At 41.8% G+C, this 288358-nt stretch overlaps 2 protein-coding genes across 2 annotated transcripts in view; one reads left to right on the forward strand and one right to left on the reverse strand.

Annotated features, from left to right (window-relative positions):
* Window positions 1-7939: 7939 nt before the first annotated feature.
* Window positions 7940-223171, forward strand: alx4a (ALX homeobox 4a). The gene is made up of 4 exons (XM_028796058.2): window positions 7940-8337; window positions 144206-144519; window positions 201895-202023; window positions 222139-223171. Exons 1-4 carry the CDS (start codon window positions 7992-7994, stop codon window positions 222448-222450), a joined length of 1101 nt encoding a protein of 366 aa, XP_028651891.1. The 5' UTR covers window positions 7940-7991; the 3' UTR covers window positions 222451-223171.
* A 17691-nt stretch (window positions 223172-240862) lies between these two features.
* Window positions 240863-288358, reverse strand: part of ext2 (exostosin glycosyltransferase 2) — a 319184-nt gene continuing 271688 nt past the window's right edge. Inside the window, exons 14-15 of the mRNA XM_028796059.2 lie at window positions 267271-267353; window positions 240863-241519 (exon numbers count right to left, since the gene is read on the reverse strand). Coding sequence (XP_028651892.1) covers window positions 241381-241519; window positions 267271-267353 — 222 coding nt within the window. The 3' untranslated portion in view covers window positions 240863-241380. The remainder of the gene's footprint in view (window positions 241520-267270; window positions 267354-288358) is intronic.

Below are 288358 nucleotides of genomic sequence, written 5' to 3' on the forward strand. Positions count from 1 at the left end.
CCCCCTTTATTGGGTAACTGAGCAGATTACAATATGCAAGCAGCTCAGGTACTACGACAACTTCAACAACTTGCCTGAAGAACGGGCCTGAGCTGCTCGTGAGAGGGACTTTAAAGTCCCAGTGCTTATGGGCAACTTCAGAACACAGCAAGAGAGAACAGAATGAGAAGTCAAACTCAGGCTGAAATGTAACACATTCCAACATGGCGTAAATAGAGACGGGATTGTTTGTATCTCTCAGACTGACACAGACAACCTGACTACAGATCCACATTTGTATGTGGATCATCTACCTAATTCTCTGCATGAAATGTCCTGACACTGCACTCTATGTCGGAGAAACTGGACAAACACTCCGCCAGAGAATGAATTTACACAGGATCCACATTAAACGTGGCGACACAGCTGTTCCTGTTGTGGCCCACTTCAACAGGCATGGACACTGTGAGAAGGACTTTAAAGTCACAGGGCTTATGGGCAACTTCAGTACACAGCAAGAGAGAAAAGAATGGGAAGTTAAACTCATGCTAGAATTTAATACTTTACAACATGGGTTGGCCAGATATGAGGATTGTTTCCGCGGTGGGTTGGCACCCTGCCCAGGATTGGTTCCTGCCTTGTGCCCTGTGTTGGCTGGGATTGGCTCCAGCAGACCCCCGTGACCCTGTGTTCGGATTCAGCGGGTTGGATAATGGATGGATGAGGATTGTTTACATCTCTCAGACTGACAGACAACCCGACTACAGATTCATCCATCCATCCATCCATTTTCCAACCCGCTGAATCCAAACACAGGGTCACGGGGGTCTGCTGGAGCCAATCCCAGCCAACACAGGGCACAAGGCAGGGAACCAATCCTGGGCAGGGTGCCAACCCACCGCAAGACACACACAAACACACCCACACACCAAGCACACACTAGGGACAATTTAGAATCACCAATCCACCTAACCTGCATGTCTTTGGACTGTGGGAGGAAACCCACGCAGACACGGGGAGAACATGCAAACTCCACGCAGGGTGGACCCGGGAAGCGAACCTCAGGTCTTCTAACTGCGAGGCAGCAGCGCTACCACTGCGCCACCGTGCCGCCCATACAGATTCACATTGTATGGAAAAACTCAACTTCCAAAGACTTGTTGGACAGTTATCTTATCCAAAGATCTTAATCAGACATTGTTCTTCTCTCTCTTGTTAAATTAACCCTATAATTATAATAATTCTTTGCATTTATATAGCGCTTTTTCTCACTACTCAAAGCGCTCAGCAATTGCAGGTTAAGGGTCTAACAGAGCAGAGTCCCTATTGGCATTTACAGGATTCGAACTGGCAACCTTCCGATTGCCAGTGCAGATCCCTAGCCTCAGAGCCACCACTCTGCCCTGGCCTGAATGAATCTATTAATTTTTTACATTTAAAATTTCTCATTTAAAGATTTGACAATGTTGTTTCTTGTCCTAGAGTGTGTATATAAACACAGGGAACTCCAGTTTCTGTATTACATCTTGTCTGAAGAAGGGGCCTGAGTTACCTCGAAAGCTGGCATATTGTAATCTTTTTAGTTAGCCAATAAAAGGTGTCATTTAGCTTGGCTTTTCTCTACATTCATAATGGCTAACACGGTACAACACCCTATGGAAAAACTCATCGGAAACTTCAAAAGACTTTGTTGGACAGTAAAGATCTTGACCATACATTGTTCTTCTCTCTTGTTAAATGAATCTTAGCCTGAAGAGGTCTATTAATTTTTTTACATTTAAGATGCTTCACTTAAAGATTTACCTAACACGGTACAACACCCTATATCACTGAAAAAATTATAACATTGATGTTGTTCATTCAACGTAAATTTTCTTTTTGAAGCAACTTAACATTAGTCATTTAGTGTTGTAGCTTGAACTATTTGGTTTCAGATCTCAATCAAAGTAAAAAAAAATTGTTTGTACCAAAGTAAGTTATGGTGGAGGGAATAAACGTAAAAATCCTATTTCAGTTAAATTAATATTTTAGGGTGGGTGTGTTTGTGTGTGTCCTGCGGTGGGTTGGCACCCTGCCCGGGATTGGTTCCCTGCCTTGTGCCCTGTGTTGGCTGGGATTGGCTCCAGCAGACCCCCGTGACCCTGTGTTCGGATTCAGCGGGTTGGAAAATGGATGGATGGATGGATGGAGGTTGTTCATGTGCTGTGTTTGACGGGCCGTTTGTATATTCTTTCGGTTGAACTTTCCAGTGTGATGGTTTTCCAACTGCCAAAAAAGAAGAACAACTTAAAAAATAGATTTACTTCAGTATAAAACAAGTGAGTTGCACCCAATCACTCTAAATGATTTGCCTCAACCAGGGCCGGATTTTCCTATAGGCTAACTAGGCTTCAGCCTAGGGCCTCAAGATCAAGAGGGGCCTACATTCAAATTGTTAGCAAAATTAAAATTACACTATTCTAAAAACAGTGAACACTAAAACACTGAACCGAAAATAAGGAGAAATTCTACGCATATGACTAATAAACAAACATAAAAATGTATTGGTTAAGATCAACGCGTATTACGTATTTTATTATCTCTCATGTAATTTACAAACTTAAAAATGGAAGGTGAAAGGGCCTCATAAGTGGAATAGCCTAGGGCCTCTTTTCATATAAATCCGGCCCTGGCCTCAACTTACAAATTGTGGGATCAATAAGCTAATAAGCTGGTTCAGATTGAAAATATTAAGTGTGAATCATCATCTTATTTTTTTTCAGTGTACATTTGTATGGAAAAACTCATTGGAAACTTCAAATGACTTTGTTGGACAGTAAAGATCTTAACCATACGTTGTTCTTCTCTCTTGTTAAATGAATCTTAGCCTGAAGAGGTCTATTAATTTTTTTTTACATTTAAGATGTCTCACTTAAAGATTTACCAATGTTGCTACTTGTCCTGTCTATATAAAACACAGGGAACTCCAGTTTCTGGATTACATCTCGCCTGAAGAAGGGGCCTGAGTTGCTTTGAAATCTTGCATATTGTCATCTGCTCGGTTAGCCAGTCATTTTGCTTGACTTCTCAAGACTTCAGATTGAAAGACAAATCCATGTCGTGTATCTTGATTGAAGCCGCCGCACTTCTCTCTCGAGATCAGGACACGTCACACTTGTTTGTAGACGTTTTGTTTTTGTCACTTTTGGAGTGTTAAGCGACGTGCTCTGGGGGGCCACACTGAGTCACCGAGGTGAGGAATAGGCAATGTGGCGTAGCGGTTAAGGCTTTGAACAACAACCTCCGTGGCTGTGGGTCCAGATCCTCTTACTGATATTGTGTGGAGATGAACAAGACCCTTTAATGTGGAAAAATCAAAATGAATCGTGTCGCTCAAATGTTGTAAGTCGGCCAAAGGTATTAGCTAAGCAGCGACAATAACTTAGCAGGAACAAAGCGGTCAGGCTTCAATTCCGGTGACATCCCCGTTACATGCAGTGTGCACTGCAGACTGAACAGATTGGTTTATTTATCAACTGATTTAAATATCTCTTTTAAAAGTTAGTTTTTTATTCGGTAGTTACTACGCTTTTGGCATTTGCCCAAAGAACATTGCAAGATAAAGATGTATTACATCTGGTTATACTCATGACGTATGACATCAAAATGAATAATATAATATAATATATGTATTTTATAGTATATCATATCAAATACATTATATGGCACAAATGCGCCTATTTAGTGAAAGTATATTTAGGTTTAGCGCTTCTTTATTTAGCGCGCTGCCATTTTCTTTGCTTCTTGGCTGCGTATTTGCCAGGTTTCTTGTGCTAAGAGATTTATGTAGCGTCTTAGCCGCTGACCCATCAGTTAGTTGATATTTGCATGGCACGCCTTAACAGTGGGGGGATTCCGTGTATTTGCTTTGGAGTTCATCAGTACCCTCCGGTGAAGCTGCGGCCGCGGAACACGCGGGTTTGCTTAAAGAGCAGATGAACGCTCTGGCGAGTTGCATGAGCTCTGGGGGGTTTGGATTTATTTATTTATTTACTTGCTTATTTATTTACTTGCTTATTTATTTATTTATTTATTTAAATAATGTCCAGATCCTGAAGATTTGAATGTTGGGCCTAAGACCCAATTTGATCTGAATACGTTATATGAAGTAAAGTGCTTGTGTGCTATGGAGGCCGCAGGTAACTCAGTGCAACAAGAGGCGCTCTTTGACTGCGTGTTGTGTTTGTAATCGAAGACGGCCGCTCTCCGTCATTCCAGTCGTGCTAACATACACAACGGAATATCGCTTTGCCCGTCAATTCGCACGTTGTTTGTGTAAAACACGTAGGGACTTTTTTTTTATTATTATTATTTTCTTCTAAAGCCTGCCGGTGTGATACGTGTTATATTTTAAGAAAGGAATCCGGAGACTATATATAACATGGATGATTCGATGGTCTCTGATGTTTTCAGCACTAAATAATTCGAGTTTACCCTGAGAATACCATCGACAGACTCAAGCCGAAAGCAAACCGCTCGTCACACAATCACGCCGACTGACCTTTGCTGTTGGACTCCCGGGGCGCCACCGTCTTCAGATATTTTCTTCTTACATTTTTTCGATCGGTTCTGTCGGTCTTACTACCACTAAAGAAAGTTTCTTAACAATCGTGGCACAAGTGATGCAGCATATTTACTGTTTGATGGCGACGTAAATCCGCTTGTCACTGAACTGGAAGTCCGTAGTGCCGCAGTAAACCAATTTAAAACTTAATTTTATGTTAAAACATTTTGAAGAATCCACTTGAGGATATCACAAGAGTAAACTAAAAATTTTCACATTTTTTTAAAAGTGTATTATGTAATAATAATAATAATAATAAAGAATATCCGCCACCTCCTTGGGTATTCACCTTTTTTCGTGACATTCCGTTTAGCTCTCCTGCGCCGACATGCTAAAGCTTTCTATATTTGAACCCCACAATAAAATGTTTGCTTTGTCCAGAATGCGCATTCTTAAAGTTTTGATTTCCCCTTTGGGATTAATAAAGAATTATCTATCTATCTATCTATCTATCTATCTATCTATCTATCTATCTATCTATCTATCTTAAAGTGCCACTGAGGATTTTCTCTCGCATCAAAAAGACGCCTGTGCTACATTAATGGGTGCTGAGAGAGCTGTGGAGTGAATGGATATTTAATTTCCTGAGCCACTTTTCACGGCTGTTTTGTATATATGAGTAGTGAGAAAAGCGCTATATACATGTAAATAATAATTATTAGATAGATAGATAGATAGATAGATAGATAGATAGATAGATAGATAGATAGATAGATAGATAGATAGATAGATAGATAGATAGATAGATAGATAGATAGATAGATTTTATTAATCCCAAGGGGAAATTCACATTCTTCAGCAGCAGCATACTGATACAATAAATAATATTAAATTAAAGATTGATAATAATGCAGGTAAAAAACAGACAATAACTTTGTATAATGTTAAATGTTAACGTTTACCCGGGTGGAATTGAAGAGTCGCATAGTTTGGGGTAGGAACGATCTCCTCAATCTGTCAGTGGAGAAGGAAAGTGACAGCAGTCTGTCGCTGAAGCTGCTCCTCTGTCTGGAGATGATACTATTTAGTGGATGCAGTGGATTCTCCAATTATTATTATTATTATTATTCCATTGAGAAGTATTTCGGACAACAGCAAATAAACAAATACTGTGAAATGTGACAATAAAAAAACAATACACTATAAATAATTGAATGTATCATGAAGTATGTTTTTTGGTTGCTTATTTATACATAAATGATTTTCTCATGTGTTTCTTTCAGTGCTATATACCCCCATGCAACATGAAATAGGCAATGAAATTAAAAATGTCAAAGGTGATCGGATGACGCTCACTGTCACAAATTTGTCTGCGCCTCTGAGCCACAGCATGCCCGAGGCAAACACAGCGCATGCTCAAAGTTGTGACTGTGCGCGTCCACTGTGGACACGAGTTCAAGGAAAAACTTGGGCAGAATGACTGCACGAAGGGGAAACTTTAAATTCAAGAAGCTTCGAATTCTTCGTCCTCTGAGCGGTCTGCATCTGAAGAATATTGTATGACACATTTAAACATTATTGTGTTTTTATGGTCACCTTTCAGAGTTTATCTCTGCATTTTTTTATTTAAATTTGCCTGAAATAGTCCTCCATATGTGCGCTCTTACTAAACACCAATAAACAGGCACCTTTCAGAAAGCGGACGCGCGCACCGGAGTCTAATGTTGAAGAAACAGCGCTACAAACACTCCAGGAAAGACAAACCTTTGTGTTCCCTTTTCGTAAAAACATATTGAATAGACACGTGGGGAGTATCAAGTCAAAGTAAATCATAACTGAGCTATGGATAATTATTAATGACCACATAAAAAGCAATTTCTGAATCGTATTGCATGAGTATTTTTCAGTATTTCCCCGTGTCTCTTCAACACCAATCTCTTTCGAAATTGGAATATGACAGTAGACATTATGAAAGTGCAGCAAATATGCGGGGGAGAAGAAAAGGAGTTGCATTCGATTAAGAAAAGAGAGTCACAAATAGGCTGCGGCAACTTTTAAATGCAGAATAAGAAGACTGCAGGAAGGCAACCATATAACGTTGTAATGGGGCCTGATATACTGCTTTTAAAAACTTTCCGCCTGCCTATCTATCTATCTATCTATCTATCTATCTATCTATCTATCTATCTATCTATCTATCTATCTATCTATCTATCATATAGTGCCTTTCATCTATCTATCTATCTATCTATCTATCTATCATATAGTGCCTTTCATCTATCTATCTATCTATCTATCTATCTATCTATCTATCTATCTATCTATCTATCTATCTATCTATCTATCTATCTATCTATCTTAATAAAGTAATTATAATAAACGTGTGTGTCTTCGTCTTAATCTCCTTTTATTTTGATCAGCACCAGTGACAGGACATTCGGACTGTGCAGGGTGACAGCTTTTTCAGGTTTGTTAAGCCAAGCTAAGTATTAGAATTTTTGGATAAATTAAGCTTCAACAAAAATCTAATTTGTATTTGAGTCTCTTTTTTCAGTTTTGAACAACGCCCTGTTCAGGAAGATGTTTGGAAAAAAAAGCTTGTATTTCTACCACATTGAGCATTTGCATGTTTCCACAGAAATAAGCGCGTTTAATATTATTACACATGATTAAATATATTAATATGTTTAATAACAGGTTTACACGTGACTGGTAAAATATGAAAATGCATAGCAAACATGATCGGCTAAAATATTATAAAAATTGTCATTTACATTGTTTCACTTTCTTTTTTTTAATTCAGCTTTAATTTTAGCTCTAATAGTGAAGGTCGACTTTGTCGTGTGTTCAGCTATGCAAACCAACAGTTGTGATAAAACGTCCAATGCAGCAGATTGTCACCACTAAGAGGACCGTTACAAATCGACTGTGTCACAAGCATTAAATTGCCCGCGCGGTGATACCTTTCACTTTCAATCCGTGTTATATTCTTATACCTAATTACATTAATGTCATGTGTCTCGTCCCCTTGAATTCATAATAAAGGGTCTTTTTATGCACTTTTTTTTTTTTTTGCTGAAAGAGTCGACCTCATTCGTTCCTCTGCATATTAGTTGAGGAGTGGCCGTTTTACGCAGCTTTGAAGAGTCCTTCAGTCGCATCTTCAAGAGAAAAAGTTCCTTTCCTTCGTCCGCCTTCAGAGCCTGAAGGGGGACAGCGAGTTTTTCTTTTGCTTTCGGTCAACTCGCAGACTCTGGAAAACATCTGAATCCTTTTAACTCCATCTGCTTCTCAGTGTGTGTGTGTGTGTGTGTGTGTGTGTGTGTGAGTGAGAGAGAGAGAGAGAGAGAGAGAGAGAGAGAGAGAGAGAGAGAGAGAGAGAGAGAGAGCGTGCGTTTCTGTGTATGAGAGAGTGTGCAAAAGGAAGAGAGCGGAGAAAAGGAAAAAAAAATCTTGGATTGTTTTAGGAATGAACGCTGAGACTTGTGTTTCATACTGTGACATGACGGTCATGGATTCCTATTATAGCAATTCCGCACAGCAAAGTAGAGATCAGCACCAAACGAACCCGTTTAGGACATTTCAAGCAAATGACACCAAGTACAGCCCCACTTTCCTGACCAACAAAGGTCAGGCTTATGGGGAAAAGTCGCGGAGTCCTTTCCAACAGGAATGCCAGCCATTGGATGCCAGTTCTGGGGAAGGTACTTTTAACAAATACCACCTCTACATGCAGAGGACTTCATCCAAAACTCCTCCAGAAGGAAACAAACACCACCAGGAAAGCAACCACAACGGAGCGCTCGTTTGTTATAGTAAGTAGACTTTTAATCGGAATATCGCTGTTTCAGTGTTCATTGAAGTATAATATTCAGCAGGCTTTAGATGGCAAATCTATCTATCTATCTATCTATCTATCTATCTATCTATCTATCTATCTATCTAACATTTTATACTTTCTTTCCTGTCTATCTACACACTTAAAATAACCGTTCTTTAATGATTCCTTATTGAGTTGTGCGCTTCCTCATACAGCCATTACTTGACAAAGAACCATTTCATCCTTTTAGGGTTCTTTACATATGAATTTGGTTCTTTGGGCTTTGAAAACGCATCTAATACCTGGACAAAAATGAAATATTTAATATACAGCATGATACTGACAGCTCACGAAAACCCGAACTTAGCCCGTGTTATATGAAGCAAGAATCATTTTAAAATCAGGACCCCTTTGGTATTCCACAAATCTGTTATCATTTCTTCAAGGTTATTTATGAAGCCTTACAAACCTAAATTAAAAAAAAAAAAACAATTCGTTCTGGAACCTTTATATGGATGGTTCTTGTGGGAAGCAGAAATGGTTCCACTATGGCATTGCTCTGAAGAACCTCAATGTCACCTTTCTTTTTAAGAATCTATCTATCTATCTATCTATCTATCTATCTATCTATCTATCTATCTATCTATCTATCTATCTATCTATCTATCTATCTATCTGTGCGTTATTGACCTATTCATTGTATTCTCTTTTCTTGTCTATGTATTATGAAGTACATTATATATCCATCTTTTATACAGTGCCTTTTATATCAGTTTATGTCTTACATTGTGCCTTCCATATCTACAAAGCAGTTCCATTTATATCTATTACATGACTTTTTTCTCTCTCTTTTGATGTCTTTTAAATTACAGTATATAACGGATTTGTTCTCTGTCTACCTATCTTTTTGATAATATAATTCCTATCTTATCTAATTATTATATAGTGCCTTTCATATCTCTGTTATTTTCAAGTTTTCATATCTGTCTTCCAATTAGTGTTACTCCTGTCTTTCTACCGTCTATATCTGTTATATAATGCTTTTCATTTTTTTATTAAATTCCTTTCTAGTTTTCTATTGCTGACCATGTCTTGTAATTATATCTATTTTATAGTGCCTTTCACATATAGCTATTATATAGGTGTCCTCTCTCTCTCTCTCTCTCTCTCTCTCTCTCTACATATATATATATATATACATATATATTGTACACATATATATAAAATAAACACTTACCGATGTACCTTTCGCCGTCTCCTAAGTGTTTCGTTTAAAATGTCCACTATCCCGAGCTGCATTAGTGGGCGCCAACTTGTGACATGCAATGAGAGTAAATCTGGAAGACACAAAATAAAAAAGAGAGACCAAAAAGTCACATTCCTCATAACTGCTAAAATACCTTCCCAAATGATTGTCTCTGTTTGTTTTCGGGTACTTTTTCCCAGCGCCATTTCCATATCGTAACCCGAGGTGCGCCTCATGCCGGCCGCGCTCCCGTTTTGCGTCCACGGACGTCTGGTTTGAAAGTCGCAGCAGTCATTCAAGCGCCTAACGGTAAAGTGTCCTCGAAGCAAAGGTGCTATTTAACAACACCCTGCTAATATGATTAAAGGTATAGCTTTCATGTAATAAAATTAGGAAAACGGCATAATTTTACTTTCCTAATAGTTTAAATTAAATTATATCTAATGTGATAATCTGCCTTTCAATCTTTAATGTCTGGGGCTGCCGCATTTGACAATTGAACTAATAATCTTGCTGTTATCTACTAATTAAATGAGTGTTTTGAATAGGATTTCATTCTTTCTTTCGTTTCTCTTTTTTCTTTCTTTCTTTTTGTTATTTAATTATGCTTTACTCATTTTATAGCTTGAGTATTACACTAACAGCAAAAAAAGTAATTCATAGTAAAATGTCCTTTTTTTTTTGCGGCTTGCTTTCCGCTTTGCTCTGCTTTCAATCCATCATTAAAGGTTAACGATTTGGTGTCTCATTGTAAATTTGTTTATCCAAGCAAATATAAGAAAGTGAAGGAGGCTCCCGGTTTGCTGAGGCCAGGGTTAAGTTAACAAGTCATCCATCACCGAGGCACAGAGTGGAGTGGACAGCCATTTAAAAGACATTTATGTGTAACCCTAGAGCGTGCATTTGGCATATAGTGTATTGTTAATTTTTACAACTTCTTATTAAAGGCGCATGTAAAAATATTATTCTTAGAAGAGCACAAAACCACAGAACGGCAAATAATACTTAAATCTTTCGCATTATCGTAGTTCTCGTAAAAGCTTTAGAAGGAGTGTTGGCGATAAAATCCAACGGAAAGCGCGCATTGACTGGTACTTACCTCAAAACTTGTGGTGATGTAAGATTTATAACGGCAAGTGGAATGAACAAATGACACTCGTCGTTTTTAAGTAATTAATTTATTTTTACTACATTTGAACTTTTCTTTTGTATGTAGGAATGTACGGCACTTCAGACGTCTGGCTTCGCGCTCTCGTCTTCTGTCGGCAAAACTGATAGTGGACAGAAAAATGGGAGCATTTGGAGCAAACGGGGTCACAGACTTAGCCCATAGGTGTTGTTTTTAATAGTAGCAACACAAATTGTTTTAGTAGTACTGGTGGTGGTGATGGCATCGTCACCTGTAGGGAACACAGGAACATGCTTACTTGAATGTCCGAGTAACATGCCGTAACTTTATTGACTTCTTTACAGTGCAGTTCACGAGACCAGTGCAGGTTAGCTTGGTCATACAAAACGCCTGGTGGGTTTCTCTCCGTTCTCCGACTGCTGTTTATGTATTTGTCTTTAGAACTGTTGCTTTATTGTTTTTTTTAATACACTTAAAGATAACGGTTGGGTTATGTGCTGTAGAATCCTTACTTGACAAAGAACCATTTCATCCTGTGAAGGGTCCATTGTATACGAAGTAGGTTCATTGGACTTTGAAAGGCCTCCTAACATGAGAACAAAACAGAAATCTGTGATGTGGTGCAGTCAGTGCAAGAAAACCTGAACGCGGCCTGTGGGTCTGTATTTTAAAAATCATGAGCCCGCTGAAATCTGACAAATCCGTGATCGTCTACTCGTGGATATGTATGGATCCTGTTACGGATCTAAAGAAATACAAATTCATTCTTGAACCTTCATGAGGACGGTCCTTTCTGGAACCAAAACACAGTTCCCCTGTCGCTCTGAAGAACTTCGACAGCACCTTTGTTTTCATGCGTCTGCGCTTGCAATGATTTACGCTTATAGGGCACGATTCTCATTTGAAGAAATACAATTAAAACCCTTTTTGAAATATCTGCGTAGTATCCGCGCGTGTGTGTTTGTGGGGTAGAAGATGTTTAGGAGAAAGAAAGTCGCCCCCCAAACAGAAACAGACAAAGCACGATTTACCGGCGACAAAGTCAATTTATCACGTTGTTTCTCACTTTAATGGGGCACTGGTGCGCTCGTTAGGTCCGGTCGCGCCGACGAGTCGCAAATCAAATACAATTTGCAATGATCTCATTTTTACAGAAAGGAAAATATGTTTCTATAAAATAGCCAGCCATGACGGTTAGTTCTACTTTTGGAGGTTTTAGGCAAACAGACTTTCTGCTAAATTATCATCAAAATGTGCCTTTCACCTTCCGTCCATAATATGAAAACTGTGATAGCCCAGCTATTTCATTCGCCAATATAATTTTTTATAATAATAATAATAATAATTATTATTATTATTATTATTATTATATCAAAAGCAACAGAGAACAAGATGGTAGTGGTACTACTACATATGTAAATTCTTCTTCTTCTTCTTCTTCTTCTTCTTCTTCTTCATAAATAACCATGGCTAGATGATAACAAATTTGTGAAATACCAAAGTGTTCATAATGTTTAAAGGACTCCTGCTGCGAACGTTAAACTTACGTCCTTGAATGACTCCATTATCCAAAGCGACTTACAATGTTTGCTATTTAGTTGGAACACAGTCAGGTCACACAATATCAGCAGCAGCAGGATTCGCACCCACATCTTCAAAGTTTAAAGTCACAGCCTGCGTGCACCGCAACACTACCTATTAGTTTGGGTTCTCGTGGCCTATTTGTGTCCGGCCTTCTATACACGCGAGATTTCTGTTTTCTCCGCACGTATTAGGAACCTTTACTAAGCCCAAAAAACACATTTCTTATTAAAGACTCCTTCACAGAATGCAGTTGTTCTTTTTATCAGATAAGTGCCATTTAGCATTAATAGTTTAATAGTATAATATTTTCCCCCACATTGCGGATATAGCTTTAGTAAGAATTGTTCATTTTTTAATACAATTGTGACGATAATACATATATTCGCACATGTTAAACAAAATTGTAACTGCTGCGTTTTTAGTGACATTATCATTTAGGTTGGGTTTTATATATCGTATCTGCGAGGAAAAAATGGGCTGGACAATCAATCTAATAAGCCATATATACACGTATATATATATATATATATATATATATATATATATATATATATATATATATATATATATATAAGCCAGATCTCCTACAGCGATTGTAAAAAATCTGCAGGAATTAAAGCTGCTGAAATTTTATGAAGCCCTGCTATAACGAATAGGGTTCACCTGATTCACGAAATCAACCGCTGAAACGTCGCTCATTTGCACGTTGGATAAAATTGAACTTGGAGTAAATTAATATAACGCGCTAGTCTCTGTGCTTGATATTCGGACACTATTTAAATTTAGGAGAACACACCGCAATACATTACCTTATACTTCGAGTGGCACGTACCGGGTTGCAATGCAAGCCATACAAAAGCCCGTGTACAAAAAATATATATTAAAAAATAACGGAATAAGAAAAGACGGAAGCGAGACAAGACGAAAATGAGTGTGCTTAAATGTCCGTCTGGATCTGTGGCTGACTTGACTCTTTGGAGAGATGTGTGTGAGCTGTTAATTGGATACCTTTGGGTTTTTTACTTGTAAAAATGAGAGATCGATGTTTATTTACAATTGTATAGGGCATTACCAATCTATCTATCTATCTATCTATCTATCTATCTATCTATCTATCTATCTATCTATCTATCTATCTATCTATCTATCTATCTATCTATCACACTTTATACTGTCTTTTCTTTCTATCGAAATCTGAATTTATAAAGAATTGAGAAACCACAGCTCAAATAAAATGTAAGCCCCAGTCAATGGATCTTCTATACAGATGTTTGTTGTAAAATACAGAATAAAATGCGTATAACATTGAAACTGTTAAATTCCTCCTTTTATATTTATATATTATATAGTGACTTTCATATGTCTATAATTATTTTGCGCCTTTCCACTTCTATCTATCTATCTATCTATCTATCTATCTATCTATCTATCTATCTATCTATCTATCTATCTATCTATGTGAATTTCCCATTGGGATTAATAAAGTATCTATCTATCTATCTATCTATCTATCTATCTATCTATCTATCTATCTATCTATCTATCTATCTATCTATCTATCTGTACCAGGAATAAAAACACAGATCTACAGAACCGCTGCTCAAATGCAACGTTGACTGTAATTGTTGGTTCACCTATATAAAAATGTTTGCTGTAGAAAAGAATTTAACATTTGCATAACATCATATCTATGTTATTTTTCATTTTTTAAGTGCATGTATTATCAAGTTCATTTTCTTGCATACCTATTATATAGTGCCTTTCATATCTATTTATCTATTTATATATACTATAGCGACCTTCATTTATATCAATCTATCATATTCGCCTTTTATATTTGTGCAATGTATAATGCCCTTCATATCTACCTATCTATTTTATTAACCTTTAATATTTATTTATTATATACAGTTTCATATCTATCTATCTATCTATCTATCTATCTATCTATCTATCTATCATATAGTGCTAAAACATGACTTTGCAAATACAGAACTACACTGCTCAGATGAAATGCTAACTTGAACCGATAGATCTCTATACTTATGTTTATTGTAAAACAGAATATAACATTCGTAGGTATAAATAAATAAATTCAAACTTTTGAGCTGATCGATCAAAGATTATATAGCATGCACAGTGGAAAAACCAATCAACCAAAAACGCATCTTCCGTTCAGTTGAAACATTTATTTCAAGTACTCTGTGAAGGGATATTCAGGTATAAAAGTCATCACATGAAATGCTAGGACGTCACGCGAAGGTTGATTAGTTTGTGAATTTCCTGGTTGCTCCTCAGCGATCACAATAATCGGTCGCCCGTACCTGCCAGTAACGTGAAGTTTCACTTGATTTGTTGGTGGCTCCCACCGGTTTACCTGTCGTCTCGTGTGCGCGCCCCTGTCACAAATGGCCTATTCTGCGCATTCTGGGCGTGCCTTTGTGGTCACTCTGAGTCTCGCGTGATTCCTTGCCAGGGTGTTCCTGTAGGTGAACGTGGGAGTCCGCAGGTAGAAATGGCGTGTGTTTAGTTCACAAGGTTCTTCTTTTACTCTTTCTGGTGTTCCCATGCTTGCCAGAAGGTGTTTGATTATAGTAGAATTACAGAAACTGTATGGTGACCTTTTGTCTGTCAATCATTTGATAAATGTTGTTGCCCACTGCACTGGGATGCTAAACGTTTTATTCTGTTTTTGTAGAAACGCGCATTATGAAAGCGGGGCAGCTGCTCAAACACAAAACAGACCAGTGCTTTGAAGTTGTCAAACAAAGTTAAACTTGAGCATTCGCCCGATGGAGATTCAACCGTCAAAAACCGGTGTGCTCGGAAATTTATTTTTATTTTGCGACACCGGGTTGACTTTCCTCTGTGTGTTCCTTTTTTCTTTGAAGGCACACTAACGGCTGCGCATAGCGGACACGTGAAGTGATGTTTGTGTTGCTTTGTGATTCACTGTTGTCTCGAGGCAGGGCTGCTTTTTTGCCCTGATCTCACAGACGGCGGATTCCTGTGTATCCCTGGATTTGGATCTTAGTTTGAGAACAAGGTTTCTACCATTTGCTCTCCACGTGTCAACAAACGTTTAAAAAGAAAGTTAAAGCTCAGAAACATCTGGTTTTGAAATAACATCTTCCAGGTGTAGTTCAGCACTGGGATTCCCAATATATCAACAGCGGTTCCAAAGGGAAACTTTTTGAGGATTCTTTCAGGAAAAAAAAAGATATGGGAGGGTGATAACGTCGTGCTTAGCATATGACGGAAAAGGCTCGTGCCATGGGAAGAAATAAAGACGTGAGCAGAAGAGGGAGCGTGAGGACCGCCGTCCATAAACGCCATCGTGAACAAACAAATAAAGGGGACTTCGTTAGGCAAACGCACCACATATTAACGCATTGTGAATTCATAATATAGCACCATGATATCTGCATTTTAACGGCTCCCACAATAATAGAAAATGCCTTTAAACAAGTGTAGTTTAATATCAAATACCATCGCTGTAAAATATGAGAGACCCTTTCACCAAGGTAAGTACGCGCAGTTTGTAACTCCGCTGTCTTTTTACTGGTGCGCTTCAATTTGAAATTCACAGAACTGAAGTTCACATTTGATTCCATTTTGCCTTTAGAGTAACAGATCCTTATTAAAGTGACTTACCTATTGCACAACACTTTCTCCATCTACCAAGAACGCCTCTCCTGTCTATCATTTTATGATTTGGCTGACCCCTTTAGGCAAAGCGACTTACAACAGCTAACATATAAGTGCCTTGTTCATGGTCACAAAAGTGTCTCAGGGTTTGAAGTCCAGCGCATTAACCACTACGCCACACTACCCACCTGTGCGCCAAATGCAAAAATAAAGCAATGCAAGTAATTGTAGTGCAAATGTTGTAAGTTGCCTTATTTAAATAAAGACATCATCCAGATAAGTAAAACAAAATGTAGCTTTTTCCACATCTATCTATCATGTTGCCTGATAACTATCTTTATATAGCGCCTTGCATATCTATCATGCACAACTTCTAAACTTAAGCATAATATAGATATTTACATCTGTCAATAATATTCATCTTTTACAATATATTTGTGTAATATATGACACATTTCATATCTATCGATTATAGTAACCATTTTATTTATTTTACAGCGCCTTTCCTATCTATCTATCTATCTATCTATACTATAGCGACTTTTATTTATATCAATCTATCATATTCGCCTTTTATATTTGTGCAATATATAGTGCCTTTCATATCTATCTATCTATCACTAGTTGTATTATATAGTGCCCTTCATATCTATCTATCTATCTATCTATCTATCTATCTATCTATCTATCTATCTATCTAATTTATGTATACTATAGGGACTTTCATTTATATCAATCTATCATATTTGCCTTTTATATTTGTGCAATATATAGTGCATTTCATATCTATCTATCTATCTATCTATCTATCTATCTATCTATCTATCTATCTATCTATCTATCTGTCACTAGTTGTATTATATAGTGCCTTTCATATCTATCTATCTATCTATCTATCTAATTTATGTATACTATAGCGACTTTCATTTATATCAATCTATCATATTCGCCTTTTATATTTGTGCAATATATAGTGCCTTTCATATCTACCTATCTCTTTTATTAAACATTAATATTTATTTATTATATACAGTTTCAAATCTATTATATTAACATCTATCTATCTATCTATCTGGACGATTCTAAGCCTGTTTTGATACTTTATTTTTTAATGTGTTTTTCTCTATTTGAGGACTACCTGCACAAAATGTTACTGAAATTGCATTTGCTTTGTAAAAACGGCTTGTACTGCTTGATATATAAAGTGCTATAGTTTATCTAATTTAATCGATACCAACCCAAGCTTTATCGATTGTTTTCTTAAATGTTTGATTGATTGCTTCTTTGTCTCATCGATTGTGGGGTGGCCACTTCCTAAATGCTTTCCTAAAGCCTCAGTAAACTGAAGGAGTTGTGTTTTAGTAGGTATACTTTTTAAATTTGAGGTGACACAGTAAATACATTGGGACTAACGAACTCTCTGGCTGAAACGTTTGTTCTTTTCCCAAACTTGTCTTTGTCCTTCCGCATCCATCGCTGTCGCAAATGACATTTTAAATAATAGCGTTCAGTTCTAAATTGGCTGCAGATCGCGGACAGACGAAATAGAAGGGCTGTGACAGACAAAGGATTTTCTCATAATTATCTGTTTGCAATGTAGTATTTTCTCCTTTATTGATGTTAAGCTGATATTTATCAGAATACGGGTTACTTTTAAATTATCTTGTTATGTTCTTTGTATAATCTCTGAATATGAATTTACGCCCATTCAGGCGGTGATCAATTGCTATTGCACTTAGGAATTGCAAATCGACGCATATTTGCTCTTTTTAATGTGATTAAATGACTTTTTATTGGTATTCAGATGAGCTTCATAAGAAACGTGATCAGCTTTAATTACAGTAGCAGATTGAACTGTTAGCTCCAAAACCACCTGCGTGTAGAAGTGAAAAAGTTGTTTTCGAGGGCAGGTTAAGGGGCACACGCAGATTTTTCTCGAAGAGCAATTTTCAAATACTTATGTGTATATTGAAGTCATAGATCAATGTTCAAGTCCGAATCGACGATTTTAATTGAAAAGAGTTGATTTGAATGTAACAATGCCAGATACTGATTAACGAATCACGGAGAATGCATGGCTCAAAATGACCATCAGAAAACGCCATCCAGGTGCAAAGCCCGGTCAACTCCGGTAGAGTCTGTCGCGAGCTCCCCCGCACACATCCGCACGAGTCGCCTATTAGTTCCACACTCACGCTTTTAGAAAATGGGAGAAATTCCACACAAACACATCGTGAAGGAGAAACTCCACATGGAATGGGGCCCGGACTTGAAAACTGAGCTTCGAAGCTGCGACCTTCGCCACCCTTAAGTACAGAAACTCCTAAGAAGTGCGTGTGTGAAAGAAAAAGAGGGTAAAGAAAACGAACGAATAAAATGTCGTTCTACTATTTAAAAGTAACGGTACCAAAGTCGTTCTTCAGATCGATATACCAAAAGGGAACAATTTGGGTTCTCAAAAGACCGACCCACATGAAGTTCCAGAAAGAACTTTTCTTTATTTAGATCTGTAACAGGCTCCATAAATAGATAACAGATTTGTGAAATGTCGATGGATAACTCAGGATACGTTTAGATTTTCTTCATCTGTAAGTGTCCAATGTCTGTTTTGTCCACATATTAAGACTATTTCCAAAGTACATAGAATCAATTTCATATGCTAAGACCCATTTCCAGAATTAAATGTTTCTTTTCCAAGAAAGGGTTCAAAAAAGAACCCCCCACCCAGTAAAGCGCCATTACTGAACCAGTAGATCTGAGAGTGTAGGACTGTGTGCCCAAAAAGTAACGCGAAGTTTTTAAAGCCGCAAATGACATGCGGGCCGTAACAGGTTAAAAAATGACATTTAGATCAATGACTTATTACACAGGACGGTCGTTTATTATTATTATTATTATTATTATTATTATTATTATTATTATTATTATTATTATTAAACAACAATAAACCACACAGCCCAACACTTTCAAGAGTGGATTTAGGATTATCATTAAAATCCGTAAATGATACGCGGCATGCCTGTGATAGGCTACAAACTGACATTTAGATCAATGAGGAATTACACTGGACGGACTTTGGAATTATTATTATTATTATCATTATTAAATCAAATTATGTAACAATCCCTGATCTAAATGGCATTTTGTAACTTGTTATCGTTCTGGTGAGTAATTATTATTATTATTATTATTATTATTATTATTATTAGGGTTAGGTTAGTAGGGTTATGAAAATAAAAGGTGTCATTTTGCTTGGCTTTTCCCTTTTTATAATAATAATAATAATAATCGTTGATATCATCATTCTGACCTTCATCAGCATTATCATAAATGCAAAATCCAGAATAGGCCCATCCATTTTAAACCCATCTTAATCAAATTGTGGGTCACAGGGATTTTATATATATATATATATATATATATATATATATATATATATATATATATATATATATATAAAATTACAAAATAGAGATATCTAATTGGTAAGGTTTATTCTTATGACTGCTTATTTGGTTTTTTAATCATTTTCTTCAGTAGTTCAAAATATAAAGAAGACTGCTTTCAATGTTTTAAAAATGAAACAGTATAGAAAGAAAGAAAGAAAGAAAGAAAGAAAGAAAGAAAGAAAGAAAGAAAGAAAGAAAGAAAGAAAGAAAGAAAGAAAGAAAGAAAGAAAGAGTCATTTTGATTTTTAAAATTGTCTTCTCTTTTCAGAAATCCATGTAATTTACCAGGATAAAAAAAATAAACAACTGGCAAAGTAGACAACGCAATGTAAAGCTCAATTCATATTATAAAGTATTAATGCACCACACATGGAAAGAAAGAAAGAAAGAAAGAAAGAAAGAAAGAAAGAAAGAAAGAAAGAAAGAAAGAAAGAAAGAAAGAAAGAAAGAAAGAAAGAAATCGTCATTTTTCTCTGTAGTCTTTTACAGGTGAACATATCAAGCCCCAAACTTAACCCTCAATCACACGAAAAAGATTCAATGACCAAAGTACATTCTTCACAGACCACTACATTAATAAATTAATTGATTAATTAATTAATTAATTTCAACTGCACATAAACTGGCTTCATATTTAGTCTCTCTTACTGCCAATTCCTCCGCAGGTATCAGCACACACACAGAAACTCCTCGTTCAGAGCCTCCGAATCAGAAGGGCTGGACACGCCATGCGATTCGATTTGTTTAAAATGGGGGAGAATGTCAATTTCACACTCTGTGGGGGGTTCCTTGCTATTTTTTCCAGTTTACTATAATTACAATTTGAAGATGTGTCATAACATTGAAACACGTTATCAAAGAAAGAAAGAAAGAAAGAAAGAAAGAAAGAAAGAAAGAAAGAAAGAAAGAAAGAAAGAAAGAGTCGAGTTTTAAAATGTCCTTTATTAAACAAAAATCAATTAACCACACTCCAGTACAAACAATACCAGAAAAACACACAAATCAGGCAACCATTAACAGAAAGTCGATTTCACATCAAAGATAAGAAAAATTCCCTTCGTTAATTGTACAAATTGTCTCATTGATGTAACACTCGTTAGCAAATGTATACAAACAGAAAGAAAGAAAGAAAGAAAGAAAGAAAGAAAGAAAGAAAGAAAGAAAGAAAGAAAGAAAGAAAGAAAGTCTGCTAGTATCCTGTTTAGCCGCCCCTTTTTCTGTTTACGTGATGTATTGCAGCGTTTTATTGCCGACCAAAAAGGCGTCGCCGCACAGAGGGAGCGCTGATTGTACGTACGGTGTACATCTAGAACGAGTCTTCATGCCGCAGTTTATTTCTCTCTGTTCAGTGTTCGTATGAAAGACGCGTAACCAAACAAGAATAACAGGAAAGTTTCAGCTCCGCCAGGCCCTTCAGCTCTCACACCTTCCTGTTTGGTTACAAAGCGAGCGAGCGAGCGCAGCGTGAGCCGGGGGGAGTGCACGTTGTCTCTCCGTGAGATCAGCAGAACACAGCCGCGAAGGGTACGGGGCGAGTGGGAGGATATGACGGTAAGGTGGTGGGAGTGTCGGAGGTGAGCAACAATAAATAAATGAAAAACAACTTGTGAGACGCGAGCTGCTCCTCCTCCGGGTGATGGACGCCTGCCTGCATGCGCGGTCTCCTTATAACACAGGGGGCGAGTTGAGGGTCTGTCTGGAGGGCTGCTAGATCTGCACTTCAGAAACGAATCGCGGGACGTGTCCTGTCCCTCAATAAGCAGAGACATTCATTGCTGCGCGTTTAATTAAAGTTACCCTGTAAAACTGTGAAACGTTGTGTAATTTAGAAACTGCTTTGTGCGTTCAATTTATTTTATTGATGTTTTTATTGCGCCATCATAAAGGCGAAGAGATCTAAAACCACCGCATTTTGAGTTCAAGTCTTGGAGCGGCTGTGACTGTTACCGATATCGTTAGCACTCACTTTTAAAGAGCTCATGCATGCGGGAAAAAGTCACAATCTGCTGCCTGGCCGCGCCAGGGTCCATGGTTGAGTTTCCAATGCCAATGTGGATGATGCCGTTTTTGCCAGTTTAAGGAGATTTATTTATTTATTTTGACCCAAGGGCTTGCGTTGGTGTCACTACATTGGTACCAGGGTCATCCTGTGATTACACGACGTGCCCCCCTAACCCGAGGTGGTTCCTGATGCACGTCATCTCCTCGCCATCCAGAGGAAGGTCCAATGGACAACCTGCTCCTTTTCTTTAAAAGCATAAAAAAAAAACATTTTTGCAGTGTTCATGAGCGCCTGGTAATATCTCCGTATTTTATTGAGAAAAGCTGGTTTACATCAACTCCGTTATTTCAACCGGCACGGTGGAACGTCCGACATTAGAGGCCTTCAAATGCCGACCTGATGTTATTTTGGACAATCTCCATGGCGAGTTTATTGGGCAGAATGGCCCTCTCTCATCACAATTTTTCTAATGTTCAAATGCGTTTCCTATTTTTATACGAACTGTGGATTTTGCATTTAGGAACTGTTCACGCTTGTACCATTAGAACTTTTTTGCAGTTTAATTCCAAGTTTCATTTTGGATCAATATTCCTCAGCTACTGAAATGGTAGACGTGATGCTATGCTATTTATTTCGGCATAAGCTTTAAATATTTTTGGGATAGAAGTGCCTACTATAGAACAAGCAATACTCGGTTTCACAACACATACCCGTTATCGTATTTTCGAAATGTCATCGATTCTATTTCTGAAGAATGAGCAACTGCAAAGACCTCAGTCAGCACAGTGCCAACGCCTGGCAATTCAGAAACCAACCGAGGTGGGGCGCCAGTCCGCTGCAGGACACACATCCGGGTGACGGAGCCCTCTGCGCAGACTCCACACTGAGAGTGAATGGGCCGGCAGTCGAGCCGACGGCACTGGAGCTGGGAGGCAGCGGCGCTAATCGCTGCGTCATCGTGCAGCCAACAGCGCTCATTCATTCCCCTAACAGCGCTTTTATTCTGGTCGGTGCTGTTGGATTAACAATGGCCCATTGTCAGAAGGGGTCTTCTTTAAAGATAATGAGTTCTGGTGATGGACCAACCGTCACAGATTAAACCAATTAGCATTTTCCAGTTATGCTTGTTTGTCTTATTATTGTAATAATATTGACCACTTGTGCAAGTTGGGGCTGCTAAGCAGATATTAAAAATGTAATATGTTTTTTTGCGCTCAACAATTTAGATCATCCAAGCAAACAAACTTGAGGATTAACAACAAATAAGCACGCACTGAATAAACTAAACCGTGTAAACTAACACGGTGGCACACCAGAAACGAGAATCTCATATTCATGTGAATTTATTTTTCCCCGCAATCCTATAATTTGTATTTAGCTAATCTCAAAATGAATAAATGGATATTTATTTCTTTTGTGCTGCTTACACAAATATTTTTACATGCAGTAGTAGTCAAAACAAATTGTGAGCCCATATTAAAATGGGAATAAGAAGAAGACGGCAAAAACAAGCAAAGTGATGATGTCCATGAAGTTGTATCTTACATTTAGGCCTGGCACCATCACTATGATGAGTTAGGCATTCTCCTAGGGCACAGATCATTAATCTGGGGCTACCAAACAGTCGACTGGCACACTAATAAGATTGGCCTCAGGCACAAAATCACCTAGCATGGACACTGCTTACACTGTGTTACATGTTTGAAATGGAATCATCTTTAGGAAGTTGTCACATTCATCATTCAAAAATAAAGACTCAGAAATTAGTGGATACACACATCTATAGTATCTGACAATAAGATAGCTTAATGATTTCCTGACAGTCATACCACCTGCACTTCAGAAGAGGTCATCCACCTGAAGCTAACCTGTTTGGGCCCGGCCAGTACTTAGATGGGAAACCATCTAGGAAAAGCTTTGGCTGCTGCTGGAAGAGGTTTTGGCGAGGCCAGCAGGGGGCGCTTATCCTGTGGTCTGAATGTGGATCCCAATGTCCCAGTGCAGTGATGGGGACACTGGGCAGTAAAAATGGCACCATCCTTTGGATGAGTCGTAAACTGAAGTCCTGACTCTTTGTGGTCATTAAAGGTCACTGGCATCCTTTGTAAAGTGAAGGGGATATCCCAGTGTCCAGACTAAATTACCCCACATGGCCTGGTCACTGAGACCTCTTTATCAGCCCCTGTCTCTAACTGGTTATCTCACTCACCCCTAAACCACCTAATAGCTAATGTGTGGTGAGCCTACTGGTGTAACAATGGCTAACATCTCATAATCCAGGTGGTAGTTGAAGTGGCTCTCTGCTTTCTATGTAAGGTGCATTGAGTAGTGAAAAGTGCTGTATAAGTGCTAGTCTACCCTTAACATTTGTGAAAGGCGCTATATAAATAAAATTAATTATTTATTATTATTATTGCTTAAAGTCAGTCTACCCTTAAAATGTATGGAAGGTGCTATTTAAATAAAATATATTATTATTATTATTATTATTATTATTATATTTCTTAAAGTCAGTCTACCCTTACAATTTATGAAAGGCGCAATATAAATAAAAAATATTATTTATTATTATTATTATTATTATTAATAATAATTATTATTATTATTATTACTTAAAGGCAGCCTACCCTTAAAATTTATGAAAGGTGCTATATAAATAAAATTAATTATTTATTATTATTATTATTATTTCCCGAAAGGCAGTCTACCCTTAAAATTTATGAAAGGTGCTATATAAATAAAATTAATTATTTATTATTATTATTATTATTATTTCCCGAAAGGCAGTCTACCCTTAAAATTTATGAAAGGTGTTATATAAATAAAATATATTATTATTATTATTATTATTATTATTATTATTTCTTAAAGTCAGTCTACCCTTAACATTTATGAAAGGCACTATATAAATGAAAAGTATTATTTATTATTATTATTAATTATTATTATTACTTAAAGTCATTCTATCCTTAAAATTTATGAAAGGTGTTATATAAATACAATATACTATTATTATTATTATTATTATTTCTTAAAGTCAGTCTACCTTTAACATTTATGAAAGGCACTATATAAATGAAAAGTATTATTTATTATTATTATTAATAATTATTATTCTGCGGTGGGTTGGCACCCTGCCCGGGATTGGTTACTGCCTTGTGCCCTGTGTTGGCTGGGATTGGCTCCAGCAGACCCCCGTGACCCTGTGTTCGGATTCAGCGGGTTGGAAAATGGACGGATGGATGGATAATTATTATTATTACTTAAAGTCATTCTACCCTTAAAATTTATGAAAGGTGCTATATAAATAAAATATATTATTATTATTATTATTATTACTATTATTACTTAAAGTCAGTCTACCCTTAAAATTTATGAAAGCTAATATATAAATAAAATGTATGATTGTTATTATTATTATTATTATTACTTAAAGGAAGTCTACCCTCAAAATTTATGAAAGGTGCTATATAAATAAAATGTTTTATTGTTATTATTATTATTATTATTATTACTTAAAGGAAGTCTACCCTCAAAATTTATGAAAGGTGCTATATAAATAAAATATATTATTATTATTATTATTACTATTATTACTTAAAGTCAGTCTACCCTTAAAATTTATGAAAGGTGCTATATAAATAAAATGTATCATTATTATTATTACTTAAAGGCAGTCTACCCTTAAAATTTATGAAAGGCGCTATATAAATAAAAAGTATCATTTATTATTATTATTATTATTATTATTATTATTATTATTATTGCTTAAAGTCAGTCTACCCTCAAAATTTATGAAAGGTGCTATATAAATAAAATGTATTATTGTTATTATTATTATTATTATTATTACTTAAAGGCAGTCTACCCTTAAAATTTATGAAAGGCGCTATATAAATAAAAAGTAACATTTATTATTATTATTATTATTATTATTATTATTGCTTAAAGTCAGTCTACCCCTAAAATTTATGGACAGCGCTATACAAATACATTGTATTATTGTTATTATTATTATTTTAATAAAAAAGATAATTACTGTGTAAAAGCTTAACAAAAATGCATCAGATTATCTATTGAACCATCCATTCCATAACAACCCCTAAACCAGTTTGTCATCACAGAGGCGTTGAGGGCTTCAGCTTTTTCTCCAGCTTTTCTGCTGCCCTATAAGCAAAAGTGGAAATGTCGCATCCAAATTGCTAAACATGTCATTGCTGTTCCAAGAATGTGGTAGTTTGGGGATTGGCGGGTGGTTTTGCATGGATGGAAGGTGGGGGGCTTGGAATTTCGCATGATGGATGTCACATCGAGAGGGAGGGGACTAGGAATTTCACGTGAGTTGTAAATGACTGTCAGATCAAAGAGCGGTGGCGATGGGGTTGGGGGGCAGCCAGGGGTGTCTCTTTTGGGGTTTTGTGTAAATTGAAGGGGGGAATGGGGCTTGGAATTTCACGTGACTTGTAAATAGATGTCAGACTGAAGGGAGGAGCAGGGCTTGGAATTTCATAAATGAATTCAGTATGAAGGGGGTGTGGGGGGGGGGGTCCGGTGTTCCCTTTAGGGTTTTGCACAGCTGAGGGTTTCGCGTGAGTCATAAATGGATGTCAGATTGAAGAGCTGGGTTGGAGGGGTTGTTCCCCTTAGATTTGCAGATTGTAGCCCAAGTCGTAAATGAATTTCAGATAGGAGAGTGTGTGTGTGTGTGTGTTTCCCTCTTGGAGATTCACGTAAGTCCTACTTGGGTGTTAAATCAAAGACCTTTAGGGGGTGTGGTCAAGAAAGTCAGGGACTGGGCTCCCCCCACCCTCCCAACATCACCGGCTTCTTCTACTGTAGTTGACAAAATGTCACTCCTGGAAAACTCTGCTGCCCTAAACAACCATCAACTTCACCTACAGTATGTGATCAAGCCGACCCCTTAGTCCAACAGCAATGGACACACGTCATAAGCCACAATCTGGACTGGGCACCAGACAACATTCAACTAAACAGCCACCTTACTGATATCTGAGCAATTCCAAATGAAACGGCAACCTCAACCAAACCGGGGTGCCAAGAGAAAACCCACGTAGAGTTTCAAACGATGACAAGGCTGCGATTTGACTCCGGGGTCAATGAAGGTGCCAACGTGCTTTTTCAGAGTAATGCCATAGGGTCACCATGTTTGGTCTGCAGAAGCATCATTGTCATGCTGGTGCTATAAAGAACTGTTATTTATCTTTTTTTAGATTCATTAACAGGCTCCATTGATGAATATGAATACATTTTAATTGATTTAAAACACCAATAGGTACCTGGTTTTACAAGGAGCCACCACAGCGCCCACTTAAGTGCACACACACACACTGGGCACTTTGGAAGGTTGTATGGTGGTAGGAGTACCTGTTGTAGTATAATAGCTGAGGATTAGTATTAGTTTTAGTATTAACAATAGTAGTAGTAGAGCTGTAGATTAGTGTAGTAATATCAATAGTACCATCAATAAAACTAATAATTAGAAATAACTTTAAAATTAGGCAGTGAAGGTTAAATTTTGGTGGCATGGTGGCGCAGTGGGTAGCGCTGCTGCCTCGCAGTTAGGAGACCTGGGTGTTCACTTCCCGGGTCCTCCCTGTGTGGAGTTTGCATGTTCTCCCCGTGTCTGCGTGGGTTTCTTCCCACAGTCCAAAGACTTGCAGGTCAGGTGCATTGACGAATCTAAATTGTCCCTAGTGTGTGCTTGGTGTGTGGGTGTGTGTGCCCTGCGGTGGGCTGGCGCCCTGCCCAGGGTTTGTTTCCTGCCTTGCGCCCTGTGTTGGCTGGGATTGGCTCCACCGTGACCCTGTAGTTAGGATATAGTGGGTTGGATAATGGATGGATGGATGATAGTATGATTATGTGGAAATATTTATTTTCTTTAGAAAATCTTTCAAAGAGGCGGCACGGTGGTGTAGTGGGTAGCGCTGCTGCCTCGCAGTTGGGAGATCCGGGGACCTGGGTTCACTTCCCGGGTCCTCCCTGCGTGGAGTTTGCATGTTCTCCCCGTGTCTGCGTGGGTTTCCTCCGGGCGCTCCGGTTTCCTCCCACAGTCCAAAGACATGCAGGTTAGGTGGATTGGCGATTCTAACTTGGCCCTAGTGTGTGCTTGGTGTGTGGGTGTGTTTGTGTGTGTCCTGCGGTGGGTAGGCACCCTGCCTGGGATTGGTTCCTGCCTTGTGCCCTGTGTTGGCTGGGATTGGCTCCAACAGACCCCCGCGACCCTGTGTTCGGATTCAGCGGGTTGGAAAATGGATGGATGGTAATATGAAAATAAGGGTTGCGGGGGCGCAGTAGTAGCACAGCTGCCTCGCAGTTAGGAGACCTGAGGTTCTCTTCCCGGGTCCTCCCTGTGTGGAGTTTGCATGTTCTCCCCGTGTCTGCATGAGTTTCCTCCCACAGTCCAAAGACTTGCAGGTTAGGTGGGTGGGTGTGTGTGTGTGTGTGTGTGTGTGTGTGTGTGTGTGTGTGTGTGTGTGTGCCCTGCCCGGGATTTGTTCCTGCCTTACTGCCTGTGCTGGCTGGGACTGGCTCCAGTGGACCCCCGTGACCCTGTGTTGGGATATAGTGGGTTGACTGACTGACTGACTTTCTGAATATGCAAATACAGTTTTGAAAACTTATAATTAGAGATGTGATATTCATAAATATAAAATAACTTTAATGACAGCTTTTTCTGTAATATTTTGATCATTGTATATTTTTGTTATATTGCAAAATTTTATAATCATTGTTACAATTCATATTATGTTAATGGTAAAAACGATTTCTAAGTAGAAAAACCCAAACTGGTTGTAAAATCATTAATTAAAGCGTTCTTCACCATCCCTTCTATGTCAGTCAGTCATCTTCCAACCTGCTATATCCTAACTACAGGGTCACGGGGGTCTGCTGGAGCCAATCCCAGCCAACACAGGGCGCAAGGCAGGAAACAAACCCTGGGCATGGTGCCAGCCCACCGCAGGACACACACACCAAGCACACTTTAGGATGGCCAATCCACCTAACCTGCATGTCTTTGGATGGTGGGAGGAAACCCACACAGACACAGGGAGAACATGCAAACTCCAAGCAGGGAGGACCCGGGAAGCGAACCTCAGGTCTCCTTACTGCGAGGCAGCAGCGCTACCCACTGCGCCACTGTGCCACCCTCTCATTATTGTTTGGCTGCTAATTAAGGAAAAAGAAACAATTAAGGAGTCTGAGTCTTCAAGAGCAAGTCATTTAAAATTCGTTCAAAAGAAGATAATTAGCAGCAAAAACAGGTCACTCATTCAGGAAAGGGTTAGAATGAAAACCTGCAGCCACGGTGGTCCTCCAGGACCGGACTTGGCGACCCCTGCACTGCTCTCGAGAGTCCAGTGGCAGGCAGTGGGCTTTACGCCACTGCATCCGACACTTTGCATTGCACTTGGTGACGTCAGGCTTGGCTGCAGCTGCTCGGCCATGGAGACCCATTCATTCCATGATCCTCTGTCTCTACGCCGCACTGTTCTTCAGCTTTTGGAGGTCTGTGGCTATGGACTCTGCAGAAAGTTGGCGACTACTGTCCACCTCAGCATGCGCTGTCCCCGCTCTGTGATTTGACGTGGCCCACCACTTTATGGCTGAGTTGCTGTTGTTCCCAATTGCTTCCACTTTGTTATAATACCACTGGCAGTTGACTGTGGAATATTTAGTAACGAGGACATTTCATGAATGGACTTATGGCACAGGTGGCATCTCATCACGGTACCAGGTTTGAATTCACTGAGCTCCAGAGAGCGACCCATTCTGTTACAAATGTTTGTAGAAGACGTCTGCATGCTGAGGGGCTTGAGTTTATACACCTGTGGCCATGGAAGTGATTGGAACATCTGAATTCAATGATTTGGAGGTGGGGGGTCCCAATACTTTTGTCAATATAGTGTATTTAACTGAAGAAGATAAACTCTAAAGTGAGTGCTTGTGTTGCGTGTTCAAGGCCTACACATTCATACTTTTTTGAGAAAGCCTTTTGCTGCAGTAACAGCCATTCATTCGTTTGGGGTCTGTAAGTACGTCCCAGTTTGGCACATTGTTCATGAGTGATTCTTCCCCATTCTTCTTGGTGGAATTCCTAGTGTTTGTTTAAATATTTAAACCTCTCTGCTTTGGCAGCTCCAGGTTTACACAAATGAGAAATGAGTCACAAATGACACAAATGTGACAGTCATTGGAAAACATCTTGCGTCATCCCAGTCCCAAAGGTATCATGTCCTAGTGAGCTGAACGACTTCCGGCCTGTCGCTCTGACGTCACATGTGATGAAGACCATGGAGCGGCTGCTGCTTCACGACCTGAGGCCACAGGTCCATCACACCCTCGACCCTCTGCAGTTCGCATACCAGGAGAAGGTGGGAGCGGAGGATGCCATCATCTATATGCTACACCGATCACTCTCCCCACTTGGACAGAGGCAGTGGTGCTGTAAGAATTATGTTTCTGGACTTCTCTAGCGCCTTCAACACCATCCAACCTCTGCTCCTTAGGGACAAGCTGACAGAGATGGGAGTAGATTTATACCTGGTGTCATGGATCGTGGACTATCTTACAGACAGACCTCAGTATGTGCATCTCGGGACCTGCAGGTCTGACATTGTGGTCAGCAACATAGGAGCGCCGCAGGGGACTGTACTTTCTCCGGTCCTGTTCAGCCTATATACATCAGACTTTCAATACAACTCAGAGTCCTGCCACATGCAAAAGTTCACTGACGACACTGCTATCGTGGGCTACATCAGGAGTGGGCAGGAGGAGGAGTATAGGAACCTCATCAAGGACTTCGTTAAATGGTGTGACTCAAACCATCTACACCTGAACACCAGCAAAACCAAGGAGCTGGTGGTGGATTTTAGGAGGACCAGGCCCCTCATGGACCCCGTGATCATCAGAGGTGACTGTGTGCAGAAGGTACAGACCTATAAATACCTGGGAGTGCAGCTGGACGATAAATTTGACTGGACTGCCAATACTGATGCTCTGTGTAAGAAAGGACAGAGCCGACTATACTTCCTTAGAAGACTGGCGTCCTTCAACATCTGCAATAAGATGCTGCAGATGTTCTATCAGACGGTTGTGGCGAGCGCCCTCTTCTATGCGGTGGTGTGCTGGGGAGGCAGCATAAAGAAGAAGGACGCCTCACGCCTGGACAAACTGGTGAGGAAGGCAGGCTCTTTTGTAGGCACGGAGCTGGACAGTTTGACATCGGTGGCAGAGCGATGGGCGCTGAGCAGACTCCTGTCAATCATGGAGAATCCACTGCATCCACTGAACAGGATCATCTCCAGACAGAGGAGCAGCTTCAGCGACAGACTGCTGTCACCATCCTGCTCCTCTGACAGATTGAGGAGATCGATCCTCACCCAATCTATGCGACTCTTCAATTCCATCTGGGGGGTAAACGTTAACATTATACAAAGTTACTGTCTGTTATACCTGCATTGTTATCACTCTTTAATTTAATATTGTGTTTATCAGTATGCTGCTGCTGGAGTATGGGAATTTCCCCTTGGGATTAATAAAGTATCTATCTATCTATCTATCTATCTATCTATCTATCTATCTATCTATCTATCTATCTATCTATCTATCTATCTATCTATCTATCTATCTATTATATAGTGCCTTTCATGTCTATCTATCTATCTATCTATCTATCTATCTATCTATCTATCTATCTATCTATCTATCTATCTATCTATCTATCTATCTGACAGACATAATTAAACCTAATGATGCGCTACTTGTGAGTCCTTTCTGTCTCTCTGGATATAAAAAGCCCCCTTTGTAAGTCTTTGTCGGACAATCACTGCAAAAATTAAGACCAAGGAGCATCTGCTGATGTGAGACACAAAGTCACTGAAATGCACAAGGCAGGAAATAGCAACCAAAAAATATCGAAGAGTCTGAATGCCCCGTTGCACACTGCTGGATCCACAATCAGAAAGTAGACGGTACAACACAGCAACAGACTCTTAGTAGAACAAGCCATCCCTCCAAACTTAACATCAGAGCAGGATGTCGAGTGGTGGGAGAGGCGACTCAAAGTTCAACCGTCACTCTCTGAAGTTTTCGATGCTCTCAGGCTGACACTGGAGTGAAGGTGTAGAAGTCCAAAATTTCAAGAGCTCTCCATAAAACAGGCCTCCACGGGAGGGCAGCAAGAAAGAAGCCATTCCTGAAGAAGGTCCACATAAAAGTGATGTAAGGCATTTACTACAAAGCATGAGAAAGACCCAGTTAAGAGGTGGGAGAAGGTTTTATGGTCAGATGAGACCAAAATAGAGGTATGTATGGAGTTAAAGTAACAATGCCCGTACCACAAGAAACATCATAGCTATGGTGAAATACAGGAATGGCAGTGTCAGTCTATGGAGATGCTTTTCATGTGCTGGGAATGGGAATCTTGTCAGATTGAAGGGACAATAGAGGGACACAAATACTGCACAATACTGTAGGAGAACCTTGGGAGAAGATTCATCTTTCAACATGACAAAGACCCTCAGCAGGAGGCCAAAGTGACACTGGAATGGCTCAGAAACAGAAAGGTGAATGTTGTGGAATGGCCGAGTCAAAGCCATATTGAGAATCTGTGGCACTCTTTGAAAACCGCTGCCCAATGGTGCCATCACACCAACTGAGAGGCTCTCTAGAAAGAAGAATGGAGAAGAATCACCTGTGAACGATGTGCCAGACTGGGACATACTTAATACCCCAAAAGAATGAAGGCTGTTACTGCAGCAAAAGGTTTCTCGACAAAGTAGGAATGTGTAGGCCTTCAACAAGCAACACAAGCACTCACTTTGGAGTTTATCTTCTTCAGTTAAATATCTACAGAAAATGGTTTATTTGGACTTTGGAAATATATTGTTATAGCATATGAGTTCACATTCAAAATACAGCATGGAGAAAGATGGGGACAAATCTTTTGTCATGCAGAAAATTAGGATGACATTCATGGGGGTAGGGGTTTAGTACTTTTGCACACTAGTGTAAGAAACATTTGATCGTGACCCAGCTTCAGATAAGCGCTGGAAAATTAATGAATGATTGTGGATGATGTTAGATGGAGCAAATCAGTGCTAGTTTGAGAGATACAATGAACTTGGCAGCCTTATTACCTCAGACCTGAACACACACACACGCATGCACATGTGCGCGCACACACAGACACTCACACACATGCACACGCGGGCACACACACTCACACACATGCACACACGCCTGCACACATGCACACACACACACACACACATGCACACCCACACACCACCCTCTACTGTGTTTGTTCATTTAGACTCATTTAAAGACTTTTCTTCCAAACCCCGCCGTGAAGCGGACCGTGTCCCGTTTAGGGAGCACATCTGGAGACAGTGTGTGTCTGCCATCCTTACACATTCGTTACAATTACACTTAAAAAAAAGTCCATAAAAATCCGTAAGAGAACATTCAAAAATGTACAAAGCAGATCTGCCGCGTCTGCCAAGTTTCACTGGCCGCGTATCGTATGTGTGGTGTGATGCCAACTCTGAAGTGGGTCATATTAGGTTGAATGACTTGTGATCTTTTAATGTCACACTAATATTCTGGATAAAATTGCATAAATTAATATGGAAAGGAATACATGTACTGTGAAATATGACCATAAATAAATAATAACAACATGAAATACAAGTTTAAATAATGAACTGTGTCATGCAATATATCCTTTTTTGCTTATATCTTTATGCCTTTATTTTAATTATTTCCTCATTTATTTATTTTAGTGACACCACCTCACGCAGCCTGAACTAAGCTCCTAAATGAAAACTGTCACTTTCACTCGTCAGTGCTGAGAGGGCGGGTTCTAGCAAGTGCTGTGTTTTGATTGGTGGATTGTCAGCAGCACAGACCTACGTGCTTTTCTTGATGTATGAATCCCGTGGCTCATTTGCATGACTGTGCGTGTCAGGTACGGGTGCACGAAAAAATCTGACAGAGTGGAAACTTTAAGTCAGGAAAATCTAAACTCATTTGCATGTGAAGTATCTGCTGTAGCGATGGTCCACCAATCAAAAAACAGTACTCACTAGAACCCGCCCTCTCAACTTTGATGAGTGACAGTTCTCATTTGAGGGCTTATTTTGTGTTCCACCAAATCAGGCAGCCACACCGTAAGAAGGGGGAGGTGTCAGTCCATTACAGGGACCGCCCATGCACACACCCACATGGATTATTGAGGCGGAGCATTTCAGACACTCTTGTGATTTAAAAATGTCCAGTCTACCTTTTTAGCGCATGGACCTTTTCATCAGTCATTGACAAAGTGTCAAAATATGGCACAATAAATAATAAGTGAAAGCCTTTTACAGAGCGGAGGTCAGACGTGGTGAAAGCGTTTCATCTTTGACGGCAAAGAATGGTTGAAAAGGGAGCATCCACCGAGGTCGCCGTCCAGATGGCACAGATTTAGGACATCAGCCTTGCTGTCTCAGCTCTCAGATCCTCTTGACTATATCATGTTGCACAATATTTTCATTTAGGCTCAGTTGTGTCATATTCACTTTGGGGGGGGGGGGGTGTCTTGATCTGCGGACTTTTAAGTTCAGTCCAGCTCTTTCATTTCTTTTCCAGCTTGTTTTCCTGAAATTTTACAGTTCCCTACTAATGTACCATTTTAGTCAATCATCTTTTGGATTGTTTTCCTTTTTTAAGTATTGTGAGCAGTCATGTTGACAAATAAAGTTCATTTTATTTAGTCAGGGTCTTCTACAGACTTAGTGTAACGTGATTGTTTCTATATTCCTACATTTGAAAAGACACCCCAATATCAGAATGGTTGAGATCTAGCCTGGGACCTTCCAGGTCCGGCTGTGGGACATCTGTTGGTGAAGAAAGGTTCACAGATCTTGACTTTGCTGATGATGCTGTGATCTTCACGGATTCAATAGAGGCTCTGATCGGAGAGACTGAGCGAGGAGTCTGAGTGTCTCGGTGAGCGAGAGTCCTGGATAACAATCAAGATCCAGACCTTTAATGACCTCTTGGGCACGTCCATCAGCAGTGTGTCTGTCTGCGGAGAGAGTGTTGACCTCGTCGAGAGGTTTACTTACCTCGGCAGTGACATTCATGTGACTCTGGTGACTCTTCCTATGAAGTCAGTAGAAGGCTTGGGAGAGCATGGAAGATCATGAAGTTGCTGAAAAGGGTGTGTGGTGGTCCTGATATCTCTACAAAAGAACGAAGGTCCAAGTCTTTACTGTTTGCGAGACATGAACACTATCCAGTGACCTAAGACTGGACTCCTTTGGTGTCTCTCCAAAAAATCCTTGGGTACCATTGGTTTGACTTTGTGTTGCTCACAGAGTCCCGAATGAGGCACGTCACCTGCATTGTGAGGGAGGGTCAGCTATGGCACTACGGCCATGTGGCACAATTACCCAAGGTTAATCTGTCTTGCAGGATCATCATTGTTGGCCTATGGAAGTCCACGAAAAACCTGGCAGCCACAGATAGATGTGTAGCGGTCAGGAGCCGCTAAGATTCACACCGTCAAAGATGACGGTGATTTATTTATTTTAATAGGAGAGATCCCAGGAACGTCCCCAGCCTTGGATCGACCCACACACACACTCACAACAGAGACCAATAAAGCACACCGGGAAAGGCAAACAATTACAAATATAATGACCCAAAATAATTAATGAAAACAGTAATACCACCCCTGACCCCTTTGGCGATATTACATATAAACACAAACACCACACAGCAAAGTCCATATAAACCAAACCGGATGAAGATGAAGAGTGACCAAGTTAAGTCCAGCGATCTGTATGTTGAAAAGGAGAAGGAAAAATACAGTCCTACCGGTAGTTACTGATGATGAGGATGAAATCAGATGGTTGATTCAGGAGCGCTCCACTCTTCCGGAAAACCAAAGAATCCAACACAGTTCTCAGTGCACAGGTAGACAGACGATCCAGACCCCAACAAACGAATACAGTCCAGGACACAAAGATTAGAGTTCCAATAACAGCAGGCAGAAACGACAGATAACCGCAACACACACCGCACCAAACAAAACAAACTTTTTCCTCTCTTCCTTTTGCCCTCTGTCCTCCTTTTAACTACCTGTGGCCACCTTTGACCCCAGCAGCCCCAGCAAGGACTGCTGGGAGATGCAGTTCTTATAAAGTAGCACTGCTACAGATGGTCATTTCTGGAAGGGTGGGCCTGGACTGGGAGGGTTTCCAACCAGATCCCGAGCTGTTTCTTCATGTGGTGGGTGCGGCGACGTGCTGTACCAGTGTATGCCCCCCAACCTGACCTGAAAGTGGCCTGTCACAGACTGTTGCTGAGCCTCCTGGGATGCTCTCCAGTCCAGTATGACCTTTAAATGCATCAGGGAAGGATTAGAATAGGGATGGATGTAGTCACTCTTTTTAATCCTTTAGTGTGCTGTTTCTCCACCTTTGCGTCCTGACCCACGTCTGCATCAAGAATCAAAATTGTGCTGCCAACAAAAAACAAAATTGTGACATGGTAAATTTAAAATGTAACTTCAACAAAAAGTAACTGTGTTTCAGAGACCACATGCAGAAGAAATAATGATCAGATTGGGTTGCCCTGCGGTCCAAAAACCGTGGAAAACAAATTTCCAAACAGTAAAGAAAGAAAATATTTTTTAAAGTAAATCAAATCACACCAGGCAGGGGTTGGGAGCACAGATGCGCCCACCCTCTTGGACTCCATATGCAAAAAAAAAAAAAAGGAAAATAAAACAAATATAAAAATTAATGAACATTCTTAAATGTTGTACTAAAAAAGAAAAAATCACACAACATTTATTTCTGTATCACCTTTTCATAGACAGGATGGAACTCAAAGTGCTTTACAACATACCAACATGCAAAATGTAAAAAATACAATGCAATGCAATTTATTTGTTGTATAGCCCATAATCACACAAGAAGTGCCGCAATGGGCTTTAACAGGCCTTGCCTCTTGACAGCCCCCCAGCCTTGACTCGCTAAGGAGACAAGAAAACCTTGTAGGGAAAAAATGGAAGAAACCTCAGGAAAGGCAGTTCAAAGAGAGACCCCTTTCCAGGTAGGTTGGGCGTGCAGTGGGTGTCAAAAAGAAAGGGGTCGATACAACACAATACAGAGAACAGAACAAATCCTCAATACAGTATAAAAATAAAAATATTACAAATACGGAGCAGAATTTAACAGTAGATGATATCACATAATATGATTTGGATTTGTTTAGAGTCCTGGAGACCTCAGCCATCAAGCTGCCTCGCCCATTTGGCCATTCCACAGCTGGGCCAGCCAATCCAACGAAAGGACCCCTCTTTCTCACGATTTCTGCGATCCTCCATTAGAGCTCTTTTTACCTTAGGCAGGCAAAACAACTTGGCAGGTGGGCAGTGCCACCAAGTGCCACATTTGAGTACCAAGAAGAGAAACAGAATAGGTGAGGGTTAGTATCCAATTCTAACTGTCATGTTACTTCTGTTTTAGTGTTAATGACTAACAACACAGATGCAGTCTGTACAGTTAATCAGCAGCTCTAGTCAGGGTGTGCTAAACTGAAGTGATGAATCTTCAGCAGGGATTTGAAAGCTGAGATTGAAGGTGCATTCCTTATAGTAGCAGGCAGACGACTCCATAGTTTAGGGGCTCTGTAACTAAAAAACAAATAATAATAATGAACTAAAAAAAAAAGAAGAATAATGAATACATAGTGTACAGAAAGTAAATAATAATGTTAACATGCATAAGAAAGACATCCATCCATCCATTATCCAACCCGCTGAATCCGAACACAGGGTCACGGGGGTCTGCTGGAGCCAATCCCAGCCAACATAGAGCACAAGGCAGGAACCAATGCTGGGCAGGGTACCAACCCACCGCAGGACACACACAAACACACCCACACACCAAGCACACACTAGGGCCAATTTAGAATCGCCAATCCACCTAACCAGCATGTCTTTGGACTGTGGGAGGAAACCGGAGCAAACCCACGCAGACACGGGGAGAACATGCAAACTCCACGCAGAGAGGACCCGGGAAGCGAACCCAGGTTCCCAGATCTCCCAACTGCGAGGCAGCAGCGTTACCCACTGCGCCACCGTGCCGCCCGTAAGAAAGACATAATTAACAGAAATACATTCCTTATAATATAAAATGTGGTACAGTGGGTCCACGGCTTCAAAATAAATAGGGCCAGATTTTAAAATCCGTAAAGCCGTGTCGTTCTCCGTGGGCGCGATTGCACAACCGCAGGGAGTTAATGAGGTAGGGGCGAGTCGCACGTGTGGGTGCGATCATTCTCAATTGCTTCATTGGCTTCCTGCGGCGTGTGATTAAGGCGCTGTGCCCACGGAGACAAGTGTGTATATATACAGGCCAGGATTGAGGAAGAGAGGAATCAAAGATGAGAGGAAGAAAAAGATCGAAAGGAAAGAGGTTAAAAGACGTGAAAGGTAGTTTTGGTGACGATCTGGCCACCTGGAAGGAGGAAGTAGTACAAGCTGGGACCCCGCGAAGGAGCGGTGGCTGAGGCACTCTAGGGGTTAGTTCGCCCCACTGGATATTCGGGTGGAGTGTGGCGAGCAAGGCAGGTGCCCTCCCTAGGCTTCTGAGGTGCGACCAAGTGAGTGCGAAGGAAGAAGGGAGGAGAGCCGACCTCGGACAGTCCAGCTGCGATGTCCGGAGGCAGTCAAGATGGGGGTCGGCATAATGGAGCTTGTGGCTACTGAGTCTCTGCCGGCTACACGAGCAATGGGTGAGCCGGGGAGAAAGAGAAGGAGGTGGGCTGAGATCGGGAGGAGTTAGCCTGCATTTTTAAAAGATTTATTTATTGATTTTTTTTTTATCCCCACTTTTCACTGCATTTATATATGTACTGTTTCTTAGAATACTGCACAATTAACACTTGTTGGTTTAACTTTTGTGTTGACTGTTTTTTAATAAAAGCACTTGGGCACTTTTTCCACCATCTTCTGGCATCATCAGAGAATTGTCCTCATTTGTCAGCTCATCTCTGTCATAACTATCGACAGTGTTGGTTTAGCAGACTCCCATGTGGGAAGAAGGAGTCTGTAGGGGACCGGCATCGTCACATAGAATTGTATTATTTATTTATTTATTTCAGTTTCTAAGGGAAATTTAGATCATAAGGTCAGATAGCCAGGGTGGGCAGAAAAAAAAATAAACAAAAAGGGCAAGGAAAGAGGATCAGGAAAACAACAGGAGACAAACGCAGTCTAAGGCCATTACTGACAAGTCGAAAAACCCGTCATCAAATCCGAAACAGAGAAGAAAGTCAAAAACGCAGAGCCACATCACACAAAAGTAATAAAAAGAATCACTAGATTTGATTTGTGAGCAAAAAAGTTTAGAAGTTTGTAATTCAAAAGTTACCATCTTTTATCTATAAAAGAAGTGGCAGTTCAGGGTGATGTTTTTTGATGGGTGCAGAATTGGCACAGACACAGGAAGAAGAGGGTGATGGTGGGAGGAACCTCATCAGAATTAGGTGACATTAAGAGTGGTGACCAGCAAGGGGCAGTGCTGGGGCTTCTGCTATTTTTAATACAGTAGAATCTCGCTTATCCGACATAAACGGGCCGGCAGAACGTCAGATAAGCGAAAATGTCGGATAATGGGAGGTGGTAAGAAAAAGCCTATTAAATGTCAAACTATGTTATAATTTTACACATTACGAACCTAATACGTAATGTTTTCGGTTCACGAACGTCTCTGGCAATGACCTAACAGTTCGCCAAACTTTTGCATCTGTTCACGACCACACAGTTGGTATACGAACAAGCCAGTTTCCCTTTTGGTTTGTGCGCGCCGATGATTTCCGCACGTGTTGAGTCTCTCCCGGTGCAGCAAGAGAGAGAGTGAGAGAGAGAGACACAGACAGACACACACGAAAGAGACATATGCGCACACACATACGAGCTAGAGAAAGAGAGACATGCACACACACGCGAGAGAGAGACAGGCGCACACACAAGCACGAGCGAGAGAGACACACACACACACATGCCAGAGAGGGCAGGCCACATAATCCACTATAATCATGTTTTACAACAAAACAACCGAAAATTTTAACTGAAATAATGAACTTGGCAACAAAAAATAGAATACGCTCATACTCGCAACTTGCAGTTCTTGTTGCCGATTGATGCGTTTTTTTTTTTGTTTTTTTTTTTTGCGGTGGGACGTCGGATAATACAGAATGCTGGATAAGCGAAGGTCGAATAAGCGAGACTCTACTGTATATAGAAATGATTTAGATAGGAATATAAGGAACAAGCTGGTTAAGTTTGCAGATGATGCCAAGATAGGTGAATTAGCAGATAATTTGGAATCCGTTATATCATCACAGAAGGACTTGGATAGCAGACAGGCTTGGGCAGATTTGTGGACGATGAAATTTAATGTCAGTAAATGTAAAGAATTACACATAGGAAGTAAAAATGTTAGGTTTGAATACACAATGGGCGGTCGGAAAATCGAGAGTACACCTTATGAGAAGGATTTAGAAGTCGTAGTGGACTCTAAGCTATCGACTTCCAGACAGTGTTCAGAAGCCATTAAGAAGGCTAACAGAATGTCAGGTTATATAGCGCCTTGATGATGTGGAGTACAAGTCACAGGAGGTTCTGCTCAAGCTTTATAACACACTGATGAGGCCTCATCTGGAGTACTGGGTGCAGTTTTAGTCTCCAGGCTACAAAAAGAACATAGTGGCACTGGAGAAGGTCCAGAGAGGAGCGACCAGGCTGATTCAGGGCTACAGGGGATGAGTTAGGAGGAAAGATTAAAGAGCTGAGCCTTATGGAGATGAAGAGGAGACCTGACTGAAGTGTTTAAAATTATGAAGGGAATTAGTCCAGTGGATCGAGACGATGACTTTAAAATGAGTTCATCAAGAACACAGGGACACAGTTGGAAGCTTGTGAAGGGGAAATTTTGCACAAACATTTGGAAGTTTTTCTTCACATAGAGAACCAGAGACACTTGGAATAAGTGTCCAAGTAGTGTGGTAGACAGTAAGACGTTGGGGACTTTCAAAACTCGACTTGATGTTTTTTTGGAAGAAAAAAGTGGATATGACTGGCGAGCTTTGTTGGGCTGAGTGGCCTGTTCTCATCTAGATTGTTCTGATGTTCTAATAACAACTGATAATATCACAAGGTGCATGGGTCCAGCCATCATTCAATGGTAACTGCATAGTAACCAATACACACACCCATAGGAAATGGTGACGCTAGGGCCATCTTAAGGTACGGGCGCAATGGGCACTAGCCGGGGGTCCCAGGAGCAAAGGGGCCCATGATGTTTGTGATACCTATTATGTTTCTGCTTTTTTATCAAAATAGAGCAATACTTTGCCCGGGGGCCAATGATGCTGGTAAGACAGCCCTCGACGCTACCATTAAGTTCATAATGGCTTTACAGGAAAATGCAAAAATAATTCAACATCATTAGTATAGTGAAATGCACAAAAAAAATAAAAACAGATCCACCACACTTGAGAACAGAGGTTAGGAAAATAAAACAGTGCCAATCACAACACTTAACAAATACAAAGTCAAACATTAGAAAATACAAAAAATAGAAAAATTCAAAAAATATTCAAAAATAACAGCAAAAGGAAATACAAATGACCATGATGCATTGAAATTACAAAAATTACAAAAAACTAAATGACTAAAAAAATGGAAATAATCTTAAACTGTGAATTGTGTCCCTATGTAAGATGGCGGTGCTGTTATACCTCGCCAAAGCAAGTTAATAAAGACCATATGGAACAGACGGTAGAAGAGACAGAAATCAAAGAAAATAACCTGCTGGGAATGAAATATAACATCACTCCAAAAGTACAACCATAAACCTAAATTATTGTCAATTAAAGGATGGTAAAGTTTAATAATCATTGAACAGAATAAGAACACAAACACCACTGGTGACTTTTTGAAAGCTCATGCGCAGTCTGTGATACCAACTGTGTGGGGAGCCTGCTTATAAAGAGTCAGGCAAGTGATGTCATAATAATATTATTATTATTATTATTATTATTAATAATAATAATACTTTTTAATTTGTGTAGTGCAGGGGTGGCCAACTCTGATCCTGGAGAGCAACAGTGACATAGGGTTTCACTCTAATCATTTTCTTAATTAGTGACTAGTGTTTTATTACTAATTAACATTAATTTATTTGCTATTTAAGACTCAGACCCTTTAAATCAGGGCTGAGTAACGTCAGTGGTCCTGGAGGGCCGCAGTGGCTTCAAGTTTTTGTTCCAACCCGATTGTTTCATGAGAAATCTTTCATACAGGGAGAAAGTTCCAAATGATGATGTGATGAAGCGGAGTGGCATGAGGTCACTGGAAGACATACATGCGCTTAGCTGTACACATACTACGTCTTCCCACTCAAAACATACCAAAGCTCACCGTACGCAGGATACCACCAAAGAGGACACAAAAACCAGGCAGGCCACATATCGCTTGGTGATCAAATTTTTCTGGTTGACCTGAAAACTGTTGACGTAATGCTGGATGAAGCTGAACTCGCTGCAGCTGATTGAGTCCATTGGAGAGCACTTGCTACCTGATGTGCCAAGGAGCGTCGAAGCACCTAACTAACTAACTAACTAACTAACTAACTAACTAACTAACTAACTAACTAACTAACTTCCCCATTGTGAGTTTATTATAACTGTCCATGAGCCACATGCAATTTGGTCCCCATCTTCACAGTCTCCTGCATCTTTCTTACAGAATGCCCTTTGGGTCCAAACGTGTTCATACTTCATAGACAAAATCTCTAATGACTCACATTCCAGTCATCATACAGAATCCAATAAGCTAGACATTAAGTTATATGCATTGGGAAACGTTTTGTTTTCTCAAGATCTTGAGAAAACCATTCCATTATCATTAGATAACCATTAATAAAACAAAGATATTGGATGTTCTCTGTCGGCTTCCATATTTTTGCAAACTTGGGTAAAGAATATTAGACCATGGAGTGAGTATTTGTGACTTTGCTATTTTGTATAACAGTTTTAGTGCTTGGTTTGTTATGTTTCTTTAATTATTAAGAAACATTTTTGGGCCAGGGGTTTCTCATTTCCCCTCTACCTGTTTTTGAGAATTGTAGGATTGTCCCCTTTTTTCTGGCTGTGTAGCCTGTAAAGCTTGATCCTTGAGTTTCAGGAGTCAGGATTACCTTGTGCTTGCTAGGTGTTAACGTGTGTCTATGTGTCCTATTGTGTTATGTTTGGCTGGGGTTCAAATTTCTCTTTTTTTGCCTGTTGTGTTCATCTTTTATTCTTTTGTTTCTGTGTGGCTGTGAATCTTTTACTATGTTCCAGGTATTTTTGTCCCTTAAGGGACTGACAGTCCCATGCGGTTCATTGAAGGCACTGGCGTTAGTGAGTTTCTCTGGTGATATTTCTGGGCTTGCTTGTAAATCTACTGCCTTTTTAACATTATGCTTTGTTTTTGATTTTGCCTTGGCTTGCCTTGTAGTATGAGAAACCTTTTTTGCATTTTGTGCTGTTTGGAACTTATTTTTGTCAAAGAGCGTTTTTGTTGAAAATGAATCTTTTAATTATAAAGATCATGTGCTTGCTCGTTCATTACTAGCCAGGGATTCTCGGTGTTCCCCTTTCTAGTGGGCATTATGAGTTTCTTTTGGAACATTTTGTGCTTAGGAACCCCAAGTTCATCACATATTCTTGATTTTGTTGTCTTTGTATTTTTTAAGTATATTTTTATGTTACTTATGTTGATTGTGTTTAATATTGGGTACTTGTGTTTTGTCCTTTTAAATGTACCCCTGTGCCTTGTTCTTTGTGGGTGGAGCTCAAGGAGGTGTAGCCACCCTGAGATTACCATTTCTGAGCCCGCCCCTGGCTATCTAAGGGAACTGAGCAGGCTCAGGAACAGGAGATCATTTTGTTCATTGTGGAGTTCTTTGAGTATTGCTATTTTTATTTCAATTTACTGCTTTTGTGGTATTCTTGCCTATTTTTTCCTGCATTATGTCATCAGATTGTGTATTGGGACTTTTTTTGCTGGGGATTGCCTTTTAGGCAAAACCTTTTGCCCTTTTTTCTGTGCTACTTTTGCCTATTTTTTTTATTTTTGATAATACATTTTTAATTTATAGAGATTCCTTATTGCTCATTTTGTTCACAAGCCAGGAGTTGATGGTCATCCTCCCTCTTGTGGGACTTTTTGATATGCTTGTGGATTTTTTTACGTTGTATTGTCAGCTCCCCATTTTAGCCATAAGGTTGTATTTTGGGCCTGCCGAGTCTCTTCTAAGCAGGTTAGGGAAGGTCCTGACCATCTTCAAAGCTTATCTTTGGAGGTCTCATGCCCCTTTTAGCCTTTGTGATGACTCTATTTTGGGATGTTTTTTAAACCTGTGTCCATCCAACCATTGTTCATTTCCAGTTCCTGGCCTTTCTTTCACCGATTGCAGTGTCCACTAAGCAGCTGAGGATGCTGCCATAGCTCTTCGAGTTAATTTTATTGTGCTCAGCTGTTGCATGGGCCAGCATCTCGTCTTCCAGCACGGGAGCCGTTTTGCATTCTCATTAATTTAGGAAAGGTTAGACTAAAATAATGGATACTTTACTTGAAGTACAAAGGCATGCAAGATAAATGGGAACGTAATCCATGTCAGTTTTCTCAGGACTCAGTTTAATTGTGTCGCTTCACATGCACAAACGTTTTAATATGAAGCTAATTATAAAGTCTTGTATAAAACAGAGCTACCAAATTAACAGCCCATGAGCTGCTCCAACGCGCAGGCCTCACATCTGGAGCACAGAGCCGAAAACCTGGCTCAAACCACATGTAAAGCGAGTCATTCCCCAAAGGACAGGGGGTCAACGTTGGAGAATTTAACTGCAGCTGGCGAGCCAGGGCCGCAGCACACGGGGGACTGGCCGCTGGCTGTTCATAATTCAGACGGCTGTCATTGCTCGGTTCACACCGGCAGGAGTCTGCCATTTACGCTTAGTGGATGGACTGTGCTTCCTGCTTTTTAAGTAAATTATGACTTGCTCGACAGTGCAAAGCGGCAGCTTTTCATTCCAGCCATTTTGTTAATTGTTTGTATAGTCAACTAAGAGATACCAAATTATGAATTTAATTAATGTCATACCCTGGGCAATGCCACCTTTGCTTATGGTTGGGTGACGGGCATTTGGCATCGTACCCGAGTGACCAAATTGAGAGACACAGACCACACATTATAAAAAATAAGTGTGCCATGCCAAATCATTACCTTGTGCCAAGCAATACATTGTCAGTCAAATCAGGTCGAAAAAACATCCGAAGTAGCATAAGTCGCCCTAATTCAGGGGCTTCGTAAGAAATGTCAGGATTTACTTTGTGAAGTAGAACTGCATAATAAACAAGAATAGCTGGAGAAAATACATGGAGATTCACTCGAAAGAGGCCCTAAATATTCAGTTGTAACTCCTGTTAGGATGAAGCAATCTGAACCAAAAAATTACGCTTTATACCTTGACATACGTGTAATAAACGGGGTAAACGGTAACATTATACAATCTTATACATAAATGTTATACAATTATATAATGTTATTGTGTGTTATACCTGCCTGGCACTCTCCACCTTGCAGTTTTTAACTTGTTATCACTCTTTAATTAATATTGTTTTTATCAGGATGCTGCTGCTGGAGTGTGGGAATTTCCCTTTTAGAATTAATAAAGTATCTATCTATCTATCTATCTATCTATCTATCTATCTATCTATCTATCTATCTATCTATCTATCTATCTATCTATCTATCTATGTATCTATTATATAGTGCCTTTCCAATCTATCTATCTATCTATCTATCTATCTATCTATCTATCTATCTATCTATCTATCTATCTATCTATCTATCTATCTATCTATCTATTATATAGTGCCTTTCCAATCTATCTATCTATCTATCTATCTATCTATCTATCTATCTATTATATAGTGCCTTTCCAATCTATCTATCTATCTATCTATCTATTATATAGTGCCTTTCCAATCTATCTATCTATCTATCTATCTATCTATCTATCTATCTATCTATCTATCTATCTATCTATCTATCTATCTATCTATCTATCTATTATATAGTGCCTTTCCAATCTATCTATCTATCTATCTATCTATCTATCTATCTATCTATTATATAGTGCCTTTCCAATCTATCTATCTATCTATCTATCTATCTATCTATCTATCTATCTATCTATTATATAGTGCCTTTCCAATCTATCTATCTATCTATCTATCTATCTATCTATCTATCTATCTATCTATCTATCTATCTATCTATCTATCTATCTATCTATCTATCTATTATATAGTGCCTTTCCAATCTATCTATCTATCTATCTATCTATCTATCTATCTATCTATCTATCTATCTATTATATAGTGCCTTTCCAATCTATCTATCTATCTATCTATCTATCTATCTATCTATCTATCTATCTATCTATCTATCTATCTGTCTATTATATAGTGCCTTTCCAATCTATCTATCTATCTATCTATCTATTATATAGTGCCTTTCCAATCTATCTATCTATCTATCTATCTATCTATCTATCTATCTATCTATCTATCTATCTATCTATCTATCTATTATATAGTGCCTTTCCAATCTATCTATCTATCTATCTATCTATCTATCTATCTATCTATCTATCTATCTATCTATCTATCTATTATATAGTGCCTTTCCAATCTATCTATCTATCTATCTATCTATCTATCTATCTATCTATCTATCTATCTATCTATCTATCTATTATATAGTGCCTTTCCAATCTATCTATCTATCTATCTATCTATCTATCTATCTATCTATCTATCTATCTATCTATCTATTATATAGTGCCTTTCCAATCTATCTATCTATCTATCTATCTATCTATCTATCTATCTATCTATTATATAGTGCCTTTCCAATCTATCTATCTATCTATCTATCTATCTATCTATCTATCTATCTATCTATCTATCTATCTATCTATCTATCTGTCTATTATATAGTGCCTTTCCAATCTATCTATCTATCTATCTATCTATCTATCTATCTATCTATCTATCTATCTATCTATCTATCTATTATATAGTGCCTTTCATATCTATCTATCTATCTATCTATCTATCTATCTATCTATCTATCTATCTATCTATCTATCTATCTGTCTGTCTATCTATCTATCTATCTATCTATCTATCTATCTATCTATCTATCTATCTATCTATTATATAGTGCCTTTCCAATCTATCTATCTATCTATCTATCTATCTATCTATCTATCTATCTATCTATCTATCTATTATATAGTGCCTTTCCAATCTATCTATCTATCTATCTATCTATCTATCTATCTATCTATCTATCTATCTATCTATCTATCTATCTATCTATCTATCTATCTATCTATTATATAGTGCCTTTCCAATCTATCTATCTATCTATCTATCTATCTATCTATCTATCTATCTATCTATCTATCTATCTATCTATCTATTATATAGTGCCTTTCCAATCTATCTATCTATCTATCTATCTATTATATAGTGCCTTTCCAATCTATCTATCTATCTATCTATCTATCTATCTATCTATCTATCTATCTATCTATCTATCTATCTATTATATAGTGCCTTTCATATCTATCTATCTATCTATCTATCTATCTATCTATCTATCTATCTATCTATCTATCTATCTATCTATCTATCTATCTATTATATAGTGCCTTTCCAATCTATCTATCTATCTATCTATCTATCTATCTATCTATCTATCTATCTATCTATCTATCTATCTATCTATCTATTATATAGTGCCTTTCCAATCTATCTATCTATCTATCTATCTATCTATCTATCTATTATATAGTGCCTTTCCAATCTATCTATCTATCTATCTATCTATCTATCTATCTATCTATCTATCTATCTATCTATCTATCTATCTATCTATCTATCTATTATATAGTGCCTTTCCAATCTATCTATCTATCTATCTATCTATCTATCTATCTATCTATCTATCTATCTATCTATCTATCTATCTATCTATCTATCTATCTATTATATAGTGCCTTTCCAATCTATCTATCTATCTATCTATCTATCTATCTATCTATCTATCTATCTATCTATCTATCTATCTATCTGTCTATTATATAGTGCCTTTCCAATCTATCTATCTATCTATCTATCTATCTATCTATCTATCTATCTATCTATCTATCTATCTATCTATCTATCTATCTATCTATCTATCTATCTATTATATAGTGCCTTTCATCTATCTATCTATCTATCTATCTATCTATCTATCTATCTATCTATCTATCTATCTATCTATCTATCTATCTATCTATCTATCTATCTATCTATCTATCTATTATATAGTGCCTTTCCAATCTATCTATCTATCTATCTATCTATCTATCTATCTATCTATCTATCTATCTATCTATCTATCTATCTATCTATCTATCTATCTATTATATAGTGCCTTTCCAATCTATCTATCTATCTATCTATCTATCTATCTATCTATCTATCTATCTATCTATCTATCTATCTATCTATCTATTATATAGTGCCTTTCCAATCTATCTATCTATCTATCTATCTATCTATCTATCTATCTATCTATCTATCTATCTATCTATCTATCTATCTATCTATCTATCTATCTATTATATAGTGCCTTTCCAATCTATCTATCTATCTATCTATCTATCTATCTATCTATCTATCTATCTATCTATCTATCTATCTATCTATCTATTATATAGTGCCTTTCCAATCTATCTATCTATCTATCTATCTATCTATCTATCTATCTATCTATCTATCTATCTATCTATCTATCTATCTATCTATCTATCTATCTATCTATCTATCTATCTATCTTATCAATTGTATGACATGTGATGCTGGAAGTGGTTTCCGTTGTCTGCCAGACACATTTCGACGCGGCGCTCCATGTTCCTGAACGTATTGGCAAGCATCTCTGGTTGGGGGGGATGGGGGGGGAATAGCAGCAATTTCATGTTGGATGTTTTCTTTCAAATCTTCCACAGTGTGGGGCTTGTTCCCATAGACCCCAAATGAGGAAGTCTGGTGTTGTCAGATCCAGCGACTGTGGTGGCCAAAGCCCCTTTGAAATGACCCTGTTGTCAAGGAAGGGCTCAATTTATGCCATGCTCCTTACACGTGGCTCCGTCTTGCTGGAAGTAACTTTCCATTAACTCACGTATCATCCAGTTGATGCTCCCTCACAATGCAGTTAATGTGCCTCATTTGGGACTCCATGAGCAACACAAAGTCAAACCAACAAATTTCATAATTTCTTCAGATAACAATTTACTGTATAGGTTACAAACTACAGATGTTCTGCAGCAATTAAAGCAAATTGAGCTTTGCAAGTTGAAGCTGACGATTTGCACAGGTGTCCCAAGTTGTGCTGATTACTTCAAGTCATCCCTCTGTCTGTCTTAAAGCAGAGCTGGAATAGACTGTGTTTCTCCACCCTCTGAAGTGGTACTTGGACAATATTACACTGTAGACACTTGTGAATTCCACTGATCACGGCACGAAAACAGCAATTAAAAATGAAATGAGAGAAGAGCATCATTATCTTTAGAAATGTAGGCCTTTCATTTAGAGACATTGCAAAATCCAAAGGAAACTGGAAGAAACTCTGATAGGAAGAGATCTGGCAAAGCCAAAGTCACAAGTGTAACAAAAGGTGCTATATGGGTGCCAACCCAACACAGACAGACACGGGAGGCACACTTATAAAAGATATAAACTTTTATTTTCTTCGTCTGTGGGCTACGTCTTCCCCGTACCCACAGACACAACACAGTCCCACACTGAGCACAGGGTTGAGCTTCCAAGTTCCAAGCTCCAATCCAGGGGGTCTGTCCTCTCGTGTCCCAGGGGAGGTATTATCTCTCTCTCCCAGTCCTTCCACCATCAAGGCGTCCCGGGAGGACAAGGGTCCCAGCCATCCGCCACAATGTAAAACCTCTGGCAGTTTAGTGCTTACCTTTTAATCATTTTAGGTCATTCATTGCATTTCAACTGATTCAATTTGAAGAAAAAAACTGGAAAAACTCAGATGTTCTAAAACTTTTGACCGGTGGTGTATATTACCAATCCCAGTTTTTTTAGAAGTTTTACAGAAAGGAGTCACATTGACCCTCATGTCCCATTAGAGGGTGAACCCCTGGGGTCAGTTTATGTGGCATGTACAAATTCAAGTCCCTCTTTTATCATAAAGGTGTAGTGTGAGGTGAATTTGAGACCGAGAAGCGGATTGGAGAAGTTCTGCTGACATTGTACCTCTCCGTGGTCTTGAAGTGGGAGTCGAGTCTAAAGACTCTTCAATCTACATCCTTGTCCTCACTTATGGTCAGTCATGAGTGGTGGGTAATGATTTGAAAGAATGAGATTATGAGTAAAAGCAGCAGATATGAGGTCTCTTCATGGGGTGGCTGGGGTCACACTTCTGAACCTCTGAGATTATAGTCTCTGTCAATCCAGATGAGGTGGAGCCACCTTGAGATGGTTTGGGCGTGACATAAGGATCTCCCTAGAGCTACCTTGGGAATGTTTCATTGGGCAAAGACCCTGCAGCAGATCCAGGATATGCTGGATGGGTGATATGTCTCGGTTGACTAGGGAATGCCTGGGAAACTCCTGGGAAGAGCTGAAATCTATAGCTGGAGACAAGGAAGGGAAGAGCTGACCTGCTTGACCTGCTGCCACCGTGACCCTCACCAGGAGAAGCGGTCTCAGAAAATGAGATAAAATGAGATGAGACAGACATGCAAACACAACAATATGCATTCAGTGATATTTTTTATAATATAATGTATATTTTACATAATGAAAATTCCGTTTATTAAAATGGGCTTAATGACACAATGATTAAGTCCGTCTATTTCGATCACATTCTACATTTACAAACCTCTGTTCACTGGACAGGCCAACCCTTACATTCCTCTTATTCTGTTTTGCCTTTCTTCTTCAAACATTTCATCCATGTCATGTCCAGACGCACGAATGTATGCTGCACAAATTGCTGTCTTACGCTGGTGATTTGTCTTTGTTCATTGGACAGTCAAGCTCTCTTGTGGATGCCAGGCAAGGGTAAGGGCATGGGTGCCAGACGGAGGTCTTTATATAGAGAGAGGTGTACAGCTGAAATTCTTATCGCCTGTGCTAATTAACATGGAATCCGTCGCCACTCTCCTGTGCCGTGATAATCAACTCCTTTATGTTGTGGTCCTGCCTCCCCTGACTGCTCTTTAAATTGCTTCATGTTGTCTTTATTTTTGTTCTTTCCTTTATTGTACAGTGTTTTCTATTTGTTATAATATTCTTTTGTTAGTTAATTATTTGTCTAGTTGTCTGTTGATTTTATTCTATTCAGTTATTATGTAGTATCTATATGTGTTGTGTGGTTCTCTTATCTTTCTTGTACTTTGTGGGCGGATCCCCGTCCCCTGTCCATCACAGTTAAGGGACTGCCCCTCAATGTGGGCGGATCCCCGTCCCCTGTCCATCACAGTTAAGGCACTGCCCCTCAATGTGGGCGGATCCCCGTCCCCTGTCCATCACAGTTAAGGCACCGCCCCTCAGTCCTGTAATAAGAAGTTAGGAAATAAAGTCCACTTGGGGTTCATGTGCTCTGGTGTTCGGTGGAGCTGCAGCTTTTTTGATCTAGATAAATAGATAGATACTTTATTAATCCCAAGGGAAAATTCCCATAGTCCAGCAGCAGCATACTGATAAAAAAAATATTAAATTAAAGAGTGATAACAATGCAGGTATACAGACAGACAATAACTTTGTATAATATTAACGTTTACCCCCCCGGAATTGAAGAGTCGCATAGTGTGGGTGAGGAACGGTCTCCTCAGTCAGTCAGTGGAGCAGGACGGTGACAGCAGTCTGTTGCTGAAGCTGCTCCTCTGTCTGGAGATGATCCTGTTCAGTGGATGCAGTGGATTCTCCATGATTGACAGGAGTCTGCTCAGCGCCCGTCGCTCTGCCACAGATGTCAAACTGTCCAGCTCCGTGCCTACAATAGAGCCAGCCTTCCTCACCAGTTTGTCCAGGCGTGAGGCGTCCTTCTTCTTTATGCTGCCTCCCCAGCACACCACCACTTAGAAGAGGGCGCTCGCCACAAGCATCTGATAGAACATCTGCAGCATCTTTTTGCAGATGTTGAAGGACGCCAGCCTTCTAAGGAAGAATAGTCGGCTCTATATATATGATCTTTGTGATTTAAAGCTGTTTTATTTATTTATTTAATTTTATTTTGAGTTTTCAACTTCTTGTAGCTCTGGATTACAGATACTCTTATAGATTGAGGGTTTTTTTGGATTTTCAACTTCTTTTTAGCTCATTAAAGCCATTTGTGTATTTTGTTGCTTTGTTGTTGTTTTTTGTCTTTACTCCAGCTGGATACCTGAAGCCTCCTGTTATTTACTAAATTTGTTTTACATGACATAAAAAAGATATTTTTGTGTATTTGGTCTGAAGTGTTTGCAAATTATGAACTAATAATGTTTTGCATTTGCTTGAAATGGGTAAACCACACAGACCTGTAGTGTTTCGCATTTGGTTCAAAATGTCACTAAACATGTAGATATTGTTGTTGTGTTCCTAAGAATGACTTCTGAATGCTTTGATATCACTTTGTCTGGCACCCCCTGACTCACCAGTATGAGAAAATCCCCACTTATAACAAACCATTCTACTTGTCTTGATGTCTAGTTATGCAAAGTGCCGAGCTTTTAGGGGGTTCCTCTTTGGTTTTTGTTCTTTACACCTGAAAAACACTCATTTTTAGATCATTTCTGGCCCATATTTTGTGCAGGAAGTTACACCGTTGCGATAAAAAGTAAAGTAATAGGTGTCTTCAGCCAAAATGATCAGAAGGACTTGCAGATGGTCTAGGACACGTCAACCAACCCTGGGGGTCCTTATAGAACACAAGGGGTTAAAGTTATTCCTTTTGACAAAAGTTTTAAAAAATGGTGATCAGGAAGATATATTTGGTTTGTATTAAATTAGATTAGATTCGGTTAGATTAGGTTAAATTATATTAGGTTAGATTTTATTAGGTTAGATTAGGTTAGGTTAGATTAGAAAAAATTAGGTTAGTGGAGGATGCTCCCCAAAGGGGAAATGCACAGGTACAGTGTGTTGCCGCACCCACTACACAACGAAACAACTTGGGATGCCGGTTGGCATCCCCCCAGGCAGACACGCGGTCCAGTCACACCCTCCGGAAATGACCCTCTATCTGCCGCAGCCAGGTGATACGTGGGCAACCCCTTGGCCTGGTCCAGCCACTCAGGTCCCCAACAATGAGGATTTTACGAGCTGGATCACCCTCGGGGAAACGCGCCACATGGCCGTAGTGCCATTACTGATGCTCCCTCACAATGCAGGTCATTCGGGACTCCATGAGCAACACAACGTCAAACCAACGGTACCCAAGGATTTTCCGGAGAGACACATATGAAGGAGTCCAGTCTTCGTCTCGGGTAACTGGATAGCGTCCATGTCTCGCAACCATATTGCAAGACAGGAAGCACCAGGACTCTAAAGACTTGGACCTTCGTCCTTTTACAGAGATATCAGGAGCGCCACACACTCCTTTCCAGCGACCTCATGACTCCCCATGCTCTCCCAATCCGTCTACTGACTTCATAGGAAGAGTCACCAGAGACATGAATGTTACTGCCAAGGTAAGTAAACGTCTCGATGAGGTCGACACTCTCTCTGCAGACAGACACACTGCTGATGGCCGTGCACAAGAGGTCATTAAAGGCATGGCTGTTTGGTTTTTATCAGGACACTCGCAAGCCCAGACACTCAGACTCTTGAGAGCCCCGATCAGAGCCTCCATTGACTCCACGGAGATCACAGCATCGCCAGCAAAGTCAAGATCCATGAATCACCAACAGATGCCCCACAGCCGCTGGGGCCTTGCCCAACACCCAGTCCATGCCAGCACTGAACAGAGGAGGAGCAGAACAGACTCCTGATGACCCCCAAAATCAACTGGGAAAAACACAGAGCTTCTGCCTCCATTCTGCACAGTACTCACAGTACCAGTGTACAGGCCGGCCATGATACCCAGCAACCTCGATATCCAGATAGATAAGAGTATTAAATTCAATCTTGGATGATTTTTAGAATCAGACAAAGAAATCTCTAATATATAAATTATTAAATTATACTAGATTGTTAAATTAGTATACTCTAATTCCTTAAAGAATGACCATTGAATTCCCATAAAAAGTCATAAAATTCAACACACACAATAGGGAGTCCAAAAAGGATCACAACCCATGTATCTGCTAAAACCGTGACCTTATTAATTTGGCCTGAAATAGTCTTTAGAATAAACATTAATAAATATACCATAAAATACAATTCATATAAATAACTAAAAATCTTATCAACGGATCATTTGGAGGGTGACAAACATGCCCTTCATTGACTTAACATCAGGGCTGCTGTTCTAAAATTTTAAGCTTAGGGATTAAATATTAGGCATATAAATAGGGTTTCAAATGTCTACTAAACATACTTATTGTCCAAACCACTGACTTAACATCAGGGACTCTTTTTACTAACTTTAAGTTTTGTGTTTGGGTGAAAGAAACAGAGCCTATAAAATCCTAGAGACTGGTATTGTAGGATGTGACTCGAAATATGGAGCCAAGTCTATCAAATATTCAAAGGCTTCTTCTACATCAGGCAAGAAAAATGAGATAGTTTATCATCTAAGAAACTACAAGACATAGGGCACTAAGTCCAGGTCATGTTTCGTCAAATAAATCCCATAATTCCTCCCTTTTATCATTATTTTTTGAACTAATCAAAATAGGGGGCAGTAAAAATGACAAATAAGCTGATGGGAAACAATTTCTAAGAACTTTAGATTAGATTAGATAAAGTCAGGGTTAGGGTTAGGTGAATTTTATTAATCCCATAGATAAATTCAGATGCATACAGCAGCGGAAAAATAATAAACAAAGATATCGACTCACAGGACAAATAATACAGCCAGTCAATCAATTAATTGATACATAAATAAGTAAAATAATAAATGTATTGTGCAAAAATTTGAAAATGAACTTAAAAAGTACGTCAGAATGAAGCATTGATTTGCTTGATAGCAGCAGGCAGAAAAGACCCCTAGTGACATCTTCCTCACTCACCGTGGTAGAATAAGCCTGTGGCTAAAAGTGCTCCAAGACAGCACCTCCTGGAGGAGATGGAGGGGATTTTTCATGATAGCGTCCACTTTTTCCCCCATCCTCTTTTCCACAACAGTGATGGCGCAGGCTTTCCTGATAAGTTTGTTCAGGCCTTGTGCTTCTTTTGAGCTCAAGTTGCTTCCCCAGGAGACTACAGTGTAGAACGCCACAGTGGCTACTATGGACTGGTAGAACATTTCCAGCAGCTTTGCTGCACACATCAAATGACCCAAGTCTTCTTAGCAAGTCCAGTCTGCTCCGGCCATTCATGTCCAGCACCACTGTGTTGTCAGACCAGTCCAGTCTGCTGTTAATGTGGAACCCCCAGGCACCACTTCCACGTCCTCCTCCTTAATGGTGGCTGGTCTCAGATGCTTCTTGGCACACCAGACGTCCACCACCAGCTCTTTTGTCTTGCTGATGGCGAGATGCAGGTTAGCACGTGGAGTGTCATTTCATGCTGTTTCAAAGCTGCTGATTGTAAATATGATTACATTTTTGATATTTGATTCTTACAGGTGGACCTTGCCCTCTAATATAGGATTGCCAGATTAGAAAATTAGAAATACGGGACACTCTTAAAATCACTCTCTATATTACTATATACAGTGCATCCAGAAAGTACTCACAGCGCATCACTTTTTCCACATTTTCTTATGATACAGCCTTATTCCAAAATGGATTAAATTCATTTTTTTCCTCAGAATTCTGCACACAACACCCCATAATGACAACGTGAAAAAAGTTTACTTGAGGTTTTTGCAAATTTATTAAAAATAAAAAAACTGAGAAATCCCATGTCCATAAGTATTCACAGCCTTTGCTCAATACTTTGTCGATGCACCTTTGGCAGCAATTCCAGCCTCAAGTCTTGTTGAATATGATGCCACAAGCTTGGCACACCTATCCTTGGCCAGTTTGGCCCATTCCTCTTTGCAGCACCTCTCAAGCTCCATCAGGTTGGATGGGAAGCGTCGGTGCACAGCCATTTTAAGATCTCTCCAGAGATGTTCAATCGGATTCAAGTCTGGGCTCTGGCTGGGCCACTCAAGGACATTCACAGAGTTGTCCTGAAGCCACTCCTTTGATATCTTGGCTGTGTGCTTAGGGTCGTTGTCCTGCTGAAAGATGAACCGTCGCCCCAGTCTGAGGTCAAGAGCGCTCTGGAGCAGGTTTTCATCCAGGATGTGTCTGTACATTGCTGCAGTCATCTTTCCCTTTATCCTGACAAGTCTCCCAGTCCCTGACGCTGAAAAACATCCCCACAGCATGATGCTGCCACCACCATGCTTCACTGTAGGGATGGTGCCTGGTTTCCTCCAAACGTGACGCCTGGCATTCACACCAAAGTGTTCAATCTTTGTCTGATCAGACCAGAGAATTTTCTTTCTCATGGTCTGAGAGTCCTTTAGGTGCCTTTTGGCAAACTCCAGGCAGGCTGCCATGTACCTTTTACTAAGGAGTGGCTTCCGTCTGGCCACTCTACCATACAGGCCTGATTGGTGGATTGCTGCAGAGATGGTTGTCCTTCTGGAAGGTTCTCCTCTCTCCACAGAGGACCTCTGGAGCTCTGACAGAGTGACCATTGGGTTCTTGGTCACCTCCCTGACTAAGGCCCTTCTCCCCCGATCGCTCAGTTTAGATGGCCGGCCAGCTCTAGGAAGAGTCCTGGTGGTTTCGAACTTCTACTTCAACACTTGCGGATGATGGAGTCCACTGTGCTCATTGGGACCTTCAAAGCAGCAGAATTTTTTCTGTAACCTTCCCCAGATTTGTGCCTCGAGACAATCCTGTCTCGGAGGTCTACAGACAATTCCTTTGACTTCATGCTTGGTTTGTGCTCTGACATGAACTGTCAACTGTGGGACCTTCTATAGACAGGTGTGTGCCTTTCCAAATCATGTCCAGTCAACTGAATTTACCACAGGTGGACTCCAATGAAGCTGCAGAAACATCTCAAGGATGATCAGGGGAAACAGGAGGCACCTGCGCTCAATTTTGAGCTTCATGGCAAAGGCTGTGAATACTTATGTACATGTGCTTTCTCAATTTTTTTATTTTTAATAAATTTGCAAAAACCTCAAGTAAACTTTTTTCACGTTGTCATTATGTGGTGTTGTGTGTAGAATTCTGAGGAAAAAATGAATTTAATCCATTTCGGAATAAGGCTGTAACATAACAAAATGTGGAAAAAGTGATGCGCTGTGAATACTTTCCGGATGCACTGTATATATAAATTTAGGGATCCTACTCACAATAACTTTATCAGCAAACCCTTTCATGTGAAAAATATTGCACAATCAACAGGAAAATTTTCTCAGCCTTGTAATTACTTGCATCTGTAGATATGCACAGCACTCACAGTACCAGTGTACAGGCCGACCATGATATCCAGCAAACTCGAGGGGATCCCGCAAACCCATGGAGTGGAGGCAGGACCTCTGTGTTTTTCCCAGTTAATTCTGGGGTTCATCATGTGTGTGTTCTACTCCTACTCTGTTCAATGCTTGCATGGACTGGGTGTTGGGCAAGGTCTTGGGGTCCAGCAGCTGTGGGGCATCTGCTGGTGAAGAAAGATTCACTAATCTCGACTTTGCTGATGATGTTGTGATCTTCGCGGAGTCAATGGAGGCTCTGATTGGGGCTCTCGAGAGACTGAGCGAGGAGTCAGAGTGTCTGGGCTTGCGAGTGTCCTGATAAAAACCAAAGATCAGGCCTTTAATGACCTCTTGGTTCACCCATCAGCAGTGTGTCTGTCTGAGGAGAGAGTGTCAACCTCGTCATTGAGAGGTTTACTTACTTTGGCAGTGACATTCATGTCTCTGGTGACTCTTCCTATGAAGTCAGTAGACAGATTGGGAGAGCATGGGGGGGGGGGGGTCATGAGGTCGCTGGAAAGAGGTGTGTGGTGCTATCTATGCAAAAGGATGAAGGTCCAAGTTTTTAGAGTGCTTCTGGTGCTTCCTGTCTTGCTCTATGGATGTGAGACATGGACGTTGTCCATTGATCTGAGATGAAGACTGGACTACTTTGGTGCTGTGTCTCTCCGGAAAATCCTTGGGTACCACTGGTTTGACTTTGTGTTGCTCATGGAGTCCCGAATGAGGCACGTCATCTGCATTGTGAGGGAGCATCAGTTTTGGCACTACAGCCATGTGGCGCGTTTCCCCGAGGGTGATCCAGCTCATAGGATCCTCATTGTTGGAGACCCGAGTGGCTGGACTAGGCCAAAGGGTCACCCACGTAACACCTGGCTGTGGCAGATAGAGGGTCATTTCCGGAGGGTGGGACTGGACTGCGTGTCTGCCTGGGGGGTTGCCATACGGGATCCTGAGTTGTTTCGTCATGTAGTGGGTGCGGAAACACACTGTACCAGTGCATGCTCCTCAACTTGACTTGAATTGTACATATGCCATAAAGAGAAAAGTTATTTGTATCTTTAACAATCTCTGCAATAGTGTATGGAGTCTCAACATTTTTTATTATTGCAGCACATTTAGTCGTAGCATTTGAAAATTTGCTTGCAAGTTTACAATCAGGAAATACTGTTGGTAGTAGCATGTTCATACAGGCATTTGAACTGAATGACTGATGATGATGGACAAGTATGGCAGGCCATTGCAACTTCTGCGGCTATTATTTTACTTTCTTCATCTGTGTTATTCTTGATCAAGACGTTTGTTATTTTACCAGCTTCTTTTGTAGTAGAAGCAATACAGTGCCTGTGCTTTGCTCTTTCTATGTGTTGCTTGATATCAGACCTCCCGCCATGTTCAATACTGAAAGTGCAATTACAGTCACATGAAAAAGTTTGGGAACCCCTCTCAGCCTGCATAATAATTGACTCTACTTTCAACAAAAAAGATAACAGTGGTATGACTTTCATTTCCTAGGAACATCTGAGTACTGCAGTGTTTTCCAAACAAAGATTTTTAGTGACGCAGTATTTAGTTGTATGAAATGAAATCAAATGTGAAAAACTGGCTGTGCAAAAATGTGGGTCCCCTTGTCATTGTGCTGATTTGAATGCCTGTCACTGCTCAGTGCTGATTACTTGAAACACCAAATTGGTTGGGTGAGCTCGTTACGCCTTAAACTTCATAGACAGGTGTGTCCAATTATGAGATATAAAGGTATTTAAGGTGGTCAATTGCAAGTTGTGCTTCCTTCCCTTTGACTCTCCTCTGAAGAGTAACAGCATGGGATCCTCAAAGCAACTCTCAAAAGATCTGAAAACAAAGATTGTTGAGTCTCCTGGTTTAGGGGAAGGCTACAAAAAGCCATCTCAGAGGTTTAAACTGTCAGTTTCTGTAACTGTAAGGAATGGAATCAGGAAATGGAAGGCCACAGGCACAGTTGCTGTTAAACCCAGCAGGTCTGGCAGGCCAAGACAAATCCAGGAGCGGCATATGAGCAGGATTGTGAGAATGGTGACAGGCAACCCACAGATCACCACCAAAGACCTGCAAGAACATCTGGCTACAGATGGTGTATCTGGACATCGTTCTACAATTCAGTGCAATTTACACAAAGAACATCTGTATGGCAGGGTGATGAGAAAGAAGCCCTTTCTGCACTCACACCACAAACAGAGTCGCTTGTTGTATGCCAATGCTCATTTAGACAAGCCAGATTCATTCTGGAACAAAGTGCTTTGGACTGATGAGACAAAAATGGAGTTATTTGGTCATAACAAAAAGCACTTTGCATGGCGGAAGAGGAACACCGCATTCCAAGACAAACACCTGCTACCTACTGTCAAATTTGGTGGAGGTTCCATCATGCTGTGGGGCTGTGTGGCTAGTTCAGGGACTGGGGCCCTTGTTAAAGTCGAGGGTCCGATGAATTCAACCCAATATCAATAAATTCTTCAGGATAATGTTCAAGCATCAGTCACAAAGTTGAAGTTACGCAGGGGTTGGATATTCCAATAAGACAATGACCCAAAACACAGTTGGAAATCTACAAAGGTATTCATGTAGAGGGAGAAGTACGATGTTCTGGAATGGCCGCCACAGTCTCCTGACTTGAATATCATCGAAAATCTATGGGATGATTTGAAGCAGGCTGTCCATCAAATTGATCTGAACTGGAGAGATTTTGTATGGAAGAATGGTCAACAATACCTCCATCCAGAATCCAGACACTCATCAAGGGCTATAGGAGGACAGCGTCTAGAGGCGTCTGTTAGATTTGCAAAAGGAGGCTCAGCTAAGTATTGATGTCATATTTCTGTTGGGGTGCCCACATTTATGCGCCTGTCTAATTTTGTTATGATGCATATTGCATATTTTCTGTTATTCCAATAAACTTAATGTCACTGCTGAAATACTACTGTTTCCATAAGGCATATCAGATATTAAAAGGAAGCTGGTTACTTTATAAGCTCAGCCAATGAGAAATAAAAATCCAAAGAATTAAGAGGGGGTCCCAAATTTTTTATATGACTGTACAAACACCACAGTTTGTTTCAAAACAGCTTCTGCCTTGTTTGATAAATGTCCATTTGCGGGAATATTCATCACAAAATTTACACTTACTATTTGGCATCTTGGGATGGATGGATGGATTTGTTTTTAAGTTAGAAAAAAAGTGGGCCTTGGCAAGTAGTAACAACACACTTTGTTGACGCCGTATGTTGCAATGCTGATACAGAACTGCACAGCAGCGCGGCTGGAGAGCAAAACGGTAAGAGTGTTGCTGTCCTCAGCCAGCCATAGCAACGGAACAAGTTGCAAACAGACAGCAAACACTCATTTCCTCGTTAAATTTGGGTTATTTTCATCAGGAGAATCTGAGAATGTCCTGCGGTGTGTTGGCACCCTCCCCAGGATTGATTCCTGCCTTGTGCTCTGTGTTGGCTGGGATTGGCTCCAGCAGACCTCCGTGACCCTGTGTTCGGATTCAGCGGGTTGGAAAATGGATAGATGGATGGAATCTGAAAATTTTTTATAAAGTTACAACTAAGTACCGTAAGAAGGTAGTAAAAATATATTTTTATTACGAAATTTGAAAATGAACTAAATACGGGCTGCAGTGGGCTGGCTCCCTGCCCGGGATTTGTTCCTGCCTTGCGCCCTGTGTTGGCTGGGATTGGCTCCAGCAGACCCCCGTGACCCTGTGTTAGGATATAGCAGGTTGGACAATGACTGGCTGACTGACTAAATTTGGGACATTAACATTGTTAAGATGAATATCCTTCCTAAGCTTCTCTTTTTATTTCAAAACATTCCAATATACTGTACATCAATAAATTGTGTTTTAGAAAATTAGATTCAACCATAACCTCATTTATTTGGAATTCAAAACATCCATTTATACAAAGAGCGACCTTACAAAGGCCTAAGGCAGAAGGTGGCACGGCACTACCTAACTTTCAATTTTATTACTGGGCAGCAAATATACAAGCGATGGACATGGACGCAAATAGATGAACATACACAGGCTTGGTCCACAATAGAAATAAAATCCAGCAGTACTTCTTTATATTCTTTGTTCTGTGCTCCAATAAATGCAAGTTATCGCCAATAAACTAAGAACCCAATTGTGCTTCACTGTCTCGCAGTAATGAGACCTGAGGTTCGCTTCCCGGGTCCTCCCTGTGTGGAGTTTGCATGTTCTCCCCGTGTCTGTGTGGCTTTCCTCCCACAGTTTAAAGACATGCAGGTTAGGTGCATTGGAGATCCTAAATTGTCCCTAGTGTGTGTGTGTGTGTGACCTGCGGTGGGCTGGCACCCTGCCCGGGGTTTGTTTCCTGCCTTGCGCCTTGTGTTGGCTGGGATTGGCTCCAGCAGACCCCCCGTGACCCTGTTGTTAGGATATAGCAGGTTGGATAATGGATGGATGGATTACATATCTTTTGACTATTTTTATGTATCTAGATGGCAAATAGCATACATTGCATCAATTTTCATATTGCTTACTACACGTCAATATTGCTGCTACTTCTTTATCTTGTCTTTGCACAATGTCTTGTCTTGTTTGTGTTTTAATTTTAAATTTTAATTTTAATTCTATTTTTAATTTATTATTTGCACTTCATGTTGTTACACTGTGGACCCTGAGCTTCACAATTTCGTCTACCTGTATACTTGAATGTGGTTGAGATGACAATAAAGTTTGCTTTGACTTTGACAAGATGTAATCTATTGCACTGCTGCATTGGAAATGATCAGGTGACATTTGGTGCCCTAATAGCAACAGGGTAGAAACTGCTAGGGCGGCACTGTGGTGCAGTGGGTAGCGCTGCTGCCTCGCAATTAGGAGACTCGGGTTCTCTTCCCGGCATGGAGTTTGCATGTTCTCCCCGTGTCTGCCTGGGTTTCCTCCCAGAGCCCAAAGACATGCAGGTCAGGTGCATTGGTGATCCTCAATTGTCCCTAGTGCGTGCTTGGTATGTGGGTATGTGTGTGCGTGCCCTGCGGTGGGCTGGCGCCCTGCCTGGGGTTTGTTTCCTGCCTTGGGCCCTGTGTTGGCTGGGATTGGCTCCAGCAGACCCCCGTGACCCTGTAGTTAGGATATAGCAGGTTGGATAATGGATGGATAGAAACTGTTATTCAGTCTATTAGTCTTTGTTTTGATGCTCCTATATCTTTTGCCTGATGGCAACAGTTGGAACATGTCATGAGCGGGGTGTGAGGAGTCTTTTAAGATGTTTTTTCACTTTCCTGAGGTAGCGAGAGCTGTGTAGTTCATTCAGAGAGGGTAAAGGACAGCCGATGATCTGCTGGGCAGTCTTTACGATCCGCTGAAGTGTTTTCCTCCGTGCTGTTGTGCAGCTGGAAAACCCCACGCAGAGGCAGTAGCACAGGATAGTCTCGGTAGAGCAGCGATAGAAGGACACCAGCAGTTTTTGGGGGATGTTATTTTTCCTGAGGACTCTCTGCTGAGCCTTCTTCGCCAGCTCAGTCGTGTCCAGAATCAGAATCAGAAAACTTTATTAATTCCAAAGGAAATTACTTATGTTACAACTTAACAACACACAAGGGACATGTTACACCAAGAGCACGTATAAAAGTAAATCATAAAGTATAATAAATGTAAGTATCAAACTAAAGTACAGAGTGTTGCACCTTAAGTTAATATTGCACATTTTGAGAACAAATAAAGTTATTCACACCCCAGGACAGGTTTTCCATGATGTGGACTCCCAGGAAGCGGAAGTCTGACACCTTCTAGACACAGTCCCCTCTCTGATGTAGAGTGGTTTGATGTCCATTTTTCTTTTTCCTGAAGTCCACAATGAGCTCCTTGGTCTTAATTGTGTTCAGGAGCTCCACGCTGTCAGCCGCTCCACTTCGTCCCTGTAGGCAGACTCATCCTCCCCAGAGATGAGCACCACCACAATGGTGTCGTCTGCAAATGTGACGATGGTGTTTCTCTGGTGGGCGGGGGCGCAGTCGTGTGTGTACAGCGTGAAGAGCAGGGGGCTCAGCACACAGCCCTGAGGAGAGCCGGTGCTGATTCTGATGGCCGAGATGTGAGGGCCCACCCTAACCCTACTTTAATGTCCATTCCCAGAAGGATAAAAGTTACAAATTTCAAACATAAACATGTGGGGTATCATTTTAGACTATCTCAAGATGCCAATTATGAATATGCAGTAATTTTTTTATTTTTATCCTTTACTAGGGATCTGTTCCTCTATGGACCTATCAGAGAGTGAAAAAAATCACACATTTCTGTCACAGCTGAGAATATTTAGACTTTAAATACAGTAATCCCTCCTCCATCGCGGGGGTTGCATTCCAGAACCCCCCGTGAAAGGTGAAAATCCGCAAAGTAGAAACCATATGTTCATATGGTTCTTTTTATATATTTTAAGCCCTTATAAACTCTCCCACACTATTATAAACATTTCCCGCACAATTATACAGCATAAACCCTTTGTATTCTCTTAGATATTAGGTAAGATTTGTTAAAATTATGTATGTAAACCCAGTTTATATACAGTAAAACCTAAATATTATTTTAAAGATATCGAGCGTCTCCGATATCACATATGTTACATGCCATTACAAGAGACAGGCCACCAGCAATAAATACGTACAATGCAAGAAAAATTGTATACAGTAAAATGTGTGTACAGTGACACTAAACTATGTACATGTAATAAGTACTGTACATGGATAAATAATTATGGTTACTCACCAACAATGACACGACGACTTGTCCGATAACGATGAGTTTAATTTTACTGCACAACAAAGGAGAACGTTACAGCTCTTCTAAAGGAGCCTCTTCAGGCGGCTGTTTAGCACCGCCGTTGTTCTTCTTCCATCACTCTTCAATCCAAATCCCTAAAGCAGATTCCATCCAGACTACTGCCTTATCACGTCCACTTGCAACTCGTTTTGTGCCTTGGTTAAAAGACACTGCGGCCGTAGATTTTATATGCTTTTCCTCCTTTTTAAATAAAAAGAATCGTGGACTCATTGATGCCGTAATGGTGTCCTGCAGCGGTGTAGCTGTTCCCTTCCTTCAACATATCCAAAACTTTTACCTTTTCTGCAATCATTTGCATCTTCTGTTGGCGCTTGGACACGGCCCCTGAAGCAGTAGCAGGAGCATGTTGATGCTGAATGAGCGAGACGAGACTTCCTGGTTAATGCAGCACTCCGTCGCTGAGCCAATCAGCACACAGGAACTTAACTGTGTGCTCTGATTAGGTAGCTTCTCAGTCATCCGCCAATAGCGTCCCTTGTATGAAATCAACTGGGCAAACCAACTGAGGAACCAAGTACCAGAAGTAAAAAGACCCATTGTCCGCAGAAACCCGGGAAGCAGCGAAAAATCCGCGTTATATATTTAGATATGCTTACATATAAAATCCGCGATAGAGTGAAGCCGCGAAAGTCGAAGCGCGATATAGCAAGGGATTACTGTATCTTAAATTGAAGCACATATTTTTGTTCTTGTTTATTATGTACTGCTGCCTCATGGTTTAAATCATTACATTCCTTAAGAACACCATGAATTAGATGGAGGAATGGATGGTGATGTTCAGCCAGGCGACTGTTACCCTGCTGGGTGTTCCGCAGTCCTTTATATTTTCCCTGGCCCAGAAATGCTTCTGTTCTTCATCCCACGTGACTTGCCACACTTCCGGGTCAGAAAGAGAATTCAAGTTCTTTAATCAGCCCGGAAGTACTTCTAGGTTTCCGTCCCTGTTGTTGTGTTTTACAAGTGAGTTCGACTCTGCTGTGAGAACTTAATAAATTTTATTTAACAAAAATAGCGTCTTACAGACCAATGCACTTCCTTCTCCCCCGTCCTTGCTCCTCCCTCTCCTTCCCTTTCCGGCTCCCCTCCAGCATTCCTCCGCCCGCAGCCTACATTACCCCTTAACACTTAACAGTATTATACACAAACTATCCCACACCTGTGACCTTCTAATACTTCTGGGCTAGGCGAGAATCTTGTCTCCCATCTTTGTTCCACAGCACCCCCTGGTGGCTCCCACGGCATCCAACAGGGCTGAGATACCGAACTCCAAGTCTCAGGATGCCCTGTGGGAATCTGGGGCACCGCTACACTCCAGAGAAGGTGCCATCTAGCGTCTTGGGGAAGGCAGTGTCCTAAAAAAGCTGCCTTTCCCCCATACTTCCATTTCAGGGGCATCCCGGCCGGGTTGAACTGCCGGCCATCTCTTACACTGTAATTAGTAGAGGACCAAATATTTGTGCTTTCTTTAAACCCCTTTGAGTTCTTAACCCCTAGTGCCAGATCATTGGCATCTGTCACGATGCTAAAGTGCCTTTCAATGCTGTTCGGCACAAGACACACCACTGAGAAGGTGACCAGCACGACGCTTCAGGAGACACAAACGATGAGCCAGTAGAAAGCAGCCATTCCCGAGGATGCCACCCGAGTTAGTCATTCATAACACAACATTTTTATAAACAGGAGTCACCGGAGTTTCATCACAATAAATGACGCAGATCTCGTTTATCACAGCCTCTTGGGCTACAATTCATTTTTACAAGAAGTTTCCCCTCGTCAATTGGCAAGCGGGCGGAATGCAACAAGTCGACGCGGCCAGACGCTCCTGGTGTCTCCTCGCGTCTGCCAAATCAAGAGCACATTTTTCAGTGGCATTTCAACTGGCCAAAAGTAGACTTTTTGGGAAAAGTAGAGAAAATGAAGAAGTGAGCGTTTGTTAAAGTCAACCGTTCTGCAGAGGTGACAAAAGAGGTAGATGAAGGTCCTGTGGATGGGCAGAGATGCCAGGGGCCTGCAAAAATTTTCAGCACATTGACAGCTGAAAACCCATCTAATGTGTTGTGGAGCAGGCCAATGAATTACATATGCTATCTGTAGACTAGAATATTCAAAATTAAATCGACTAACGGTGTTAGAGATGGTCCCCCAAGGTATTTCAGTGATTTTTGGCAGTCCAGGTACCCTTTAAAAATAGCCCAAGAAAAATGCACCCGGCCAAATCAATATTTTGCTCTGCACAGTGCTATCAAAAATAACCCAATTTAGTGGAACATCTGGCAATTCTGGGCCGCATCTCACTCACACCTGGTCGCGGAGCCACACCATTCAAAGTTAGAGGTTTGTGCGTACGGATTCAGTTTTCTATTTATTCATTTCTGATGGACTTCATATTGAGACGCTTTGCTGAAACTCCCTTCATGTCCTTAACTGTTGGCATTAACATCCAGGACTTCTCTGTCTGTTCACATTGAGGTGACAATATTTAGTGACGCTTGCTTGTGTGATGAATCAATTTCTGTAGTTTTTCACCGGGAAAGGTGCTATAAAAGTGAACAATCTGGACGAGAACACGCCATTCAGCCTAACAAAGCTCGCCAGTCCTATCCACTTATCTATCCCAATCAAATCTAGTTTTGAAGGTCCCTAAAGTCCTGCTGTCCTCCACACTACTTGGTCACTTATTCCAGGTGTCTGAGGTTCTTTGTGTAAAGAAAAACTTCCTGATGTTTGTGTGAAATTTCCCCTTCACAAGTTTCCAACTGTGTCCCCGTGTTCTTAATAAACTCATTTTAAAGTCACCGTCTTGATCCACTGGACTAATTCCCTTCATTATTTTAAACCCTTCAGTCAGGTCACCTCTTCATCTCCTTAAGGCTCAGCTCTTTTAATGTTTCTTCATAACTCACCGCCTGTAGCCCTGGACTCAGCCTCGTTGCTCTTCTCTGGACTTGTTCTTGTGCTGCTATGTCCTTTTTGTAGCCTGGAGACCAAAACTGCACACAGCACTCCCAACGAAGCCTCACCAGTGTGTTATAAAAGTACTAACTTCATATGCAGAGAACCCTTCCCATAATAAAATGACCCCCAAAGGAGACATTTAACCACCATTATTATATTATAGACCAGCTATGTTATATGGGTTGGAGACGGTGGCACTGACCAGAAAGCAGGAGACAAAGCTGGAGGTGGCAGAGTTAAAGATGCTAAGATTTACATCGGGTGTGACGAGGATGGACAGGATTAGAAATGAGGACATTAGAGGGTCAGCTCAGGTTGAGGTGAGAGAGAGGTGAGATTGCGTTGGTTTGTACATGTGCAGAAGAGAGATTCTGGGAATATTGGGAGAAGGATGTTAAGGAGCTGCCAGGGAAGAGGAAAAGAGGAAGGCCTAAGAGAAGGTTTATGAATGTGATGAGAGAGGACATGCAGGTGATGGGTGTAGCAGAGGAAGATGCAGAGGACAGAAAGATCTGGAAGAAGATGACCCACTGTGGCAACTCCTAATGGGAGCAGCCGAAAGAAGAAGAAGAAGATTTGTACGAGTGTTAGTAAGCTCTGCTGTCTCACTGATCCGGTAATCTGTGGCTCACATCTGGTTCTTTTCCTTGAGGAGTTTGCTGGTTCTCCTCTTCAGATACTCAAGTTTTTTGTTTTTCTTTTCCCACATCCTGAAGGTTTTTACTTTTTCTCATGCTGCCTGCCAACCTCCCTTCATCCCCCCCCGGCCTGTAATGCCCCTCTTACAAGGTTTTGCCAGTCTGCTCTCAGGATCCCACAGCATTAAAGAGATGCTGCTGCCAGAAAGCTTTGTGCCAACACCACATGGAAAATGCCAGCGTTGCTCTCCCAGGGTCAGACAAGCATATACCATGGAAGCCATTTTCTTTAATTGAATTGATTTTTAAATAGCACTGTTCCTAGTAAAGGTTGGCTGAAAATGTCCAAATTTATCGTTTGGTGTAGCTTGCCATGACGGTTCAGCAGTCAGCTTTTTACAATTCATGATGTGATATTTAGAGTTGTACCAGATAGATAGATAGATAGATAGATAGATAGATAGATAGATAGATAGATAGATAGATAGATAGATAGATAGATAGATAGATAGATAGATAGATAGATAGATAGATAGATAGATAGATAGATAGATAGATACATACATACATACATACATACATACATACATACATACATACATACATACATACTTTATTAATCCCAAGGGGAAATTCACCAGTAGCAAAGTCTCAAGTTAACATAACAGGATTATCCTCTCCCTCACTCAGAAATGGTTATCTTATTAAAACAGCTAATCTATTCATTACTTAATGTTAAATTTATATAGTGTCTGTCAAGGTGATGTTACAAAGTACAGGTGGTGTAGTGATAGTGCTCTAAGGAGACCAGGATTCACATAGTGGGTCCTCCCTGTGTGACGTTTGCGTGTTCTCCACATGTCCAAAGACGTGCAGGTTAGGTGGACTGGTGACACTAACTTGGCCCGTGTGTGTGTCTTCACCCTGCCATGGACTGATGACCTGCCCAAGGATTTTTCCTGCTTGGCACTCTGTGTTTGTTGGGGTAGGCTACAGCTCCCCTGTGACTACGCTCAGGATTAAGTGGGTTTAGAAAATGGTATGGTATGGTTACAAGACAACGCATGCATTGCTTATTATATTTTCAGATCAAAATTCAACAGTGAGCACTTCCACAAGTGTCTTACATAGTCGTCCATTGTCTCACCTGGATGCCCAGAACAGTGTGGTAGGAAGCAGGGGGCACATTTGTAAAACTTGCGTAGGCACAAAAAGAGGTCAGAAATGTGCATACGGAACATCAAGATTTATAAAAGAAAACTTAATGGGAGAACTTTTGTATATTAACAATTCTGCCCCATGGGTATGCAACATTATGGAGAAACTGGGAAGTGTCCTCGCAGGTGGCGCAGTGGTAGTGCTGCTGCTTTGTAGTAAGGAGACTGTGGAAGATTGTGGGTTCGGTTCCTCCCTGTGTGGATAGCGCTTTGAGTACTGAGAAAAGCGCTATATTAATGTAATGAATTATTATTATTATTATTATTATTAAGTGACGACCCCCTCAATCAAGTAGGGAAATGCAGCTTAACGACGAATCAAACATATAATAATTCATATCGCTGAGTCGTTATTAGAAGGTGCTTTGACGTGACAAAAGTGATCAATATGACATAGACTCTAGTTTAGTTCACTTTAAAGCAAAACTCCACCCAAAAATTATGTTTTTTTAAATGGCTTACCCAATGTAGTTTGGAGCGAAGGCAGAGAAAAATTTTTAATCTCATGTTTTCACAGAGAAAAACTCAAACTCCACTGGGATGATAGGTAAGCAATGCTGGACAGCATCAAACAATGTGAAAAACGTCCATGGAAAAAGGAAAAAAACTCTCACGTAACGTATGGTGCATAATCCGTATGTTTGATAGTCAAGTCAAGTTGGGGAGCATGTACTGGTACTACACGACGAAACAACTCGGGATCCCAGTTTGCAACATCCTAGGCAGACACACCTGTCCAGTCTCACCATCCGGAAATGACCCTCTATCTGCCACAGCCAGGTGTTACATGGGCGACCACTTGGCCTGGTCTAGCCACTTGGGTTCCCAACAATGTGGATCTTACGAGCTGGATCACCCTCGGGGAAACGCACCACATGGCTGTAGTGCAGTAACTGACGCTCCCTCACAATGCAGGCAATGTGCCTCATTTGGGACTCCATGAGCAACACAAAGTCATACCAGCCGTACCCAAAGATTTTCCAGAAAGACACAGTACCAAAGGAGTCCAGTCTTCGTCTCAGGTCACTGGATAGCGTCCATGTCTCACAACCATATAGCAAGACAGGAAGCACCAGGACTCTATAAAGACCTGGACATTCGTCCTTTTGCATAGATATCAGGAGCACCACACAATCCTTTCCAGCGACCTCATGACCCCCCATGCTCTCTCAATCTGTCCACTGACTTCATAGGAAGAGTCACCAGAGACATGAATGTCACTGCCAAGGTAAGTAAACCTCTCGACGAGGTCAACACTCTCTCTGCAGACAGACACACTGCTGATGGCCGTGCCCAAGAGGTCATTAAAGGCCTGGATCTTTGGTTTTTATCAGGACACTCACAAGCCAGACACTCTGACTCCTCACTCAGTCTCTCGAGCACCCCGATCAGAGCCTCCATTGACTCCGCGAAGATCACAGCATCATCAGTAAAGTCATACAAGCATTGAACAGAGTAGGAGCAGAACACATCGCTGATGACCCCCAAAATCAACTGGGAAAAACGCAGAGGTCCTGCCTCCACTCTGCACAGCACTCACAGTACCAGTGTACAGGCTGGCCATGATATCCAGCAACCTTGAGGGGATTCCGCGAACCCTCAGGATGTCCCACAGGGCAGCTCGATCAACTGAGTCAAACGTTTTGCGAAAATCGACAAAGGCTGCAAAGAAACTCTGCCGATATTCGTGTTTGCGCTCCATGTCTTGGGTATGATGTTAAACTACATCTGGCTTTACAAGCGGTCCTCCAACTTGTAGGGAAATCATGGGGGTTGGTGACAGGATTGACACTCCAGCCACCTTACAAAAACTTCACAAAGCTCCAAGATGACAGAAAGGTAAATAATTTATTGTTATTTGGAACACATGCACTTCATGTGTGTTACGTGTCTACAACGATCTATGTAAATGTAGGATGACAGGAAATGCGAGAAATGTAAGAAATGTTGAACAATTACCTAAAATAGAAACTTTTTTCACGTTTGATCTTATTCAGGAAAAGATCCCAGTCGCCCAACGGGAGAAAGACCTTCCGAGACTAAGGTCATATAGCATTTCTGGACAAAGGCAGAACCGTAACAACAGTTGTGTAGAGTGTGTGAAAGAAAATTTAATTGCTTGCAAGCTACTAAGGATTAAAAGCTGTTTTATTATAACGGCAGGTTATTCATACTGGAGTCTGTCATAGGATAAGGTGACGTAAGCTGAACTTTGGTAACTTCCTTTTTTAGAATTGCGTCTGTTAGACACAGGAAAGATGACATTTCCTTCTTTGGGGCCCCTCTTGACACGTACACAAAAAAGAAACAGTTGGGCAAATTGAGGAAAGGCTTAGATGCTATTTCATAAGTAAGGGGGAGAGAGGAAAATGAATATTAAAAGCCGATTGAAACCGGAAAACTTTGCTCTTCTGCTTTGCAAAGCATGAATCCATTTACTCATCTGTCACTGAATAAAGACTGATTGATTGAAATATTCCTGTCTTCCTCAGGGGGTACTTCCACAATAGCCATTTATGTGGTTAAAAATTGGGTAATACAGTATGTGTGTATTTGTTTGCTCAAATATCATCAGCTGTTAGCTACTGAAGACCCTGCATTGAATATAAACTCTGAGACATCATCCCCACAATGCTGTGCATTTCAATTAAAGATCCGCCTCTTCCCCTCATTCATTGGTGAAGAAACTTGTCTTTAATTAGTTAGGAGCGTGTTCACATTATCACATTTACAAGAGGATTATGGTTTATAAAGGTAAATTGTGCAGAATTAAGTTTTTAATTTTTTTTTTTAGCATATATATATTTAACATCCTGTTTTTTGGCATATGCATATTTTCACACTCAAATCCATGTAAACTTTTATAAATGAGCTGCCAATTCTGAGAGCCCAGCAGGGGGCTTGCTCACGCACACTCAGGGACACACAGAGAGGCGACAATCAATCTAAAGGTGATCAAATTAGGAGAAATGAGCAGAGGGGAGCCAGGCTGGGTGCCTTGACTATACAAAATAACATTAGACTATAAGAAATTTGACATACGAGAGGAGACCATTTAGTCCATCAAGCCTGTTTATTCAGCTAATAGCAAAGTTGTTCCCATATCCCATCCAGATCCTTCTTAAAGGTTTTTAAGGTTTCTGCTTTAATTCCACGTCTCGGTTGTTTATTCCTGAGTCCCACTACTCTTTGTGTAAGAAGAGCTTCCTGGCTTCAGTTTTACATGCACTTCCACTTTATTTCCATTGACTAGGGGGCTCCGCCCCCTGCTCGCTTCGCTCGCCAACCCCTGGCGTTGGGGCATGACAAAGAGTGAGATGTATGAATTAGATATAGAATAGTGTGCAGGTGTGGATGATGCATATAGAAAGCCAAAAATACAGTGTTTGGCACAGAGTAATGGTTTATTTGAATATTTCTTTGTACACAACATTAGTAGTAAAGATGGTGTCCTGTCCTTGAATGAGTCTTCCTTGGCATGGAGCATTTATAACTTTAACGTCAGATGAACGTCGAACACGTGAGAAGGCAACATAAAGTTGTCCATGTCCAAAAACGGGTTCAGAGAGGTAGATGCCAACCTTGTTCATGGTTTGTCCTTGTGATTTGTTGATGGTCATGGCAAATGCAGGTTTAATGGGGAACTGTCGGCGTTTCAATGTAAAAGGTAATTCTAGGTCAGAACTCGTAAGGTCAATTCTAGGAATGAGAACAGTATTGTTAGCATGTGATCCTGTAAGAACTGTTGCTTGAATAACATTGTGTGTCATGGTGTTGACGACTAAACGTGTGCCATTGCATAAACCCTGTTTAGTGTTAAGGTTTCTTAATAGCATGACTATTGTTCCGTTTTTAAGGCTAAGATTGTGTTGTGGTAATCTGGCTGGGTTATTAGTGTTCAAATATTCTAAGGGGAAATTCAGATGTTCATTGTCGTCATCAGAGTGAACTTTGTCAGAGCTTAGAAAGAGCCGTGCCTCTCCAGGAAGTAATGAAATGACCTGGTTATTAATGTGATCAACATTAATATTTTTTGGACATAATATAGTGCGTTGTGTTAAAAGGGGCATTTGGTCTATTGAGACCGCTGTTCCAAATATCTCCGTAAGTAAGTCGTCGCAGATGAAGGGTTGAGGAATTGTAATAATATCTGGGTGAAGTCCATCTGTATTGGTGAGTGTACAATGTTCTAGTTGTAATAACCAATTGTTATATTCGGGATTTGGAAATCGCATGTTTTGTACCAAGTGTATCTTTAGAAAGCAAAGCCAATTGTTCGCGTAACATTTTTTGTTCCCCGGTTTTAGAAGCGCGCCGAGGTGAATTTTTTTGTTTGATGCGGGTTCGTGTTTGTGGTCCCGTTCCTCGAGCCGTCTAGTTTTGTATGACTTGTTTGATCTTTATCGTTAGGAATATGGATAAGTTATAAGTAGGATCGAACTCCCTGTTAATCTGCGGACTGTTCGTTTCTTCGTATTATCACCAATCAGGTCTCGTGCCTGTATATGTATTGTAGTTCGGTCTCGTGTTGTTTATATGACGTCGTCGCGTATTTTAAGGTGGACTGAATAATACCTGAGCGCATGGCATGTGGAGCAATAGGTAAGCACTGTCTAAAATCTACTCCTAATAAAAGTACCTTTACTCCAAAGGGAATATTATTATTCATCAACGCAATGCCAATTGTCCGCGTATTTTAAGGTGGACTGAACAATAGCTGAGCGCATTGTAAGTGGAGTAATAGTTAAGCACTGTCTAAAATCTCCTCCTAATAAAAGTAATTTCCCACAAAGGGAATATTATTATTCATCAACGTTTGTAGAAGTTTATCAATGGTGTTGAATAAGTGACTGGATGCCATTGTACATTCATCTATAATTAATAGTGTGGCAAGACGGATGTCACGTGCATTGTTACTGTGCATTGTCATAGTGGATACCGATGTTTCTGTGATTGGGACCGGTATTTGGAATAAGGAGTGACGTGTTTTTGGAGCCGAGACATTTTTTCTTCCACGGTTTCAGAAGCGCTTTGTAGGTGCCGACATGATTTGTGCATATTTGCGTTCTTGATTTGTTTCAGGGTGCACTGTTCCAATGCGATGTAATATTTGTCCACATACGCGAAAGCAGTATGTGTCATTGCCTTTTGGTGACCTGGTATTTACTCCGGTAGATGAAAATTCAAATGAACTATTGTAGGATGTAATGCAGATGTGTATTTTCTTGTTTCATGCATGTTCGTGTGTTTGGTCCTGTTATCCGAGCCGAATCGTTTTGTACCCGTGAGCGTGTATTCATGACTTGTTTGTTCCTCAGCATGCGAAATATGGATAAGTAATAAGGAGGATCGCACTCACTGTTAATATGGAGCCTTTTCTGCAGTTGAACAGTTAATACTGCTTTATTGTAAGGAGGTCCAACTATGCTGCCTAGTGTGAAGGTGTTGAGATGACGTATGTTTAATATGGACGGTTCCTTTAGAAATGGGGCTTTGGGTGTCACTTCTTATTGATGTTAGTGTGTTTGTGGATCTGATTCGTCGTTGTTTTGAACGTTTCGTGTGCCATGTCTCGTCTCTAATGGGCCTGGCGTGGCGGTCACGGCTTCTTTTTTTTGTTGCGTTAGGAGCTTGTTAAATCCTCCTGTTTGTGTGGGTCCCGTTTCGTATGCAATGGGATTCGTGCGGCGCTGTGTGGTTTTCCGGCGTCTGTGGGGGGGGGGGGGGGATTGGTGGGGCGCGAGCGTCTTCTTTCTTTTTGTGTGCCAGGGGCTTGTTGAATCTCCCTCTTTGTGTGTGTCCCGTCCGTTGCTTGTAGGGTGGGTGGGGTGGTTTTGGGTTCTTTTTTTTGTGTGCCAGGGGCTTGTTGAATCGTCCTCTTTGTGTGTGTCCCGTCCGGTGCCTGTAGGGGGAGGGGGTGGCTTTCAGGTGGGCGCGATCGGCTTCTTTTTTTTTGTGTGCTAGTTTCGTGTGCAATGGGTTTCGTGCGGCGCTGTGCGTCGCCTGCGTTTGACTCCTTTTTTCTGTGCTGACTCCTTTTTTCTGTGGTTGCGGGGCCTCATTTCTTTGACTCCTTTTTTCTGTGCTCACTCCTTTTTTCTGTGGTCGCGGCCGCCTCTCGCGGAGCCTCATTTCTTGGGGCGCCTGCGCAGTACGTCTTTTTGCGGCTACGGCCCATGGCCGGATGTCCCTGCGTCCATCCGGTTTAGCATTCTCGGTTAGTGATATGGATATTGTTAGAACATTAGAACAAGCTGGACGAGAACAGGCCATTCAGCCCAACAAATCTTGTCAGTCCTGTCCGCTTCATTCTTCTAAAAAAGCATCAAGTGGAGTTTTGAAAGTCCCTAAAGTTCTCCTGTCTACCACACTACTTGGTAGCTTATTCCAAGTGTCTGTGGTTCTCTGTGTAAAGGAAAACTTTTTTGTTTATGTTCGTTATCAGTGTAACTGTGATGTGTCAGTAAACGGTATGTAGCATATTTTGAAGGTAGAAAAATGTTGATTTTACAGAAATAATGAAATGTATTACTTAAGATATACAGGTAAGTTTCAGTAAAACATAATGTAACTTACCTTCTTTCAGAAAAGGTATTTTACTTTCACCATTCACAGTACTTTTACTGTTAAATTAATATTGACATTTTTTTTTTTACAGTAAGAGATGATGTCTTTCAGTACAATTGGTGGAATGCCAGCAGGTCCAAGAGTTTTATTAGTCTTAAACTCTGCTGTCTAAGGCAGCCATGCGACATGCATGTTATAATAATCTTGGAAGACAAACCATCAATTTATTGAGTGTTACCTAATGTTTTTTTCCCCCTATTTGCTTTGGGATCGTTTTTAAATCAGTTTGATTTGAATTTTGCAAATAACGAAACTTGTATTTTTTTTCCCTACGCTCCTTGTTCACTTGTTAGTTTGGATCTTGTTCAAAAAGCTGACGCCAAAAGCCCCTACTACAAACCCTGAACTTAAGGTTCGTCGGGGTAAGGCCAGGTACACCAGGGTCCCTAATCTTAAAATTTACATTAGCTGCCTAATCTTAAAATAGCGTAAGGGTGCCTAATCTTAAAATTGAACCCTGGTGTATACTGATGCCGTCTGCTTTTTGAACAAGACCCGTTAGTATCTCCTGCTGGTTTTTTGAACTTTTGCCCGTCCCTCACTCTGAATTAGCTTGCTAAAACAATCTTGGTGTGTGTGTGTTGATTCTCACTGGTATTATTGGACCCCGTGATGGACCAGCATGCCAGTCAGTACTACTGAGGTAGGCACCCACTCCTCAATTCACTGAATGAGAGAATGGGCCAGTGTCAGTGGCATAGCTAGGGGCGGTCCGCCCTGGGAGGCACATTTTTGGGGGTGGCATTATTGGCCAAAAGGCTCAGAACACTTCACGTGTAAGCAGCAGGGTTCGGAAAAATATCACTCATGAATGAATTCTCTGATTTTCATCCACAAATGCTTCAGAAATCATTTTCAGACGGTCCTTCTGTGACGGCATCAGACATGGCAGTTGAAATTTATGAGGCAATAACAAAAATAAACAGAAACATTAGATACGATAGATAGATAGATAGATAGATAGATAGATAGATAGATAGATAGATAGATAGATAGATACTTTATTAATCCCAAGGGGAAATTCACAAATTCATTACACCGATAATAATTTCTAGGAAGATAAACAACTAATTCACAATGTATAATTTCGTTTGGTTAACAATCTAAATGCGTTCTTGCTCATCCCCACTTATCACTTATACACCACACCGGTTCTGGTTTTCGCAGCATAATTATATTAAACTAATAATCAGAACACAGCTTATCAGTGCGTCTGTACTATATTCTTGTCTAGTTGATGCTTATAAATAATTATATGTGAAAAAATATTGCTGTTTCTCTATATATAAATAAATCTATGCAAAATGTATTAATTTTTCTCTATACATCATTTTAATTTTCTATATAAATAGGTTAACATATTCAGATACGTTGGAGGGCGGCAAATTGAAGCCCCGGCCCCCATGTGGCGTGAACTCGAGCTACGCCACTGGCCAGTGTTTCATTTTTCTCTTTTTTAATCTTTTATTGAATTTATTAAAACTACAGTATATAACATTCCATACAATCAAGTCAAACTTAACAAAACTAAAATGAAATCAAATCAACCTCCACTCATGAGAAAGAGAGGAAGGCCAACAACCAGTGCAAAACTGTTAAGAGCCATAAAGAGAGAAAGGAGTCTTTTCCCCCAATATAAATGCTTATTCTAAAATGTTACTGATTAGGTCCTGCCAGGCTATTAAAAAGTTTTGAACAGATCCTCTAAGTGAGAATTCGATTTTTTTCAATTTCAGATAGTATTGAACACCAGTTATCCACTGACTTAAAAGAGTTGTTACTTTTGTTGATAAAAACTAAGTCGAAAAATACTCGTCATCTACATTTATTCTGTGATTAAAACGGAACAAAAGCTAAATAAAAATGCACTATTAAAGACGAATCCTTTTAAAAACATTGCAGACGAAAACTAAAAACAAAAGGGTTACAAACAGACAACTGAGCGATATGAAGCTCTTTGTACATCTCAGCTACACGTGACGTGGTCCACCAACAAATAACGAGCTCGAATGCAGGAGTGCAATTTTAAAAACTTGTAAGCACGCTTATCATTGGCTAACACCAGTTTCGGCGCCATCGGGAAATCATTACGTTAACCAGAATCCTGCTCCGCTCCGTTATGTCGACCAACGTGATTCTCGGGCGAAAACAGCGGTCAGACGTATGGATCAACTTTAACCACAGCGCTGTCAAAAATAAAGTCCAGTGTAAGCCACGTAAAATGAAGCTTACAAGAAAGAACGCTACATACGTGATGAGGGGTCACGACGCGCGCAATCCTGATATTCATGTCAAGGTAGGTAACGTTATCTTAAGTGGCGACTTGCCAGACGCCGATGCCTTTACCTCCGGCTCTAGTTCACGCTGCTAATACTAATGTGTCAAGTGCGTAGGTTTATTTTAGGTGTGCTGCTAGTGGGGATGTCACAACGATATTAAGATCGGTACTGCACTATACGAGGGGGGACCCCAAAATAACGAAAATTAAAAAAAAAATCGTATATTTCTCAGAACATTTTCAAAATTTAATCACCCTCAAAATACTCTCCCTGAGACACAATACACTTGTCCTACCATCTTTTCCATTGTTCAAAACTGTTGTGAAACTGCTGCAAAGTGACAGCCTACTATGCAAATGTCGTTTGCTTCTTGGCCTCCGTTATATCCTGAAAACGCTTTCCTTTAAGGTCCCTGATCATTTTTGGAAATAAGAAAAAATCGTAGGTTGCAAGGTCCTGTGATTGGGGATTACCGTTGTCATCCCGTTTTCCGTGAGAAAGTGCCATTCGTTCAATGCTGCGTTGGGTGGGAGCGTTATCGTGATGCAGAGGCCAGTCGCCTGATCGCCGCAATTCGGCTCGTTTTCTCCGCACAGTATCACGCAATTGCTTGAGCACTTTAAGGTAAAAAAAAAAATCCTTGCCTGACTCAAAGCTTCATCTTTGAAAGCCTCTCGAAGCATTGTGACAGCTTCTGCTGCTGTTTTCCTCAAAAGGAACCACAACTTGATGCAAACACATTATTACGTCAAGTCTACCATCACAAAATTGACGAAGACGGTATTGGAGGCTGAAGAAAAAATTACACTTGGCCAAATGATGCAGAGGGCAGTCAAGTACACGCACTTAACGGCAAACGTCGGAACTACCAGAAAAAAAATCTCGTTATTTTTGGGCCCGTCTCCCTCGTATATGAATAAATTTGGATGGCATAGTAATATATTAGAAAAATGCGACTAAAAACTACTTATTAAAAAAGCTGAACAGTGACGATGATACAGCACCACATCAATGCGTAAAGAAAAACAGCAGAAGTCATGTCTGGCAATGATGTGTGTCTGAGAATTACAGAGTGTGAGTGGGGAAAACCTGCTTATTTATTTAAAAAAAACAACACCTAGACACACACTGGCTTTTGTTATTGACAGTTTGATCCCTTTATGTGTTACTTAAGAAACAGATTAGCGCAGCTTTGAGAGCGCAATCGGATGCGCACAGCGTCAGATGTGACTTGTAACCGTTGAGCTTGTAGCTTTGTGTTTGTTCTTTTGATTGTATTGAGCAGATCTGCACCTGTTCGCGCATCTTTCCAAAGTATGTTTTCTAAATGACTTACACAATATAGTTTGGAGTTGTGGCTGAGAAAAAGGGCAATCCTCCGAATACCGGTCCCAAATTATTTAACAACTGTTTTCCTATCGAGTGGACAATATTTAGGAGCGGGAGCAATAAGGTTAGTTATAAACAGCTTACTTATTTAAAAATATAGGTTGCATATATTGTGGCGCAACTGCCACAAACGCAATCTTTTCGGCAATTATATGCATTTGCTCAACGATAACTACAACATTTAGTTGCTCCCTGTTGAACCATTACCACTAAGAGACGTTGCAGCTGTTGTGCTGGAATTAATACAAAATATTGGAAATACATCTTATTGTCTTGCAATAAATGTTTTTTCGCGGCTTTCAGTGTAGTATTGTCCACTCGATAGGAAAACAGTTGTTAAATAATTTGGGACCGGTATTCCGAGGATTGCCAAAAGTTTTAATCTTATTGTTTCATGGAGAAATTAAATATTGGATACTCAAACTCCATAGGGTTGATAAGTGATGACCAATGCTGCATGCACAGTGCCAAACGATGAGAAAAACGTCCATGGAAGAAGGAAAAAAAATTCTCACGTAATGTGTGGTGCCTAATTCATATGTTTGATATCCATTTGTGTGGTCGAAATTGTACAAAAGTTAAGTGGTGTTCATTTTGTAACTGGTGGATAGAGTTCAGGTTGGCGGGTGACACCAATTCACACTCATCCTCGTACACATATGGGCACAGGGACAGTGACGACAACAGCCGTAGCAATTAAAAATCGAGGCAAGTTTCAAACAAAGTGGCTATTTGGCTTGTCACCATCATTGGTTGAAATGACCTGCTCCATGTGTTAATAATCACATAAAATGTATTTAAGATTTAATTGCTTGAAGTGCATCTCCCAATTATTATGTCATGTACACGTACACTGTGCACTGCTTCACTGCTGAATACAACTCTGTAAACACTACATTTGTGTTATTCATTTGTTTTTTGAGGGAAAATGAACGTCCATCCATCCATCATCCAACCCGCTATATCCTAACTACAGGGTCACGGGGGTCTGCTGGAGCCAATCCCAGCCAACACAGGGCGCAAGGCAGGAAACAAACCCCGGGCAGGGCGCCAGCCCACCGCAGGGTACACACCCACACACCAAGCACACACTAGGGACAATTTAGGGTCACCAATGCACCTAACCTGCATGTCTTTGTACTGTGGGAGGAAACTGGAGCACCCGGAGGAAACCCACGCAGACACGGGGAGAACATGCAAACTCCATGCAGGGAGGACCCGGGAAGCGAACCCGGGTCTCCTAACTGCGAGGCAGGAAAATGAATGTTTACGAGCATAACCCATAAAAGTGATGAACGCAGTAAAAGCACTTATATCATGTACAATTTTTTTGGTAAAATCTTACAGGAGCATAACTAAGCGTCAGAAAACTGTGACAACAGACCAGAGCTGCCATGGTCTGACTAAGATCTTTTGGAGTGAATCCTTTCTACAGCTACTCTTCATTTTATGTTCAATAATCACTACATGTGGTTTTGCTCATCAGTGTACATGTTAGTAACGTGTGAATTTGTGAATTTTCCCTTGAGATTAATAAAGTATCTATCTATCTATCTATCTATCTATCTATCTATCTATCTATCTATCTATCTATCTATCTATCTATCTATCTATCTATCTATCTATCTATCTAGTAGATAGATAGAGAGATAGATAAGAGTTTAGGGGTACAGTAGATTCTATCCTTATTCATATGTGAAATAAGATATCCATCTGATTTCACATTTACAGAAGCTAGAGACAACCAAATACTACCTCAAACATTTCGACAAGCATTAATCACCGTCTTTCCTAAACAAAATAAGGACTTGTTACAATGTGCATCATACAGACCAATTTCACTCCTGAATAATGATGTTAAGATACTCTCAAAAATCCTAGCTAGAAGGATGGAGAAAGTGCTGCCCTTGGTAATATCACAGGATCAAACTGGATTTATTAAAGGCCGACACCTATCTTCCGATCTCCGACGCTTGTTTAATGTTATATATTCACCAGTAAAATCAAACACCCCAGAGATATTACTATCATTAGACGCAGAAAAAGCATTTGATATGATTGAATGGAATTACCTTTTCACTGCATTGGAGAAATTTGGGTTTGGCCCGAATATTTGTGCATGGATCAAACTACTGTATACCAATCCAGAAGCTTCAGTTTGTATTAATAACATTTGCTCAGACTACTTTAAACTAGAACGTGGTACCAGACAAGGATGTCCCTTGTCGCCACTGTTGTTTGCAATCGCTATTGAACCACTGGCGGTTCACTGCCGAAATTCTTATCAGATAAAGGGGATTGTCAGAGAAGATATCCATCTGATATTGACTGACTAATTTGCTTTTACTTTTAGTCGAAAACAGATTTACTTTTTCTTGAGTAAATTAATCTACTTTTTGTTAACTAAAATTAGACTAAAACTATGTAGAAGACCAGCCCGGTTAGACAGACACCAAGGACACACAATGTCCAAACACACACATTTATTAATTATTTTCATCTTTTGTACAGCACAACACATCCCCAATAAACTCACACGGTCAGTCCTTTTTTCTACTCTCTTTCCTTCTGCCGCCTCCACTCCTCTCTCGCAAGCTCTGTCCTCTTCCACCCGACTCCAGCTCCCTGAATGGAGTGAGGCGGCCCATTTTATAATGCACCCGGAAGTACTCCTGGTGCTTCCCGATTAACTGATTCCGGGTGTGGCAGAAGTGCTGCTCGTAAATACAGCTCCTCTTCAGGCAGCACTTCCGGGTGTTCCTGAAGTGCTGCAGATCTTGTTTCTGGAGCTGTCCAAGTGTCCTCTGGCGGTGGCCACGGTCCCCAACAGGTTTGTGCTTCTAAGCCCCGAGCCCGTGGCCCCAATGCAACCATGGGTGGGGGCTGCCCTCTCATGTCCTGGGGTATAAATTGCCCTTCTCCTGGTTCTCTGCTCCTCCAGGTCTCCCGGTAGGGCACGATCCCCGGCCATCCATCAGAACTAACAATAAATAAATGACAAAAATGTGACTAAAACTAAAATGCAGTTTTACTAAAGACTAAAGCTAAATCAAAATGTATTGTCAAAATTAATACTGGAACAGATCTATGTATTTTTTAGCCTATGTGCTCACTTTGTTTGATTCATATTGAGCATGACAGTGGTCACCATCAAAGGTGCTCAAGAAGGTCGTGCACTCAATAAAAAGGTAATGTGCTCTGAGTTAAAGCCCACTTTCAAAAACACGCTGTAAGATTAGAAAGGCCAGTGATGGCACAATCCATGTTAAAAGCCGGGCACAACAGCAGATATTTAAAGTCAAAAAAGTCAAAGTGAACTTTATTGTCATCTCAACCATATACAAGTATACAGATAGACGAAATTGCGAAGCTCAGGGACCACAGTGTAACAACATGACGTACAATAAATAAATTAAAAATAGAATTAAAATTTAAAAATTAAAAGTTAAAACACAAACAAGACAAGACATTGTGCAAAGATAGGACAAAGAAGTAGCAGCAATATTGATATGTAAGATATGTAATATAATAAATAATAATAGATAAAGATAATACAGAAATTATCAGTGTATGGTAATAGTTGTTTAAGACGTGTGTAAACAATGACAGGTCAGAATGTTTCACAGCAGAAGGATAACAAGAGTGTCAAAATCCTTCAAGGTCAGTATAAGATTTTCAGTTCTTTTCTACATGCACACTCGTCTTTACAGGACAGTGGCTCACATGTATAAAAGTTCTGTTTTTCGAGGTGGTTGAAGCCGTGTGGAAGATCCCAGGAGGGCAGCCTCGTGTTAAGGAGTCTAACAGCTTGGGGGTAAAAACTCTCCTGCAGCCTGGCAGATCTGGCTTTGATGCTGCAGTATCTTCTCTTGGATGGCAGAAGTGTGAAAAGTCCATGTGAGGGGTGTAAGGGGTCCTGCTCAATGCTGCAGGCCTTGTGAACACTGCATTTGTAAAATATGTCCTGCAGTGAAGGGAGAGGCACCCCAATAATGTTCTCTGCCATCTTCACTATCCTTTGCAGGCACTTGCGGTCAGATATGTTGCAGTTGCAATACCAGACAGTGATGCAGCTGGTCAGAACACTCTCAATGGTGCCTCTGTAGAACATGGTGAGGATGGAAGGGGGAACACTTGCTCTTTTCAGCCGCCTCAGGAAGTGTAGTCTCTGCTGGGCTTCCTTGATTAGTGATGAGGTGCGCTACCCACTGCGCCACCGGGCCGCCCACTTCAATGCATATGCCTCTGTTATATGCCATTTGGTATGGGATTCATACAAGCAATGCCATCTGTTGGAATGACAAATGGAAAGCATTTAAGTGCTACAAATATTTGTGATGTGCCATCTGGTAGAATGACATATGCAATGGATATACCTCTGTTATATGCCATTTGGTATGGGATTCGTAAAAGCAGGAAATGTTTTACTTATTTGTTAAATTCATAATCATAATCACACATTAGAACTTACAAAGTTGAATTCAAAATTTAAATATTACTCCATTAAATGAAGTTATTTACGATCACTACTTAATTACATTTGATTTAGTCCTGCCCTTGCCAACGTACTCACAGATTAAAACAAGGACAGTGCGACATCTAGATTGTACTTCTGTTTCAAAATTTATAGATACTTTGAGTAAGTTGAGTATAATTGTGGAAAACCATTTAGATCAGTTAACATCAAATGTAAACATGAAAAACAATTTAGATCAGCTAACATCACATTAAGGGGCGGCACAGTGGCGCAGTGGTAGTGCTGCTGCCTCTCAGTATGGAGACCCAGGTTTGCTTCCCGGGTCCTCCCTGCGTGGAGTTTGCATGTTCTCCCCGTATCTGCGTGGGTTTCCTCCTATAGTCCAAAGACATGCAGGTTAGGTGGATTGGTAATTCTAAATTGGCCCTAGTGTGTGCTTGTTGTGTGGGTGTGTGTGTGTCCTGCGGTGGGTTGGCGCCCTGCCTGGGATTGGTTACTGCCTTGCACCCTGTGTTGGCTGGGATAGGCTCCAGCAGGCCCCTGTTACCTTGTGTTCAGATTCAGTGGGTTGGAAAATGGATGGATGGATAACATCACATTATAATGTGACCTTGAGAGATGCTCTGGACACAGTGGCTCCCCTTAAAACAAAAGTGATCAAAGCACATAGAATCTCTCCCTGGTTTAATGAAAACACTCGAGCTCTTAAATTAGAGTGTCGAAAACTGGAGCGCAGATGGAGAACAACAAAGCTACATGTTTTTCAAACTGCATGGACAGAGAGTGTTAAAAAATATAAAAAAGCTCTCTTTATAGCTCGCTCAGAATACTATTCTACAATAATAGAAAGCAATAATAAAAATTCTTGAGTACTGTTTAGAACAATGGCTAAATTAACAAATGGGAATTCAGATCTACAGTGCAAAATACCAACAAATATTAGCAGTACAGACTTTATGAACTTCTTCAATGAGAAAATTAAAAATATAAAATCCCAGATCTCAGCATCACATTACAAACCGCATACTAACTTAGCAAACCCTGTCTCACATTGCATTCAGCACTTTAGTAATTTTAATCCTGTAACTGAGCAAGATGTCTTAACTTTTATTTCTAAAATGAAACTCACTACTTGTTTCCTAGATCCAGTGCCAACAAAACTAGTAAAAAGTGCAATGGATGTTCTTGCAGCGCCTCTTCTAAACATTATCAATAGTTCATTATTGCATGGCATAGTACCTGATGCACTAAAAATGTCAGTCATTAAACCATTACTTAAAAAGTCAGACCTAGATCCACATACACTAAATAATTACAGGCCTCTTTCAAATTTACCCTTTCTCTCTAAAATACTAGAAAAAGTAATCGCCAATCAGCTTCAGTCACACCTTACGCATTACAATTTATTTGAGAAATTCCAGTCTGGTTACCGCACTGGTCATAGTACAGAAACAGCACTAACACGGGTTGTAAATGACATTCTGATATCCTCTGATGAAGGAAACTCCACTGTAATTATGTTGTTAGACTTAAGTGCAGCACTTGACACCATTAACCATTTTATTTTACTGCACAGACTAGAAAATGATGTTGGGCACTGTGCTCGCTTGGTTTAGTTCTTATTTGTCAAATCGATTCCAATATGTACAGAAATGTGCTGACTGGACTCCGTCATTATACACAGAAGTTCAATATGGTGTCCTGCAGGGCTCGGTACTCAGACCTTCACTATTCTCAATTTACATGCTTCCACTGGGATCTCTCATTAGGAAACATCATGTTAATTTTCACTCGTATGCAGATGACACCCAGTTATACCTTTCTTTTAGATCAAATAAAGTTTCTCCAATGTTGTCTAATAAGTTGTGTAAGTGAATTAAAGGAGTGGATAGATGAGAACTACTTGTCTTTAAACATTGATAAAACAGAGATGTTAATTGTTGGAGGGAATAATGCCGATCACAACAATACTTTGTCATCATTTAACTCAGTTGGAATCCCCATTAATTTTACTGAATCAGCCCACAATCTCGGAGTTATCTTTGACTCTAGTATGTCATTTAAAGCGCACATTACAAAGTTGTCCAAATCAGGTTTCTTCCATCTTAAATGTTGGGAAATTAAGGTGCTTTCTAAATAAACAGGATTCTGAGAAATTAATTCATGCATTTATTTCTAGTAGGATTGACTACTGCAATGCGGTGTCCACTGGATATTCAAGCTGTTCTTTAGACAGCCTCCAGTTAATCCAAAATGCTGCTGCAAGAATTATTACAAGAACAAGAAAATACAAACACATAACTCCAGTTCTTAAATCCTTACACTGGCTCCCGGTTAAGTTTAGGGCAGATTTAAAAATCCTCCTTTTAACATATAAAGGTCCGGCTTATCTGTCTGAACTTATCATGACTTACAAACCTGAGCGCACATTAAGATCTCGAGATGCTGGTCTGTTTATGATTCCAAGGATTAATAAAATAACAGTGGGAGGTCAAGCATTTAGTTACAGGGCCCCTAAACTGTGGAGTGGTCTGCCTACTACTATAAGAGATGCCCCTTCGTTCTCAGCTTTTAAATCCCAGCTGAAGACTCACTACTTCAGTTTAGCACACCCTGACTAGAGCTGCTGATTAACTATATAGACTGCATCTCTGTTGTTAGTCATTAACACTAAAACATAAATAACACGATAGTTAGAATTTGTTACTAACCCTCACCTATTCTGTTTCTCTTCTTGGTACTCAAATGGGGCACTTGGTGGCACTGCCCACCTGCCAAATTGTTTTGCCTGCCTAAGGTAAAGTCATCCCTGATGGAGGATCACAGGAATTGTGGGGTAGAGGGGTTCCTTTTATTGGATTGGTTGGCCCAGCGCTGTTCAGCTGTGGAATGGCCAAATGGGGGAGGCAGCTTGATGGCTGAGGTCTCCAGGACTCTAAACAAATCCAAATCATATTATGTGATATCATGTACTGTTAAATTCTGTTCTGTAATTGTAATATTTTTATTTTTATACTGTATTGAGGATTCCTTGTGTTCTGTTCTGTATATTGTATTGTATTGACCTCCTTCTTGTTGACACCCACTGCACACCCAACCTACCTGGAAATTGGTCTCTCTTTGAACTGCCTTTCCCAAGGTTTCTTCCATCTTTTCCTACAAGGGTTTTTTTTGGGAGTTTTTCCTTGTCTTCTTACAGAGTCAAGGCTGCGGGGCTGTCAAGAGACAGGGCCCGTTAAAGCCCGTTGCGGCACTTCTTGTGTGATTATGGGCTATACAAAAATAAATTGTATTGTATCGTATTGTATTTTATAAACATTGGGGCACCAAACTGGCTGTTCTCGTTTAGTCGAAAAAAGTAGAAAGCAAAATGAGCTCTATGGCGCAGAATGGAAACCAAAAAAAATATTAGGATTTAATGAATTCTTTCTCCTGGAAATTCACAAGATTTAGGAGCTGCGTCCTGCGGTGTGCTCTGCTCACCGTGTGTCTTCTTCTTCCAGAGACCCTGTGATTTATAGGTGGGAGACCAGAAGGGGTTGAGTAATGCAAGACACAGTATACAGCTTTAGATAGATTTGAAAGGCACTATAAATTATAATAGATAGACAGATGTACATTAGATAGATAGATAGATAGATAGATAGATAGATTTGTAAGGCACTATACAGTATAACAGATAATTGATAGACAGATACTTCATTTGAGCTATTGAACAATTTACAGAAACCCAACCGATATTCCAACAAACAGCTATTCCCTGAAATATACCCAGGAATTACAAAAGGAAGAAAGTTTAAAACATTGCTAAAGTGAACAGACCAGACCCAGTGAGGCACTACAAAGGCGTATTGCCAGAGTTATTAAGGAGCCCCAGGAGTTTCTTTACAGTGTTCTGCTGAGAAATTTGTTGGCCAGGAATCCGCAATGCTGATGCGTCACAGAGTCATAGTGGATGTGCAGCGTTTGTCATAATGGCAATCAGATTTGTTTTAATTCTCTACTTAACCACTACCTCCAGTGGGTGCAGAGGGCATCCCATAACTGTGTCTACCTTCTTAATGATATTGCCGATTCATTGGGGTTGTTTTGAAGAGATATTACAGGTCCAGCACACCACACTGGGGATCACAAAGCTGTAGGATATGTAAAGGATGTTGTTACCCACATTAAAGGAGCACAGTCTCCTAAGAACCAAATGCTTGCTATGCCCTTCCTTCTGTGGTTCCTTTGTGTTATGAGACCATTTTTAGCCTGTTCATTGATGTGGACCCCTAAGTATCTCTTGCAGTGTACCATCTGCAGATCAGTTTCCTGACTGCGACACAACGCATGCGTGATTAGAACATTAGAACAATCTGGACGTTCAGCCCAACAACGCTGGCCAGTTCTGTCCACTGAATTCTTCTATAGTAACATCAACTTGAGTTTTAAAAGTCCTTTAAGTCCTGCTGTCCACCTCACTCCTTGATCACTTATTCCAGGTGGCTGTGGTTCTTTGTGTAAAGAAAAACTTCCTAATGTTTGTGAGAAATTTACCCTTAAGTTTCTAACTGTGTCCCGTGTTCTTGATGAACTTATTTTAAAGTCTCTATCTCAATCCACTGGACTAATTCTTGTCAAAATTTTAAACACTTCAATCATATGTCCTCTTAATATTCTTTTTGGACCCCCCCCCCCCCCCACCTCACCTCCTAATATGGCACTGTTGTCCACAAACCTTACCAATAACACAGAGTTCATTATTTAGCAAATTCTAGATAACATAGTACTGTACAATTATATATAGTATATGGTAAGAAAAAACATAGACAACTATGAAGAGTTGGCCGACCTGAAGGCAAATCCCATATAATAACAAAACTCGTGTTTATAAACATGTTTAAAGAAATAAAATGTTGTTGTAGACAAGAGTGTCCAAAATAAACTGCTCAAGGTGGCAGAGCTCTTGGTGAAAAGGACTACCAGCTGGAAGAGGCAGGTGGACACCGGAAGTGGGACCAAGGATGTTAAAGCCGTCAATCTTCTGGTCTGTAGAGGGAGGAAGAGACGAGGTATTAGAGAACAGCGCCCTCTTGTGTTCTGGTGGTAACTTACCAATATCTGAGCCTTTAAGCTGCCCCTAATGCACACATATGTGATTATATGTACAGTGGAACCTCGGGTCATGAACGTCTCAGACCACATATAAATCGGGTTATGAACTGCAAACTTTTGCATCTGTTCACAACCACACACTCAAATGACGAACAAGCCAGTTTCCCTTCTGGTTTGTACACGCCGATGATTTACACACGTGTTCAGTCTCGTCCTCTGCATTCGCTGTGAACTCTTTGTGCTCTATTTCAATTCCCTTCCGGTTCGTACACGCTGGTGATTTATGCACGTGTTCAGTCTCTGCCTGTACAGTATATTGTTCTCGGTCAGACGTGCATCACGCAGAGGGACTTTGTGGTACAGCGGGTCCACAGCTCACGTCAAGAGGCCAGTTTTAAATAAATAATTGCTGCGCTTGCAGCTTAGCGAAGGGGCGTGGTGGTTGATTGCTACAGCAAAGAATGCACGGGGCTTGTCTTTAAAGAGACTGCTTCGAGCATTGTTTTAACCTCGTCGTATTTAATGAAGACTTTTTTCTATTGGATTTTATCCTCCACTTCACTTCTGTTTTTATGGGGTCATCTATTTATTGAAGGATTCTGAAAACACTGCGCTTTATTTAATTTGGACTTTGTTTTTGATTGTTGTTTTGTTGATTTTAATAAAAGCACTTGGGACTTTTTGCACCATCTGATTGTTCCATTGTACAGTAGTGCCTCACTGTCGTGCTCATTGGTAACATTACCGACTCTCACGGGTTTAAGGGCTCCCGGAAGCGAGATGGGAGCATGCAGCGAACCCGCATCGTCACAGACTTTACCTCAAAACTGTAATCTCCTCTCCACCCAATTCCTGCTCACTTCCTTCATGCCAGAACTCGACTCATGCAAGATTAGTTTTCTTGGTTGTTTATGGTTAGTTTTTGTATAAATTACAGATTTTTCAAATGTTCATTTTTTTCCCTGTGCTTAAAACTCATTAAAAAAAGTGTTTACAGAGAGTGGTTCGTAAGGCTGTAGCGTGAACTCTTGCAATGTTAGTTTTCTCAGTGTTATTCAATGTTTTTACATTCAGTTTACTATTACACTGTGCATTCTATGGTATAATTAACTATTTTGTGCTTAGAATTCTTTAAAAAATATATATTTACATACAATGGATTAATTGTATTTACATACAATCCTATGGGGGAAATTACTTTGTGTCCCGACCAAATCAGGTTGCGACCCAAGTTTTGGAACGAATTACGGTCGTGACCCGAGGTTCCACTATATTATATAGTATATATACACACACACACACACATACATGGTGACCACTTGGGGGCACTAGTGAGTCCCCCAACACAGACAACCCAACACAACTCTGGGTTCAAATAAATAATTCTTTAATCCAAACAGCTCCAAAAAACAATTAATCCAGCCATTACACAGACTTTAAGTGCTTGTTTTCTTTCTTCCTCCTTTTCACTTTCTTTTTCCTGTCTAATGAGCTTTGCCCACTGCCTCCTGATTGACTCCCTGAGCTATGGCAGTGGGCTCCTTTTAAGGTGGGCCTGGCAGCACTTCTGGTGACGCAACGTGACCAGTTGGAAGTACTTGCCACCGTCCTGTGTCATCCCCCGGGGATCCCTACAGGGCTGTGCTTCCAAACTGCAACTCCCATGCAGCCTCGTGGGTGTCCAGACTGGGACTCTATATGAGAGACACTGCCACCTAGTATAATGGGGAATGAGCTTCTCCCTTTCATCCTCTCTTGCCAGTTGGAGTAGCCTTTGGGCATCCCAATCAGGTACGGAAATCATAAGGCATCTTGGCTGGGTACTGCCCCCATTTATTCCATCCTTCCATTATAGCATCCCAGATGGATAAGGAACTCACCTCCATCCTAAGTTGGATGCCCATCCATCCTCTGGGGCATCTACATAATGTAACGGCAAAAAAAAGTAAAATGCAATGTAATTACTGTGCCATTATACTGCACTGTTCTTCAACATTAACACAGAGATAGATAGATACTTTATTAATCCCAAGGGGAAATTCACATCCTCCAGCAGCAGCATACTGATACAAAAAACAATATTAAATTAAAGATTGATAATAATGCAGGTAAAAACAGACAATAACTTTTTATAATGTTAACGTTTACCCCACCAGGTGGAATTGAAGAGTCGCATAGTTTGGGGGAGGAACGATCTCCTCAGTCTGTCAGTGGAGCAGGACGGTGACAGCAGTCTGTCGCTGAAGCTGCTCCTCTGTCTGGAGATGATCCTGTTCAATGGATGCAATGGATTCTCCATGATTGACAGGAGTCTGCTCAGCGCCCGTCGCTCTGCCACAGATGTTAAACTGTCCAGCTCCATGCCAACAGTAGAGCCTGCCTTCCTCACCAGTTTGTCCAGGGGTGAGGCGTCTTTCTTCTTAATGCTGCCTCCCCAGCACACCACCGCGTAGAAGAGGGTGCTCGCCACAACCGTCTGATAGAACATCTGCAGCATCTTATTACAGTGGAACCTCTAGATACGAGTTTAATTCGTTCCAGAACTGAGCTTGTATAGCGAATTTCTCATATCTAGAACAAACTTCCCCATTGAAAATAATGGAAATCCAGTTAATCCGTTCTGCACCCCAAATATATTAACATAAAAATCAATTTTCCTAACAAATAACACTGATAAATTATATATACTGTAGTCTACCTTTAATAAATAACACTGGTAAATAATATAACTGATTATTAAAAGAATCAAAACAGGTGTCCAAAGTGCAGTAGAGCATTCAATAAATCTTTAAATAAATAATCCTTAAAACAGTTGTGAAGTGGAGGTTTAAAATACACAAGAATAACAATCCTTTAACACGAGGTTAAAACGTCAAAAGGATGCCGTCTTTAAAAAACAGATGACAATCCCCGGTGCTTCTTCTCTGTTAGCGTCTCACCTGCGGGCTCTGCAACAGGCGAGACACTCTTAATGCAGCTGACCTTCTCTACACCGTCCTGCTTCAGCTGTTTGGCTCGCCTGTTCAGCTCACTGTTCAGCTACACGCGAACCTGCACTCACTCGCCTGCCTGCCTGCCTGCCCTGCCCTCTCGCTCTCTCTCTCTCTCTCTCTCTCTCTCTCTCTCTCTCTCTTTTCTTTTACTTTTTCTCCCCCTTAACCGGCTCGCGCTTCTCTATATATGCGGGGAGGACATGGCAGCTGCAGCCCATCAGCCACAGGAACAATCATGGATGTGGGCAGTTTCCCACCTGTGCACTTAAGTGAGAAATGCAGACACCGCAGATCGCAGCTCGCAACTGCTACCACGCCCCCTTGCTAAGCCGCGAGCTATACCCACAGCCTGGCTCGTGGCTCGTTACGCGAGCCAATGCTCGTATTTAGATCTGAATTTTTCGCTCATACTTTCCTCGTATTTTGAATTTCTCGTATACAGAGGTGATCGTATCTCGAGGTTCCACTGTATTATTATTATCTTAACATACAGAGCCTTTGAACAGGCTGGTGCAGCTGCAGCAATGGCGTCACAAATTTCCTGCTCTTTTACCTAGACATACCTTACTGTTGTCTAATTAAAGGAATACCCCCACCAAAAAAAAAAAATTGTAATAAATAATTTCACTCGGGAAACTTCACAGAGAGTTGGGGAAATTGCCCCATATAATGACTGTCAGACGTGATGAAAATTTAAATGAAATTTGATCAAAAACCAAAGCATTTGACAGAGTACAGTGTTGAAATGAGGATTTATATACAAAAATGGCGACAGGAAGTGATCTGGCAGGAAATGATATCAATATAGAAAGAAGGAAGTGATGTCATCATGGCAGAACTGAAAGTGAGGTCATCAATAGGGAGCCGGAAATGACATAATCATGGCAGAGTTGGAAGTGACGTCATCCCGTGGGGGGATGTGTTGTGTTGGGGGGGTTGGGTTGACCGGAAGTGACGTCATGCATGGGAGTTAGAAGCGGGATTGTTGTGGAGTGGCCATTTTGTGAAACCTGAAGTACTGAAGGTAAGTGTGTGAGACTGTTATTTTTCTTCTTTGGCTCTTTGTCCCAAAATCAACCCTTCATCTCGAGGTAGATCACTCACCTTAGGGCTTGTTGGCTGCCTGCTAAGCACACGTGTGTGACAATATATATATATATATATATATATATATATATATATATATATATATATATGGTTGAAAATAGTTTTACTGTCAAATAATGCAAAGAGTATGCGACACGTGTTTTTCCCTAATTCTGGGCTCATCAGGCGTACACACTTACTGCATCCCCTCTCGGGAATCGAACCTAGAACGTCAGTGCCAGAGGCGAAGCCCCTAACGTTGCGCTATGGCGTGTGGTTCGTTCATTTCACAGCATGTACATCAGGGTAATTACATTCATGGCATTCGTAGTCTGAATCACAATCTGGTTGTATGGGTGGCGTACTCTTGGCATTATTTGACAGTAAAACTATTTTCAACCATTCTATGATCTGCTTCTCACAACTGAAAGAGGGCACCGTGGCGGATGTTAGCCGACTTGCTGACCAACCACAAGCGTAACCTGGTAGGTAACCACCCATACAATCAGATTGTGATTCAGACTACGAATGCCATGAATATATATATATCTTTTTAATGATACTTACTTACCCCATACAGTTTATAGTGGAGGTCAAGGAAAAAAATGTTATGCTTTTAGTACATCTTGCATATTTAAACTGAACAGGACCAAGTGGTGGCTAATTCTGGACAACAACAAACAATATGAAAAGCATCATTGGAAAAAAGGAAAAATTTCAATTGTAATGTGTGTTGTAAAATCCACGTTCGATATCCATTTGTATGTTCAAAACATGCAAAATGTATGTGCTTTTTGCCAAAATATTATTTAACAGTTACTTCCTGGAAATGCGGTGTTCATAGTAAACAGGATAGCTCTGCCTCTCTTGTCGTTCATTAGGTTAGAATCCTGTCTTTAAATTCAGATACACAGCATGGTGGGAATGACATCTTTCCTGTATACTACTCACAAAACTCACAGAGTAATTGCCATTTACCCTAAGTTCTTGTCTATAAGCCGGACTCATGTATTAGCCGGAGACCAAAAATCATACGAATTTTTAAAATAAAATCGTATCATAGATAAGCCGGACTCATGGATAAGCCGAACGTACTATAACCTATAACTAATAGAAGGGAGGGAGGTCAGTGGTCTCACTCGCGCCCATTTAATTTCTTTAAGGGGGGAGAGAGTGTGAGATATTGCCGTCTCTCTCACTCCCCGCATGGCGCGGTTGGAGCGGCCGTAGCGCGTTCTTTCTGCTCTGGGCGTCGCCGAGTCAACACGAGCGCATAGCGGTCATTTAAATTGTGATTTTATATGTAAGCATATTTAAATATATATCGCGGATTTCTGCGGACAATGGGTCTTTTAATTTCTGGTACATGCTTCCTCAGTTGGTTTGCCCAGTTGATTTCATACAAGGGACGCTATTGGCAGATGGCTGAGAAGCTACCCGGCTTACTGTTCTCTCTCTCTTGCGCTGACTATCTGTGATCCTGACGTATGGGGATTGAGCAGGGGGGCTGTTTGCACACCTAGACGATACGGACGCTCGTCTAAAAATGCTGAAAGATTATCTTCACGTTTCTATCTTTTGTAAAGCTGATTCCTGAAAAGACATGCTGCACAGTGCTTCGCATACTTAAAAGCTCGAAGGGCACGTATTGATTTTTGACTGAAAAACAAACTCTCCCTCTCTCTCTCTTTGTCTGCTCCTGACGGAGGGGGTGTGAGCTGCCGCCTTCAACAGCTTTGTGCCGTGGTGCTTCGCATACTTAAAAGCCAAACAGACATATTGATTTGTTTGCTTCACTCCTTTGAAGAGGAAGATATGTTTGCATTCTTTTAATTGTGAGACGGAACTGTCATCTCTGTCTTGTCATGGAGCACAGTTTAAACTTTTGAAAAAGAGACAAATGTTTGTTTGCAGTGTTTGAATAACGTTCCTGTCTCTCTACAACCTCCTGTGTTTCTGCGCAAATCTGTGACCCAAGCATGACAATATAAAAATAACCATATAAACATATGGTTTCTACTTCGCGGATATTCTTATTTCGCGGGTGGCTCTGGAACGCAACCCCCGCGATGGATGTATAAGCCGGACTTATGTATAAGCCGATATTCTATTTTTTCATTTTCACAACTTTTTTCCTTAGATAAGCCGCGGCTTATTGACAAGAACTTAGGGTAATTATTGATGACAAAAATGCGAATAGGTGAGTCTGCGCATCATAAAGTCGCAAATAGGTGAATCCGCGCATCTTAAACCAACTAATCACAAGGGCTGACTGCACTTGAGGGGACCTGTTTGATTGGTGCGAAATGATATTTTCCCAGTCAGTAGGTGGCAGTCTTTGATGAGTTTACAGCAGATAAAGTGAATTGTTCAGTGAAAGATGGCTAAACTTGATGAGACTCTGCAGACATGGGAAAGGCACTATTTAAATAAAATGTATTATCATCATTATAGAAGATAGAAGAGATGTTCTTGATTTTTCTAAATTTAAGAGATTTTAAAAAAAGGAGAAGGTGGAGTGTCAGAGCCATTGCCAAATATGGTGAAGAGAGGACGAGTATCACACTCATTAGGCAGATGCCTCACCTACATGATGAAGAGATGCACCTGAAATATTTTCAGTAGGTTTTCCTTGCAATTTGATGACAAATTTGGCCTCACTTCTGCCACCAGCCTCCCCTTATAAAACGTCATATGCGGCATGGTGTTTACATCACCACATATCATGCATATCGAGCGTTGAAAAACCAGCACGCCCAGTTAGTGCAAGGAGAAGCGTCTCCATATCTGATGGCCTTTTTGCGACGTGACCCTCATGACCAGCACAGACACATTAAAGCCATGTCACAATAGATGACTTTTGCAGCGATTTTCAGTCATAGCTTTCATTGAGATGATGTTAGCGAGTCGGAGGCAGTCATCGCCACACTCCCATGAAGGACAGTTGTCTAGTCTCACATCCCCAAGGACTAAGTCCAACTAGTCAGTGACCCCCCCAAAACAGATATGACTATATCTTTAGTCGTAGGGGCAACTTTGTGCGTTTGAGAGTTTCCAGCTAATGACTTTTCATCGGGAAGTACAATGTGTAGTATAGAGCAATGAGGAATAAAAACGTGGGTGTTTTGAACCTCATGAACAGAAGAGAAGCTTGTGTGATGTCTTGTGTTTTATGTACAACAACAGAATGGGAAAAATAAAAGGGGAAGAGATTACGGCTGAACTTGCCATACCTGCTAACCCTTTGTACAGCACTGGCTCTATTACGCCGCACACTATCGGCTGTTAGAAAAAACGAGAGAACACGACTGTGCTGAAATGTCATGACAGTGTCACTAAATTTAACATGCCCAGCGATTCTTAGTGAAGTAAATTGACATGGTCTGGTGATAAGATCAGCAATGGCAATCAGTAAGTCTGATATGCCCTTTGATTGAAAGTCACGTAATGTGACTTTGGCTTCAAGTTTAAACCAGGGATGGCAGAAATGTGTGTTACTCACTGAAGTGCAAATAATTAAGAATGAAAATTGGACCTGGCACCGATCCATACAAGAAATGCATGCTGTTCTATTGATTGACGTATCTGCCCCGATTATGATATTTCACCGATTTCAAGGTCTGATTGAGATTCCTGCTGTGGAGCCTGAAGGTACAGAATTTGTCACAACACTCTAATTTGCTCCACCATCTGCTGATAGTCCATAACTACCTGACTAATCCTTCCCAGGTCTGGACTGTGGATGTTATAATATATTCTGGTACTCCTGGGTCCAAACCTAAGAAGGACATGCTCCACAGGTAGCCGAGACCTGTCTGAGGGGACGAGAATACCTGGAGAAGTCAGCTATAAAAAGCAGCTCCATGAGCAGAGTGAGAGTGGGGTGCAATCACAGCACTTAGAGATCACTTTGTGTGCATCTCCCTGTTGTTAAAGCCCATTGACCAGGATGTATGGCCACCAGCGAGCCCCGGATATGGGTTGTCTCTGACCGCAGGTTAGCTGAGTGAGGTGGAGCTGGGTGGCATGTGTGTGAGAGGATAATGGAAGAAAGCAGCACTTGGGGGCGGCTTGGTGGAAGTGGCCACTGATGAAGCCAAAAATCTCTTTTATCTCCAGTTCCTTCCCTCGGTCTCTCATTACAATATACACATATAAATTAACCTTTTGTGAAGGCCAACAGTGACCTAGCAGCACCCCCACCCAAAAAAAGACATAAATAAAATCGGACCAGAAATTCCCAAGAAAGCAACGAAATCTAACGTTTCACCTTCCCAAGTGGGAATTCCAAAAACACCCAGAGTGTGTGAGCTTAGCGCTATTCTCATTCAAGGGATGCATCCCTCAATCAAACAATCTTTATTTTATATAGTGCCTTCCATCGCAAGGAGTTTGGCATGGTAACAGCACCTCAAGAGAGGCCCACCGAATCAATAAGCTAACTAAAAGGGTAGGCTCAGTTATGGGATGCACTCTGGACCCCCTGGGGTTCGTAGCCAAAGAGATAATTAAATCAAAACTGAGCACAACTGAGGACTTTAAGCCAACAAATTATTCAACTCAAGTGTGTCAAGAAACGAGACTGGGGGTCCTTTGTACTGTAAGGTATTTGGAGTGGGGCTGTCAAGTCAGACGTTTTGTTTCTTTTTAGTCATTCTGGTGTATGTTCAGACCAGAGAGAGTGTGTATTTATATCTTTATGCATTTATTTGTTTATTTAAAGAGGTATCACCGTTTTGTCAGCATCGTATAGCAATACTAGATCGGTTCAGTCCAGTCCATTGCATCATGACTTGGCCATTTCGCCAGTTCTCCTCTCCTTTTTCTGGATGTGTTCACTTGGAGCTTGTGGTCGTGCTGCATTTGGTCGAGCCGGCACCACCGTATTAATAAAACTGTAGTAGGACGTGCTTGTCATGCCAGAGACACCGCAAAGCGCACCACAGGTCTTAAAAACCGTAAACCTGGGCCCATTTTGGCAAAATAACGACATTTAACAATGCCCAAATAGCATTTCTCACTCTGAACAGCTGGATAAGAAAATAGTAATACTTTATAAATGCAGAGCTGGGGGTGCGGCACTTGAAAATTATGGGGTTTTAACCCAAAGGGATGTGGGCTAAATCCGAACAGAACAATGAGCAGTTATGATGGGACCAAAATGGACTTAAAGAGGTCAGGAAAATAAACTAAAGTGATGGACAGCAGTGATTTACTTCACTCTGAAGAAATCCCCTTACTTCACAACCTTTAATTAATTGATATAGCGGCTTTCATATTGAAAACCATCCAATGAAGCTGTAATTCAGTGTCAGTCCAATTGTCATTTTACTATTTACCATCTCCTCAGGCACTATAAGCTAACGACTGAGAGTTGTATTAAAAACAGCCATATAGTGTTTACTTAAGGCAACTTTATCACCAGTTTGTCCCCTTCAGATTCTCATCCACGACCTTGCGGTGTGCTGCTGTCCCGCTTCTCCCGTCTGTCTTGAATCTCCTGCTCCGCTGGGCACCGTGACAGTTGTGGCTCCGCTGCGTGGGATGTGAATAAACGCAGCCGCATGTGCAGCTCATTAAACGCGACCGCTAATTGGTAGATACGGAAGGGGCGGATCACCTGACAGAGACGGGCTAATCTCAAGCGGTCGTTCTTTTGATTTTTAACATTCTTTTATCTCTACGCCGAACTGCTGCACTCTGGAAAACAGAAACAACGTCGCCGCTTTGTTCCTGTCTATCGTGGCAATACAGCCGACATAACCCTGAAAAGCACTGGCTGACTTATCTTTCTGTCGCCTTAGTTATTTCTCAGTAAGCAAGCACTAAACTGCCGCAGAAGCCTTCTTTGATATAGTGCCTTGACGTGTACTGAACTCATTTTAAGCCATGACTAAACAATGACAGCAGTAAACTCAATATAATGCCTTTCAAGGTTCTGTACAAGGACAAAAAATTATGCAATCGCTGACATCCCTAGATTTTTAAATTGAGGGGTCACAATTGGTGACACAAAAGGAGGGTGTTATGTATTGTAATAATGATTGGTAGTATTCCCAGGCAGCAGGGGGCGCCACAGTGGGGTTAAGAGATATCTTGGACAAGTGGTTACAGAAAATTTTCTTAGTAAAAGACTACTGTGCATAACTTCTGGCCTCAGTGCTTGTCATTGAATATCTGCCGTCATCAGCCTAAAATTACCTAACATAACAGAGGGGACAGAACCAGCCATCTTGTGTGTTACAATCAAAAAACTCAGATGCAAGGTGGGAGTATCACTTACAGATGACAGCTCTAAAAAGTGTTCAAGATCATCCTGTGCGCTGCCCACCAATATTCTTCATTTTATTTTGTGTCTTTCAAGAGCGAAAACCCTGACTTATACATATGTGAATGCCATAGCTTGTTTTGTATAATTGCCTTTAATTGTGACTCCCAATCTTCCCATATATAGCGCCTTTCTGTCATGAACTCCTAGTTCATTATACCTGAATGAATAACAATGACATAGAAAGTGTTCTATAAAAAACACTTCTACAGTAAATCGCTATTTCATAATACCTGATTAAATAACACCAATAAACTTTATTTCAAATAGCAGTTTTCAAAAAGTGAACCTCAGTTTCATCCATCCATCTATCCATCTTTTATCCAACCCGCTATATCCTAACTACAGGGTCACGGGGGTCTGCTGGAGCCAATCCCAGCCAACACAGGGCGCAAGGCAGGAAACAAACCCCAGGCAGGGCGCCAGCCCACCACAGGGCACACACACACAAACCAAGCACACACTAGGGACAATTTAGAATTGCCAATGCACCTAACCTGCATGTCTTTGGACTGTGGGAGGAAACCCACGCAGACACGGAGAGAACATGCAAACTCCACGCAGGGAGGACCCAGGAAGTGAACCTGGGTCTCCTAACTGCGAGGCAGCTGCGCCACCTATCCATGCCACCCCAACCTCAGTTTCATTATATATAAATGAATGACACCATACGCCGTCATTTATATCTCACCCTTCTGTTATCAACTTTTTGTCTTGTCCTAAATAAATGAATGATCAGACAGATAAATTCAATTTCATATGATGATTTTCTGTAGTGAATATAAATCACATTACTAATAAATAAATAATGCCATCAATATACCTTGTTTAATATAGTGTCCTTCTATATTGAACAACATAAATGGCAAATATAAGTATAAGTAAATATAATATAAGGCATATTTCATATAGTGCCTTTCTATAATGAACACAAACGCCATTGTATATAAATAAATGATACCATCAATGTATCTTAATTTATATAGCGCCTTTCTGTTATCTGTTTAAGACTGCTTTCTCTCTTTGATTCCAATTGTCTGTCTGATTTGTATTTTTATTTTTTGTTTATAAAGTGATTTCTATCTATTGTTCAGTGTCCTTGAGTATTCAGAAAGGCTCCTATGAATAAATAAAATGTATTATTATTATTATTATTATTATTATGAACTCCACTATCTCATTACGTCTACATGAACAACAAGGACAATAAGGCTTATTTTATATAGTGACTTTTTATGATGAGCATCAGCCCCATTATATATAAATCAATGATATAATCAATATACCTTAATTTATATAGCGCCCTCTTGTTTTGTCATTCCTCAAAAAATGACCAGGATAATAAAGTCTATTTTGACCTTTCTATAGCAAGGGCTGATCCCACTATTTATAAATGATTGATAACAACAACAACAACAACAACATTTATTTATATCGCACATTTTCATACAAATAATGTAGCTCAAAGTGCTTTACATGATGAAGAAAGAGAAAAAAGACAAAGTAAGAATTAAAATAAGAGAAAGCTAATTAACATAGAATAAAAGTAAGGTCCAATGGCCAGGGAGGACCGAAAAAACCAAAAAAACTCCTGACGGCTGGAGAAAAATAAAAAAAAAATATGCAGGGGATCCAGGCCACGAGACCACCCAGCCCCCTCTAGGCGTTCTACCTAACATAAATGATCAGGCCTCATTGTATTCAGGGTTCTCATGGAAGGACTTGAGGATGACGGTCATGTGGACATGGTTTACGTGGACATCAGTTAAACTTGCTATATAGTCCCTTTCTTTTATGAACTCCTATCTCATTGTACTTGCATGAAAGACAAGGGTGATAAGGATAATTTTATATAGTGGCATTTTATAGTGAACCCCAATTCCATTACATGAAAATAAATTATATCATTAATAAACCTTGCTTTATATAGCGCCTCTCAATGGTGAACTCCCATCTCATTATGCCCAAATGAATGACAATAGAAATAAACCTTTTTCTGTACAGTATAGTACTTTTTTAATGTAAATGTGTTTTCTTTAATGCCTGATAAATGACTGCTGCAAAAAATATTATTTAATGTAATTTTTTTTTCAAACATAGATAGATAGATACTTTATTAATCCCAATGGGAAATTCACATTCTTCAGCAGCAGCATACTGATACAATAAATAATATTAAATTAAAGAATGATAATAATGCAGGTAAAAAACAGACAATAACTATGTATAATGTTAAATGTTAATGTTTACCCCCCCGGGTGGAATTAAAGAGTCGCGTAGTTTGTGGGAGGAACGATCTTCTCAATCTGTTAGTGGAGCAGGACAGTGACAGCAGTCTGTCGCTGAAGCTGCTCTTCTGTCTGGAGATGATACTATTTAGTGGATGCAGTGGATTCTCCATAGTTGATAGGAGCCTGCTGAGCGCCCTTCGTTCTGCCACAGATGTTAAACTGTCCAGCTCCATGCCAACAATAGAGCTTGCCTTCCTCACCAGTTTGTCCAGGCGTGAGGCGTCTTTCCTCTTAATGCTGCCTCCCCAGCACACCACCGCGTAGAAGAGGGCGCTCGCTACAACTGTCTGATAGAACATCTGCAGCATCTTATTGCAGATGTTGAAGGACGCCAGCCTTCTAAGGAAGTATAACCGGCTTTGTCCTTTCTTGCACAGCGCATCAGTATATTATACTATTATATTATAACATTATACTGTACATATATAAATGGATGAAGCCATCAATGGACCCTGTTATACTGTATATCACCTTTCTATGGTAAACTACTATCTCATGATGTCTTAATGAATAATAACAGCAGTAAAAAATATTTTATAAAGTTCCTTTCTGTAGTAAGTTTCAGTTTCTAAACACCTAAGCAAACAGCAATACAGTCAGGCATTTCCTAACCTGCTTAGTCCTGAACAAGGTCGCAGGGGGTACTAGAGCCTTTCCCAGTTAGCACAGGGGGCAAGGCAGGAACAAAGTATTTAAATTTGTCTGCCTTCTTCACCTCTGCTCCTTGCAGTCACCCACTTCCCAGGGCTGGTGCCACGTTATTTTGCACCTCTAGGCCAAGTTTATTAGTGTGCTATCCGACTGTTCGGTAGCTAACCTGTGCCTTCCAGTTCCTTCCCTCTCATTCACGCACATGTACTCCGTCTTACTCCTACTTGCTCTTATTCCCAGTGCGTACCTCCACCTCTTCAGGTTCGTCTCAAACTGCTGTCTACTTTCACGACAGATCACAATGTCAACCGCGAACATCATAGTCCACGGAGAGTCCTGTCTGACGTCATCACCATTGCAAACAGGAAAGGCCTCAGAGACGATTCCTGATGTAATCCCACTGTCACCTTGAACCAGGATGTCATTCCTACCGCACACCTCACCACAGTCACTCTGTCCTCATGCATATCCTGCACCACTCTCACATACTTTCCTGCTACTCTTGACTTCCTCATAAAGTACCATAACTCCTCTATTGGATCCCTGTTATCCGCCTTCTCCACAAAGTGCGTAAATAACGCACATTACTTTTAATGCATTACCCCCAACAATGCTCATTAATTTATGCTGCCGAGCTCAGCCCTGTACATTCACATCATCAACATCGATTTAGCAATTTCTGAAATAATGAGGCAGATTATGTCAACCAGGAGAAGGAATAATGCAATTGCCTGAGCATCTTCCACAGGAAATGTATCTTGTGGACTCTCCTTGCATTGAGTAAATATAAATAAATAATAAGTAATAAAAAACCCTTTGTGAGTTATGTTAATTAATCAATGGATCACACAGTCATTCAATGACTTTAATATACTAATAAGTTGATCACCTAGTTAATAGTTTTTCCATTAATAATTCAGGTGATCAGTCAGCCAATCTATTAATCAATCAGTCGTTAAGCCTGTGAGCTGGTCAAGTTCACGTTTGAGTTCATGTCTGGTGTATATAGTGGTATTATTGTATTTTGTTTTATATTTTTTGTGCCTCTTTTTGTTTAGTTTCCCCTGTTTTTGCTTTGCGCCCTCCCCAAATATAACCCATCATATATGAGGGCAGAGTGAAAGCTTTAGTTTCATCAAAAATTATGATCTTCAGTTTTTGACAGATCTCGACGTTTTAGGGTCCCCTGATACCAAAAACATCAATATCCCCATGATGGCAGAGTGTGTGCCTGTGTGTCTTGTGTCTATGTGTAACAGTTTCTTGAGGACAGTCTAGAGCTAAAATGACTGGATGGAAAAATACCAAACTCAAAACTTAAGCCTGTTCTGGGATGACAATGTGCTTATTAGTTTTTGACCAAATTGTCTGAGAGAAAGATGCGCTCCAGAGGAAACCTCAAATACCGTAATTCTGCGATTAATTATGAATTCTTCTCATCAGTTGCTGTCATAATGACCTAATTTATGATCAGAAAGATCAGCATCAGAGCGGTAAATAATTACTGAAGGTTTTCCAAGGAGTAGAAACTTTATTGTTATTCAGGCAGATACAAACACAAGTCTCTTTCAGAGGCGATCCGGCCTCGCAAGAAACAGCTGTCAAACTTGACGCTTTTCCTGCTCAAAAGAACACAAAGTCTTCTTCATCAAGGGTGTACATGAGATTGGAAGCAGCGGCCGGAGCAGAGGGAGTCTAGGGAAGAGAGACAGGAGAGTGAGATATAGGATGGCTGCGGCTTGGTCTTTTAACACTAGAATTACCAGAGCATACGAAAAAACTCGTAAATCCGGCCCACCTTAAATCCCTTTGGACCTCTCCGTCAACGTCTTTTGTCTTGTAAATGTGTTGATAAGCCCAAGCAGCAAGCAGCCTGTTATACCATCCTGCCCACCACCGCCGAACGGGTAAGAAGTTCTCCCAGTTCCTGCCTTGATTATCTGGGAGTGAGCTACCTAGAATTGTATAGAGTAAATAACTTCATGTGTGCCCTGTGTCTACAATAATCTATGTCAGGGGTGGGCAAAGTCATTCCTGGAGGGCCGCAGTGGCCGCAGGTTTTTGTTCCAACCCAATTGCTTAATAAGAAGCACTTATTGCTCTAGAAACACTTCTGCTTCATTTTAGTTATCTCCCTCGTTAAGATTTTGAACCCTTATTGCTTATTCAAGTCTTAAACAGCTACATTCTTGGTTTTTAATTGCTCCTTATTAGCAATAAGATGCAAATGACAAAAGAAACCAGCAGTTATCCATTTTGCTTGTTACCCTTTACACCTGTGTGTAGCCTATTTATTGTGCACTTTTTGGTTTAATTAAATACTTGGAAGGAAAGAGAAGAGAAAAAAGTGAAGGATTGAGAATTACCCATCCGTTTTACACTTGAAAGTATTTGGATGTTATCCTTAGAATGGAAAAAAAAATCTAGGATATGAGAATGACTTGACATAGCAGAGTTAAAGCACTAACAAGCCATGAAATGTAATTATTGGCAAGGATTGTTTTCTAATTAAGCAACTGAGTTGGAACAAAAACCCGCAGCCACTGCGGTCCTCCAGGAATGACTTTGCCCACCCCTGATCTATGTAAACACATTGCTAAAACAGAAATGTTTTTTATGTTTTAGTAATAAATGACAAAATGTAGACATTTATGAGGGTCCACATGCTGAATGTTTTTTTTTTAACCGCTGCCAGCCTTCAATCCTACTGATGGATCAAATTAATTGATTCAGTTAACCCTTTAAACTCAGCCTCATTGGTGTCTGTTTTCTGCTATTTTGATTTTATTGGCCATAACTTCATCATCCTTCACTCAATATTCATGTTCTCCCTCTCAGAATAAAGGTCGGACACTTCTCTGTCAGAACTTTTAAACCTGGAGAATTAAGTTAATGTTGTACACATAAATTGCAGCAGAGTAAGCAGCAAAATGTTGGAAGGTTTGTACCAAAACACGCACTTTGAATGTTAATTCTATTTCCATAGAATAACTTTCCAAACAGTACAAAGTATCGGTGAATGTGTCAGGAGTACCCAGAAATAGATGGTTATGAAATATGTACAAGTAATATTTCTAGTTTTACCATTTTGAAGCAGTACAAATAATAGATTTTTTGTCCTCCGATTTTACTGTTTTTAAATAAGTATCCAAGCATTCTTCTTCTTCTTTCGGCTGCTCCCGTTAGGGGTCACCACAGCAGATCATCTCCTTCCATATCTTTCTGTCCTCTGCATCTTGTTCTGTTACACCCATCACCTGCATGTCCTCTCTCACCCCATCCATAAACCTTCTCTTAGCATAAAATATCCATTATTGAAGACCCATGACCTGTGTATCATTCAGAAGGGCAGAATATGTATAATTGACAAGGAAATTATACTGCATAGCCAATACACCATACACCAATAGTTACAAGATTCAAAAACATCTTTGCAAAAAAAAATCTGAAATATAAGTGGCGTCTTTTGACCCCTCCCCAAACTAGTCTATCCGTCAAATTCTACACAACTGAATCAGGACATTTAAGGAAGACGAGGGGTAGTTGGGGGTAGCAATTTGCCGTTTTTGTGGGATGAAAGAAAAATATTGCAAAGGGTATCAAAGTGTCCTTTTAACAGCAAAGCACTCTACATTAATTGTAGCATTTTGGAAAATAATATTTTTATGCAATTGTTAAAAATTTTGCATTATTGTTTGGTTGCACCTGCAAGTCCAGAACAATGGGGCTGAGTTTAAAGGATTAAATGAGTATCTCTAAACAATCAAATCAGAAAAGTGAATTGAAATGCCCATCACTACTCTGCCAGAAATAAATAGGCTCAGGGCGGTCCTTCAGCAATGATGTCATGATGGACACGCCTCTTGAGGAGGTTCCACCCCAGAACACAATGGATTTTGCAAAGAAACCTATTTACACAATGCATACATTCTAAATATTATTTAAAAAATAATTAAATGCAAAAACTACAAAATGACAAAACCAGTTGTAAAATAATTAAAAAATAATAGAAATAACCAAACAAAAGACTAAAATATACAGCTGTGGAAAAACACCGATGACGTTGTGTGATTTGTCAGAAAAGAGCAGAGCTGGCAGATGGCTGTCATTACCTGGCAGTTCATGTCCTCGCTGATTGGAGGATGTGCCTACCAATCATATCTAAACATCCCTCCCTTGACTGCATTGGCAGTTGTCTCATTGGCTCAAAGCTTTTCTTTATAGAAGTGGTGGAGAGTAAATCTCCTGTGGTCTTGACTGGAACACCAGGTGGCACAAAGTCGATTTATTGGAACATCCACATTCTGTACTTAATTGGTCTTCTTACAGTCATAGGAAGCAATGGACACCAGAAAAATAGTCACGTGAAAAAACATCAGAAAATTGGGACTTTTATTAAAATAGTTTGATTTGAAAAAACATCAGGTATTTAAATTTTCTAAAAATAAGCACTGAGAAAAAATACTGCAGGCTGTCAGGAGGTGAAGAAGTTCCTTGGTTTGAAGAACCCAAGCTATTCATCATGCCGGGATGTTTAAAAGGAAATGCTCTCATGCCTTCGTCCCTCTGCCAAATTCCTAGAAGCTCCAGCCTCTTAGTTCATGGCGCTGAGTCCAGGAGCAACCTGAAATTATTGGAACAGAGAGACCGATGAGTAAATCTGTACAAATGTCCTGAAAGGAAAATTATTACTACGTGAAAAAAAAGTGGGGGATTCCAGTGTCCTGTCCAAGAAAGCTGTCAGCTTCAGGAGAGCCACATCAGGATAAGTCAAAATCTGAAAAAGAGAAAAATGATTCAATGGTATTCTTGAAAACATGCCAACAAATGTTGCTACGCTGCAATTCCTTTCCGATAGCACAGTGTTTCGTCTTTAATTTCTACAGGATCACAGGACATCTGGACATTTTCGGCAGGTCCCAATCGTTTTAATGTGATGTAGTGGTTAAGGCTTTGGACTTCAAACCCTGAGGTTGTAAGTTATGATCCCACTACTGACACCACCGTGTGACCCTCAGGAAGTAACTTCACCTGCCTGTACCCCAATTGGAAAACCAAAAAGAAAAGGAATCAATTGTATTATAAATGTCGTACGTCACCTTTAATAAGGACATCAGTCAAATAAGTAAATGTAAATTTCCAGATCAAGTTCTACGTTGCTTTCCATTTTGTTCAAGATCCAATTCTTAAACTTTTTTATTTTTTATTCTTTTGTTAACATCAAATACCCATTTACACTTCTTATTTTGAAGTTAATTTCTGACCAGTGGCTTATTTATTCACCATGTCTGCTCCACTGCTGCTCATTTTTTTCCATGTATTCTGGGTGGGCTGTAGATCTGACCCTTGGATGCTGTTTTTTCAGGTTTATGTTAACGTACAAAGACTTTGCTTGTCTTGAGCTCTACCAGGACTGGGTGGGCTTTGGTGGTTTCAGTTAGATGAATGCACATTCTGGTTGCTTGACTGGGCTGTAGTATGGCTGAGGATGCAGGGGTATGGAAATCAAATTTTTTTCTACTTGTCCACGGACAAGTAAACTTAGAAAATCCACTTGTCCACCAGTTAAATTCACTTGCCCATAAACAAATAACAAAAGTGAAAAATAGTTTATTTTTTCTGATCTCTTTTATTGATACCAAAACTGCCTTCCATTTTGAAACTGAAAAAAGTTCTTTCAGGGAGTAGTATTTTGCCACCTTGCTCTATAACAGGCATGTCAAACTCGCGGCCCCCGGGCCGCATGCGGCCTGCAACAGAAATCTGTGCGGCCCGCATGACAGATCCTAGTTAGCACTGAACTTGTACAAAATTATTACTATCGTTTGTGATTGAATCATTCTGCATCTTCGGTGTTACTTATTGACTTTTCTTACTTTTGCCTTCTGACAAAAGTGTGTTTTCCCATGGCATTACGGTACCGGAAACGTCATCTGCTAGTATAGCCACGAGCCTTGACCAAAGTTAATGAGCCGCGACGTCGCAACTGAAGTTCTAGGCTGCAACAGAGGTGGCCTTAGGCATGTGCAAACTATGCACCTGCACAGTGCCGCTAAATCCCAGGGGCCGCCACGCCAATATATATTGAATATAAAACAGAAAGAGAAAATAACGACACAGCTGACGGCAATGTGGCTGAAAATCATTCTGTTTCTTGTTAATTAGTATGCTGTATTTACAAATGTCGCTAGAGTCGGAGCAGTAAGCTATATGTAGTATTCTAATGTTCTGCCGTAATGAGAATATCATTGCCCGTCACTTGGTTTTCAAGTTACGGACACGCGTATATATAAGCGTGTCATGAGCATGAGGCGGCTATGCAGTGTCTGCAACGCTTTCATAAGATTTCCGTATTGACATTGCCAGACGAAGGGGCCACCGATTCTTTCTCTGCCCAGGGCCGCCACGAGCCTAGAGCCGCCCCTGGCAGGCTATACTACTGGCTGGGCTGACTGACCACTGGGCAGAACTCACCATCACGAGTAGTAATAGCCCGCATATTTTCACGTTTTTGCTCTAGTTTCATGTAATTTTGTGCTAGTATTGTAACGAACAGTTAGTGCAGACTACAGCTGAAGATCTGAAGCGGACGCGAGAAGTTGGTGAGTTGTTTATTAACATATTTTTGTGATTTTGAGTTTGTAAAATTATTGTAGGTCAGGTGGCTTTTTGCATATCAGCTTATTTTACAATATAAACTTTGAAGTAAACTTAGTAAAGTAAAATTTGATTTTTGGAGAATTTGGTTTCCAACTTGAATTACTGAGCAATGAATTCAGTGATCATTTTCGTGATTTCAGTTCACACAAACAGGGCATTGCGCTGTTCTCTTACAACGTTGAGAGTGCGCCTGAGAATATCCAAATGGAATTGATTGAAGTGCAGTCAGATTCTGTTCTGAAGGCAAAATACAACGAAGTTGGTGTGCCAGGCTTGTATGCTTACCTGCCACCCTCGTATGTGCAGATCCGTAAGTTGGCATCGAGAATACTGTCAATGTTCGGAAGCACTTACCTTCGTGAGCAATTGTTTTTGTTAATGAAAGCTACCAAAACCCCACATCGCTCAAGACTTACCGTCGAGCACCTTTCATCCCTCATAAAAGTTGCAGCTGCACAAGATTTCAAGTCTGATATTGACGAACTGGTTACTAACAAGAGATGCCAAGTGTTGGGACAAAAGAAATAAATCTCACACTGTAAGGCTCCTATATAAGCAATGAATATAATATAATGAATATCAATCATCAAGACACTATATAAAAGCGGTCGGGATTGTCCTTCCGTCCCGTGAGTGCAAAGTGTAGCGGTATTCCGCTCATCACAGACTTACTACTTGCAGCTTGCGGTACGAAGCGACGCGATGTGAGCAGAGTTCTGGTGCTCCCATCGTTCCCTTGCTTTTGTGCGCGATGCGCTGGAAAAATAGACAAAATGATGTCTCTGGAAATAATTAATGTTGATGGAGTACAAATGCCTCACCGCGTAGTAAATATCAGGGGAGATGGTGCTTGCTTATTCTCATCTATAGCTTATTTAGTGCATGAAACTCCGTCTTTAGCGGTACAGATTCGGGCTGACATCGTACGACATGTTTTAAGTAATTGGTCAAGGTTTCAGCTACTTACAATGATACCTTCAGGAATCTCTTATACAAATGAGCTTCAGTATCTCACTGAAATGTCAAAGTCTCAAACTTATGGTACCATTTCTGAGCTAATGGCAGCGGGAGAGTTGTTCCCCAATGAGTTTCAAGTATATTATTATGGAGTCCTACACTCCAAGTTTGGACAGGCACTCGAGGGGATAAAAAAACTTTCGGGAGATGTTATGAATGGGCACTTTGATGTTCTCATTCCCTACACTTACATGCCTGATGTACACATGGAGTGCACACAAATTGAGGATAAAAGTCGGTCGCCTTAAAAGGCGGGTGAGCCTAGTAATATAATAAGGACCTAGCTAAGAGGTTAAGACTCTAATTCTACACTGTTGTATAGTGACTGCATGGAAATAAATTGCTTTCCTTTAAACTTTGTGTGTTACATTTTTTAAAGTTTTCAGTATTGGAAAGAATGCTACAGTAACTTTGTATAATAGTATAATAGTATTTGTTACAGTGCGGCCCACTGACGCACGTATGGCAGTCGAAGCGGCCCACCAATGGTAGGGAGTTTGACATGCCTACTCTATAACATTATATAAAAGATTCTCTTATCATTTTAACTCACTAATAAACAATGCCTTCATTATAGCTACACTAGTTCTGTTTCACATATTACAGTTACATAACAGAACACTGTCCTGATTCATTTTCTGCCATGTTCTTCAGCTTTTGTCTTGCAACATCTTCTCCCCCAAGAATCTTTACCATCTCAGACAGCATGAGCTGAATGCTGTTCATTTCTGCTTGAGCTGAACTGCATGGTTCCTGGACTGATGGTCCTGCAGAAGTGGACTGCTGATGACTTTTCAGGTTTTTAAGAGAGATGTGCCTGTTGCCAGATGACAGCCAGAATTCCACAGCTGGTAATGGGTCATACTCTTCTAAAGGTTTGCCATTAACAACAATGCGCATCTGGTTTTGAAGGTTTTCCTTCGAGTCAGGCGAGTTCTTAGAGAACTCTTTACTAAATTCATATTGGAGAATAATCTCTCACAAGAAGAAAAAATAATCACATCTAAGTGAAGATTTTTATAGATATTTCATAACATTTGGAAACCGTTAGAATGTTTTCTTCTTTATTTTTAATAAACTGACAGTGTGAAACCAACTTGTTTTATATGAAAAATTCTCTAATCAAATACGATCTATAGACAGCTCATCAAAATTGATGTTGTCACGCAATAAATTTAACTCCTCAATATATCACAACCTACGCGAAATCGCAAATTTCAGGAAAGATTAACTGCCTAACAAGCTTTGTTATGTGGTGAAAACATTTGCATTGTAAGTAAAATGACCGCATTTTTATGTAGAAACAATGAATTTTATCAGTCGTCTTCTATAATACGCTACCGTGGCTGTTCGTTTATCTGTCCAGGATTTTAAATCACCTGTAGCTTGCAAACCGTTTCACCTTTTGACTTGAAATTTGGTACACATATACTACGTGACATCTACTATCCGCTTTCAGGGTGATGATTTGTATTACTCTTCATTTTTATTTTATTTTATTGTTGAATCAACTCTCAGCACCGCGCAGCAGGGAGGCCGTACGGCGCATGCGTATATGCGCCGTTCTCATTCCCCACCACCTTCGCTAATCATTCTTGTGGCAGATTGAAGACTTAAGTGCCAGCTTAAGTGAAAAATTAAAGAAAACGTACTAAGTAATTGCAACACAAAAACTAACTTAATCAGTTTTAACGTGAAAAGATGCCAACGAAAGAAGAGAAGCAGTGAGCCGCAAGCGTGGAGAAAAGAAGAGCTGCTCAGGAAGCAGCAAGCGCATCAACCTCTGAGCAAATGAATGCTAAACATACAGAGAAAGAGGATGGAAACTAGGAATGCTCAAGTCAAGTGTATTCACTGCACGTTATCGTACAGTACGCCGTTACTGGTAATATATAAAAGTTATCGATTAAAATGAAAAATCATCAGATTACATCGTAATGTCAGCATGAAAAAAATGACCGCATCTCTAAGCGTGTAAATAGTAGGGTAAAATACTTATGTAAGACCATAAGAGTGCTTCCCCTTTGAAAAATCAGCCGTCATTTTGTAAAACAATATTGAAGACCAATTTCAGACATGAACAACATGCTTAAGTAGACGGTTTCCGCACGAAGTACATACCCAAATGTTTAAAATTTGAAAGTAGTGGTAAAGATGTGCCCTGCACAGCACATATAATTATTTTTTCTCTTGTCTCTCTTGCACTTGTCCGCGGACAACTGAAACCAGAAAAACACGCTTGTCCGTCGGTCAATTTACCCGTGTCGGACGAGTCGGGCGTTGGATTTCCACACCCCTGGGATATTTATTTATTTGTTTTATTGTTTATTTATTTGTTGTGTTGGATCTCCTTGTTTGTTTAATTTTTGCTTTGCGCCCTCCCCCACCGTAACCTATCATCTATGGGGGAGGAGCAAAAGCTTTAGATTCATCCAAGATTTCAATGTCCGGTTTTTGACTGATCTCAGTGTTTTAGGGTCCCCTGATACTGAAAACATCAATTTCTCGATGATGGATTTGTGTGTGTGTGTGTCTGTGTGTCACAGTTTCTTGAAGACAGTCTAGAGTTAAAACGGCTGGACGGAAAAATACCCAACTCGAAACTTGAGCCTTTTATGAAATGACGATGTGCAAGAGAAATAGGCACCCTAGAGGAATCCTCAAATATCGTAATACTGCAGTTAGTTGTGAATTCTTCTTGTCATTTGCTATCATAAGGACCTATTTTATGATCAGAAAAACCAGCATCAGATCGGTAAATAATTACTGAAATGTTAAAGAATAGTTTCGGGTAACTAGGGCGCAAAGCCTATTGACGCTCATGTCCAAATTTTTTACATTGTATTTTATACTAGCCGAAGTACCTGCCGTTGCCCTGGTACTTTCATAAAATGAGTTAAGGAAAGAAAGCAAAGGTTTGTGTGTTTTAGATATGGTGACCCTGTTGTCATTGGTAGCTGTCCTGTCCGTCATCAACACTGCCTCTCTGTCAACATGTCTGCTCTCTAGAGTGTAGAATTTCTTCTTTTTGGGTCTGACTGAGTGGCAGAATTGCAGTAACTCATTGCTGGTTTGTATTCATGTATGCTGTCATGTCTGACTCATCTTTTTAGTTGAAGGTGGACAGTTCATAGTGGAGGAGGAGTTAAATAAGACAGGAGTTAAATAACAACACTTTGTGTTGTGCCGCACTTCCACTCTCAATCAGGCCTCACCCAATACCCCTCTGTGATAGAGGACAGTACCCCATTTTATATTAAAGTAGGTAGAAGCAGTACATGCAACATTGCCCGCAGCATTAATGTTAAGCTCTGGTCATTTTGTTTTCTAGTCTGCCTTTATTCTGATTGGGTGTTTCATTTACACAAAGGGCTCAGATTTTTCAAGTAGTGCCATGACATTTTGTTTAGCAAGTTCAGAGTATTTGCACTGTGTGAGTAGTAACATATGGTGAAATGTATGGCCGGTAGTACTAAAACACATTACTAGTATTACAAAGCTGTAGTCCTTGCTTCTAAATCATAAATCATCAATTATTTGCTCTAATTTACATTGCTGTCCACTAATTAGGTCATACATATGGTAGAAAAAAAGACAGGCAGTGTTGCATAGTGGTGAAGATGTTGGACTGTTGGATTTAGGATGATTTATGTTAGGTAAAATGCCCAGTGGGTGCTAGGTGGTCTTTTGGCCTTGGAACCCCTGCAGATTTTTTTTTCTTCAGTTTTTTTTTCTGTTCTCCCAGTCAATTGGCTTAACTTTGTTTTGTTCTTACGTATTTGTTAATATTATTATTATTGTTTTTCTTTTCTTGTAACTTTCTCTTTGTCATCTTGTAAAGCACTTTGAGCGACATTGTTGTATAAAATGTGCTCCTATGTGCAATTGTGTTGTTGTTGTTGTTGTTGTTCAGATCCTGAAGTTGTGGTTTCAGAACCCACTGTTGACACCAATGAACAAGTCACTTCATCTGCCTGTGCTCAGACTGGAAAAACAAAACAAATTTATCTGATTGTATCTCAGATAAAGTTTTGAAAGAGATTAAAACAAGTCTAGAAAGAGATCCCACAAAATATCCCGTGCTTTTCCAAACAAATTCTCCATTTTGACTCCTTTTACCCCAGTTGTATCTCATGCCTCATTTTGTCTAAAATTGTTTCTCCTTAGGTATTTTTGGAGAAACATCTGTGACAAAGATGAGTCATAAATGAAACATAAATGATACTCTGTTAAGTCTTTTGAGCCATCAGAGATCAACCTTTGAGTGGTAAAATTTACCTATGGGAGCTCTTAGTCAAGTGATGCCAAAAACACTTGAATATTTTGAACAGCACAAATGCTCACAATCACAATTCAACGCTATGACATATTGATGCTGATATGCTGAGAGTACTTCCACCTCAAGCAGTGATTATGGTGTCAAGCTGCTTCTATAACCGCTCACTTTTTCCGTAAAAGTGAAAATTCCCTTCCACTGGCAAAAACAGATACTTAAGGTAGTTCTTTTGTAAAAGCGAAGTAGTGTACAGCGAAACGTGGGGGATACCTGTACAAACTTTGCAAAAATGGAGAGACAGGACTGTGAAGAAGCTGTGATAGCTATGTATTAACCTGTTATTAATTTCTTCCTTATTAAGAGTTGTTTGGTTTTCTTAGATCCCCCAGTTGAAACTGACATTTTTGTGGTGTTGTTCTGTCATAAATGAAAAAGGGTCAGAAAAAAATAGAAAAGAGAACCAGGCAATGGAAGTGACAAGAATCAAGGGTAAAATATATCCAAAAGTTCAAAACAAAAGCAAAACTGCAAAAATGGAACATAACCCAAACTCGTAGTCAGAAACAAAACATGCAAAACACCTCTACACCAAATGTCTCTAAGAAAAATTCTCTCCTAACACTGTGAATGTATGTTTGTAAAATTAAACTCCAAATCTTGGATACCAGAGGGTCTGTTCCAGAAAGAAGGATTAGTGTGAAATTTGATTAAAGTAAGTCAGGATTCACAGAAATCAGGCTAATTTCATTCCAGATTTAGTACTCCACACATGAGTTTAACCATGTCTGTATTTCTACATCAGCTTAATCCAGAATTATGTGGTCCGTGAGGTCATATATTCGGATTATTAGCAAATCCTGTTTTCTGGAATGGGCTCAGGCTTTACCTGTTCCATAAAGAAAGATATGATGGAATCCAGCTCAGATACTGGGGTAACCAATACTCTGAAACTAACGTGCAAGAGAAGTTTTACTTCTTCTTCTTCTTTCAGCTTCTCCCGTTAGGGGGTCTTTCTGTCCTCTGCATCTTGTTCTGTTACACCCATCACCTGCATGTCCTCTCTCACCACATCCATAAACCTTTGCTTAAGCCTTCCTCTTTTCCTCTTCCCTGGCAGATCTATCCTTAGTATCCTTCTCCCAATATACTCAACATCTCTCCTCTGCAAATGTCCAAACCAACGCAATCTCGCCTCTCTGACTTTGTCTCCCAACCGTCCCACTAAAGCTGACCCTCTGATATCCTCATTTCTAATCCTATCCATCCTCGTCACACACAATGCAAATCTTAGCATCTTTAACTCTGCTACCTCCAACTCTGTCTCCTGCTTTCTGGTCAGTGCCACCGTCTCCAACCCATATAACATATCTGGTCTCACTACCATCCTGTAGACCTTCCCTTTCACTCTTGCTGATACCCGTCTGTCACATACCACTCCTGACACTCTTCTCCACCCACTCCACCCTGCCTGCACTCTCTTTTTCACTTCTCTTCCACAATCCCCATTACTCTGTACTGTTGATCCCAAGTATTTAAACTCATCCACCTTCAGCAACTCTACTCCCTGCATCCTCACCATTCCACTGACCTCCCTCTCATTCACACACATGTATTCTGTCTTGTTCCTACTGACCTTCATTCCTCTCCTCTCATATCAACACCTCTCCATGGTCTCCTCAACCTGCTCCTTACTCTCGCTACAGATCACAATGTCATCAGCAAACATCACAGTCCACGGGGACTCCTGTCTAATCTCGTCTGTCAACCTGTCCATCACCATTGCAAATAAGAAAGGGCTCAGAGCCAATCCCTGATGTAATCCCACCTCCGTCACTCCTACCGCAGACCTCACCACTGTCACACTTCCCTCGTACAAATCCTGTATATCTCTTACGTACTTCTCTGCCACTTCCGACTTCCTCGTACAATACCATACAAGAGAAGTTTAACATAGATTATTAACACCTTTATTTCATATTAATTAATGAACAGAGCATCCAATTATAAGCTCAAAGATCTTGCACTATTTAAGATGCAGAAACAGCTGACAAAATGTTAAAAATGTTGTTCCCCTTCCTTAACGAGCAATCAACAAGGAAGCACCTTCGCAAAATTCAACCCATTGAAACATAATCAGACCCTGATCAAACGTTTTGACATGCCCAGAGAAGTGTTTGCATCAACATTTCTGTTTTACAGACGTTAATATATCTGAGAAACCTTCCAGAAACGGTGGCTGCTAAACTTTTTATTACTCATGACGCAATTTTCCCTTTTGCATTCACAACCCACAATCACGGTATAGTGTCATCCAGTGGATCCATCCTCATTGTGGTGAGGTGGTGGGGGTATTCTTCCCTGGGACAATTGCTGATGTCATTGTCTAGGGGGATTGTTTTCCCTTTGCACATGGCATTCCACAAACCATTTGCAACATTTTCTCATTCAGTACTACTGAAATTCATTGACTCAGTGCAACTCAAATTCAGACATTTTGGTTACCACCCATAGCTTAAGAAACACTATTTTTAAAAATGACATGTTCAGTGTCACAACAAGGGGAACAACATTTTTAACATTTTGTCAGCTTTCTTATTTGCAAAAAAAAAAAAAAATGTGTCCCTGACTTTTAAGCGGTTTCTGCACACACATACACATAAACCCCCCCGACACACACACACCCACAATCTAACTTAGAAATAATTAACCGCTATTAAAGAGGAATTTCACAGAGTCGCATTTAAGGAAATGGAATTTAAACAAGTGCAGCATTTATGATCAATAATAACTGATAGTAGACTCGCTGATGGAACAAGCAGCCCACCTTCAGCACTTCTAAAGAGTCCCTTGCCTTTCAAAGAAACACATTTGAAGAGTCTCCTCTTCAGTGGATACCCACACCGATATGCTCATTAATGCAGTTTTGATTCAGGGTTCTGTAATGGAATAAGGCAACGATAATATTTCTGCATTGTATTGTGTTTGGCTGATGGCATTTGCAAATGAAGCACAAGTATGTACAGTAATCCCTCCCTATATCGCGCTTCGACTTTCGCGGCTTCACTCTATCGCGGATTTTATATGTAAGCATATCTAAATATATAACGCGGATTTTTCGCTGCTTCGCAGGTTTCTGCGGACAATGAGTCTTTTTACTTCTGGTACATGCTTCCTCAGTTGGTTTGCCCAGTTGCTTTCATACAAGGGACGCTATTGGCGGATGACTGATGAGCTACCTAATCAGAGCACACAGTTAAGTTCCTGTGTGCTGATTGGCTCAGCGACGGAGTGCTGCATTAACCAGGAAGTCTCATCTCACTCATTCAGCATTAACGTGCTTCTGCTACTGCTTCAGGGGCCGTGTCCAAGCGGCAACAGAAGATGCAAATGATTGCAGAAAAGGTAAAAGTTTTGGATATGTTGAAGGAAGGGAACAACTACACCGCTGCAGGACACCATTATGGCATCAATGAGTCCACGATTGTTTTTATTTAAAAAGGAGGAAAAGCATATAAAATCTACGGCCGCAGTGTCCTTTAACCAGGGTGCAAAACGAGTTGCAAGTGGACGTGATAAGGCAGTAGTCTGGATGGAATCTGCTTTAGGGATTTGGATTGAAGAGTGCTGGAAGGAGAACAACTGCGGTGCTACACAGTCGCCTGAAGAGGCTCCTTTAGAAGAGCTGTAACTCTCTCCTTTGTTGTGCAGTAAAATTAAACTCACTGTTATCGGACAAGTCGTCGTGTCATTGTTGGTGAGTAACCATAATTAATTATCTACGTACAGTACTTATTACATGTACATAGTTTAGTGTCACTGTACACACATTTTACTGTATACAATTTTTCTTGCATTGCACGTATTTATTGCTGGTGGCCTGTCTGTCGTAATGGCTGTAACATATGTGATATCGGAGTCGCTCGATATCTTTAAAATAATATTTAGGTTTTACTGTATATAAACTGTGTTTACATACATAATTTCAACTAATCTTACCTAATATCTAAGAGTATACAAAGGGTTTATACTGTATAATTGTGCGGGAAATGTTTATAATAGTGTGGGAGAGTTTATAAGGGCTTAAAATATATAAAAAGAACCATATGAACATATGGTTTCTACTTCGCGGATTTTCACCTTTCGCGGGGGGTTCTGGAACGCAACACCCGCGATGGAGGAGGGATTACTGTATATAAAATACTCAGTTCAAATGTCAATGAGTCCTCTTATCCGTTCTTAAAATAATATGAGATGCCTTGCACAAAATTACAAATGTTGAGGCGAAATATCTGGGGTCTCAGGTTTGAAGAGGGTAATGTACCATTTAAGAAGTGGTACTGTGAGTCTTCATATTTGTACATGAAGATAATTAGCCTTTGTTTTCTTTTGGCATGTAATTACCAGACAATGCAGGGCTGAATAATGTTCATCAACTCTCTTGGTGGTGACTAGAACATCTTTATATCAATAATATTGGAAAAATGAAATACAATGCTTACTTGAGTGCAAATTAAGTTTCAAAAGAACAGAGCTTTGATTTACAAATCCCTTTGGAAAAGTGACATAAATTAGGTTTAATGTTAACTAAATTGTGGTCATGACCTTGGTGACTAAGACCTTCGACTGTAAAGTCCAAGGGTTTGGGTTCAACTTTGCATGGACTCATCTTGGAAACCGAATTTGCAAGGGTATTCGTGTAGAAAGAAGAGTTTAACTACTCTGTAGCACTCTGAGATGACTATGGAGCTGTAGCAGCCTGGGTGGGACAGAAATCACATGGGGACTTCCAGATTTCCATTCCTGGTATTTTATTTAGCGGGCATCCCCACCTCCAAACATTCATCTTGAAGGAAACGCAAAACACAAATAAAAAAAAAATGTCCTTTGCCGTTCCTCTTCGCCCCCACAAAAATTTCAACATCAGTTAAGATAAACATGGCTTTTTGATCTCAGTGCCCACATTTCTGCACCCTTGACAGCTTTTTCTTGTGGGCACAGCATCTGAAGGGACAACTTTTAAAATATTTATATTTAAGGAGACCGATTGCTTCCCCACGTTAAAGAGATGTCAGACTTAGGCTCAATATGAGATCCATTACATTGATAAATGACCAGAACACCATAGCCTGCACAACACCAGGAGGCCATGGGACTCCCACATGGTACTGAGTTAAATGAAGACAGTAGAGCATGCACAGGTACAAATGAATGGCCCATCACTGTTATGACCACCGTAAGATCTTTCTTAGTATAATACTGAGCTCGCACGACCAGGAGAGGAAATTAGTGCAGGAACAGTCAGATTCAAGGCTTTCTCCCACTCCTATCCAGACAAGTGCTAACCAAACATATTTATACTGTATATGTATCGTGGTCACTAGTGGGGTGTCACAGAGCCCCAAACAGTTGACGCAGTTACTCAGTAACAGCCGTAGGTTTTAAAGTGCTTAATTTTCATTTCAGAAATGCACCTTCTTCGCAATTCACAAATGTTCTTGTTGCCCCTCCAATCCTTTCCAGGCAAGCTTTGTCGTCTTCCTCTCCCGATTATGACAACCCGGGAGAAGTGGGAGTATCTCCTTTTCAGCCTGACCTGGATCCAGTAGTACTTCTGGTGCAAATATGATTACTACCTGGTCAGGCGGAACCTCTCCCTGACAGGAGAACCTGCCCCCAGCAGCTCCCTCTAGTGGTACCCAAGAACCCCAACAGGGTTGGCCACCAGAACTACAAAGTCCTTCAGGTGTCCACACGGGAGCCATACCAGAGTGTAATGCAAAGATTCTTCTGTAACATACACCTATATGAGCTCGTCTTCTTTACCACTAATAAAATATGTGCTGTATAAATAGCAATGAAGTGAATTATAAACTGTACTTTAGCATGGGGGCGACACGGTGGCGCAGTGGTAGTGCTGCTGCTTTGCAGTAAGGGGACCTGGGTTTGCTTCTTGGGTCCTTCCTGTGTGGAGTTTGCATGTTCTCCCCGTGTCTGCATGGGTTTCCTCTGGGTGCTCATGTTTACTCCCATGGTCCAAAGACATACAGGTTAGGTGTATTGGCGATCCTCAATTGTCCCTAGTGTATATGCTTGTTGTGTGTGTCCCGCGGTGGGTTTCGCCCAGTGTTGGCTGGGATTGACTCCAGCAAACCCCTTGACCCTATGTTAGGATATAGCGGGTTGGAGAATGACTGACTGACTAACTTCAGCATGAATGAGATATGCAATGTGTCTGAGGACTATTGTGATGAAAACAATGGACAAGAAGATAATATATGTAGGCAAAAAGATGTGGTCTGGAGAAGCAGAGGTCAAAATTGAGTAATCAGGAAAAAAAAACAGAAACCTTGAAACCAAAGGGGAAGAACTTTAATCAAAAGTTGAATTTAAACACTGCGGTGGGTTGGCACGCTGCCCGGGATTGGTTCCTGCTTTGTGCCCTGTGTTGGCTGTGATTGGCTCCAGCAGACCCCCGTGACCCTGTGTTCGGATTCAGCGGGTTGGACAATGGATGGATGGATGGATGAATTTAAAAAGAAAGTCCAAAGAAGCAGGAAAACACACCTAAATAAAGACAGTTCCTACATCAAAGTAAGCTAACCATGGTAGAGTTCTTTCTGAAGTTTTCACATGTGAAGAAGTGGATAATCTCCAGCAGTAAGCGGGACTACCAAGAAGGCACAGGGAGATTCGGAAATTGTAGAGAGAGAAGAGCTGCTCAGATTAAATAAGCTGAACTCTAAGAAATCACCAGGACCACATAAGATTTATCCTCGAGTGACTGAGGATGTTAGTGTTTACATATATAAACATTTCAGGCACTAGGGAAATTCTGAAAACTGGAAAATGACAACCAGTTATATAAAAAAGATGATCGGGCAGAACCAAGCAACTACAGGCCAGTGAAATTAATGTGCATCAAAAGGTAAACTAATGGAAAACTTTATTATAGAATACTGTATATTGAGGAGCACATGGCAAGAACAGGAGGGTTAGTGAGCAGTCAGCATGGGTTCAAATGTGGGAGGTCGTGTTTTACTACCATGTGGAAACAACAAAAGCATATGATCAGAGTGGTGAATATGATATCATTTATTTTGATCTTTAGAAAGCATTTGATAAGGTGACATGATAGGTTTGGCATCAAACTAAAAGAAGTTTAGGATGTGATGTGTAGATGGGTGCACAATTTGGTAAAACACAGGAAACAGAGGTTAATGGTGCAAAGAATCCTATCAGAAGAGGGTGATGTTAAGAGTGGCGTCCAGTAGAGGTCAGTGATGGGGCCACTGCTATTTTTAATATATATAATTGATTTGGATAGGAATATAAATCTCCTTGGGGATTAACAAAGTATATCAAAATCAATATCAATAATAATAACAAGCTGGTTAAGTTTGAAGATGATACCAAGCTTGGTACACAATTCAGAATCCATTGAATCATCACAGAGGGATTTGGACAGCGGACAGGTTTGGGCAGATTTGTGGCAGATGAAATGTAATGTTAGTTAATGTAAAGTATTGCTTGTAGGAAGTAAAACTGTGAGGTTTGAATACACAGTGGGAGGTCTGAAAATCAAGAGTACACCGTATGATAAAGATTTAGGAGTCATAGTGGACTCGTCACTATCAACTGCCAGACAGTGTTCAGAAGCTTTTAAGAAGGCTAACAGAATGTGAGATTATATAGTGCCTTGATGTGTGGAGTACAACAACAACAACAACATTTATTTCTATAGCATATTTTCATACACAAAAGTAGCTCAAAGTGCTTTACATAATGAAGAAAAGAAAAATAAAAGACAAAGTAAGAAATTAAAATAAGATGACATTAATTAGCATAGAATAAGAGTAAGGTCCGATGGCCAGGGAGGACAGAAAAAACAAAAAAGAAAAACTCCAGACGGCTGGAGAAAAAAAATAAAATCTGCAGGGGTTCCAGGCCACGAGACCGCCCAGTCCCCACTGGGCATTCTACCTAACATAAATGAAATAATCCTCTTTGTATTTAGGGTTCTCACGGAAGGACTTGATGATGATGGTCATGCAGACTTCTGGCTTTTAATCCATCAATGTTGGAACATCACAGTGCTTTGAGTAGATGGTGGTGGCACAAGCCGGAAAATGAAACAGAAGAGAGAGTAGGAGGTTCTGTTGAAGCTTCATAACACTCTGGTGAGGCCTCATCTGGAGTACTGGGTGCAGTTTGGGTCTCCAGGTTACGAAAAGGACATAGCAGTGCTATGTGAAAAATACCAGAGAAGAATGTCTAGGCTGATTCTAGGGTTACAGGGGATGAGTTATGAAGAAAGATGTAAAGAGCTGAAACTTTTCAGTTTAAGCAGATAGAGATTAAGAGGAGACATATTTGAAGTGTTTAAAATTCTAATAGGAATTATCCCAACGGATCGGAACGGTGACTTAAAATGAGTTCATCAAGAACATGGGGACACAGTTGGAAACTTGTTAATGGTAAATTTCATGCAAATTTTAGGACGTTTTTCTTCACATAGAGCACCATAGACACATGAAATAAGTGACCAAGCAGTGTGGTGAACAGTAGGACTTTAGGGACCTTCATTACTCAACTTGATGTTATTTTGGAGGTTAGTTTCTTAAGACTTAGGTTAAGACTTAGACTCATCGACCAAGGGATTGAAAGTGTTGTTTCACATCCTAGGACATCACCAGTGTGACAGATGTAGTCACGAAACCATCACAGAAACCAAAGAAACAAGGAAATAACAAAGTTAATCTTTGCCAAAATATGTGAAAATGAAAAACGAACCACAAAAACAGAATTACTCTGTCAAAAACACCATAAAATACACAAAACCACACATGTAAAAGATATTTTTATTGCAGCATCACATCCACAGTTGGTATTTGGCTCGTCTAATGTTTAGTGTTTCATACCGTACTTGTGATTTCCAGTGTGCCCATCTGGGATTCAGCCAGGGGGTGAGGTCAGGGTCTGAACATGAATTTCAAAGAGAAGCAGATTGAAACAGTGTGTGGATGATGAAGATAACATCTCTCTATAAAAACCAGTGTCATTCATCAGCACAGACTGTGGCAGGCGACAAGTAGAGAGTTGCAGTAACATTTCAGATTCAACATCCATCCATGTCGGCAGGAACCACCAAGTGAAGGCTTGCTGCCTGATGAATAAGTGATGACAGTGGAGGAAGAATGTGATTTGGGGGGAGGGGGTCTCTGTGCTCCTCTGCGGCCTGCCTGCATTGGTCATCTGTTCGTGTGATGAGATACATGATAGGAGGTGTGGCGGTAATCTTGGTGTTCTTGTATGAATTGATGGTGCATTGGATTGGTCGTTCAAACCAGTTTAAGTAGTGCCATTATGACTGTATAAACCAACCACAAATTGTATTACTGCTTACAAATACTGTCAGAATGCTTGTTAGAAAAGTGAACATCAGGAAGTAGCAATGTGTGTGAGTACCAGTGACACATTTTATCTTATATAGAGCCTTTACAAGGTGTACACCATCCCACAGTACCTTATAACCATACCATGATTTCCATATCCGTATAATTCCAAAGGTTACACTGGGGTCAGTGGGATTGTATTTCCTATTCACATTGCCAGACATTTTTGTGGTTTTGTTGCATGGAGCTCTGAATGCTGTACTTGCAATATGTTCTATTCACAGTGTCCTTGCTTTGCTCCCAGTAGGGGTTCTGTCTCTTTAGCAGACAAGAATCAAAAATACGTGGTTTTGGAGAATGGATGTCTGTAAACAGACCTTAAACCGCAAGGCTACAGGTTCCCAATTGCAGGGACAGCTGGCACCACTAGGAGGAGCTCTAGGACAATGGCCTTGGAGAGCTGGGAAGTTCTTTCCTGACCCCAGTGAGACATTTCAGTGATGTAGAAAGCTTTGGAGAAAGTGTACACCTTACAAATTGGCCTATGTAAAGGTGCTAAATTAAAAAGTAAAATGTCCCTCCATTCGTTCTCCAGTTGTTAAAATGTACAGCAACAATATGAAGATATCTTTAGTAAAGGTGTCAGCCAAATATACAGTAATAATAAATAAAAGCAGGAACAGTAGAAGAAGTGAATCAATCTATCTGTCTATTATATAGTGACTTTCATATCTATCTATCTATCTATCTATCTATCTATCTATCTATCTATCTATCTATCTATCTATCTATCTATCTATCTATCTATCTATCTATCTATCTATCTATCTATCTATCTTAAAGTGCCTTTCTTATCTATCTGTCTGATGGGTATGTTTCTGTGCCCTGCTGAGGACAGCACCCTTTACAGGTCAGGTGGCTGTATCGTGTCCTCTGCTGCCAGACTTAATACAACCCTGGAAAAGAAAACTGATGAGAAAAGACCAGAGAGATCCGCCCTTTCTTTGCTTCTATCATTGAATTCTTTTTAAAATTCTTTGTAACGTGACTTCCGATTCTCATTACCTTGCATCTTGCATACGTGTCCTTGCACAAAATGGCAATGCCTGTAACAAAAACAGGATGAATTTGCAGTAAAATAACAACAAATGGTAATCTTCTTACTGTATATAATACGCTACCGTGGCTGTCCATTTGTTTGTCCAGGATTTTAAATCACCTGTAGCTTGCAAACCGTTTGACCGATTGCCCTGAAATTTGGTACACCTATACTATGTGACGTCTACTATCCGCTTTCGGAGTGATGATTGACCTCCAAGGTTATCCCTCTTTTTATTTTTATTTTATTTTATTGTAGAATCAACTCTCGACAGTGGCCGGCAGGACGGCTATGTAGCGCATGCTTACGGGTGCCATTCTCATCCCTACCACCTTTGCCGTCACTTCCCCTACCTCTTCATATCTTAAATCATTCTTGAGGCAGATTGAACACTTAAGTGCCAGCTTAAGTGAAAAATTGAGGAAAATGTACTAAGTAATTGCAACACAAACACTGACTTTATCAGTTTTTACGTGAAAAGATGCAGACGAAAGAAGAAAAGAAGCGGGCTGCTAGGGTGGAGAAAAAAAGAGCTGCTCAGGAAGCAAGCAGCAAGCGAATACTAAAAGTACAGAGAAAGAGTATGAAAAGTAGGAATGCTTAAGTCAAGTGTATTCACTGCACGTTATCGTGCAGTGCGCCGTTACTGGTTAATTTATATTTACAATATTTACAGGTAATAGACACCGTCTTTTGGGGAGGGGCATTGGGACAAATCCTCACATCCTCAAATAGGGAAATAAACATCGAGTAACATTAGGCTGGGGCCTGTTTGTTCAGCAAGTGTAGTAGGACAGGTAAAAAAAAATTGATTGCCACAAGTCCATCCATCCATTATCCAACCTGCTATATCCTAACTACAGGGTCATGGGGGTCTGCTGGAGCCAATCCCAGCCAACACGGGGCACAAGGCAGGAAACAAACCCTGGGCAGGGCACCAGCCCACTGCAGGGCACACACACACTAAGGACAATTAAGGATTGCTAATGCACCTAACCTGCATGTCTTTGGACAGTGGGAGGAATCCGGAGAACCCGGAGGAAACCCACGCAGACACGGGGAGAACATGCAAACTCCATGCAGGGAGGACCCGGGAAGCGAACCTGGGTCTCCCAACTGCGAGGCAGCAGCGCTACCCACTGCACCACCATGCTGCCATGTAATAACTAATAAATTTACAATCAATAAAGCAATTACATTTAAACCATCAAGAATATAAAGTATCACAGTGCAAAGTTTTGTTTTATTTTCTTCTTTTCAATTCGACAGATATTCACAGTACAGATGGGTCTTCAATTGCTTCTTAAATACATTGAGAGAGTCAGCAGTATGGATGGAGTTGGGCAGCCCGTTCCACCAACTCAGACCCACACACGAAAAGAGTCTGAATTGAAACTTGATGCCATGTAGAGGTGGCATCACCAGATGCTGTTTCCTGGCAGACCTGACTGGGCGAGAAGGCGTAGAGCAGTGTCTCCGTATGCTCAGGTGCTGATCCATTGACTACTCTATAGGCCAGCATTAGGAATTTGAACTTAATGCATGCTGCTACAGATAGCCAATGTAATGACCTGAAGAGAGGAGTGACAAGTGCCCGTTTCGGCAGATTAAACACAAGACAGGCCACATCATTGAGGACCATCTGCAGCGTCTTGATAGCGCATGTGGGTACTCCTGCCAGAAGTGACCAAGTCTGGACCAGAAGTTGTGCTGCATATTCTGTCAGATAATGTCTGTTCTTGCAGATGTTGTACAGCATGAACCTGCATGAATGAGAAGAAGTAGAAATGTACTCAGAAAAAGATATCTGCTCATCAGTCACCACCCCAAGGTTACGTACTAATTTGGCAGGTGTTAGCGACAGTGAGCCAATCTATACAGAGATGGACAGTTGAACAGACTGGCTGGCCAGGATCACAAGAAGCTCAGTTTTTTCTCGGTTGAGCTGCAGATTTTGTGAATTTCCCATTGGGATTAATAAAGTATCCATCCATCCATCCATCCATCCATCCATCCATCCATCCATCCATCCATCCATCCATCCATCCATCCATCCATCCATCCATCCATCCATCCATCCATCCATCCATCCATCCATCCATCCATCCATCCATCCATCCATCCATCCATCATCCATCTATCTATCTATCTATCTATCTATCTATCTATCTATCTATCTATCTATCTATCTATCTATCTATCTATCTATCTATCTATCTATCTATCTATCTATCTATCTATCTATCTATCTATCTATCTATCTATCTATCTATCTATCTATCTATCTATCTATCTATCTATCTGATGGTCCTTCATCCTGGTTGAGATATCAGTAAGACATGCAGAGCTAATACCATATTGTCCTCCAGGTGAATGACAGATACAGCTGTACATCATCAGCATATCACTGGTAAGAGAACCAACGAGATTGCGTGATGGAGCCCAGCAAGGTGGTGTACAGGGAGAGAAGTAGAGGACCCAGCACTGATCCTTGGGGTAGACCTGTGCATGACTGATGTGCCTTTGACAACTCCCCTCACCAGGACACGCTGTAGGATCTGTCCGAGATGTAGGATTCAAGCCATCTAAGAGCAGTATCAGTGATGCCAAGATCAAAGAGGGTAGCAAGAAGGATGTCTTGATTGACCATGTCAAAGGCAGAGGAGAGATCTAGAAGGATCAGGACCAATGACATGTTGGTAGCTCTAGGATGTCATAGCTGGTTGACCACAATCAGAAGAGCCGTCTCAGTCGAGTGGTTCCTCTTGAAGTCCGACTGGTTGGTATCGAGCAATCCATTCTGTACAAGGAAGAGACCTGGTTATAAACTGCACATTCAAGTGTTCTGGAAAGACAGGACAGGACAGGGGAGAGAAAGGCCTGTAGTTGTTAACTTGGGATGAATCGAAGGGTTGTTTTTTTGAGAAGTGGGGTTATCAGAGCATGTCTGAAGATGTTAGGGAATATTCCTGAGCTGAGTGAGGTGTTGATGATGGGTGTAATTGCAGGTGTGAGTGAGGAGATGGTGTGAAGAAGATGTGAGGGAAAAGGATCAAGTGGACAGGAAGTGGGGTGATTAGAGAGGAGGTCAGGAACATCAGTGGCAGACAGCGGAGAGAATGTGGAGAATGTTGGGTGATGCTTGGGAGAAGGCATAATGAGTGGGTGAGAACTGACTGCTGATAGCAGCCACCCTATCCTGGAAAAAAGTGGCAAAGTCATCAGTAGACAAGGAGGTTGAGGGAGGAGATGGAGGAGGGTTAACAAGAGGGGGTGAAAGTGGACAACAGAGAGTGTGCATTGGTGGTGCTGTTAATTCTAGTGTGGAAGAACGTTACCTTAGCATTGATGGTGGTAGAAGAAAAGAATTTAACAGTAATGAATAAACTGTAATAAGTGTAAAAGAAAAATATGACAACCAGAAAGTTGTGGTGCCAACCTCTCCACCCCAATTCATCAAAAAACAAAAAGAGTTATCTTCGTAGACATGAGTTCAAGACAGAACTGTCTCAACATGGTGGAGCTTCTGGTTACTGACAGGAGGAGGAGGGTCCAGGTGGACGGACACCAGAAGTGATGTCAGAGGTGTTCTAGCCATCAATCAACCTGTCTGCAAAGGGAGAAAGAGAGAAAGACATTAGGACAGAGCGCCAGCCCTTGGAGTGGTGGTAGAATTGCAGTTACAAGGGCCCTTCAGCTGTCCCCTATGGTCATGTGTGTGACATGAGTAATGGTAATAAATAATCGGTAATTAATTTATATACACAAATATACATTTTTAACAAGCAATAGTTGAAAAATCCTTACCAGCCGTGCTTGAGTCTCTGTGTCGTCTCTTCCCACTGAGACCACTATCAGACTGCAGGACTCAATTCTGCATGTTTGATTTGACAGTTCACATTATTGTTGCACATATTTCAAACCTGATATGACTATGTACTGATATCTGTTCTGAATCTGCAAAACTAAAAAGAAAATAATTAATTAGACCTAACAGACAACCATGAATATAAGTGACATGTTGACTACAAATTATTTACACTGCATGATGCCCACAAATTTGTCAGCTTAGCGCTTTGAGTACTGAGAAAAGCGCTATATAAATGTAATGAATTATTATTATTATTAATGGCCGGTGATCAAAGATCCTTTGAATGAAATTATCACAGTCAGATAATCATGGCTGCAAGATGTGGAGGGACTCAAGGCAAAAGAGCAATTTGACAAATTCAAAATGTTGAGGGGAACCTTCGATTAAAAGCAATGTCTGTAAGGAGACATGTTGCGACTTTAGGTTTCATTTCTTTCTTTCTTTCTTTGCATTTCTATAGTGCAGGGGAGGCCAAACTTTTTTGGTGTTCTTATGAACCCTGAGTGCAAAAGAATAAGAGGTACAAAGAACAAGGTTTGGATTTCCTGGAGATACCCCGTTAAGTGTGCAAGTCTAATTTTGTTTTTTCTTGTTTTTTTATGTTGCTGCTTTGCTTTCTGATTTGTTTTATTTTGACTATAAAGTCATTTGTTCTATAAGTTTGACTCAATTGTATGCAGTTATTTTCTACAATGACAAAAATAAAAAAAAATTGGATGTGAGCATCTGTAGGCTTTTCACCCTAGGAAACAAGTTACCCGAACTATTCTATAACATTTCAGTAATTAATTAATGCTCTAATGCTGATCTTTCTGAACATAAAATATATAATTACGATAGCAATTGATAAGAAGAATTCATAATGAATTTCAGAATTATGGTATTTGAGGATTTCTTTTGAGTGCCTCTTTCTCTTGCATGATTTGGCTCAAAAACAATCAGTATATTGCCATCTCATAACAGGCTTAAGTTTCAAGTTTGGTATTTTTCCATCCAGCCATTTTAGCTGTAGATCATCCTCAAGAAACTGTGACACACAGACAGACACACACCCATCATCGAGAGATCAATGTTTTCGGTATCAGGGGAGTCCAAAACACTGAGATCCGGCAAAAACCGGAGATTGAAATTTTTGACGAATCTAAAGCTTTCGCTCCTCCCTCATAGACTACAGATTATGGTGGGGGAGGGTGCAGGACAAAAAAAATGGGTTGAGAAAAATGAAAGAAAAGAAAAAAAATGTTCTGGAAGGATTAATCTTTTGTAGATTAAGATCTTCTCAAGATGTCAGAATTACTTTGTTCCTTGTAGAGCTGTGTCTCCATTGAACGCAGGATCCAGTCTGAATGGGGTCTTCCTATTTAGGTGGGAGTAGAAGGGGTGGAGCTAATGACATCACTGGTTCTCCAGGGCATTCTGTGCCATTCCAAAGGAAACCTAAAAGTGGGTGGTGAGGAGTATCCCACCCAGAAACTTCTCTGTATTTTCAGTGACAGACACGCCAGTGCAACACTTGTCAGGCTCAAGTACATGACATGTGAGAACTTTAAAGCAGTTGCTCTGAGAAATGATGTACGCTAATTATACTAAAAGCTGTTAAGAAAAATGCCCAGACATCAATAAGAGAGGAATTTCAAAGCGTAGTGACTTGTTCTCGTCATTAATGTAAAACTGCTGGCTTCTGCAAAAACCGTTAATATCAACGGAGATAGATCGGACATCGCAACGTTTCATTTACTGAAATGATCTGAATGTTAGTAAACTTTTGCATTTGCTTTTGGTCCATTTTCATTTGTGAAAATACCTGCTGTAAGGCTACCAAACTATGATGGCAAGCAGAGCCTTGGATGAGATGGATCGTGGAGTGTTAGCCAATTTCTGTCTGATTTCTCAATTTCAGTTTTTGGCTAAAATATTAGAAAGATTTCTTTATGAATTCTAATAACTTACTGTATATGAGATCTATCAATCTGGCTTTAGGAGTTATCATGGGGTTGAGACGGCCCTCCTGAAAGTATTTAATGACATCTCTCTTATTACTGACTCAGGTGGGGCAGAAGTCCTTGTCCTTCTAGATCTTTCAATGGTATCTGACACTGTCAGTCATGAGATCCTGGTGTTGGGGCTTGAGCATTTAATAGGGCTTAAAGGGGCTTCTCTTAACTGGTTCAGGTAATAACTTGAGAAGCCAAGCCACCACTTTCTTTAAGCGTTGCTATTCTGAGAAGTAGGTGACGAGTTTATTTACTGGTCCAGTAATCTCTTCTACACTTGTCATGTTAGTGGCACAGGTTTTAATTTCTGGATGATCTTCAGAAAGAGAATTGTTTTGTTGATCTGGTCTTTCTGGCTGCTTTTGTTCTGGCAATAACAAGAAGCTTGGACCTTGTGACCATGTTTTGCTTTTGATAAACTTTTCTGTGCTTAACCCTCTTGATGCTTGGTCTTCTGGATTCAGGTCAGATGTGACGTACTTACATTGTGAAGGTCGTGAAAGATCTCTGATCACTGAGATTCTGTTGGTAACAAAGGTCTTGAATTGAGTGATTTCATTCAAATGTATTTTAGCACTGTGGTGATGTCAGTTCATCATGTCAGAGAGACGACGTTCCCAGATGGGACACCTCAAATTGGGACCCGAGTGCTGCCATGCAATGGGCGACGCCTCAGCATCACACCAGTTCCATTCCCCAACAGGCCAGTTTTGACTCTTCTGGGGATGAGGCTCCCAAGGGCTTTCCCACATCTCCTTCAAGATGCGAGCAGCTTTCCTGTGGGCGGCTACAGTAGAGCTACTCAAACGGAGAGCAAAAAGGAGTTCTGTCTGCCATTTCGGAGCTGTGTGAAGTTTTGTTACGGTGGCTGAAGTGCCAATGCTGCCACAAGCCCCCAAGTTGGAGGACCACTTGCTGGGCAGGTGCATGCAAAACATGGACGCTATCCAATGACCTGATACGAAGACTGGACTCCTTCAGTACTGTGTCTCTTCAGAGAATCCTTAGTTATCACTGGTTTGACTTTGTATTGCTTATAGAATCCCAAATGAGGCACATTACCTGCATTGTGGGGGAGCATCAGCTACGGTACTATGGCCATTGGTGCAATTCTCATAACCAGTAAAAAGGCTCAAGACAGGGACAGAGCGCCAGTCCATTTCAGTAAATACATGAAGTGCCTACAGAAAATCATCACACTCCTGTGAAGTTGTCACTTCTTTTGTGTTTACAGGCTGACATCAAAACCCATTACAAATAGCTTTTTCCAGCATTATTTACACATTGTACCTTAAAATGTTCAGGTAAAAAAAAATGCAACAGTTCTGAAAATGAATAAAAATTAATAAAAAAAAATGAAAAACTAGAATAACAGGAATACTGTAGATAAGTCATCAGTCCCCTGACTGAATACGTTGTGGAGCATCCATTTGCTTTAATGACAGTCATCTGCCTGTTTGGAGATGTCTCCACCCGCTTTGCACACTTCAATTAAGGAATATTTAGATAAATCCATCTATAGATAGATAAAAGCACTTTATAACAAATAAATTGATGGATATGAATGTACTATACTGTATAATAAACTAAAAGAATTGTGAATGCACTATATAACATATAGATAAAAGGCACTATATTACAGGGAGATTGACAGATGTGATTGCACAATGTGATAGATAGATAGATAGATAGATAATGCATTCTAATTAGTTAGCCTAAAATGTAGTGCATTTGCATCTATCTATCTATCTATCTATCTATCTATCTATCTATCTATCTATCTATCTATCTATCTATCTATCTATCTATCTATCTATCTATCTATCTATCTATCTATCTATCTGATAAAAGGCACTATATAACATATTGATTGATTGATGTGAATGCACTATGTAGCAAATAGGTGGTGCAGTATATAATAGCGCAGTGGGTAGCGCTGCTGCCTCGCAGTTAGGAGACCCGAGTTCGCTTCCCGGGTCCTCCCTGCGTGGAGTTTGCATGTTCTTCCTGTGTCTGCGTGGGTTTCCTCCCACAATCCAAAGACATGCAGTTTAGGTGCATTGGAGATTCTAAATTGTCCGTAGTGTGTGCTTGGTGTGAGTGTGGGTGTGGGTGTGTGTGTGTGTGTGTGCGTGCGCCCTGCGGTGGGATGCCACCCTGCCCGGGGTTTGTTTCCTGCCTTGCGCCCTGTGTTGACTGGGATTGGTTCCAGCAGACCCCAGTGACCCTGTAGTTAGGATATAGCGGGTTGGATAATGGATGGATGGATAGTTGTGACTGCAGCACTATATATGAGACATTGAAATAAAAGACATTATATAACAGATTGATTGATTGATATTAATGCACTTCATAAGAGATGCTTAACAACTAGATAGATAAAAAGGCACTGTATAATAGATTTATAAATGTGAACATACTATATAATAGACTAATAGGTGTGAATGCACTATGTAAAAATAGATAAAATGCACTATATAGTTGATAGTTTGATAGGTGTGAATGTACTATGTGATAGATAGATAGATAGATAGAAGGCAATACATTACAAACATATTGATATATCTGAATGCACTATATAATAGATTGATAAATATGAATGTACCATATAACACATAGATAAAGGCACTATATTATAGGTAGATTGATAAATGTGAATGAAGTATGGAATAGACTAATTCATGTGAATGCACTATGTGCCAGATAGATAAAAGATAGATAGATTGATAAAAGTTAATGTACCATATAACAAAACGGTGGATAAAAGGCACCATATAGTAGATAGATTGGTAGATATGAATGCAATATTTAACAGATAGGTAAAAAGAAAACAGGTTAAAGGCACTTATCTTATAGACTGATTGACAGAGGTGAAAGCATTCCATAGTATAATAATGTGAATGCACTATATAATAGACAGATAAATGGAACTACATTAAAAGATCGACTGATTGATAGATTTTACAGATAATATAGTTGAGAAAACAAAACCAAAAATAAAATGACAGATCGCGCAGAACAAGAATAATAAATAAGAATAAGAATAAGAAAACGGCAGCAGGCCGGGTCGTCACAACGGAAAGACCAAGCAGGTCCCGTGAAGACGGCCACTCGCTCCGTCCCGGCTCCGAGGGGCCCCGCTGAGTGTTTAGTCGGCTTTTCCCCTCGTTATGCAGACCAATCATTTTTGGCAGACGGCATTCCAAGAGAGCGCGGCGGCCCAGCGGACGATGAAAGCTTGATTTATGGCGAGGGGCTGGCTTGTGTTATCGCTGCTGTCGTCCGAGACAGACGGGCCAGCGTGACGGGCCGCTTTGAAACAAGATGGACATAATGTTCACATTCATGCGAGAAACGATAAAAATGCGAGGGCTGGACCGCGTCTCGGTATGAAGAGGTGCTGACAGTCACTTCTGTTTCATCGGCGTCTTTTTTTCTTTTATATTCCTACCTGCCGGTAACACAGCTGGTGTGCTGACCAGGCAGTCCGGTCCACTTCATTGGGACGCCTTCCGTCGCTTTGCAAACGCTTAGAACCACAGTTTTGTTTTTTCACATTTACTTTTTCAAAGCTTTAAGAAGGCCGCAGGTTTGCGTCCATCACCAAACGGAGGTGTTTAATGTGGTCGGGAACGCCGTTATTCCACAGCTACAGTTTATTTTAATTTATGCGTTTCCTTTCTTCTCGTACCCCAGTGGTACCCCGAGTAGTTTTAAAATTAGTAATTCTTTTCTTCTTGCTTGCCTAATCCATGGAGTATACTTAAAAAAAAAAAAACAAAAAAAAACAAAAAAAAAAACAACAATAATAATAATCAACCTATAAATTCCACATTAACTGCAAGAGTGGCGAATGCTAATAACGTGGAAGCTTGGGGAGTTCATATTGGTCGGTTTAATATATGGGGAGGATTAAAGGTAGGCTGTATAGGACTATCTGTATGCATGGTGCAGTTTACACTGAATTTCTGCATGCAGAAACAATCAAGATAAAAAACAAAACAGTGTGGAAGACGCACACGCTGCAATACCATTGCGGAGTGGGTCAGTGACGGGCGATTCCCATTTTTTGAACGACTCTTTTCAGTGAATCAAATCAATCGTTTTGTGAGCACAAATTGATTCACTGGAGCTCAACGGGAGTGCTAAAGCGCATGCTTGTGCTGCATGTGTGATGTCATCAGCGTCTGTTGTTTTGCTAAGGGTGGTTCATGTTTAAGGCACATGCGCAAGAACCACCTGACTGACTCAACACCTTTGATTCGACGACCAGTCTAACGAATCTCATTCATTTGATTTGCAAACAAAAACTCCCCATGCCCCTCTCCTAATTTCCCTGAGACGCACTTTGTTACCCCATTCCAATCCTAGTCACCCAATGACACAGTTCCTGTCATTCCCTTCACATTCCCAGGTCACATTCCCTGTCACCTCATGACACTCTCCTAAATTACCTTGTGAAACAGCCATTACGATCGTAGTCACCCCATGACCAGTGGCGGTGCTGGGTTATTTTGCATCCTAGGCCAAGCTAATTATTTCACCAACCAATTGTTCAGTAGCTAACCTGTGACACACTCACCATTACTCCATGTCACACTACCAGTTACCACCTACACATGCCTAGTCGACCAATGTCACACTCCCAATCCCTCTGCGAGACGATCTGTCACCGCATTAACACTCCTAGTCACTTCATGTTACACTACCAGTAAACCAGTGACACTTCTCATTACCTAACAATACAATTCAACATAACACACACTTCCAGTCACCCCATGATACTTATTACCCTGTGACACACTGTGTTACTGCATTACAGTCTTAGTCACCCTATGACACATGACGCACTTCCGGTCCACACATGCCCATGCACCTCATGTCACACTACCAGTCAACCTGTGACACATTTTCCATCATTCCATGTTACACACACCATAAATTCATTCTCCATGTGACACACTCTCAATCGCCCCATGACACACTCCTGATTACCCTGTGACACATTCTCCATCATCCCATAACTCTCCCAGTCACCCCAAGTCACATTCCCAATTTATCTGTGACACACTCTCAGTCACTTCACATGACATCCCAAGTCACCCTGTGAAACATGGCAGTCACTCCGTGGCACTCCTTTGTGGATTCAGCTCTGTCTCTGTAGCGCCCCAAGCAGGTCACCTTTTTAACTGCCATCCCATTGAGACTCATGCCTTGAAACCACTGGTTGAAGTCCATGATAAGGTGAATGATGTGCCAGATCACAGTTGCCGAGTCCCTCCTCTTTTCTCGTCAGTTTAAATTTTGTAGTAAGAACACGTTCAAAATATTAAGAAATAAATTACAGCTCTCTGGCTGTTGATGAAGGCAAGAACATTGTAGTTTTTTTAATTCTTTACACCTTCAAATTAAGAATGTATGGAACACTATGCATGGGAATGTCAAGAAAATCCAGGACTTTATGGTACTGCCCACCTGTGAGCGTATGCAGATTTAACAGGCCACAGGGACACGACCACTCAGGGTCACCATTGAGTGTCCTTACCTGTTCAAGGTGAGGCCTTATTGACTGTCATTGAGCTATCAAGCTTTAATTTATTTCACATTTGGTTTACAACTGACATTCTGTTGATGATCTTCTGCCTGGCACCTTCTCTGCTGCCATTAGCCGATGACCCCTCACACAAGTTGAGTGGATGGAGAGACATGTCAGTGCCATCTGCTTTTCACTACAAGCCCTTGTTCTGAAGAGCATCACAGTACTTGACACACACCTATGGCTCAGAGAGACCCCCGTCAGAGCCTAGGAGGATAACAACTCGAGAATGAGAGAGCCGCCATCCACATCTGCAGCTTATTGTACACTGCCACCCAGGCGGGCATTCCTGGAATGGTTAGAAGAATCCAGGATAAGCCAAAGTGGCAGGCTAATGTGACATAATGACAGGGACTTGGCCGTGGGCGGTGTGAGGGGGTTTGGAGCGAGGCTTCAGTAATCTTTCTAAATCATCTCTCTGTGGCAACTCGTCTGCAATTGTCATTATGCCGCTTTTAGCTAAACCCATCTTAGAAGTTCCCATGCCAGTGCTTCCTGGAAGTCTGTGCAGTGTGACGTTCGGAGAATAAAACGTTTTTGTGTGATCTGGAAAAGAAGATCCTGTTGCGTCGCACTGACATTATGATATTGTGACCACTAGGGGGCTCACACCAAACAAAGACTAAGCTAATCTTGTAACTAAACTTGTTATGCTGAAATGATGGTGGCCTTAAGTGTTTCCTTAGTACCTTGCAAAGTAGAATGTCCCTCATACAATTGAAAGACTTGAGATACTCATTATGGGAACACTGGCCCATTACTGTGGTGGACAGCGCTGACGACTGAAAAACAGCAGCATTGGTGCAGATGCTCACTTTTGTTAGGATTGTATGGTATATTTAGAAATGTTATCATTTTCTTCCACTCCCTTGTTTGGTCTCCATTCACTTTGATTGTAAAGTTTGTAATTCTTCCTCAGTGCCTTTGTAATGTAATAGAGTGTGACAGAAGTAGGCCTACAGTATATAAAGCACCTACTGGCCTCAGCTCGGCTGCTCAGGCGTTAGCTTACAACAACAACATTTATTTATATAGCACACTTTCATACAAGTGATGTAGCTCAAAGTTCTTTACAGGATGAAGGAAAAGGGAAAAAAAGAAAAAAAAAACAAAATATAAAAATAAAATTAGGCAATACTAATTAACATAGAATAAAGTACAGTCCAATGGCCAGGGAGGACAGAAAAAAAAAAAAAAAAAAACTCCAGACGGGTTCCAAGGACACGAGACCACCCAGCTCCATCTAGGCATTCTACCTAACATAATTGATCTCAATCAGTCCTCATTGTATTCAGGCTTCACGTGGAAGAACTTGATGATGATGGTCATGTGGACCTCTGGCCTTCAATCCATCAATGTAGGGACTGCATGGTGCCCTGATCAAGTGGTGGCGGCGCAGATCGCCACCACAGAAAATCGGAAAAAGAACAGCAGTGAAAGTAGGGGTTAGTGCGGATTTTGGAGCCACCGAGAATGATAATGATAATTAAATGCAAATACAGAATATCAGAGTTCAATTAAAATGAAGCTATGAGAAGGCCATGTTACAATAATGAGTTTTTAGCAGTTTTTTTTTTTAAAGTGCTCCACCATATTAACCTGGCAAACTTCTATCGGTAAGCCATTCCAGATTTTAGGCACATAACAGCAGAAGGCCGCCTCACCACTTCTTTTAAGTTTAGCTCTTGGAATTCTAAGGAGACCCTCATTTAAAGATCTAAGGTTATGATTTGGAGTGTAAGGTGTCAGACATTCTGAAATATAGGATGGAGCAGATTATTTAAGGGTTTGTAAACCATAAGCAGTATTTTAAAGTCAATTCTAAATGACTCAGGTAACCAGTGTAATGACGCTAAGACTGGTGTGATGTGCTCGGATTTTCTTTTCCTAGTTAAGATTCTGGCTGCTGCATTCTGCACTCGTTGCAAGCGATTGATGTCTTTTTTTGGGTAGTTCTGAGAGGAGTGCGTTACAGTAATTTAGCCGACTGTAAACAAAAGCATGAACTAATTTCTCAGCATCTTTCAAAGTTATAAGAGATCTAACTTTACCAGCTCGTGGTGTTCGCCTCCCTTCCTTGGGTTCCTTGGTGTTTTTGATCTTCATAAGTTCTTGTTTCCATTATGATGTCTCCCCTCTCTTGTTATTAATTTTGCTCTTTGAATTTTGATTTGGACTTGGGTTGCTTCTTGAAAGTAATATTTTGACCATTGTTGAAAGTGCTCCTTGTATGTTGTTTTGGATTCTCGACAGCTAATAGAATAAGTTTAAAAACAGTGTTCCTCCTGCATCTGTCCTTGGTATCTTCACGTTGCCTCTGCCTCTGTTGCCGTATGTGTACCCTCAGCATTCTTCATACGCCACTGCTCAGAATCAGACTCAGTCATTTCGCCTTTTTCGCCACTTTTTGACTACAACCAATGGTAGAAGGGCCCCTCATTGTACGCTTTGAAAACATCACTTGTATGCTTGCAGATACCTTCCATCTTTGAAGGCGACTCTTAGTGCTCCTCATATGCCTTTCCTCAGCATCCTTGTGTCTCCCAAACTCTCTTGCCGGCCTCTTCCTCTCTCGATCACATTCCCGTATTCCCATAATTTCAAGGGGCCTTGCTCGCCTCCTGTCTGCTTCTTGGCAATGACCAATGGTAGATGGGCCCCTCATTGGCGGTTTTGAAAACATCACACATATTCTTGCAGATACCTTCCATCTTTGAAGGCGACTCTCAGAGTTCCTCCTACACCTTTCCTCAGTATCCTCCTGTGTCCCCGACTCTCTTGCCTGCCTCTTCCTCTCTTGATCATATTCACATAAAGGCTGCTTCTCAGGCTGTCATTTGGAGGCGCCTTGCTTGCTTCTGGTGTTCTTTTTGACCTCCAACAATGGTACATGTGAACTCATTGCACACTTTGAAAACATCATGTATTCTTGCAAACACCTTCCATCTTTGAAGGTGACTCTTGGTGCTCCTCATGCGCCTTTCCATAGCATCCTCGTGTCTCCCAAACTCTCTTGCCCGCCTCTTCCTCTCTCGATCACATTCCCGTATTTTCATCATTTCAAGGGGCTCACCTCCTGTCTGCTTTTTCACAATGACCAGTGATGGATGGGCCACTCATTGCCCGCTTTGAACACATCACTCGTATTCTTGCAGATACCTTCCATCTTTGAAGGTGACTTGGGTTGCACCTCATTACTATTTAACAGATGGACGTTTCTTGGTAAGTAATTAGCTCTGTTGTCATTAAAATGCTCCATTTTAACTAGAAAAAATTATCACAATCATGAATTGAACTTCACAACCCTAAAGTATTGTGTCATCATCCCGACAACTGAGCGACCAAAGCCAGATTACTTGGATGGATTGGACACACACAGTCAGTTTGCATTTTATTATAAAGACTGGCTGTGCTACCCGTCTAGGACGAGTTGAAATCTAAGTAAGACCTCAGCATTAACATTTGCAGTGCATGATCTGTTGGAAAGTATTTGTAAATCATGTACTAATAAAATGTATTGCATTTGTCAATCCAACAGATGGTGCATCAAACACATTAACACTGCTTTTATGAAATTAAAAAACAAATTGCATATAGTAGAGACATATGCATTACATGTGTCAATCCAACAAATGGCACATCACATACATTTTTGGTAATAAAATTCATTACTACAAATACTTGTGATGTGCCATCTGTTGGAATGACAAATGCAATGCACATGTCGCTGTTATATGTCATTTGGTCTGGGAGTCGTAAAAGCAGCATTAATGTTTGTGGTGCACCATCCGTTCAAATGACAAGTACCATGTATTTTATTGCTACATATATTTATGATGTGCCATCTGTTGAAATGACAGAGACATAGCAAGCAGATTGACACACAGATAACCAGACCCACAGACATGTATCCTTTTATTAAATAGGATAGATAGATTATAAAGACTAGGAAACACTCAGACCCCCAGTCCTTGAAGAAAGGTGGTTTATTCTCTTCTTTTTCCAACATACATGGAGACTGGCAGGCAAGGCAATGGGTATGTGCTTTGGCATTATCCTGGCATCTCATCATTGTCATTCACCATCAGTTAAATGGCTCCTACTTTTGGATTGATGCTGAGATAAGCTCACAGATGTAGTTGTTTCTTGTGGCATAAGCATGAGATTTTGAGATTCAGCCATTTTTAAAGAAGATCATACTTGCATGTTAGTTTAGCACCTTTCACCCCCTAAGAGTGTGGTTTCCTCTCAACAGACCAAAGCACAGTAAACTTTTCATGCTACATGGTTGGTTTTTTGATTCTCTTCCCGTATTTATGTGAGAATTCGCACAAGCGAATAGAAAACATATTCTTAACTCAAGAGAAATAGTACCAGGAATATACAATAAAGTGATTATTTCCAGATCCCTTTTGTTGTCACAAACATGTGTTGGAAACACGGAGGGCGCGGATCAATACTCAACAGCTGGGTTGGCTTGAAAAATTGACATATTTAGTAAGTCCATCCATCCATTATCCAACCCGCTATATCCTAACTACAGGGTCACGGGGGTCTGCTAGAGCCAATCCCAGCCAACACAGGGCGCAAGGCAGGAAACAAACCCTGGGCAGGGCGCCACCCCACCACAGCATATTTAGTAAGTCTGTAAGCCTTTCTTCCATGCCCCATAGCCTCCAATGTATAGTGCCAGTGCAGGCAAAATAATTTATTAAATTTATGGAAAGCGTTTAACTGTAGAACATACAGTAGTCTTGTTTGGCAAATGCATTGAAAAATCCCAAACGTATCCTTTTAGAAGACAAACCTGAAGGTTGTTCTAAATTGGTGTTTCTCAACCTTAGTGGTGCCACCACCCAGATTTTAACATGTCAGTATGTCCCGATGACCAGGAAATTGGGGAAGACAGACACCTCCCCAAATTTACTGCAAGCAACAGGTTTGTAAATTTACTGCTGCCAAGCAGGGGGTTCCCACTTTGTGAATTGAGCACGACCAGCTGGTATGGCTTCTGTGAATTTAGCGCAACCAACTACGGGGGTGGTGGTTTCCCCCTGCCTCAATTTAGTGAGACCACATGGGGCGATTTCCCCCTGTGTGATGTGGGGGGGGGGGGGGGGGGTATCCCATGTGTTTCATGAATCTAGCCTGATAATCAGTGGTGTTCCTTCTGCTGCCTCTGTGTCGTCAGGGTTTTATCTGGGGTTGGCTGCGGCCCACCTCAAATGTCGCCATGTTCCACAGGTTGGGAAACACTGTTCTAAAAAATTTAACCGAGTGGGGGAAATTATTACTTTTTTCTAATGCAACATCTGTCCCTACAAGCAGAAATGCCATGACTATATAGGTGAACCACAGAAAGTGTAAGAAGCAAAGTTTCACTTCAAGTGTCTGTTATACCATCATTATGTAATTATTTGAGGAATATTACATTTGTTGCACTAAAAAAAGATTAAAACTTAATTCGAAAGAGTCGAAATTAACATCAAGACAGATCAATTGCTTTTATAGTGGAGTTAATTCCTTGAGGTGAATTCTTAATTCTTTTAAAACCCCACAAATTGCTTATCAGCTTCTAAAACACTGGAGCGTAACAGCTGGGTTTTTAACGTGTGGTTTTTAAAAATCCAATAAAAAACTGTCACTTTATTTCCTTTTTCACTCCAAACATTTGTGTCATGTTGACGGCGTAGACTTCAGAATGTTAAAGACACTTTCATTAAACGGTGGTTGCTAGAATGGAGTAGCAAGCAGGAAAATTGTATTTAGAAAACACATTTAAAGACAACATAGTGTTAGCCAATGTGCTGCACATATAAAAGATAAAAAACAAGGAAAAGGATAACAAAGTAACAAACCATTTGATCATTGTCTTTGACACATTAAGATAAAAACAAGCAAAAGTATAAAAAGCATACGTTTAAAAAGGCGGGGCCAAGCCATTAAAAGCTTTAAAACCAAAACTGAATCCTAAAACACACTGGGAGCCAGTGCAAGGAAGCTAATACCGGAGTGACGTGACTGCTTTTGATTCTGATTTGATTTTGATATATTTTGATTTTATTAATCCCAGAGAGGAAATTCTTTGTGCCAATCAATAATCTTGCCACAGCATTCTGGACTAGTTGCAGACATAAAAAAGAGAACAGACTGATACCCTTCCTCAGTCAGTCTGTCATGGCTGTCCGTCGATTCAATGATGACACCGTCCATCCATTCATCCATCTCTAAAACATGAAAGGAAGGGCCTGCACAAAAGAGTTGGTGATATCGGTGGTAGTGAGGGTGCGCAATGCTTCATCACACTTCTTCACTTCCTATCAGGACTCCACATGGCAAGCCGTCAGTGTTGACAGGTGTGCTGTCTTCCTGTCCAACTGGGTTACTTTTGATGGTTTTTCGCAAGAAAAGAATGGGCTTTCAAAGTTTTTGGTTTTTTTGGGCTTCTTTTTTAAATACAACATGATATTTTGGGCTATTTTTCTAAAACCACTCCTTCACTGTATTAGAGTGGTTTTTACCCATTGTGGGACATTTTCCCCTCCTATTCGGACCTTTACACGTACTTTATTGTTCTTAAATCTCCGAGCAGCATTCCACCAACTGCTTTCTGGTGTGTCACTTTGCATATGTCAGATGGTTTTTGAAATGTCCTTGGGCTAGATACTTTATCATCCCTGCAAGCTGTGTGCAAGGACAATGAGAGACGGAAGAAAACTGCACCAGTTTGAATGGACCCTTGGCGGGACGGGGAGAGTGGTTGAGTCTGTCTTAGTCAGGACCTTAACTCTGACCTTGCCGCTGTGTTTGACTCTGCCAGGAGTACACGACTCCTGAAAGCATGGATCATCGATCACCCAAGCCACTCCTGCACATTAAGGCACTGATTCAATGGAGAGGATACCCATTGTGGTCGAGCAGGATGACCAGCCAGGTCATTCCATTAAATTCAACAAACAAACTGAAAACAAAACAAATGTGCGACAGCATTAAGCAAAAGAAATACAGGATTTCCCTTTTCCTTAGGTTACAAATGCTGTTCATTTGAGCGGGTCTGGCTTTGACGAGGTCCATCCTCCGGTCGGGCTCAAACCAAATTGAGATGCCTCCTTCTGGGGATGCCTGGTTTTGTAGGACTTGGCTCAGAAGGGGTGGAGTCAGTTACCCTCACTGGGTGTTTTCTCTGAGCTGTGGAGGAAGAAGGAAGTGGTAGCATTAGCAACAGCACCCCCTTCCATCCCGAAGTGGAATTACTTGCCTCTGATGAGCCCCATAAGGTAATCCTCTGGCACGCATGAGAATTACAATAGAGTAAATTCTTGGCTGTGTTGAGTCCTCATTGCCTAGTCCACCAGGGTGTGGTTTCATCTTTATGGGAAAGACGAGGGGAGGGGTGATTTAGACTTCAGGTGTGAAGCCCCGCCCCATTCATGAAGGTGTCTAGGGATCGCATTCATGAGCTCTCACTGAAGCATTTGAAGGCAGCAGTGGTTAAGAGATCTGTAGAGACCTTTGACTAAAAGGTACTCGACGAGGTTATAGTATACTGTGAGTGAAAGGCACTATATAAGGTCATGATGCACTGAGACTGAAAGATGCTACATACAGGGGGTCCTCGGGTTACGACACAGTTCCGTTCCTACAACAGTGATATAACCCGAATTTTGGTGTAAGTCGAAACATACCCTAGCCTAAGCCACTTAGCTATCCTAACAATTTGCAAAATCATAATCTAGAACATAAAAACACATCTAAGCCACAGAAAAAGGAAAACGACATGAAAATACTGTACTGTACACTGTACTGTAGTAACAGAAAAAACGAGTGTAAAAAAAATCCTTACCTTTATTCCTTCTCATGTCTCAATTTTTTAAACGTTTTTATGGGAGTGAGTGTTGTAAACTTGAAACGTCGTATGTCGTTGTAACCTGAGGACCCCCTGTATAAGGTTATGTTCTAAGGTACTGCAAGTGAAATGCACTGTGCCTGTGTTCTGTGACTGAAGCAGAAAATATACTGTAAGTGTTTGGTTACTGAGAGTGATAGTCACTCCATAAGCTCATGGTTGTCCTGAGACTGAAAGACAATATATAAGCTTCCCATGACCTAAGGTTGAGTTTATAGTGTACTGTGTTACTGCTTTGGTATTGTCACAGGACCTTCTGGACTCATGCAGCACTAATTTAATAACATGATTTATTTATCTCACATAACCATGGCAGCATTTCCTTTTTTGCAGGCAAAGACTCCTCTGGATTGACCGACTCCGAGTTACCCCCCAGCTCTGAACCAGCAGGAATGGACAGCAGCTACCTCACCGTGAAGGAGACAGGGGTCAAAGGGCCTCAAGACCGAACAGGATCTGACCTGGCCAGCCCACTGGACAAGGGCGAAGGCGACAGTAACAAAGGCAAAAAGAGGAGAAATCGAACCACTTTCACCAGCTACCAGCTAGAAGAGCTCGAGAAAGTCTTCCAGAAGACTCATTATCCTGATGTCTATGCCAGGGAACAGCTGGCACTCCGAACAGACTTGACGGAGGCTCGGGTGCAGGTAATGCTGGACGATGGATGGGTTGGGGCTCTAAGGTCAGAAATGGCTATCAGGAAAGAAATGGGGGTGGCATGTCCAGGGTTGGTGGTGGTTGGTATCCTGGGACGTGGAATATTATGCCGCATTAGCTCTTTTGGGGTGGTGGTTTCATTGCCATGAACGGCAACAACAAGTACAATATGAGAACTAAGTGATCCACGTAATCAAAATCAAAAATGTCTTGGGGAATTAAAACATTATAAAGCTCTTTGGGGTCCATCACTATGATAAGCCATAATACAGAAAATCTAAATTTGAATTTATATTACTATAACTAATATATTGGTAAAGACGGGCACTGTACAAGCTTACAAAATACTGAGCGTATATTCCTTACATGTCATATTTATTCAGGATAAAAGGCGCTATATAAACTTGAAGTATACTGTGCAGGAAGGACACTTGATGGATTTACTGTGACTCAGTTCTGGTGCTGCTGGTTGCATCACAAAGAAGTGAGTGTCACACACACTGGCATCTCTGAACTGTGGCTTCCAATATCTCGGGTATTCGATTCACTATCTATGTGGTTTTTGCATGTTTTCCCACCTGCCATAAAAATGTTTCTGTTTGGTTAATTGGCATTTCAAGACAGGCAACGGGGTGAGATTTCAGTAGAAGGCAGGTATTAAACAGATGAATAAACCTTTCATTTTCTAATTGCTTCTCTTTTAATCCATTGCCCACTGAGGCCCCTGGAGATCCTAAAGGTCCCTGTCTCTCTCTGTCTCTCTCTCTCTCTCTCTGGCTTTGTTTTCATAAGACAGTGGATTTCTGTTGTTTATCTTTCATTAGCTGCTCATAAATATGGGATTTAATCTTCACATGTTGGGTGTGAGAGAGGGTGGAAAGTGGCAACCACTGTCCTCAATTTCCCACAAGTTGCTTTACATGGAATTCCTTGTTTTAGTTGCAGGACACACTAAGCCACACTCATTCCCTAAATTAATTTTTAACACACACCCCATGGGATTTGGGAGGGAAGCAAGTAAATTGGAAAAGGAGGGCATTGCAACAGCTGGGCTTGCCATCATCTTCAATAGTAGTGTCCTAATGCCAGCCTGTGATGGCTGTCTCCCAAATCTCACAATCATGGATAATAAAAATGTTCTGAAACCATACTAAGAAATGCCCGGCAGTGGACTAAAATGAAAGGGGTCACCAAGGAGGACCATGGAGCTTTACAATCAAAACCCAAATCAGTATTGGCTTGGCACCATGGGTGGTTCCTGCCATAGGAATTATAGGCAACTATCCAGGGTGACAAATGCCCCGTACCCTGATCCGAATGATGGCATTCAAGTGGCATTCAAGCCAAGTCTGCAGGGGCCTCTTTCACTGAATAATGAAGATTATAAAACATTATTGATTAATATTAATGAACACTATAATGAAATGTTAGATATATTTTTTATTATTAATAATTGTGAACATTATTTTGCATTAGTCTAACAATTTTTAAACTGTTTTAAAAGTGACCTGTGCATCCATGCATCTATCCACCCGTCTGTTTTCTGCCACTTATCTGGGTCTGAGTCACGGTGGCAGCAGTCCAAGCAAAGATGCCCAGATGTCCCTGTTCCCTGCCATCTCCTCCAATTCCTCTGGGGTGGATACCAAGATGTTCCCAGGCAAGCAGAGAGATATCATCTCTCCTGGGTCTACCCTGAGGGCTATTCTTGGTTGGACATGCCCAAAAAACCTCCCCAGAGAGCCTTCCAGGAGGTATTCCAAACTGGAGCCTAAACAACCTCAACTGTCATCTTTCAATATGGAGGAGCAGCAGCAGCTGTACTTCGAGTTCCTCCTGAATGTCTGTTTTTCTCACCCTGTCTCTAAGGCTGAGTCCAAACACCCTGTGAGGGAAGGTCAGTTCTACTGCTTGTATCCACAATTTAGTTCTTTCGGCCCCTTCCCAAAGCTTGTGACCTTAGGTGTTAGTAGGATGGTAGATTGACTGGTTAATAAAGAGCTCTGTCTTTCGGCTCAGCTTAATCTTCACCACAACTGCCCAGTACAATGTTGGGATGACTGTGGACCCCACTCTGATCCCCTTGTCAATTTCCCATCCCAATTCCCCTGTCGGTCTCCTGCTGTCTTCTTCCGTCACTTGTGAATAAGACTCCAAGATGAGGCAACTCCTCATCCCCAAACCTGTAGAGGGAACTCCATGCTTTTTCTGACTAAGAACCATAACATCAGAATCGATGGTGCTGATTCTCATCCTGGACACTTCACACTCTGTTGTAAACCTCCCCATAACGTGTCTGAGGTCACAGCCCAATGAAGCCAGCAGGACAACATCATCTTCAAAATCCTGAGGTCTCCAAACTGGACACCCTCCACTACTAGAAATTCAATCCATAAAAATTACAAGCAGAATTGGTGACAGAGGGCAGTTCTGATGGATTTCCGACAGTGCATTGAGTTTCGGGCAACAGTCAAAGACACATGCATTAGTAAAAAGCTAAAAACAGAATAATGTTGGCCCACCAGACCTGAAAGACAGAGAGAGAAAAGAGAGAGTGTGAGACACAGGCCACCATGAGCAGGTGAGAAAGGCAGCACTCACCGATTAAGATGCTCCTTTTCACATGTGGTTTCCAGGTAGTCCTGAGTCTGACATTGACCGACTCAGCATGGTGGGGAGCAAAAGGGAGTTGTGAACTCCAGCTATCATAATACCAAAGTGTATTCCCACCACTCAAAAACATTATTGTGTTATTTTGCAATATTAATGCATTATTTCACAGAAGATATTGTCTACTGAGGTCAATATCATGCCTTGCGCGCGTGCGCGCGTGTGTGTGTGTCTATTTACATTTAGTGAGGGACTGTTGTATTTTCCTGGCTGGGGTTCAGATTCTTGTTTTAGTCTTCTTTGTTCATTATTGAATCTTTGATTTACATTAATGTTATTTTTGCTTATTATTTGCTTTATTCTTTATGTTCCTTGTGTTTTATGGGTGGTTCCCAAATAGGTAGAGCCACCTACCCATCAGCACAAGGGTCTGCACTCAGCCATACAAAGGCAGTGGCAACCCACAGTCTCTTGAGGTTCATTTGAATGTGCTTGGGAGTTGATGAGTGTTTCGGTGTGATTTACTTCTCTGCTGTTTGCAATTTCTGGAATTTGTACCTTTTTCGTTCTATTTTTTGATTTTTGCCATTGACTTTGTTTGCTTATGATTGTCTTTCCTGGTAACTCTTTTTTTGCATTCATATGCTCCACAGAGTTTCTTTTTATTATAGAGCATTTTTGTGAAGGATAAACTTTTAATTTTATAATGTCTCTTTTTTTCCCTTATATCTAGCCTGGGGTTTGATGGGAATATCCCCCTCTAGTGGCCATTTCAAGAGTTTTTTGGCACATAGGAAATGTGGAATAGCCTAGTAGGGAGAGGTTAAGGGCTTGCATGGCGTGCAATCAAATGACAAGAACTGAGCAGACGTTATAGGCATACATTTAATCCTGTATTTGTGTGAGAGGCACATTTAATTTGTAGTGTTAGCGTCGCACGGAGCAGCAATATGTGTAAGGCAAGAAGCACATGTACTGGTATGCCAGTCCTTTGTATGGCTCAGTCACGTAACCAAGCAGAAAAAAGTGTGCTGTGTGCAATCTGGTGACAGAAACATCTCAATGAAGTGTCCGTTTAGTTTTAATCCAGGTATTTGCGATTGACATTGTTAAGACATTTTTTACACACATTGCCTATTAGCTTTGTTCTGATTCAGGGGTTTGTTCATCACTTTGTTGCAATTCCCAGATAGTTTCATTGCATTTTTTTCTGGGTGGTGCTTTCATGGAGCACTTTTAGCTACAGGCGCATTCCACAATGTTGGAGTGGTAATTGGTTGATTGATTGATTAACCGGTTAGTTTCTAATCAAATCACATTTTTTGTTCCATTATACAGAACTAGGCTGTGTTTCCCAAACACATTGTAACTCTAAGAGTATTGTACTGTAAACTCCATCATAAGATCGATCGTTAATTTACGAGTTATACTTAATCGTAAGATCTGACTTGACAGGCAAAGTCTAATTTCTGATTAAAATCAGCATACTTGATTGAGTGAAGGGTGTATAGAAAAACACCATTTTTCTTTTTCTGTGGTTCAATGTGCAATTACAAATGTAAAAATTTTGAATTCTGTGTTCTTTAAATGTTTTGTCATTGCTGTAGGGTTTCAGCTTGCTCTTACTTCTGGGGAGAAAGACGTACACCATCTGAAGAAGTGTGAGAATTTTTAATGGAATATATTTACTTCATTTAATGACTGTGGTAAAAATATCAAATTAAAAATATACCAGACCGTCCAGGTGGTGTCTGTAGAGCATAATATAGTTGTGATGTGTCTTAATGACTAGGGCTTCCAAAGCATGTAAGTCCCAAAAATTGGCAAAAGCAGAGGTGGATAAACTGCCAAACCCCAGCTAGATAAATGAGCAAAAACAGAAACTTCATAAAAATGCCCTGTCACACAGAGAAGCTCCATTGAGCACAATGGCAAAAATGGAGTTGCCTAAAAAACATAAGATAATCCAAGGCAAACGTAAAGGTGAAGTCAAACAGCAGAGCACAGAGGTCAAAAATCCAGAGATATCAAAAAAAGTACCAAGCACAGAAAAAACCACAAAAACTCACCAAAAACTCCTTAATGCAGTTGAAATGAACTGCCAGGAACTGTGGGAGACCCTCTGGATTTATGGGGCAGAGATCAGTTCCTGGCAGTAATTGGCAGATGGCCCCACCGCTTGGGGAACCACCCACAAAATGTCTGGACCAAAAACAAAGACAAATGCAAACAATCAGCAAAAGTAGCATAAGTAAAAGAAACAAAAGTGAACAAAACAGACCTAAAACAAGAATTTGAACCTCTGCCTGGTGGTGAACCCTGGCCAAAACACAACACGTGGAGAGTTCTTCTCTTCCTTTTGTTTTTCTTGCTGCTGGAATGGCTTCTGTGTGTCTTACAAACCGACGCCACTGTACTGTTATCTAAAAGCTGATGTGGTGAAATCTGTCTATGGTCCTTGGGATGATCAGCAGACCAGAGCAGGTGTTCCGGTTTTTGAAAAGGATGCGGCTCAGACTTTGTGAGTTTTGGCATACACGGGAGGAAAGCCGTGCAGCCATGAAGTGCTTAATGGGGGGAACCTGCAGATTGCTCGTTCACATGTGTGAGTGTAAACAGCACAGCCATCCCTCATTAGCACTCCATGGATTGATTAGCACACCAGTACTCATAGGGAGTATAACAAGTCCCAGTAGGAACAGAAAACCGACTAAGAATAAACGAGAGAGCAGAACTGGGTTGTTGAACAAGTGCAGATGGGAATAGGCGAAGTGGTTGGGGGTGTCTTGCAGTAGAGTGAAGGGAATGGCGCTCCAAGGCAGATTGCTGAGTTGTGAAGAATTAGCAATTGAGGGCTTCAGAGGCCTGCAGTGCTGATGGAGGCGGTAGGGCGAGAAAGCCAGGCTCGGTGGGTTCCAGTGGGTACCAGCAGAGGTGGTAGGATGAGAAAGCTGGGCCCAGTAGATCTAAGAGGGTACAGGCAGAGGTGGCAGAATGAGAATCAGAATGTGGATTGTGTTCTCTAGTGGCTCAGCCACATTGTGAAGGCCTGGGCAGAGAGAGAGAGAAGGAAGCACTTAGGACTAGACAGAAGAAAGTCAATGCTGACTTTGATTTTATGCTTGGTTTTAATTTATTTATTGTGTTTTCATCTTTCGCACTGTGGTATTTTTATGGATTATTTATTGATGAAGACTGAATGCACTGCACTTATGGACACTATTTGTTGATTTGAATAATCTTTCACTATGCACTTTGGCACCCTAAAACTAGTTGCTGTGCCCACACTTGCCCTGGTCCATCCTCATCCATCCATCCATTTTCCAACCCGCTGAATCCAAACACATGGTTATGGGGGTCTGCTGGAGCCAATCCCAGCCAACACAGGGCACAAGGCAGGAACCAATCCTGGGCAGGGTGCCAACCCATTGCAGGACTGGTCCATCCTCAGTTATGACTAATCAATGTCTCAGGAACAGGAATATACCCATGAGTGCAGGCACCCAGGGCATCACAGACGAACACACTCAACTCTAAAACAGTACTGTTTTCTTTGATGGCATGCCAGTTTTGCATTCTTCAATGCATGTCCAGTTTTGTGGTTGTTTATACTCTTTTGTGGTTATTAAATTATGGTGTCATACTTACTTTTATTACTTTCTACTGAAGGTCCAATAACAAAAGCATATGATGATATTCTTATCACTCGCCTTGTGATGTTTTTTTGTAAGCAATTTCAGAGCCAGAGTTAACAAAGCAGGGCTTTGTGTTTGCTCATAAAATGGCTGCTTAAGAACAGTTTTGGGAAATATGCGAAAAAAGTAGCTCATACATTAAATACATGAATTGTAAACTTACTCATTAATCACTAAGATTCATCACTTTTCGGACATGCAGTCCTAATCATATACCAGTAAGCTGACCCCAGTCCTCTCCTGTTTCAATGCTTTGTGCCTTCCTACCAGGAGAGTAAATGGCCACAGCCAGCTGTCAAAAAGTGATATAACAGAGCAATTTTACACTTAATTATAACGTGAAAATGAAAGTGTTTGTGAAGAATGTCGCTCATTAGCCAGTGCTTTGGACCAATAATTCATTTCATTTTCTTCTGAGAAGAAAAGGAGTACTGGGGTTTTTTTTTATGAAAGTCCTGTCACCGCATCTGCCAGTACCTTTTTATCCCTGTCACTAACATTTCTGACACTTTATGGCAAAGAAGCCACAGGGTTCCATGTTGGCCATGGAGTTTGCTGTCCCGCCGGCAGTGAAAGAAGCTGCCGCTGACATTCCTCTCCCATCAGGGGACCCAAAGAAGAGCACTTTGAAAAGAAACGTTTAACCATTTCGGCTGATGCCCCTGTGTATTCATTTGGCAGAAGAGCTGCAATGTCTTGGTTACAAATGTGCAAATTCAATCATGAATACGCAAATGAGTATCCTTTATACCTGGTCAGGTGTAAAAATGGAACAGCAGTGGTCAGTGGAAAGTGGCCGTGTGCAGGAATGAATGAAAAGAAATAGTTATTATGGATTTATGAGACCCTTTTTAGAATAATAAGAATTTCTGTTGACTAATAAATATGAAATCACATCAGAAACTACCAGAATCCTGAAAAGAGTTTATTGTAATGTTATTATTTCATTTCATAATGACTTTATGATAAGTCCAAGTTAAATTATTATAAGATAATGAAAAGCCACTGTCTGAAATGAATAGAATTATAATGTAGATAGATAGATAGATGGATAGATAGATAGATAGATAGATAAATACTAAAATATGAACATACAACAGAATGACTAAAAAGAAAGAAAATTTAAAATGAAAGGAAACTTCTTACTTGGCAGTCCCAGTCCCAGTGAGGTGCTGTAGAGATGTATTGCTGTTGGTATAAAGGAGCCCCCAGTCGCATTTCTTGACACACTTCTGCTGAGTGATTCAATGTCTGAAAGTCCTCGGATCTGGTGTGTGACAGAGAAGATGAGGAGCATTGTTCATAATGGCACTCAGTTTTGTCTTCATTCTCCACTTCTACGTCCAAGGGGCCCAGATTGTGTCCCATAACTGAATCTGCCCTTTAAATTAGCCTGTTAATTCGGTGTTTATCTTGTTACCAGCCCAGAACACCACACCGGCCATCACAGAGTCTGCTCTGCCCTTTCTTCTCTAGTTCCTATGTGTTATGAGGCCAGTCCAACCAATCTTTGATGTGGACCCCCAAGTACTTGTAGGAGTGGACAACCTCTACATCCACTCCTTGAATAGTGACCAGACATAGTGGCTCTTTGGGGCGGTGAGTCTTTAAACAGTTCCTTGGTTTTGTTGATGCTAAGTTGCAGACAATTCTCAAAATTCTCCCCCTGACTCCTCTCCTCTGTCTCACCCCCCTTATCAATTCATCCCAGAGATGCAGAATTATCTAAGAATTTCTGCAAGTGACAGGACCTGCTGTTATATTTGTAGTCAGAGGTGTCCAGAGTGAAGGGTTCCTTCTGGTGCTCCAGTGTTGCTCACACAGTCCTCAAGTCTCACAAACTGTGGTCTGCCTGGCAGACAGTCCATAATCCAGGACATCACCGGCTCATCTACCTACATATCTCTGAGTTTAGCCCTTAACAGGGATGGCTGGATGGTATTAAAGGCACTGGAGAAATCAAAAAACGCCCTTCCCACAGTCCCGCCATCTTTGTCCAGGTGATAAGCGTAGAACAGATTATTGCATCCTCCACTCCAGTCTTTGTCTGATAAGCTAACTACAGTGGGTCCAGGTGGTCTACCTCAGAAGGACTCATGTAGTCTAGAATCAGCCTCCCAAAGGTCTTCAAGATGTGAGACGTAAGTGCCACTGGTCTGTAGTCATTAGGTGAAGAGACGCCTGCCTTCTTTTTGACAGGAACAGTGCAGGATGTTTTCCACAGCAGCGGCCGTATTGTACTTTACATTAAACTAGGGGGCTCCGCCCCCTGCTCACTTCGCTGGCCCACACCTGGGTTTGGTTAACCTGATATACAATTTAAAGAGATTGTTATTTTCATGGGAATTGTTACATATGCATTATTTTCACTTTCACTTTAAAAACTTCAGTAAAAACAATATTTGGAATTAACTTTTCTTCAAGATCGCATTGAATTTTGATTCCGTGTTTGGACTTATATGTTGCGTTGTCATGATGTAACTGCCTGTGAGTGAATTTAGTTTCTTTATCTGTAATAAATTACCTGACTTTTTCGAATGTTTGTCCCTACTCTTTCTTCTTCGCTTAGTCGTTGACATGTCTAGAACGTATAAAATTATTGTCCTGATAAAATATTTAAGAGCTGAAAGCGCAGGAAGTGTGTCTGACAAAAACATTCACACAACTAAGAGGTTAGATGACCGTGGTCTTGTTTGAAAATGGTTGTAAGTAGGGCGTGACTTGAAAGAAACTAATGGCAAAAGTTACCGTCTCGTGGGACTTCATTACAAAAAGTCTCTCAAAAAGTCACGTCTCGTCCCAAGATTTTTTTATTATAATAGAGAGATGTAACAAGTAGGAGGCACTCTCCTCTGTCCCTGAAATTCAAAATAAGCACCAATGAGTTCATACACATACTGTATATAAAAAACACTTTTTGTATTTATATGAATTACTTAGAAACGCTCTGAACTCACATCAGGTTCTTTTTTTTTTTGTTTGATTTTGTCTGCCGCCTTCTGACTCACCTCACATATGATATACCGTTTGACTCATCCTGATGTCTGGTTATTCAAGCTTTTTGAGGTTCCCGTATTTTTGATCATCTACCTTAAAAAAACATTTGTATGCTATTTTAGGGTCATATTATGTGTTAGAGCATTCACTCTTATGATAAAGAATAAACTAATAGGGTGTCTTCATAAGAAATGATCAGAAGGACTTGAAGTTGTAGGAGCAAAACAAGGAGCAAATAACAATAAGTGGTGTCTTTACATTGAGAGCAAGTGGGGCACTGCCCTCAGCCTGCAGCAGGTGGTGCTGTTGTGCAGAAATGAAAACATTAGTAAACTCGTCTCAATAAATCAACTCAAGTCAAATTTCTTTGCCACATACAGTGATACACAAAGTGTAAATTGTAGTGAAATGCTTATACTGCATTCCATTTACCTCAGAAGTCAGATGTTAGAGCTGGTAATGACGTCACACTCGAGTTAATGTTTGGAAAATCAAAACAGATGCCTCCAGGAAAACCCGTGTTGCTCTTGTTCTTTCAGTTGATAACAATACATTATGTGGTATTTTTCACATCCAAACACTGTAGCAGGATATCCACAGATAGAAGTTGTACAGTGCTGTGTGTACGACTGATTCAATAAAAAACAAATACGCAGAAGTGCTGATAAACAGTAAGATACTGTAGCATTCACTTCTGATAATGAGTGGTGCAGCCATCTTGAATTTTGAGGTTGAGGTTGATGAGGCTCTCCCGACTTGTGGAGGTGTCCCAGTTCCTACTGGGAACTAGGAAATTCAGACTTCCCAGTTCAAATGGAATGCAGCATTAGTTACAGAAGCTCAACAAAAATATAAATATTATAAAAAGAAAGAATCTCCCATACACACAAAACTTCTGGCTTGCATAGCTCAAGAACAGTCTTGCAGGTGGTGATAAGATGTTCTCATTCAGCTCTGCCCAGTTGGGCCACAGCTTTACATTTGAAGGCACCAACATTTGGACAGAGCAAGTCCAGCTTGTTGTGTCCACAAATCCAACATGCTGGTAGAAGTTTGGTCATTCTGATGTTCCCCTGGTTCAAGTCACCAGCATTCTAAGGTCAGAATAATTCAGTCATTAGAGTGTTTGTAACAGAGTGCATCATTTCTGATGCTGAGTTCATGAACGTTAATCAGGTTGATGTCATAACATATCTTCTCAGGCAGTAAATTGGATGAATTCAGTCATCATTTCAAAGTCTGGATCACAAATTTTATTTTAAATTATGATGTGCTCACCTTTTTACCATTGCTCTTGTGGCCCTCCTGCTTCTTAAAAACACGTTGAGGGAGTCAGAATCTCAAATGAAGGTGGGCAGTTTGTTCCACCAGCTAGGAGCTACACGCAAAAGAGTCTGGATTGAGCTTTTATACAAGGCATTCCAGTTGGCATCAATAGTTGTTCTTCAACAGCGGACCTGAGTGGTCGAGAAGGACCTGAGGTCCTCACAAATGTCTCCATTGATTACGGTGCAGGCAAGCTTCAAGGATTTGAACTTAATATGTGCTGCTAAAGGGAGCCAATGTAGTGATCTGAAAAGAGGAGTGCCATGTGCCCTCCTTGGCTGGTTGCAGACCAGACATACCACTGCACTTTGAGTCATCTGCTTTGGCTTGGTGACACATGCCGGTCCTCCTACCAAGAGAGTTGCAGTAGATGAGAAGTGACAGGTGTGAACGCTAGGGTTCCCTGCTGCTCCTTCAAACCCAACAGACAGACACTCAGGACAAAGGTTAAAAGCACCAAGAAGACGTTTAACATCTCTCTTCTTTAAATAGTGCCCAAAGCACCACAGCCACCTCTAATACAAGTAACTATAATAACAATAAACGCAGTTCTCTTTCTCTTTTCTCCTCCACACCTCCCAGCAAGCGTTGTCTACTGCCTCCCGACTCTGGCTCGCTTACTGGGTTTCCAGCAGTCCTTTATATATGGTCCGACCCGGAAGTCCTTCCGTCTACGTGACTTGCCAGCACTTCCGGGCCAGATGGAGAACTTGAGTTTCTCGTTAGTCCAGAAGTACTTCTGGACTCCCATCCTTGTGACTTGATAGTACTTCCAGGCTATGTAGGAAATATAAGAGTCTCAAGGTCTTCTAAAAGTGTCCCCTGGCGGCGCCCACGGTACCCAGCAGGGCTGCGATACTGAACTCCAAAGTCCATGATGCCCTGCGGGAATCTAGGGCACTATTAAGCTGTAAGGAAGCTGCCATCTAGTGCTTTTGGGGAGGCAGTGTCCTTCCATTCTTGGGGCGTCCTGGCCAGGCTGAGCTGCTGGCCGTCCCTTACACAGGACCAAAGCCTGGTCCAGGAGTTGTGCTGCATATTCAATCAGATGCGGTCTAATCTTGCAAAACAAATGTACTGCAAGACTTGGAGACCCTAGCAACATGCTCCTTGAAGAACAGCTGGTCATCAATCTCCACCCAAAGGTTGCATACTGACTTGGCAGGTGTGCCAAGCTGAACGTAGACAGGCTATTGAATAGAAGAAGAAGGTCCGTCTTTGCTAGGTTGATCTTTAGATTATGCTCCTTAATCCAGGTCGCAATATCAGTGAGACATTTAGAAATTCTAATTGATCCTTTGTGAGCCTCTGTGGGGAGCGACAGGTAGAGCTATGTATCTTCAGTATAGAACTGGTGAGAAACACCATGGGAGACAATGATAGAACCTGTTGAGAGATGTATTGAGAGAAGAGGAGAGGGCCCAGCACCAATCCTTGGGGCGTCCTTCATATCTCATCATAACGGGGCACACAGTAGGATCTACCCAAGATGTAAGACTCTAACCACCTGAGGGCAGTCCCAGTAATGCCAAGGTCGGAGAGGATGGCACGGTGGATCTGGTTGTTAACCGTGTTGAAGTAGGACAGCAAGATGAGGACAGATGACATGTTGGCAGTTCTAGCCAGCCATAACGTGTCTTCAATATTAAATACAGTATTCTCGGAGTCATCCTTCTTAAAGGCTGACTAATGAGGATCAAAAGTCTGCACTGTAGAAGAAAGAAAGAGACTTGGTTAGAGAGATCCTGCTATTTAAATGACACCTTTACACTTTGTAGTTCCCCTCATCTCCCAGGAACCAAACAGAAAATGAAAAAAATGTACAAAAAAAAAATGTCGATCTCCCATTAATACGGCAAAAAAGCAAAGTGCCGCTGCCACTTTAACGAACATAAACATTTTCTTTGCTGTCTCACACGTTATTCATGCTTCATATGGAACCACATTATTTTTATTATTGTTTTTTTTTTCTTCTCCCCTGACAGCCTTTTCAGTAGAAGAAGAAAGCTGCTCTGCTTTAAATTTTACGCCATGGAAACACAGCTGAGAGGTGAAAGGTTAAGAGCTTTAAACAGCGCTCTGTCACCGGTCGGAATACCTCACTTCAACACATCTATACATTTCAGATTGAAATTATTTTACCAGAAATAAAACCTCTTTGAGATGCCACATCTCATTTCCAGGCGTCCTCTTTGAGGCAGGCTGGACGAAGTTCCCGGCGCCTGCGAGAAACTCGCCACACATGCTTTTGTACGTTTCCCAAAGGAAGTAATGCTCGGAGCCGCGCTGTGCTCAGCCTGCATGTGTTTCTTCCAGTCAGGATTGCGGAGGGGAGTGAGGGTCTGCAGACGTGAAACGGCTGTTTCAGCCAATGCATTAGGTGATTTTGAAATTCAAAGGGTTTTTCACACATCGTGTTGGTTAAAACGGCTCTGCTTTAGACTCTGCACAAAGACTCCAAAACCGTCATTATTACTAATGCAACTTCAGAAAGTACTCCGATCCTTCACGTCGACACATTGTGGTTATGTTACAGACTTGTGCTAAAATCATTTCATTTATGCCCTCATCAAGCCCCACTCAATACCCCAGAATGACAAAGCGAAAACAGAATTTTAGATATTTTTGAATATTATAAAAAAAAAAAAAAACTGAGCTATCACATTGACACAACTATTCACAGCATTCACTCACTTGAAGCCCCTTTGCCAGCCATTCCAGCTGGGAGTCTACTTGAGTTTGACGTGACAAGCTTCACACACCTTCATTTGGGGATTTTCTCCACAGCAGATCCTCTCAGGGTCTGTCAGCTTGGATGGAGACCGTGTGTGGACAGCTGTTTTCAGGTGTCTGGGCTCTTGCTGGGCCACTCAAGGACGTTCTCAGAATTGTCCCTAAAGTCGATGTCACATTATCTGACTTTTTGTCGTGGAGTATGTGAGATTTGCTGATCGCAGGCGCTGACGTCATCGCTGCACCATGTCAAATCACACGACTAGACATCATGGACTATGTCCTCACCAGCCAATAGTGCGCTGCCTGATGGAGCTGGGGGTGTACAAAGGGTTAACAGCTGCAGCAAACTCAACAGCAATCTCAATTTATTTTTTCCATTCTGTTATAGTAAGAAAATGAAAATGCCTCAGAAATGTAAGTTCCTAGAAACTTAAAGGAGATGACCTTCCTCACCAGGTCCCTGTTGATGTATAGAGGGGCTGGCTGTGCTCTCTGCCTCCTGCAGTCAATGGCCATCTCTTTAGTTTTGTGGATGTTGAACAAAAGATTGTTTCTGGATCACCACACCAACAGCTTCTGCAACTCGTCCCTGTATGCTGACTCATCATCACGATTTATGAGACCTACCATGGTGGAGTCATCAGCGAACTTGATGATAGTGTTTCTGGAGTAATTAGATGTACAGTCATAAGTGTACAGGGAATAGAGAAGTGGGCTCAGTACACAGCCCTGAGGGGAGCCGGTGCTAAGTGTGAGGGTGGAGGACCTGTGGGGGCCAATTCTAACAGTTTGTGGGTGGCCAGTGAGGAAATCCTTTATCTAAATGCAGAAGGAGGGGGAAAAGTTCAGGTTATACAGCTTATCGATTAGTATGCTAGGGATGAACATTAACATTATACAAAGTTACTGTCTGTTAAACCTGCATTTTTATCACTCTTTAATTTAATATTGTTTTTTATCAGTATGCTGCTGCTGGAGTATGTGAATTTCCCCTTGGGGATTAATAAAGTATCTATCTATCTATCTATCTATCTATCTATCTATCTATCTATCTATCTATCTATCTATCTATCTATCTATCTATCTATCTATCTATCTATCTATCTATCTATCTATCTATCTATCTATCTATCTATCTATCTATCTATCTATCTATCTATCTATCTATCTATCTATCTATCTATCTATCTATCTATCTATCTATCTATCTACTATCTATCTATCTATCTATCTATCTATCTATCTATCTATCTATCTATCTATCAGCATCCTTACATAAGTCCCTCAGTGTTCCAGATGGCTCATCACTGTATGGAGGGCTGTACTGATGGCATCTTCCGTGCATCTATTCGATCTACAGAATAAGCAAACTGGTGAGGGTCCAAGGTGGGAGGGTGGCTGCCTTTAATGTGCCAGGCCATAAGTCTTTAGAAACATTCCATGACTATTAACGTTAATGCAATTGGTCTGTAGTCATTAAGGTTATTGATGACTGATTTTTTACGGATGATAGTAGCTGAATTAACACGGGGGTACGGTGGCCTGCGGTAAGGACAGATTAAATAACTTAGTAATAATGACAGAGTCTGAGAAGCGGACTTTACAGAAACACGCTCGACAAACAGAGCACTGGTCAAGAGAGTTTAAGAAGCATGAAGGTGCTAAAAGAACATGTAGGGCAAGGGATGACAAATATTTCTAAATGTATTCTCTTACCTGTCTTCGATAGGTAATGTGTCTAGTGCACCGTAATAAAAGGATAAACTTCTGTGTATCTTGCTATATCTCTGTCATTGCAGCAGATGAAAACATCACAAGCATTTATAGTAATAAAATGCATTGCATTTGTCATTCCAACAGATGGCACATGCATTTTATTACTACAAATGTTTGTGATGAGCCATCTGTTGGCTTCAACCCTTTTAATCTTTCCTCATAACTCATCCTTTGCAATCCTGCAATCAGTATAGTTGCTCTTCTCTGGACTTTTTCTAGCACTTCTATTTCTTTTTTATAACCTTCAGACCCAAACTTTACACAGTACTGCAGATGAGGACTCACCAGTGTGTCATAAAGGTTGAGCACAACCTCCTTGGACTTAAAAATTTGTTCTGGGAAAGTTAGGACTGTTTTTGGACTTTAGCTCAGCATAACAACTTCATCTCTTTTCATGGTCCCTTCATACAACTTCACTAGCCTTTCCATCAAACACAGCAATAGTTCTTCTTCTTCTTCTTTCGGCTGCTCCCGTTAAGGGTTGCCACCATGGATAATCTTGTTCCATATCTTCCTGTCCTCTGTATCTTGTTCTGTTACACTCATCACCTGCATGTCCTCTCTCACCACATCAATAAACCTCCTCTTAGGCCTTCCTCTTTTCCTCTTCCCTGGCAGCTCTATCCTTAGCATCTTTCTCCCAATATACTCAGCATCTCTCCTCTGCGCATGTCCAAACCAGCGCAATCTTGCCTCTCTGACTTTGTCTCCCAACCGTCCAGTTTGAGCTGACCGTCTAATGTCATTTCTAATCCTGTCCATCCTCGTCACACCCAATGCAAATCTTAGCATCTTTAACTCTGCCACCTCCAGCTCTGTCTCCTGCTTTCTGGTCAGTGCCACCGTCACCAACCCATATAGCATAGCTGGTATCACTACCGTCCTGTAGACCTTCCCTTTCACTCTTGCTGATATTCATGTGTCACAAATTACTCCTGACACTCTTCTCCATCCATTCCACCCTGCCTGCACTCTTTTTCACTTCTCTTCCACACTCCTCATTACTCTGTACTGTTGATCCCAAGTTTTTAAACTCATCCACCTTTGCCAGCTTTATATGAAGCTGTCACAGTACGACATGTTCTTAAGTCAGGGGTGTCCAGCCTGGAAGGCGATCCTGAAAGGCCGCAGTGATGGCAGGCTTTCATTCTAACCATTTTCTTAATTAGTGACCAGTTTGTGTTGCTAATTAACTTTTAACTTATTTGTAATTAACTTGCTCTTGGAGACGCAGACCCCTTGTTTCTTTTTTCCTTAATTAGCAATCAAACAATAATGAGACACAAAGTGAGCCAACACATGACAAGCTAACCTCTGTCCATCATACAATATCTGAAAATAAAACAGGTGAAGGTGTCAGTAATGTTGATCTGCTCAGGTCCATAAAACATTTTGATGGTTCTCTTAGAAAAAAGAAAATCAACAGTTTTGGAAATGTCTGCTTTGGCAAGATGAGAGCATCAGCAAGCCATGGAACTAAATAACGGGTTTAATTAACAGCAAGAATCATCTTCTAATTAAGAAACTAGTTGGAGAGAAATAGGTTGGTGTAAAGTGAGCCAACAGATGATCACCTAACATTTCATTTTTATTTGGCTGCCATTTAAGGAAAGAAAAAAATTTCAGAGGATGGAGTCTTTAAAAACCTGGTAATTAAAACAAAGGTAACAGAAGTTAATTAACAGCAGAATCGCTGATCTCGAATATGGTAGGAAGGAAAACCTAGAAGCCACTGCGGCCCTCCAGGATTGGAGTTGGCCACCCCTGTCTTAGATTCTGAGATACTCTCCTTTGCACAACCTCAGGTGCTGCTATGTCCTTTTTCTAGTGTGGTCACCACTCCAGAAGTGGTCTCACTAGTGTATTATATAGTCTGAGGATAACGTCCTTTAATTTATTTTCAACATTTTTTACGATATAACCTAACATTTCATTTGCCTTTTGAATAGCTTCTGTCCATTGCTTAGATACACATCCCCTACATTTACACTGGTGTCCTCAAATAGGAGATTCTTTATTTCGATGACAGAATTCTGGTAGATTGGACTTGATTAGAAAGGCACACACCTGACTATAGAAGGTCCCACAGGTGACCAAAAACCAGGCCATGAGGTCAAAAGGATTGCCTGTAGAACTTAGAGACAGGATTGTGTTGAGACACAGATCCAAGGATTGCTATTAAAAATGGTTCTTGATAGCACCGTGGCCTCCATAATTCTTAAATGGAAGAAGTCTGGAACAATCAAGACTCTTCCTAGAGCTGGCCGCCCAGCCAAAACTTAGAAATCCAGGTAGGAGGACCTCAAGAGGGGTGACCAAGAACCCAATGGTCACTCTGGCTGAGCTCCAGAGCACCTGTTTGGAGATGGAAGAATGTCCCCTCGATGCAACACTTTACTGATCTGGACTTTATGACACAGTGGTCAGACAGAAGCTTCTCAGGAATAGAAACACGGAGACGTGCTTGGAGTTTGCAAAAAAATACACTTAAAATAGTCTCTGGCTGTGAGAATCAAGATTTTCTGGTCTGATGAAACCAAGATTAGTGTCATGTTGGGAGGAAACTCCGACAGTGCCCATCAATTGCACAATACCATTGCAACACTGAAGCATGGTGCTAGCAGCATCAAGCACAACGAGACTAGACAAGACGGAGGGAAAGCTGAATGGAGCTGTCTGGAAGAAACCAGGCATCACTCATCACCACTGTCTGAACTCCCCATTCCTGTTAACCATTTGTACAGCAGCAGCTCTGTCAAGCAGATCACTAATGGCTGTCAAGAAGGGGAGATCTTGACTTTGGTGGAAAGTTGTGACACTGTGACAAAATTTTACATGCCCAGAGATTTTCAGTGGTGCAGACTGACATGGCCCAGCAACAAGATCAGCAACTGCAGTTGACAGGTCTGACATACTCGACGTCTAGAGGTCACACAATGCGACGTTGGCTTCATGGACTCTCAGGTTGTGAGAGACAAGATTCTCTGGTCTGGTGAAACAGAGATCAAACTCTCTGCCCTCAGTTCTAAGTGTCATGTCTGGAAGAAGCCACTCACCACTCATTACCAGAATGGTTGGCAGAATCAGAGACTGGGAGACTGGACAGGGTCAAGAAAAAGCTGAATGGAGCAAAGCAGAGAGATATTATTAATGAAAGCCTGCTCAGAGCACCTTGGACTTTCCAACGTGCCAATGATACGCCTTCCAACACCACAAAACAAAGCTACCTTAGGTGTGGCAGAGGGACAACTCTAGGAATGTCCTTGAGATACCCAGCCTGAGTCTGGTTGGATAATGGATGGATGGATGGATGGATGGAACTTCTCTGGAGAATCCTGAAAATAACTGTCCATTCTTGGTCTCCATCCACCCTGACAGACCTTGAGAGGAGCTACAGAGACGAATGTCAGGAAATCCCCAAATCCAGTTTCGTGAAGCTTGTCACATCAGATCCATGAACACTCCAGGCTGGAATCAACTAAGTGCTGACTACAGGGTCTGAATACTTCTAGGAATGAGCAACTTCTTTGTTTGGCTTTTAATAGATTTGCAAGCCCTTTTGACAACATATATTTGATTTGTCATTTTGGGTTATTGAGTGTAGAATGATGGGCAAAAATGGCAAATGTATCCGCTTCAAATGAAATCGGCAACACAATAAAATGTGCAGAAAGCTGTGGGGCGTGAAGACTTTCTGAATGCTGTGTATTTGACATTTCAATCAAACATCATGACAAGGACACACTGAAAATACAAATTTATATTACAAATGTGACAGGCGAGCACAAAGCACCCGCTGCTCTTGCTCAATCAAGCGGCAGTAATTAGGAAGCCGCTTTAGTGTAAGCTCCAGCCTGGCATGGCAGACAACAAAATAGACTTTTAGCTGACTGCTCGTCGCCTTTAATCAGCAACATGAAAGTGGAGGCTTAATTACGGCGCAGCCCAAACTAAACACTTGTTTCCTCTGCATTTTGTGTATTTATATGACACTGAGCACACGTGGGGCCTTGAGGAGTTGCAGCTCGCCAGCTTTAGTATTCAAGCTGCCTTTTCACACTTCGTTTCTCATTTTGTGTTTTGAACCTATGTACTTTGTTTAGTTCACAATATTATTTATAGTGACTATCACAAAGCATTTGATAAGGTGCCATATGAGAGGTTGGGCATCAAACTAAAAGTGGCAGTGCAGGGTGTGCCTTACCCTCTCTGGATGAACTGCACAGCTCTTGCTGCCTCAGGAAAGCAGAAAACATCTTAAAAGACTCCTCACACCCCGCTTATAACATGTTCCAACTGTTGCCATCAGGCAAAAGATATGGGAGCATCAAAACAAAGACTAATAGACTGAATAACAGTTTCTACCCTGTTGCTATTAGGGCACTGAATGCCACCTGATCACCTCCAATGCAGCAGTGCAATAGATGACATCTTGTGCAATAGTATTTCATGTGCAATGAAGGTGTTATGTTGAATGTTTGTGTTCTACCTCATTTCTTCTTATCCTTTCCTATCCTTTTGTAATCATATTTATTTATATTTTGACACTGCAGGGTCTGCACCTAATTTTGTTGTATCTATTACAATGACAATAAAGATATTCTGATTCTGTGTAGATGCATGCAGAATTGGCTCAGACACAGTAAGCAGAGGGTGATGATGTGAGAAACCTCATCGGAATTGGTTGATGTTAAGACTGGTGACCAGCAGGGAGGATTCTTGGGCTGCTGCTACTTTTAATATATATAAATGATTTGGATAGGAGGGCGGCATGGTGGCACAGTGGGTAGCGCTGCTGCCTTGCAGTTGGGAGACCTGGGGACCCGGGTTCGCTTCCCGGGCCCTCTCTGCGTGGAGTTTGCATGTTCTCCCCGTGTTTGCGTGGGTTTCCTCCTGGCGCTCCTGTTTCCTCCCACAGTCCAAAGACATGCTGGTTAGGTGGATTGGCGATTCTAAATTGGCCCTAGTGTGTGCTTGGTGTGTGGGTGTGTTTGTGTGTGTCCTGCGGTGGGTTGGCACCCTGCCCGGGATTGGTTCCTGCCCTGTGTTGGCTGGGATTGGCTCCAGCAGACCCCCGTGACTCTGTGTTCGAATTCAGAGGGTTGGAAAATGGATGGATTTGGATAGGAATATCAATAACAAGCTGGCTCAGTTTGCAGATGATGCCAAGATTGGTGTATTATTGGCAGATCGTGGAGAGTTCGTTGAATCATCACAGAGGGACTTGGATAGCATGCAGGCTTGGACAGATATATGGCAGATGAAATTTAATGTCAGTAAATGTAAAGTTTTACACGTGGGAAGTAAAAAAATGTGACGTTTGAATGCACAATGGGAGGTCTGAAAATCAAAAGTACTCATGAGAAGGAATTAAGAGTCATAGTGGACTCGACATTATTAACTGCCAGACAGTGTTCAGAAGCCATTAAGGAGGCTAACAGAATGTGAGGTTATATAGCGCCTTGACGTGTGGTGTACAAGACACAGGAGGTTATGCTCAAGCTTTATAATGCAATGGTGAGGCCTCATCTGGAATTCATTGTACAATTTTGGTCTCCGGGCTACAAAAAACACATAGAAGCTCTAGATTTTAGGATATTGGTACAGCTTAGGTATTGCTAGGCCTGATGGAAAGGCTAGTGAACTTTTATGAAGGGACCGTGAGAAAAGATGAAATTGTTCTGCCAAGCTGAAGTCCAAAATCAGTCCAATCTTTTACAAAACAAGCAGATTTACAAGTCCAAGAAGGTTTTGCTCAAGCTTCTTAACACACTGGTGAGGCCTCGTCTGGAGTACTAGGTGACATTTTGGTCTCCAGGCTACAAAAAGGACATAGCATCAGTAGAAAAAGTCCAGAGAAGAGTGACTAGGCTGAGTCCAGGGCTACAGGGGATGAGTTATGAAGAAAGATTAAAAGAGCTGAGCCTTTACAGTTTAAGCAGATGGAGATTAAGAGGAGACATGATTGAAGTGTTTAAAATCATGAAGGGAATTAGTCCAGTGGATCGAAACGGTGACTTTAAAATGAGTTCATCAAGAACACGGGAACACAGGTGGAAACTTGTTAAGGGTAAATTTCACACAAACATTAGAACGTTTTTCTTGACCCAGAAAACCATAGTCACGTGGAACCAAGTAGTGTTATAGACAGTAGGACTTTAGGAAATTTCAAAACTCAGCTTGATATTATTATGGAAGAATTAAGTAGACTGGCCAGATTTTTTTACCTGAATGTCCTGTTCTCATTTAGATTGTTCTAATGTTCTAATGTATTCTCATTTGTTACAAGCACAAGTTCTCAGATCTGTACACCCTCTCCACCACAGTCATTCATGGGGCTCTGCAATGGTTTTGTCCCATCCAATGCTGTCCCAGTCTGATCTTTCCGTGATCTGAGCATTTCCACCCTTGCTTCACCGAGAATGTGGCGATGTTCTCCTGTTTGATGACCATCCAGGCCTTCTCTAACATACTGTCCGCTCTGGATCCAGCCAAGCCATAAGGTCATTATTACCACATTTTAAAAGATTTATAAAACACATGAAGAATGAGGGGTTTATAGCATCTATTAAAAGTATTCAAGCTTGTGGAAATTTTCACATTTTCTTAAAGCACAGCAGACTGAACTTGACTTTTTTGACATTGAGTAACAGAAAAAGATTCTTTAATGTCAAAGTGAAAACAGAACTCTGCAAAGTGCTCTAAATTAATGACCAATATTAAACACACAGTAAGCGATGACATACGTTTTCAACAGCCTTGAGGTCTGTATGCTCAGGTCTCTCTCTGTTAGCTGTGCCATTATTCCCCATTCTTTATTACATGAAAACATCTCAGCAAAATTATCTAAATGAGTTATTAATATAAAACACAATATGCAAGCTTTCGAGGCAACTCGGGCCCCTTCTTCAGGCAAGATGTTGCCTGAAGAAGGGGCCTGAGTTGCCTCGAAAGCTTGCATATTGTAATCTTTATAGTTAGCCAATAAAAGGTGTCATTTTGCTTGGCTTTTCTCTACATTCATAATGGCTAACACGGTACAACACCCTAGTACTACAAATATAAAACACAAAATAATTGATCTCATAAGTATTCCTGTCAGATATTTTTGTATGTCTTCAGATATTTTTACGTCCATCCTGCTTTTTGATGACCTGTTGCGACATATTCAACACTTCATTCCTCATTCTGGCTCCTACATAACCAGCCTCTCCTCCAGATTTACCATTTTGGATCTGTGGCACCACATTCGCTTACATTAGTTAGAGAAAAATTCCGAAAACCCAGCATGCACCATGTCTGACATCATTTTCGTCCTGCAGCCCTCGTTGCGCAGCTTGAACGCCTCAACCAGCCATCAATGCAGTTTCAGTTTGCTTCTGTGAGTTGGGCAAAGGGAACAAAGTTGCATATTAAGTGAGACCAGCAAGTGAGCAGGTTAAACACACGTAGTGTAGTGGGTAAAGGCCCGTTTTTACTCCAGAATATTGGGATTCGACGGTCTTGTGTGTGTGTCGACTGCGCATGCGCTAGACAGGAACAGGCACGAAGCTTGTTCAAGGAACAGTTGTGTGAAGTCATTTGTTGCTACCCGCACCTATGCAGTCCAACATTAAAGCCACAAAGAGGTATCCAAATGTTTACAAATTCATAGCAAGAAATTGCTCAGACCCTGGGCAAAAATGAAAGTTTGTTCAGGCAGAAATCTCTGCGAGTTTGATTTGTAAACGAAAAGAAAAAACTTCAGGGGACTCCGCAGCTGCACAGTGTTGTAGCCTCTGTGCACAACTGCGTCAGCAACTGCCTGCGCCCTAGTAGAAACAGGCCTTAACGTTATAAAACGAATTCCACATGCATAAGTGAGAATGTGATGAACATGAAAAAGCCTTCAAAAATACTGGAAATATGTTTTATATTTTAATTAGGGGGTTCCCCCCTGCTTGCTTTGCTTGCCAACCCCCCTGGCCTGCGCTGCAGGCCACTTCACGTCTCTACCGCTCATGTTGTGAAGAGGGGGGCTGAACGCACCCCAAGGAGACGCGGTCGCTCCTCTGAAACCCCCTCATAAACGGTGATACAATGGGAAACAAATACAGTTTTTTTTAACCTCCTCTTTGCTTCATCAGCTGCTGGCTTGCTGCTGCCGCTGTGCTATGTGATCTGCATTTTGTGTGGCGCTTCGAACATTTAAAAGCCTGCACAGCAGCTGTCCTACTCTTTGTCTTTTATTTCCAGCCCCGGGCGTGGTTAAATCTTTTGGCACAATGTCTCGTCTCACGAGATGTGAGTTCTTGATATTTTTTAGTTTATAATTTAAAAATGGAATAAGAGTCTGAAAATCTAACAACATCACATTAAAGTTTGATAAATTCTGAAAAGAATGATATCAAACATGTATATGTGGGTTTTAAAATAAGCCTGATTTAAAGAGTGACAAAAAACGTGACATAAAATCGTTGCACAAAATCCTTGCACTTTTAGGCTTAGGATTTTATATATATAGAGTAGATATTTGGACTGAAGTATAGTGTGATACTGAATGAAATATATATCACTTGATTAAGAGAAGCAAAATATTTATATTGCATAATGTAAGATAAAGAAAACTATGGATCAAAATACACGTAGCCATCAATCTTTACTAAAAAACCAGTGCCCCTAATTAAGAAGTCCCCTTAATATCTATACCATTATCTCATTCCCTGTACTTGGCTTTTTCTACTCCTACTTTCATCCTCCTCCATAATTGTTTTAGGTGGAGTGCACCAAAAGCCAAATGTACTCTGATGAAAGCAGAAAGCATTGAATAATAATCGTGAAAGATTGAGGTAAGGGCTGTATACATGATAAGAAGTCCATAGTAACCTTCAATACAATAAATACAAACCAACTTATAATACTATCTTTGCTTGTGACCAAGTCATAAAAACAAGTACAGACTGACCCTGCAGATGGATAGACTGGAAAAATAATTAAGAGTTCTAACAAGTCTGACAATATCCACATGGCGTATCATTCAGGTGCATTCATAAACTTGGTTAGTTGGTTTGAAAGCTTTCTCTTACAGTTTTGTTTATTACTTATTTTTGTAACCATGAGTCATATTCATGAATAACAATGATTACAGAATGTAATTACGTGTTGTAGATATCACGTAGGTTAGACGAGCATCTCGACCAGCAGAGAGGATGGTTTCTTACCCTAGCAGGGAGACAAGCATTCTGGCCAGGGGAGAGAAAGGTGCCAGACCCGGAAAGAGATGGCCAGAGTCGATTGACAGAAAGTCCATCGGAAGTAGATGTTGCTGGGGACTCTTTATTCCACCGAGGATGCTAGATGGCCATGGCCCTGAATTTCAGTACCCAGTCGGAAACTAGTAGGGCATGCTGGGAGATGTAGTCCTGCAGAGCAGCTGTGTTGGGGAGATACAGGGAGATGTGCTCCCTGCTATATTGGACTTCTGTAAGACCCGGAAGTGCATCCAACTGGCAGCAGCCCTGGAACTGGAAGTACTTCCGGGTCCGCAATAAAAGGGACCGCACTCCCTTGTTTAGGCATGTCGGAATTGGGAAGAAGGAAGGCAACACTCAAGTGGAGGAGAGCCGCGCGGTGCTGAGAGGAGAGGTATTGTAAGGCATTGTAAAGAAAGAGAACCTGTACTTTGTGCTTACCTGAGAATTGTGGATAATAAACCATTCTTTAGCATTTGTGTCTCCGTGTTTGGGGTTTGGGGCTCACTGGCGTCCTGGTTCTATCACAGTGCATTAGTAGTGCACATAAATTATATTTTTTGAGTACCATTTTACATCATCACATGACTGAAATCACTTTCATAGAGAGAAGAGTTTCAAGAGACTTAAAGCTCCATGTGTTAATAATAATAATAATAAATTTAAAAGTGCCTTTCAATGTACCCAATGCCACTGCACAACAATACACATAAAATCAGACAGTCCAATATACAAACAAAAGGCAATAGTAAAAAGCAGAAAATGATGTCCATGCATGGCGCTCCAAAGGCAGGACATTCCATAGCCACGGCCCTGATACACTAAAAGCCCTGTCGCCCATAGTGCGCAATCTGAACAGTGGAATGGTTAATAGCAAGAAGCCAGAAGAACAAAGTGAATGTGATGGAGTATATTGGCATAGACAAGTAAGGTGGGGCTAGACCTTGAAGAGCTTTAAAAACTAAAAGGACAAGTTGATTTTGAATATGGAAGGAAAGAGGAAGCCAATGTAATTTTAGAAGTGTAACAGTAATATACTCCCAGGGTTTTAAAAAGTTCATAACCACCCTTGCTACTGAATTCTGTACATATTGTAATATGTTTAGACTCCAAGCAGGAATACCAATCAATACTCCAGTTGTGTAGGTGACAAAAGCAGGAATAAACGTCTCAGTTCCAGTATCAGAGAGCAATGGACACAGCCTTGAAATTTGCTTAAGGTGGGAAAGGGCAACCTTGGTGATATTATTAATATTAGGATCAAAGAAGAGCGTAGGATCAAGAACACCAGGATTTTTAACCTGTGCAGACAAGGATGTAGTAAAACCTGGGATTTTTACTGAGGAATGGTCTATTGTCTTTAAAGGGCTTAGAGATGCAATAATTAAAGCCTCGGTTTTATCACTATTTAGTCTGGGAACGTTTTCAGACCACCAGTGTTCTGTTTTGTAGTTGCTGGATGTGATGTTCATGTACCTCAAGGAGATTTGCAATCCATGTTGAAGTCTCAAGCTAAAATTGTTAGCTGCATCCGAACATGATAGATAACAGATCATTGTGGCAGTTTGCTGACAAATTACAGTGTCAGTGAAATACTGAATCATAGTCATTATTAGATAATGAAGCCCTGACATTGTTTTTAGTGTAACAGAAATATGGAGGGCATGTTTACTCCCTGGAGCATAAAGTGTTATTGAGCCACTTTCATACATTTCTGCATACGTTCAGAACCATCACTGTAGGCGGGACTATGGAGGTCATGTCTGTCCAATCAGACCGCTACGCCCATCCATTAATAATTTTTTTAATTAGGGAAAAAAATACTCTTTCATATAAAATATACAGTAATCCCTCCTCCATCGCGGGGGTTGCGTTCCAGAGCCACCCGCGAAATAAGAAAATCCGCGAAGTAGAAAGTTAGAAACCATATGTTCATGTGGTTATTTTTATATATTTTAAGCCCTTATAAACTCTCCCACACTATTATAAACATTTCACGCACAATTATACAGCATAAACCCTTTGTATTCTCTTAGATATTAGGTAAGATTCGTTGAAATTATGTATGTAAACACAGTAAAACCTAAATATTATTTTAAAGATATCGAGCGTCTCCGATATCACATATGTTACAGCCATTACAACAGACAGGCCACCATCAATAAATACGTACAATGCAAGAAAAATTGTATACAATAAAATGTGTGTACAGTGACACTAAACTATGTACATGTAATAAGTACTGTACGTAAATAATTAATTATGGTTACTCACCAACAATGACACGACGACTAGTCCGATAACGATGAGTTTAATTTTACTGCACAACAAAGGATAGCGTTACAGCTCTTGTAAAGGAGCCTCTTCAGGCGACTGTTTAGCACCGCCGTTGTTCTTCTTCCATCACTCTTCAATCCAAATCCCTAAAGCAGATTCCATCCAGACTACTGCCTTACAACGTCCACTTGCAACTCATTTTGCGCCCTGGTTAAAAGACACTGCGGCCGTAGATCTTATATGCTTTTCCTCCTTTTTAAATAAAAAGAATTGTGGACTCATTATGCTGTAATGGTGTCCTGCAGCGGTGTAGCTGTTTCCTTCCTTCAACATATCCAAAAGTTTTACCTTTTCTGCAATCATTTGCCTCTTCTGTTGGCGCTTGTGCTCGTTAATGCTGAATGAGTGAGATTAGTACTTCCTGGTTAATGCAGCACTCCGTCGCTGAGCCAATCAGCAGCACACAGGAACTTAACCGCATGCTCTGATTGGGTAGCTTCTCAGCTATCCACCAATAGAGTCCCTTGTTTGAATTCAAATTCGTCCCTTGTTTGAATTCAAATGGGCAAATCAACTGAGGAAGCACACGTACTGTAGACCGCAGACATCCGTGAAGCAGTGAAAAATCCGCGATATATATTCACATATGCTTACATTTTAAAATTTGCGATGGAGTGAAGCCGAATAAGACGAAGCGCGATATAGCGAGGGATCACTGTACATACATACGTGTTGACTCACAAAGAACTGAATAAGGGATTTTTGGATTGATAGGCAGCCTACTAGTGACCGTAGTGACGTCTCATACCCAAACTGGTCAATCGGCACAGACAGTAGCTCAGCATATTCCAAATGGCTCATGAGACTTAAAAGAGATTTCTCATTTATGTTTCATTTTAAGAAACAACTTTGTCACAAATTCCTTAGGAGAAATAGCTTTGGATGAAAAGGAGACATGAGATATAACTGAGGTTAAAAAGAGTCAAAACTGAGAATTTGGTTTGGAAAGATGTCATTCTGGTCTTGTTTTAATCTCTTTCAAGGCTTTAGATTTTTTGTGTATTATTGGACTGATACCTTAATTTGTCCAAGGTGACAACATTTGAGAAGTGATTGGTTCGATATCATTTGCTTTTCCACTTGGAGCACAGGCAGCTGAAGTGACTTGCTTGTGGTCACACAGTGGTGGCAGTAGTGGGATATGAGCCCACAACTTCCATGTTTTCACCACTATGCTACACTGCCTGCTTTTTTTCTGTGCTTCCAACAACCTAGTGCTCAATATCTCCAAGACAGTGGAAATGGTCATTGACTTTCGCAAACAGCAGGTACAACCTCTCCCACTAGAAATTAATAATTCTGCAGTCAACATGGTGGACTCCTTCATATTTTTGTGCACAACTATCTCAAACACTCTCAGCTAAGACCTTAACACCACCTACTGTACATCACTAAACAGGCACAGGATCGATTGTACCTCTTACACCAACTAAAGAACTGAAATATTTCCCAGCCAATCCTAGTTTAATTTTACAAAGTCATAATTGAAAGTGTGATCACATTCTCCATTGTTGTCTGGTTTGGTTCAGCAATGGCTCACTCCAAAAATAAATGACAGCGTGTTGTGAGGTCTGCTGAGAAAATCATTGGCTGTGCCCTTCCATCTGTGGCAGACCTGTAGACATCTTGTGTCACTAACCGTGTCAAAAGGATCTCCCCGCTCATCACTTATTCCATAAACGCTTCTCTGGTAAATGCTTCAGGTCACTTAAAATGAAAACTAACAAGACACCTCAATAGTTTCATTCCCAGAGCCATAGCCCTCTCAAACCAGTAACCTAGTCTGACTTCTTTGTATATTCATGCATTTTGTCAGATACCATATGAATGTGTGTGTGTGTACAGTATATGTACATGTATGTGTGTGCATGTGCATACACACTAACACTCACACTTTAATTTGCACATCTCCTTTATAACTGTTGTGAAAAGGACGCTGTATAGCGCCCGACCCGGCACAGACTTACACAGAGGCATGTGTAAAAGTACAAAAGACTTTTCTTCCCTCCAGTCACAACACAGTCTCAAGCACAGTAATAACACAAACCACAACCCTTCTTCTGGCACCACCACTCCTCCCAGGCAACCTCGTCTTCTTCCTCACGATTCTGGCCCTGAGTGGTGGTTGCCGGTCCTTTTTATAGCCGACCCGGAAATGCTCCAGGTGCTTGATCACCTGTTCCTGATTGCACTTCCAGGCGGGGCTGTAGAGTTGTCCAGGCTGGCTCTGGGATCCATGCAGCTACCCCTTACGGCCACCCCAGATCTCCACAGGGTTGTGGAGAACTCCATCTCCCATGGAACCCTGCAGGAAACTAAGGCACCATCATCAGCCAGGGAGGCTGCCACCAAGCCTCCCAGGGAAGGTACTGAGAAGCCCATGGCTGCTCCCCCGTAACATAAGTAGAAGGGGCGTTCCGGCCAGGCATGGGACCCGGTCGCCCGCCACACTGTACTATTCTGCAAAATTGTATGAAGTTTTTCTTTTTAACTTATGCTACGTGTTTATGTTATTTGCATGTGATGTGGTGTTCTGTTATAAGCAGCTCCAAATCTACCAAGTCAAATTCCTGTACATTAAGTACTGACGAAAAATACAAGTGATTCTGATTCTGATTTTTTCCAGAATGAGCATTATCTAAATGGAGCACAGCAAATTAGTGCAATTAACAGTATTATTCAGAAGCAAGGGCTACACATTTATAATTGCAGTAAAGTGTTTTACTACCACAAACAACTGTCTACACATTTCACCATATATTACTGAGCACACAATGGAAATTCTTTCGAATTATTAAAAAAAAATGTCAAGACACTACATTGTGCAACTTTGTTGAGATCACTCAAGAGGAGACCCTTGTGAGACACTACTGGGGTATTATTTTGACTCAAGAGAAAACCTGAACAAAAGAAAACATCTCCATTTTATTTCTTTCTGATGTCATTGTTGCCTAAGAGAAGAGGAACCAAAGAGATATTAAGGAGATCTCTGTTTTGATTTTTCATTCCTATGGGATCACCTTTGGCAGAAGGTTATGCAGACATCCAAAGTCACCAGTCTGGACCAATAATAAGAAGTTTAAAAAATTTCATTATAGATATTGGGAAATGCTGGCCATTTTCCCCGCTCCTTAATTACATGACTATTTACCTGATGTTTTACCTCATATTGGCAATAGAATTCGGCTATGAAGTGGTAGGAGTGGGGCTTGTGTGACGAAGGCACCGATCAGAGTCAGACTGAGTAACTAACATGTATCGAGTTCGATGAGTGTGGATGACCTGGGCATGAAAAAATGCCAAGGGAGTGCCATACTGGGCACACTTTTACTTTTGTTTTTACAGTATTTATTTATTTTTTTTTACTTTTACTTTTACCAAAGCGGAGATGGGTGGATAACGTCAAAGAAGATCTGAATACACAATGGGCGGTCGGAAAATGAGAAGGATTTAGGAGTCATAGTGGACTCTAAGCTATCGACTTCCCGACAGTGTTCAGAAACCATTAAGAAGGCTAACAGAATGTCAGGTTATATAGAGCCTCGATGTGCGGAGTACAAGTCTAAGGAGGTTCAGGTCAACCTTTATAACTCACTGGTGAGGCCTCATCTGGAGTCCTGTGTGCAGTTTTAGTGTCCAGGCAACAAAAAGGACATAGCAGCACTAGAAAAGGTCCAGAGAAGAGCAACTAGGCTTATTCCAGGGCTACAGAGGATGAGTTATGAGGAAAGATTAAAAGAGCTGAGCCTTTACGGTTTAAGCAAAAGAAGATTAAGAGTTGACATGATTGAAGTGTTTAAAATCATTAAGGGAAATAGTAAAGTGGATCGAGACTGTTATTTTAAAATGAGTTCATCAAGAGCACAGTGACACAGTTGGAAACTTGTTAAGGGGAAATTTCGCACAAACATTAGGAAGTTTTTCTTTACACAAAGAACGATAGACACTTGGAATAAGCGACCAAGCAGTGTGGTAGACAGTAAGACTTTAGGGACTTTCAAAACGCGACTTGATGTTTTTTTGGAAGAAATAAGTGGAGAGGACTTGGGAGCTTTGTTGGGCTGAATGGCCTGTTCTTGTCCAGATTGTTCTAATGAAGGAAAAGGGCTTGACTGCCAAGGAGGTGCAGGACTGAAGGTTGATCAAGTGCATCGACCCACATAGAAGTTGGAAAAGATGAAGAGGAAGAAAAAGAAGAAGGATGGCTGGGAATGTGTCTTATTTACCTGTGAAAGGGTTGGTACCAGGATGCACTGTGGGAAGAAGAGAAGCCGGTGGAGGGAGTGTGATGCATTGGGCAATTCTCTTCTGGTAAACTCCAAGGATTCATGTTGCCTTTCATTTAATGTGTACCACCTACCTAAACATCGTTGTAGACCAGGTACACCCCTTTCATAGTATTTTCCAGCAGGGGGCGCTAGCTGGAAGAAGTTCTTTTTTTAATTGCGGCGTCTTAAGTAACCCAAAACTATATACATATAATATTAAAAGGCGATACCCCTCCCTTAGTGATACGGCGGTAAGAAATCACATAGGAGAAAAAACTTCGCTTTCTTTAATGACGATTTACGCTGCATAACAGACGAGGAAGCCAATGACAAGACTTTTCACTGAAGTGGGAGCTCGATGTATACAGTCTGTCATTTTCGTCGCTGCGCTAGAAGGATTTTCAGGATCGGATGACGTTATCTCCCATCCGTCCGTCGGCTTCAAAGATGTACCGGGCAATGTTCCAAGGCTTTATACTCTTTCTCCATATGCAGGCCCCCACTTAAGTAAATCATGCCATTCCAAACAAGGAAAAGAAGATCCAATGTCTTGCTGACTCTGTCACTCAGAAATAATACAGTGCCCATTTTTACAGTTGTCCCTTGCTTGTCTTCTAATGATTGCCTAGCAGCTCTAAATGATGAGTCCCTGTGTGCTAAATCTGGCCTTGTGTTAGCTGTACATGTGAGTGGATTTATAAAATATTTTTTGTACAGAGCCATCAATCCATCCATCCATCCATTGTCTCCCGCTTATCCGAGGTCGGGTCGCGGGGACAGCAGCTTGAGCAGAGATGCCCAGACTTCCCTCTCCCCGGCCACTTCTTCTAGCTCTTCCGGGAGAATCCCAAGGCGTTCCCAAGCCAGTCGAGAGACATAGTCCCTCCAGCGTGTCCTGGGTCTTCCCCGGGGCCTCCTCCCGGTTAGACGTGCCCGGAACACCTCACCAGGGAGGCGTCCAGGAGGCATCCTGATCAGATGCCCAAGCCACCTCATCTGACTCCTCTCGATGCGGAGGAGCAGCGGCTCTACTCTGAGCCCCTCCCGGATGACTGAGCTTTTCACCCTATCTTTAAGGGAAAGCCCAGACACCCTGCGGAGGAAACTCATTTCAGCCGCTTGTATTCACGATCTCGTTCTTTCGGTCACTACCCATAGCTCATGACCATAGGTGAGGGTAGGAACATAGATCGACTGGTAAATTGAGAGCTTCGCCTTGCGGCTCAGCTCCTTTTTCACCACGACAGACCGATGCAGAGCCCGCATTACTGCGGATGCCGCACCGATCCGCCTGTCGATCTCACGCTCCATTCTTCCCTCACTCGTGAACAAGACCCCGAGATACTTGAACTCCTCTACTTGGGGCAGGATCTCGCCACCAACCCTGAGAGGGCACTCCACCCTTTTCCGGCTGAGGACCATGGTCTCGGATTTGGAGGTGCTGATTCTCATCCCAACCGCTTCACACTCGGCTGCGAACCGATCCAGAGAGAGCTGAAGATCACGGCCTGATGAAGCAAACAGGACAACATCATCTGCAAAAAGCAGTGACCCAATCCTGAGCCCACCAAACCGGACCCCCTCAACGCCCTGGCTGCGCCTAGAAATTCTGTCCATAAAAGTTATGAACAGAATCGGTGACAAAGGGCAGCCCTGGCGGAGTCCAACTCTCACTGGAAACGGGTTCGACTTACTGCCGGCAATGCGGACCAAGCTCTGGCACCAATCGTACAGGGACTGTACACTGTACAGAGCACAGTGACATATTAAACTTACGTACTTATTACACATGGCAAAGGTATTCCTAAATAAAAATGACATCTTTAAGCAGGATAATGCACCATGCCATATTACGTGAATTGTTTGAGAATGTTTTGAGGATCACAATGAAGAGTTCAAGCCATTGACCTGGACTCAAACTTACCCAGATCTTAATCTGTGGGATGTGTTGGAACAACAAGTCTGATCCATGGTGGCTCCTTCACCTTTCATCTTACAGGAGTTAGAGGATCTGCTGATTTGTTTATAAAAACATCCTGGTGTCAGATAGCACAGGACACATTTAGAGGTCTCATAGAGTCAAGCTGGCACATGAAGGAGCAACAGTCATATTAAGCAGGTGGTCAGAATGCTTTTGCCTATCAGTGTGTTTTTCCATGGTGGTTAAGACCAGATAATCCATCCAACCCTTCCCTTCAATTTTCAAACCTGCTTTTCCAGAGCAGGATTGCAGGCCAGATGAAACCTATCCCAGAAAACATCAGGCACCAGGGCAGAGCAATCCTTGGATGTGTCGTTAACCCATAACAAAATGCACACACACACACTCACCCATGCACTAACACACTAGAAGCCAGTTTAGCATAACTGTTTCACGTAACTTGATTATATTTGGACTATCAGAGGGTACTAGAATACCCGGGGGGTTAACAAAAGATCAGGTAAAGGATACATTTGAGAGGATAAAAGCTCAGTACCAGGGTCTTCTGGAGGAATGTCAGAAACATGGGTGGCAAGCTCACTGCCTTCCAGCAGAGATGGGCTGCGGAGGCTTCAATAGGCTTCATACTGCTGGGCTTCAAGGGGTCTTCGAAGAGATCAACCATCAGATCAATGACAGGGGCTGCTGAGAGAGTCTCTAGATGACTGCAGAAGTGGAGGGGTGATCTGTGGATGAATGCTCCTGGGACACAAGGTGGAGCCTGATTAGCCTCCTGCCTGGGTCACCTGAGTGAGGGTGTCTGATGTTGTGAGACCAGAAACACCCAATGACCCCAGCAAACTTCACTGATAATGTCTCCCAGTGCATGTTTGTGGAGGTCTCTAGTAATAAATACTATATGTATATTATTCAGTGTATATACTGTGTGGACCACCATGTAGGCACCTTTGCCCAAACCTGACACAGACATACGTGGGACTCTATCTATCTATCTATCTATCTATCTATCTATCTATCTATCTATCTATCTATCTATCTATCTATCTATCTATCTATCTATCTATCTATCTATCTATCTATCTATCTATCTATCTATCTATCTATCTATCTATCTATCTATCTATCTATCTATCCATCCACAGATGGCATCCCCTCTGCTCCACAGTTTAAAGTGACAAATCAAACAGTTCTGACCTGATCAAAGTGCACATTGCAGACTTTCATTTAAGGGGATTTGCAGACATTTTGGTCACACAACACTCAACACAACACCATTTCAGGGCACCACAATGTTAGGTGTCACAGGTGTTTGTGATTCCTCTGGTGCGTTTCATGGCTTCCTAAGATACCTTGGCTTGCTTCTACCCTTTGGAGTCTGTAGTTGCTATTGTTCAACTTGAGGACAAGAACTGTGCCAATAAAGAAACCTTTAAGTCTGAAAAAGAAGAATCAAACCATTGGAGACATCTGTAACACCTTTGGGTGACCAAAGTCAACTGTCTGGAATATCACGGAGAAGAAGTAACACGATGGTGAACTCAGTAATCACAAAGGGACTGCTAGGCCATGGACGACCTCCACTGCTGATGACAGAAGAATCCTCACTATGGTCAAGAAAAAGCCCCAAATGCCTATCTGATAGATCAGAAACAGTCTTCAGGGGACCAAGTCAGCAAAGACGATAGCAGAAGACTTCATGGACAGAAACACAGAGGCCACACTGCAAGATAGAGACCACCAGTTAGCCAGATTACAATTTGAGAAAAAGGACTTCAAAGAGCCTGCAGAATTGTGGACTGACAAGACAAAGATGAACCTGATCAGAGTGATCTATCTATCTCTTTTTTCCTCCACTCCTCCTGGCAAGCTTTGTCTTCTCCTACCCGACTCTGACTGCTGGCTCCTTTTATAAGTCACCCGGAAGTGCTCCAGGTACTTGTTTGTCTACTTCCTGCAGCACTTCCAGGTGTGGTGGAAGTGCTGCAATCAAAGGCTCAGTAGCAGATGCAGCACCCCCTAGCGGCATCCACGGAACCCAACAAGGTTGGGCCAAACTCCAGCTCCCATGGAGCCCAGCAAGGTTGTGCCAAACTGCAGCTCCTATGGAGCCCTGCAGGAGTCGGAGGCCCCGCTGCAACCCAGGAGAGCTGCCACCTGGTGCTCCAGGGGAGGTAATGCTCTGAATCCGCTCCCTTCCCCGTTTCTTCCAGCATAGAGGCGTCCTGGCTGGGGCCCACCACAACTGTATATTCCCTTCTATTCTCTATTGTGTTGTTCGTTCCTCCTCCCAAAGACCTGTGTTTGTGTGTGTGTGTGTGTGTGTGTGTGTGTGTGTGTTTGGCTGATTAATGCTAAACTGGCCTGGCATGAGAGCATGTGCCCCACAATGCCTCTTCCAAGCTTGGTTTCTGCTCCGATCATCCTAAATTTGGCTGCAGCAGATCTTAAAAATTGATGGATGGACAGATGGATGGGTGGATGGCCAAAGAGACAAGCAGACAGACTTGATGACCACCGCTCAGTTTTGAAGGCGCAGCGTAACACAATGAACAATCAGCCTTCTCTTTGTCAGCCATTGTAACCCACACTGCTGGGTCACAGAGATCAACCTTCACAAATATTTCTCCAGAGCACAGAAAGGGAGAGATAAAACGCGGGACAAGAAACACTAAACCGCCTTCCCCAGACGGCACTGCCACGCTCGTCGAGGAGAGTTTAGAGGGCAGCGCTGGAAAGCCAGGGGCTTAGGCATCAGGAAATTAAACATGAAATGAAAACAAGCTACGGTTTGAATATTCTCCCATCTCGCTTTCCAATTTCCCAACTTCCCTCACAGCTTGGAGAGGGCAAGAGAGAAGGGGAAGAAAGAAAACGAGTCAGGTTTCATCTTTCACGTCTTTCAGGCCGCTCTCTGGTCTGCATTACGGGGTGGGGGGGAGGCCTGAAACGCCGGCAGGAACACAAATTACATTTCGTTGCCCTCGACGTAATCAGGACGGAGCCGCACTCGGGTTCCGATGTTTTTTTTTTGTTGTTGTTGTTTAAAACAGACTGGCTTCTGTGTTTCAGTGCCATCCATTCGTGTCTCTCACAAGGCGGCCAGGCAGCAGAGGCGGACCTGGTGGCCTGTGAATTACAGAGGGGCCTTTGAGAGCCATGCAGCCATGTTCTTATTATTGAGAAGGTTGAAGAAGAGCTGCGTGGGCTTCCCACTAAAATGTTAGACTGTAAGAAATAATGAAGTGTGTTGAAAGTGACCTGACTGCGTGACCCTCTTGTAGCCAGGGCTTCATTCATATGGGACCCCCACAGGCTGCAGGTTGGATCTGGCACCTCATCACTTACTCCATGTGTCACCCTCCATATTCCACTTCACTTACCAAATACAAACAAAAGTACGACTATAACTGTTCTACACCTCAGGGTGGTATTCATTTTGAAAAGGTGCTACACAAGTACCTTCAGGTCAATGCCCATCAGCATCACATTCTGTAGCTGCAGCAGACCCACTTCATGTGCCAGGATGGAATCAGACAGGTGCGGCACAGTGTGAGCTCCAGGATGCCGAGTTCTAAACTTCTCTGATTTGGCAAATTCAATCCAACTCTCTGTGTGCTCTGCTTCATGTTTGCCATCAGGTTAACTGGTGATGCTGTTTTGGCCCAGGGTGTACGGGAGAGGGTCTTGATCCTGAGGGGTCTTGCCTTTCACTGTGTCCGTGTGGAATTTTCTTGTAAGTTTAATTAGCGGTGTGAGTGAGTGTGCCATGCCTTGAACCGTTGTCCAGTCTGAGTTTGAGCCTAGTGGTGCCGAGCCCCTCACAACTCTATAATTGATGACTGTAACTCTAGAGCAGGTTGGGATGGAGTTCACTTAAATTTTGGGTTTGTTCCTAATTGGGTCATGGATATGATTCTGATGGGTGTAGTAAAATTGGCCAACTTCTACACTGAGTGATATAGCGCCCTCTTTTTAGCATACATGTTACTGCGGTGATGTGCGGTCAGAGATGTATCCCTAAGTAACACCTTTGTCTCCTCACACTTTATTTCTGTGGTAAAAAAATAAAATGAATTTTCCCCGCGACACCACCACCCTTCTAACAACCTGTGGGACAATCAAATGGAGGTGACTGGCAGCAAAGACAAAAATAAGAAAGGGGGAGACAGACAAGCATATGAGGTGAGGGGGCCCGCAGTGCAAGATTAAGAGGTTGAAAATAAAAATGCTGGATGTGGTGTAGGGATGTAGCAATTTTAGCAGTGTTTTGGAGGGGGGTGAGTCAACAGAGTAGGAGTCTTCTGACCCCCTTAAAATCATCTCAGTTCATTTTTTCCCTCATCATTCAACATTCGATATCCCAGAATGACAAAGCAAACACAGAATTGCCAACATCTTTTGCAAATTTATCAAAAATAAAAGGCTGACATATCCCAGTGACACCAGTATTCAGACCCTTTATTTACTCAGTACTGAGTTTGGCAGCCATTCCACCCTGGAGTCTTCTTTGATGTGACACGACGAGCTTCACACACCTGGATCTGGGGGATGTTTCTGCCATTCTTCCCTGCAGATCCTCTTGGTCTCTGTCAGACTGAATGGAGACCGTCACTGGTCAGCTATGTTCAGGTCCCTCCAGAGATGTTCAATTTGGTTCAAGTTCGGACTCTTTCTGCGCCACACAAGGGCATTCCCAGAATTATTTCCTGACTCCTGTGTTTGTCTTTGCCCTGTCCTGTTGGAAGTTGAACCTTCGGGCCAGCCTGAGTGTAGCTGCGTTTTCCCAAAGTTTCCAAAGTTCAGCAGCCGTAACTCAAAAAATGGGATTCAACAAAGGCCTCACGCGCAGAAATGATTCCACAGACAAAATATCTTCATTTTTTAAGTGTTTAGTTAAGTTTCAAAGTAAAACAGTTCACACAAAAAAGAAAATGAAAATAGCAAAAAAAGGAAAAATTTATAATAAGAAAAATTCAATTCTAAGCTTAATCTTGTTACATCTTATAATTTCTGAACCATTTCAAAACGATCAAAAAACTGTATGCTTATCCCATTTCTAAATTGAAAATGGGTCTTTCAAGTCCCTGTTTACTGGGACCTGTTCTAAACACAACAGAATCTAATATCACACTGTTTCTCAGTTATAGCAAGAAGGTTCTATCTCTTACTAACTTACAGGGGGAAAAGACCATACCATTGTCTATGAATATGGAAGAAATTATATTCTATTCAAATTAAGCAAACATTAATATGAGTTTAACTCAAAACTTTAACTTTCTAAAATTGGCTCTTACTCTGAGGTCCACAGCGTTCTCAGCAGGTTTTCATTGCAGATATCGCTGTGCTTTGCTCCGTTCAGCTTTTCCTCATTCCTGTCTAGTCTCCCGGTCTTTGCCACTATGAAACGATCCCACATCTGCCACCATTATGCTTCACCGTTGGAATTGTGTTGTCCAGGTGATGAGCGGTGCCCGGTTCCCTGCAGACATGACACTAATCTTGGTTTCCTCAGACCAGAGAATCCTGTTTTCCACAGTCTGGGAATCCCTTAGATGCCTTCTGCAAACTCCACGTGGGCTGTCATGTGTCTTTTACTGAGGAGGGGCTTCTACCTGAACATGAAAGACCAAATTAGTAGAGTGTTGCTGTGGGGGTTGTTCTTCTGGACGTTTCTACACAGGTTCTCTGGAGCTCAGCTAGAGTGACCATCAGGTTCTTAGTTCACCTCGATGAAAGCCCTTCTACCATGATTGCTTAGTCTGAGCCAGGTGGTCAGCACTAGGAAGAGTCATGGTTGTTCCAAACTTCTTCGATTCAAGAATTATGAGGGCCATTGTGGTCTTTGGAACCTTCAACGTTGCAGACATTTTTGTGTAGTCTTCCACAAATCTGTGCCTCAACACAATCCTGTTTCTAATGCTGCATTGCATTTGATTTTGGAAGTCAGAATTTCTGAGTTCCTAGTTGGTGCTCCGGTTTCCTCCCACAGTCCAAAGACATGCTGGTTAGGTGCATTGGCGATCCTAAATTGTCCTTGGTGTGTAGGTGTGTGTGTGTGCCCTGTGGTGGGCTGGCGCCCTGCCCACGGTTTGTTCCTGCCTTGCACCCTGTGCTGGCTGGGATTGGCTCCAGCAGACCCCTGTGTTAGGATATAGCGGGTTGGATAATGGATGGATGATTTAGTATTTTTTAATGACTTAATTCCTTGTTTGGTGCCATGAGTCAAGTCACTAAGCTAATTGAACATTCATAGTGGCCTTTTCATAATTACAGTCTATTCGCGCCAGACACGTTATAAAAAAAAATCAAACTCTTTTCAGCTTTTTTAAATGAATTAATTGTTTTATCAATACTAGCTGTGTTACCCATCTGAGACAGGTTGAATTTAGAACATTAGAATAATCTGGACGAGAAGAGGCCACTCAGCCTAACAAAGCTTGCTAGTCCTGTCCACTTTATTTTTCTAAAATAACATCAAGTTGAGCTTTGATGGTCCTTAAAGTTCTCCTCTCCACGACACTACTTGATCACTTATTCCAAGTGTCTGTGGTTCTCTGTGTGAAGAAAAACTTCCTTATGTTTGTGTGAATTTTACTCTTAACAAGTTTCCAACTGTGTCCCCGTGTTCTTGATGAATTCATTTTAAAGTCACCGTCTCGATCCACTGGACTAATTCCATTTATAACTTTAAACACTTCAGTCATGACTCCTCTTCTCATCTTCTCTTCCTTAAACTGTAAAGGCTCAGCTCTTTAAAACTTTCCTCATAACTCATCCCCTATAGCCCTGGAATCAGCCTAGTTGCTCTTCTCTGGACCTTTTCTTGTGCTGCTATGTCCTTTTTGTAGCCTGGAGAGCAAAACTGCACCCAGTACTCCAGATGAGGCCTCACCAGTGTGTTATAAGCTTGCTTGAGGATAACCTCCTAAATCTCAGTAATCAACGTAGATCTCAGTGTTAAAATTTGCAATACACCATCTGTTAGAATATATTTTGTAATGCATGGAGTAATAAACTGTATTTTACTCGTCATTCCAACAGATGATGCATCAGTAACAGTTGTAGTAATAAAATGCATTACTCCATATGTTTGTGATGAACTACCTGTTAGAATGACAAATACAATGCATGCTGTTATATGTCATTTGGTACAGGATTTGTAAAAGCAGTCTTAATGTTTGTGATGCACCATCTGTTGGAATTGCAAATGTGATGCACTCTATTACTTTAAATGCTTGTGACGCACCATCTGTTGGAATAACAGAGACTTAGTAACTGGACACATTTGAACATTAGAACAATCTGGATGAGAACAGGCCATTCAGCCCAAACAAAGCTCGCCAGTCCTGTCCACTTATTTCTTCCAAAAAACATCAAGTCGAGTTTTGAAAGTCCCTAAAGTCTTACTGTCTACCACACTACTTGGTCGCTTATTCCAAGTGTCTACTCATTCTTTTGTTAAGGTGGACATTTGCTGTCCACTTTTCTTTTTTAGTAATATCCATGTGAGAAGTATGCCGAAGGGAAACCAAACCTTTTACTGGTTTTAATTATTTGGCCACTGTTATTTGTCTATGAGTGGTTTTGCTGTCATTATGTAATAATCCTTTTCTCAAGTTCCAGTACAGTAGCAATTTTCAAATCTGGGTCCACACATTAAAATGTTTAAAGGAATATTCCACTCAAAAATGATGGTTGTTTTATATGTTACTTAACCTATGTGCTTTGTGGTTTTAATGCAGAGTGAAGATAACAAAAAGTTCATGATAAAATGCAAGACTAAGGTGACCAATGGTGTACAACAGCACACAATATGAAAAACATCCATGGAAAAAAATAATAAAAAAAAAAATTTCACATTATTTGTGTCACGTAATCCACGTGTCAGTTATTCAGGTCGTATGTTGATTTTGTTGGGTAAACTTATGGTTCAATCAATACCTCTGGAAAAATCAGCGCAACTCATAAAGAGGAAATGTGAGTGACATGAAATTGTATTTATTAAAATGAAGACCTGCCTTTCTCTCTCATTCATTGGTCAAGGGTTTTATCTTCAATTCAAAAGAGGCAGCCCCATGTGACTTGTGTTTCCTGATTAAGATGCAGACTGATGTTGACGTGCCACTTGTGTTATTGTTGGCTACCATGGGACCAGACATAGTGATTTCCACATTTCTCTTACTAGTGACGCCATATTGATTGTACTTGGTCCCTCTACTGGAGTAAAGTATGGGATTCCACATGTACCCGGAGCTTGATTCACACATAATGTACAATTTGATACTGAATTGGGGCTATTTTGATGCAATGTAAAGAATCCATGACTGCCTTCCCTTGTAACGTAAGAGACTTCAATACTTACAGTAAGTCATGTTCGAGAACATATCTGCATATTTCTGATGATCGCTTGTTTCACGTTCCACAGTTTGTTCATTTTCATTTCTGGCTTATTGGCTTCATCATAGTCATCATTAGATAGATAGATAGATACTTTATTAATCCCAAGGGAAAATTCACATACTCCAGCAGCAGCATACTGATAAAAAACAATATGAAATTAAAGAATGATAACAATGCAGGTAAAACAGACAATAACTTTGTATAATGTTACCGTTCCCCCCCCGGGTGGAATTGAAGAGTCGCATAGTGTGGGGGAGGAACGATCTCCTTAGTCTGTCAGTGGAGCAGGATGGTGACAGCAGTCTGTTGCTGAAGCTGCTCCTCTGTCTGGAGATGATCCTGTTCAGTGGATGCAGTGGATTCTCCATGATTGACAGGAGCCTGCTGAGCGCCCGTCCCTCTGCCACAGATGTCAAACTGTCCAGGTCCGTGCCTACAATAGAGCCTGCCTTCCTCACCAGTTTGTCCAGGCGTGAGGCGTCTTTCTTCTTTATGCTGCCTCCCCAGCACAACACTGCCTAGAAGAGGGCGCTCGCCACAACCGTCTGATAGAACATCTGCAGCATCTTATTGCAGATGTCGAAGGACGCCAGCCTTCTAAGGAAGTATAGTCAGCTCTGTCCTTTCTTACACAGAGCATCAGTATTGACAGTCCAGTCCAGTTTATCATCCAGCTGCACTTCCAGGTATTTATAGGTCTGCACCCCCTGCACACAGTCACCTCTGATGATCACGGGGTCCATGAGGGGCCTGGGCCTCCTAAAATTCACCACCAGCTCCTTGGTTTTGTTGGTGTTCAGGTGTAGGTGGTTTGAGTCGCACCATTTAACAAAGTCCTTGATTAGGTTCAGTGGCATAGCTAGGGGCGGGCGGAGGGGGCGGTCCGCCCCGGGCGGCACATTTTTGGGGGCGGCATTATTGGCCAAAAGGCTCAGAACACTTCATGTGTAAGCAGCAGGGTTCGGAAAAATATCACTCATGAATGAATTCTCTGATTTTCATCCACAAATGCTTCAAAAATCATTTTCAGACGGTCCTTCTGTGACGGCATCAGACACGGCAGTTGAAGTTTATGAGGCAATAACAAAAATAAACAGAAACATTAGATAGATAGATAGATAGATAGATAGATACTTTATTAATCCCAAGGGGAAATTCACAAATTCATTACACCGATAATAATTTCTAGGAAGATAAACAACTAATTCACAATGTACAATTTTGTTTCGTTATCAATCCGAATGCGTTCTTGCACATCCCCATCTATCACTTGTACACCACACCGGTTCTGGTTTTCGCAGCATAATTATATTAAACTAATAATCAGAACACGGCTTATCAGTGCGTCTATACTATACAGTATTCTTGTCTAGTTGATGCCTATAAATAATTATAAGTGAAAAAAATATTGCTGTTTTTCTCTAAATATAAATAAATCTATACAAAATGTATCTTAATTTTTCTCTATACGTTATTTTAATTTTCTATTTAAATAGGTTAACATATTCAGATATGTTGGAGGCGGCAAATTGAAGCCCCGCCCCCCACGTGGCCCGAACTCGAGCTACGCCACTGATTAGGTTCCTATACTCCTCCTCCTGCCCACTCCTGATGCAGCCCACGATAGCAGTGTCATCAGTGAATTTTTGCACGTGGCAGGACTCCGAGTTTTATTGGAAGTCCGATGTATATAGGCTGAACAGGACCGGAGAAAGTACAGTCTCCTGCGGCGATCCTGTGCTGCTGACCACAATGTCAGACCTGCAGTTCCCGAGACGCACATACTGATGTCTGTCTGTAAGATAGTCATGATCCATGCCACCAGGTATGAATCTTCTCCCATCTCTATCAGCTTGTCCCTAAGGAGCAGAGGTTGGATGGTGTTGAAGGCACTAGAGAAGTCCAGAAACATAATTCTTACTGCACCACTGCCTCTGTCCAAGTGGGAGAGAGATCGGTGTAGCATGTAGATGATGGCATCCTCTGCTCCCACCTTCTCCTGATATGCGAACTGCAGAGGGTTCTTTTATTTTTTTTTTAATCTTTTATCCATGAAATGCAGACATTTCATAATGGGTGAAAATGACACTTGCATGAAACTTCCCTGAAAATGGGAGTCTGCAACAACTGGTTTGTGGACCAGTACCATCTCTGGACTGGTTTACCCACAATGCCCTGCAGTAGCAGGAGACTGAAAAACTTCTGCATGTTGTCTGCCAGCGGCTGCAACAAGCCAGTGGTTTTCTGTGACTTTCGGACACTGTTCAGCGTTGCAGCTTGTTTTACTAACTATTTTTTCCACTAGATCGTCATTGGCAAATCACAATTTGTCCAGTTAATCATCATCAACAGACCACTTTAGACCAGTAAATGGCCAACGAGGAAGTGCAGGATTGTCAGCAGTAGTTTGAAGCCGACACAAAACACAAAGATCACTGAAACTGTCCGCATCAAAGTCTGATGACCTGTTCACATCATCATCATCATCATCGTCACCATCGCTCAATTCTGCTGTGGACTTGGAGTCCCAAATCACGTACGTCTCAACAAGTTCCCAAAGCTCTTCCAAAAATGCCCACCATAATGGGATCTAAATGAAGAAAATTAAATGTTTATTCTTACAAAATGCTCTTCAATGACAATGAACCTTCTTGAAGCACAAGAAGCAAAGGAATTGCTCAAAAGTCCAATGCAGTCCTAATACAGAAATCAGTCAAACACAGAGCTTGAAGGTTAAAATATCAAAAATATACCAAAGGTCACAAGCACAGCAAAAACACAATCAACTCACCGACTCTAAAGCACGTTCACAATGGACCACCAGAAACTGTGAAAGAATCTCCAAATTAATGTGGTGGACCACCCACAAAACACATGGAACATAACAAAGGCAGCTTGAATACATCGACAAAACCAAAAATGAAGAATGGTGTACATACAGTATTCAAAATAAATCAAAGAATCTAAAACGAACAAAAGAGACACAAAGCAGGAGATAAAACCTGGCTGAGACATGACAGATTTGAACAATGGTTCAGTTTCAGTTTGTTCTAAAACTGGCTTTATGGCTTTTCATTTGCCTTTGTGCTTTTGGTTGGAGGCTCCACTCACTTATGAATACTGATGAGTTATTATACTGGCAGATAAAGTTTCTGAGCAAAATCTGAGAGATGTGCGTAAAAACAAAACAAAACCAAAAACAATTAGAAAGTGAAACAAAGCTGAGGCCCAATACGAGAGACAATAATCATGGTCGACAAAACAAGATAGTCATAACTGAAAGAGCACAAAAGAAAAGAGCACAGTGATAAATGTTGAATTCTTTACAGACTAGGGGACTTTGCCCCCTACTCGCTTTATTCGCCAACCCCCCCAGCCTGTGCTACGCTCCAGCAACTTCATGTCTCTGCCACTTGCGTATGTGGATTTCACTTTCACCAAACAACAAATCTTTTAATTCTCGCAGATACGCCTCTTCATTGGGAAGAAACACTACTTTTCACTGATGGCAACACGAATTAGACGATGTACAAGTCTCCGACTTAAAGTTTAAATCCAAACAATATTTTCGATCTCTTTTTGCTCTTCCGTTATTTCACCGAGTAATAATTTCTGTTTGTTGGCGCTAATGCTCTCATTATCTCTAACCTCCTCTGCATGTGTATTGCACCACCGTTTTTGAATTCTTAACGACATTCTACTTTGTCATCTACTCTTTTTCTTTTATTTCCGTCCCCGGGCGTTGTTAAATCTTTTGGCGCAAAGCCTTGTCTCGTGGATGTGAAAGTATCTCTCTGAAAAAGTCTCGTCTCGTACAAGGATTTTTTTTATTATAATAGAGAGATTAGGTATCTGCAGATTGGATAAGGATTTCAATTGTCCTTTAATCCCATGGTGTTGATTGCACATGGGTCTCGACCTCAGAGGCCACGCCCCTAGTAATGCCAGGAGTGGACCTAATCACGGAAATAAACAAAAGCGATATTTAAAGACCCAAAATCATACCAAGTCATGACAGTTACCATAGAATTACAATAAAGTTGCAGAATGCATACAAATATTCATAATTTTTTGCAGCGTATTTCTTCCACTAGATGGCAGCAGAATACTATCCCATGAGTTATTTGGACTTAACACTGTAAAGCGGATCATTACATGTCACCCCAAGTTTGGTTTAACCGTATGTACATAGAATTCTGAGCCCAAGTCACATTCAGGGTTAACACCAAGGAGGTTAAATATAATCAGCAATTTAGAAATAGTGTTATATTTACTCTGATTCTCTTTATCCACATTTTCTAAACATCTGAAGCCACTCCTTGTGACAGATACACAAAAACAGAAGAAATCAGGGAGGGGGGTATATGCTTTTTCACAGCGTTATACGTAAATGGCCGCCAAGTACAAAGTCACAGACTCTCCGCTGCCCCTCTGTGTGATGTAGAGAATGACATAGGCGAGCGTGCCCTGTAAGGTGCTGGTGCCCTGTCCCAGATTGATTCCTGCCTTGCACCTGATGTTGCCAGGATAGGCTCCACACCCTTTCCTTTATCTGCATTAAGCCAGTTTCATAATGGATGAATGATTTCATCCAACTAAAAATTCAGAATTACTACTTTTTGGTTTTAGATAGTGTGGTTTACACAGAGCTGCTCAGGTGAAGCAAATCACTGGATCACCATATTAAGGTGCCTTATAGCGCCTTGTTTTTTAGATTACTGCTTGCCAGCAGTGTGTCTTCTAAGTAGAAATACGACCTCATGAAGCATGGAGCTTTCAATGCCACCTGGAATGGCAGCATGCACATTTGCACTTCCAGATGCTTATCCTAATGCTTAATGACCGGAATCAAATCTTTCAGCAGCGGGATCAGTTTAAAAGACCCTGGTGGGACACGCGAGCCAAAAAGAATAAAAATAAAAGCAAAGAGTTCTAGGTACGGTGCCAGGAAGAGCAGTCTGTCATGTGAACTGGCTCTCATCATAATTCAAAATTTTATTTGGAGTTCCATCCATCTATTAAGTCTCGGGCCTGTGTAGTAAAAAAGTCAGGGCCGTGGAGCCAGTCATGCCAGTGGGCTGTTTATGTGTTTGGTGTACACCGACCATGATAGGCACTGGTGTGGGCATGCTGTACATGTCCAAGTGTAACAGGCATATATGTGATGGCACAGTGGACGGATGCAGCTACTTTAGGGATTCAGCCTCTTGGGTTAAAATTCTGTGCCCGGTCTCCATATAGACTTCTGTTCTCACCCAGTGCCTCATCAGACTTTTTCAGGGTTCCCCAAAGAAGGTTAGGATAATCGGTGATTTCAAATCAGTCCTGCCAGAAGGCGCACACAAGTAAACCCTGCAGTGGACTGGCACCCCCTACAGGAGTTAGAACCTCACAGTTAGTGCTGTGGCCTCCTTGAAACCTGAATTGGAATAAACAGGTTTGAGAGTCATTTTAAATCAGTCACTGGGCACCCAGGCACAGCCACACACACAGGGCATCAAAAGGGCATGACACACTCATACATGTCAAGATTTATGAATTGAATAGCGCCCACATACAAGGACATAAACATATATTTACTGTGACCATTAGAGGGGAGTCACAGCACCCCCAAGCCTCATAGACACAGTCTTTGGTTAAAAAAACATGAAGATTCCCTTAGCAGAATACTTTTGATGGGTTTCTATATAACTGTTGCTCTCATTTCTCCTCTCCTCCGCTCCACTCCTCCCAGGCGAGTATTGCCCAGCTCCTCTCTCGACTCCAACTTTCTTCTGATGATGCCGAGCTGCTTTCTTTATACAGAACCTGGGAGTACTTCTGGTGCCACCACACAGTCCATTGAAAGCTCTTCTGGGTCAGACAGATGTCCCATGAAGTAGGAACTGTTAATCCCTGCAGCACTCCCTGGAACAATCTCCGAAACCGGGTGCCATGGTGAACATACACCCACACCAAACACCCACTAGGCCCAGTTTAGTGTCACTAAACCACCTGAGCTGCATGTCTTTGGGTTATGGGAGGAAACTGAAGCACCTGGAGGAAATCTATGCAGACACGGGGAGAATGTGCAAAAAAGGACCTGGGACTTGAACCCTGGCCTTCTTAATTTGAGACAGGTTTGCTACCCCTGACCCAACCTCAATCTAATTACTAAATTCTGTAATTATACAATTATACAAGGGGTTCAAATATATCTGTACAATATTATATTGTGCTGCCTTCAATATAATAACAAGTTAGAAATATGTTTGCATGGCATACAAACTTCTCAAAATGCATTACATTTGTCATTCCAACAGATGACGCATCACAAAAATTAAAACTGCTTTTACGAATTCACTGACAAAGTCCATTAGACCAGGATTGGGCAAAAGGCTAACCATTGGTTTGGACAGCAGTCTGGTCCATCACAGGGATCTCTGTCACTCACACAAACACACACACCCCACATTCACACTTACACAATGACAATTTGTGATTGCCAATTAAGTACATAACCTCAATTAAAGAGAACATCATTGTAATTAATTCCTCTTTGCTTCAACATGTCTGGTCATAGTAATTGTCATGAAACAGGACTTGCAATGCTATTCAGTTATGGCAACTGTTAGGGAAAAAGAGAAGTGGAAGGCAAACTTAATTATAGCGACTGACTGTTGTTTATATGTGGCACTCGGATTGTAAATTTGTGGCTGATAACGGAGCTGTGATGCTGGTTTAGCGTATGTGTATTTACTCTGTGCATAATGGCTTACACACCATAGGCCACGTTACACATATTAGATCACATTTTGTTTTCCTTGCTTGTATTTTACATTTTTACTGTCAGGAAGATCAAGATTTAACATTCCCCATAATGATGTAAAGCACCGGGAGGACTGAGATGATGATGGACTGGTCCTCTCCTATTTGTGCTCAAGCAGCTGAGAAGTCTTCGTCAAGCAGAAACAATCTGCTGATGCTGAGATTTCCACGCCCGCTGAACTGAACTTGCAGATGCAGGGCAGCCCACCCATGCAAGCATTTAGCGACCGCGACTTCCTAACCTGTGCATGCAGTTTTCTGGAGTTTCTTTAACTTGTTCTGGGGATCTGTTTGTCGACCGTAGCAGTTATTGGAGCTGTGAAATAATCAACCTCGACACACACCAAAAGGTTTGGGGCAGCCACCCGTATATTATCCCCGGCTGCAAAAGGACATGAAAAGTCACACTGAAGTGTATTGTTTGAAGTGCAAGATTGAACTGAGGTATACTGATGATGTCCGGTCTTTTAAACCAGGCTATGGGAAGTGATGTCGTTGAGGTCCGGAACCGGAAGTGAGGTTACTCTTGGGGCCAGAGCCAGAAGTGACACCATCTTTGGAGCTGGAGCCGGAAGTAGTGCCATTCTTGAACCCAGAACTGGAAGTAACATCATTCTTGGGGCCGGAACCGGAAGTTGTGTCATCGGGGTTGCCTCAGGCAGAATTTCCCGTCTTTTGGCCTACAGAAACAATAGAGGAAGGTTTAGTGCACCCCTCCACCCCCTGGCCTGGTGTGGAATTACCTTCATTTGGTCCATTCAGCTTCCTCCTATGCACGCGTGTGTGACAGAGGTTAAAGAAGAAAATATACAAAATATACAAGGTGGTGTTACCGCCGTCAAGGTAAATTTCAAGCAGTAAAACAGTAAATTACACACAGTTTTAAAGACAGACAACTTGACAGATTCCTCAATGCCTTTCAATGGGATATTTTGAAATGTTATAAAGATGTACAAGATATCTCATCGAAAAATGTAACTGCCTTGACAAATTTCTTTGAAGAATTTCAGCAAAATGGGGGGCCATGTTGTTTCATGCAGACAGACAGACAGGGGAGCCAGACATGGCTATTGCAGTAGGTGCTCCTCACATTTTATGTGAACGTACAGTATCTTAACAAAAAAGATATAGGTTAAGTATAAACATTTCTAAATTTGAAACATATTAGAGTTTTCTAAGTTTGTATTGTATCATTTGTGATTAATATATTAACTACAGACCATGCTGAATACTCCGGATCACAGAGGATCAGTGGTCGGTTTGAAAATCAGCCGTACAAAAACTAAGTACATGCGGTCTGATGATGTAGCTCATTATTATCGGAAACAATGAAATAGAAGAGGTGTCCGACTACGTGTCTCTCGGAGAGGAGGTGAACAAGGTGCGAGACATGGAAAAGAAGATCTTGCAGAGAATAAGAGCTGGATGGAGGACATTCAAATCAATCAAGTGGTGCAGCTCAAAGTGTTTTGCAAGATGAAGAAAGAAAAGTTTATAAAAAATAAAAATAAGATTAGGCAATGCTAAATAACAAAGAGTAAAGTAAGGTCCGATGGCCAGGAGGACAGGAGAAAACAAAAAAAAAAAAAACAAAATCTGCAGGGGTTCCGAGGCCAAGAGACCACCCAGAACCCACTGGGCATTCTACCTAACATAAATGATCTCAATCAGTCCTCATGGTTTTCAGGTTTCACATAGAAAAACTTGATGAAGATGGTCATGTGGACCTCTGGCCTTCAATCCATCAATGTAGGGTACTGCAAGGTGCTTTGAGCAGGTGGTGGGGGCGCAGATCGTCACCACAGAAAAAATGGAAAAAGAACAGCAGAGAATAGTAGGGGTTAGTACGGATTGTGGAGCCATGATAAAAATGATGATTAAATGCATATGTAGAATATCAGGATTGCACTAAAATGAAGCCATGAGAACACCATGTTACAACAATGAGTTTTTATCAGTTTATTATAGTGCTCCACTGTATTAGCCTGGTCAATTTCTATCGGTCAGCTATTCCAGATTTTAGGTGCATAAAAGCAGAAGGCCGCCTCACCACTTCTTTTACGTTTAGCTCTTGGAATTCTAAGCAGACCCTCATTTGAAGATCTAAGGTTACGATTTGGAGTGTAAGGTGACAGGCCTTCCAAAATATAGGACAGAGTGAGATTATTGAAGCCTTTGTAAACTGTTATCAGTATTTTAAAATCAATTCTAAATGGCACTGGTAACCAGTGTAACAACGCTAAGACTGGTGTGATGTGCTCAGATTTTCTTTTCCTAGTTTAGATTCTGGCAACTGCATTCAAGCAACTGATTGATGTCTTTTTGGGTGGTCCTGAGAGGAGTGCATTACAGTAATCAGTTCTATCAGTGAAGAGACTCCTCATTCTGAGTTCTTCATTAGAGAAGTCAACCTCATCACCACAGAGCTGTAGAGAAGGTGGCTGTGTGAGTCAGCTGGCTTCTAATACACTGATATTTGAAGTCCTGGAAAGCTGATAAAAAGACTGATATCTAAAAATATTAGAGTAGTGGTGGAAACTTGAATGTAAACATGAGAGATGGATGGAAATGAGTAAAATCGTAAATGAATTCCGGTAGTCGGCTTCTAGAGCAAGAGGCAGCACCAACCCAAATGTTTTGTAGAGGGCCGACAGAAAGCCTGGGTAGGAAGAAAAGAAACGCTTTTCCACCCAGCTGATGAAGATGTTGGCATAGCTGGGTCTCATTCTAGTAACCATTGCATCTCCAAAGACCTGGTGAACAAAGTTGTCATCAAAAGAGAAAGCATTGAGGGTAAGAAACCAGTTGTGCCAGTCTGATGAGGGTATGTGTGTGTGTGGGAAGGAAGATTCTGGACTGGGTGACTGTGTGAGAACAACGAGACCTTCATCCTGAGGAATGACCGTTTACAAAGTGGTGACGTTCATGATAAAGATAAAGCAGTCAGGACTGTGAAACCTCAAGCTGACAAAAAACTGGACAGCGTGGTTAGTATCTTTTAAGTATGGAGGTAGACCTTCAAGCAGTGGTCTCAAAAAATGAGTGAGGAAAGCTGAAATACGAGTGGTGGGACAGGTTCATGCAGAAACCACTGGGCATCGAGGAATGTCCAGTTTGTGAGTTTTGGGGAGAAGCTAAAACGGAGATACTGTAGAACTGAGAAGGTAAAACTGGGGTAATCTGTGGGCTTTCAACAATGAGCCAGTTAGCTTTGCCTTCCTGAACACTGCCACAAGGTGTTTCCATAGTTGTACATTGTGATGGCAGATGGGCTGATGGGTCATCAGGCGGAGTGGTGGCTCTGAGGCTAGGGATCTGCACTGGCAATCGGAAGGTTGCCGGTTCGAATCCCGTAAATGCCAATAGGGACTCTGCTCTGTTGGGCCCTTCAGCAAGGTCCTTAATCTGCAATTGCTGAGCGCTTTGAGTAGTAAGAAAAACGCTATATAAATGCAAAGAATTATTATTATTATTATCAGTGGGGACTGACTCCATGATGTTGGCATTGTAGCTTTAAAATATTCTTTATATAGTGCCTTTCATTATTGAATACTTTACCAAGGGTTTTGAACCACAGTTCTACAATGTGACTTGACTCAATTAAGAACATACGAGTTGGGGATCAGATATGTGACCTTTTTTTTTTTTTTTTGTTCTTTATTTCGCCTTATACAATTTCTTGTATTAGGAATTTGGTAGTTTTCGCATACCCCTTGGGGTCAGAGCGCAGGGCCTTGCTCAAGAGCCCAGCAGAGCAGTGGCCTTTTTTTGGCAGTGACGGGGATTCGAACCAGCAACCTTCGGGATACCAGCGCAGATCCTTAGCCACAGAGCCACCACTCCGCCCTTGTGCGTTAAAGTCCAAATTTAATTTATATAGTGGCTTTCAAAACCAAATCTCATTGCAATGCACTTGGAGAATCTGGACAACTTGACAAGTGAAACGTTAAGGGGCTTACCCATGAGCCAATAGTTGGGGGATTGCATACGCAATCTTGTTCTTTAAGGTTCAAAGTTTATTTTATATAGTGCCTTCATGTAATGGACATCAACCCAAAGTGCTTCTCAGTAACAGAACTGTCTTCAGGGTTGACAAGTGCAGGTGACAGGACTTAGCAAGGCTGATGATGGAGATTTCAATCTGTGACCTTGTGCTTTAAAGTCCATATGTTATTTGACATAGTGCCTTTTTCTGAGGAGCAATATACAGTATGATGACATTTATAGGCAGTGTGGCAGGGGCCCTTGCCCGGCCGGGACACCTTTATAATGGATGGGCCGGGGGAGAGAGTGTCTTCAGGGCTTTATCTCCCCGGGATGATAGAGGGCAGCTCCCCAGGGTTGCTACAGCACCACGGATTCCTGCAGGGCATGCTAGGAGTTGGAGTTTGCTACAGCCCTGTTGAGTTCCGTGGGTGCCGCCAGAGGATGCTGCAGAGCTTGCACAGTACTACTACGTTGGGCTTAACAATTCCAGCAGTGCCATGGAACCCAGCAGGGCTGCTTCAAACTACAAATGCCAAGGAGCCTTGTGGGAGTCCAAGGCACCGCTGCAACCCAGGAGGGCTACTACCTAGTGATCTGGGGTAGGTAATGCCCTCAATAAGCTCTCTCCTCCAGTCCTTGCACTGTGGAGGAGTCCCGGCCAGGTAAAAACCCCGGCTGTACACCACAGCAGGCATTTCTGGGAACTGAACTGGAAACATTAAGCCACTAGGGGGCGCCAGACTATGAGTCTGCCCTGATTCAGTTTGCTCATGCATGTGCCGCCGTACTCCATTATTCTCTACCATAACCCTAACAGGACTTTTTTTAAATACCAAACTTACAATGCCATGTATGATTTCACCCCACAATCTCTGGTTTTACCCAAAAGAGGATCCAATTCTCTTTTTACTTGACTTAAAGACAAATATCTTTGATGAGCTGGCACATTGTTGGCACTGTAATCCCAAACTCATTTTTGCACACAAAACACAAAATCTAAGAGGTAACGGAGTGTGAGGCACCTTAACAGAGGCCGATGCCCACAGGCTGAGGGGGAGTGTTAGAAACCCAGGGGCTTCTGCTCTTCTCTTCTTTCTTCACTTTTGTAGGCTCACAAACAGGCGCTGACGGGGTTAACTCCCACTCGTCCCATGGCGTGCCGAACGAAATAGACGCCGTAATCTGCCATGAAGCCCCCTCGCAACTCTCACCCCTGCAGCTTCAGATGGCCAGATAAGGAGCGGAAACACGCTGTGTCCACTCCCAGGAAGTGGCTTTGGAGAAGCTGCCAGCTCCACGCCACCGTCCTTCAGAAGTCCGCCTGGGACACTCTGTCCCCCCCCACCCCCCCATTCAAACCCCAAACAGTGCCAAATGCCTTTACCTTTCCGTTTTCATAACATGTTTTTATCAAAGGGGCATCCAGTCGGTTTGGAAATCAAGTGAAAGTTCTGGAAGGGCTGCACTCTTGCAAAGTACGCATCCAGAATATCAAATGTCATTGGAGGAAGTTCTGTATTGTGGAGAAAGCTTGTCAGATTTCACCCTCCGTCCTGATGTCATTCACAGCTCCCAGGCTTTGGCCATATCAGTCACACTTCCTGCCACTTTCGTGTAGACTTCATATCCCCTTGTACAGGTCACCATATATTGCCTTTAATGTGGATCACGTGCATGCAGGTGAGGAGGCACACCAAAGTGAAAACAAACATCTCTCCAGGTCAGTAAACATGCCTTCCTTTTCATCCAAAGTATTCCAGGCATTCCATAAATAGCGTGTGGGAGCAACTCTCCAAAGTCTTTTCATTTTTCCGGTGTCAGAGATGAAGTCCAAAATATTAAACCGGAAAATGAAAGCACAGCACGGAAACACTAAAGGCTTGAGTCGGGACAGTGAAGAGCTCCGCCCCTTCCCGATTCCACCAATCTACTACTAAATGGGCGGTACAAAGCAGTGGGTGGGGTCTGACCAAGTGAAAGGAGGGGTTGGGGCGGAGTCTAAGGCAATTATTAACAGTGAACAGTTAAGTAATTTTATTTGCATATTGTCAGTCAGTCAGTCAGTTAGTCATTATTCAACCTGCTATATCCTAACACAGGGTCACAGGGGTTCTGCTGGAGCCAATCCCACCCAGCACAGGCCGCAAGGCAGGAACAAACCCTGGGCAGGGTGCCAACCCACCGTAGGGCACACACCCACACACCAAGCACACACTAGGGACAATTTAGGATCGCCAATGCACCTAACCTGCATGTCTTTGGACTGTGGGAGGAAACCGGAGCACCTGGAGGAAACCCACGCAGACACGGGGAGAACATGCAAGTGAACCAGGTCTCCTTACTGCGAGGCAGCAGCGCTACCACTTGCACCACCGTGACGCCCTATTTGCATTTTGCTGTTTTGTTATTTTAGGGTTTTATGCAGTAGAGTCCCGTGTACAGAGTCGAGCAAAATTCTTACTTGAATGTGCAAATCGTTGCACCCTCGGATTAGGGAGTCTTGTAATGTTTTGACACCGTCATTTTTTGTATTGTTTTTGAGCATGAGTTTCTTTTTTTGAATTCATTTAGTATTTGTTCCTTGTTCTTTGTGTGTCTATGGGAGTTTTGGAATACGGAGTATCCATATTTAAGATATATTCTGTGCTGAAAGCCTAATAAGAGGCTAATAACAACACATGGTGCCAATGTGGGTGCCCGCCTTAAAATGTACAAAACAGTGGTAAAACTGAGACGCCCTGTGAGGAAAAAGGCAGAAGCATTTTTAAATAGAGATCAGGGTCCGTCTGCAAATTACTCCTAGGAGCTGCACTTAAAATCTGACTAGGATAAGAATTTGTCCCACCACAGAGTAGGATATGAGAATTATTGATGAGGCGTTTGTAAGCAGGGAGTAGGAATTCATGTTTGAGAATGACTAACGTCACGGTTTTACAACACTCATGATGACATTTTGTACTTTTCTGATAGTAACCCTTGGGCTTTACTACTAGCATATAATAATAATAATAATAATAATAATAATAATGGGCAGTAAGGAGACCTGTGGTTCAGTTTCCGGGTCCTCCCTGCATGGAGTTTGCATGTTCTCCCCATGTCTGCGTGGATTTCCTCCCACAGTCCAAAGACATGCAGGTTAGGTACATTGGCGATTCTAAATTGTCCCTAGTGTGTGTGTGCCCCTGCGGTGGGCTGGTGCCCTGCCCGGGGTTTGTTTTCTGCCTTGCGTCCTGTGCTGGCTGGGATTGGCTCCAGCAGACCCCCATGACCCTGTAGTTAGGATATAGCAGGTTGGATAATGACTGACTGACTGATAATAATAATCAAAGATGAAGAAGAAGGAAAACATAATAAGACGGGATATTGCACTAAGCTGAACATACAGCGCCCTCCATGATGTTTGGAACAACAAAACATTTTCCTTACTTTGCTGCACAGTTTAAAACTACAAATCAAACAATTCAGACATTGTGATTAAAGCACACATTGCAAACTTTCATTTAAGGGGATTTGCAGACATTTTGGTCACACCCCATTTCAGGGCACCATCATGCTTGGCACACGGCAACAGCAGGTTTATTAAAGCCACTGTCATATTTAGGACTTTGTCACGTATCCCTCACATGCAATGACTGCTTGGAGTCATCAGCAGGTGCTGAGGGTCTCCTCTGGTGATGCTCTGCCGAGCCTCTGCTTGTTTTGATGGGTTTGACCATTCAAGAATTTGCTATTTCGTAGCTTTGCCAAACTCCTCTGTTACCTCTGCAATGTGTTTGGATCATCATCTTGTTTTAGGATGAAGCGCCGTCCATTGAGTTTGGGGGCCTTTACCCGAACTTGAGCAGATCAGATGTTTCTCTGAACCTCAGAATTCATTGTGCCACTGCCGTCAGCAGTCACATTATCAATTAAAGAGAAGTGTGCCAGGACCTGTGGCAGCCATACATGCCCAAGCCATAACACCCCTAGCACCACCATGTTTAACAGATGAGGTGGTCTGCTTTGGATCTTGGGCAGTTCCTTTTCATCTCCACACTTTGCTGTTGCCATCACTCTGATCAGGTTCATCTGTGTCTTGTCAGTCCACAATTCTGCAGGCTCTTTGAAGTCCTTTTTCTCAAATTGTAATCTGGCTAACTAGTGGTCTCTATCTTGCAGTGTGGCCTCTGTGTTTCTGTCCATGAAGTCTTCTGCTGATAGTCTTTGCTGACTTGATCCCCTGAAGACTGTTTCTGATCTATCAGATAAGCATTTGGGGCTTTTTCTTGACCATAGTGAGGATTCTTCTGTCATCAGCAGTGGAGGTCGTCCATGGCCTAGCAGTCCCTTTGTGATTACTGAGTTCACCATCGTGTTAAATCTTCTCCATGATATTCCAGACAGTTGACTTTGGTCACCCAAAGGTGTTACCGATGTCTCCAATGGTTTGATTCTTCTTTTTCAGACTTAAAGGTTTCTTTATTGGCACAGTTCTTGTCCTCAAGTTGAACAATAGCAACTACAGACTCCAAAGGGTAGAAGCAAGCCAAGGTATCTTAGGAAGCCATGAAACGCACCAGAGGAATCACAAACACCTGTGACACCTAACATTGTGGTGCCCTGAAATGGTGTTGTGTTGAGTGTTGTGTGACCAAAATGTCTGCAAATCCCCTTAAATGAAAGTCTGCAATGTGCACTTTGATCAGGTCAGAACTGTTTGATTTGTCACTTTAAACTGTGGAGCAGAGGGGATGCCATCTGCGGATGGATAGATAGATAGATAGATAGAAATGAAAGGCTCTTTATGATAGATAGATAGATAGATAGATAGATAGATAGATAGATAGATAGATAGATAGATAGATAGATAGATAGATAGATAGATAGAAATAAAAGGCTCTTTATGATAGATAGATAGATAGAAATGAAAGGCTTACACCCAGTGCTCCACACAACCCTGAACTGGAAAAGCCAGCGAAGAAATGGCTGGAAGGTTGGCTGATGCATCGTCTTTATTACAGGCCTCCACCCCGTGAGCACAAAACGGATTAAGATAGAATGAAAACAGACAGTTAAACAAAGAGCTGTCGTGGATTCTTCAGTCACTACTGAAGTTATTGGGGGGGGGGGGATTGGGGTGGTGGGGGGGTCTGGGTGTTGAATTAAAGTCACCGCTTTAATTAAATAGTTTGCCTTTGCCAATCCCAGATGAGTTTTATTGCTGACACTCGGGACATGGAGGACATTTTCATCGGCTCTCTGCTTCTTCACACAGGTGTGGTTTCAAAACCGAAGAGCAAAGTGGAGGAAGAGAGAGCGATTCGGGCAGATGCAGCAGGTCCGCACCCACTTCTCAGCCGCCTATGAGCTCCCCCTACTGACCCGCGCAGAGAACTACGCTCAGGTAATCGACCAGTCTGTCTGATTGTTTAATTGATAGATGTTTCTGTAGACACCATATTGTTCTTAAGCCCCAACCACACTTTAGTGGGGAGCAGGGTGTAGGGAAGGGGCGGGGCGTTGTGGGCGGGGCATGGCACCAGCCCCTTCCACCTGTGACAAGCAAACACTGTCACGTCTCAAGCCACCACCCAACAAACATGGGGATACGAATTGAGAAGTTACAATTGGACTGTGCGTTGGCGACAAGGCAGCTGCATGCTTTTGCTTGTGCCCACCAGTAGCTGTTACCTGACTGGCAGGAGATGTTGAGTATGGAAAGCAAAACAGCTGACCTTAAAGGGATATCCCCCCCGGCTTAGAACTGAGCCCCCTAGAAAGTGGACATTAGGGACATGACTTAGTTGCATGATGGCATTTAGTCAAAGAATATTCTTTAGGGTGTAGTAGACCACTTAACCAGACAAACTGCTCTTATTTTAAAATTGCAGGAGTACCCGGGATGGGGACACCAACTAAATTTCAGCAAAAGACACAGCCTGTGGTCTTCAAATGGGTCTGTGCATAATTTGACAGTGTGGTTTTTCATACTGGGCAGCTTTTTATATTAGATGGTATCTTTTTTTATAGCGCCTTACAGGTTAAGAGCTTTGCATTTTAATGAGTGTCGCACCTTGACATCTGTATGTGGCCCTGAATGGTATGGGAGGCAGTGTCTGCACTAATAATTGTCATGTCATGTGGCCCTCTTGTGCCATGCCTGTCCCCACAGTGGCACCACTGGCATCACAATCTTCTCCACATTTGCTGGAGATGCCCTTCTCCACACCTCCTTTCGCCATGCAGCTCATTGGTTGAATTCTGCAGCTCTTTATATCTATAGCACATTTCCAACATCTCCATAAAATCATTCCCTGGGCTGGGTCCCACTGTTGCCAGGATAGTTCAGGCCACCATATTGAGTTCTATAAACACATCTCACCTGAGGGGGGCTTTGCCATTTGACACCTCAAGCTTTGCTGCTCCACCACCATTCTTCTAAGATGTCTACCTTGTGAGCTTTGGCTGCTGCAGGATGTCAGATAAGGGGGCAAAGTCTGAGACATTTCTATGCAATGTAGTGCCTTTCATTGTAAACACTATGCCAGCATTTGTTGTTCCTGTAGTTTGACAGTGTAAGAACTGCCAGGCAAAGTGACTCACTTTGGGTCACAAAGGCAGCAACTTTCCACAGTGAATACTGTGCCACTGCAAATTGTTTCCAGATTAGTATAAAATAAGTCCAAGTTACCCCCTCCCTGGAAAACTGTTACTTGTTGTATTTTAGGGACTTTATCATACCATGCACCACTTACTATTTTAGACGTCCCCCCATACTGTTCTGGTCTGGAGCCAGTGCCGCCAGTGGAGGAAGTGACTCATTCAGGGTCACAGAGGAAGTCACTTTTGGTGACTGATCTAACAGCCATTTTGTTTTATAAGCTGCCTTTTCATAGTGGGTATCATCTCAAAGTGCATTTCAGCTGTGGCACGTTTCTACAATATATGAGGCCTGATAAGTGAAGAGAGTCACGAAGGGTTACGATTTGTGTCAGCGGTGGGATTGAATCTCAGCACTTTTCGTTTGATTTGACACCACCACCGCAAAGGGCTTTACATGTACAGTACAACTGTTTCCATATGTACAGTATATCATATGAGCCTTGGTAGGTGAAGTGGCTCATGCAGGGTCCCAAAGCGGAGTAATATTGGAAATTGATCTGGCAAACCTGTGCCTTTATACAGTACTAGCTGCGCTACCCATCCAGGACCAGGTCAAAATCTAACTAATCAATTTAGACCTAACCATTCACGTTTGCAGTGTGCCAACTATTGGAATGCATTCTGTAATTCATGTAGTAGTAAAAAACATTGTATTTTCCATTCCAACAGATGGTGCATCACAATCATTTCTAGCAATAAAATGCATTACTAGAAATATTTGGGATGTGCCATCGATTGGAATGACAGAGACACAGGGACTAGATAGACACACGGACAGACTCGCAGACATGTATCATTGTATTAAAGTGAATCTTTCCCATCATAGATAGATAGATAGATAGATAGATAGATAGATAGATAGATAGATAGATAGACATTTGTAGCGGTCAGGGGCCGCTAAGATTCACACCGTCAAAGATGACGGTGATTTATTTATTTTAATTGAAGAGATCCCAGGAACGTCCCCAGCCTTGGATCGACCCACACACACACTCACAACAGAGACAATAAAGCACACTGGGAAAGGCAAACAATTACAAATATAATGACCTGAAATAATAATGAAAACAGTAATACCACCCCTGACCCCTTTGGCGATATTACATATAAACACAAACACCACACAGCAAAGTCCATATATACCAAACAGGATGAAGACGAAAAGTGACCAAGTTAAGTCCAGCGATCTGTATGTTGAAATGGAGAAGGAAAAATACAGTCCTACCGGTAGTTACTGATGATGTTGATGGTTGATGGTTGATTCAGGAGTGCTCCAATCTTCCGGAAAACCAAATAATCCAACACAGTTCTCAGTGCACAGGTAGACAGACAATCCAGACCCCCAACAAACGAATACAGTCCAGGACAAAAAGATTAGAAAACCAATAACAGCAGGCAGAAACGACAGATAACCGCAACACACACAAAACAAACTTTTTTCTCTCTTTGCCCTCTGCCCTCCTTTTAACTGCCTGAGGCTACCTTTGACCCCAGCAGGGACTGCTGGGAGATGCAGTTCTTAAGTAGCACTGCTACAATCCCCACCCCCAGGCCGTGGTGTACGGCCAAACCAAGGCTTGAGATTGGAGATGTTTACCGTGTCTATTTTTTTAGTCCCTGGCAATCCCCACTCTATTGCGTAGGTCACTGGTCCCTTCTTTTGGACAACCGTAGCCGGGCCGAACCACTTAGGAGCCAGTTTAGCAGTGAATTTCTAAGAGGCTTTGGAGAGGGGATGAGTTCTGATCCAGACTTTCTCCCCAACCGAGAATTGCACAAGCTTATGTCTCTGGTTGTACGATTGAGATTGTCTGGACTGGGACCTCACCATCCTCTCCTTTACCTGTTGTGTGATGTGTTGAATACTTTGCAAGTGATTGTGTAGTGATGTGTCTGGTTTAGGTGGGTTGAGCTCAATGATCCTTTCTAGTGGTCCGTTTATCTGTCTGCCTAAAGCTAACAATGCATGGGTTTCACCTGTAACCTCGTGCACCGCCGTGTTCAATGCGAACCGCAGCTCAGGCAGCCACTTTGTCCAATCCTGATGGTGGTCTCTGACGAAGGATGCTATCATGGTCTTCAGGGTCCGATTCACCCGCTCAGTGCGATTTGCTTGGGGATGGTATGCTGTCGTTTTCAGGTGAACCACCCCCCCCATTGTTTCCACAACTCTTCGGCCTCTGAGCCGGTAAACTGCGGGCCCCGATCTGTGATGATGTTCTTCGGCACCCCCCATCGGGTAAATATCTCATCCTTCAGGGTGGAACATATCTTCTTGGCGGTGGCATTAGCCAAAGGGAATAGCTCCACCCAGCGAGTAAAATAGTCCACAACCACCATCAGGTAGGTCTTCCGGTCCTTGCTAGCAGGAAATGGTCCCATTAGGTCCACGCCTAGGCTTTCCCCCGGGGTAGTGACAGTTACTGGCTGAAGCTGTCCCGAGGGGAGACCAGGTGGGGTTTTGTATTGCTGACAGGTGGTACAAGTCTGGACATGGGACCAGACGTCTTTGCGTACAGTCAGCCACCATGCCACCTCCAAGATTTTAAACAGTGTCTTAGTACATCCAAGGTGACCACCGATCGGGCTATCATGATAATACTGTAGGAACTTGGGCACATATGTCTCGGGCACTACCAACTGATAATGGTAACCCCGATCTTTTGTTGGAACGCAGCGATAGAGTGCCCCTTGAAGTTCCCTATAATGTATGCGGTCAGGCCTCCCCCCCGAGCCCTCTCTCAACCCCTGACATACAGGACTGGCTGCTTGAGATTGAACGATTTCCTGCATGTTCAGGGGAAGATCAGGCCAAGGGTTAGAGACCGATACCGCACATACCACTGGCGCGGGCTCGTGAACCCGTGATAAGGCATCGGGCACAACGTTAGCACAACCCTTCCGATAGCACACCCTGAACGTGAATTGTTGGAGGCGCAATACCCACCTTGTTAGCCTAGACGTGGTCTTCGGGCAATTGAATGCCCAGGTCAGAGCCCTATGGTCAGTGTAGACTTCAAACGATGTTCCCTCCAGGAAGTGCCGCCACTTTTCCATGGCCCACACGACAGCGAGGCATTCCTTCTCGGTGGTGGAATAATTATACTCGGCGCCCTTTAGTGACCGTGAAGCATAGGCCACCACTCTTTCCTCTCCTTGGCTAGTTTGGGATAGAATGGCGCTGAGCACGAGGTCACTTGCGTCAGTGTGGACCTGAAAGGTTAATGAAGGATCAGGCTGTGCCAGGACTGGTGGCGATATCAGGGCCTGTTTGAGTCTTTCAAAAGAGTCCTGGCACATTGGTGACCACTCCCAGGGGGATCCCTTCCTCAGCAGCTGGAACAAAGGGGCAGCGATGTTGGCAAACCCATGCACAAATTTGTGGAACCACCCAGCCATCCCCAGGAAGCGCTGGAGACTTTTTACCTCCTGGAGCGCTGGGTAGTCCAGGATGGACTTAATTTTCTTCGGGTCCACTCGGACCCCGTCTGCTGACACCACATGGCCGAGGAAGTTCAGATGGTCTTGCTGAAATCTACACTTCTTGATGTTGAGGGTGAGATGAGCCTTATGCAGTTTCTGGAAGATGCGGTCGAGGTCCTTTAGATGTTGTTGGACAGATGGGGAGAATACAATGATATCATCAATATAAACAAAGTAGGTCTTCCCAATGAGTCCCCGGAGTACCTGCTCCATTAGCCGTTGGAATGACGCCCCAGCGTTTTTCAGTCCAAAGGGCATCACTCGAAACTGAAACAACCCCTCCGGGGTGATGACGGCCATCTTTTCCATGCTACTCTTCCCCATCCTTACCTGCCAATACCCTGACTTCAAATCAAGGGAGCTGAATACTGCTGCCCCATGCAAAGACTCCAAGATGTCATGAATGAGTGGCATGGGGTATGCGTCATCCAAGGTCTTCTTGTTCAGCTCCCGATAGTCCACACAGAATCGGTAGGTCCCGTCGGCCTTCTGAACGAGTACCGTGGGGCTAGCCCATGGCGAGGTGGAAGGCTCGATGACCCCCTCTGCCAACATCTGGTCAACCCACTCCTTGATTATTCCTCTTTTCAGAGGCGACACTCTGTAGGCTCTGTGCCGAACAGGGAGAGGGTCGACTGTGTGAATGTGATGACACACCACCTCAGTCCGACCCAATTTGTCCGTCCACACCGAGTGCCACCTCCTAAGCAGTGGCTGAACGAGCTCCGGCTGTTCAAGAATAGCCTTCTCTACTGGGCTGGGCTCATCCACCAACTGCGCGAGATAATAACACAAGTTAGGCCAAACCAGATTGCTTTGAGCCTTCGTCCCAAACCGATGGACTTCACCCCCCGGCAACTCATACTCCAGCCGCGACAGATGGATAGTCAGACCTACTGACACAAGAGAGTCCATTCCCAGTAATAAGGGCATCGACAGGTGGTCATCTTCCAGGATGTAAACCTCTGCCTCCCAGTGTGTCTCATGTAAGCAGAGCCTCATAGGATCCCTGCCCCTGGCTCCGTGCGCCCTTCCATCCGCAAGAAAGAATTTTACTTTTGCACTTCCCCTTAACTGCTCATGAGGCACTTTAAGCTTTTCCCACAAGCTGTATTTCATAAGGGTATAAGTGCTCCCTGTATCTACGACCGCCTCTCCAGTGACACCTCGCACTTGTACGGGCAGCACTAAGAGGGGCAAGGTGGCTTGCACCAGGGTGAGATCGGCACAGGGATCCACTGGGGCCTTTCCTCGTGGTTTGGGACAGGGGACATCCCGAGACGTAGGACCCTTTCGAGACCCACTAATCCCAATAGCCGCCCAGTCCTTTTCCACTCGGGACCCCACCTTCACCAACTCATCAACCGACTTCACGACCCCCCTCAGAGTAGCTGCCACCCGAGGGTCACAAGCGTCAAGGACACGTCGCAATATCTCTTCCTCACGCATGTCAGATCGCCACTTAAGGCACAACGCACGGAACTCAAAGACAAAGTCCCTGAGACTCTGCGATGGCTTTTGTACTAAGGTCCGGAGCTTTTCTTCCAACAGCACCTGGTATTCATCTGAGAGGAACACTTTCAGGAAGGCAGCACGAAACTCCGCCCAGGTGTTACACTTGTGCCGCTCAGCAAACCACCAAGAGCGTGCCGGCCCGCTGAGTGCCGTGTTCAGGAATCCCCACAGCTCGGCTCCACTCAGAGGATGCAGTTCCACGAACAAGTCGACCTCCTCCACAAAGTCGACAATGCCCGTGGGTGCACACTGAGGGGCCAGCTTAGGGAACTCCATCCGCGGCATCGCAACGGACAAGGATGACTGTCCCCAGTTGATCCCCACTCCCGCTAAAGGAGTCGACTGCCCCAGTGGCTGCGTGACGGCACGCCAGCTATCCTGCACCTGCCTCCTGATCTCCTCCCTCATATTGGCTTCCAGGCGCTGCACACACTTCGCGAAGGACTGTTCCAGACGCTGCACCCTCACAACCGCCTCGCCGGAAACTCAGGGGCCGCTAAGATTCACACCGTCAAAGATGACGGTGATTTATTTATTTTAATTGAAGAGATCCCGGGAACGTCCCCAGCCTTGGATCGACCCACACACACACTCACAACAGAGACAATAAAGCACACTGGGAAAGGCAAACAATTACAAATATAATGACCTGAAATAATAATGAAAAAAGTAATACCACCGCTGACCCCTTCGGCGATATTACATATAAACTCAAACACCACACAGCAAAGTCCATATAAACCAAACCGGATGAAGACGAAAAGTGACCAAGTTAAGTCCAGTGATCTGTATGTTGAAATGGAGAAGGAAAAATACAGTCCTACCGGTAGTTACTGATGATGTTGATGGTTGATGGTTGATTCAGGAGCGATCCAATCTTCCGGAAAACCAAATAATCAAACACAGTTCTCAGTGTACAGGTAGACAGACAATCCAGGCTCCCAACAAACGAATACAGTCCAGGACAAAAAGATTAGAAAACCAATAACAGCAGGCAGAAACGACAGATAACCGCAACACACACAAAACAAACTATTTTCTCTCTTTGCCCTCTGCCCTCCTTTTAACTGCCTGAGGCTACCTTTGACCCCAGCAGGGACTGCTGGGAGATGCAGTTCTTAAGTAGCACTGCTACACATTTGTCCCCAAGACAAAATTTGGATGGGGGGTCTCTTGACCTGCACGTATTGAAGACCCATTAGCACAACGTTCAACCTCCCCCTCCACCTCATGTGGTGTCCCTCAGCCCTCTCCCTCTTTGAACCCCATCAGTAAGTTTCCCTGCAGCATCGCCCCTCCACCTTCAAACAGTATCCCCACACCACTGTCCCGCTCCCTGAAGCGCCGCCCCCTGCTCTCAGATAGTCCCACCCCAGCACCTTCTCCTCTCTTTCAGATGTGTTCTTGTAGCTCCACCCCTCTACTCTCAGGTAATTTGCCCACAGCACCTCCCTTCACCTGCATTAATTTTCAAAAAGTGTCTGTTTGGCCAAACCATTTACTATATTTACCTTCTCCGCACCACGCTCATCCTTCAGGCATATTCAACAAGTACCCCTTGTGCCCAGTGTGCACATTCAAAAAGTCACCCCATGGACGCACCCACCAACCTGTGTGCAAATCCATACACTGTCCTTGTAGCTGCTCTCCTCCACTTTCTGATAGCAGAGGCTCAGTTCTCCCATGGCCAACCCCCCCCAAAAAAAAACACTGCAACCTCCACACTGACATCATCTCCCTGTAGATAGATAGATAGATAGATAGATAGATAGATAGATACTTTATTAATCCTAGGGGGAAATTCATATACTCCAGCAGCAAAAAATATTAAATTAATGCAGGTAAAAAACAGACAATAACTTGAATAATGTTCAACGTTTACCCCCTCTGGTGGAATTGAAGAGTCGCATAGTTTGGGGGAGGAATGATCTTCTCAGTCTGTCAGTGGAGCAGGACAGTGACAGCAGTCTGTCGCTGAAACTGCTCCTCTGTCTGGAGATGATACTGTTTAGTGGATGCTCTGCTACGGATGTCAAACCGTCCGGCTCTATGCCAACAATAGAGCCTGCCTTCCTCACCAGTTTGTCCAGGCGTGAGGCATCCTTCTTCTTAATGCTGCCTCCCCAGCACACCACTGCCTAGAAGAGGGCACTCGCCACAACCATCTGATAGAACATCTGCAGGATGCCAGTCTTCTAAGGAAGTACAGGTGGCTCTGTCCTTTCTTGCACAGAGAATCAGTATTGGCAGTCCAGTCCAATTTATCGTCCAGCTGCACTCCCAGGTATTTATAGGTCTGCACCCTCTGCACACAGTCACCTCTGATGATCACGGGGTCCATGAGGGGCCTGGGTCTCCTAAAATCCACCACCAGTTCCTTGGTTTTGCTGGTGTTCATTTGTAAATCCACATAAAATAAAGTGGTAGGAGTGATCAATAAATAAAAATAGAAAAATAAAAGTAGAAAAATACACATACACATATAGTCCTACACGGAGCTGCTGAAAAGGCTGCCACTCTCGGCGGCGCCGGATGTTGATATCTGTAGCACCACCCACCTCCTTGAATGCACTTCTAGACACTGATCCTGTGGCACCACACACTCCGCATTCAGAAAGTGTCTCTGTGGCCCCTCCCCTCACAGCTATTATAGTCAAACAGGGTCCTTTAAGCCCCGCCCCTCAACTTTCTTATCGTATCCTCCCTTAGCTCCACTCCCTCTCTGTGTGCACAAACACATAGGCTCCCTGTATCACTGACCATCCAATAACAGAAATGTACCATTTAGCACTCCCCCTCACCTTTACTGAGTTTCAGACAGTGTCTCCATGGTCCCGCCCCTCACTGCTTTCATATTCTGATAGGTGCTTTGTAGCACCACCCCTCCACTTTCTCATAGTATCCTCCCTTAGCTCCACCCCCTCCCTCCCTGTGTGCACAAGCACATAGGGTCCCTGTAGAGTCACCATATTCCATTTAGATGGTGTCTGTGGCTTCACCCACCTCCAGACAATGGGCTTGTAGCACCACACTCTTCACATTTAGAAAGTGTCGAAGTGGCCCCCGCCCCTCACTGCTGTTATATTCAAATAGTGTCCCTGTAGCCCCACCCCTCCACTTTCTGATTGTATCCTCTCAGCTCCGCCTCCGCCCTGGTGGGCATATTTAGGAAGTCCAACCACAGCCCCAAACCCTCTCCATCACTGCTTAGATGTATTAATCTCAAGTTCATGTTCATGTTTGTGTCATTCATGTACAGCTCAATAATATGAAAGAGCCACCCATTTTAATTGAGGACATCCCACCATCCCACCTTAACCTTCTTTATTATAAGATTAGTGGCTTCATTGGACGTGGCTGTCCAGACTGAGCTCAGGTACAACCTCACTCGCTCCTCTTCTGGTGACTCTAAAATGTGATTGGAGTTTGGCTGATCACTCAGGACAGCTGACAGGCGTCGCCCACACTACTCTGAGGAGGGGCTCGGACACAGGAAGGCCATCAAGTCCACGAAAAGAAGAAGAAGATGAAAAAAAATGCAGATGGATGGCTTTCAGATTCTTCTAAAGGGAGCAGCTAGAGAACAGAACAAGAAACCAACAAGCTCCATGACAGGAGGACCGTAATGTCAAACTTTACCACCGTCACCTCTTTGGCCGAACAGTGAGGATGGGATCAATGGGATGGGGGCGTCTTTAGCATTTAAGGACCCATACGTATCCAACTCTGATGCCGTGTAGTCAGTGTGAGGAAACCAAAATTGACTTCAGCAGCTGAGCAGAGAAGCCACGTCGGGAGGATGACCTCCACCGTCCAGTACTGGGACACAAGGAAAGTGATTAGATTGATGAAAATCAATGAGGAGAACCAGCTTCACTCAGCAAAAGACCTCTGAAAACAGTCCACGTCATGAGGTCATGTTCTCAAGTGGCCAGACGTGGACTCACCACCCACCAGGACAAAGTTGGAATGGCTGCTGTGGGATGAGGAGCTTCTGCCAAGCAGGGGCTTAAAGCTCAGAAGACTCAGATGACCTCACGTCCTGGCAGTGCCCACTTGAATACACGTGAAACTGGAGTTCTTCGGCAGGGGAAACGTCAAGGGGTGGCATCCCGTTCACAGCTTGTGTGGTGCAGTTCTCAATGAGAATAATGATGGATGAAAAGATGTGAAAAACAGAATGAAGACTTTTGCAAGGTGCTATGGGCACTTCTGTAAGGGGACTCAGCACAGTTCATCCCAAATGGTCTGGACAATCACTGATGATGTTCTTCATCTCCCTCAAGTACAAGCAGAAGAAGCAGGAGAGGAAACAGCTGGAACTGAACCAGAATGAAGTGTCAGCTAAAATAACATGCTGCCTGATGAAGACCCCCTCGCTCCCCATCATGGTCAACTTTGTTATATGACATTGATACATGAAAGCATCTCACAAAGGCGCTATATAATCTAAAAAATGAACCGCACCCCCCAGCCAAAGTCCGGTGCAGCTGCAGCAAGATGCACCTTCAACAGGAGGTCAGCATAGCTGCCATTTATTATGAATTTGCGGGGGACGCTCCGGGGAGCTGCAGCAGCTGTGGAATGCGCTCATCCTCACACATCTGGACTGGCGCTCGCTCGTCCCTTTTATCTTTTACTCCCCCACCAGTCCTCTGAGAATGAGGGGGTGGGCTGGGTGGGCCGGGGCGCATGGTCATCACCTCAGTAAAGAAGCTCCACATGCCCTCTCAGGTTCAGGTCATCACATCAGACTGGCAAAGGGATAAGCCTGCCAGCCAATGGAGGGGAGCGGGCAAGAGGGCAACGTTCACCCGCGGTCTGAGCCCCCCTGGAACACTGAGTTGTTTTTATCTATGACATTCTCTCATTTGATTTATTTATTTTTCTGCCCACTCCCTGCGTGACCCTGAGCGAGTCAGTTGAACTCCCAAAAGTCCATCCATCCATCCATTATACAAACCGCTACATCCTAACTACAGGGTCACGGGGGGTCTGCTGGAGCCAATCCCAGCCAACACAGGGCGCAAGGCAGGTAACAAACCCCGGGCAGGGCGCCAACCTACCGCTGTCCTAAAAGTCCTTGTGTGGAAATACACAAACACATGTCAGGCCGTTACTAAATTCAGCAGGGAAAAGGCGCTATATACAGCAATGGAGTCACCGGGTCGGCCGCCACCACTGACTGTCTTACAGTTTATTTGTAGGCCTTGAAAAGGGCCGATGACGAGGAGGCGCTATATGAGGCGCCAAGAGCGGCGTTTGGGGGTGGCAAGTGGGGCGACCGCGCCTAAGGAGGGCCCCGCTTTTGAGGTCCGCGTGTCAAGTTATAGTCTTCAGTAGTCTGCGTGTTATCATAAGAAAATTTAGCTGAATACTGAAATGAGAAAATCCGGTGTATGTTAACATTATTATTAAATTCGCGCGCAGGTTTATACAGGCCACACCTGCCGGTGGTAACAGCGTTTGACGTAATCGGCCCCGCGTGGGGTTGGTCAGCCCTAGGCCCCGCACACCCCTAAGGCCGCCACTGTGAGGCGCTATATCATTAGAGACTTAGCACCCCGTCCTGACACACGGCTAGAAATGAAGCCGATTAAGAGCGCCTTCAGAACCCTTCACGTTCTGCTCTTTATTGTATGGCGGATTTCATTTAAAATGCAGAAATTGCCATTTTTTGCCGAACAAACTGCACTCAGTTGGGTATATGAATGGCATTTGTACAAATCACATTTTAAAGGAATATAAAATAAATACTGTATGAATATGCAAATTATAAATTACAAGATATCACACACTTCATCGAAGTCGCTGTCAAGTTAGCTACTAGTCTGATGAATATTCAACAACATGGGGGTCTTGTTTTGTTTCCAGTAACCGCGTCACACGGCTTTGTACCCAGCTGAGTGTGTTGTCCTATTAAAGGGCATGGATTTGAACTTCATGACTTCTGCACCATTTGGCCCATCAGGGCGCACTGAGGAGAGAGGAGCGCACATTCCGGCGCAGGCCGAGACTGACGAATGGCCGATTTGTCGTTTTAGACGACTCGGTCTCATTCTGATGCTATTGTGCACCATTATGGATCCTGTTCTGAAAAGAGAACAACCAGGAGCCGTGCCATACCTGTATACATCTGTCGACACCTGGCTTTTTGGCTGTTCAGTGGCAGATTTCAGCCATCTATGAGCCACACACTACCTTGGAGTACTGAACAGCACATTAACGCTAATGCGGGATTGTATTCAGTTCTGTTCAGTTGGGGAAAGGCGAGTGGAAGATCATCGAGGGTTTTACGGGCTGGTCAGCCTACACAGGGCCTTTGGTGCAACAGACCATCCGATGATGCGCTTTCCATTCTATCAACGGGCGTCTTATATGTGATGCAAAGTGTGCGCTGCTCAACAGAGACTGCTCGCCGCATTATCAGTATGGGCGATTAGTTTAGCAAAGGGGCGACGGAAAAGAGGGAATCATTTCTTTTTAATATATTTCTATGGGGCGGCACGGTGGCGCAGTGGGTAGTGCTGCTACCTCGCAGTTAGGAGACCAGGGTTCGCTTCCCGGGTTTTCTGCGTGGGTTTCCTCCGGGTACTCCGGTTTCCTCCCACAGTCCAAAGACATACAGGTTAGGTGCATTGGCGAGTCTAAATTGTCCCTAGTGTGTGCTTGGTGTGTGTGTGTGCCCTGCGGTGGGCTGGCGCCCTGCCTGGGGTTTGTTTCCTGCCTTGCCCCCCGTGTTGGCTGGGATTGGCTCCAGCAGACCCCCGTGACCCTGTAGTTAGGATATAGCAATATAGGATGGATGGGTGGATATTTCTCTGAGAGACTGGACCTGTGGAACCAACCAACCGTCGGGACATTCCTGTGAAGCCGTTGTAATAATCACAAACTGCAGGTCTTTTTCCATACAAACCCCTGTAAATCTACTTTTGCCCACCCTGTATATTTTGTTAACGTCTTACTCACCCCCACGTGGTTTGCAGTGATGTGTGGGTAAAAGCAGAGAGAGAAGGTGACACAATGGTGACAGAGAGAGAAGGTGACACAGAACAGTGAGGCAAAGGCAAACAGGAGGAAGACGTCCATGAAAAAAATCATCTCCGTTTACTTGTGTGTCGTGTGATCCCCATGTCATCCAGTCACATAGTGGAGAGCCATCACTATGAAAGGCGCTATATAAAAACGACTGACAGTAAATCTGCAGCAGCACCTTGAATAGTCAGTACTGTATCAAGTAAAACCCAGCGGTAAAACTGATTGAATCCTCTCGTTGGAAAGGCACTATATAGTTGTAACGGTTGTCACATATTATTTTTATTGTGTGCTTTTAACTGTTTTCTGCCGCTTGCCCTTTAGAGTTGATGTCCAATGCAATTAATGTCCGTGGGATATCTCTTTAAAGGGAGTAGGGGTCCAAACAATGCCTGGGGGTCCTTGCCAAAATGAACTGGGGTGTGACGTAAGAGGAAAAACCCTCTTTAAAAGGCGAGGAGGCACGTATTGAAAAGAAATAAAAAAATAAAGGAAGGAGTTCGAGAGAGTTAAAGGAAGAGGAGAGGAGCTTGAGGAAAGTCGATTTAAGGAAGGACCTGGGAAAGTGACTTGGTAAAGAAGTTAACGGTAAAAGCTCGTTAGGCTCCATTGTAATACCGGCTGGACTCAACGAAAAGGAGCTCTTGCTAATCGGTAAGGATCTTGGAGTTCACGGCTTCACCTGACATTTGTGCTGCGGGCGGCGGCCATTAAAGGACGCTAACGCCGAAACAACCGGGTGCTACGGATTTCAGCTTGTGACAAGGAATCGTTCGCCAGGCCGGTGAGATTGCTTCTAATTACCTTTTAATACGGCGTACGAGTCCGCGAAGGTTAACTGACTGGATTGCTGGATTTGTCACAGACTTCCCAGGCCGGGTGGATTAAGACTTTATCGACAATAATATAAAAGGGACTGGGGATCACAGGTGGATTGTGTGAGCGGGTGTCTAATTTTATATTTGTATATATTTGTATATATGTGTATTTAGTCGGTTATGTTCTGTGAATTAGTTGGGGGTATTGATAAGTAGGTTATATTTCTGTTTCTCTTCCTGGGTTTTTCTTTTTCTGCGTTTTCTTGCTTTCTTTCTGGATTTCTTTTTGTATATTATAGAAAGGTTAAAGGGGGACTTATTAATTAGGATTTATTTGACTTATAAATTTTCTTTTGTTTTTTAAAATACTTGTTGGGGTGATTTATTTTTCTTTTGTGTATAAATTCTTAAAAAACTCCTTCTGGGGACTTCAAATAGGTGCTCAGGTTCTGTCGAGTTCCATAAATAATATAATTATTTTTCCTAAGAATAGGAGTTTTTTGTGTGTGGCGGGCTCCTTATCCATAGTAAGAGGGACGCGCTACATAGTAAAATAATCAGTGACAGTAAATCTGTGATAGCACTCACTATGAAAGGCGCTATAAAATGAAAGTTAAACAGTAAATTGGAAAGGAGGTGCTGTAGAATGTGATGACTGACAGTAAATCTGTGCTCGTGCTCACTATGAAAGGTGCTATATAAAATAAACTTTGACAATCAAACTGTTAGTTCTCACTCAGTATGAAAGGCGCTATATAACACAGACTGACAGTAAATCTACAATGGGAAAGGTGCTATATAACATATAAAGTGTGACAGTAAAACTGGCCATGGCCAGTCGCAATTAATGGCACTACAGACAATAAAGACAGTAAATCTGTGATGGTGCTCTCTATGAAAGGCACTATAAAAGTTAAACAGTAAATCAGAAAGGTGGTACTGTAGAATGTGATGACTGACAGTAAATCTGTGCTCGTGCTCTCATTGAAAGGTGACAACGTTGACAATCAAAGTGTTAGTTCTCACTCAATATGAAAGGCGCTATATAACACAGACTGATGTTACTTCCTTCTGAGACTGGAAAAGGAAGAATAACAGAAACTCCGACTCGTGGATCTTTCCATAGAAGTTTCACCAGGAATCAAAACACACATACAGAAACATATTCAATATAAAAATAATAACGTCCTAAAAGTATCATTCGATTTTATTAACAGTAATATTAACATAAATGTCCACTCTCTGTATGTACTGTCTTCTGTTATTAATTAATGCTGTACTTTACACAATAAATCGCATATTTCTACAAATTGAAACACACGCGCATTCAATTACAGGAAACTCACCTGCGACACTCGCTTGCTGATCTTACTGCGCTGCTGCATCAGCTCACTGCTCGCGGTGTTCCAGCGCCCGTCACTTTAAGTCGATGCAATTAAAGGAACAGAAATACAGGAGTCACGTTTTTTATTTACTTGTGGTCTTTTATACCAAGAAAACTAAATAAAAAATACGAAGGAATTAACAAGACTTTGAATGAACAACATAAAAAGTGCTAATGAGCAGACGTAAGACCACGTGGGTGTTGCGTGCGTTTCTCTTTAAAAAGCACATGGAGTGGTTTTCACATTATTACATTAATACAGCATTTCAAAACATATATTGGAACTTTCAAAATCTTTTCCGAAATATGTACAATATGCTATGAAAACTTGTATGTTTATTTACTTCCAATAGTAACTATTTACTGTATATACTTGGAGAAGGAAGACTAATAACAGGAACACCGAGTCGCGACTCTCTCCACAAAAGCTTATCAGTAACGAGTCCCCGTGTCAATGACTTCTGTTACTCCTTATTGCCAGGCATAAATAATCAATCGAGCACTCAGATGTTCCTGCTGAGGCCACACTAATACAGAAAAGAACAACTGATCAAGTAGCATATAAGGTACAATATTCGTGAACTGAAACGGTTCCCTTTTCATTGTACATTTAAACAAGTTAATCACAGAGTACAGCGTAAACCTACTGAATTAAGAACAATGTGTGCCAGGACTGAACAAAAAATATCCATCACACTGAAAATACATCTATGACGGGAAAGGCGCTATATAGAATGACTGACAGTAAATCTGTGATGGTGCTCTCTATGAAAGGCGCTATATAGAGTGACTGACAGTAAATCTGTGATGGTGCTCTCTATGAAAGGCGCTATATAGAGTGACTGACAGTAAATCTGTGATGGTGCTCTCTATGAAAGGCGCTATATAGAGTGACTGACAGTAAATCTGTGATGGTGCTCTCTATGAAAGGCGCTATATAAACGCAGACAGTAAAACTGTTTATATCCTGTCATTGTGAGAGGTGGTGTGTAACATGAAGTGTGACAGTCAGACTATTAGGGGCCACTTGCAATGAATGGCATGAAATAAAATAAAGACAGTAAATCTGTGACGCTGCTCTCTATGAAAGGCGCTATATAGAATGACTGACAGTAAAACTGTTTATATCCCCTCAGTGTGAGGGGTGCTGCTGCTTTACAGTAAGGAGATTGTGTGTTCGCTTTCTGGGTCCTCCCTGGGTGGAGAGCGCTTTGAGAAATGAGAAAAGCGTTCTATAAATGTAAAGAATTATTGTTATTATTAGTGACAGGAAATCTGTGATGGTAAAGGTGCTCTGTAAATGAAGTGTGTGCCGTCAGACTGTCAGGGGTCACTCGCTATGAATGGCACAAAATTTAAAATAAAGACACTAAATCTGTAATGGTGCCCACTATAAAAGGCGCTATATAACATGCAGTTTGACAGTAAAACTGTTAGTCAGTATCACGACATTGTGAAAGGTGCTATATAAAGTCATGATTGACAGTGAATCTGTGGTAGTGCTTGCTATGAAAGACGATATATAAAGTAAACTTTGCCAGTAAATCTGTTGGTGGCCACTCAGTATGAAAGGCGCAATATAAGTAGGACTGACGCTAAATCTGTGCTTGTGCTCATTTCGAATTTAAAATAAAGTTTGACTGTTAAACTGTCAGTGGCCACTCGCTATGAATGGCACTATATAACGGGCCCTAGAACAGTAGTGCATAAACATTAGTAGGCACAGTCTATATTAAATGCCAAGGGACTTTGCCCTCATTCTTTTTGTTGGTCGTATTTTTCTTTGTCTTTCAGCCTTTCTTACGTTGATGTTTACTTGCTGAGCTGACCGTTCTTCGTGGGCTGCCGCCGTGTATTGTGTGTCTTTAATTTTCTGTGACAGTAATACTGTCTTGTACGTCCGTAATACACCTTTAATTTTCTCTGGCGGTAATACAGGCGTGCGCGTCGGTAATATGCCTTTAATGTTCTCTGACAGTAATACTGGCTTGTATGTGGCTGTAATATGCGTCACTGTATTGTGTACCTTTAATTTCCTCTCGCAGTAATACTGGTTTGTATTTCCATAAAACACCGGTAACTTTCTCTGACAGTGATATCGCACATCGCACCGTGCCCCGCGCATGCGCACTTCATGGACACCTGGACGCACACAGGGATTTTATTAAGGAGGATACGCTACCGTACCATGGCTGTTCGTTTGTCTGTCCAGGATTTTAAATCACCTGTAGGTCGCAAACTACGTGATGTCTACTACCCGCTTTCGGGGTGATGATTTTTATTACTGTTTTTGTTTTTTATTTTATTTTATTGTAGACTCAACTCTCGACAGTGTGCAGCAAGGCGGTTGTGCATCGTTCTCATTTCCTAGCACCTTCGCAGTCACTTCCTCTACCTCTTCATATCTTGAATCATTCTTGAAGCAGATTGAAGACTTCCGTGCCAGCTTAAGTGAAATATAAAAAAAAAAAGTACTAAGTAATTGCAACACAGAAACTAACTCGATGAGTTTTAACGCGAAAGATGCCGACAAAAGAAGAAAGGAGAAGCAGCGGGCCGCTAGGGTGGAGTAAAGAAGAGCTGCTCAGGAAGGAACAAGCGCATCAACCTCTGAGCAAACGAATGGTAAACGCACAGAGAAAGAGAGAGGAGGAAAACTAGGAATGATCACGTCAAGTGTATTCACTGCACGTTATTATATAATATTAGTAAACCTTCAAAATAATGTGCAGTTAAAGTCTCAACAGCATTCTCAGCATTTCTGGAGCTTAGCAGAGCCAGGTAACAAGAAGAATCTTCACTAAGCAGCCCTGAAAATGTCTGCTTTGTTTGGGTCTCCATACCTCTGGGAGTCTGACATGACTGTCATGAAATCGAAGATCAGAACACGACAGACAGACGGAGATTTAAATGACTCCATAAGAGTGACATGAGGGGCTCCACTCCACCACACACCTCAGTGCCAGTCATCTGACTAACTAAACAACACGTCACACACGCGACTGGACCTGTGAATAAAGTGACACAGTGACATGTGACACAATGACAAATGAAGAAGTCACATCTGTGGATTTGGAGTTGTTTTGTTTTGACAGCATTCGTGTTTTAATTCAGTAGTGTGAGATACACAGACTTACAAAATGCACTTGACAGGTGAACTCGATATTTGTTGTGATGTTTTAATGCAAAATGTGAGTTGTGGACACCAACATTTTGTAAATGTTCAGGCAAAATGAGCTTATTCAGTATGTTTGGGTTGAAATAAGCTATGAGAAGAAACGTCAGAAAACATGAGGAGCACTCGGCCATTTTCATTTTGTAAAAGTAGCTCTCTGGGGGGGAAAAAAAAAAAAAGGCTGGAGACCCCTGATTTAGACAGTTGGGATTTTGGACCCACCAGTAAGACTTCAGTTTTAGTGGCATTAAGGTTGAGAAAGTGATTTTCCATCCATAGCCTAAGCTCAGTGATGCAGTCAGTGGGTGTGCTGGGAGGCGAGTCTGCATTAATTAATTTCCCATTGGGATTAATAAAGTATCTATCTATCTATCTATCTATCTATTAAGATAGAACTGTCTATCGTCTGCATAGCAGTGGACGTTAAGGCCATGTCTGGAATAATCGGACCCAAAGGAAGGACATAACGTAGAAAGAGGACCGAACCCTGAGGGACACCACGTGACACACTGGTGAGGTGGAGGACTTCTATCGGCCGAGTGTGACAAACTTTTTCCTATTAGAGAGCTAGGATGTGAGCCATTGAAGGGCTAAGCCAGAGACCGCCACAGTGATGAGATTTCATGATTAACAGTCAAGTGAACCACAGTCTGCAGACCGGAGAAGATCATTAGCCCCCCTTAGCCAATGCATGGTGGATACTGATGGACTGTCGGGTGGTGTGGTGATTAGTGCCACCACCTCACAGTGTCACTGTCCCAGGTTCAAATCCCAGCCCAGTTAACTGCGCACATTTGGTTCATGGAGGACCCCATTGGAGTGCACACACATAACCCCCCCAAAATCCAGAATCTGCAATGTTCCTGACATAAGCAGCAGCCTCCCAGGACCCTGAAGTAGGTGAAGTTAAGTTTGAAGATGGATGGACGGTCGGACGGACAGAGAGCTCTGATGATATCCGCTATATGATCTGGGCTGTCAGCAGCATTGTGACTTGGTGACTCCTCTGATTTCTTCTCACATCTCCAAAGACCCATGACGTTTATGTGACTGGCCATTCCCAAATGTGTGTGTGTGTGTGTGTGTGTGTGTTGTGGGGGTCCTTCAATGGTGGGGTTGATTCCTACCTTGTGGCTGTGATTGGACAGACTGGCCGGAGCATCAGGACAAAACACAAGCCGGCCAGTCTTTGGATGGCGCCTTTCACTTTCACTTTCACTTTCAGAAGCCCCTTTAAAGCACAGGTTTGGAACGGCCATTTGGTGGGCTTGGAGCGTAAGCAGTGGGTGAATGAGCATCCCCCAGTTTTGAACTGTTTTCATAGGTCACCAGAGCACTGAGAATGTGGGGGTCCATGGCAGTCTGAGTAGGCGCCCTGGAGGGGCTTGGTGGGCTCACCGGCCATGACCTCTCATCACTGACTTACCTTTTTTTGCTGTCTTACAGATTCAGAACCCGTCATGGATCACCGGCAGCAATGCGGCATCTCCAGTGCCAGGGTGTGTGGTCCCCTGTGAAACGGTCACCTCCTGCATGACCCCACACCCTCACACGAGCAGCGGCGGAGTCTCCGAGTTCCTAGGGGTGCCCGGCGGCAGTGGGCACATAGGACAGTCTCACATAGGAAACCTCTTTGGCAATCCAGCCGCCATCAATGGCTATGATCTGAACGCGGAGCCCGACCGCAAGACCTCCAGCATCGCAGCCCTGCGGATGAAGGCTAAAGAGCACAGCGCGGCCATCTCGTGGGCGACATGATGCCACGGAGAGGAGTGAAAGAAAAAAATGAAAAAGTATAAATCAGAAAAAAAAAAAAAAAAAAAAAAGCATGGCATCCCAGCTATTGTCCTGCATTGGCGCTTGCACACACGTCTTCCAGCAGAGGGCGACACTCTCTTATTGCAGGATTCTACCAAGGAAAATACGACTGGCACTGAGTGGACGAATCAAACGAAACTCCCTTGATGACCCACCCAGTAAAACCATTTGGCCAGTGGTCAGTCGGAGGCCTCCTTTCAACTGGAAAACGTGTGTGTGTGTGTGTGTGTGTGTGTGTTGTTTTTTTTTTGTTTTAGTCTTTTGCCTAAAGTGGAAAAAACAGAAGGAAAAAGTACACAACTTGCCAAAAGACATTTTTGTGTGCCGTCTGAAGAGGATACAAATGGCCACCCATTTGAAGAACTGAACATTAAAATCTGCAGCACCTCCAATATGTGGACATCCACATGAGTGACAAAGGTGTCCCACCAGGGGCGTGGCTTATGCAAATCAGGCCATCCTCAAGTGCTTGTGCTCCAAAGCCTCTTAAAGTGCCCCGCCTCCAGTTTATGGAAATCCAAATCAGGTGCAGTGTTGCACTGAGGGGGTGTGGTTTATGCAAATTGATCATGTCCTCAAAGAAGTCTGTAAATGCCCCGCCTCCTGAATTTAAGAAAATTCAATTCAGTGACAGTGTTGTGGTAAGGGGGCGTGGTTTATATATAAAAAAAAAAATAAAATGCAGTCATCCTCAAATAACAGAAGCCCACCGCCGCCAGCCCACCCCACCCCACCTGCACTGGACTTGCACTCCCAGGTTTGCATCTTTTACTTAGCTGTGTTGGTTCAGCGTTGATGTCTGCCAATCACTCAGCCCCGACTTCTAAAGTCATTTTTCCCAGGAATGAAAAATACCCCTCCATCTGTGGAGCCACCGAGAAGCACGACAATTACTGTGCGCCCCCCCGACAGGCAAGTGACACGCGTGACCCACCTCACACCCTCACTCATTGGTGGGCTCGTCAAAGTTGTGAAAGTCAAAGGGGAAAGAATGGCACGTTTAGGCGGGTAGGACTTTGGTTCCTATGGCGCCACTCAGGGCATCCTTCAAGCGAGCATTACTTTATATAGCGCCTTACACAGCAGATATGAGCACAGAGTTCCACAGGACGGCTCATCTTTTTATATTAGTGCCTTTCGTATCAGATATGAACTCACAGCCAGTCTTTCCTTCATACAGAATAGCTACTTGTTTTATATACTGTAGTGCCTTTCATATCCAATATCAACACAAAGAGTTTAGGGTATTTATGTAGTGCCTTTCATATCAGATATGAACTCCTGTACATCATTCTTATATAGCGCCTTTCGTATCAGATATCAGCACGTTTCCTATATGGTGCCTTTTATATCAGAAATGAACACAAAGCTTTAGAGAACAGCAAGTCATCATCATGTAGCGCCTTTCATATCCGTCATGAACTCCCATACTTCAGCAGAACAGAACATCTTTCTTATGTGGTGCCCGTCCTACCAGATATGAATATAAAGAACATTCCGGAATAGCAGGTCTCTCCTATATGGTGCCTTTCACAACCCTGCTGAAGTTCTCCATGTAGCCCTCCGATGGCTCAAAAGCAATTCACTATCACAGATTTCCAACTGTATCTCCTAAAACTCGTCTGACACCCTCCATCTTGATATACACCCCCCCCCCCACCACACTGGCCCCCTGAGCTAAAGCTGCAGATTTGGGGACAACATGACGGCTGTGTCTGAAAGGCGCTATATAATTAAAGACTGCTGCCTTTCCTCTGTCAGAACATCCACCGCATGACCACCTGAGGAAGCTTTTCCCACAGCACAATGACCGTCAGTCCCAGCATAGGCCGTTGCACGAAGAACTCGAGTGAATTCCCAGGACAGCAGGGTGAGAAGGGGGGCAAAGGGACCAGGGGTCCCACATGGGGGTGAGGGTGGTCACAGTTTTAATTGCATCCTGTCTTTCATGCAAATGAACAGTGGAATGGTGTCTCCTGTCACCTGTGCGGCATTCAAGGACACGTGGAACCAGAACTGGGATCGTCCCACTAGAAATGAGCACGATTGTGATTTTAGAGAGGAGAGTCGGCAAAAAATACATCACGGAAACAAAAGGAGTGAGGAGACGCGGGTGACAAATCGGAATCATTGGGGCCATTAGGGGGGCAACTTCAGACTATGCCACACAAAAGCCGAGAGCCCAAAGCTGAAGTCTCAATTAGGGTGCCCCCCCCCAAAAAAAACCCAGATTTGACCCGAGGGGCTTTGGCTTCGCCCTGTAATGAGTGTACGACTCACAGGGGACATGCTGGCCGTTTCTGTTCTCTTCTAATGACAGCGGGGTTAACGGGTTCAAGGTGGTGACACACTCGGAGCCTTCTGTGTACAAACTAAAGTCATTAGCCACCAGGTGGCGCCAAAGCGTCTTCAAAGCTGTTATTCAAATAATTTTTGGCCCAGTGTGGAGTCGGGGGGGGGGGTTCCACTTCATTAGATGATTGTCAAAGCAGGAAATTTGCAGCTGGGGTCCAAACTCATTTGAATTGCCATTCACCATGTTCTGAAATGACAGAAACTGCACAGGGCAGGGAATGACGATGCCATCTGTCACATGAACTCGGTGTCATGGCAACTGTAACCAAATGTTTTCCAAAAACACTGTTGCCAGAATAACGATAAAAATATAAACAAACATAAAGGCAAATTGAGATTTGTGTAAAAATGAAAAACTAACTGCAGCAGAGGACACGACGACAGTGGCATCAACAGATGGCGCTGCAGTACACCGAGAGGCTGGGCACAACCTGAAGGGCATCAGCTGTAACAACAGGGGGCGCTACCACAGACATGCAAATCCAATGTGAGTACGCCCCCCCAACATCACGACTGAAAATTCAGGGTTCAAGTACTCGCCTTACAGGAATAGGAAAAAAAGAAAAGTTTAGTGCTGCCCCCCAGTGGCCAACATGCTGCACTGCAGTTTGCAAACCACAACCTTTGTTGGTTCCAAAGTGATCAGCTTTTATAGGATCGGTGACGTGCTGCATATTCATTAGCACGGACTCACTGCACTCTGCAAATGTGACAACAAACAAAGTAAAATAGCCCTTTTACTGCAGGCCCCCTAGTGGCAAAGGTGCTGTACTGCAGTTGTAAATCACAAGGAAAAATAAAAAAAAACTGAGTGCACTTAGTAACAGTCAGCATGTGGCGAGCGCACCGTCATGCAGTCCTCCAATATGACGTCACCTGCAATTATGAAGTCTTGGAAACTTTTTCCGACATACGCATGTGACAAGATCAGGAACCATAGTCATTAAGTCTGACATCCCCATCACAGGACCACATGACAACAAATTCTTTATAAACCTATAATATAAAAAGGTGCTGCACCCGCAACCCCCAAAGTGGCCAATGTCTAAAGCAGAATGTCATGATTTCAGTCATCACAAAAAGAAAGAAAATGAAAATTCTGGGCTCAGTTCATGTTACTGATGCTTTACAGTAATGTAAAAAAAAAAGACAGGCCCTCTAGTGGCTGAACCATTGCACTGCAGCTGTAAAAAATGAACAAATTGAGCTCATTTGCATATTGACTAACACATACGAGTAAGAATTTCATTGGACTCCACACTTATAATGTACTGTTTATATTATGTATATATATAAACCCTTTAAGTGCTGCCCCCTAATGGCCAAGGAACAAGCAATCCTGTCAATTCAGACCTCACATTAAAGCTCAGATTCGTCATTAATTCAATTATCTTACTGATGCTTCATAGGAATGGAAAAATAACCCTTCTACTGCTGCCCTCTAGTGGCCATGGTGCTGTACTGCAGCTGTAAAACACAACTTTTGTCAGTTCAATCCTCAGCTTTGACTCTCAGAGTGACCTGAATGAGGCCATTTAATCTGCTGTCATTGAAACCTGGAAGATGAACGGAGATGAATTCTACCATAAAGCTCCTTACAATGGTGGGATTATGGGATGGACTTTTCCAACGGGGAGTATTTATAAAAAAAAAAAAAAAGATTTAATGCAACCTACAGTACCTGCTGACCTTGTCAATTTAGTTTTTAATCCCATATTGCAAATTACCAAACGGTGATGCCCACTTACATCCAAACCAAACCCCCGCCCCCCCCCCCCCCCCCCCAACCTTTCAAAGTCTGCCAGCTCCTTGTCCAGTTTTCCCAGATCCATTGTGGAGCACTACATTATACAATTCCCCAGTTTGCCCGCTAGGGAGTACAATATCAGCCAATAGTGTCCACTAGGGGGCGCTGTATTAGATGACAATTCCCCTGTTTGCCAGGTGTATATCTGACAGTCCCCTCATGTGTCCCCTAGGGGGCGCTACTATATCAGACCATTTCTCCCGTGTGCCCACTAGGGGGCGCTCCTTCACATTTCTGGGTTCTGCTTGATCTTCTTTTATTTTTTATTTTTTTTCCAATACTACTGAAGCAGGACAATACGATTTCCACGTAACGATTGTCTTTTTTGTTTGTTTTTTTAGCAATACAAAGATTTGCAGGGTTTTTTTTAAAAAAGGCCACCATATTCTGTGTTCTTATGTGTTGCCGTGTGTGTCACTCATGTAAGAATTGAAGAGTTGGTGTTTTTCTTTTGCTTTGGTAAAAAAAAAAATAATAATAATAATGTATATTCTTTTTGTTAAGTTAAAATCGCTTAAAGCAAATATTGTACTGCTTTTCAAAAATGCTGATGTTAAACTCGTTACTCAAGTGATATTCTTTGCCATGTTACAAGTAATTTATTGTACTGCGGGTTTGTACAGAAGGGGACAAGGCGCTATAAACAAAATGGCTGACCATCTCGGGCTATGGCAGAACTGAGCGGCTTCCACCAATCACACGTTTATTTAATAAGGGGCGGGAACAAGTGATAGCCAAGTAGAATGCAGACCCTGAGCACTGGCTGGCAAAAGAAAACAAACTAAAAAAAAAGGTGCCAGGATGGCACAGAGGGTTAGCCCCGGGTTCAAATCCTGGCCTCGTCTGTTTGGAGGCTGCATGTTCTCCTCGTGCATCTCAAAGGCTTAAAGGTTGAGGAGAATGAGTGGCAGGCCATCTTGAACCTGATGCTGTTGGGAGAGGCTGCATTTACACGGGTCAGATGGGCTTCATATAGCGCCTTTCACAGCGATGGGCCGTTTGGGAAGGTAAGGTGAGCAGAATAAGCTGTGGAGAAAACATCCATTGATCTTCAGAAGGGTTGGCAGCCATCAGTCGGGAGATGGAATGAGTCCTGGACACAACGGCACTCCACGTACTCAACAAAAATGTTTCTCAAAATGCTAACAGCTCAATGTATTTGTATATAGCGCCTTTCTCAGGGTGGGGTCCTACGGCATTGAGCACAGATTTTTAAACGTGTTAAGCACTTGACACACAAAGTGCCCATTGGCATACTGTATATGTCATTTTGAAGTAATCTGTGCATGAGGCCTTCACATCAGGTTCACCTAAATGCTACCAGCGAATTATATAGCGCCTTTTACAGAGACGCATCTAAAGGCTTTCAAACACAGGAACAGTAAAAGACACAGAACACGCATCACTTTTAAAGTAATCTGCACACAACAGTCGTCAAGTCATGTTTATCAAAATACGAAGAGCCGCACGTGTTCTTATATAGCGCCTTTTACAGGGACGCGTCTAAAGGCTCTGTGCACAGATTTGTAAATATGCTCATAAATCTGCTGTTTTAAACCAAACTCCGCACAAGGCCTTCAAGTCGTGTGTGTCCAAATATACAGGGACAGGTGTAAGGGCTCTGCGCACACACATGTTCAAATACGCCAAACACACACACACACGTCATGAAGCCCGTGGTCACCTGCTAACAGCCCACTCTATTCTCATATAGCGCCTTTTTCATGGACGGGTTTAAAGACTTCATGCCAAGTTAACCACTTGAAACACATTGTGCCTGCTGACACTTGTACCATTTTAAAGTAATCGGTGCCCAAAGCCCAGCAAGTTACATTTATCTAAGCATTAATAGCCCAATATAGCGCCTTTTCCAGGTGTGGGTCTCAAAGGCAGTAACATTAAAACACTCACAAAAAAAAAAAAAAAAATGCTGTTCCATTCCAGTGACACACACACCCAGTTCAACTTAAAGAAAAGAGGGTTGGCATCTAAATGGGCATCATGCAATGCTGAATGGGGTTCATGTCCACCTTTGGGCACAGCCAAACACACAAACATTTGGAATAAGATGAGGCGTATAAATTCCAACCAAATTAAAAACTCAAGATGCCCAAACTAATAGGCGGCAGCAGGACCCGCCTTGCCACTGTGCCATCCACTGGAAGACTGGGCAAATTTTGTCATGAAATTACAAAGTGGGCACATACTGATTCCGAGGTTTCACATTTTGCATTTGGTTTTTCTATCTCTTTTTAAGTCGCCCTCTTAAGAAGCGGCACCTGGTGGCACATGCCACAAAGCCCAGATGTTTAACTTTAAGACTCGCGTTTCACTGACCAACATATAGGCCCCGCCCCCAAATCTGAACTGGATTAAGCCAGTTTGACCTTATTATGCAGAAACAGAAGGCTGGGATCCCAGGACTCCGCCCATTTCAGTTTCACCCAATCGAATCAGTTCTGATTTTAATAGCTGACAGGAATCTCTCCATAAATGCCAGTTACCTCTCACATCCCATAGCCGTGCTGGCAGTGGTGTTGGCAGGGTGGGCATTTGGACATGCAGGGAGCGTAAATGCCAAGCTAAGCCATAACATTATTTAGACTGTTTTTTATTTTTTTTCATTGGGTGGGCATTAAACCCACTGCCAGACCTGAGCCCCTGGATGCAGGATGACCGGGTGTGAGAGAGCCTGAAAAGGACTGGTATCCCGCCCGGGGTTTGTTCCAAATCCGGTAGGCTGCACTCCCTCATGTCCTTAAATAGAATTAAATATGAGAGCGGGGTGGACCCCCCCACACACACATACAATAACACTGAATGCTCAGAAAATGAATGACTTGAATGAGAACCTTGGAGCTGCCATGTCTGAGCTGCTCTGGTCAGGCCCACTGCCACCTGGCTGGCTTTGCAGCTTGGCACCTACAACCCACTGAGCAAACTGGCAAAGCCTGTGCCAATGAAAGGCACTATAAAAAAAAAGGAACTTCATTACTGGATTTGTGAGTTTTTATTGTGTTTTCTTTTTAATTTAAACCATTTATGCCACCCTGGATGCCCCCCCACCACGTTTATGAAATTTTAATCCAAACGAATCACACACACACTCCTTGGAGATTCTTCCATGATGAAATGCATTATGGGATGTGCGTGCGTGTAAATGGCTACAGATTTACTGTAAAGGCTGCCTGAGTCTAAAAATACGACACACCAGGGGCACAGAAGGCCAGTTTAATAAAACGTCACTCCGCTGCAGGGCTCTGGTGTGGGAAGACGACGAGACCCCCGACAAGTCCACCAGGCAGACCACGGAGATTTTTAAAAGCCCCTTTGTGGGTTAAAAAAAATGAAAATAAAACAAACATTCCCAGCCTGCCCCCCAAATCCCCCCCGTGCCCGGTGCTGCCCTCTACTGGTCGGGTTAAAGGCCAGGAGGAAAACAAACAAACAAAGAAAGAGATACGTGATGAAGATGATGATGATGAAGCCGTGCTGAGTTTGTTTGTTTGTGATTTTTTGCCTTTTATTTTTCAGTCTGACATTAAATAAAAATTTGAAATCCAAGTCGTCAGTTCAGCTGTCATCTGTTGGGGGGGCTCCCCTTCTGTTTGCTTTGGAGGGCCGGGCAGGCGAACCTCGGAGGGTCTCCAGCTAATTGAAGTCGACACAAACAGCCCGAGTGGCCTTTTGAACCGCCGCCATTGTGCTGGGTGGATTACGGCGCCGTTATTAACAACAGGTGACGGCCGACACTGAGCAGCCACGGCTGCCACTCACCGAGGGTCTGATTGAAGATGAAGGGGGGGCTCCAGAGACAGGGGGATACACATGGAGTGTGAATGGCCATCAGAACTGACCTGAGTGGTCAACACAGTAGAAGTGACCGGAGACCAAATGGAGTGACAATCCAGAAAGGCACAAAAAAAAAAAAGAGACGGACAGACAGACTGACAGAGGGGGGGATGAAGGACACCACGGAGCACAGGGGGCTACAAAAGACAAACTGGGAGCAACACAGAGACAGACAGACAGACAGGACAAGTCACAGTAAAACAAAGAGAGGGACACGAAAAATATGACATGACAGGTGACGTAAGGCACCACATAATATGAAGAGACAGACGTACATGAGAGAAATCGACGATGGACTGGAAAGGCGCTTTATGGCAGACAAACAGGGGTGACAATTATTATACAAACAGAAAGGCCAGTCACAGATAAGGCGCTATATAATACAAAGATGGAAAAGTGGCTGGATAGACACACGATAGACAGGAAAGGCGCTCGATAATAGAGACAGAGGTGAAGGTGAAAACGTATTATAGAAATAGGACGGGCACTACATGAGAAATACGTAGACAAGGCGCAATATACGTAGATAGATATGAAAGGCACTATATGATAGATAGATAGATAGATAGATAGATAGATAGATAGATAGATAGATAATGTAAGGCACTATATAATAGATAGATAGATAGATAGATAGATAGATAGATAGATAGATAGATAGATAGATTGGAAAGGCACTATATAATAGATAGATAGATAGATAGATAGATAGATAGATAGATAGATAGATAGATAGATAGATAGATAGATTGGAAAGGCACTATATAATAGATAGATAGATAGATAGATAGATAGATAGATAGATAGATAGATAGATAGATAGATAGATAGATAGATAGATAGATACTTTATTAAATTCACATACTCCAACAGCAGCATACTGATAATAAACAATATTAAATTAAAGAGTGATAACAATGCAGGTATACAGACAGACAATAACTTTGTTTAATGTTAACGTTTACCCTCCCAGGTGGAATCAAAGAGTCACATAGTGTGGTGGAGGAACGATCTCCTCAGTCTGTCAGTGGAGATGCTCCTCTGTCTGGAGATGATCCTGTTCAGTGGCTCCAGTGGATTCTCCATGATTGACAGGAGTCTGCTCAGCGCCCGTCGCTCTGCCATGGATGTCAAACTGTCCAGCTCCGTGCCTACAATAGAGCCTGCCTTCCTCACCAGTTTGTCCAGGTGTGAGGCGTCCCTCTTCTTTATGCTGCCTCCCCAGCACACCACCGTGTAGAAGAGGGCGCTCACCACAACCGTCTGATAGAACATCTGCAGCATCTTATTGCAGATGTTGAAGGACACCAGTCTTCTAAGGAAGTATAGTCGGCTCTGTCCTTTCTTACACAGAGCATCAGTATTGGCAGTCCAGTCTAATTTATCGTCCAGCTGCACTCCCAGGTATTTATAGGTCTGCACCCTCTGCACACAGTCACCTCTGATGATCACGGGGTCTATGAGGGGCCTGGTCCTCCTAAAATCCACCACCAGCTCCTTGGTTTTGCTGGTGTTCAGGTGTAGGTGGTTCGAGTCGCACCATTTAACAAAGATTAAATATTTAACACTGATAGCCGACACCACCGCATTCTCATCGTAGTGATAGACGAGTAAACATTTGTCTGTAATTCCTTTATGTAGTTACTGTAGTTCTATTTGTATGTGACGTACTTACTGTGAATCATTTAACTGATATTAAGCTTTCCTGTAGAAAAACATTGTTAGTAAATGGCACTGGTTGTGAACGGTTTCCCTTTTAAATATTAACAACAACGTTTCTGATTTAATAAATGTTTTGTCTCGCGGTGACGAGGCACACAAGGTCCACTTTAGACTCTTCCGTTATAAACTCAGCACCTACAAACCTGAGCAGAAGAGCAGGCATCTCCTCAAATGTAACGAGCTCTTCATGGAGGGTCACACTTTCGTTTTTCACCTTCACCTCAGAAGAATTCATCAAACTGGTAACATCTCTCACAATTCTGTCCTACTGCAGTCTCTGCATACAGCACCATGGAGGATCTGGGCTCCTACCTGATGAATGGAACTGCAGAATAAGTACGGGTCAGTTGTGCCGGTGTGCTGTTTCATTAAAAGGAGTGTCAAGTGCCATTTCATTACTGTTTGTGTTTTGTTGTTGCTGTTACTACTTTCTTACAGTTAAAAAAAAAAAAAATTATAATCCAAATCAAAGAAAAATAAAACGGTGAAAACGGAAAATCAAAAAAATAAAACGGATTTCTTAGGGCCCTATAACTCCACACTCCCTTAACTGCTCACCTCCATACACCATTGCTGCTCGTACCGCCTGACCTTTAACCTTCACCCTAATTCTTCAATCACACAAAGCTCCTGATACCGTCCTACGAGTGTCTCACCCACAACGGCCTCTGTGGTTCATCTCCACATCTAATTCTCCATCTTGGGCTACTACTGGTCTTTGAGGGCTGAATATCTTTTCCAAAAAGCAATCACACAGAAATCAACATAAAACGTCTGTTGCTGCATGCAGTGGCTGCCAGTTTGCTGCCAAGGCTGTCTTTGCGTAGCTGGGGCGGCAGCAACGGTGGTCACAGTCACTTCTACCTCTTTATCATTGTTAAGTGGCAGTCCTACCTGGTGAACATGGTCAGTACCACGACTAGCTGGGGGACCAATCAGCTGGAGCTGGAACCTCACATTCGTTTTCGGTCACTTGTATCAAAATCGGAGTCCGATAAGTCATAGTCCGGTTCAGACATAATAGACGAAATATTTTGAATATTTTGCTTGATGCATTTGCTTTGATGTCTTGCCAGATGTCGGCCCCATTTTTGCCGTTGTGTGCGCCTTGCTACTCACGTGAGTGCAGGAAATGTTGGTCGAATCTAACGTTTCTTCAGGAAACGAGAGTCCAACTAAAACATAACAGTTGGTTCTGTCACCGTTTACAGTCGATTACCATCGTCAACTTCTCCTTTTGACAAACGTCGACATCAGCCCTGAAACAGTTAAACAACAACACGTTTTCATTCAAATGATGGAGCTCCGAGTGCTTTACATGATGAAGAAAGAAAAATATATAAAAATTAGGCAATACTAAGTAACAAAGAATAATGTAAGGTCTTGATGGCCAGGGTGGATAGGAAAAAGAAATAAACAAAATCTGCAGGGGCTCTAAGGCCACGAGACCACCCAGCCCTCTACCTAACATCAATGATCTCAATCAGTCCTCAAGGTCTTCAGGTTTCCTGTAGAAGAATTAGATGATGCTGGTCATGTGGACCTCTGGCCTTCAATCCAATTATGGAGGGGCTGCATGATGCCCTGATCAGGAGGTGGTGGGGGGCACAGATCACCAGCACAGAAAACCGGAAAGAGAACAGCAGAGGAAGTAGTACGGATTGTCCACTCTTCTCAATGACTCTCCTTGCGAGCCAACTGCTGAATCCTGATCGTCATTACACCTCAGTTTGTCTTCTTCCTGTCATTCAGTCCTCCATCTTCCAAAGCCCCTTCTCCATTCTCCCCACTTCCTCTTCTATTCCTCTTTTCTCACACAATGTCATCTGCACCGTTGTGAGGGATGGGACTCTGTCCTTTACCTCACAAGTCAACAAATCCATAACCAGAGATATCAAGGAGGTGAGGACTTCAAGAAGACCCCTGGTGCAGACCTCCTCTAACTGGGGTCTTGTCTGTTACTGTTGTCTTCACTCCCTCATTCACACACTGGACAATCCTCACACCCTTCTCTGGTCCTCCAGACCTCTGGACGTGCCCCTCCATCATCAGCCTCCTCCTCCTCACCCCACGCAGACCTTTCTGGTCTTCTTGACGTTTCTCTATCAGTTGTTGCTGGTGTGTCAGTGGCATTTAACGTCACGTATCGTCTCTCCGGCATTGAAGTGTGACGTTGTTAATCGAGTCAGGACCGTCCACCAGGGGCTCCCAGGCTGACACAGCCAACTCATCGCCAGACCCTTTTCTCTGTCTGTTTTAAGATGGACGCGCTCACACATTCGCCAATGGTTTTCAATGGGAAATCGAGATATCTGAACGAGAACCAAACTGTCTTGACAATTTTCCTTCAAGAATGTGTGTGTCGATTGATCTTCTGGGAGGCCCGAGTTGTTTCATGCAGACGTGTGGACAGACATTGGCTTTCACAAGTGGGGCTTTGCACATCACAGGCGAACGCACCTACGAATGGTTTGGAATAAAAACACACTATTTATATTTCTTTGAGGCTCGGCTATTCGTGAAATTGTTAATTCTGAGAGGAAAAAGAAAACTAAAACAGCTTCCTTTGCTAATATTTTTATATTATTAACGTGAGAAAAATAAAACAGACTTATGGTATACCCTCTCCGGCCACTTTATTAGGTACATCTTGCTAGGACAGGATTGAAGCCCCCTTTGCCTTATGAACTGCTGGAATACGTCATGGCATAAAAAGTGTGCCAAGAACATACCCCCCCCCAACACCATTACAACACCACCACCAGCCGCCTTATTATAATCCGAATCAAAGAAAAATAAAACGGAAAATCATAAAAATAAAATAAAACAGATTTCTTAGGGCTCTATAACTCCACACTCCCTTAACTGCTCACCTCCATACACCATTGCTGCTCGTACCGCCTGACCTTTAACCTTCACCCTAATTCTTCAATCACACAAAGCTCCTGATACCGTCCTACGAGTGTCTCACCCACAACGGCCTCTGTGGTTCATCTCCACATCTAATTCTCCATCTTGGGCTACTACTGGTCTTTGAGGGCTGAATATCTTTTCCAAAAAGCAATCACACAGAAATCAACATAAAACGTCTGTTGCTGCATGCAGTGGCTGCCAGTTTGCTGCCAAGGCTGTCTTTGCGTAGCTGGGGCGGCAGCAACGGTGGTCACAGTCGCAGTGCATTGCAATGTGGTTTCTACCTCTTTATCATTGTTAAGTGGCAGTCCTACCTGGTGAACATGGTCAGTACCACGACTAGCTGGGGGACCAATCAGCTGGAGCTGGAACCTCACATTCGTTTTCGATCACTTGTATCAAAATCGGAGTCCGACAAGTCATAGTCCGGTTCAGACATAATAGGCAAAATGTCGTCTGTGGAGTATTTTGCTTGACGCATTTGCTTTGATGTCTTGCCAGATGTCAGCCCCATTTTTGCCGCTGTGTGCGCCTTGCTACTCACGCAAGCGCAGGAAATATCGGTCGAATCTAACGTTCCTTCAGGCAACGAGAGTCCAACTAAAACATAACAGTTGGTTCTGTCACCACCAGCCGCCTGGACCACTGATACGAGGCAGGATGGAAACTTTGCTTTCATGTGGCTGACTCCGAATTCTGATCCTACCATCGAAACATCACAGCAGAAGTCGAGACTCGTCACACCAAACGTTTTTCTCTTGTCCGATGTTGGTGAGCTCGTCTGAATTGTAGCCTCAGTCGCCTGTTCTTAGCAGGCAGGAGTGGCACCTGCTATGGTCTCCTGCTGCTGTAGCCCACCTGCTTCAAGGTTCAACAAACATCTATGTTCAGAGATGCCCTTCTGCACATGAGTGCTCATTTGAGTTCCTGTTGCCAAACCTCAGTCTGGCCATTCTCCTCCGACCTCTGGCATCAACAAGGAATGTTCGCCCAGAGAGCTGCCACTCACTGGATATTTTCCCTTTTTCATTCTCTGTAAACCCTAGAGATGTTTGTGTGTGAAAATCCCCAGCCCGTCTGGCACCAACAACCAGGCCACTTTCAAAGTCACTTCAATCCTCATTCTGATGCTCGGTGGTCTTGACGAGGTCTACAGGCCGAAATGCATTGAGTTGCTGCCATGTGATTGGCTGATTCGAGATTTGTGTTTGGAACGGTTGTCACAGATTTTTTTTGTGTGCTTTTAACTGTTTCTGCCGCTTGCTTCCCTTTAGAGATTATGTCCAAAGGAATAACTGACTGTGGGATCTCTCTTTAAGGGGAGTTAGGGGTCCAAACTGCGCCTGGGGGTCCTTGGCAAAATGTACTTTGGTGTGATGTAAGAGGAAGAACAGACTTAGAAAGGCAAGGAGGCGCGCATTTGAAAGGAGAGGAGTGAGAAGAAACTTATCTGGGAAGGTGAATTGATAAAGGAAGTGACTGGTAAAGCACGTCAAGTTCCAAAAGTACAAACGGTCGGACGCATCGAAAAGGAGAGGTGCTGGCTGATCGGAGAGGATACTTGGAGCGCACGGCTTTACGTTGCATTTGTGATGCGAGCGGCGGCGGCGGCCATGGAAGGACGCTAATGCAGAGACACCCGGGTGAGAGGATTTCAGCTTTTAACAAAGAATCGTCGCCAGGCCGGTGAGATTGCTTCTTTTACCACATTAATACGGGATACGAGTCAGCGGAGCGTATCTGACTGGATTGCTGAATTTATCACAGACTTCCCAGGCCGTGTGGTTAAAAGACAAATATAAAAGGGACTGGGGAACGTGTGGGGCGTGTGTCTAATTTATATTTGTATATATGTGTGTACAGGTGCTGGTCATAAAATTAGAGTATCATGACAAAGTTGATTTATTTCAATAATTCCATTCAAAAAGTGAAACTTGTATATTGGATTCATTCATTACACACAGACTGATGTATTTCAAATGTTTATTTCTTTTAGTGTTGATGATTATAACTGACAACTAATGAAAGTCCCAAATTCAGTATCTCGGAAAATTAGAATATCAATTAAGACCAATGCAAAAAAAGGATTTTTAGAAATGTTGGCCAACTGAAAGGTATGAACATGAAAAGTATGAGACATGTACAGCACTCAATATTTAGTTGGGGCTCCTTTGGCCTGGATTACTGCAGCAATGCGGCGTGGCATGGAGTCGATCAGTCTGTGGCACTGCTCAGGTGTTATGAGAGCCCATGTTGCTCTGATAGTGGCCTTCAGCTCTTCTGAATTGTTGGGTCTGGCGTATTGCATCTTCCTCTTCACAATACCCCATAGATTTTCTATGTAGTTAAGGTCAGGTGAGTTTGCTGGCCAATCAAGAACAGGGATACCATGGTCCTTAAACCAGGTACTGGTAGCTTTGGCACTGTGTGCAGGTGCCAGGTCCTGCTGGAAAATGAAATCTGCATCTCCTTAAAGTTCGTCAGCAGCATGAAGCATGAAGTGCTCTAAAACTTCCTGATAGACGGCTGCGTTGACCTTGGACCTCAGAAAACACATTGGACCAACACCAGCAGATAACATGGCACCCCAAACCATCACTGACTGTGGAAACTGTACACTGGACCTCACGCAACGTGGATTCTGTGCCTCTCCTCTCTTCCTCCAGACTCTGGGACCTTGATTTCCAAACGAAATGCAAAATTTACTTTCATCAGAAAGCAGCAGTCCAGTCCTTTTTGTCTTTAGCCCAGGCGAGACGCTTCTGACGCTGTCTCTTGTTCAAGAGTGGCTTGACACAAGGAATGCGACAGCTGAAACCCATGTCTTGCATACGTCTGTGTGTGGTGGTTCTTGAAGCACTGACTCCAGCTGCAGTCCACTCTTTGTGAATCTCCCCCACATTTTTGAATGGGTTTTGTTTCACAATCCTCTCCAAGGTGCGGTTATCCCTATTGCTTGTCCACTTTTTTCTAGCACATCTTGTCCTTCCCTTCGCCTCTCTATTAATGTGCTTGGACACAGAGCTCTGTGAACAGCCAGCCTCTTTAGTGATGACCTTTTGTGTCTTGCCCTCCTTGTGCAAGGTATCAGTGGTCGTCTTTTGGACAACTGTCAAGTCAGCAGTCTTCCCCATGATTGTGTAGCCTACAGAACTCGACTGAGAGGCCATTTAAAGGCTTTTGCAGGTGTTTGGAGTTAATTAGCTGATTAGAGTGTGGCGCCAAGTGTCTTCAATATTGAACCTTTTCACAATATTCTACTGAATTTGGGACTTTCATTAGTTGTCAGTTATAATCATCAACATTAAAAGAAATAAACATTTGAAATACATCAGTCTGTGTGTAATGAATGAATCTAATATACAAGTTTCACTTTTTGAATGGAATTACTGAAATAAATCAACTTTGTTATAATATTCTAATTTTATGACCAGCACCTGTAATATATCTACAGTGCATCCAGAAAGTATTCACAGCGCATCACTTTTTCCACATTTTGTTATGTTACAGCCTTATTCCAAAATGGATTAAATTAATTTTTTTCCTCAGAATTCTACACACAACACCCCATAATGACAACGTGAAAAACGTTTACTTGAGGTTTTTGCAAATTTATTAACAATAAAAACACTGAGAAATCCCATGTCCACAAGTATTCACAGCCTTTGCTTAATACTTTGTCGATGCACCTTTGGCAGCAATTACAGCCTCAAGTCTTTTTGAATATGATGCCAAAAGCTTGGCACACCTATCCTTGGCCAGTTTCGCCCATTCCTCTTTGCAGCACCTCTCAAGCTCCATCAGGTTGGATGGGAAGCGTCGGTGCACAGCCATTTTAAGATCTCTCCAGAGATGTTCAATCGGATTCAAGTCTGGGCTCTGGCTGGGCCACTCAAGGACATTCACAGAGTTGTCCTGAAGCCACTCCTTTGATATCTTGGCTGTGTGCTTAGGGTCGTTGTCCTGCTGAAAGATGAACCGTCACCCCAGTCTGAGGTCAAGAGCGCTCTGGAGCAGGTTTTCATCCAGGATGTCTCTGTACATTGCTGCAGTCATCTTTCCCTTTATCCTGACTAGTCTCCCAATCCCTGCCGCTGAAAAACATCTCCACAGCATGATGCTGCCACCACCATGCTTCACTGTAGGGATGGTGCCAGGTTTCCTCCAAATGTGACGCCTGGCATTCACACCAAAAAGTTCAATCTTTGTCTCATCAGACCAGAGAATTTTCCTTCTCATGGTCTGAGAGTCCTTCAGGTGCCTTTTAGCAAACTCCAGGCGGGCTGCCATGTGCCTTTTACTAAGGAGTGGCTTCCGTCTGGCCACTCTACCATACAGGCCTGATTGGTGGATTGCTACAGAGATGGTTGTCCTTCTGGAAGGTTCTTCTCTCTCCACAGAGGACCTCTGGAGCTCTGACAGAGTGACCATCGGATTCTTGGTCACCTCCCTGACTAAGGCCCTTCTCCCCGAATCGCTCAGTTTAGATGGCCGGCCAGCTCTAGGAAGAGTCCTGGTGGTTTTGAACTTCTTCCACTTACTGATGATGGAGGCCACTGTGCTCATTGGGACCTTCAAAGCAGCAGAAATTTTTCTGTAACCTTCCCCAGATTTGTGCCTCGAGACAATCCTGTCTCGGAGGTCTACAGACAATTCCTTTGACTTCATGCTTGGTTTGTGCTCTGACATGAACTGTCAACTGTGGGACCTTCTATAGACAGGTGTGTGTCTTTCCAAATCAGGTCCAGTCAACTGAATTTACCACAGGTGGACTCCAATGAAGCTGCAGAAACATCTCAAGGATGATCAGGAGAAACAGGATGCACCTGAGCTCAATTTGGAGCTTCATGGCAAAGGCTGTGAATACTTATGTACATGTGCTTTCTCAATTTTTTTATTTTTAATAAATTTGCAAAAACCTCAAGTAAACTTTTTTCACGTTGTCATTATGGGGTGTTGTGTGCAGAATTCTGAGGAAAAAAATGAATTTAATCCATTTTGGAATAAGACTGTAACATAACAAAATGTGGACAAAGTGATGCACTGTGAATATATATATATAAAATGTATATATATATATATATATGTGTGTGTGTGTGTGTGTGTATTTAGACGGGTATGTTTTGTTTGATTTATAATATATATTCTTTTTGTTTGGTTAAATAATTGTTGGGGTGATTATTTCTTTCTTTTTTTTGTTTGTATAAATTCATAAAGACAACTCCATCTGGGGACATCAAATTGGGGCTCAGGTTCTGTCGGGTTTCGTACAAAATAGAATTTAATTTTCCTAAGAGCAGGAGTTTTTTTGTGTGTTCCGGGCTCCTTATCCAACTTAAGGGGAACTCGCTACAAGTTGAACAGGTGTACCTAATAAAGTGGCCGCTGAGTGTATGTGGTGCCGCTCTTTACTCCTGAAGGTGTTTTGAGAATATATCAAGTTATACTGAATATCACGGTTTTGTTCAAAATCATCACAACACCAATTTACTCCTCCCCAGTGACAACACCAAACATAATAATAACAAAGTTAAAAATAATGAGTAATACAAAAATCCGTGTGGCTATCAAATGAGAGTCCAAAATCTTCGAGAACGACAAAACTAAAGTCACTTACGTTTCTGGCGTTTCCCCAAGTATGATGGGCATTTTTGATCACCGATGTCCAGACCCCATGTCAAATAAATATTCAACTACTCTGAGTGACAGTCCCAGTATTTTATATACATACGCACATACAGTATATACACAGACACATTGTGGTGAGAACACATACAAGAGACGTCTAGATATCGCATACTTGGATGACTGCCCACCAGCTACGTTATCCCCACCAACAAGAATTAAAATGTATATTAAAAGATAAGCTGCCATATTCACTCATCGTGCACTCGTTCAGTAAGTGAATAAAAACATGAAATGTCGCGTAACTCCGCTTTCCCAGACTGCATCTCTTTACATACAGGTTTATTAATAAAACGGTCCCAACAGAAGGCCTTCTCTTCTTTCTGGTCTGAAAGAACGGCATACGAACATTTTAAAGAAATGTACTCCTTGGCTTCTTCCTGCAGTGCAAGAATTAAAATATTTCATCCCCCTTGTGACATTAAACAAGTCCCCCCCAAGTTCTGTATAGCGCTACCGGCACCTGAAATGGGGAGATCTGAAACCCCAAAAGTCCTCTCAAGTCAAGAAATGGCTCGCTCATGTTACTTTGATCTTCAAAGGCTGCCAATGTTGGGGAAGCTCTTAAGTTTCTCAGGAAAGTCGTCTTTATAAAGCACCGGATCGGCTCTGTGCTCTACCACCTTCAGCGGCATCGTCCCGAAAACGGTGGCAAACTTGTTGATGCATTCTGACCTGTGGAACGACAAAAAAATAAAATAAATAAATAAACCAAAAGATCTGAATTTAAGGTTCAAAGAAAACAAGAACTTTTTATCTCCTGTAAATTGTGACTCTTAATATGAGGGGCTTCACATTTTCTTTTCAACCAATTTATTAAATACAAACTGTAAGAGCCATTTTCCTAGTTCTATAAGATGCATGAATATTTATTAGATGACAATGCATAACCTATGGGAGGTTCCTATAACCCCCGTAAATAGACTCGTATTGGTATATTCTTGCCATTTCTAACAGCTTGGAGTAAACTATCTATCTATCTAAACCTTATTCTTCAGTTAGTGACAGCCTTGCCATGTGTAAGGTGTGGAAGGCATAAGGTTTTAAACCGTGTCTGGGCACATGCCTACATGCCAACCGGCCTATGGACCTTTTGAGCGTGTGAAGTAAATATGTAAGAAAACGGCACTTAATTTATGTGCTGTGCCGTACGTTTAAAGCGTACAGAAGAAGAAGCTAAGAATCTTTAAGTACAGAAATAACAAGTTTCTCAAGAAAAGCTAAGTTTAGAGAAGATACATTTTCCCTTTTTTTTTTGCCTTTTACAGTAATCCCTCGCTATATCGCGCTTCGACTTTCGCGGCTTCATTCTATCACTGATTTTATATGTAAGCATATTTAAATATATATCGCAGATTTTTTGCTGGTTCGCGGATTTCTGTGGACAATGGGTCTTTTAATTTCTGGTACATGCTTCCTCAGTTGGTTTGCCCAGTTGATTTCATACAAGGGACGCTATTGGCAGATGGCTGAGAAGCTACCCAACCACAGCGCATATTACGTATTAAATAAAACTCCTCAAATATATTGTGAGCACGGGGGCTGTTCGCACCACTAGAAGATACGGCTGCTCCTCAAAAAACTCTGAAAGATTACCTTCACATTGCTCCCTACCTTGCTGGGCTTACATGTGGCTGTTTTGTCAAGCGACATGCTTCCCGCACGGTGCTTTGCATACTTAAAAGCTCGAACGGCACGTATTGATTTTTGATTTGTTTGCTTTTCTCGGTCTCTCTCTGACATTCTCTGCTCCTGACGGAGGGGGTGTGAGCAGAGGGGCTGTTTGCACCCCTAGAGGATACGGATGCTACTCTAAAAAATGCTGAAAGACTACCTTCACATTGCTCCCTTCCTTGAAGCTGCTTTGTCAAGCGATATGCTTCCCGCATGGTGCTTCGCATACTTGAAAGCTCGAACGGCACGTATTGATTTTTGATTGTTTGCTTTTCTCTCTCTCTCTGACATTCTCTGCTCCTGACGCGCACTCCTTTGAAGAGGAAGATATGTTTGCATTCTTTTAATTGTGAGACAGAACTGTCATCTCTGTCTTGTCATGGAGCACAGTTTAAACTTTTGAAAAAGAGACAAATGTTTGTTTGCAGTGTTTGAATAACGTTCCTGTCTCTCTACAACCTCCTGTGTTTCTGTGCAAATCTGTGACCCAAGCATGACAATATAAAAATAACCATATAAACATATGGTTTCTACTTTGCGGATTTTCACCTTTCGCGGGGGGGTCTGGAACGCAATCCCCGCGATCGAGGAGGGATTACTGTATTCTACGTAACTATTTTTCCTGTATTCTTGTGTGGATTATTTGCTTTTAACTCACACTAAGGCAGACTTGGTGGCTCTGAGGATAGGGATCTGCACTGGCAATCGGAAGGTTGTCGGTTCGAATCCCATAAATGCCAATAAGGACTCTGCTCTGTTGGGCCCTTAACCTGCAATTGCTGAGCGCTTTGAGTAGTGAGAAAAGCGCTATATAAATGCAAAGAATTATTATTAAATATTTTTAAAACGAACTTTTGGACTTGGCACACGTTTTACCCGTGCTTAACCACACCTTATATTTCGGCAGCTACACAAACAAATCACAAGTGCTAATGCCATTTACTGTAATTAAGGAGCTGATTGCCATTCCTATTGGAAATCAATAAAAAGATAGATAGATAGATAGATAGATAGATAGATAGATAGATAGATAGATAGATAGATAGATAGATAGATAGATAGATAGACTTTATTAATCCCAATGGGAAATTCACAAAAGCGCAAAATCAACCTCCACGACACCATTTTTCACTGTTGAGTGGCCAAACCTTCAAGAGCAATAGAGTGTTTGTCTCGTTTTCAAAGATTACTTAACATTTTGTATTTCTTTATTTTGCTATATTTTCACTAAAGTTGTATGTCCATCAAGGATCAGCCCTGTTTATTCTGAGTATGGCCACGGTCACTGCTGATATCCAATCCTGACACCTGTGGACACTCCTGTACGCCACTGACGTCTTCCTCTCAAAGGAGACACACCAAGATCTGGAGCAGCAAGTGCAGCAGTGCAAACCACGGGGCTTGATGAAAATGGAGCTAAACATCATGAAGGTGGTGTGTGTGGAATGAGGACGACAGGCAGACAGCACCATCACCGTCAATGTCAGTTTATTTCTATAGCACATTTAAAACAACATAGGAATGCTGTGGCCAAAGTGCTTTACAATAATAGAAGAAAAAAAAAATAGAAGAAATAAAATAAATGAACATAAATAAAATAAATAATAAATAGAAGTAAGGTTACATAATCACAATGAGGAAACCATCAGTATTACTGAAGGTCAAGGAATGCAAGTGAATAGAAATGAGTCTTTAATCTCGTTTTGAATTGTAGACGACTCCTTTATGTGATGAGGTAAAGAGTCCCACAGGCGAGGAGAGGAGCAGCAGCTGCACAAGCCCTGTCTGTCCCCCTTGGTTTTACACTTGGTATGAGGGACAACAAGAGACAACTGACCAGAACATCTAAACACCCCAGATGGCTGGTGTAAAACACACAATTCAGATAAACAGGCAGGAGCAAGCCCATATAAAGATTTAAAAACTAGCAACAAGATTTTAAAATCAATTCAAAAACTGACAGGCAGCCAGTGTAAAGAAGCTAATATTGGAGAGACAGAGTCAGACTTTCTTGCCCCAACCAGAAAGCGAGCGGCAGCATTCTGGACAAACTGTAACCTGCGTATCAGGGATTTGCTAATCGCAGAATACAGCGAGTTGCCGTAATCAGGGCAAGAAAAGATAAAAGCAGGAGTAGCTTTCTCAAGATCTCTAGAAGATAAAAAAGGCTTGATCTTACCTAAAAGACGAAGCTGGAAAAAGCAACTCTTGACTACAGAATTAACATGTTTCTCAAAAGAGAGGTTACTGTCAAAGGTAACACCAAGACTGCGGACTTGAGGTTTGCAAAAGACAAAGAAAGAGCCGAGAAGTCCAAGACCAATTTGGGCTTTAGCTGATGGACCCACTGTAAGCACCTCCATTTTATTTTGATTCAGATCAAGAAAATTATTAGCCATCCAGGATCTAAGTTCAGAAAGACAGTTGTGGAGTTGATTTGTTGTAGAGTTGCAGACAGGAATATAAACCTGTGTATCATCAGCATAGCAGTGAAAAGAAATGTTAAATTTCCTAAAAATCGCTCCAATAGGGTGAAGGTATATAGAGAATACAATAGGACCCAAAATGGATCCCTGAGGAACATCATATTTAAGAGGAGCAGTAGACGAAAAATGAGGAATTTAAAGTCACTGAAAAGTGTCTACCAGTTAAATATGACCTGAACCAGTTAAGAGCAGCCCCTTTAAGCCCAACAAGATGTTCAAGCCACATCAGCAATATCTCATGGTCAATAGTGTCAAAGGCAGCGGACAGGTCAAGGAGGAGAAGGACTGCCGCATCACCTGAGTCCGTAATAATAGAGATGTCACTGAATACTTTCAGGAGGGCCGTCTCAACACCATGAAAACACCTAAAGCCAGATTGGTAGATCTCAAATAAATTATTAGAGTTAAGGTGAGCAACCAATTGATTATAAATAATTCTTTCTACAACCCCAAATCAGAAAAAGTTGGGACAGTGTGGAAAATGTGAATAAAAAAAGAAAAAAGCAAGTTATAAATTCTCCTCAAATTTTATTTCATTGCAGACAGTATGAACACAAAATAATTCATGTTTTTTTTGTCAACATCATTTGATTTGTAAATAAATATCCATTCTTGCCATTCAGGCTTGCAACACATTTCAAAAAAAGTTGGGACAGTACAGCATTTACCACTTTGTACAGTTCCCCTGTCTTTTAACAACACTTAAAAGACGTTAAGGCATTGAAGAAATCAAGTGACTAAGTGTTGCAGGTGTTAGTTTGTCCCATTCTTCCTGCAAACAACGTTTTAGGTGCGCAACAGTACGGGGTCTTCGTTGGCGCATTTTTCGTTTCAAAATGCGCCAAACATTCTCTGTAGGAGACAAATCAGGGCTACAGGCAGGCCAGTCAAGCATCCGCACCCTCTTCTTACGCAGCCATGCCTTTGTTATGCGCGCAGTATGTGGTTTGGCATTGTCTTGCTGAAATAAGCATGGGCGTCCCTGGAAAAGACGTCGTCTTGAAGGCAGCATTTGTTCCTCCAAAACTGAGATATACTTCTCAGCATTGATGGTGCCATCGCAGAAGTGCAAGTTACCTTTGCTGAAGGCACTGACACAACTCCATACCATGACAGACCCTGGCTTTTGGACTTGTATCTGGTAACAGTCTGGATGGTCCTTTTCCTCTTTGGTCCGCAGCACACGGCGTCCATTTCTTCCAAAAAAGATGTGAAAAACCGATTCGTCTGACCACAATACACGTTTCCACTGCACAATGGACCATCCCAGATGCCTCCGAGCCCAGAGAAGTCGACGGCGCTTCTGGACACTATTTATGTAGGGCTTCCTTTTGGCACAGTACAGTTTTAGCTGGCATTTCCTAATGTAACTACGTACTGCAGTGCTTGAGAGTGACTTCCTGAAGTAGTCCTGAGCCCACGCAGTTATATCATTTATTGATGAACGACGGTTTTTAATGCAGTGCCGTCTTAGGGCTCGGAGATCACCGCCATTCAGTTTAGGTTTGCGCCCTTGGCCTTTGCGCATGGTAATTTCTCCAGACTCCCTGATTCTTTTCACTATGTTATGCACTGTAGAGGGAGAAATGCCCAAATCTCTTCCTATCTGTCTTTGAGAAACGTTTTTCTTCATCATTTCAAAGATTTCTGCCCGCACTTGGTGGCAAACTGGCGATCCTCTGCCCATCTTTGCTCCTAAAGGAGTAGGCCTTTCCTCGATGCTGCTTTTGTACCGAATCATGATTGCAATCGCCTGTTAACATCACCAGTTTCAAATCACATCATTATTTAGTTATTAAACCTCATTACTACCCCTTAATTGCCCCCATCCCAACTTTTATTGGAATGTGTTGCAAGCCTGAATGGCAAGAATGGATATTTATTTACAAATCAAATGATGTTGACAAAACAAAACATGAATTATTTTGTGTTCATACTGTCTGCAATGAAATAAAATTGGAGGAGAATTTATAACTTGCTTTTTTCTTTTTTTATTCACATTTTCCACACTGTCCCAACTTTTTCTGATTTGGGGTTGTAACATTTTAGCCAGAAATGGCAATTGGGAAATTGGGCAAAAATTGGCTAAAACTCTGCCTTTTTTAGACAGGGATGCACCACAGAATGTTTAAAAAAATGAGGGCACAACTCCCACACTAACAGAACTACTGATAATGGCTAGTAAAGGTGGACCCAAAACGTCAAAGGCTTCCACTACGAGGCGTGGTGGTACAATATCAAGAGGACTGAGAGGAGGTTTAAGGGTGTCAATAGTTCTTGTTAACTGTGAAAGTGAGACAAGATCAAAAGATTCCAAGGCAATGCCCTGATTAACAGTAGGAAGTTCATAGCCAGTTGGAACAAAGTTCAGGTATCTGGGATCCATGTTGAGTGCTGGTGGTGACACTTGCCCTGACAACTGTGACAGGGGTCCTCTGTGATTGCAAGATGTCCAATACACCTCTAGGCTAAAATATACAAGATGGTGGCATGGCCAGTGGCCCTGTATAGGCGATTGTGAAAAACGAATGAACGCTGCACAATGTGGAGGTGCGGATGCTCCGGTGGATACTCGGACTAATGTGTTTGGACCATGTCACTAACAAAGAGGACTTGTAGAAAATGATGGGAGTGACAGCGATCACTGAGATGATGTGACAGGCACACCTACGATGGTATGGCCACGTGCTCAGAAGCAACAAAAATTCTGTGGCTAAGATGGCCTTATGCCTTAGGTTTTTATGGAAGACGACCACGCGGATGGCCAAAGAAGCGTTGGATGGACAGGTTAAGAGAAGACATGTGACACATCAACATCGGGTCAAGTAGAAAAAGGCGAGCAAACATGCAGACCCTGCATCTACGCAGGACAAACGCCAGGACAAAGAAAAGAAAGATATTTTCACTAAAGCAAATGGAGATGAAGAGGAGAAATGAGTGAAGTGTTCAAAATTATGAGGTGAATTAGTCCAGTGGATGCAGACTGTGACTATAAAGACGTTTCCACACTCATGGCGTGTTGGCTTTGTGCTGAATCATAGGATTCTTAGTTATTTTATTTCAAGCTCCAGATCGGTTAACGCAATTCATGCAGTAAATTCTACTTTCAAGCAATCTTGATGTAATGATAAACGTCCCATGTGCACGGTGTGACTTCATTCATAGCGCAGATATATTTTTCTGGGGGGGGGGGGGGGGGGGGAATCATAAGGGTCAACAACAGCTGTGTTTGTGCACCGGCACATCTGCAATAACTAAGTGGTTTGTTTAACCAATCAGAGCTCCAGGAGCAGAGTGCCAAATACCCGATGATAACTAGAAGAGGACACGCGATACTCTACACACTTTCATCTCGGCGACTCTGTGGCAAGCTCTGCTGAGGGCACACAGTGATGTGTCTCAATTCTACTTGATCACAAGTGAGTCGACACCTTATTTAGGAGGTCAAACGCTATCTGATGCAATGGTGAGAAGTCAAGCAGAATGACCCCTTTTATTGGCTGACTAAAAAGATTACAACATGCAACTCAGGCCCCCTTTTTCAGGTGAGATGTCAAGAAGGGGCCTGAGTTGCCTCGAAAGCTTGCATATTGTAATCTTTTTAGTCAGCCAATAAAAGGGGTCATTTAGCTTAACTCTGCGGTGGGGTGGCACCCTGCCCGGGGTTTGTTTCCTGCCTTGCGCCATTCCCATTTAAATTGGACATTGTTAAGTTGGATTGGAGTGTATGGGAACTTCCAGCTGAAATCAATGACTTCCTGATTAACTGGGATACAAATGTGTGGAGACACAGAACCAAATTTCCTTAGCCAACCATCATCATGGCAAAGAAAAGAGAAGACTCAATCCAAATGAGGGAGACATTGTGTTGTCCTTCATAACTCAGGAAATGGTTTTAAAAGAATAGCTTCTTGCCTGAAAATGCCCATTTCTACAGTTAGGGCAATAACAAAAATGTGGTCATCAACTGGAACTGTGACAAACTTGCCTGGAAGAGGACCCATGTTTTTTTGACCTTCACGTACATTGAGAAGGATGGCAAGAGAGGCAATAATATCTTCAAGGATCACTCTGTTGGGGAATTGAAAGAAAAAGTAAAATGCTGGGGTTATCAAGTCTCCAGAACCACCATCAGAGGGCATCTCCATGCCAACAGATGATTTGGAAGGTATGCCAGAAAGAAGCCTTTTCCGTCGCTTCTCCACAAACTTAAGCACCTGGGGCCTCATGCATAACGCCGTGCTTAGAATTCGCACTATAACATGACGTAAGCACAAAAGCCATAATGTGCTTACGCACAGAAAAATCCAGATGCAGGAATCTGTGCATTCGCCAACTTCCACGTTCTTCCGCTACATAAATCCCGCTCAGCGTGGAAATAAACGCACGTGCACGCGCTTGCTCTCCCGCCCCAACTCCTCCCAGAATTACACCTCTTTGAATATGCAAATCAATATAAATAGCCCTTAAGCCTAGCGTTCTGTGAAAAGGCAATGGCAAAAGTATGAGGAAAAATAGAAGAATTTCAGCGAATACCAAATGGAGGCAAAGAAAAACGTACTATTTGTTGGTTTAAACAGTTATATAAGCAACAAAAGGAAGTTGATCGAGTGACATAGCGTGTCGGAGAAACTCGAAAGTTCAAGTTCACAAAGTCGCACAGTGCCCGAAATAAAAAAGAAGTTGTCAAATATCAAAGTCGACGTGAAAAGGTGACTCGTAGCCCACCGTCTGAGTGTCATATGAAAGCTTATTAGGGTACAGTGGAAAAAAAGGCACACAGTGTGAAAAAAGCACGAAATGTCAACTTTAATCTCGAAATTTCCACTTTAATCACGTAGATTATTTTGTCATTAAAGTAGAACATCATAAACTTCATCTTAAAATTGTTTAATTTACTAGTTTCTCAAATCCCATCGTAACTAAAGTAGCACATTAAATGCTTTGTTTTGTATTTGATCTTCTATGTGCTCTGTGTGTGTGAATCACTACGTGCTCTTCCTCCGACAGGACACAGAATCCATTACGTTCGTAATATTACAGCTCTCTGAGTAATTAAAATACTGAGAAGTATATGTGATATCATTTTCATGATGATATGAGTTAAAGCATGTTATTAAACATGGGAACACGGTGGCGCAGTGATTGTTCATGTCTTACACAAGATGCTTGCTGCGTCATGTGCGACCTTCAATGAAATGCTTTATTACAGAAGTACTGTCTCTTTCAAACGTACTAACCTCCAATTCCTGTCCTTACTTTTCTTTCTCCAAATACCCAATTGCCACACAATCAGCTCTGTAATAGACGTTAAGCCATTTGTAAGCTTAGAACGCAGAATCTTCAAAACTTTTAAGGAACATTGAAATATCTTCGTAATGTTTAATTATTCTATCCATCTATCCTTCCAGTGTCGCGCCAGCCACAGCATGAAAACAGCGCGAGGTAGGAACAAACCGTGAACAAAGCTCAAGCTCGCTAGCGCTGCGGCACCGTGTAGTTAAAGTTAAAGTTTTATCTGTATAATATAATCAACATATTTTGCTGCATTTCACCTTAAATATTATATCGTCATCATATGTAAATACGTGCTTTATAAAGTGGCTCAGGTTGTGCAATATTATAACTGTATCGCAAGTTTACAGTGAGGTAATTGTACTTATACTGTAAGTACAAACAGTTCTACAAGGAGCACTTGATGGACTGATTGAGTGCGTGTATAGTTCTTGGGATGAAACTGTTTGTGAACCGCGAGGTCAGTACAGGAAAGGCTGTGAAGCGTTGATCAGATGAAAGCAGTTCAAATAGCGAATGGCTGAGGCAGCGAGTTCTAGATGCTGTATACCAATAATTCTCTTTCCAATCGTTGTAGATCTGTGATTCACACTCAGATACAGTGATATAAATACTCCGAGTGGTGCAGTGCGAGTAATATGGAAAAAAATGATCCGCTGTGGCAACCCCTAACGGGATCAGCTGAAAGAAGAAGAAGGAGGTGCAGTGAGAGTAACAACGCTAAAGCAGTTATGGTATTTAGAATAATTTGACCATTCTGTGGACCATTATATTGTTACAGGTTAATTACAATCAGATGCATTAAATTTATGAACGATATGCGGTTAATTTCAGTGTATTTGATAAAGCCGCCGTTGTGGATGTGGATCTAAGAAAGGGTAACCACACAGGAACAGTAGCACTGCTTTGACGCTGGGTGCTGCCAGTCTGCAGAACTTGCGTACGACAGGGTATGAGGTACCGTGGAAAAGTGCGTGGCTTTACGCCAAGTGTAGGTTTTATACATCGCAATTTGAACGTGGAAACGTTCTTACGCAACATTTCTGTGCGTAAGCACCGATTATACATGAGGCCCCTGGAGTTTGTAAAATGTTACTACAACTTTGACTGGAACCGTGTTCTACGATCTGATGAAACAAAAATTGAAGGATAGCTATAATGAAAAGAACCTTGTCCTAACTGTGAAATATGGTGCAGGTTCAGTGAGGTTGTGGGGCTGTTTTTCCTCTAGGGTACATGGCACCACGGATTCCATGAAATATCAGGAGATTTTAAATCAAAACTTGGCCGCCTGAGCCAAGAAACTAAAACTGGGTCGTCACTGGTTCTTCCAGCAGGATAATAATCTGAAACACAAGTCCAAATCAACCCTACAATGGTTAACTGACCACAAAATCAACGTTTTGCTGTGGTCATCTCAGTCCCCTGACCTGAACCCTATTGAAGACCTGTGGAGTAAGCTGAAGAGGAGAGTACACAGGAGGGGGCCGAGGACCCTGGATAATCTGGAGAGATTATGGAAAGAAGAATGGTGGTTGCAGATGCCATGCTCTGTATTCTCCAACCTTATAAAAGGTTATACTGTGCTGTTATACTGGCAAAGGGAAGTTGTACAAAGAATTAAAATGCAGGGGTGCCAACAATTGTGGCACATTTGTTTTTGTTAAAAATATTTATTTCTTGATGAGGGCTTTGTTTTTCTTTGAATGAACTTGTTTCAATTAAAAGTCAGATGTTTCTCATTGTTTCAGTACAAGATGACGGATCTTCAGGAAACAGGGAGATCTTTCTAACCCTTCTTACTAATTTGCACAAGGGGTGGCAGTAATAGTGGTGGGCACTGTATCTATATCAAACTGGGTGTTTCTGGGCTGATGCACTACATATTGAACAGCATATCCAGTAAAGTGATGTCTTCAGCTACTGTTGCTGCAGCTCTCATGACTGATTAATAAGAAAAATCAGTAACCACAGTGAGAGGACCACAACTGAGCTTGGAAAACCAGGGTTCAACAATTTTATAACAATGGTCCCCTTTACTTTACTTCTGGCAGCATATTTAAAGTTTAACGGCTGAAAGGCATGCCGTTGAAAACACATCGCAAATACTACAGCAGCCCCTTCAGCAAGTGCAAGCAACTCGGCAACAAGTCTAGTGATGCCAATGAAAAACGTTAATTAAAGAAAGCCATTAAATACTGAGTGGATTTTGTTCTCCTTGCGTTGAAATGGCGTACACCTGTTTGATTTTGAAGCCGTAAAAGTTAATTCATAGGAACTACTGCGTCACAAGTCCCCTTTTAAAAGTGTTTATTTTCATTTCTTCCCTTGAATGTTGCCGTTATGAATTCAGTCTCTGTGGTTTTTTTGTGATGTTTCTTCTGGCTCCCGTATCTAATTTGGCGGTGAACTTCCGAGGACTTTCATGCTGAAGTGGCTGGGTGAGCAGCTCATAAATATCATACTAATGACTGTACTGGAGGTTTTCTCATTAAACTGCCCTTTTTGTTACTTTAGCTCTGTGGCTTACTGTGAATGTTAGCATACACTCAGGGTCCACTATATTAGGTTCACCTCATTGGCGCCATTGGGGAGGAGGGGTCCTGATCAATCGGAATCCCTCCCGCCTACCCATCCAATGATCTGGCCCCTGATTTTAGATAGTCCGGCCCTTGTTCTGTTCATTTAGTGTTCTGAAAATGCTTGTAGACTGTGTAAAAACGTCATGGGGGACCCCCTATCCCCACCCTATTGTCGACAGAGCAAATATTGTATGGGACACCCTCCTAGTGTTACATACAAACTAATATAATGAGGCTTTAATGGGACCGGGGGCTAAGACTCTAATAAGTGCTGAAGCCAGCAGTGCTCCTGGTCCACCTCTCTAGTACCAGGCAGGACTCCTTTTGGCCCGTCTAATTTCTTACCCTTTATTGATTCAGCAAGGTGCTGGAAACATTCATTACAGATTTTGGCCTGTGCTAACTTGACAGCATCATGCAGCTCTAGCAAATGCAAACATACAGTACAGTTAGTGGGTCTGAGGCTGAAGTGAATGCCTAATGATTAAGGCCCACAGCCACATAAAAGTGTTAGTTTGATATTTGGACGTCATTTTTGGTTTGGTCCACCTTTTAAGCAGAAGTGAGCAATCAACAAACTGAAACCTGGTATAGCGTATAAAATTTTTTCTACTAGTACAGAAAAAAAACCTTTGATCGGCATGCTACAAATTAGTGGGATGCATTTAAATGTAAAACACAAAACATGCAAATCTGTACACGTAAAAAGGAAAAAGGAAACGTAGTTTAGCATGTTCAGCTGTCAGTTCCTATTGATAATTCTTGACAAGCCTACCGGTTTAGAGTTTTCAGACATTTCAACTGGGTGCCCAAACCTTTGCAAATGACACATTGACTTTTACTTATTTACAAGGGGGCTCTGCCCCCTGCTCGCTTCGCTCGCCTACCCCCGGTGTTGGGTAAACCGAAATACATTGATGAATGTATGAGATATATTGGAGTGTAAAGGTGTAGATGACAAACAAAGGAAGTATATTCATTACTCCTAATGAATGTTCACTAATAGTGGACTCATTACAGAATGCGTGCCTGCTTTGCTTCCGCAGTTTCAGACGCGCGTTGTAGGCGCCTGTGGAGCTGTATAGTTTTGGAGCCGTGATCGTGACTCCATTAGTTCTCCGTTGTTTACCGTTAGTAATATGAATAATTGCACTTACTGTTAATACGGAGCGGTTTCTGTGGTTGTACTGTTAATAATGCATCACTGTAATGTGATTCACTTATGCTGTATAGTTTGGACGTGTGAGGATGACGTATGTTTAAAACGGAGCGTTCGTTTATTCTTATTACGCGTTGTAGGTGCCTTCGGCTCTTGTACTAACTCGCGCCTTCCGTACTATTATGCTGTGTATGGTGGACCTTTGTGGACTCCGTACTTTTTCCCGTTTCACTCTGGGGCGGGGGGCTGAATCCTTTTTTTTGTGTGGCTGTGTCGTTACCTATGGGCGCGTTGCCTCATTTCTTATTTACGTTAGTTGAGCTCCTTTGTTTTTGAGCCGTGACGCGTTGTAGGCGCTTATTTACGTTAGTTGAGCTAATATTATACCTCCGGTGCCGTGTGTGTGTTTCATGTGGTAGTCATTGTAGGCGCATGCGCTCTCCGTACTATCTCGGTTTGACTATGCTGTGTTTTGTGGACGTTTGGGGACGCCGTACTCTCTCCGGTTTGATTGTGGGGCGTGACGCCGAAGCCTGTTGTGTTTGTTTTGTCTGTGAGTACTCATATTATTGTATTACTGTAATGTGATTCACATATGCTGTGGAGTCCGTATCTCTGGGGCGTCTGTACCATCTCGGGGGTCTGCCTGCGGTGTGTTAGACGCGCGTTGTAGGCGCATGTACCTTCCGTACTATGTCGGGTGTGACTATGCTGTGTAGTGTGGATGGTTAGGGTTCCGTATTGTCTGTGCTCGTTGCTTTATTTCGTATTTCCGTTAGTTGAGCTCTTTCGGTTTTGGTGGTGTATCCTCTTTATTGTGTGGCTGTGTGGTTACCTATGGGCGCGTTGCCTCATTTCTTATTTATGTTAGTTGAGCTCCTTCATTATTGAGCTGTGACTCCTTCGTTCTCGGTGGATCAGACTTCACTCGCTGTCGGCGCCTGCGCACTATGTCTCCTGCGTCCATGGGCATGCCATGTACCTGCGTCCATATCCGGTTTATCATTCTCAGTTAGTAATATGGATTTACATTTTTAGAGCTTCAAATAAATCCTAACTTTACATTAATATTTTCTTTAAAAACTCCACTGTTAAAAGGTTGTTTTCTATCAAAGTGAGCGCTTTGATTAGTGAGAAAAGTGCTATATAAATGCAAAGAATTATTACTACTAAAGTTGTATTTACTGTTTTGTTTTTTTTAAACTTCAAATTGCCTGGTACATATAGCATATAAAGTGGATTCAGAAAGTACTCAGACTTCTTCACTATCTGCACACTTTACTGTGTCACAGCAAATGGTCTAAATACTTATATAAATGAGAGATATCACTGTGGAATTTTTAATACATTTGCAAAGCTTTCAGTTTGTAAATTTGCTTTCAGTTTCTCATTATGTGTTATTGAGTGTAAACTGGGGGAAAAGAATGGTCAATTTACTCATTTAAAATCAAATCTACAAGTAGGGAAGTCACAAGGACTGCTTTTTTCATACCAAAATGCCAAAAATATAATGCTACTAGCTTTTTGACAGTGTCAGTACCACACTGATGAGTGACTTCAAGTAGATGTTTTATTTCGGAAGGTATAAGTAAAAATGGCTCACAGAGCTATAGCACTTCTCGTAAAGAAAATCTACAGAAGTCATGCCTAGAAATGAAAATTTCAGTGCACGACTGTTGAAATCATGCTCATTGTGATGATGCCGGACCCCTACAGACTCCCTCTTCCCACATGGGAGTTTGCTGAACCAACACCGTTGATAGTTAAGACCGAGATGAGCTCACAAATGAGGACAAATCTCATTGACACCTGGGTATGGTGTAAAATACTCGGGTGCTTTTATTAAAAAACAAAACAAAACAAACAAAGTAAAATAAAAAAAAAAACAAATCCATAAAATCATTGAACCGTGGAGATAAAATCCATAATAAATAAATCTGTTAAAATAGAGGTTAAAATGCAGTCTTCTCTTCACCCGATCGCAGCCCACCACCTTCTGTCTCCCCGGCTCACCCATCACAGGTGTTGCTGGCAGAACCACTGCAGCACAAACTCCATTCTGCCGAACCCCGTCTTGGCTGCCGCCACACTGCGCAGCCAGACCGTCTGAGGTTGGCACACCTCCTGTCGTCCTTCGCACTCATGCAGTCATTCCTTGGAACCACTGGGAGGTCTTACGTCTCGCTCGCCCCACTCTACACGCTTAGTCAGTGGGGTGAACCAGCCACTAGAGCGCCTCAACCTGCGCTCCCATCTGGAGCCCCAGCTTGTGCTACTTTCTTCTTCCTGGTGTCTGGATCATCTCCCATGACTTTTTTCCGTCCTTCAACCTCCTTCGGTTCTATCTTTTCTCTCTTTTTTGTATCTCTCTTCTCTCCCCTTGTGCCGGCCCGTATATATACACACCCATCTCTTCATCACATGCCGCAGGAAGCCAACGAAGCAATTGAGAATGATCGCACCCGCACGTGCAGGTGCAACTCGCTCCAACTACCTCATTAACTCCCCACGGTCGTGCAATCGTGCCCACGGAGAACGACACGGCTATACGGATTTTAAACCTGGCCATATTTTGTTGTAGCCGTGGACCTGCTATACCACACTCATCATTTAAAAAAATAAATAAATAAATAATAAAAAAATAAAAAAAGAGTAGGGGGCAAAACACCCCTTTTGGAGTTAGCTCACCAATAGAATCAAGCATGGTTTGAGAGTGCATGACGTCACTGATTACACACAAGTTATAACTGTTTCATTTGTAGATGGCAAAAAACTGAAGTCATTCTATTTGGTCAACCTACTGTTAACCGAAACATTGCTAGCACACTGGGTTCACTTGTCCGGTACTTAAAGCCATGTGCTAAAAATCTCGGGGTGATCTTGAATTCAAATTTAAATTTGACAAACAGATCAATGCTGTGATAAAGAACAGTTTTTTTTCTACCTCAAGGTGATCAATAAACCCAAACCATTTTTGTCATTCAATGACCTACAAAAGCTCATTCAAGCTTTTGTTATGTCCCATATGTTGAGATATCCCGTACTACATGGTCTCGCCTCCAAATGGTGCAGAATGCAGCTGCTAGAGTTCTGATCAGCAGCAATAAAATGAATCACATCGCTCCGGTGTTGGCCTCTCTTCGTTGGTTCCCTGTTAGTTATAGGGTGAATTTTAAGATTTTAGTGTATGTTTTCAAAGCCCTACATGGGTCAGCTCCACCATACTTAGCTGATCTTATTGTTTCATATTCATCAGCCAGGCAGCTGAGGTCTTCACATCAGTTATTGCTTACTGTCCCATGCACACTGTTGGAGCTGAGGGGCGATCGTGCTTTTGCGGTGGCTGGTCCTAAATTGTTTGCCCTGCGTAATCAGGTCAGCTCCCACACTTCATAGTTTTAAGTTTATGGTAAAAAAGAATTCACTTGATTTTTAGCTTATAAATTTGAGTGGTTAGATCTTTCTGTGTACAGTAGACCCCTGCAAAGTCACGATTCAGGGTTTGTGGACTCAGTCGTTTGTGGATATTTCCTTAGAACCTAACTATTAATTGTTAGTGGAAAGCGCAAACATCCTCCACAATTTTTTTGGCTTTTTTTGTGGCAAAACTGTGCTGTAGAGCAGAACAGGAAGCAACTGCTGAGGGAAATGTGGTTTGGGATGGTGAAAGTAGCCAATCCGAGAGCGTTATTCATTTCTCCTTGCTGCTGACTGACTGCTGCCCAGTGACGCATCTCCAGCTGAGAGTCCTCGTGTTTTTCATTTTGTTATTGTATTCATTTTGTTATTCTTAAACGCACAAGATATCACCGAAACACCCTGCACCTTCTAAGGCTTCTGGCACTGAGCCTAAGCGCCAGAAGAAGTTTAAAACACTCCAGGAGAAGGCTGAACTACTGGATTTGCTCCGGGAACTAAAAAGTTATGCTGCAGTAGCGCGCCACTATGGCATTAATGAAAGCACCGCACGCTACATAAAGAAGAACAAAGCAGCGACCTGGAGTACCGTTTCTGTGCCAAAAAGGTAATGACTGTAAGGAATGAAAATATCGTCAGGATGGAATCTGCCTTACTGCAGGAAGAAGAACATCCCCTTGGACGGTAACATCATCCGTGAGAAAGCACGGAAATTGTACCAGCAGTTCGCTACAGGAGACAATGTAGAAACTTCCCATCACAATGTTCCTGAAACCTATAAAGAAAAGCAAACACGAAACCCCACCAGAAGAAGACCCGTCCAAAGATACGACTCCTCCTGAAGAAGAGGCGCCACCCGAGGAGTTTTAAATTCTCTGCATCGTACTGCACAGCTACTTCATCATCATCATCAATATCATTCATCATTGGAGAGTACCCATACATTTTACTGTATTTTAATTAAATAAAATTATTATGTATTTACTCTACTTATAACAAACAAAACGACAGCGCATACCAAAGAAAACGCGCTTGCATGAATTACAGTACGTATAGCGGTAACATCGGTATTTTACATTCTAGCACCGTAGGAGACATAGCAGTACAGTACTGTACTGTACAGTAGACGGGTTTACCTTTACATTTTGTTTTTAGGTAATGTATTAATGTGTTAAGCTGAGTTTGCAACAAATTTAAAGTGCTTTGGGGGCATACAGTATTTAGGGATTAAACTATAAAAATAGGCATTTAAAAAGGTATTTTTTTAACCACATCCAAAAATCGCGGTTTTTCACAATTCGCGGGTGCTCCGAGAATTTTGGGGGTGTACTGTATATTGTTTATACTGTGTTCATCTTAGGTATGCACTTTTATTTTACACTAGCCATGTAAACCCGTGTTGTAAAAAACCCAGGGTCCTAGAAACTATAGAAACTGTTAGAAATAAAAACTGAAATATACAGTAGAATGTCAGGTAATTGAAAGGAGCCACTCTGGGCATCTCTCTCCTAGGAGGATTAGTTTTGCCGATGTGCTGACATCGCTTGTGCATTAGTGGCGGTAGGAAAAGTAAAAGGGATACCGTTTTTCCAATGTTAGCGGCTAAGCGACTTTGTCTTCTTGCGAGGTTTTTCATTTTGCCAACGTACTCGCCATGCTTGTGTTATTTGCGGCTAAGTGAGTTTTCTGTTTCCTCGGAGGTGGAGCCCTTAACCCGACTCCACCTCTCAATTCCAGGCTGGACTTACATACATACTTCCACGTGTAGATGTTTATATGTAAGATAATTTTATATAAGGTATTTATGTTTGTGCGTTAGTATATGTGTCTTCATGTACATATAATGTTTTCTTTTTGTTTTTCCTTTTTAATAATTCTTTATCTCGCTAGTTGTTTTATATGTGCTATATAAATAAATAAAAACCTAAACCTAAATCGTCCTACACAGATATCCATCCATTTAGAACACAGGAAATTTGACAAAACGAGAGGAGAAAATTCAGTCCATCAAGCCCATTTGTGTAGCTAATAACTAAGCTGTCCTTCTATCTCATCCAAATGCTTCTTAAAGGTTGTCCAGGTTTCTGCTTCAACTTCATATCTCGGTATTGTTTGTTCCTGAGACCCCCAACTCTTTGTGCAAAGAAGTGCGTCCTGGTTTCAGTTGTAAATGCACTTCAGTTTTAAATACAAATCCAGAATGAGAACATCTACTATTTTCTAAGCGATGTCAGGGTTACCATGTGTTGGTACCCCTCCCACAAAGAAAGAAGAACCCACAACTGTCTCTGAAATTACCTGAAACTGACAAAAGTCACTGACACCCACCATTGTTGATTCCATGCTTAACAAAAAGCTGACTTTGCTTTAGAGTTTTGATTCAAGGCTGAATGACTGATAGCACGATAAGAGACATGTGTGATACTAATGAAACAAAACAGCTGGTTTGGCAAATCACCCAAGTCCAAGTCTTCAGGATATTTTTCTAGGGGTACAAACCAATGTGTCCTGGTCATTTTAGAAGATCTTTGTAGAATAAGCAATATTTGATCTTTTTTCACACTTGCCTTGCTTTACTCGATGACATGTCGAAGGCATGCAAGTACACAGGAGACAATTGCTGTTCCTTTCTTCACTTTTCAGGAGACTGACAGCACTTTTTACATGAGCTGTAAGAGGACCAGCAACTCTGTCCACATCTGTGGAATTTGGAAGGAAACTGCATAGGGACAGTGCTAAGAAAAGTTGCAGCATGTAACAATGGGATTGTGTTTCAAACTAAGTGGCTCTTTGGCTTGTCTACAACGGCGATGAAATGAGCTTCACCACTTGGTAATACAAAAATAAAATTAATTTAGTGTTGTGTTTTGACACTTTAAAGCACAAAGCATGCCTCTCTTGTAGTATAACATGTACTGAAACTCAACAGTCATGCAGTTATATCAGAATGGACCAAACAGCATTCTGAATATGAATCTACAGGCACTTCATTTCTATCAGTTGTTTGGGTTTTGAAGGTAATCTGACACTTATTAGTATAACTCCTAATGTGTGACGAGAGTAGTGGAAGCACATCCAGCATACAGTATATCATGTTCTTGAATGGCACATTGGCGAATGCAATGCAGTCTCTTGGTTGCAAGTAACACCAGTCCAGCAGATTTTCTCATTCTGGATTTGTACACACGTCAGATAATAACAAAGACTGATCACTCGTGTAAGATGCACTAAAAACAGAAAAAATGGTATATTTACAAGAGTTCTTGAATCCTGGATTAATGTAAAACCGACAAAAATGATTTTTACACAGGAAGCCTTGAAGTTGGGACACACTTAAAGAAAGGAACAGACTTTAACAATTAAAGCAGGAGGAGTCTGCGGAATTTAAAATTTCAATCAATTTGACTCATCCATTAAATATAATTCTGTAGCAGTGCTACTATTAGTTAAAACTGCATCTCCCAGCAATTCCTGCAGGGGCTGTTGGGGTCAAAGGTGGTCAGAGGGGTTTAAAAGGAGGGCAGGTGTCCAAGGGAGAAGAGAGGTGGTTTTTTTTTTTGTTGTTGTTGTATTTTGTGTTCCGTTTACTTGTCGGATTTCCTCCTGTTGATTAAGCCGCATTTAGTCTTTGTGTTCTGGATTGTGTCGTTGTTGGGGTCTGGATCGTCTTCTGTCTAACTGTGCTCTAAGGACTGATTGTGGATTCATTGGCTTCCCCGCAAGAAAAGGAGCGCTCCTTTTCCGTCTTCACCCTTACAGTGTCTACTGGTAGGACTGTTTTTACATTCCCTTTCAGCGTACAGATCTCTGGACTCACTATCGTCATCTTTCATTGAATCCGGTGTTGTTTCCATGGACTTTGCTGTGTGGAGTTGTTTGTGTTTATATGTTTAATGTAATATCGCCGTAGGAGTACAGGGGTGGTATTATTGTTTTCATTTATGTTATTTAATTTCATTATATTCTTAATTGTTGTTAGCTCCCATTGTGCCTGTATTTTGTCTCTGTTTTTGAGGGTGTGCGGGTCGGGCCAAGGCTGGGGGCATCCCTCTACGGAAATAAATAAATCACCATCATCTTGACGGTGTGAATCTTAGCGGCACCGGACCGCTACAATTCTTTAGTAATGTTTTTACCAGCCAATGATGCAAATATAAATCTTATAATTGCAAATGTAAAAGCATGTTGTTACAAAAAACACCTTTAAAGAAGTTTGCTTAAATAAAAATGTCCTAGATAATTTTAGAATTCACAAATTCAAAAGTACAAATATTAAAAATGTTTAAATTTTAGTATTGATTTTAAGCATTTTCCGAAGCTGATTGGACTGATTCCATCATTCAGGTTTTGGCTAAAACTTTATAGCCAGATACCCCCCTCTACACTAACCCTCTCTATTTATCTTGACTTGGGACCACCACCAACTTGGGCTGGTTTGATAAGCCAAGCCCCCAACCCCCCGGGTCTGGACAGTAGAGTAGTGGAGTTAGGGGGGGAAAAAAAGGACAGAATAAGAAAGAAGACAATCAGAGGTGCAACAAAAGCAGGAGAGATATCTAGGAGAGTACAGGAAAGTAGACTGAAGTGGTGTGGACATGTAATGAAGCGAGACGATGAAGATGTGGGCGAAAGAGTGATGGGAATGGAAGTTCAGGAGGAAGAGAAAGCGAGGGAGGCCAAAGCTGAGGTGGATGGATAAAACTAAAAGATGATCTGAAGGATGAGGGTCTGAGTGGCGAGGAGGTGTAGGACCGAGCTGAATGGAGAAGGTTGAGCAGGGACATCAACAAACCCCAGAGAGAGAAGAGGAAAAGAGATGAAGAGGAGGAAGAAGAAGAAGAAATTGTGTGACAAAGTAAGTGCACCACATGGAAAGTGTTGACTTTTTCAGCAAATTTGAACATTTCATAATGTGAGAAATTGTGTCACCAACACTGAGACCTAATCTCAAACTGCCAGGCCCACTCCAAAAACAGCAAGGTCCACTCCACTGATTTTTAAGCAGTATTTTTCAGTTACAGGTGAAAACATGTCGGAGAATAAGAGTTAGACTGTGTACATTGTAAGGTGATCAGGCTGTCTATGATGATATCATTCTTCATAAACCCTACGCTGAAATCCCCGTATTGATAATAAGATCCCCTCCACTTGTTGTTACACTGGGAGAATCCCTATGTCTATCACATATTAAATTTATGAAGGTCAATGCTAGTTTACTTAAAATGATAGCTTTGAGAGTGCATGATGTCACCAATTACACGGGAGTTGTAATTGTTTAATTTGTAGATGGCAGAACAAATGTTAAATGTCCTACACAGTCCCAATAAAGGAACAGAGGCTCTGCATTAACTCTCTGATTGTTCGTCTACAATTATCTGACTGATATAACACTATTTTAAATTTGTTGTTACTATTAGTATTTACATATTTTATATTCTTTTACAGAATAAGGCACAATATTATCCACTTGAATAATGGAGGTACTTTTTAATAAATGGGGATTTTAGTTTTTGCCGTGGTATTGAGTATCATAAAATTTAACTGGTATTGAATACAAAAATTCTGGTATCGTGACATCCCTATCTACAACAATAAAGTGTGCAGAAAGGGAAGGGGTCTAAATATTTTCTGAATCCACCGTAGCTGAGGCTAAATAATTGACTGTTTGAAAGTGAAGGAGACAAGAGACAGGAGGACTTAATAAAGTTACATATGAGCTCTTTAAATAAAGTGTTTTCAAAAACGTATTCGTTTCGCCTCTTTGTAAGAAGGCAGTCTGCTCAGAAATGAAGTTATTAACCATATGTAATAGGAATGAGCAGCCACTGTCAAAATTAAAAGGAATTACCAGCCACCATCTGTGCCCTGACAAGGTCAGATAAGATCCTCCTTCTAAATTCCAGGCATTCCCCCAATACCTCAGTAGCCATCTTTAAGTTGAGGAGACTGAAAGAAGCAGTAAGGTATTTGTGTCTGTGTCTCCCTATATGTACAAGCATGTGGTAATAAACATCAAAGCATGGAGGGAATTTAAAGGGAAGTTTATAATATCCAAAATATTTCTTAAAAGAAATATCTTTGGAAATGACAGCTTTTGCTGTTTTCTCAGCTATTACTGGCACAGTCGCACCAAGAGATGTATGCGCACAAGAAGCACGCCAGCAATTGTGGCATTGTGACTATTGTCACAGCTGCAGTCTACCTCCATTGCTATTTTAGAACACAAGAAAATTTGACAAATGAGAGGAGACTATTCAGTCTATCAAATCTGTTTGTCTGGCTATTAGCAAAGCCATTCCCAGGATTTCATCCAGATCCTTCTTAAAGGTTGTCCAGGTTTCTGCCTAGTTTGCTGCAGACTCCCACAACTCTTTGTGTAAAGAAGAGCTGTACGGCTTCACTTTTAAATGTACTTCTCCTTAATATCCACTGATGTCCTGAGTATGTGATTCACCCTTAAGCTAAAGGATTTTGCTGGATCTACTTTATCAGTCCGTCCTGGGTATGACATTAATCTGCATCCAGCGCTGCAAGCAGTTCCTCCAACTTGTAAGGAAAACCTGGGGGTGGTTGGCAGGATTGGCGCCACACACTCTTCCGTGTGGTGCTGAGGTGTCACCCGTTGCACGGCTGCACTTGGATCTCAATCCAGGTGGTTCATTCTGTGGTGAGTGCTGCAACACGCTGTAGTCAGTGCATGCTCCCAACCTCTACTTTGAGGATTTTAAATACCTGGATTCGATCCCAGCACAGTCTCCTCTGCTTGAGACTAAACAGGTTTAATTCTCTGAGTCTGTCACAGCAGGACATGTCATTAAGTCCCATGATGCACTTGGTTGTTCTACTCTGCACAGCTTTAAGTGCTGCTATGTCTTTCTTGTACCATGGTGGCCAGAACTGCTGCACACGATACTCCAGATACAGCCTTACTAGTGTGCATTATACAGCTTGAGCATAACATCTGTTGACTTAAATTCAACAGTTTTTATGATGTAACCTAAACTTTGCTTTTTTAATTGCTTCTGTGTATTGCTTAGTCAGTGAAAATCATCAACGTAAACTCCTCAACCCTTTTCAGAGGTTGCTTCCTGTGTGGCAATGTCTCCCATTTTGTATTTATAACTGATGTTCCTTTTGCCCATGTGTAGCTCTTTGCATTTTTTTGCTGCTTTGTCGGTGCTGGCTAATGACGACAGTACTCAGCCCACGCGTACAGGCATGAATTCCGATCTGACCATTCTCATTCATGTCACACAGCCACAAATCAGATATGTATCCGATCTAAAACCACATGTGAAAGTGACTCAAATCTGAACTCAAAAGATAGGATTTCTGAGCCCACACAGCCTCCAAAAAATAAGACTTGTGTCACATTATTGCGCAAAAAAAAAAAAAAATTCAGATTCTAGTCTCTTTAGCCTTGTAATGTGAATATAGTCTAAGGGAACGCCAGAAGAACTGAGGAGCAACGTCATGGACACTCATGACTCCGGGCAAGGTGATAACACCTTGCTAACTACAGAACAGAAAAACAGTATGCAACTGGCGGGGATTTAAAACAAAGGCAACACTGCCAAGAAATGGACGTTGGCCTAAAATTTCACCTAGAGCTACAGGTCAAAGGTAATCCTAAAATACAAGGTAACATTTGTGACAATGCAGGTTCGCTCCACGCTTCCATCCGACTGCTAGGAGCTCTTGAACCTGACAATGTCGGTAATGTCATTGACATGAGCTGACAAATGAGGACAATTCTCAAATGAAGCCAAGGGATAGTGCAATCAGTGCCAATGTGCTTTAATTAAAACAAACAGTTGTGTCACAACAGAAATGCAGTGTTCCACAGTTTCAATAAATATTCCATAAAAAAGTGCAAAGTGGGGATAAAAATAATAAATCCTTTAAAATCTGAGGTTAAAAATGCAGTCTCACTCTTCACGATCTTAGCACACCTCCTTCTCTCATGGGTTCTCCCATAACTCGCGTAGCCGGCGGAGACCAAAAACAGCAACGAGCTCCTGTTGGCCGACCGCCGTCTTGGATGCCTTAAGGACATCACAGCCAGACCGCACGAGGTCGCTTTGCACTTACATAGTCGCTCCTCAGATCCCTCGGGAGGACACCTGCCTTGCTCACCCCACTCACCCGAACATTCAGTGGGGTGGACTAGCCCCTACAGCGCCACAACCAAACGCTCCTTTGCGGGGCCCCAGCTCGTTCTGCTCCTCCTTCCAGGTGGCCATATCCACCTGCCAAGACTGCTCTTTCCCATCCTTTAACCTCTTATCTTCCTCTTTTTCTCGATCCATCTATTCCCCCTTTCCTTAAACGCACGCCGCAGGAAGCCAATGAAGCAATTGAGCATGATCGCACCCACACATGCAGGTGTGATTCTCTCCAACTACCTCATTAACTCCCCGCGGTTGTGCAATCGCACCCACGGAGAACGACACGCTATACGGATTTAAAACCTGGCCCTTTTTTTTGAAGCCGCGGACCCGCTATACCACAACATTAGAGGCCTACCTAACTTTCCAAGCTGCCCAACAGATTAAAAATAACCACCTGAAAAGAAATGCCATATATGGAGGGGTCAGCAGGAAAAGTCAAACACAAAGCAACAAAGACCACCAGAACAAACCTGAGATGTTCTGGAAGTCTGTGTGCTGGACAGAGGAGTCCATAATTGAACTATCTGGGGCTGTACCATCATTAAAAGAATTGTTAACTCTTAGGAAATATCAAGGGATTCCTGAGGAGAATGTCAGGCCATCAGATGGACAACTGAAGCGGGGCACAAAGATCCTAAACAATCAAGTAAGGCCGTTGAAGAATAGCTTTAGAAGAAAAGGGTCGGTGTCCTGTATTGGCTGTGGCAACGCCCTGACCTGTTGTTGCAAAACGTAAAGATTGCATTTTTTATGAAAGATAACCTTTAAAAATTCACAGAGCTGGCAAAGTTTGGTAAAGTAGAGTGTGGGATAAGAGGCAACCATGTAAAGTTATTGGGGATGTCACAAGTTACCGACTTCTGCACACAAGAACATCTGGAAGAAGAAGCTGCAGCCACAGCCAAGAGTTTCAAGTGGACTATTCTTCATCACATAAAAGAGCTGAAGATTGACCTGGGGAAACAATTCAAGTTCCTGGTTTCTATTGCAGTAATCACACTAACGTCCTGATGTCTAATAATGCAAGATGTGTAGTTCTATGTGAACTGACAATTCCTTGGGAAGATAGGATGGAGGAGGCATATGAGGGAAAGAGGGGAAAATACAAATAACTGGTAGGCGAGTGCCAGGGGCATTAATGGTGAGCACAGTGTTTACCAATTGAGAGAGGCTATAGAGGCTTTGAAGGACCCTAAAACTCTGTACATAATCACAGGACGGCACAGCAAGAAAGCCATCAGGAACATCACAGAGGCTGGATAGAGAGCCTTGAGATGGCTGTGGATCAAAGTGTGAGGGGATCCATGGACAGCAGAGTGCTGCTTAGTAAATCCCAGCTGGGTCACCTAGGCAATGTTATATGATTTTCAGAGGGCATGAAACACCATGTGACCCCAGGTAAAATCACTAGTGATGTGACCAAATGAATCATAAGAAGCATGAAATAACTCGTGATTTGTTAAATATCTAGTCTATGGTCTAATAATCTAAGATCACGTGACCAAGTCATTTTTTTGGTTTTGGATGCTCATTCCATATATTTATTCATCTTCAAAGAATATTTTAAAATTATGATGACCACCTTGAAGGGTTTATGAACTTTCAAGCATGACTGTATCTTGAGGAACATTGAAAGACCCACCTCTCCACCATATGAGTTTGGTCCAGAGACAGCCCATCAATAGCAGTACACTCCGGGCACTTGAACTTTTTCCGGGGAGTCACCTTTACGAGAGAGAGGAAAAAAAAGGAAAAAAAGAAAATTTATAATTATTACACAGACAAATTAATGGATCTACGCAGATTCTGAATTTTAGAAAGAAATATGTCAGGAATGGCAACATATAAACCTACAAACAAGTTCTGAAGTCAGAACATTCGAACACTCCAGACGAGAACAGGCCATTCAGCCCAACAAAGCTCGCCAGTCCTATCCACTTATTTCTTCCAAAAAAACATCAAGTCAAGTTTTCAAAGTCCCTAAAGTCTTACTGTCTACCACACTACTTGGTCGCTTATTCCAACAGTCTATCATTCTTTGTGAAAAGAAAAACTTCCTAATGTTTGAGTAGAACTTCCTAAAGTTCTTGAGAAGCAGCTATAAGTGTTCATGAGCTACTGAGTAATTGTTAAATTAACAATTTCAACACTCTTGTTTCATCAAGACACAACTTCAGAATCTCCCCTCAATGCCACTGCTAACACTATAAGGTGTACACTAAAACTATGAGCAAGGCCAACCTGCCCCTTGACCAGGAAGTAGCACTCTCTGTTATCCGATTTGTCAGTTAAGAACCATTTATCCACAAGCTACTCAACACTATTCTTGATGATCCTGTGTGCCTTATTTTAACACCATATACTGTATATATTATTTTGCTGCACTGAAAGAATCTAAACCCACCTATGATAATAGAAGGGAAAAAACAATTGTCCCATATCACTTAAAATTGGAGAGAAAAAAGAAAAATGTTAAAATATTTCCGCTAGTGATGCTCTGATCAGGATTTTTAAGGCCAATACCGATCACCGATTTCATGTTACTTGATCATCCAATTTTTTTTTCCTTTTTAAAATATTTTACACTAAGCTCTTGCATAACCAGATCCAAAGAAGCCTTATGTGTTATATCAAAATGCATTTTCATAATTAAACTATAGAGGACAGGTGTTAACTTCATTTTTTTATTAAGAAAATGAAATTTTATAGGCTTGTTGTTTAATGAGGGCGGCACAGTGGCACAGTGGTAGCGCTGCTGCCTCGCAGTTTAGGAGACCTGAGGTTTGCTTCCCGGGTCCACCCTGCGTGGAGTTTGCATGTTCTCCCAGTGTCTGTGTGGGTTTCCTCCAGGCGCTCCGGTTTCCTCCCACAATCCAAAGACATGCAGGTTAGGTGGACTGGCGATTCTAAATTGGCCCTGGTGTGTGTTTGGTGTGTGCTTGGTGTGTGTCCTGCAGTGGGTTGGCACCCTGCCCAGGATTGGTTCCTGCCTTGTGCCCAGTGTTGGCTGGGATTGGCTCCAGCAGACCCCCGTGAGCGGGTTGGAAAATGGATGGATGGATGTTTAATGATCATAAAAATGCTAAAATAAATAAAAATTCCTTAAGATACATACTATAACTAATAAAATATGTACAAAAATATGTATCCATAATACATATGGCATAAAAGAAAAGAAAATGCTTCTCATAATTAGAAGCTGTCATATTGTTTAGTTTTTTTCTGTAGACTTAATTAAAAACAGTAGTTTTTTACCATATCTCTAACAACAAAAAATTTATTCTCACACAATCAATTAATTGACACTGGCAATTAAACACTGCTTAAATGTAAATAAAACTGCATTTATAGGTTTAAATCATTTTAAATCTTTAATTGTACTCTAGCTTTTTGCTTTAAAATATGCATTTACTACATTTATACGTGTATTTTTTCTTTCTTCAGTGTATCAGCTAGACATTCATAATTCTTGAGGTGTAATTATAAATGTGGATTATCATTTTAATTATGTAGTACTTTTTTCTTACTAAAATGTATGCTGTATGACACACAGCAACAGATAATAAACACAGTACAAATCTTTTAAAAAAAGCAGCAAATGTATTAAATGTTCATAAGTTGTTTATCAAGAAGACACAAGACTAACATGCTTAACAAGTTTATACCTAAAAGGCGCATTCTGCTGTTAAGCTAACAAGCCTATTTCTTACTAGGCAACAATTTCAAATTTGTCTTTATCTTTTCTTTTTCCAATTACAAATGCCACACTTAAAAAATGCTTGCTGCCCAAAACTCAAATGATGTCTGTTTTAATTTAAAGGACAAAATAAAGTATTTGATTAACTGCACAGGACAAACTCTCCAAATTCTGTTTTTCTCAGTTTATTACTCCACTTTATTTAACGCAAAGGCAAAGCTCTTCTGTAAAAGATGCTTCGACTTGCTGCTCTTTGTTTATGCTGCAGGAGGCTTGCTGCAAAAAAAAAAAAGAGACACATGCTGACTCAATTACCGTAATACTTTGTGTAAAGGAGCACTGCAACTAGCTTAGAAAAGCAGGTGTGAAAAGATGGGGTTTTTGTGATCGGCCAATTTACCGATCATTGATGGGAGTCTTTTTTATTGAAAATTGGTCGATACAGATTATTCTTAGAAGTGTAGGCCTTTCATTAAGAAAAACAGCACAAAAAATCCAAGTGTTAATGAGTTCAGTGGTGTTGCACAATCAATCCAAAGGCAACTGGAAGAAACTCTGATAGGAAGAGACCTGGCTGACCCAAAGTCACAACCCAGTCAAAAGATTCTGAGGTTCACCAGCCTGCGTGATCACTGGCATCTCACAGCACAACAGCTACAAGCACAGCTTAACGGTGGTCAACAAAAGCAAGTGTCAGTCTGTACTGTGAAAAGGATACTGCAGGTTTGACAGGGTGAGATGCAGTAAGAAAGTCATTCCTTAAAGGACAAAATAGGGGCCTTGAAATACCAGCTGAGGACTACTGCAGACTGGAGGAAAGTCTTAGCGACATATGAATCAAAATTTGAAATCATGCAGGGTGTTTGTACGCCGTCGAGTTGGTAAAAAGATGGTTCTTAAGTGTGTGACGACAACTAATAAACATGGAGGAGGAAGTGTGGAGGCTGGAGGCAGAGTTGGTGACTTGCACAGAGTGACTGGCATTCTGAATCACAAGGGTTGCCAAAGCATTTTGCAGCACCATTGAGTCATTGAGTGAAATAAGTATTTGATCCCCTACAACCCAGCCAGAATTCTGGCTCCCATAGATTGGCTATGTGCCCATGTGGCACACAGATTACAATCAATCAATCAATTCCAGATACTCCTGATGTGTATAAATAAAGCACACCTGTACACAGAATCAATTTCTTCCATTCCAACCTCTCCACCAACATGGGCAAGACCAAAGAACTGTCAAAGGACGTCAGGGAAAAGACCTGCACAAGGCTGGAATGGGCTATAAGACCATCAGCAAGAAGCTTTGTGAGAAGGTGACAACAGTTTGTGCAATTAATCAGAAATGGAAGAAATATAAAATGACCATCAATCGCCCACAGTCTGGAGCGCCATGCAAGATCTTGCCTCATGGGGTGAAGATGATCATGAGAAAGGTGAGGGATCAGACCAAAACTACACCGGAGGAGCTTGTTAATGATCTGAAGGCAGTTGGGACCACTGGGATGTTCACTGGCAAACTTGAGACGGGCCTGCACACGTGCCGTCTTGAGCATGGGGACCTTGCAGGCGCTGCAAGATTTCAGTCTATTATGGCATATTGTATTACCAATGCTGGGTAACACGCTGGGCTGGGTTGTAGGGGATCAAATACTTATTTCACTCAATGATTTGCAAATCAATTTATAACTTTAATGTAATGTGTTTTCTCTGGATTTTTGGTGTATATATTATGTCTCTCTCCATTAAAATGAAACTACCATAAAAATCAGAGACTGTTCATTTCTTTGTAAGTGAGCAAACTTACAAATTCAGCAGGGGATCAAATACTTATTTTTATTTCCCCCACTGTAAACAGTTTCAACTTCTTTCTTTTCTTAGTGTAACATCGCTTGCCAGGCAGTGTGGCGAAGTGGTTAAGGCTGTGGGTTCAAATCCCACCACTGAAACTGTGTCACTCTGAACAAGTCACTTCACCCACCTGTGCTCCAATTGGAAAAATAAAAGATGTAACTAATTGTATCTCAAATGTTGTAAGTTGATTTGGATAAAAGCATCGGCACAATAAATAAATGTAAATGTTAACGGCACTATTCCTTTATTTGTTTTTACTGCAAACATAAAGGAGAATAAACCTATCAAAGTTTCCACAACCCATGGAGGGTTGTTACAATAACAATGTAATTGCATTGTATATATGAGATAATAAATCTGAAATAAATTGACTACACTATATATCAAAGCACTGCTTTAATTTATTTATTTATTTTTTTAAGCCAGTGCCATCATCCTCGGGCATGCTCATCAAATATTGCAAGCTCGCAATACCAATCAGTACGCAGCTTTATATGACATGTTTTTTGCACACATGATAAGAAAAGGCAAAATATGCACTACAGCCAAGCCATGATCAAACAGGAAGTACAATTTTTCTACAATGCATGCCGAGTGGCTTTTTTTGTTCAGAAGATGGTAGAAAGACAATAACTGAAGACGATGTGTTTGAGTGAATAAAAGTAATTAGTAACTTCTAATTTTCTAACAAACAAAAAAAAAAAAAGCTTCTAGTTTCCTATTGCTGGAGATTTTTTTCAAACCCATTTTAAGATGAGGCTGATTTAATTTTAAGAGTTTTATGCCAATGTGGCATTATGATTTGTAGAAATTTTAATGAACATGCTACAGAAAGGAAACAATTCATCTGGTGACTGTACGGCAAGTTTTGCATAGGGCTTACAGCAATGGGCCTCAATTTCATTTAGACAGTAGACGCATCAGGTGAATTTGAGTTCACTGCACTTACTCTCCATTACCTGAACGTCACCTTTATTTAGGTTATCTCACATGTCTACTGTCTTTACGCCTGTAAACATTTGTAAATAATATTCACTTTGGGAATGTTTGATTCACATTTACTATGTAAAAGTTAAAGAATAAGTTTGGTATTTTTCAACTTGAAGATATTTCTTCATAAACATGGAATATATGCATTTGCCACACAAAATTGTGTTCTTAAGTTATGCACTCTCTATATAATGCTACAGTGTTTTACAATGGAGGTTATGGGGCATGGAGGAAAAGCTTAAAAACTTACCAAACATGTCTATTATTCAAGCCAAGATAGCTGACGAGTATTGATTCTTGGATCTGAAAATAATTATCGCATATTCCTGGTACTATTTTTCTTGTGGTAAGGATATGTTTTCTATTCGCTTGTGAAAATTGTCACGTAAACACGGAGGTAAGTCAAAACAAAACCAATCACAGGGCATGAAAAGTTTACTGTGATTTGGTCTGTTGGGAGGAAACCACAACCTGAGTGGGAAAAAGGTAGTTGTGCAAGAAGTTAGGGGCTGAATTATTGTGTAAGGCTGGTTTTCTTTGAAAATGTTCAAATTTTATAATATTGGTGTGTTTTTGGTTCAAAAATTCCACGTATAAACCAATGTGTGAATAATCACAAGACACAGGTTAATACTCGACAACTGTTTTGACTGTAAGTTTTTAAGCTTTTCCTTCATGCCCCATAGACTACAAAGTAAAGTGCCAGTATGGGTAAGATATATTATATATATATATATCTGTATATATATATATACACACACACACACACACACACACACGGTGGGTATAGAAAAGAATCCCTTCAAAATATTCCCATTTTTTTGCTTTACAGCCTTAAATGAAAACACACAAAAAATATTTCTTCCCAGCTTTACTTACTCAATACAACCTATAACATCCAAGTGAAAGACATCACAGCTACAGTTAAAAAATCAAAAACATGAAATACTGAGATTAATAAAGGATCACCCCTCAATGTCAATATTTTGTTGAAGCACCTTTTGCTTTAATGACAGCCTTGAGTCTGAAGGAATTCTTCCCTATTAGCTTTGCACATCTAGATTGAGTAATATTTGCTCCCTCTTCTTTACAGAACTGTTCAAGTTCGGTCACATTTGATGGTGGGCGTTGGTGGACTGCTATCTTCAAATCTTTTCACAGATTTTCAGTGTGATTTAGGTCTTGGCTCTGACTGGCCACATGAGGACATTCACTTTTTCTCCTTCAGCCACTGTGTGGTCAATTTTGCTGTGTGCTTTGGGTCGTTGTCGTGTTGAAAGGTGAACATTCTGCCCATCCTTCAACTTTCTGGCAGAGGGTAGCAGGTTTTCCTCAAGAATTTGACAGTATTTTGCCCCATCCATTTTTCCTTCTACCCTAACGAGAGCTCCAGGCCCTGCGGCAGAGAAGCACCCCCACAACAGGATGCCACCTCCATGCTTTACTGTAGTTATGGTGTGTTGTGGATGGTGAGCTGCATTAGATTTCCGCCAGGTGTACCGTTTGGTATTGAGGCCAAATACTTCGATTTTGCTCTCATCTGATCATAAGACCTTTTTCCACTTGGCATCAGAATCTTCAAGGTGCATTGTGGCAAAGCTCAAATGAGCCTTAATGTGGCCTTTCTTGAGAAGTGGATTTTTCCTTGCGACCCTCCCGAACAAGTCACAATTGTGGAGCGCTTGTGAAATTGTTGTCACATGCACACCATTAATGACCACTCTTTGCCATAAAATCCTGTAATTCCTTCAAAGTGGCCATTGGCCTCCTTGCTCTTCCATCCAGTTTGGAAGGACAGCTGGATCCAGGGAGGGTCCTAGTAGTACTAAACACTTGCCACTTCTTTATGATGGACTTTACTGAGCTCCTTGGGGTTGATACAGTCTTTGAGGTGTTTTTGTCTCCATCTCCTGCCTTCTGTCTGTCCACAACTATATCCCTGAGATCTTTTGAAAGTGGCTTGCCACCCACAGTTAGTTGTTTGCTGTCAGTTGCACTACCAAGCAAGGGAATGAATGGACCAGGAACAGCTTCACTAATCACATGGACTGCAATTGAGCACAGGTGGAAGGAAGCCAGTAACCACAATGGAAATGGTGGGCACTAACACCTGAGTGAGTTGTTTGGGGAGGGTGGGGGGCACTACGGGTGGTGATCCTTTATTCATCTAAGTATTTCTTGTTTTTTATTTTTTTAAATTCTTCTGAACTGTAGCTGTGGTATCTTTCACTTGGATGTTAGAGATTGCATTGAGTAAGTAAAGCTGTAAAAAATATTGGTTTGTGTGTTTTCATTAAAGGCTGTAAAGCAAAATCAATGGGAATATTTCGAAGGGGGGGGGATTCTTTTCTATACCGACTGTATATACAGGGTGAGTCAAAATTATGTTAACATTTGAATGGTGGAAACAATTTATTCACAAAACATACTTCATATGTGCAAGATGATTTACAGGAATGTCTCAACCTTGGGGTGGGGATGGATTTGATTTCAATCCTATTTTGTTTTGTAAAAATTGATCTATTTGTGTGGAATGATTACAATAAAATCAATTTTATATATATATATATATATATATATATATATATATATATATATATATATATATATATATATATTTGACTCATCCTATATATATATATATACAGTACTGTGCAAAAGTTTTAGGCAGGTGTAAAAAAAATGCTGTAAACAAAGAATGCTTTCAGAAATATAAATAATGATTGTTTATTGTTATCAATTTGCAAAATTCAAAGTGAGCGAACAAAAGAAAAATCGAACTCAAATCAATATTTGGTGTTCCTACCTTTTGCCTTCAAACCAGCATCAATTCTTATAGGTCCACTTGCACAAAGTCACAGATTTTGTAGGATTCTAGTCAGGTGTCTGATTAACCAATTCTACCAAACAGGTGCTGATGATCATCAATGTCACACGTAGGTTGAAACACAGTCATTAACTGAAACAGAAACAGCTTCAAACTGGGTGAGGAACAGCCAAACTCTGCTACCAAGGTGAGGTTGTGGAAGACAGTTTCATGTCATGGCAAGATTCAGTACAGCAACAAGACACAAGGTAGTTCTACTGCATCAGCAAGGTCTCTCCCAGACAAAGCTTTCAAATCAGACTGGGGTTTGAAGATGTGCTGTTCAAGCTCTTTTGAAGAAGCACAAAGAAACGGGCAACGTTGAGGATCGTAGACGTAGTGGTCGGCCAAGAAAACTTAGTGCAGCAGATGAAAGACACATCAAGCTTATGACCCTTCGAAATAGGATGATGTCCAGCAGTGCCATCAGCTCTGAACTGGCAGAAACCAGTGGGACCCAGGTACACCCATCTACTGTCCGGAGAAGTCTGGCCAGAAGTGGTCTTCATGGAAGAGTTGCAGCCAAAAAGCCATACCTCCGACGTGGAAACAAGGCCAAGCGACTCAAGTATGTATGAAAACATAGGAACTGGGGTGCAGACAAATGGCAGCAGGTGCTCTGGACTGATGAGTCAAAATTTGAAATATCTGGCTGTAGCAGAAGGCAGTTTGTTCATTGAAGGGCTGGAGAGTGGTACAATAATGAGTGTCTACAAGCAACAGTGAAGCATGGTGGAGGTTCCTTGAACGTTTGGGGCTGCATTTCTGCAAATGGAGTTGGAGATTTGGTCAGGATTAATGGTGTTCTCAATGCTGACAAATACAGGAAGATACTTATCCATCATGCAATACCATCAGGGAGGAGTATGATTGGCCCCAAATTTATTCTGCAGCAGGACAACGGCCCCAAACATACAGCCAAAGTCATTAAGAACTATCTTCAGCTTAAAGAAGAACAAGAAGTCCTGGAAGTGATGGTATGGCCCCCACAGAGCCCTGATCTCAACATCATCGAGTGTGTCTTGGATTACATGAAGTGACAGAAGGATGTGAGGAAGCCGACATCCACAGAAGATCTGTGGTTAGTTCTCCAAGATGTTTGGAACAACCTACCAGCCGAGTTCCTTCAGAAACTGTGTGCAAGTGTACCTTGAAGGATTGATGCTGTTTTGAAGGCAAAGGGTGGTCACACCAAATATTGATTTGATTTAGATTTCTCTTTTGTTCATCCACTGCATTTTGTTGATTGATGAAAATAAATGATTAACACGTCCATTTTTGAAAACATTCTTTGTTTACAGCATTTTTTCACACCGGCCTAAAACTTTTGCACAGTACTATATATATATATATATATATATATATATATATATATATATATGACAGATATATAGATATATAATTATATTTTTTTGTAATTATAGAAAATGATTAACTTTAGAACACAATTTTGCATGGCAAATGCGTACATAGCATGTTTGTAAAGAAATAACTTTGACTTGAAAAACACCAAACTTATCCTTTTTCTTTGATTTTATTAAAATCAAATAACATTCCATACAAATAAGTCATGTTTTACAAAAATAGGTTTGAAACAAATCAACTCCCACTCCTGCAGGCACAGTATTTTGTGGATCTGATATATATAGAGTACCATATCATCTGCATGTAGGGAGATTTTCTTTTCAAGTCTTTCTCTGATAATCCCCTTTATTTCATAAGCATTTCGACAGTGAACTGCTAGTGGTTCAATGGCGATTGCAAAAAGCAGTGGTGACAAGGGGCATCCTTGTCTGGTACCACGTTCTAGTTTAAAGTAGTCTGAATTAATGTTGTTAATACAAACTGAAGCTTCTGGACTGGTATACAGTAGTTTGATACATACACAAATGTTTGGGCCAAACCCAAATTTCTCCAATGTGGTGAAAAGGTACTTCTATTCAATCATATCAAATGCTTTTTCTGCATCCAACGATAATATCATCTCCAGGGAGTTTGACTTTGTGGGTAAATATATTACATTAAACAGGCATCAAAGATTGGAAACTAAGTGTCTGCCTTTAATAAATCCAGTTTGGTCTTCTGATATTACCGAAGGGAGCAACCAAACTTTTTTTCTTTAAATTTTATTAATTTTATTGTAATCATTCATACAAATTGATCAATTTTTACAAAAAATAGGATTGAAAACAAGTCGATCCCCACCCCTGAGAGAGAGAGCATGGCCAACGGGGTAAAACCTAAGGCTTGTAAACATACCTAAATTGATGGGTTTAATAGGCCAGTAGAGATGAACAGAGAAGAAAAAGAAATGCAGAGGTAACTGCTTCCTCGGTGCTTTAAGAGATTCTAAAATTTTATTGATTACATCCTACCAGGTTTTAAAAAAATTTTGTACAAATCCTCTAACTGAATATTTGATTTTTTTCCAATTTGAAATAGTATAAAACATCTGTTTCCCACTGACTTAAAAGAGGAGAGTTAGGATTCTTTCAGTTTAGCAAAATAAGTCTGCGTGCCAAAAGTGTAGTGAATGCAATCACAGTTTGTTTGTCCTTCTCCACTTTAACTCTTTTAGGGCTAATTTTTTTTTTGTTTCTTTTCTCCCAGGGCTGAATATTTTTCCAAAAACTAACATTTTTAAAAAAGAACACAAAGCAATTGTTTAACATATCAAATCAACAAAAAATATTTACTTTTGACAAATGTTACTGTCTTGCATGTTGTATGAGCCTGCATACTCTATGATTTCACAGACATATCACATACATTTTACACAGCAAAGTCTGATCTCGCTCAAAGCAGCCAATTTCAGTCATTGCCACATTGCACTCCTTACAATACGTGTTGCTTTGGTGCCTATTTTTCAATTGTCTGTTGCTGCACTTTCTCACATATATTGTTAGTGTGTACTGTAGAGAGACAAGTCACCCATTTGCCATCGTGCCATGCCACTGCCACCAAATTGTCTGCCTGCATGAAAACTGTATTGTCACCTCTTTTCATATTCTGAAACTTTATGAACTTTATGTATGGCATTATAGCCTGGCTCACCCCATGGGATTTGCTTTTGTTTATTACAGAAGTGAATAAAACTTTGCAGCAGCACGTACCTAAGCCACCAGGGGACAAAACACGTTTGGACCAATGCTCCCTGAAGTTATATCACCAGTTCTGTCCCATCTCTATTTGTAATGCCACAGCGCGCTTCACCTCGTCTTTCGTTGTGGGTTTCCACTTTGAAAAACGAGAATACGATGCAAACGCAGCCCGCGATTCAAAAAAATCTCTGCCTACCTGTTTGTCTCGTCTGACAGTAGCTGAAAAGCAGTATCAGGAGAGAGCAGCCTGAAGTACAGCAGCTAGTTATCTGTCGTGTCCAACAGCAAGCCATGCCGTCTTGTAAACTCCGGTAGCCAGATCGGCTCTCAACGGATCAATGTCTGTGTATTTATCCCATGCGAACCTTGCCGTACATGCATCAGCTGCACGAAGGCACTCAACTGGCAGCAGATCCGCTGGCGCGGCATCGGCTGGTGTCTGATCAGCTGATGCCTGCTTCTCACTCTCTTGCTCGATCTCCTGATCACTGCCAATAAAATCCGATTCTGAAAAATCAAGAGTCCGACTCCGTGATAATGCACAAAACATCGTCTGCCGAGTGTTTTCTTTTCTGCACTTGCTTCGCTGCCTTTTCACATGTCGATGCCATCTTGCCATTGTTTACATTTCGCAACTCACGCACATCCAAGGTTTAGTTGCCGAGTCAACGAGTCTAGCATTCCTCCAAGCACAGAGGGAATGCCTGTGACGTGACAGTGAGATTTGTCGCCATTAACAGCTGATTGTCACCCTCTATCCCTGGATGTTGACTTTTGTCGACATTCGCCTTCAACCCCTCCTGTCGACAAAAGTCGACATCCGCCCTAAAAGAGTTAAACCCATCTGGAAGAACACCAAACACAGCTGTTAATGGGTTAGGAGGGATTGTGACACCAAGGCTGTCTGAAAGGCACTTAAAAATTTTGGTCCCATATGATGTTAATTTGGTGCAGGCCCAAAACATGTGACCCAGTGAGGCTGGGACTTGACTGCAGTGTTCGTAGGTTGGATCTTGCCCTGTAAACATTTTGGACAGTTTTAGGCGAGACAGATGTGCTCGATATATAACTTTGAGTTGAATAATTGTATGCTTGCACATATTGAGCTCAAGTGAAGTCTCTGCATTGCTACTTTCCACTCCCTTTCTGATATATTGATTAAGAGATCTTTTTCCCCATTGTCCTCTTGGATCTTTGAAAGGGAGGGACTGTAAAATAATTTTATATATTGCAGAGATGCTGTCTAAGTCCTTGAAATTGAGCAATATTTTTTCCAGCATTGACGAGGGTGCAAGAGGAGGAAAATCGGGCAGGTTCTGTTTAACAAAGTTCCTAATTTGAAGATAGTGAAAGAAATGTGTAGCTGGAAAGTTAAATTTGGAATTTAATTGTTCGTAGGATGCAAAGACGTTGTCTATATAAAGATCTCTGAGCATTTTAATTCCAAATTTTTCCCAGATATTAAAAACTGCATATGTTTGCAGGGGTTGAAAGAGGTGGTTCTCTTGCAGAGGTGCCACAGATAAAAGCTTCTGCATCTTAAAATGCTTTCTACATTGGTTCCATATTCTGAGTGAGTGAAGCACAATTCGGTTATTAGTATGTTGCCGATACCTTGCACTTATTTGGGCACAAAGCAGGGACTATAAAGTAGTACTGCAGGATTTTACTTCTATTGCGGACCAGGCCTGTGTAAGTTCATCTATTTGTGTCCAGGTTTTTATCGTTTGTATGTTTGCAGCCCAGTAATAAAACTGAAAGTTAGGTAGAGCCATGACACCTTCTGCCTGAGGTCTTTGTAGGGTTGCTCTTTGGATACGTGGATGTTTTGAATTCCAGGTTATTGTTGAATCTAATTGCTTAAAAATTGATTTATTGATGTATATTGGAATGTTTTGAAATAAAAAAGAAGCTTTGGAAGAATATTCATCTGAACAACGTTAATTCTTCCAGCTAGAGTGAGATGAAGGTTTGACCATCTATGCAACCAAACTTATCCTTTAATGCACGGGTGGGCAAAGTCAATCCTGGAGGGCCGCAGTGACTTCAGGTTTTTGATCCAACACAGTTGCTTAATTAGAATACAATCCTTGCCAATAATTAAATGTCATGGCTTGTTAGTGCTTTAACTCTGCCATGTCAGGTCACTCTCATATCCTATTTGTTTTCCTTTCTAAGAATATTATCCAAATAATTTGAAGACTAAAATGGAGGAGTAATTCTCAATCCTTCAATTTTTTTTTTCCTTACAAGTGTTTAATTAAACCCAATAGTACACATTAAATACACACAGGTGTAAATAGTAACAAGCTAAATGGAGAACTGCCGCTTTACTTTGTCATTTGCATCTTATTGCTAATAAGGGGCAATTAAAAACTGAGACTACAGCTGTTTAAGACAAAAATAAGCAATAAGGGTTCAAAATCTTAACTAGCGAGACAACTAAAATGAAGCAGCAGTGTTACTTGAGCAATAAGTACTCCTTATTAGGTCACTTGGTTGGAACAAAAACCTGCAGCCACTGCAGCCCTATAGAAATGACTTTGTCCTCCCCTGCTTTAATGCATTCCTAGTCTCCACATCATGCCAGAAGTGCAATCAAACTGACAGGACAACCCACCTGAGCACACTACTCTTGTGGTATAAGATTAGGGGGTTGATAACCTGTCACGGGAGTGTTAGTTTCTCACTAACTGTGTACCTGGTTGGTTTGATCTACCTGATCACAAATGAATCTATGTCTTTCTCTCTTACATGGTCCTCTGACGTACGATTCAATTGTGAGAGAGAAAAAGAGGCTCCGAGGCTAAATCGGGTGCTGGAATTGATTTGAATGACTGGTACTTGTGCAAGTTGTTTTGTGAGATCTTAAATGCATGTGTGGATTTGTGTGAGCGCCTTCTTATATATGGTGGTGTGCTGGGGAGGCAGCATAAAGAAGAGGGACGCCTCACGCCTGGACAAACTGGTGAGGAAGGCAGGCTCTATTGTAGGCATGGAGCTGGACAGTTTGACATCTGTGGCAGAGCGACGGGCGCTGAGCAGGCTCCTGTTAATCATGGAGAATCCACTGCATCCATTGATCTCCAGACAGAGGAGCAGCTTCAATGACAGACTGCTGTCACCATCCTGCTCCACTGACAGACTGAGGAGATCGTTTCTCCACCACACTATGAGACTCTTCAATTCCACCCGGGGGGGTAAACGTTAACACTGTACAAGATTACTGTCTACTAGACATTAAGCCCGTTACAATAACGGGCGCTAGAATAGTAGTGCATAAACATTAGTAGGAACAGTCTATATTAAATGGCAAAGGACCGTCTATTTTCTGTTACAGTAATACTGGCTTGTATGTGACTGTAATAAGCATCACTGTATTGTGTGCCTTTAATTTTCTCTCACAGTAATACATTTCTCCAGCAAATATTTTAATCTGTGCTGGTGTGCAGCTGATTATTGTATGTATGGCGTCTCCCCAGCAACGGATTTTATGTGCGCGAAAATAAATCTACTTTTAAAAGTCATCCTATTGTAATATCATGAAAATTCGTATATTTAGGAAAACACTTTACACTTTACTGGGCCAAGTTTGTTAATCACAAATCTGACATCCTCAGAGTGAACACTTGCACAACAACAAACACTAATCCCACCTCTTTGGGGAACCTGGTCTCCACGTCTCAGTACCCGATTGGATTTTTCGTGCGTTATGTTTTAGGTCTTACCTCATCTACCAAAATCTGATTGGATCAGCCACGCGATATTTTATAGGTCCCGCCGTCTCTGTCTTGTGTGACGCGTCAGGCAGCCTTTGAAGCATCGCACCATGCCCCGCGCATGCGCACTTCACCAGAAGACACACACACGGACACACACAGGGATTTTATTAAAGAGGATTATACCTGCCTTGCACTCTCCACCTTGCTTTTTTTTTTTTTTTTTTTTTTAACTTGCACTACATTTTTATTGCTCTTTAATTAATATTGTTTTTTTATCATTATGATGCTGCTGGAGTATGTGAATTTCCCCTTGGGGATTAATAAAATATCTACAGTGCATCCAGAAAGTATTCACAGCGCTTCATCACTTTTTCCACATTTTGTTATGTTACAGCCTTATTCCAAAGTGGATTAAATTCATTTTTTTCCTCAGAATTCTGCACACAACACCCCATAATGACAACGTGAAAAAAGTTTACTTGAGGTTTTTGCAAATTTATTAAAAATAAAAAAATTGAGAAAGCACATGTCCATAAGTATTCACAGCCTTTGCCATGAAGCTCAAAATTGAGCTCAGGTGCATCCTGTATCCCCTGATCATCCTTGAGATGTTTCTGCAGCTTCATTGGAGTCCACCTGTGGTAAAGTCAGTTGACTGGACATGATTTGGAAAGGCACACACCTGTCTATAGAAGGTCCCACAGTTGACAGTTCATGTCAGAGCACAAACCAAGCATGAAGTCAAAGGAATTGTCTGTAGACTTCCGAGATAGGATTGTCTCGAGGCACAAATCTGGAGAAGGTTACAGAAAAATTTCTGCTGCTTTGAAAGTCTCTATGAGCACAGTGGCCTCCATCATCCATAAGTGGAAGAAGTTCGAAACCACCAGGACTCTTCCTAGAGCTGGCTGGCCATCTAAACTGAGCGATCGGGGGAGAAGGGCTTTAGTCAGGGAGGTGACCAAGAACCCGATGGTCACTCTGTCAGAGCTCCAGAGGTCCTCTGTGGAGAGAGGAGAACCTTCCAGAAGGACAACAATCTCTGCAGCAATCCACCAATCAGGCCTGTATGGTAAAGTGGCCAGACAGAAGCCATTCCTTAGTAAAAGGCACATGGCAGTCCGCCTGGAGTTTGCCAAAAGGCACCTGAAGGACTCTCGGACCATGAGAAAAAAAATTCTCTGGTCTGATGAGACAAAGATTGAACTCTTTGGTGTGAATGCCAGGTGTCACGTTTGGAGGAAACCTGGCACCATCCCTACAGTGAAGCATGGTGGTGGCAGCATCATGCTGTGGGGATGATTTTCAGAGGCAGGGACTGGGAGACTAGTCAGGATAAAGTGAAAGATGACTGCAGCAATGTACAGAGACATCCTGGATGAAAACCTGCTCCAGAGCGCTCTTGACCTCAGACTGGGGTGATGGTTCATCTTTCTGCAGGACAACGACCCTAAGCACACAGCCAAGATATCAAAGGAGTGGCTTCAGGACAACTCTGTGAATGTCCTTGAGTGGCCCAGCCAGAGCCCAGACTTGAATCCGATTGAACATCTCTGGAGAGATCTTAAAATGGCTGTGCACCGACGCTTCCCATCCAACCTGCTGGAGACTGAGAGGTGCTGCAAAGAGGAATGGGCGAAACTGGCCAAGGATAGGTGTGCCAAGCTTGTGGCATCATATTCAAAAAGACTTGAGGCTGTAATTGTTGCCAAAGGTGCATCGACAAAGTATTGAACAAAGGCTGTGAATACTTATGGACACGGGATTTCTCAGTTTTTATATTTTTAATAAATTTGTAAAAACCTCAAGTAAACTTTTTTCACGTTGTCATTATGGGGTGTTGTGTGCAGAATTCTGAGGAAAAAAATGAATTTAATCCATTTTGGAATAAGGCTGTAACATAACAAAATGTGGAAAAAGTGATGCGCTGTGAATACTTTCTGGATACACTGTATCTATCTATATTTATTTTTATAATGAGATTGCCTTATTACCACTACAGATATTTCCCATAATGCACAGTATTTCCTGTAGTTAAACTGGCCCTATGTCTGGTCACCTTGATACCTTACGCAAACTTCTTCAGAGTTCGCTTGGTACCACCATTTCCGAAGGGTCTTGGTATGGTTGCTTTGGTCTGCGGCAGAATGCAAATGACATTCTCACATCTATCCAAATGAACCGGACTATGGCCGCAATTCCTCCAGCACAATAAAGTGTTCCAAATAAAATAGGTGCGAAAACACCTTACATTAAAAATATAAAGCAAAAAACAGGAGTCATAACTAGTTTTCCTTAAAAGACTTTCACTTGTGTAGACAAGACCTTTTATTATATTCAAGAACAGTGTCCAAAAAAAAAAAAAAGTAAAATGTTAGAAAACTGTAAATATGGGAATGTGGACTCAGATTCCTGCTGTAATCATATTTTACAGTTAACTTTAAAAGTGATCGCAGTGCAATTGCAACACAACTAAAATGTCTTTTTTTTTTAAAATCATTCTCTGGTGTTATTTTACACTCATGTCGGCCTCCATGAGTTCCTTCACTCAGAGGGGTTGAGCAGGGGAATTTGATTTAATAGCGACGTGCTGCGGAGAGACTGGCTTTGAGGCATGGTACAAACATTCAGCAGGTTGTATTTATTAGGACGTCGTGCTGCACATTTGCATTACACTTGGATGTGACTGACCAGAACCTCATGAAGTGTTAACATGTTCAAGTCAGCCGCCACATCTGCTGCTCTTATTTCATTTTTATTTTTCAGGCGATCCCATTCTCTGCCCTAGCAAGGTCAGGCGGACACATGGTTTTGAACATGCGGAGCAATTTAAAAGAGAGTATTATAAACAGCATGGTGGAATGCCAAACAAACCCTTAAAGGATACAAATGGCAGAACCTCCCTACTATTCCAAATCAGGATTTCCTTCCACCTTAAAGGTTAAAACCTGTAAGCTATAAAAAGAAAACCTTCCAGGAAATGCTTTAAGCTTCATGCAGGCATTATGCCAGCTGGGCCTGCACGTCTATGTTGTAAGCGTCTTCCCCCGAATCTCAGCAGGTGAAGACAACTGAATTTTTATGCACTGGCAGATACAAAATGAAATCCAAATCTCACATACGGACTGCAGATATACATACAACAAGAGGTCCAAAAAGACTTGAATGCGCAATGTTGCACACCATAATTCTCGGAAATCCACCACAAGTTACTGTGAGATGATTCAATGACACAAATAGCAAAGAACTCATTGCATTGATTACAAGTGGGCCCCACTGTCCATTTGCAAGTCCTCACCCTCGACTAACCAATCACATCCCCCAAGTTTTCATTTTCTAAGCACTCCCCTCTTCCCTTTCGCCACGTGCGAGGGAGCTGAACCGCCATGAGGCCTGGGATTCAGTGAAAGGAGAAAGAAGGAGGGAGGATGGGAAGTGATGACAGCCTCCTTAATTCTTCTTTAATGTGTTCTTGCTCGGTGCCTGGGCGCCCTCTGTAAACTGGGCTCTATGGTGTACTTATTAAGGGGATGAATTATGGCTTCCCATTCCTTCTTTACACATTAATGGGGAGAGGCACAGATTAAAGGATCACAGAGGTGATATGGGAGGTTCAGAGATGTGGTGATTATTAATCAACAGTCCTCAGAGTATATGAGTATACTGTGCTCTTGAGAGGCTGGTAGTGTGATAAGAGGATATATTTATATTTGAGTGTCAGTGGCATGATTAACAAGAGGGGCAAATGACGGAAAGGTTTATAGGGTTCTGCTAGGAGGGAATGCTAAACTACAACAAAAAATACACTCACAGAGATATTAATAAGAATTTCTTCTGTTAGCTGTTTACATCACAGGACCACTGGCCCATTCCTCATTGCTGTGGGTGCGCCATGGTGAATCATCAGCTCACTTACCTGTGTGGAAGCTACACAAATGTGTAAACCACGGTACTGCATACATGGAGGACCTAGCTAAGAAATAACGCGACATGAACCTCTCAGACGTGTCGTGTCTTAGGAGGGCTTTTAACCTGGCTTAGGTTTACGTTCTTTTCTAGTATTTGCCACATCTTAATACTGCTTTTGGTGATATTGTTATGTAATATCTTATTTAACATCAACAGTCATGTACCAAGAATAAGGCTAATAATCTCTCTCTATATAAAATCCAACGTTTGTCTGTATGTCTGTCCGCTTTTCATGAGAGAATGGATTTAGATTGTTTTTTTTTTTCTATAATTTGCTTGAACATTCCGGTTGATTTTGCGACTTCTCTCATCGCGCTATACAGGTGCTGGTCATAAAATTAGAATATCATGACAAAGTTAATTTATTTCAGTAATTCCATTCAAAAAGTGAAACTTGTATATTAGATTCATTCATTACACACAGACTGATGTATTTCAAATGTTTATTTCTTTTAATGTTGGTGATTATAACTGACAACTAATGAAAGTCCCAAATTCAGTACCTCGGAAAATTAGAATATCAATTAAGACCAATGCAAAAAAAGGATTTTTAGAAATGTTGGCCAACTGAAAGGTATGAGCATGTACAGCACTCAATATTTAGTTGGGGCTCCTTTGGCCTGGATTACTGCAGCAATGCGGCGTGGCATGGAGTCGATCAGTCTGTGGCACTGCTCAGGTGTTATGAGCACCCATGTTGCTCTGATAGTGGCCTTCAGCTCTTCTGAATTGTTGGGTCTGGCGTATTGCATCTTCCTCTTCACAATACCCCATAGATTTTCTATGGGGTTAAGGTCAGGCGAGTTTGCTGACCAATCAAGAACAGGGATACCATGGTCCTTAAACCAGGTACTGGTAGCTTTGGCACTGTGTGCAGGTGCCAGGTCCTGTTGGAAAATGAAATCTGCATCTCCATAAAGTTCGTCAGCAGCAGGAAGCATGAAGTGCTCTAAAACTTCCTGGTAGACGGCTGCGTTGAACTTGAAACTCAGAAAACACAATGGACCAACACCAGCAGACGACATGGCACCACAAACCATCACTGACTGTGGAAACTTTACACTGGACCTCACGCAACGTGGATTCTGTGCCTCTCCTCTCTTCCTCCAGACTCTGGGACCTTGATTTCCAAAGGAAATGCAAAATTTACTATCATCAGAGAACATAACTTTGGACCACTCAGCAGCAGTCCAGTCCTTTTTGTCTTTAGCCCAGGCGAGACGCTTCTGACGCTGTCTCTTGTTCAAGAGTGGCTTGACACAAGGAATGCGACAGCTGAAACCCATGTCTTGCATACGTCTGTGTGTGGTGGTTCTTGAAGCACTGACTCCAGCTGCAGTCCACTCTTTGTGAATCTCCCCCATATTTTTGAATGTGTTTTGTTTCACAGTCCTCTCCAGGGTGCGGTTATCCCTATTGCTTGTACACTTTTTTCTACCACATCTTGTCCTTCCCTTCGCCTCTCTATTAATGTGCTTGGACACAGAGCTCTGTGAACAGCCAGCCTCTTTAGCAATGACCTTTTGTGTCTTGCCCTCCTCGTGCAAGGTGTCAATGGTCGTCTTTTAGACAACTGTCAAGTCAGCAGTCTTCCCCATGATTGTGTAGCCTACAGAACTCGACTGAGAGACCATTTAAAGGCTTTTGAGTTAATTAGCTGATTAGAGTGTGGCAGCAGGTGTCTTCAATATTGAACCTTTTCACAATATTCTAATTTTCCGAGATACTGAATTTGGGACTTTTATTAGTTGTCAGTTATAATCATCAACATTAAAAGAAATAAACATTTGAAATACATCAGTCTGTGTGTAATGAATGAATCTAATATACAAGTTTCACTTTTTGAATGGAATTACTGAAATAAATCAACTTTGTCATGATATTCTAATTTTATGACCAGCACCTGTATATCATAGGTTGCTTGCAGGAGCAATATATTCACGCTAATCTGAGACAGAGGCTGCAGGCAGAGTGGAGGGGGAAATGTGACATCAGGAGTGTGGAGCCAGGCAGGGCCCTCATCACTGTCCTGTTTCACTACTATGTGGGCAGAGCCATGGGGTATGGCTAGTAATTTATAAAACTAGGGGGCTTTGCTCGCTAACACCTATCCCCACTATCAAGGGCCAGCACTACGCACCATTGTGAAAAGGGGGGCTGAACACATCCCAAGGAGACGTGAGTCGTTCCTCAAAAAACCCCTCTTAAATGGTGATACAACAGGAAACAAAAGAAAACAAACATTTTTTTTACCTCCTCTTTGCTTGATCAGCTGCTGCCATGCCACGTGATCTGCATCTCGTGCAGCGCTTCGAACTTTTAAAAGCCTGTACAGCAGCTGTCCTTTTGTCTCACTACCTTGTCTCCCTTCTCCCCTAGACATCCTCAAACACTATTCGATCTCTTTTTGCTGATCCGTTATTTCACCGAGTAATATTTTCCGTTTGTTTGCGCTAATGCGATCTTTACTCTCATTTTTTTTTTTTGTGACTTTCGAGTTTTCTTACTTCCAGTATCTCTAACCTGCTCTGCAT

The sequence above is a fragment of the Erpetoichthys calabaricus genome, chromosome 2 (assembly GCF_900747795.2).
Source record: "Erpetoichthys calabaricus chromosome 2, fErpCal1.3, whole genome shotgun sequence".
Lineage (NCBI taxonomy): Eukaryota > Metazoa > Chordata > Cladistia > Polypteriformes > Polypteridae > Erpetoichthys > Erpetoichthys calabaricus.

Coding starts and splice junctions, on each gene's coding strand:
- alx4a (XM_028796058.2), top strand. CDS start 7,992: ATGAACGCTGAGACTTGTGTTTCATACTGTGACATGACGGTCATGGAT. Junction 144,520..201,894: donor TGACGGAGGCTCGGGTGCAG/GTAATGCTGGAC, acceptor TTCTTCACACAG/GTGTGGTTTCAAAACCGAAG. Junction 202,024..222,138: donor GCGCAGAGAACTACGCTCAG/GTAATCGACCAG, acceptor GCTGTCTTACAG/ATTCAGAACCCGTCATGGAT.